The sequence below is a fragment of the Bombyx mori genome, chromosome 23 (genome assembly GCF_030269925.1).
Source record: "Bombyx mori chromosome 23, ASM3026992v2".
NCBI lineage: Eukaryota > Metazoa > Arthropoda > Insecta > Lepidoptera > Bombycidae > Bombyx > Bombyx mori.
Window position 1 is genome coordinate 19,676,267 of NC_085129.1, and position 221,294 is coordinate 19,897,560.

The 221,294-nt window shown below is 39.7% G+C and overlaps 8 protein-coding genes across 18 annotated transcripts; 4 read left to right on the plus strand and 4 right to left on the minus strand.

The window, feature by feature from the left end:
* Positions 1-994: 994 nt before the first annotated feature.
* Positions 995-23,925, minus strand: LOC101744040 (sphingolipid delta(4)-desaturase DES1). The gene is made up of 7 exons (XM_004930737.5): positions 23,664-23,925; positions 18,235-18,411; positions 13,264-13,403; positions 12,425-12,638; positions 11,111-11,176; positions 10,178-10,323; positions 995-6,199 (listed from the first exon to the last, which is right to left on the minus strand). Exons 1-7 carry the CDS (start codon positions 23,743-23,745, stop codon positions 6,059-6,061), a joined length of 966 nt encoding a protein of 321 aa, XP_004930794.1. The 5' UTR covers positions 23,746-23,925; the 3' UTR covers positions 995-6,058.
* Positions 23,926-29,226: 5,301 nt separating this feature from the next.
* RpS3Ae (ribosomal protein S3Ae) lies at positions 29,227-37,134 on the plus strand. 2 transcript variants are annotated; one of them, XM_062675123.1, is made up of 8 exons: positions 29,227-29,332; positions 31,591-31,824; positions 32,115-32,211; positions 33,381-33,466; positions 34,125-34,220; positions 35,159-35,306; positions 36,460-36,621; positions 36,973-37,134. In XM_062675123.1, exons 2-8 carry the CDS (start codon positions 31,763-31,765, stop codon positions 37,111-37,113), a joined length of 792 nt encoding a protein of 263 aa, XP_062531107.1. In that variant the 5' UTR covers positions 29,227-29,332; positions 31,591-31,762; the 3' UTR covers positions 37,114-37,134.
* Positions 37,135-37,924: 790 nt separating this feature from the next.
* LOC101744283 (lysosome membrane protein 2) lies at positions 37,925-77,345 on the minus strand. The gene is made up of 12 exons (XM_004930739.5): positions 76,921-77,345; positions 67,730-67,821; positions 66,666-66,829; positions 57,405-57,543; positions 54,505-54,620; positions 52,069-52,168; positions 50,747-50,874; positions 47,947-48,067; positions 46,887-47,034; positions 45,707-45,857; positions 44,749-44,845; positions 37,925-44,117 (listed from the first exon to the last, which is right to left on the minus strand). Exons 1-12 carry the CDS (start codon positions 77,150-77,152, stop codon positions 43,902-43,904), a joined length of 1,704 nt encoding a protein of 567 aa, XP_004930796.1. The 5' UTR covers positions 77,153-77,345; the 3' UTR covers positions 37,925-43,901.
* Positions 77,346-89,567: 12,222 nt separating this feature from the next.
* On the minus strand, positions 89,568-129,406 carry LOC101743796 (anoctamin-4). Of its 5 annotated transcripts, none has more exons than XM_062675382.1 (25): positions 129,231-129,406; positions 114,683-114,958; positions 112,488-112,609; positions 110,893-111,042; positions 108,868-109,032; positions 107,316-107,426; positions 106,192-106,326; positions 104,752-104,928; positions 104,340-104,491; positions 102,862-102,964; positions 102,324-102,431; positions 101,359-101,564; positions 100,513-100,679; positions 99,530-99,606; positions 98,946-99,086; positions 98,177-98,341; positions 97,506-97,649; positions 96,286-96,455; positions 95,228-95,367; positions 94,430-94,589; positions 92,948-92,993; positions 92,298-92,403; positions 92,032-92,207; positions 91,589-91,769; positions 89,568-90,666 (listed from the first exon to the last, which is right to left on the minus strand). In XM_062675382.1, the coding sequence occupies exons 2-25, from the start codon at positions 114,948-114,950 to the stop codon at positions 90,560-90,562; spliced, it is 3,477 nt and encodes a 1,158-aa protein (XP_062531366.1). In that variant the 5' UTR covers positions 114,951-114,958; positions 129,231-129,406; the 3' UTR covers positions 89,568-90,559. The 5 variants fall into 5 exon arrangements, with proteins under 5 accessions (XP_062531366.1, XP_062531365.1, XP_012549877.1 ...); XM_062675381.1 differs by having other exon boundaries at positions 129,227-129,406; XM_012694423.4 differs by having other exon boundaries at positions 129,052-129,406.
* Positions 129,407-139,170: 9,764 nt separating this feature from the next.
* On the plus strand, positions 139,171-145,404 carry LOC101743948 (tRNA pseudouridine(38/39) synthase). Its single transcript, XM_038019466.2, has 9 exons — positions 139,171-139,621; positions 139,699-139,826; positions 140,380-140,581; positions 141,094-141,263; positions 141,480-141,688; positions 142,036-142,183; positions 143,376-143,528; positions 144,353-144,528; positions 145,272-145,404. The coding sequence occupies exons 1-9, from the start codon at positions 139,547-139,549 to the stop codon at positions 145,328-145,330; spliced, it is 1,320 nt and encodes a 439-aa protein (XP_037875394.1). The 5' UTR covers positions 139,171-139,546; the 3' UTR covers positions 145,331-145,404.
* Positions 145,405-146,905: 1,501 nt separating this feature from the next.
* On the plus strand, positions 146,906-184,307 carry LOC101744426 (specificity protein transcription factor 3). Of its 4 annotated transcripts, none has more exons than XM_021351018.3 (9): positions 146,906-147,176; positions 148,503-148,760; positions 150,030-150,099; positions 157,467-157,517; positions 161,061-161,148; positions 176,942-177,008; positions 178,184-178,261; positions 179,323-179,687; positions 181,156-184,307. In XM_021351018.3, the coding sequence occupies exons 3-9, from the start codon at positions 150,049-150,051 to the stop codon at positions 181,326-181,328; spliced, it is 873 nt and encodes a 290-aa protein (XP_021206693.1). In that variant the 5' UTR covers positions 146,906-147,176; positions 148,503-148,760; positions 150,030-150,048; the 3' UTR covers positions 181,329-184,307. The 4 variants fall into 4 exon arrangements, with proteins under 4 accessions (XP_021206693.1, XP_004930797.1, XP_062531381.1 ...); XM_004930740.4 differs by having other exon boundaries at positions 146,951-147,475; XM_062675397.1 differs by lacking the exon at positions 146,906-147,176 and adding an exon at positions 147,254-147,527.
* Positions 184,308-186,239: 1,932 nt separating this feature from the next.
* Positions 186,240-204,187, plus strand: LOC101736481 (uncharacterized). Of its 2 annotated transcripts, none has more exons than XM_021348885.3 (19): positions 186,240-186,378; positions 187,307-187,404; positions 188,527-188,743; positions 189,436-189,490; positions 190,445-190,475; positions 191,673-191,745; positions 192,759-192,807; positions 193,367-193,400; positions 195,206-195,287; positions 196,250-196,305; positions 196,824-196,890; positions 197,796-197,848; positions 198,936-199,002; positions 199,286-199,341; positions 199,914-199,977; positions 200,672-200,704; positions 201,583-201,663; positions 202,470-202,540; positions 204,090-204,187. In XM_021348885.3, exons 1-19 carry the CDS (start codon positions 186,374-186,376, stop codon positions 204,152-204,154), a joined length of 1,257 nt encoding a protein of 418 aa, XP_021204560.2. In that variant the 5' UTR covers positions 186,240-186,373; the 3' UTR covers positions 204,155-204,187. The 2 variants fall into 2 exon arrangements, with proteins under 2 accessions (XP_021204560.2, XP_004927528.2); XM_004927471.5 differs by having other exon boundaries at positions 188,537-188,743.
* On the minus strand, positions 204,175-215,791 carry LOC101737158 (leucine-rich repeat-containing protein 15). 2 transcript variants are annotated; one of them, XM_062675396.1, is made up of 10 exons: positions 215,706-215,791; positions 214,931-215,239; positions 214,087-214,307; positions 213,398-213,598; positions 212,263-212,450; positions 211,172-211,225; positions 210,358-210,559; positions 209,075-209,259; positions 208,223-208,362; positions 204,175-206,606 (listed from the first exon to the last, which is right to left on the minus strand). In XM_062675396.1, the coding sequence occupies exons 1-10, from the start codon at positions 215,761-215,763 to the stop codon at positions 206,485-206,487; spliced, it is 1,680 nt and encodes a 559-aa protein (XP_062531380.1). In that variant the 5' UTR covers positions 215,764-215,791; the 3' UTR covers positions 204,175-206,484. The 2 variants fall into 2 exon arrangements, with proteins under 2 accessions (XP_062531380.1, XP_012546955.1); XM_012691501.4 differs by lacking the exon at positions 211,172-211,225.
* Positions 215,792-221,294: the final 5,503 nt, after the last annotated feature.

Below are 221,294 nucleotides of genomic sequence, written 5' to 3' on the forward strand. Positions count from 1 at the left end.
TCGGAATCGCGACCCGCTGATGCATGAGTTAGGTTGCACTTCGAACTATTTGTCGAGTTCGACGAGTACGGTTACCGGGGTACTGCTGCTGGGGGCCTGCTCCTAGTGTTAGGGCTAAACGACTTGACTTTGATTTGATTTGATAAAGGCGTCTCGACGACCCGTCGGTCGGGCGTCCTCGGGGTGGCGCCGCGAGTTTGGTTGTAGTGTTCACCGCGGGAACCCCCCTACTGTTACTGGGTTCTGACCCCAGGTGGAGTTCGGACGTCGGGTGAGAGAGTGCAAGGGGAGTCGTTTAGTGGGTAGGGCCCCTAAACATCCTTGGACCCGCGTTCTGTAATGAACATCTGCAGACCGCCAAGTCCTACACACCTCGCGCGGCCTCTAGGCGCGGAAGCCTCACATGAGGTTCGGTCCCCTGCCCGAAAAAAAAAGGGCTAAAGGCGTCTATGCGAGCTTATCTTGAAAATGTCATAAGCGACATTCAGGCAACTGTCAAATATTTTATCTCTGGATAGGTGGATACCTCTGGATGGATGTCTTCTTTAGTAAAAGGCCTAATAAAAATGCATTTTTATTGAGCGATGCACCGGTGTTCGAATCCCGCTGGCGGGTACCAATTTTTCTAATGTAATACGTACTCGACAAATGTTCACGATTGACTTCCACGGTGAAGGAATAACATCGTGTAATAAAAATCAAACCCGCAAAATTATAACTTGCGTAATTATTGGTGGTAGTACCTCTTGTTAGTCCGCACGGGTAGGTACCACCACCCTGCCTATTTCTGCCGTGAAGCAGTAATGTGTTTCGGTTTGAAGGGCGGGGCAGCCGTTGTAACTATACTGAGAACTTAGAACTTATATCTCAAGGTGGGTGGCGCATTACGTTGTAGATGTCTGGGCACAAGTAACCACTTAACACCAGGTGGGCTGTGAGCTCGTACACCCAGGAAATCAATAAAAAAATAACATAAATTAATAAGAAAAACACATTTATAAAACTTTATAAATTTTATTTTTTTAAAGTCCCTATAAGTAATATCCAATACAATTTTGAGTATTTTATTTTCCAAACAAAACAAAAAAACTAAATTCAACATATCGATTTGAGATTAAAATACACATGTAATAATTCCAATAAACATACAATTAAACTTTTATAATAAATGTATCGATACGTTGCGCTGACAATAAGCGGCTCAGATGCTACCTTCGCCAGTGTCATTAACACTGTCGGTACGCCGATGAGTTGTTGTGAGCATTCGTGAACGCAATCACGTCACATTAATACTAAAGTCGACCGGTCTGACGAGTACGAAGCCTCAACCTATGGGCGTCTCGTTCTGACTGCTGTTAATGACATGACAACTGATATTCGATTATAGATCAAAATATACTATTTACAAGTCAAGTTTAGTTCTTCTAACGTTATCTTAAAATATAAGAGTCTATAACGCCAATATAGTGTTTTTATTTAAATAATTATTTGAAGCAATTGTAATTAGGAAGAATATAAGTCGAAACAGGACCAATACGATTCAAATAATGGGGGGGGGGGAATACAGGACCAATACGCTTCAGATAATGGGGGGGGAGGATTCGTGTATTTGGCGTAGTCAGGTTTCCATGATTTAACATGTCCTTCTTCAAACGAGGCTTGTGGAGAGTGTTTAACGGTAGGCAGCGGCTTGGCTCCGCCCTTGGCATTGCTGATGTCCATGGGCGACGGTAACCACTCACCATCAGGTGGCCCGTTTGCTCGTCTGCCTATACAGGTAGTAAAAATAAAACTATACAAGTAACACAAGAGATACACTACAGTCTCTTTCATATGAGTTAAAACTAAGAAAAAACATATTTTACAATAACAATAAATAAGTTTTATTATTGATTTCTTGTGTATACAGTATTATTAAAAATATAACCCCAAAAACCTCTCAACTCTCCTTTAATAAAATTAATTTATGACCCATAGGCTTCCAAATACATTTAGTGTTTTAATCGAAATCTAATACACGATTTGAAAACGTTCTTAACGCAACTAACTGAATCCAATTATATTAATAGAATACGAGTTAATTAATTGAATTAAATTTGAGAAAACTAATTCAATTTCAATTATTACACTCGTATTTATAAAATACGTAATTCGCTCAGCTAAGAATCGAATCGGCGCGTTATGTATCCATAAAATATATTATTATATTGACCGTTTATTTTGAAAGTGGTGAAGTTCAATTTTGAGAAAAATGAGCTATCACGTAATTCATGCTTAACTTAATGTAATTTTTTTATATATAACTAGTCCGTGTTTAATTTCTCAAAAAAATCCCATGTTTTGTACAACTTAAAATCGGTCGGTAAATGAAATTGCATAATCATGGATTATGAAAGTGGTGTAAGTCCAATTGACAGAGGTAGGTGGTGTAGCCAGACCTCATATGATTTGCCTATATTTTTAAATCAACAAATATAGCAACCTTTAATTTTCTCGAAACAAAAGAAAATGGACTTACACCACTTTCAAAATAAACGGTCCATATATTGAGAGATGAAAGGGTATTTAATTTAGGCGACATTTATCTTTGTAATTAAAGGTGCATTTTATTTAGTATCATCATCAACAGTTCGATGTTTATAATTGAACTCCAATTAAATTTACTACATTCAAATATCTGAGGGAGTTTTTTTTGTCATGATATTTTTTTTTCCAATTTTACACTTTAAACAGCTCTCCAGTAAAGTTTCAAAAATGTCGCTTTAAAAAAATAGCCTTTCACCCCATCGATACGATAAATTTATTATAATGCATTTTTTTTTTGTAAACAATTATGTAACAAATTTTTTTTTGCACAAAATTTCATAAATACCCAGTAACTGCTAGCAAGCATTTAATATAATTAATCTACCCCTGTATAGGCTTTTTTATCAAAACGCTAGGTATAATTTTGTAGAGTTGTTGATGTTTAAATTAAAATATTTTTTACGGTTTTATTAAAACTACTTTTACGGTTTAATTAAAATTAATTTACAGGTTTAATCTCGCGTTTTTTACGCTCACTGTATTATTTCTGACGCTTCGAATTACCGTTAACGTGGTCATGGAAGGCCGAGGCATGCATTATTCTTTTTTTTTATTTTTTTTTATTGCTTAGATGGGTGGACGAGCTCACAGCCCACCTGATGTTAAGTGGTTACTGGAGCCCATAGACATCTACAACGTAGACGCGCCACCCACCTTGAGATACAAGTTCTAAAGTCTCAGTATAGTTACAACGGCTACCCCACCCTTCAAACCGAAACGCATTACTGCTTCACGGCAGAAATAAGCAGGGCGGTGGTACCTATCCGCGCGGACTCACAAGAGGTCCTACCACCAGTAATTACGCAAATTATAATTTTGCGGGTTTGATTTTTATTACACGATGTTATTCCTTCACCGTGGAAGTCAATCGTGAACATTTGTTGAGTACATATTTCATTAGAAAATTTCATTAGAAAATTTTTCATTAGAAAATTCTAATTTCGAGTACATTAGAATAATGCATTGACTTTCTTTATTTTCTTTATTGTTATTTTTGTAAAATCTAATTTAATCCGTAAAAGTGGCTTTAACTATATTTAATTGTATGACTCACGGAAACCGAAAAAAAAAAGTAATATAATTCGCACCTTAAGAATTGAAGGGCCTTAACTAAAAAATTTAATAAAACGAGCTTTACACTTCGAATTACTGATAAAACATTTATTCTATCAGTTTATAAAATTAAACAGTCTTTTAGTCCAGAAAAAGACAAAGTACTCTTTCTGTCTCTTTTAAATCAACCGCATACCTTAAAATATTAAAATCGAAAAACGAAGACATTTCAAATCTTCAATTACAGTTCTGGAGTTTAACAAAAATAATAATTTTGGATTGTCGCTTTTTTTTTTTTTATTATATTTATGGATGGACAAGCTTCATAGCCCACCTGATGTTAAGTGGTTACTGGGACCCATAGACATCAACATAAATACGCCACCCACCTTGAGATATGCGTTCTAAGGTCTCAGTATAGTTACAACGGCTGTCTCACCCTTCAAATCTAGGTCTAGTAAAGGTAAGTAAAGGGCTCTCCAGGCAACGACCCGCAACTTATTTCATGCGGCCACCAACGCATGTTTTAATCAGAAAATAGTTTGGGTAATAGAATTCTTTGTCAAAACATGTAATCATTAATTGGTATAATTTATCTTTGTTCTTATAACATTCCATTCCCAATTCTAAAGGTGCGAATTACTGTGTGTGTGTATATCTGCACTTATTAGGTATAGGACTAGTTTTGAGCCAAACAACGCTTTTAGTACGCGCTATATTCTTTCTCAACGATTCGGCATTTCGAGCTCACGTTACGATGCAGTCACGCGTTGCTACCCATGGGCACCGGTAACCGCTCAACGATCAGCTGCAACCTCGTCTATACGCGTGCATCAATATCAAAAATTTAAAGTAATATCTATAGTACAAATATTATATCTCACACACGTTCGCTTACAGCGAAGTAGCTTCAGTTAACTGAAGTTTACAAACGAGAAGCGATTTCTCTCATAAAAAGGAACCCTTTAAACATTGGTTTTACATTTAAATAATATATTAAATGAGGTCGTCAGCGCAAAAGTGACCTAACCCACAATTTATCATATACATAATATATTGCAATTTATTTAAAACATAATAAATGCTAAACTGGCCTATGCTTAGTATCACCCGTAGATAACATATGGCTTTGTAAACATTATTTTCGCGCATTCACTGCAATCTGTGGTTCCGTCATTGCGGCAGTCGTTCAGGGATTCACGTTTTACGGCGTCAGAAACTTTACGGATCCGGGTCGACAGTATGCGTCTGACGTTAATTTCAACGCACGTGGAATGATGCAAGCGATGAATTTCATAGTTGTCATGTTACAGTTGTCAATACAAGTTAAGTACAGTTGATTGGGGGGAATAGAGACTAGAGTTAGAATTAGGAACAAATCTGGGACGTCACAGTTCTTTGTTGAGCTGTTCGATTTAATTTGTTCAACTGAATATGACTTTTATTTAGTATTCACGAAAATTAAATAGCTCAATTTAGTCATCAAAGTTTTGTAACTCATTAAAGATATTAAAAAGTTAATTAACTAAAGTTAGGTACCTACCTAACAACTAAATAGTGCCAACACTATCGAAAAACTCTATTGTCCTCTTAATCGACCCGATTCACCCCCCCCCCATAGCCTGGGTGAATAGGGACAAGTGAGTTTTTGTAACTTCTTATGATTATTCTTTTTAAACAATATCTTAATGCATTATAAATGAAAATTTAAAAACGATAAAAAACAATGTTGAACTTAAAAAGTGTCCAAATTCCCACATTTTACGGTATTGTTTTTGCCAACGAAGTAGTGTAAAAATTAAGTTCAGACCCCTCATTATGATACCCCTCCACACTGACTATAGTGAAAGCTTAGGGCACTTTTGCGCTGACTGTCTCATATATGTTAATAGATATCGAGGGGTGAAAGGCGATTTAGTTTAAGCGACATTACAGGAGAACCCTTTACTGGTGGTAGGACTTCTTGTGAGTCCGCACGGCTAGGCACCACCACCCTGCCAATTTTTACCATGAAGCAGTAATGCGTTTCGGTTTGAAGGGTGGGGCAGCCGTTGTAACTATAAACCTTAGAAATCATATCTCAAAAGCGAGTGACGGCATTTACGTTGATAGATGCTTATGGACTCCAGTAACCACTTAGCACCAGGTGGGCTGTGAGCTCGTCCACACAATTAACCTTTTTTTTTGTAGGTTAAAATTTGGTAAAAATTATCAAAAATAATACTTCTTCAGATATTCGAATGGAGTAAACATAATTGAAGTTCAGTTAAAAACATCGAACTGTTGACGCTGATACCAAATAAAACGTACGTCTAATTACAAAGATAAATGTCGCGTATCCATCGAAATTTCGCTTAAATCAAATAGCCCTTCTGTCCTCTATATGTATACATATTTTTTATTTAATAATAACCTGTACCTAGCTCTTTAGGCCGTGGTGCTTCCTTTTCATCCTGGCGTAAGGACCGATTTCAGGATCCATCACGAAGTCATACAGTACGCTTGACCAGCTATTGTGTTGAGGCAGCGTGTCATAGAACTCCGAAGCTATGCGTTTTACCTATAAAAAAAATAAAGAAACACACGTTACGAGTTTTAAAATTCAATTATTCTTCTCAGTATAACTCACAAACACTTAACAGAAAAATTCTCATGCAATATTATTCAAAACTTAATCACGGTAAACCACCATGGCTTTATTAGTCCGCGCGGTTAGGTACCACCAGCCCGCCCATTTCTGATGTGAAGCAGTAATGCGATACGGTTTGAAGGGTGGGGCATATGGGAAATTATATCTATGGGCTCCAGGTGGAACCGTGAAGACGTTCAGGCGTATAAAAGCTGTGTAGAAATAATATTTAAAAAAAAAACAACATTAAAATTACATTTGAAATTCTCAATAATTCGTCTCAATATATGAGATATAATTTGATCACAATTCTGTTTGCTTCAAGAAGTATAAATTCAAAACTTACTGGTTTTAATTTAAAAAAAAGAATAAGAAATCACTAAACAGATTCAATACAACCAAATCAACTTCTGAGTACAACTAATAAAACTATACAATAATAAACTAACTCAACCGATGCAAAGAACTAAACTTGTCAAAAAGAATCGGACACCTCACAGTTATAGTGGTTTCTTAGGATTTTTGTTTCAGTCGTGTTAATAATTAAAGTTACTTTTACCGGGTTAATTAAAACAAAGGAGAAACCCCATTTTGGGCCTAAGCGTTACACGAATGGGATATGTACCAAAAAATTCGTCTATTTTGCTTGATTAACCTATTAAAATCTTAGCTTCATTGACAATGGCCAAGTGTAGAAAATAAGTTGAATTCAATTTTTTGTTTTAAACAATCTTTGTAAACATCTGCAACACCTATTTCAATAAACGTAACTAGCTCCACAAACGTGCGGATTAGAATTAGAGCATCCATAAAATAGGATCGATTTAGTGGAAATCGAGTGTAAAAAATAATTAATACTCTTTTGCTTTAGGATAAATGACTGTTTTTATAGGTATTTTAATCAATGTAAATAGAGTATGGCCATCGAATCGTGACACAACTACTTAAAATGGCGGCAATTCAAAATATCTACAACTGACAACATTAAATATAGCATGAAAGGGTAGTTTTGCATTTTTATATTAATGTAACTATGCCATAGAAAAACACAAATGTATCAAATCGTGTTATGTTATCTTTAATGTTGCCAACTGAAGATATTTTGGATTGCCGCTATTTAGTTGTGCCATGATTCGCTGGCCAGACTATAAGCTTATGCCGAGTTTACATTACGAAATTAGTGTCATGCATGTTGAGTTCAGTTTCACGAAAGTAGTTTCGATATATGCGAAAGTAATTTCGTCAAAAAATTAGTGTCGCGAAATCCACAGTATCGCAGTAACCATGGCGCCATCACCATCAAAGCTAAATTCTATGCTATATGCTATATTCAATGTAGCTAAAGAAATGTTTATATACCTATAAACTTAAAAAAAAGACTATCAAGAAAAAAAGGTTGGTAGATTCGAGGATGGTCAACAAGAAGGCATTTAGGTGCAATGAAGTTAGTCTCTGAATTAGCAGATGAAGATCCTGAGAGTTATAAAAACTATTATCGAATGAGTGAATATAATTTTGCTTTTTTACTGTAGGTGTTTCGGGTCCCAGAGACACCGTTTTCGCTGATATTCATTAATAAGATCTATATTTTTATCTGTACTCCATCGTTGGTTTGCCATTTTCAACGTTTGAAGCGCGTCCGAACTAACAATACACACGTCCGCACAGCGCAGGCCCTTTCGCGACATTAGTTTCACGTCGCGTTTACACTATGAAATTAGTTGCATGACATTAATTTCACCAAAAAATCGCGCAGGGCACGAAACTAATTTCCATGCATGAAACTAATGCATGCATTACGAAAGTATTTAATTAAACGTGAAACTGTTGGTAAAACTAATGTCACGAAATTAATTTTACGCCACTAATTTCGTAATGTAAATTCGGCTTTAATCTCATTGAATAACGTAACGTAAAGCACCAAAATCTACTTACAAAAATCATTAAAAGAAATAAATAACTGTGCCATTTAGTTATGACACGAAATCATGTCGGCAACTGCGGCTATTCAAAATATTTTCAACTGGCAATCTTAAATATAACATGAAAAAGTCGATTTGGTACTTTGAGTTTTTCTATGGTGTAGTTACATTAATAATTTTACTGGTGGTAGGATCTCTTGTGAGTCCGCGCCTCTCGCCCGCCTATTTTTGCCGTAAAGCAGTAATGCGTTTCGGTTTGAAGGGCGGGGCAGCCGTTGTAACTATACTGAGACCTTGGAACTTATATCTCAAGGTGGGTGGCGCATTTACGTCGTAGATGTCTATGAGCTCCAGTAACCACTTAACATCAGGTGGGCTGTGAGCTCGTCGATGGGTATCTAAGCAATAAAAAGTGAAAAAAAAATAGGCATCAAATAAAATAAAATGAAATGTGATGAGATAATATGGGAGCACGTTATGATTTATATTTTATATAAAAAAGTTATCTTAAAAATATAGTTTTTCATATAAAAAAGTTTTCATTAAAATTAAAATAAGACTGACCTAAAGGTCTTAGTTACCAGGTCATAAAATCCCTTTAAAAAATCATTTCGTGGGCAGCGCGTTTCGCATTACGTTGTTTTTAATTTTTGGCTTTCGTTCGTTTCCGTAAACAATCTAACGCGCGATTTCTCGTAACATGTTCCATTTTTATTTTAAAGCAACCTGCTGCTGCAACAGGTTTCGTAAAAAATTACTCATCTTTAGTAGGAAACAGCCTCAAAAATATCGTTTTTATTAAAATATCTCGAACAATAAACATAACCTAAAATGTAAACATTGTGTGATTTTACCAATTTGGCCATTGCTGGGAGACCTGAAAATTGGGCTCATGAAACCTTCTTAGGTATTGTAACTTATGCCCAAATTCTAGCACTGTAACGCCAGGCCCAAGTTTGTATGGATTTCGGGTTTGTCCTTTTACCGGGTTCAATTAAAACTGATTTTACCGGTTTAATCTTGCATTCTTGTTCGTTTAACTTTAATAAACTTTAAAATGATAAAACAAAACATACGCGAGGTTAAAACCGTAAAAGTAGCTTTTAAATGATTTACAATAATTACATTGTCAAGTCAAAAAAACATCAAGACCACTTCGATCGATCATATTTTTTATTTATTTATTTATTTTATATATGGATGGTCGAGCTCACAGTCCACCAGTTGTTAAGCGGTTACCGGAGCCCATAGATATCTACAATGTAAATGCCGTCGCCCACCTTGAGATGAGTTGTAAGGTCTCCGTATAGTTACATCTACATCTTACAAAACATGATCCAATTGTTTGTCCGGTAACTACATAGCCGATCCTGCAGACCGAATGGTAAACAGCCGACGTCGCCCAAAACACGTCATTACGGATCCTCCCGATCCACTAACGGTGCTTTTAGGCACCGTTTCAAGCACCGGTCACCGTTCTCGTCGAACCCGTCGCCTGCGACGAAGTGCTCGACGAGTAAATTAACTCTCAGACACAGCCCACTGAGTTCCTCGCCGGATCTTCTCGGTGGGTCGCGTTCCGATCCGGTGGTAGATTCTGCGAAGCTCTTGCCAGGGCTAGTCTTAGTGACGTCCTCAGGTTCGAGCCCCGTGAGCTCACCTACATGTTAATTTGAGGCTGAAATGGCCTCTTTTTTTTTCTTTTGTTAGATGGGTGGACGAGCTCACAGCCCACCTGGTGTTAAGTGGTTACTGGAGCCCATAGACAACTACAACATAAATGCGCCACCCACCTTGAGATATAAGTTCTAAGGTCTCAGTATAGTTACAACGGCTGCCCCACCCTTCGAACCGAAACGCATTATACTACTTCACGGCAGAAACAGGCTGGGCGGTGGTACCTACCCGCGCGGACTCTCAAGAGGTCCTACCACCAGTAAAGCCTGGCCTGTCCTGGGAAGATTGTTTGACGCGTCCGTGGACTCACCTCGGGCAGCCTCCGGCCTGGGACCGCGGGAAAGTCGTGGTGCTCGTTGTGGTAGCCAACGTTGAACGTGATCCAGTTCAGGGGCCCGTAGTACGAATACGTTTCGAAGCCCTTCCTGAACATGTAGTGCTCGGATATGAAATGACCTGGATAAAAATATATACATAGACATGCTTTAAAAAAAACCGACTTCAAATATACACTAAAAACAATAATCATCGAAATCGGTTGGCGTGATGTTGAGTTATTGAGTTATTCATCTATTTGTCGCGCACGTACTTAATGCAAATTTAAGACTTGTATGGTTCTCTCATGGATACCATTATCAGAACTGGACCAAATTGAAAAAAAGAATCATGATCAAAATCGATTCACCCAGTCAAAAGTTATCAAGTAACAATCATTAAGAAAAATACAGTCGAATTGAGAACCTCCTCCTTTTTTGAAGTCGTTTAAAAACAAAAATGGGCTGCCTTGGGAGCCTTGACCACTTTGCCCATTACTGCCTTAAAACAGTAATGCGTTTCGATTCGTGGTGTAAACACAAAAACTGGTGGTAGAATATTTTGGGAGTCCTCACGGGTAGCCTTAATGAGTTGCGCTTTGAAAAATGGAGCAGTCGTTGTAGTGTAAGATCTTACAACTCATGTCTCAAGGTGGATCTCAGAACGGCTGCTTCGCCCTTCAAACCGAAACGCATTACTGCTTCACGGCAAAAATAGGCGGGGCGGTGTTACCTACCCGCGCGGACTCACAAGAGGCCCTACCACCTGTAAAGCTTTGAAGCGACACCTCTTGCTAGGGTCTGGTCGCCCCAACTGGTCGCTTTTCAGCAAACACTTCTTCGTGTATATGACTTGTGGTCCTCTCCTCCATCCGCCATGCTCGAGACGAGAGAAAGTCGTAGTGATAACAAGAACATATTCAACTTACCCGCCACTGGATGGACGCCCATCGCCATCAGCGAACCAAACACCAAATACCCCAGCACCTTCCAACCTACACAGAAAAAACGATGCTATACAATTATTACAATTTTTTTCCTACCTTTGCTGATAGCCTTGAGAGGCTATTTCAGCTTTTCCCTAACGTGTGTAGGTGAGCTCACGGGGCTCAAACCGGAGTGTTGCTAACACTGACCACAGCAAGCCATGTTTCGCAGAATCTACTACCGGATCGGAGACGCGACCCACTGAGAAGTTCCGGCGAAAAACTCAGTGAGCTATCAACACACCTTATACATTACTAAATTTTGCTCGCGACTTCGTCCGCGTGGAATAGTTCACAAATAATGCTTTATTTTAGAACAAATTTATTTTAGAAAAAACCCGATTTGGAATCATTCTTTATTGGTGCTCCGTTTGTATTGGTCTTGGCGTGATGTTATATAGCCTTCCTCAATAAATAGGCTATCTAACACAGAGTTTTTCAAATCGGACCAGTAGTTCCTTAGATTAGCGCGTTCAAACAAACAAACTCTTCAGCTTTATAATATTAGTATAGATTTAGTAATATTGTCACGGACTCATGTTGAGAATTTTCATCGAAACACTAATTAAGGGGTAATCTATACTCTATAATAATATATAAATCTACAGTGGGCGAGGGCCTTAATCTTGTTACTCGTTTTGGCCAAATAAAAAGAAAACTATAAAAGTATTTTTTTTAGTTTAATTCCTAGTCTATTAAAATCCTATAATCTAAATCTATATCATTTCGTGGGTTAGTGATATAAATGAAAGAAAAAATCACTAATCGAACACTTACACCACATATCGTCGCAGCAAGTTAACGAGAACGGCAGAAATTAACACTTTGTAACTTTTCGGGATCTATTCTTATATCAGTGAAAATTTTTAACACATTGTTGATAACAACACGTGCCAATATTATTTTGAATTAATTCTGCCGTTTTGATTCAAAACAAAGGAGTAGCCATTGTGTCACTAAAGAAATTCAGAGAACGAATGCATAAAAACACATTTCTCTTCGACATAATGTACTATAATTTGCAGGTAAGTACAAATGACTTTTAACATAACAATGTCTCACCACCCTTCGTATACCGCCCCGCCGCCGTGTACCTGCCTTCGATGACTCATTTGTTTTTACCGATAATGGCGTTGCGCCCGCGCAACATGCTCACCGCCCTAGCCGGGATATGTTTTATGACCCAAACTGCACCGACAAAATAATTCTACTATAGTTTAGTTTAAGCCTTAAATCGAATGTTGGACGGTCACTCACCAAACAGCTTCACGACGACGGCGTCGAAAAACAGCTGAATGATCAGGTTGATGAGCTCCAGGGGCGTGGGCGGCTTTGGCCTGACCACGAGCGGCCTCAGGGCGTAGAAGAAGGGCTGCAAGAACAGCCAGCACAGCTTCCCGCCCGTCGTGCAAAACAGTTTTGCTTCCAGCAGGGTCGGTAGATCAGTATCTATAACTTCGTCTCCTTGGTACTGAAAGAAAGCATCAAGATATTTTAATAGGGAATTCCAATTCGATGTTGATGAATTCCAGTTTTATTTATCAAGTTTAATCGCAGACGGCCTAGTATTGAGCGATCGTAGACCTCAACCCGAATGTCACCGTACACCTTGAGATATGAGGTCAAAATTCGAGCTAGCAATCGCTTTGATGGTACAACTAATAAAGGATACCCAATTTTTTCAATTCTGCGACTTCAACTTTTTTTTTTAATCCTTAGATGGTTGGAAGAGCTTACAACCCACCTGGTGTTAAGTGGTTACTGGAGCGCATAGGCATCTACAACGTAAATACGCCACCCACTTGAGATATAAGTTCTAAGGTCTTAGTATACTTACAACGGCCACCCTATACCCTACAAACCGAAACGCATTACTGCTTCACGGCAGAAATAGGCAGGGCGGTGGTACCTACCCGTGCGGACTCACAAGAGGTCCTACCACCAGTAAAAAAAAGACAAATCATTGTTGTTTTGGGGAGTGGTTCGTGAAGCCGCAATGTACACCGCCTTCTCACGTGTCCATTGAACTCGAGCGTTATTTTGCGTTAGATTGCTGGTCGTACAAAAAATGTTCAATACTCGCGAAATGTACTCACCCTGTGGTGTTCCAAATGGTATTTCTTGAAGCTGATCGATATCGGTACGCCTATCGGGAGGTTCGCGAAGAATCCGAATAGCCTGTTGTGTAATGGGCGATTGTGACCGAACGCTAGATTATGCGCTATCTCGTGGATCGCTGCGAACGAAAACAAAATAATCTTAACTTGCTTCATTCGTTGGATCGTTTGCTGAAGCAACTCAACTCTGATATAACCACTCCCGTTGTTTTAGGCATTCCGGTCACCGTTCTCGTCGAACGCGACGAAGAGTTCTACGTGCAACCTAACCTATAGACACAATCCATTGAGTTTCTCGCCGGATCTTCTCAGTGGGTCGCCATTCCTGTGGTAGATAAGGTGAAATTCTTGCTAGGGCAGATACTAGCAAGTTCTCTCAGGCTGAGCTCAGACCTCACCCATTGCCTTTGCTGAAGTCAGAATCACCTCTTGTGGTTACATGTAGGCAAAAAGGCTTAACCCTACACAACCCTAATTAACTAACGATTGAAAGTTTATAATCTGTAATGCGTCACTGTCGACCGAGTGCCATTTGTATTTACACGTTGCAAACAATCGTGTCACCGAAAATGTAATCGTATGATGTAATGTTTCAAGGTCGCTTATCGATATGAACTCGGCGCTTCACGTATAATAATAGACGTAGCATTTTTTTATTTTTCAGGCAGCAATTGCCAGACTTCCGTTGCGGAGACGCAAGCGAGGAATGTTGAGGTCGAACCTTATCGTTTCACTTATCGCATGAGGCTATATACAAACGAGGCAGATAGAGCCACACAATCGGTGGTCTGGACGCCACATTGAAGGCGGTCTTTCATCACCAGGTTGCTCTTTTATTCGTTGCTTACACCGTCTTCTTGGGTCTCGTTCAAGGATCCCCAACGGCATGCACTTTGGCCAGAATTCAACCAGAATCCGAGCCCTAAGTTCGAACACATCGTCGGAGTGAAGATAGAAGAGTGCACCACGAATCGTCGGTACTGATTTGCGAAGAGTCCATAACCTGGCCACACCCGACGGAGGAGACCACGATCACGTGCCCTCTCCACCATTCTCTTATTATTATTATGGCCTAGACTGCCCTAGACCAAGGATGAGCAACACGCGGTCCGCCAACCATTTATAAAATTGAACTTATGTTATCGACTTTCTCCCATCAATTCGTTTTTCTGTTCTTTTGTTGTTTGTTTGTTAATAAAGAAATAAAGTTTCGTAACTTATTAGTGAGTGTTAATATATGTGTGACCCGCCAAAATAAATTTAAATTTAAATTGGATTACTGGTGACCCGGAGGCCTTTCTAGTTTCACCAGGACAGGGGCTTAATCTCGCTATTTCTTTGGTAATCATATTACTTACTACGCTTCGAATGTATAGTTTTCACAGTTGCGGACGACAGATTCTATTCTATTATAATCAATTAGTACATAACAGAATGAATTTACTATTGTAGGATCGCAAGTGTGGCCTCTACGCTCCTAGATCGCTAAGTCCTCTTAAAGATTCAAAACAGTCTTTATACTAAATTATTTTAACGATAATTTTCAAATTCACGTATCCATTTAGTAAATCCATTATTTTACCTACTTGGGTTTTCACGTTTGTCACGTACGTGCAACGGATTTGTTAGATTCGAAAAATCGTGCGATTGATAACACAACGCGATATGATTATGAGTGTACATTTTTATTTAGCATATCTCCGTTGTTGTTTTCCTACCTAAGCTGACGGTCTAGACTCTAGAGAGACCATATCAGCGTCACCGGGATAATAGGTGAGCTTACGGGGCTCAAACCCGACGATGTTACTAACACGAACCCTAGCAAGCGCCGTGGTTCGCAGAATCTACCACCGGATCGGAAGCGCAACCCACTGAGAAGATCCGGCGAGAAACTCAGTGGGCTGTGTCTGTGGGTTTAAAGCTTACGCTTAAAACTGTCTATCAGGATACGGTTCTTAAGATTATTAACGGAATTAAATCAAACGCTCAAAGCTCTGACGGGATAAGCGCTGAGATGATATCGTTCTCACTGCCTTCAACATCTTGAACAGCTGATGGTGACAGGAAAGGTAGATGGCAAACGTCCCAGAGGACGCAGTCCTACGAGATGGTCGGACCAAATACGATCTTCTCTGGACATCAACTTCCACAATGTCCTTCACAAAGCTAAGGATCGTAGAAGATGGAGGGAAATCGTACGGGAGAAACTGATGCAGCGGGGGAGTCACGACCCTCAGTAATGAGAAAAACGACGCGAGGAGGAGAGCCTTCAACATTGGAGGCGTTTACTAGCATTATCAATAAGTCTATTGATACAAATACGTTTCCTGCTCAGTGGTAGTGTTCTGTGGTTAGTCCTATTCCGAAAGATTTTATTATTATCATGTGTATGACACACTGCCTCGCCTGAGAAGACGGCAGGACACACTCCGGCGAGGTGGGCAGCAATCGGCCGGAGCGTTGGGAGAGAAACCGGCAGACTATACGGGCATTGTCCAGCAAGACTGCTATTCGCATCTGGGCCGCCACCACCACTGACACCAAGCTTTTTATTTATTTATTGCTTAGATGGGTGGACGAGCTCACAGCCCACCTGGTGTTAAGTGGTTACTGGAGCCCTTAGACGACAACGCAACATGACCGCCGCCATGCAACTTGAGACATGAAGATCGAAGTCTAAATTGAATTCTACGACGTTCGAACCGAAACACATAGCTTCGTGGTTGAAACTGGCAGGATGGCGGTGCCTATTCGTGCCGGCTTACACACAAGCAAAATTTAACAATTTTCGTGTTCTCTCATTTCAATATAGACACTAGACAGAATGACGTCCCATGTAGGTAAGCTTCAGGCTCGCTCATTGTTTCTGAAGTTTCGAACGCATTAAGGTTTTATTGGCTACGAACGACTATCGCTGTTATTATTTATTTATCGTATGGCATTCGTTTACACTGCGTGGTTATAATTTAAATTTACAGTTTGTGAAATAATCTATAGCTTCTTCTGTTACATTTTTGAGATCTTCCACTTGGCCTGCGAATCTCGTTAGTGGGCATTCCATGACAATGTGGCGTATAGTTTGCTCTGGGCATCCGCATTCACAGCTTTCGTTTTCCGTCCAGCCCCATCTGTTAATCCGTCGACTATTGAATATTCTGTTTGGAGGGTAGTTTGCACAATCGGTCTGCGATTCGCGAAAACAGAAGGCAGTAGTAGGTTAACGTCGTTGATCTGTCGCGTGTCTGTCGCAGGCGACGTAGAAACTATACAATATTTAGACGGTAATTGGCACAATCAGTGTGCGATCCGCGAAAACAGAAGGCAGCACTAGGTTAACGTTGTTGATCTGTCGCGTGTCCGTCGCAGGCGACGTAGAAACGATACAATATTTAGAGACGGTAGTTGTCACAATCAGTTTGCGATCCGCGATAACAGAAGGCAGCTTTAGGTTAACGTTGTTGATCTGTCGCGTGTCCGTCGCAGGCGACGTAGAAACTATACAATATTTAGACTGTAATTGGCTAAAATCAGTCTGCGATCCGCGACAACAGAAGGCAGTACTAGGTTAATATTTTTCATCTGTCGCGAGTCCGTCGCAGGCGAACGCAAAATCGTAACAAAATTGCTTTCGTATTTCCTAAAAGCGTGACTGGGCAACATGCAATAACACTTATCCGATTTCGTTTCATATCAACGCCCTTAATTAATCTATCAGCAGTATATTAATCTATTATATCATATTATATCTTTTTTTTTTAATGTAGGTAACGCAGCTTATGATATCTGATATTGCAATTACGAACACAACTTACACGAGTTTCAAGCGAATCAATAATTATCGAACAAGTTCAGGATAAATTATGTTATTTAATGAATAGATAACTCGATAACATGCATTGCTCTAGTTCAAGGATGAGCAACATGCGGCCCGCCAAGCATTTCTAAAATTGTATTTTATTTTATCGACTTTCTCCCATCCATTGGTTTTTTTGTTCTTTTCTTGTTTATTTTTAATATATCTATAAAAATGAATTGCTGTTCGTTAGTCTCGCTAAAATTCGAGAACGGCTAGACTGATTTGGCTAATTTTGATCTTGAATTATAATTTGTGGAAGTCCAGAGAAGGTTTAAAAGGTAGGTAACAATGAAAAAGCTCGGAATTATATAAAAACAAACAATTTTGTTTTTCCTTTGATGTGTCCCCTTGATGTGTCTTTTATTTATCGATGGGGGCACTACGAAGTCTGCCGGGTCAGCTAGTTTTTAATAAAGAAATAAAGTTTCGTAAGTTATTAATTAAATTTGATCTATGTGCGGCCCGCCAAAAATTATTTAATTGAATTCAATTATTAATTAAAATTTAAATTGGCCCATAGATGAAAAAGGTTTTTTTTTTATTTTTATTTTTTTATTGCCCTTGTAGGCAGACGAGCATACGGCCCACCTGATGGTGAGTGGTTACCGTCGCCCATGGACTTCAGCAATGCCAGGGGCAGAGCCAAGCCGCTGCCTACCGCAAGGTAGCTCACCCCTGCTTTAGTTTATATTGAATCGGTGTTGATTTTTTTATATTGAGCTATACATGTTTATTGTACGTAAGTGTACTCACTCACGGACACATTCGCGTAACGAATGTACGCTGTACGTAACTAGACAGAGACAGAAGATTTAAGTCCGAGTAATTTTTTTTCCTGCCTATGCTCATAGCTTTGAGAGGCTATTTCAGCTTCTCCTTAACGTTTAGGGGAGCTCACGGGACTCAAACCATAGTGTTGCTAACACTGGCCCTAGCAAGAGCAGTGCTTCGCAGAATCTACCACCACCGGATCGGAAACGCGACTCACTGAGAAGATCTGGCGAGAAACCCATGGAAACTAGCTATTGACGAGTCTTGGCGGGAATATGGAGCCGTATGCATGCCGTCACGTTCATCAAATCAATTTCACTCACCAAGCATCAGAGAGTGATTTATGACTCCGCCGAAGCAGTAGGCGAGAATCAGGGTCATCGGCCAGCTCAGGTGCTGGACTATGGGCATCATCGCGAACTGCGCCAGGACCATACTGAGCACGACCCATTTGAAAAGAGGATCATAGCCGAACAACTGTTTGATCTCAGGATATTTCTCTGTAAAAAAAATAATCAAATACATTATTTTGAAGTTATATTCAATTATGCATCATCAATTTACTGTTGCACGTATTTATGTTTACTTCATACAATATTTAATCTCCCTCCTGGCGGAGCCTTTGCCCGCCCACCTGTCCTGGTGATACTGCAGAGGCTCTGGGCCATCAGTAATCCCTCATTCATAAAAAAAAAAACAATATATAAGTAATTCGATTCAATCAGAGTCGATACGGTCTTTGCCGCAGAAACATGTATTTTCTTCCTTTCTCGATCTCTTTTAATACCCATTCCAAGTTAATCAGTAACATTTTGCATTTCCCTTTTTTTATTGCTTAATAAAAGCCCATAGACATCAACGACGTAAATGCCGTAGTCACCTATCTTAAATCATGAGTTATAAGTTCTACACTACAAACACATTACTGCTAGGCGGCAGAAATAGGCCTGGCGGTACCTACCCGTGCGGACTCACAAGAGACTCACTTACATCATTATCAGCGCAAGGACATTGCGGAATCGTATCACGCACGTGTTGGACCTCACGTGCGTCTACCTTAATGATACCTTATCTAATATGCGATAAAGATAAAAGTCCATTGTATTGTTGCTAATCGAAGGCATTCGTTTTACGATAACGGTCAATAATGCCTATTCGCGATTTTCTAAAATTAACTGATTCGGAAGATGCATTGTTTTTATTTATTTCTCTCTTAAATGTATAGTACAAATACAAATAGAGATTAACCTTATAATTTATTTTGCTAGGCTTTGAAAGAGCTGAAGGTTCAAAAAGGAAGGAAGGAACTAGGTTTAAAAACTCGTATTACTGATCTCCAGGTTCCCTCGTTCTTAGGATAGATTAGGTTAGGTTAAATTGTGCACAGATGCTGAGTCGGCTGTTGCCGAACGTCGGGGGGCCTGACGTGGTGGTGCGCTGCCTCTACACGGGGGTGTGAGAGACGGGGGTGGTGCGGTCGACACTGCACGGGGCTCTCGTGTGGTAACACGCCCTGACCCGCGACAACGTTGCGGCGTTGGGACGTCCGCAGCGCGCGATTGCAGTCAGAGCAGTTCGTGGATACCGCACCGTCTCGTTCGAGGCGGCGTACGTGCTCGCCGGGACGCCTCCCTGGGGCCTGGAAGCGGAGGCGCTTGCTGCGGATGACGTGGTGATGCGATCTCCGCTCCAGGAGGAGCCACGTCCCGGCGCGGCGGAAATTCGAGCACGGAAACTCCAATCTCGGCGTGCCATGCTCGAGGCGTGGTCTCGCCGCCTGGCGGACCCCGCCTACAGGCGACGGACCGTCGAGGCGGTCCACCCGGTCCTCTCGGACTGGGTGAATCGCGACCGAGGACGTCTCACATTCCGAGCGACGCAGATGCTCACGGGACACGGCTGTTTCGGTCGCTACCTGCACCTCGTCGCCCGGAGGGAGCCGACGCCGAAGTGCTACCACTGCAGTGGCTGCAACGAGGACACGGCGGAGCACACGCTCGCGTACTGCCCCGCTTTAGCGGAGCAGTGCCGCGTCCTCGTTGCAAAAATAGGACCGAAATTGTCGCTTCCGACCGTCGTGACTACGATGCTCGGCAGCGATGCATCCTGGCAGGCGATGGAACGGGAAAGGGAGAGTTCTTCTTCCCTCTCGGCGCTGTGCCGCAGCTGCCGAGCCGGGGATCGAATATCCAGCTCCGGCCCTATGAGGAGGCAGTCTCTTCCTGGTGATAGTCACGGGGCAACCTAAGGGTGTTGAGGATGCGCCGCACGCTACCGTCACTCTAGCGCGCTGGCATCAGGAGGACAGGACGACGCGTCGGCGGCTGCAGACTGCAATTTGGTCCGCATTGTCGTCGTCGCTGTCTTCGCCGAACATACTGTGGAACAGCAACCCGGTCGGGGGTGTATCGCGTTCCGACGCGGCAGGCTGGGCCCGCGGTCTGCTTTCAACACCTTGCAGATCGTCAAGTTCCACATACCCCGCGCGCCCCCTAGGCGCGTGAACCTTGTAGGAGGTTTGGCTTCGGCCCAAAAAAAAAAGTTCTTAACAGACGTTGCGGACTAGTGTTGAGAGATCATTAGGCGTTATCATTTAAGTAAGACATTATGCGTGCGTGTGTGTGTGTGTGTGTGTGTGTGTGTGTGTGTGTGTGTGTGTGTGTGTGTGTGTGTGTGTGTGTGTGTGTGTGTGTGTGTGTGTGTGTGTGTGTGTGTGTGTGCATGCATCTATGTGTATACTATACATAGGTATGAGTGAATTTATTGGGCTCCGAAATCAAAAAGCAGTTTACTTCACAGTCCCGAGTAAGTTTTCTGTTTGTGACACTTTTTCACTAGGAAACAGAGTCGAAATGATATTTATACCGTCCCATATCATAGGAGGATCCAGGAGACGCTGTGCAAGAAGCTACTGCATAGAGCTAGTCCCTGACTGACAAGAGCCCAAAACTAGGGAACATTGCACGTCTTTACAGTGGTGGTGTAGTCGATGGTTTTATGACCTAGCGTATGGTACCGCAGCCATCACGGTCAGCATTATCCGAGATCGCACCAATCTCGTTTAACAAAATCTTCTCACGCCAATTAACAAAACAATGAAAGCGTTAAAACTTCAGTTTGCACTAATTAAGATACTAGTTCACAATTGTTTACAGTGATTAGCACGTACACTCGAACTGTAAATAGATGTTCTGAAGACTGGAGTTAAGAAACGTGAAGCTCTGTGTGCTTAGTGCGAGTTTTTTAACGCTCTCGATAGCGTAAAAGTTAGCCCAATTTTGTATGCAGTTGGAACAGCGCCCCTGGCGGCAAACGTAGGCAAACAATCCCATTCCATACAATGTAAATATGAGCTAACTTTTACGCTATCGAGAACGTTAAAAAACTCGCACTAAGCACACTGATAAAGAAAACCGTCTTTTATACAATACCAAGTTTACTGGTGGTAAGCTTTTAGAGAACAGAGCCGTTGGACTTGTCGGCAATGCCAATCTCAAGCAACATTTAAGTCTTCGCTCTAAAGCAAAACTTTAGTTTGTTACGTGTGTTTACTAGTGTGCTCCGAGGAATTGTTTGATAGGACGGTTTTGTGGCGACTAAAAAGACCACTACCACGTTTAGGTTGAAAGACTTCAACCATTTGGAGGTAGTTGAAGGAAAAAAAGAGAAGAATGACAGATGAGAGTGACAACATTATGGATGAAGAAAATAAAACATGCTCACAGCCCACCTAGAGTTAAGTGGTTGCTGGAGCCCATAGACATCTACAACGTAAATGCGCCACCCACCTTGAGATATAAGTTTTAAGATCTCAAGTATAGTTACAACGGCAGCCCCACCCTTCAAAATGAAACGCATTACTGCTTCACGGCAGAAATAGACAGGGTGGTGGTACCTACCTGTGCGGTCTCACAAGAGGTCCTACCACCAGTAACAAAATAAATGTACACTGGATTATGTGTTTTGAGACATTAATATAAATGCTATGTGGACAGGCATATTTATTTAAAGAAGTTACATTAAAAGCCTTTCTTCTTTCTTTTTATTTCAGCATGGAAGATTAGCAAAATTAATGCCTAAAGCCTTCTTCTATAGCCCACAGATGATGCAGAAAATGACACAATACACAAGCATTGGTTGATAAAGTAAAAATATTTGTAATACGATAATTCAATATCGTTGTGGCCTAAAGGATATGATGCTCGGTGCATTCATGTCCAACGATACTGTAATCAAAACCAGAACAACAATCAACAACTGAGACTTGGAACTCATGTTTCAAGTGGGCTGGCAGCATTTAGGTTGTTCATATCCATGGGCTCCGGTAAGCACTTAATACCGTAGGCAGGACGTGAGCTCGTCCACAATAAAAAAAACTTATCTAAAGTAGTCTAATCTAATTTTTGAGCAAAATTCAATTATGATTCATCATTACATTTTATGGGAGTAATTAATCAAGATAGTGAGTGATAACATGGCGTTTTATGATTTCCAGATTGGACTGTGTTTATTTATAACATAATAAAAGATAGTAATGGAAATCTTTGAAGACATCCTCCGATATGAAGTTATACATCAAATTCAAATAGTTAATTTTTTTTATTGCTTAAAATTTTGCGTAATACACCATATTTACATTTGTAATTAAAAGTTTGTTTTATTTAGTATTAGTATCAACAGTTCTATGTTTTTAATAGAACTTCAACTAAGTTTACTCCATTCAAATTGATGAAGAAATTTTTTGTTATGATATTTTGTTCAAATTTTAATCTTTAAATGACTTTTCTCCTGTTAAATTGCAAAAACCAAACCACACCTTAAACAAAGCTTTTCACACCTCTATAAGCATAATACTCATAATATGAACATGCATGCATTTTGAGACCCAATATTTACATCTCAATTATTATCTACAACATGTCATTCCCCTCAACAGTATTAACCGATTTTTTTTATTGCTCAGGTTGGTGGACAAGCTCACAGCTTACCTAGCGTTAAGTGTAATCACTTAACCCAGTAACCTGGAGCCCATGGACATCAACAACGTAAATACCTCCAACCACCTTGAGACATGAATTCTAAGTCTCAGTTTTAGAGTACAACAACTGCCCCATCTTTCAAACCTATAGTCTATTGGGGGTCTATATGTTTTCCTTTTAATAAAAAAGATTATTAAATGCGGGTTTTATAAAAACAGAAACACAATGAACTGAGGTAAATTTTTTAAATGATTATATGATTTTTTTGGCATTTACGATGAAGTTAATGATATTTTTTGGACATATGTAACAATATGAATACTAGCTAAGAGTATACATCATTCGCGCCGGCCGCCGCCAAACCTCACAAAGATACCAGTATATGAACTTATTATAAGTGTGATGTCACGTGACATTGTAAATCATTTCAATTGCAGTAAAGTACAGGTCTCATTTTAAATATGACGCAAAACGAGAATTTACGAAATTTTAACATATCACTCGTTAATACGCATAAAAACGTCGATATTTTTCAATTTGAATAACATCTTTTGCTTTTGGAGATCTTTTTAAAGTTTTTTACGATAGAAGTCAATTAACTTGACCATCAAGTTTTATTAGCGGTTTCTGCGATGTCAATTGGGGCGGAACCGGTGTCACATGTTATATTTCTAAACACAGTAGGAGTTACCTAGCGTTTGAATACGTAGTTATCATGTCCAAAATCAAAACTCATGTATTATTTATAATGACGTAATTGGTTAAATACCTACCTAGAATTATTTTTCGGCGGCTAGCGTGAGGCTCCTCCGTATAAACCCATTCGAAATCCGTTCTAGACACTTTAGCACCCATTTTTTTCTCAGTATTTCCTTATTCAGTTCATAAGACAAACTCAATATTTGTATAACGAATTGCACTATGTCATCACGAGATAAAACCTATTGCTAAGATGTTTTTAATTTTTATTTTATGATATAATTTAAGTAAACACGTTCACCCACACCCCACCAATTCAGATACTGACAGACTGACAGATACTAGATAGTAGATAGGTCTCTAATCTTTAATATCTTTTATTAGGTAGGTAGGTATGGGTATTAGACATGCGTAGTTCCGGACCTAAATAGTTCCTGGAACTATGTCCTCATATGGAACTATATCATTCAATCCGAGTTGTCAAAATTAACATGTTCAGACAGTTCCATTTCCATTCCAAGTGTACTGTTATGCAGGAACTACGAACGCGTTGAACATGACGGACATGCGGACATGATTAGAGCATAGGTATTAGGTACCGCGCGGCGCGGAGGCGTGGCGCGGCGAGTCCACCCGAAAGAGTCTCGAACCGACACGAGTCCACGTAAAGAGATAAGGCGACATATGGCACGAATACGAGGGAGTGAGATGGAGCGAGTGCATGAAACTGCGTGTGGAGCTCTTTCATATTACATTTTTATTAATATTGAAGTTATGCTCTACGACCTACGTGTTACAGTCGATAGTTGAATAAATTAAAATGTTTTGCTATGGATTTTGACCTTGACCATGGATTATTCCTACGAGCACTTAACCTTAAGTGTTTGTAGACCATTTCTTAGAAAATCATAATTCAAAATTAGAGAATTTTAAAACATTCACCACTTTCGCTATTCGGTAAGGCTACAACGAGCACAAATTACGTTGTATATCAGAATAACGTGGTATTTTAATTAACAACTGATAGGTTATAGTTTCCGGTGCATCATACAATACATTGAAAAATAATGAAAGTAGTAGAGTAGTTGAAATTATGACAAAGTAATTACAGTACATTAATAAATTATGCAACCAGCTGTAACAATGAACCTAAAACTAAAAACCGTACAAAATAATAATTACAATAATAATTGCCATAAGCGGCAATCTATTTTTATATAGTGCTTTTAAAAAATTGTATTTTTAATACCTTTTTGAAAAATATTGTGTAATTAATAATAACTTAATACGTGATTCGCTACACTACAAACAGCTACTAGACTTAACATGTCCGCGGAACTAAACAGCTTCAAACAGCTACTAGACTTAATATGTCCGCGGAACTAAACAGCTACAAACTACAAACAGCTACTAGACTTAACATGTTCGTGGGACTAAACAGTTCCGCGAACATGTTTACTGGAACTAGTTCCGACACTCAAAAGAACGATGTCATGTTCAATCCAGTTCCGAACATGATTAGCGCACGTCTAATGGGTATGTAGGTACCGGTAAAATGGGGCGATTAGGGATTGAGAGGCGAATCGGGAAAAAACCGGGAAAATCTTTTGACGCTCATTAAAAGTTTTATATTCGTTGCAAAATCTTCCATTTTTTGTAGTTTAATAGTAGAATGTTGAAAGTTCACAAAACAACTCTGAATATGCATGATAATACCTGCTAACTTATGAAAAATCGCGTTTCAAATTAACTTCCTGTGGTGGTAATTATTTTAGTGCTAGAAACTTTGCTCTCTTTTATTTATTTGATAATAATAGAAGACGACTATGATTTATAAACGTTATTTAGTGTTTGAACCAGCATATATATCAAAGGTAAGTCTCCGTTGTTATTGGTTTTAATGTATTTGATTAAATAAAAATACATGTAAAAATCTGTTGTTTTTGGGGATATTGGGGACGTCTTAGGTACAAATAACAACGAAAAAGGGGTCAATTGGGATGAGAATACGTGAAATGGAAACGACCTAAGTATAAATAGGTACAGGTTTGTAGGGTTGTCTATACAGTTATAACAATATTTTTTAAATTTGTTGGTAAAAATCTAGTTTATTCGAAGCGAAATTGGGAATAAGTCTTTAGTTGAAATAGATAAGCAATTTAATATAAGTAAGTCGATTTTGCAGAGACATGTAACAAGATCAATGAAATCTCAAGGTGGACAAAAATGTCTAAGTAATACATAATAAAATATTTAATATTTGTTCAGAGTGGGGCTATTCATCTGATTTATCCATGGAATAACCGACACACCTAATCTCTTAACCCAGATAAAAATATCAGCACTGTCGATTGCACCTATAATTGAGGTGATGTCTGCCATGTACTTTTGTCAGTTTTTCAATTTTTTTTTTATTGATGATCACTTTGTTGGTGCAACTAAATAAATAAATAAATTAAAACTATATATAAAAATAAAAGTAGTGCCAACCCTAGCAAATTTCTCATTTCGTCCCAATTAACCGCAATTTTCGGGTAAATAGGGATTACACCTATTTTTGCATTTTTTGCTTAAACTGGAATGCTAGTTGCATAATTTTAAATTAGACAACAAAGATGCCCCCAAGACTCAATCATTTTGATCCTGATTTAGCATTATATACATCAACAACTACCTTAAAATTACTCATAAAGTTGGAATTTGTCCCTAATCGCCCCATTTTACGGTACTTTTTTATTTGCTGTCATTGTCAATTTCTGTTTTCAAATGACAGATTAGTAGGTACCGGTAAAATGGGGCGATTAGGGATTGACAGGCGAATCGGGAAAAAACCAGGAAAATCTTTCGACGCTCAATATAAGTTATAAATTCGTTGCAAAATCTTCCATTTTTTGTAGTTTAATAGTAGAATGTTGAAAGTTCACAAAACAACTCTGAATATGCATGATAATAGCTGCTAACTTATAAAAAATCGCGTTTCAAATTAACTTCCTGTGGTGGTAATTATTTTAGTGCTAGAAACTTTGCTCTCTTTTATTTATTTGATAATAATAGAAGACGACTATGATTTATACACGTTATTTAGTGTTTGAACCAGCATATATATTAAAGGTAAGTCTCAGTTGTTATTGGTTTTAATGTATTTGATTAAATAAAAATACATGTAAAAATCTGTTGTTTTTGGGGATATTGGGGACGGCTTAGGTACAAATAACAACGAAAAAGGGGTCAATTGGGATGAGAATACGTGGAATGGAAACGACCTAAGTTTAAATAGGTACAGGTTTGTAGGGTTGTCTATGTAGTTATAACAATATTTTTTAAATTTGTTGGTAAAAATCTGGTTTATTCGAAGCGAAATTGGGAATAAGTCTTTATTTGTAATAGATAAGCAATTTAATATAAGTAAGTCGATTTTGCAGAGACATGTAACAAGATCAATGAAATCTCAAGGTGGACAAAAATGTCTAAGTAATACATAATAAAATATTTAATATTTGTTCAGAGTGGGGTATTCATCTGATTAATCCATGGAATAACCGACACACCTAATCTCTTAACCCAGATAGAAATATCAGCACTGTCGATTGCACCTATAATTGAGGTGATGTCTGCCATGTACTTTTGTCAGTTTTTCAATTTTTTTTATTGATGATCACTTTGTTGGTGCAACTAAATAAATAAATAAATTAAAACTATATATAAAAATAAAAGTAGTGCCAGCCCTAGCAAATTTCTCATTTCGTCCCAATTAACCGCAATTTTCGGGTAAATAGGGATTACACCTATTTTTGCATTTTTTGCTTAAACTGGAATGCTAGTTGCATAATTTTAAATTAGACAACAAAGATGCCCCCAAGACTCAATCATTTTGATCCTGATATAGCATTATATACATCAACAACTACCTTAAAATTGCTCATAAAGTTGGAATTTGTCCCTAATCGCCCCATTTTACGGTACATTGTGTCATTTTATTAAGTTTAATAGGACTTTTTGCGGGAATGCGAGGAGTGAAGTCGTGTGATTTGTTTTATTTTGTCTATTTAGTGTTTCTTCGGGTTTAAATGGGTAATAATGGTGGTTTATTAACTGTTTAATATCTGTGAAAGTGCACGAATGTGGGAAAATGAAACAAAGCCGTTCGACGTAACTTCTCGGGATCCTCCAAAAAGTCCATTGAAAAAATCTCAATAAACGACCACCATTTTACTGAGATTATATTTCATCCCATATCATCTCATTTCATTTAATTTAATTTCATCCCAGTTGATTAATGTCTCAAATTCTTCATTTCACTCCATTTCATAATTTTTCATAAAAATACCCATATCATAGTTATCATCTCATCTCATTTCAATTCATTTCATGCCATGCTATGTTTCATATTAAATTAATCAGCTTCATTTCATTTCATAATATCATATTTCATAAAAAAAATCTATAAAAGACTAGGCTGTATGGTGTGATACCTTTGCCTTTCCATTTGGAAAAATAAAACTACTACTAGGTTTAATAACGGCTCCATACCACTGAAGTAGGAAACCTATCTATGCTCCATACACACGTACGAAACATAGCAAAAAAGTTATTGCGTGTACACTCGGAAGGTTCGCAATTATATTTCGTCGTCTGTCTTGACAAAGATGAACGCCGAAGTTGTTGCTACCTGTACGGGGCTACTACGCACAGTAGTGATTTATTATAACAATTTTTTTTTTTTTTAAATCATTAGCGTTCTTATGTACACGTGTATGAATACACTTCTTTGGCACTATTCAGTTATCCAACTGAATACAAAATATATTAAATATTCGCAAAATAAATCTTTATGTATTGGTATAAAATTTTGTTCATTAGGAAATTACTTAGTTGAAGATCGCCAAAAATATTGGAAAATAATATTTTCAATGAAATAAAGAAATGAGTAAGGTCGGTGCACGTAACATCGTCACGAGATAAAAATACTTTGATCTTTTTGATGTGAAACATCTATAGCCGCACGTAAAACCGATTTGTGGCGTGGCGACGAGTCGCCATGCGCAATCGACTGTGCGATTCTCTCCCACTCGATCCGGCGTTAAGCCATCTCTCTCGCTACACTGAGCTCGGATACCTATAGTGTATAGTGTATACAGTGTTGTTTACTACAGTACACATAACCTGTGTTTTACTTGAAAACAAATTATTTTTTCGTAATATTTTATTTTATCATTATGACATATTTACTTCCTATCACAATCTGTTCTTTTCTGCATATTACTTTTACAAAATAATGTCGATGTTTCACATCTGCCAGGCGTCCCGTGGCGGCTCACATTTTTTATTTCCCTAAATGCACTAAATGAAGAACAATTACAAAAAAAGAAAAATAAAGCTCTCACCTTCCACGGACTGCTTAGAAATAGCAAGCAAGTTGGTACGCACCTATTGTCGGGGAAGCACACAGAGAAAATAATAAGTCTTAAAATAGAGCGAAAACTTTTTGCTTTGTTTAAAGTTTAGTGGCTTTACGTACAAGTTGCGCGGGAGTGTGGAAAGGTCTTAAAGGATTCGCCTCCATGTTTTTGCACTCAAATTGGAGAGGAGGGAATAATTAATTGAAAGGTAGGTACCTAACAATTAGCATGACAGTATGATTATTATTTCACGCACGTTTATGAAAGACCGTTTAACGTAGAATGTGTGTTTTATCCGACTGTTAAAAATAAACATCTTCGAGTGCATCCATCTATGTAAATGGGTCTATTTCTTGTGCACGCTCTATGATTACGCCTTTTGACGGATTTTAAAATATTGTGAGATATCATGTGATTCGTCTCAGCTGTGCGAGTGACGTGGCTAAATTATTTATTTTATGTTCGCGAAAAAAAAAGATGAAGAATAAGTTACATAACGCACATTTGGTTGGAGGACCTAGCCCGAAAAAGTGTAACAATGAAGAACCGACATCTTTTTGCAATGATTTTTGAGGCTTTTTCCAATTACCTTCCCTATTAGCTGAATTTTTTTTTATCGATTCAGCTTGTTGTCAATTTGGAGAATATTTTATTTATATTTACTAACTAATAAAATAGAGATATATTTTTTCTTTTTCTTCTAGAGAGAGGTAATGCAAAGGAATTTGGTTTCATTATATGAGCGTTTTTTCATTTATTGCTTAGATGGGTGGACGAGCTCACAGCCTACCTGGTGTTAAGCGGTTACTGGAGCCCATAGACATCTATGACGTAAATGCGCCACCCACCTTGAGATATACGTTCTAAAGTTTCAGTATAGTTACGACGGCTGCCCCACCCATCAAACTGAAACGCATTACTGCTTCACGGCAGAATTAGGCAAGGTGGTGGTACCTACTCGTGCGGACTCACAAAAGATCCTATCACCAGTAAAAAAGCTTAAGACACCTCTTTTGTCTTATTTATTACAACCATTCTACCTATTTCTGCCGTGAAGCAGTAATGCATTTCGATTAGACAGCTGTTGTACTATATGACTGAGTCAGAGCTCATGTCTCAAAACGGGCGGCGGCGTTTACGTTGTTGTAGACTATGGGCTTCGGTAATCACTTAACACCAGGTGGGTACTGAGTTCGTCCACTCATCTAAGCAATAAGAAATATAATATGTAATGAATTAACTGAAAATGTGAAAGAAACTTAGAAATGAAACATGAATTGTTCCCGCCTGGCATATCTGTATTCTTAGTGCGAGTTTTTTAACGTTCTCGATAGCGTAAAAGTTAACTCTAATTTGTTTTCAGTAGGAACAGCGCCCCTAGCGGTAAACGTAGGCAAACGTTCCAACTGCATACGAATGAGTTCACTTTGACGCTATCGAGAACGTTAAATAACTCGCACTAAGCACACTTTAATAGCACAGCTGCCTTTGTACTTTTTAATTAGTATTTTTTAATGAACTTTGGTTTTTATTTTATGGAATAATTTATGTTCCCGTGCACGGAAATAAGACCTAATCATTTTCTTGGTAAAATCTAAGAAAAGCCTAATCAAATGAGTTAATGTAGATCTTATTCGAGTACTAGGTATATGACATAAACAATTTTATTTCCTAAGATAGCTGAGCTCTCCTTAGCTAATTACATGAAAATTATATCATATTATATCGGCATCAATACGTTTAAAAAACTTTGGTTTTGGTTTGGTTTAATTTATTATAATTAATTTAATTATTATAAATAAAATCATTAAGTAATTTCTTACCTTCTAAAATAATTAAAAGAAAAAGACGGTAAAAATTATTTACTCCAGCTAACTGTCAGTGTCCTTCTTTCCAACTGGAAAGGCAAAGGTATCATGCCATACGGCCTAATATTAAAGGTTAAGGAACGAAATGAGATGGGATGGAATGAAATATAGTCAGTAAAATGGTGGTTATTTACGTGGTTATTTATTATGACACTTTCAGTGGATTTTTCTCAAAATCCACAGAAGCTACGTCAAGCGTAGCGACAGCTTAGTTTTTTGTAGTAAAATGACGAAGTCATCTTGGTTTTACAAAAACTCTAATACAATTCAGACCTGTATGTATTTCAAGGTAAATAAAAGGACCCCATCATCGACTTCCATGTTTGGTCGCAGTCAGGCGTGGGTAATCGGTAATTTTGCAAAATGATTATTTATTAAGTTTATATAAGTTTATTGGTTAGTCCTAAAGTGAGTTATTTTTGAATAACGTGTTTTTATATTCAACAAGTATATTTTAATGAAGTTTAAATTAAAGTAAATGATTTGGATTTCAATGTAGGCTTAAAATCTAGGAATAATCAATGATATATAGAATTAGTGACCTTACTGTTTCTAGTATAGCGGTATGTCACGCGGCTATGTAGGGTCAGAAAGATCATATACTATTTCCACTATTTTACTTAATTTTTTTTTTTAATTTTGGATTAAAACCCATTATTTCCATAATTTTTATGGTGATTTATTTGGATTCAGAATAAAAATATATTTATAAATATTTATTTTAAAACCCTTAGCAAGTATTTTAGTACACATTTTAAACCGAAAGTAACGAACGGGCTATTCAGGACTAATTTGAATATCGATTCTTAAATATAAAAGTCGATTGCATCGGTAGTCTGTGGCTAGCGTAGCTGCACAGCACTGACAGCAGTGACAGCACAGCCTTTCTTAAGTTTGTGTTTGAACATGGCGGTCGGGAAAAATAAAGGCCTGTCGAAGGGCGGTAAAAAAGGTGTTAAGAAGAAGATGTAAGTATGTAATAAACTGCCTGTTTTGTTATTTATTAAACGACTCATCATAATAATATATTTTAACGCATTTGATTACCGTGATTACATTAATAATTATGGATAAAAGTCGACGGTCTCGTGTATTGTTTCTCGTAAATTTTACAAAATCAAATTAAAGTTGTGTTAAACCCACTGTGAATTGCTTGCGAATAACTTCGAAATTAGTACAATGTGGCTTAAAGAAATCAGTTTCTGTGAAATTTTTCGGAATTGAGGTTATGATAGTAACTCCAGCGTTTGCATTTCAGTGTCGACCCATTCACTCGCAAAGATTGGTACGATGTCAAGGCTCCGTCTATGTTCAGCAAGAGGCAAGTCGGCACCACGCTTGTCAACCGTACCCAGGTAACCTATTCCATATAAACCCTTTGAGGTCCTGAGTTCACACGTATTGGATATGTAATCGTACATTGAGTCTTTGGACCGCAAAGGTTTAATGGACACGTTACTTTATTTCTAAAAATATTAAATAAACAGTCATGATTGTCTTGCTCCTAATACATAAAAAACATGAGCAGAGGTAGAGTAGTTACAAACATGCTATTAACAAAATATCCACGCAAACAAAATATAGAATTGCTAACGCTTCATTGAAAATATAAGTTAATGTAACTTATAATGCATGTATCTATTTAAAATAATGATACGCATGTGCTTAATTTTGTAGTCAAAACTCTTAGTCCTATACGAATAACACGAATTCTATACTGTATTCCATCCAATGGTTTTTTTTTATTGCTTAGATGGGTGGACGAGCTCGCAGCCCACCTGATGTTAAGTGGTTACTGGATATCTACAACGTAAATGCGCCACCCACCTTGAGATATAATTTCTAAAATCTCAGTGTAGTTACAAAGGCTGCCCCACCCTTCAAACCGAAACGCATTAGTGCTTCACGGCAGAAACGGGCAGGGCGGTGGTACCTATCCGTGCGGACTCACAATAGGTCCTACCACCAGTCAAAAGGCATGAGCTCGGATGATATAGCTATGCCATTACCTAGCCCTCATTATCTCAAGGAAGGTGGCAGAGTCAGAGCATAGTATTTTATTCCGTGTTTGCAGGTCGAATATAGCATTAAAACTACTTTTATAGCTAAAAACTCCCAAACAAAAACACTGACGTTTCGATTACTTTAATTTTTGAATCTTGAGATATTTGATACCATCTTGGAAATTATGAAAATATGCTTGAGGTTAAACTATATAAAAAGTATATACTAAAGTATAGTATATACTATATACTAAATAATAAAAAGTGAAATAAGAAATAATGTATTTGTTGTAAAAGTAAAAGCACACTGGTACAAGCTGCCTGAAATATAAAAGAAATTTTAATTATCATTTTGTGTTCTCAGTAAAATTGTTCTAAATGATGATCCACCTAGCTCGCAATGAAACAGATGTGATGAAAACTCCTGTTCCCTTTTGATTTACCAACTGAACCATTTATATCGCAGAAATAAATCAATGTCACCCAAACTAGAATGTAAACCGTGTGTAATTTGTTTTAAGGGAACGAAAATTGCTTCGGAAGGATTGAAGGGAAGAGTTTTCGAAGTTTCCCTGGCTGATCTACAAGCTGACACTGACGCGGAAAGGTAAATTATTTTATGAAAATTTCAAATTTGATTTCCTTACAGCAGATAATAAACTTGATTTAACTAAGAAGGATTTTGCCAAACATAAATTGGTTTACTATGGTAATAATCTTTGTTGTTGATTACTGCAGTCCAGCTATATGAAGGTAGCCACATGGTCTTTGTATCGTTTCAAACTGCAAATATTAATGCTACTGACAATATAATTGGCTTTAATATTTGTCTGTATTGGGGCTTATATTTGTTGTAGCAACATTTTGTACTTGGAATTTAGGATTTATAGGACTTTGCCAGTTGCTGAGTCCTTTGTGTTTAATTTTGGGTTTCTAAACTAGTGAGAATTAGGTGACTATCTGGATCAATATAGAGGGGTGAAAGGTTGGTTTAAGTGACATTTTTTTTTAATTAAAGGTGCGTTTTATTTGATATTAGCATCAACAGTTTAGTATTTTTAAATGAACTTCAATTAGGCTTACTCCATTCAAATAGGTGATATATTTTTATATTTTCCAAATTTTAAACATTAAATGGCTCTTCTGGTAAAGTTGCAAAAATGTTGCTTAAACCAACCTTTCACCTCTCGAAATGTTTATAGGCTCATCTTGAAGCACAAAATTGTACCATGATGAATTTTAGTAAAGTCTCCCTCTTCCAACAGGTCTTTCCGCAAATTCAGATTAATCGCCGAATATGTGCAAGGACGTAATGTGCTCTGCAACTTCCACGGCATGGACCTCACAACCGATAAGCTCAGGTAATTTTAATGTGTAGATCTAGATTCTAACCTATATTCCTACTATTACCCTATATGTTAGCATGTGCATACACATCAGGTAATTTATTTAAGTATTCTGAAGTTTATGCATCAGTTGGTTTTTTAACGAAAGTGGTGTAGATGCAGAAATATGTCTAGAATTGACTTTATCAAGTATTGCACACTCAATTGAGTTTTCACAACCTAAATTTGGTTTTGTGCGAGGGTCTCTGGGGAGGCAGGGCGGGAGCGATGTTCACTCCCCGTGAAATGACTGGTCTAATGCTGGGCCGACAGGTACATCTCTCCTAAACCTCCCCTTCAATTAATTATTAGATTGGTAGAAAGCACAGAAGTGGTAGATTACATTGCAGTCCAGCTATATGAAGGTAGCCTTGATGGTCTTTGTATCGTTTCAAACTGCAAATATCAATGCTTCTGACATCACAATGGTTTTGGTAACACTATTTATCAGGGCTTTGTATTGTGGTTGCAACATGCTTCAGTTAAAATTTCATTACCACCAAACATTAATTACATAAACATTAATTAACTTAATTTTTACTGGTGGTAGGACCTCTTGTGAGTCCGTATAGGTAAGTACCACCGCCCTGCCTATTTCTGCCGTGAATCAGTAATAAGTTTCGGTTTGAAGGGTGGGACAGCCATTGTAACCCGACTTCAGAACTTATATCTCAAAATGGGTGGCAGCATTTACGTTGGAGATGTCTATGGGCTCCAGTAACCACTTAACACTAGGTGGGCTGTGAGCTCGTTCATCCATCTGAGCAATAAAAAAAAACTTTACTAATCTTGTTTATATGTTTATAAACAAGGTTTTAATTTACCATCAGAGTTGATAACTTACAAATTGTACTAAAGTAGGGACTTAATAATTAAAAAAAAAACAATGCTCTAATCAGTAATATCTTCTTTAGGTGGATGGTTAAAAAATGGCAGACTCTCATCGAAGCCAACATTGATGTGAAGACAACCGATGGATACGTTCTACGTGTCTTCTGCATTGGTTTCACCAATAAGGACTCCTTGAGCCAACGCAAGACGTGCTACGCCCAGCACACTCAGGTATTTATAATTTCTAAATAATATATTTCTAACCATACTGGGCCTCTGAAGATGAATTTTTATCATAAATGAAATTCTGGATAAAATTGAAGAATGATGCAATTTTATTTATGAAAATATTAAATACTAGCGACCCGCCCTCGCTTCGCTTCGGAAACATTAAAACACAAATGAAAACAAAAAAATAAATAAAAAAAAAAATAAAAAAATTAGCCTATGTTCATCAGGGACAGTGTCGGCTTCTAATGGAAAAAGAATTTTTCAAATCGGTCTAGTAGTTTCGGAGCCTATTCGAAACAAACAAACAAACAAATCTTTCCTCTTTATAATATTAGTATAGATGCTTTCTTTACAATGTTCTAATTATAAATAAAAACACTATAAATTTTCCAGAAAAACGCCAAAAAAGCATTCTAAGGTCCCCCAGGTTATATTAAGCATCCTAAATGTGGTCTTCATTCACATAAAGAACCTTCTTAATGAACTTCTTGTTCAAACCTGTTCATGAAAATTGGTAATTTAGTTAAAATGACGATGATGATGACAATTCAAAAAAAATTATTGGTAAAGAAAGGCCTAAACATAATGAAATTGCTTGTATGAAGTTGAGGAAGTATTAAAAGGGTGTAGAAGTATATATTATCGCAGTTATAAATTTGGTAAAGAGTGGAGAATAGCGCGATGGGCCCATCGCGACATTGTCTCCTTGCTTTATTTTAATCACTACGTATATTAATAACATCGACATGGACACGGCTTTTGTCTATCTTACATTGGCTTTCTGTGGTGGTGCAACAAACCAAAATACGACGATTAAACTTTTCACTGGAGTTCGTGGTGGCTTGCATAGTTGTTGGTACTTACTGGATCCCTACTTGTGAGACGAGCTAGAAGTTTTATTACATTGGAATAAATTGCTTTCACCAAAAGAAAATGCCTGATTGATTGGAGACATAAGAATAGTTATTGTCTTTACTGTCACAATCTAGTAAAACTAATTGAACCCTTCCTTTAACCATAGTCAATGACAATATGAAAGGAACATTCAATAGATATTTTCTAACAAAATAGTAATTTTTATTGCCTATATAGTATAACTCATAGGTTTTACAACAAATAGAATTTTCAAAATGAATCTTTTGTCATTTTATAGGTCAGAGCAATCAGAAAGAAAATGTGTGAAATCATTACACGCGACGTCACTAACTCTGAACTCAGGGAGGTGGTGAACAAGTTGATTCCTGACTCCATTGCCAAGGACATCGAGAAGGCCTGCCATGGCATCTACCCTCTGCGCGATGTTTGCATCCGAAAGGTATGAGATAGGCATTTATAGATAAACGGATACTGAATATTTTAATGCCAAATTGCTGGTATAAGGTAATAAAAGTAATGCCCTGGTTATATGAAAATTTTTCATAATTCTGTTGGTATAATAATAAATATATATACTATTTGTGTATATAGATGATATTTATAAAATATCCAAGATTTGTTCACACAAAACCTGCCTCTACTGCAAATGATGATACACCTAGCTCGCAATGACAACTTACATGATGATAATTCATGTTCCCTTTTTATATATTTTTCTGAGAACTATAAAAAAATATAGTGTTGGTCCTCTTAAATTGATTTCAATATTAAAGCATTGGATTTGTTGTAGGTGAAAGTGTTGAAGAGGCCCCGTTTCGAGATCTCGAAGTTGATGGAACTTCACGGCGAAGGCGGTGGAGGCAAGGGGGAAGCCGGAGACAAGTCTGAACGGCCGGAGGGCTACGAGCCTCCCGTTCAAGAGAGTGTTTAATTAAATAATGAAAACAATGGAGTTTGCGTTTTATTTGGTTACAAAAACAAACCTAGAGCTAGATTAATGTCTGTTTTTGGGTGATCTATCTAAAATCTAGATTGTAGTCTGTTTAAGAACAACATTTATTTAATAGGCAGAGATAGAGAAGTCGTCCTAAAAGATAGACGCTCGGTGCATAAGTATGCATAAGTATCTAGCGATGCACTGGTGTTCGAAACCCACAGGAGGGTACAAATTTTTCTAATGAAATACGTAGGTACCTACTTAACAAGTGTTCACGATTGACTTCCACGGTGAAGGCATAACGTCGTGTAATGTCAAACTCTCAAAATTATAATTTACACAATTACTGGTGGTATGACCTCTTGCGAGTCCGCGCGGGGGAGGTATCACCGCCCCGCCCATTTCTGCCGTAAAGCAGTACCTAATGCGTTTCGGTTTGAAGGGTGGAGCAGCCGTGGTAATTGGACCTTAGAACTTTTATCTCACGGTGGGTGGCGGCGGCATTTGCGTTGTAGATGTCTATGGGCTCCAGTGACCACTTAACACCAGGTTGGCCGTGTGCTCGTCCAGCCATGTAAGCAACAAAAAAAAATTAAGCAGTTTTTATTATTTTGTAATGTTTGTATTTGATATTTGGCTGTCTTTTGTCTTAGAGTTTTCCAATACCGATAACATCAGTAAATTCGTTACATATTTGGGGCCGTTTAATTAATAAATTTTTTTGTTAATCATTTATTGTGAAAATCATCTGATATAAACTACATAAACTTAATATAAGGACAAGAACGCGAACTGAATTACTTCGTTTGGAGATTCATGTTTTTATTTGTCAAATTATTTATAAATAATAAAATTATTACAAACCTACACTTATTTATTTAAAATGCCTTAAAATTTAATTGGAAAATGCAACAAAATTATATTATCACAAAACATTCAAAATTACGTACTAATTGCACCTAGATAATTATATCCCGAAGACATATTATGTATGAATATATCAAACAAATTTAATCTTTATTAAAATAATTTACATTATATTCCTTTGCATTCATGCATTTCAATCAAGAAAGACATTAAGTAACTCTTATATTAATTATCTAAAAAACTCATTAAAACTATAGAACAAAACAGCGTCGAAAATATTTTACTAAATTTATCTATTAATAATAACTTTCTATGATACTTAATTACGTAATTGTTTTAAATATTATAAATTCATTGTCGAATTTGTATAGATTTTTGTTGGAGCAGAAGACCGTTGAAATTAAGAGTGTAAAGGTAAGGAGGACACTGCAATGTATCCATCGAAAATGATTAGGGGAGGTATCCACCGTAATAAAGGATGTCATTTGAAATATTGCGTCAAAACTTTAATTGAAGACATGACTGGATGATGGGGTTAAGTATCAATTTAAGATTTTTGAGTTTTTACATTGAATGAAGGTGTTATGTGCCTATAAACCATATTAGACCTTAAAACTCCGGATTTAACCCGGCGTCATGGGGGTGGAAAATGACTACACGGACGTGGGGGTGGGTCATATCTACCCGATATTTTGACTTAAGATATTTCAATAATATTAAATTCAGTAATTAATTTTTTTGTAGTAATGACTTTATTGTCTTGTGGTTTAGTAAATAAAACAAGAATTTGTATTGCAGAATATCGTAATTAAATCTTTAAACCTTCCAAAACATAAACACGTAAAAACACTGAAGTAGGAAACCTATGGAAATGAAACGTCAACAAAAAATTCGTGCCACTGTGACGTCATCTGGCCACAAAACATGGCGCTTTTAGTGCTGCCCAGAAGATTTTAATGTTAGTAGGTTTTATCGATAAACGTTCTTGGCTCATTTTATTTTAAATATTGTTGAGTGAATGTATTTGTAGAATTTATACTTTAATAGGAAGTAAGTATATTGTAATGTGCAAAGATGATTTGATTTAGATATTATGTGAAATCTAAGACGAGTTCGTGCTTCAAATTTGCCAAGTAAACGATATGACGATTTTTAAAATTTGCTACACTGATTTTATAAAGTTGTCGTTTGCCGCAAAACATAAAGATATGGCGTAGTACAGTGCCATCTGCCCATTTCTAGCATGCTGAATGTTATCGTATTTTGAGTACGCGTTTTTCTTAGACTATTACAATCTATTTTAATTGTTTTGCTGACTCTAAAGTCCGTAACACACTACCGCAGCACACCTCAAGGAAGGTACGCCGCACCATTTGAATCACTCTCAAGTGAGAGTGATTCAAATTTTAAACTTATCAAGGGACCGCCTGATAAAAAAAAAACACCTACAGAACATTTCTTCGTTAATAAAATTACAAACGTCATTCCTTGTGACTTCCTCTCTAAAATCACTTAATTATTAAGTATTTAACGAGTTGACAATAGTGTTTTACTCACTGCGGAATAAAACTATTTTATTTAAATAGTTCCGAAGAGATTTTGTCGGTAGCCTTTTTCCTGAAATATGTAAACAGAATGTCTAAATATGTTTTGATGACATATTTTAAAGAGGTATTTATGATTAGTGTCATGATCAATAGATTCCGACCGAAAAATGGTGTCCGATTTTTCGGATGAGGGCTCCATAATGAATTTAAATATATATAGATAATAGTTTTTGGGGCATCGACTTTCTTGATATCCTATAAAATATGTTTTAATTATTATTTTTGTATGTTTTAAGCATGGTAAAATAAGAAATTTTATATAAGCAATCATATTAAATCGATATCAAAGTCAATAAATAATGTACAACCCAAAACAGACGGCCGAACTGACGTGACAATGACATTTGGCGCGCTAAACATGGCGGATTTTCGGCCTCATTAGACGGAGACGGAGACATTTACGTATATTCATGTTTCATTTTATGTACGCACTAAAATACTGTTATATTGTTTTCCTGCGAGTTAAAGTGCTGAGTAAGAACGAGATAGATATATGTTTATGTATGTGCCTTCAAAATGGGTGCTATTTATATAAGCAATTGTACGTATAGAACAATATGTCGTGTCCCTACTATATAGGTCTATGCGTAAAAATCAACAAAAATGGCGTTCCTTAGCCTAATCTCATATTTATTTGCACCAATTGGTAGTCTTTAATTATTTATAGCACTTTTATAAACTTAACTACGATATCATTAGATAAAACTTACTTAAAACTAATCAGAATCATCATTGTGAATACAATCACTGCAGAAAAGTACGACATCATCATCATCATCATCATCAGCCTTTATCTGCCCACTGCTGGACATAGGCCTTCCCCAATGCCTTCCACATAATGCGGTCCTCCGCCTTCCGCATCCAACGACTTCCCGCCGTGCGCACTAAGTCGTCAGTCCACCTGGTTTTTTACAGAAAAGTACGACATGTTCAGGTCAAATATATTTGTTTGCAATCATAACATGTATGGGTTGTTTTGCAGTGTTTTTTCGCAGGACATACCTACAATCTCTTATGAGTATTGGGTCTCTTAGCTGGAGGCTCCTCCGAATCTTCACTAACAAATAATGCTATTTTTTTCGCATTTCTCGAGGCAAACGTGTCACATTCTGGCGTACTCTCAGATGCTCACTCACAGGGGCAAGGCCTAGCTTCTTCATATATTGACACCGCTTTTGATTCCACTCATTATTGATTCCATGTATGTATGTAAGTCCGTTGACAGCAAACATGTTCAAAAAGGCGTAGAAAACTCAAAGATCAGTTTTTTGAATTGCGACACACGTCATATTATTATGTAGCGTACAACTAACTCATCAGCCATATCCACTCCATATTTTATTGAATTGTAATACGTATTGATTTCCGACTTTTGCTTTTCTCCAGATGAATTATCAATACTGTTATTATGGTGCAGACTTGACATCAGCAGACTCCTGATCAGAGGACATGACATCCGAGTCATATGCTTCAAGAATTGATGAAATACGTTTTCGTCCTCCTTCCTCTCAATCCATTTTTTTTTCGATATATTAATAAAAATATAGCAAAATAGTAAGAAATTATAGTTCAAACATAAAATGTAAAATAACAACACTTAAAACAATGAATAAACATAAAAGCCATATTGGAAACAATGGCGCAAAACTGTTACACCGAGTACGGGGATGGGTCATATTTACCCCTTTTTAACTTTGGTCACAGTTAGCTCCAAGCACGGTCGCAGCATAACTATATAATTGTAAACAATGCTTAGAGGAAGCCATAAATTCCAGCTATTGAGAAGTACAGCATCGTCACTTGCGTAATTACGAATCTGTAAGCTAACAAAAACGTCTCGGGTCATTTTGACCCAACCCCCATGACGCCGGGTTAAAGGCTATTTTTAGAAATTGCATATGATGAAGGAGTTAAAAAGTACAAGTAACAAAAGTTTGTTGTCCGTTTTCTCAAAATTAACAAATTGTATCATATCCCCTTCATCCAGTCATGTCTTCATGTAATTTTTCAATTCAGCACATTTCAGTCATTTTTAACTACAATATTCGCATCGTTCTACTGTATTGTATGCTAGGTCTTATAATGGGTTTTTGAGTTCTTACTGCCGAACACTTTTTCAAGAGTTCTCCTTGCACTCCATAAGAACGAAGAAACTTATCATTAGGCACTAGCGCAAGTTTACGATATATTCGAATCATATCCCTTTTCAAATCTTTGTCACGCGATTCGACTTATCACTATGATATTATATTCATTAAATAATATTTGTTAAACATTTGTGCCTTATGTGCTGATGATTAATTAAGCTAGACTGTATGGCCTTGTAGCCCTGGGTGGAAAATAAATAAACAAAAAAATCTGATGATAAATTTTAGCGGGAATATAAACAGTGATGGCTGGTTAAAATAAATTTTGTAAATTTCGCATGCGTCAGGTATTGAATTATAAACCGTATATTATTTGTGAAAGAAATCTGATTGATAATATTGCGGGACATCGCTTCACATATACCTCCAAAAAGTACATTAAAATAGTTTTTTTGGGATTTTATAACCTGGTAACTAAGACCTTTAGGTCAAGTCTTATTTTAATTTATACTCTTATTTTTTGTGAAAAATGATAATATGGAGTGAAATGAAATGAAGATGATTAGTTTGAGACATTAATCAACTGAGATGAAATTAAATGAAATGAGATGAGATGATATGGGAAGAAATATAATGGTGGTCATTTACGGAGACTTTTTCAGTGGACTTTTTGTGGGATCTCTAGAAGTTACGTCCAGCGGCTTTGTTTCGTTTTCCCACATTTGTGCACTTTCACAGATATACTAAGCAGTTAATAAACCACCGTTATTACACATTTAAGCCTGAAGAAACACTAAATAGAGAAAATAAAACAAAACACAACTTCACTCCCCGCGTTCCCGCCAAAAAGTCTCCTTAAAATGGTTTACATTCAACTACTTTACAGTTTCCTAATAATTATAAAAATAGCTAAATTAAGAGTTATCTGTGTGCTTATTGCGAGTTTTTTAACGGATTCGATAGAGTAAAAGTTAACTCAAATTTGTATGCAGTCGGAACAACGGCCGTAACGGCAAGCGTAGGCAAACGTTCCAACTCCATACAAATTTGAGTTAACTTTTACGATATCGAGACCGTTAAAAACTCGCACTATGCAAACTGGTATTTCGCTCACGGCAGAACTTTTTCTTTAATTTTTTTAAACAAAAATTTGTTCTAACCGTACACACGCAGACGATAAAGATATCACAATGTAAATATCGTCTTGATATAGGAGGATATCAATAAAATTAATTGTATTAAAACGACTGTCCCATCCTTTAAACGCATGTCTTTTGTAGTAAATATAATTTGTCCGACGTATATTCTGGTTACTGTTCCCATACAAGCATCTGTTAAGTTAACACTAATCGTATATTTTTGCGGTGTGGTAATTGAGTGTGGACTGTATTCATTGTTTTGAGATATTTATTGTACCTATAAATGACAAATTAAAGACTTAATTTAGGAGAAATATAAAATTGATGCATTGCTCTGGGCGGCTAGATTTGAAAAAGGAATTGGTGTCATGGCGGACGTCGCTCGCTGACATTTTCACGTTCAGAAACTGAATTTTATGTAATTTCTAATGTTATAATTCAAGGAACATGTTTTAAATATTATATTGAACGAAAAAATATGAATATGCCACCTTGAGAAATAAAATTAAATAAAAATCAAACAGAAATGAGGAGATCCGTAGATGAATCAAATTTGCTGACATAGCCCGTAGGATTAGGTACTAGGCTGAACTGTAAGTGGGCAGGCCTCATAGCGCGAAGATCGGACGGCCGGTGGGACAGAAAGATTCATGAGTGGAGACCACGTACTGGCAATGGCAGTGTGGGATGGCCAATTACCAGATAGACCGACGAAGTAGTGTCAATCGCTGGGTCTTTTGAAGTCAATGTTTTTATTATAACTTTTAAACGTGCTGTTTATTACGTCATTAATTGAATATTTTTTTAATTATACTTTGTGAATGGCCTTAATTAATTCTGTTAAAAAGTATTTAGAAGTTAATCCGGGTAATCTGCCTTCAACGAGCCACGGAAACCAGAAAATTCTGCACACAACTAAACGCAATCCAACTTGAAACTACATACTAAACAAAACAGTCCGTCATTCTTATAAATTAATGGTAAATATTCCTGTGTTGTTCCATTTTTAAGTAATTCCATCTTCAATTCAAAAGTTTTCTCCCGTATAAAGCGCATAGTATAAATGCAGACGCTACCACAGTTCAAGAGCTATCTTGGTTCTTTGTTATTTCTGCGGGCGTTTTTTTGAGGGTGACGCAAGGCTTCTTTCTTCTACCCACGATCGTCAGGCACAGACATAGGCTAGATATTATTAATGTCAGTATACAGATGACGGATAGACCGAGCTGGGCCGCCGCGGTCGAGAAAGTTCCGTGGTAGACCAACGCTTGCAGACTTTCGGGGAGTTCATCGACGCCCTGGAGAAGACAAGCGTTTTTAGTACATTTTTACTGGTGGTACGACCTCTTGTGAGTCCGCACAGGTAGGTACCACCACCCCGCCTATTTCTGCCGTGAAGCAGTAATGCGTTTCGGCTCGAAGGGTGGGGCAGCCGTTGTAACTATACTGAGACCTTAGAACTTATGTCTCAAGGTGGGTGGCGGCATTTACGTTGTAGATGTCTATGGGCTTCGGTCAGTGGTGGATTTACCCTAAGGCCCGGTAGGCCCGGGCCTAGGGCGGCCAGATTTAGGAGCGGCCCCAATCGTGTCAAAAAACTTATTATGACGTACGGCGGGCGGACTGCACTGCATGGTGCAATCTATACCGCATAAAACTTTTTTTTTCCAAATTTTTTAAATCTATTTAGGTAAAAGTTGTCAATAAAGTAATTACATTATGTAGTCTATATGGCGGATGCTGAGAAAGGGGCGGCTGATGGCTTGGGGACTAGGGCGGCCGAGACTGCAAATCCGCCACTGGCTATAACAACACCTACGAAGACGCAAAGTGCAGTGGGATTTTAAGACCTAAAGTCGGTATGCGTCATCATAGAAAAATCTTTCACATTTGCGCTTAGATTTTAAGAATGGTTCGTAACGGTATTACCATTTCGATCCAAGCGATGGGCAGTATAAGTCCTTGATCCAGGAAGTGTAAATTGGAGAAATAGTTCGTCTTCCTCACTTGGATGTTCAGCTGAAGACTGAAAATACAGGATAAAGGATATTAAACATAACTGAAAATAAAATATTAAGCCGGACTTTAGAAGCTCAGAACTTCCGTGTTCTTGCTTAGTTTCATGAAAGAGCCCACAGCCCACCTGGTGTTAAGTGGTTACTGGAGCTCATAGACATTTACAACGTAATTGCGCCACCCACCTTGAGATATAAGTTCTAAGGTCTCAGTATAGTTACAACGGCTGCCCCACCCTTCAAGCCGAAACGCATTACTGCTTCACGGCAGAAATAGGCGGGGTGGTGGTACCTACCTGTGCGGACTCGCAAGAGGTCCATCACCAGTAAAAAAATCGTAATAATATTTGAAGAATCGCTGAAATTTACGTAAACTTGACACAGAGAGTGGATATATCTTTTTGAAAGCTTTAGAATTGAAGTGTGTCTAACGAGAAGACGGTGTATGTACCAAACAATTCCTGGTACTTGAGACATATCGCACACGAAGAAGGACAAGTGGACTTACTATTTAAAGGTAATAATTAACTTTTTGCAATCTGGAATCAAACTGGCACCCGTGGTATCACAGATCACTCAGCACTAGACCAAATAAACCAATTTTACTGGTGGTAGGACGTCTTGTGAGTCCACACGGGTAGGTACCACCACCCTGCCTATGTCTGCCTTCAAGCAGTAACGCGTTCCGGTTTGAACAGTGTGGCTGCACTGTAAAACTGAGACTTAGAACTTATATCTCAATGTTTGTGGCGGTATTTGCCTTGTTGATGTCTAAGGGCTCCAGTAACCACTTTAACCTGGTTAAGTAATAAAAAAATAACCTAATAAACCGAAGTATTGTTGATCAGATAGCATGCACTTCGAAGTTTTACCTGCTTTTCCCTTTCAGTGCAATGCCAAGTGTTGGGTGTATGTCCAGATAGCTGATATGTTTCAATGGATCTGGATGGAGACCACTGATCCGGTCTAACAGGAAAGGGTCTCCTAGGTTGAAGTGAGGAAATGACACCAACGCTGGAGCTCCTGTGGGAGAGAACGGAGATACATTGTAGAAGTTACACTTTTTCTAGTAGAAGGCTGCAGTAGGATTAATCAAAATGGCGATTCGTGTATCAGACATTCTACAGTCTTCATACGTATATATATACAATACGAACATATGCGGCTTGTATATACCCCTGGCATTGCTGATGTCCACAAGCCACGGGGATTTCTTACCATCAGATGATTCGTGTGCTTGTTTACTTAAAATGTCAATGCATATACATAAGAGCCAATAAAGCCGTTTGTTACGCCATTGTTTTACCGAACTGGGAATGGAAAGCATGAACCCCATTTCAGCTTTTTTCCCTGCTTATTTGCTGGTAGTCTAAGCGGCTATTCCACGGCTACGCGAGGACGGGTAGGTAAGCTCACGGGCTCGACCTGAGAGGATTTGCTAACACCAGCCCTAGCAAGAGCAGTGCTTAGCTGAATCTACCACCGGATCGCCTGGATCCTTTGATTGGCGTGTAGGTCACCCTACGCGGCGCACCAAAGTAATTATGTAAATTTCTGTTACTATGTATATTTGTAACAGAATCTTTGAACATTATTTTGACCCCCTTCAAAACGTCGGATTAACTCGTTTTTTTTTCTTCTTCGATATTTTTATTAAGGACCGAGGACTATTCAATATTAAAAAAAAATTGAAAAAATTGATATTCAACTAAATATGTGAATAATAAATAACAGTTTAAAAAAACTAACAAAATACGCTTTTATAGAAAATCCAACTAAAAAAAAAGGAAAAATTTTTTATTGTATAAAAGCGAGGGGGGCTTTTCAGGATATTATCAAAATTACCCTTCTACTCAGATCTGTACATAAAATATTTATAACTACTGTTACCATGCACCCCACGTTTTTTTACAATAAAATCATTTTTTCTTATACTATTTTTAATACAAATTTATTCAAATTTATTTCCTATTTTTTAGTTCAATTTTCTATAAAAGCGTATTTTGTTAGTTTTTTTAAACTATTATTTATAATGAGTAAGTACAAGCTTACCCATGGTACAGTCGGTAACGTTTATGACTCCTTTCGGGGGGCACGTCGCTGTATCGATCTCACAGTAGCACTGGTTGGCCGGATTGTGTTTGGCGTCATCGAAAACATTCACCGGCATCTTGTAGCGTAATAATTTAACGCCATACGTCTGAAAACACCATATGTAACTATACTGAGACCTTAGAACTTATATCTCAAGGTGCGTGGCGCATTTACGTTGAAGATGTCTATGGGTTCCAGTAACCACTTATCACCAGGTGGGCTGTGAGCTCGTCCACTCAACTAAGCAATAAAAAAAAAAATAGCATTTAGCGTTTAAAACGCTTAAAGCGGTTAACAGCAGTTATTTTAATTAAGCTGTGGACCGCTTTTTTTGCTCATAGACATTAGTTTAATTTCGCTTTTTTTGATCATGTTATATTACTGGATACAGTGCATAATGTTTTTATTGTTGCTGTTTTTATTATTGTTGTTGTATTCTTTATTCTTCTATAATTCGATGGACAATCTTAGAAGTCGCCCTGCGTTTCAGTGTATTCGACAGCATGTAATTTACTCATCTATCTTAGCGTGCTTTTATTTTTAAATTTATTAGCGATAGGTCGTATTGAGGGATCGCATTGTTAGGTACAATATCCCTAAATCTATCACGCAACAGTTTGAACGATACTTCAGCTGTTTCACTATAGAAAATCACGTTGGCTGATGTCTATGAGTTCCGGTGAGCATTTAACACGCTGGCGGACCACGAATTAGTTCATCCGGCTAAGTTATAAAAAGAAAAGATATTGTCGGCAAATATAGTCTAGAAATGAAGCAATTGGAATGGTTCGATTAGTAATTCTTGAGAATTGTCTTATCAATCTTGTTCTGAGGAGTGTAGCTGCAGTCATGTTTGTCTATGGACTCTAGTAAGCTCTATGATGGTTCTATGAGGTTATCCGGTAGTCATCTCTAGTCAAAAACGAAAATAGGGCCAAATAAGACCAAAGTCATCCAAGTCAGACCGAATCAGACCAAGTCAAATCAAATTCGGTGTAGTTCCCTAAAAGAAATTTACCTCAACTTCCTTTTCAAATCTGAACGGCAATCGTCGGCAAAGTTGAGGATAAAATACATATAGAGTCTTATTCTTGTCCAGTTGTGATGGAGGGAAGATAGAGCCGTCTGTCGCTTCTAAGCTGGAAAGAAATATTCAATGTGAGTTAGCATCATCATTCTCCTGCCTTTCTCCCAGTCACCAGGGGCGGCGCAACATGTTTTCTTCTTCCATACTCCTCTATAACTGCTGGTAGGACCTCTTGTGAGTCCGCACGGGTAGGTACCACCACCCCGCCTATTTCTGCCGTGAAGCAGCAATGCGTTTCGGTTTGAAGGGTGGGGTAGCCGTTGTAACTATACTGAGATCTAAGAACTTATATCTCAAGGTGGGTGGCGCATTTACGTTGTAGATGTCTATGGGCTCCAGTGACCACTTAACATCAGGTGGGTTGTGAGCTAGTCCACACATCTAAGCAATAAAAAAGACATATACCATTTCTTCACTCGTAAGTTAGAATAACAGTAGCTTATTTATTGTAGAAAAAAGTATTGCCATTCTGTCTCTGTCGTAAGGAAATGATGGGCGGGTCGTTGATTGGTCCAAAAACTATTGGTTTTTATGGTAGTAATTACGCAAATTATAATTTTGCGGATTTGATTTTTATTACACGATGATTCCTTCACCTTGAACAGTTGTTAACTAAGTTTCACATCAAAGATTTCAAAATTCGTTGATTGTAAATGAGCATTTGGCTTAAAACACAAGTATCCGGTCACGGAATGAATTAAAAAAATAATAATCACTTAGCGTCACGATAGCACATCATTCGGAACCCAGTTTATCTTGAGCGGAAATACTTTTTGTGAACTATTAACATTGTATGGTCATGGGCGCTTATTTTAAACACGAAAATGTTAATTAATTTGTGATTTTTTTTCTTTTTTACTGTGTTATTAGCTTAGATATTAAGGCTGTTCATTTCTGGCGGTAAGACAGATGTTGTTCGAACTTATTGGTGTTTGTCTTGACATTTTTTTTCGCGTGCAAAATTAAATGTATAATTCAAGAATTTCGCGCGCATTTTGGTATCGAGTCGAAGTGTAGTCTTACAAGTGTGAAGCGTCGGAAAGAAACATGCAATCCGTTGCTAGCCCCAAAGAAATTTAACATATTTTTTTTTTTTTTTTTTTATTAGGCTCACAATACACATCACAAGCTAAAGATACATAAAAAACACAAATAAAAAGAAACAAAATCTGGCTTGCAACATAAGTTATGTGCGCACGACAAAACAAGACATATAGTGCTGAATTTGTATAACAATGTTCCTTACAATTATGACAAAACAACAGAATAACAAAAACTAATCCAACGAATAATGAAAGAAAAAAAAATTATTCACAATATAATACATTAAACAATTACATTAACCTACCTATTAATAAAGTGGAGGATGCCCTTGAACATTTTTCTAAACGTAACAAACCTACAAGTAAAAATATCTAACTCAGGTGACGACCTTGCCAGTTCGTTATAGGTACGACACATTCGGGTAATGGGATTATAGTAAGATATATTGTTTTTGTAAATTAGCAATGCAAACAAATTGTTTTGGTTGATATAATGTATTGTTCAATATAATGTATTGTGATATAACTAACATATACAGTTTATGTGTGTGACATGATTATAATCTGTAGAAACGTCTGCAATACTGGGCAATCAAAGTTAGATAGTGTTCTAGTGTTTTGTCATGTCATTTTTCGATTGACATTTTTGACATGATAACCTCTTATAAGCACCGGCTGCACGCACGAGAAAGTGTCACGTTCCGCCTGAGCGTGCAAGCGAGAGCGCGGAACAAGCGATAGAGAGGCACGATCGGCCCAAGCGTTGGCTTGTGACACATTTATCTGTCTTCTCGCGTGACGTCAGAGCTAACAGTTCGAATAGTTCTGCTACTGACGTTATCACGTAAAACTATCGTCCGTAAGCCGACTTTAAAGACAACCTATTTTTTTTTATTCTCACACTAAGTAGATGCGGCTCCACCTTAATGATTAGTACTATTTTTCCTACCTAAGCTGATGGCCTTGAGAGGCAATTTCAGCGTAACCTTAACTAGTAGGTGAGCTCACGGGGCTCAAACCTGACAAAGTTGCTAACATTAACCCTAGTAAGAGCAGTGCTTCGCAGAATCTACCACCGGATCGGAAACGCGACCCACTGAGAAGATCCGGCGAGAAACTCAGTGGGCTGTGTCTGTGAGTTAATTTGCTCGCCGAGCCCTTCGTCGCAAGTGACGGGTTCGACGAGAAGGTTAGTGCTCACAATTACTCAAGAACGTCAGCAATGCTCAAGGCACAGTCAAGTCGCTGCCTTGAAACAAGTACTTCGCGTAGAATCGTGTCTTAATTTGTCACGTGTCTTTCGCATTAATGCGACACGGTACAAAGCCTTCTACTCTTTAGTGGCCTATTCAGAATCTCAGTATGTTTCAGCCAAAAAAATAATTTTCAAATCATTACGACTTTCAAGCCAATGGAATTAAAATATATAATATGTGTAATATATAGATATAAATACCACAGCTTTATCTATAGAGATAAACTATTGACATCTTACACACTGCGACCGTGTTAATGAAATCAAAATGAATCTGTACTGAATTAAAATCTTTTTGTATGGTTGAAACGTTTGAAGCGTTGTCCAAACGCTCGCATTGGTGATGTCCATGGGCGACGGTAACCACTCACCATCTGGTGGGCAGTACGCTCGTCTGTCTATAAGGGCAATATTTATAAGGTTTTATATTTACCTGTTACACTCGGGGCTACCCCAATAAGTCAAATGGTCTCTTCCATCAAACTTTTCGATGATATTCATCCGATCTATATTCTTTTCGCCAGTGTTGATTGTGTAGCGGTCAGACAGTGTTCTGTTTTTCTGTAAATGGTAAATAATTTTTAGAAAAAAGTTCCTTATGGGACGATGCGGAGCGGTACCCTAACCGGGAAAAAACGTCCGTAACGTAAGATTTTTATTAGTAATGCACACAGTGTACGACTTAACTTTGTAATAACATACAAATTAGTAATGCACGCAGTGTACGACTTAATTTTGTAATAACGTACAAAAAATAACATATTTTTTATCATTCATTGACCACGGTCTCAGAGCGTTCGTTTGCGCAATACACTAACTCTTACGCAAACAACCGTGAATGAAGTGTACCACAATAAGTCCGCACGTTACCGAATGACCGTGGGTTGTTGCGAAACCTCCAGTTTTATTTTCTTTATACCTCGAATGGAACTTAAAATTAATATTTTTATAATAAGGAACTTCGTTCCTATTCGGTGACCCACGATCTCCATGATGTCGACACATTTTTTTTTTGTTTGGCCTTATGGGTAGGTGAGGTATACGCCCCGCCTGATGGTGAATGGCTGCCATCGCTCACGCATGCTAGCAATGCGAAGGACACTCAGACAGGGCAAGAACGGACAAGATAAGGAATGAGTATATCCGAGGAAGTGTGAAAGTAGCCCCGGTAATCAACAAACTAAAGAGCGGACGGTTAGCGTGGTATGGACATGTGATGCGTAGAGAGAAGACGCATGTGACTAGGAGATGTATGGAAATGGTAGTGCAAGGTAGAGGAGGAAGAGGTCGACCGAAGAAGACATGGAAGGAGTGGGTGAATGACGATATGAGAGAGAGAGGAGTGAGTGTTGAGATGACGGCTGATAGAAGAGAATGATAGTGAGATAGTAAAGAATATTTTAGATAATTTTTTTGCACCTTGGGTTACATTATTGGAGTTTTAGTAAGGATCCTTAATTTTTTTCAAAAAAGATTATAGCCTATGTCACTTGGGAATAGTGTAGCTTCCAAACAGTGAAAGAATTTTTCAAATCGGTTCAGTAGTTTCGGAGCCTATACAATACGAACAAACAAACAAATCTTTCCTCTTTATAATATTAGTATAGATTATAATATTAGTATAGAAGTATAGATAAGCATGTTAAAGAGATCCCATATGAGAGGTTTGTGGTCGCGGCAGAAGTGGGCGAAGCGGTGGTACCACAAGGCATCGTAGAAGCAGCGTCTAATATAAATTATTGTTTTTAAACTCACACCGGCCAGTAGTCCGAACTCCTTGAATTTCCACTGGTTGATGAAGGAGAGGAATGGAATCGCTATGTTTATGATGCTGTCGTCATATCCCCACAGAAACCTGGACAAAATAATAAAAAGCTTTTTGTTTGTGTTTTTATAGTCTAGAACACAGATTCCCAAATTGTTTCTTAAAAGTATTACTGGTGGTAGGACGTCCTGTGAGTCCGCACGGGTAGGTACCACCGCCCCGCTTATTTCTGCCGTGAAGCAGTAATGCGTTTCGGTTTGAAGGGTGTGGCAGCCGTCGTAATTATACTGAGACCTTAGAACCTATATCTCTTGGTGGGTGGCGACATTTACGTTGTGGATGTCTATGGGCTCCGGTAACCACTTAACACCAGGTGAGCTTTGAGCTCGTCCACCAATGTAATAAAAAAAAGTTAGCCCTTTTCTTAACCGAACTGAAAACTCGGTGCCCTACATGCAAATTACTTCAAAAATCCAATCTCTAGTTTTCTTTCTATCTCTTATTAACACAAAATATTAACGAATCCAAAAGCTTTGCAGTTGGTTAAGTTAGTATGAACTTGACATCATTTTCTAATCAAAATTTAACAAAACAAATATACATTAAAGTTCAATGTGCATAAAATGTAATTAATAATTATTACTACAAATTATGTAAACATCATTAGTATTAGTTAGTATATATTAGGAGGTAATTATAAAAAAAAAAAGTATCTTGAGAGAATTAAATACGTTATTTAGTAGGGGTCTATTTTGAGACCATGTCAATCTTCAAAATCAGTTTCCTTTTAATTCGAACGCACCACTTTTAGGTTACTTGCCAATTAATAGGAGTCGTAAGAAATTTTCACAATGTCATTGACAATGACAAATTAAACATTTTTGTGTCACCGCAGTGACTTATACGATAAACCCGCCATTGCCTTATAACGTGAACAAACATTTTAATTGGATTAAAAACAAAATGTCGCAGCTGTAAAAGGTAAACTCCAAGACAATACCATTTAATCAATTAAATTAATTGAATTATTCTGCGCCGCATTATGTTTGTATAGATAGGAACGTCGCAAGAACGACTTCAAAGGGAGATGACGCAATAATTAATAAGAAAAATTCGAAAGAACTAGAGGTCCCGCACTAGTCGAAATTCGACTATAATTAATTGGAATTGTAAGTTTGTACACTATTATGATTGTGTTTTATACTTCTATAATCACAAATTTTGCCAAGAGTACACTATAAAAAATATTAATAAAGACAAACAATATTTAATCTATTCTCAATTTGACCACAGAAGACAAGAACAAAATTTTGACAATAAATAGTATGCATGCGTGTGTGCGTCAAATACATGGTATGTAGTGTGCGTAATGTTTTCTTTATTGATTTAATGTATCTTTTATGTATTATTATAATAAAATATTAGCATTGTGCACTTCTTCTCTATATTCTATATAAGTGTGGAAAATTTCATACTCCTCCGTCCGCGCAATTTTCGTAAAAAGGGATACAAAGTTTTTGCTTCACGTATTAATATATATATTTTATTATGTCGTCGTTGTCAAACCAAAATCTTCTATGTGCACGTTTTGAGATTTTTACTTTTTGACCTTTTCGTATAGTTCACAGCCCTATCTACCGTATAAAAAAAAAACTGTTATGTACCTATAGCTTTAATATTTATCTATAGCTTTCATTCGATATAGTTCTTAAAAATTCACGTTCATATAAAATTTTATAGTTTTACTGGTTAATTCAAAATAGAGTTTTTGCAGATTTTGGTTTGACAGTGACGTGTGCTGCTCTTGCTAGGGCTAGTATTTGCAAATTCTCTTAGGTCGAGCCCGTGAGCTCACCTACCCGTCCGCATGTAGCTGAAATAGCCCTCGGCTACCAGTGAATAGGTAGGGAAAATACCCAATGAATTTCAAGCCGAATCTTCTCAGTGGGTCGCGATTCCGATACGGCGATAGATTTTTTATTTATTGCTTAGATAGTTGGACGAGCTCTCAGCACCCACCTTGAGATATAAGTTCTAAGGTCTCAAGTATAGTTACAACGGCTGCCCCACCCTTCAAATCGAAACGCATTACTGCTTCACGGCAGAAATAGGCAGGGTGGTGGTACCTACCCGTGCGGACTCACAGGAGGTCCTACCACCAGTATTTACGCAAATTATAATTTTGCGGGTTTGATTTTTACTACACGATGTTATTCCTTCACCGTGGAAGTCAATCGTGAACATTAGTTAAGTACGTATTTCATAAGAAAAATTAGTACCCGCCTGCGGGATTCGAACACCGGTGTATCGCTACATACGAATGCACCGGACGTCTTAACCTTTAGGCCACGACGACTTCACTTGTATTGTTTTCTTACGGTCACAAATGCAGGTAATTATATATTCAAGTAAAGTTGTTGACTAACCTGTGCACGGGTAGCTTGGCGAATGGATCGGGGTGATTCGCCCAGTCGAAGGCGGAATTCAATGACATTTGGGCGAATGGGCTTAGATTCATGCCCACCGACATTGAGACCACGCCCTAAAATGAAAAAAAGTTCACAAAATTGTTACATAACAACAAGAGGCAAGGGGAAAATTGCTAATAATGTTGAAACTTAATTAATATACACGTTTATCATGCAAATATCGTTAGTGAGATTCAGCTTTGAGATTATTTCTACGCCAATAACTGTAGTTAGCTGTAGCTGGGTTTTTTTATTGCTTAGATGGGTGGACGAGCTCACAGTCCAATTAGCGTTTCACTATTCGATATAACGATATTTGAGTCGTCTATTATCAAAGGTGGCAATCTGTGCATTTGGACAAAAAAATGTTATTGATATGTCAATACAGATTGATTTGAATATAATCGTCTCCTTCAAAGAATACGGTTCGAAACCTGCATTAAATAAAGGTTAATAGTTAACCTGTTATTATCTAAGATGTCGTTCCGAAGAGTTTTGTGACTGCCAATGGAATACAAAATCAATAATTCGTTTTTCTGATTTACCAATAATTGTCCAAAAGTCAGATTGCCGGCTTTGATAATAGTCGACTTATTTATAAAAACGAAGTTTTACCGTAAAATTAGCTTTAATTATGTCAACGTTTCGCCAAAACCAAAAGATAGCGCAATAACGACTTCTCGTTATTGCGTTATCTTTTGGTTTTGGCTTAAATATGTTTCTTCGAACATATTTAAGCAAAAATTATCGTGTTATTTTGTTACTGATAAAATTTTATTTATATACTAGCGACCCGCCCTCGCTTCGCTTCGGAAACATTAAAACACACATGAAACCAAAAAAATAAAATAATTTTTTTTTTAAAAAAAGTAGCCTATGTTCATCATGGACAATGTCGGTTTCTAATGGAAAAATAATTTTTCAAATCGGTCCAGTAGTTTCGGAGCCTATTCGAAACAAACAAACAAACAAATCTTTCCTCTTTATAATATTAGTATAGATCGATTAAGTTAGCATTGTCCGTTGACCATAACTTTATATTGCACGCAGTTTTTTTTTTCTAATTGGGATCCCGTGATCATTGAGATCCATAACTGCCTTTGTCTTCCTCTCATTTCTATCGATACGACCATTGGCTTCTTGCTAGGCTAGCTAAGGTGGTAGACATCACGACGTTCACCATTTTACCATGGAGTTTTATCGTGTGCCGCGCTGGTGGTCGATTGGGGAGGCCTAGGTTCAGTAGTGGACAGCAATAGGCTGAGATCATGATCACGATCCTTCGAACGGCACGCTTAATGGAAGTCGTGGTGGCCTAAAGGATAAGACGTCCTGTGCATTCGTATGTAGCGATGCACCGGTGTTCGAATCCGAAGGCGGGTACCAATTTTTCTAATGGAACGCGTACTTAACAAAAGTTCACGATTGACTTCCACGGTGAAGGAATAACATTAACGTGTAATAAAAATCAAACCCGCAAAATTATAATTTGCGTAATTACTGGTGGTGGGACGTGTTGCGAGTTCGAATGGGTAGGTACCACCACCCTGCATATTTCTGCCGTGAAGCAGTAGGTAATACGTTTCGGTTTGAGGGGTGGGGCACCCGTTGTAACTAAACTAAGACCTTAGAAATTATATCTCCAGGCGGGTGTCGGCATTTACGTTATAATAGTCTGTGGGCTCCGGTAACCACTTAACACCTGGTGGGATGTGAGCTCGTCCACCTATCCAAGCAATAATAACAATACTTCGCAGCGGAAGTACGCGACAGAGTCCACACGGGTGAGCTCAGAGTGCCACCAATAAAAGTGAGTGAAAGTGGGCTGTGAGCTCGTCCACCTATCCAAGCAATAATAACAATACTTCGCAGCGGAAGTACGTGACAGAGTCCACACGTGCGAGCTCAGAGTGCCACCCGTAAAAGTGAGTGAAACAGCATGTGCTAGTTTCACTATCTGTTACGAATGCATGTTCAAAACATTGATAAGATAACGTCATTATTAATTTCGCCTATAGTTTAGTTGTTTTCTTCATCGCAATACATACACAAACTGGCGGTCGTTGTATATCGAAATTGCCGTGCAAATGTCAGAGGACGCTGTGGAAGGGAGTTTCATGACGTATGACGTCATTTGAGGCCAAGCGACGATTCGATTTTTCGATACCGCATTTGATCAATACTTTTTTTTCCTACTTAAGCTGAGAGCCTTGAGAGGCCATTTCAGCGTAACCTTAACTAGTATGTGAGCTCACGGGGCTCAAACCCGATGACGTTGCTAACACGAACCCTAGCAAGAGCCGTGCTTCGCAGAATCTACCACCGGATCGGAAACGCGACCCACTGAGAAGATCCGGCGAGAAACTCAGTGGGCTGTGTCTGTGGGTTAATTTACTCGTCGAGCCCTTCGTCGCAAGCGACGGGTTCGACGAGAACGATGACCGGCAATACTAGCGAAGCACTGCTTTTGCTGCGGTTAGTACCTATTAGTAATTAGTTCTAAGTTCTCTCAGGTTCAGTTTTTTACTGGCGGTAGGACCTCTTGTGAGTCCGCGCGGGTAGGTACCACCACCCCGCCTATTTCTGCCGTGAAGCAGTAATACGTTTCGGTTTAAAAGGTGGAGCAGCCGTTGTAACTATACTGAGACCTTAGAACTGATATCTCAAGGTGTGTGGCGCATTTACGTTGTAGATGTCTATGGGCTCCAGTAACCACTTAACACCAGGTGGGCTGTGAGCTCGTCCACACAACTAGGCAATAAAAAAAAAGTCCGTGAGCTCGTCTACCGGTCTACGGGTAATTGGAATATCCCTTTAGGCTACCAGCGATTATTAAAGACAAAAAAATATCTACTTACCAGTAGCGGGAGGTTCGGTACGAAGACCTGGTCGTAATACGCGCCGTTCGTCTTCTCAGGAATGTAACGGAAATTGTTTAGCTCCTGGAAGCTCAGCTGGTCGCCATCGAATTCAACGTTAACCCTATCTAACTCTTGGCTGCAAAGAAATAATATAATAAGATTTTAATATAGCTAGTCGTCGCCCAGTAGTCGAAATTCGACTATAATTAGTTGAAATTATAAGTTTGTACATTATTATGATTCTGTTGTCAAAGACTTTTATAATCACAGATTTCGCCAAGACTACACTTTAGACAAATATTAATAAAGACAAACAATATTACTCTATTCTCAATTTGACCACAGACTTTAAGCAATAAGAAATAAAAGCAATAAAAAAATTACAATAAACAAATAGTATGCATGCGTGTGTGTGTCAAATACATGGTAGTGTGTGTAATGTTTTTTTTATTGATTTAATGTATTTATTATGCATAATTAAAAAAAAAATTAGCATTCTGCACTCCTTCTCTATATTCTCTATAAGTGTGGGAAATTTCATACTCCTCCGTCCGCGCAGTTTCCGTAAAAATGGGTACAAAGTTTTTGCTTCACGTATTGATATTAGTCCTCCTCTTCACGCCGTTTCCTCGCTACTGAGGGTCGTGACCATCATGTTTCAACAGGGTTTTGCTTTTTGTAATGTCCCTCCAGCACTTCCGATCATTGGCCGCGTCTTAGAAGGTCTTAGTTTGTAGATTGAGATGTAAGTTCTAAGGTCTCAGTATAGTTACAACGGCTGCTCCACCCTTCAAACCGAAACGCATTACTGCTTCACGGCAGAAATAGGCGGGGCAGCGGTATCTACCCGTGCGGATGGTAGGTCTCTCTTAGCATTGGATGGAAACGGGTTGAGGAATAAAACATCTCACTATCCGACCCTTAAATTTAGGTGTTCCATCGCACAACCCTTTTAAGTGGCAATCATTAAGTATCGCTTTGATTCGCCAATCACAGAATACTTTGCGGGAAAAACCGACGTATTTATTCAATACATTTCCTATGTCATTAGCACCTAATAAATATACGCTTATCTTATAACGCTACGAAGTTATAACTGCTGTTTGTGCTTATATTGGCGTTAGTGCTTTATCGCGTTGGTACTTCAACTTTTATTAATACGGTTCATGAATGGTTTGTGCTCATTTTTTCTTATTAACACCTGAAGGTCCACCTAAGGCAGTGATTAACGGGGTCCATGGACATGACAACATGAATTGCAACCTCCCTCCGAGACCGACCACCCGTCGGTCGGGCGTGGCGCCGCGTGTCTGGTTGTAGTGTTGACCGCGGGAACCCCCCTACTCTGACCGGGTTTTGACCCCGGACGGAGATCGGACGTCGGGTGTAAGAGTGCAGGGGAGTCGTTTAGTGGGTGGGCCCTAAAATTCCTTGGGCCCGCGGTCTGCTCTCAACACATGCAGATCGTTGAGTCCACATACCCTGCGAGCCCCCTAGGCGCGGGGACCTCGTAGGAGGATCGGCCCCCAGCCCGGAAAAAAAAGCGCCCCTAGCGGCAAGCGTAGGCTAACGTTCCAACTTCATACAAATTTGAGTTAACTTTTACGTTATCGAGAACGTTAAAAAAAACTCGCACTAAGCACACTGGTTCATGGTACAACGGCTAGCCTACCTTTCAAACTAATATTAATTGTTGATTGTGGTCTAGTTTACTCGTCCCGCTGATCCTAAGCCACCCAACCCCGGATCCCAAAGATCAGCACCTTAGTTCTAAACACTACGCGAGTTATGACTCCGACGATTCCATTGCGCGTCACTCGATAACGTGTTGTTTACATTGCGCTCATAGTTTGAATGATTACGTGGTTGCTTACCAGAAAATGACGTCATAGTTGTCTGACAGTTTGTCTTGTTTTGACGATTGCAATCGGATTCCTCGTAGATATGATAGATATCTATCCTCCTCTATCTTTAAAGCGAACCACGTCATATTTGTAAACTAGGCAGTGACGTGGAAGGGACAGTAAATTGATTACTGGTGGCCCGGAGGTCTTTCCGGTTTCACCAGGACAGATAGGCGAGCAAAGGCTCAGTTAGGAACGGTGGGATTTGCTAACAGATATCCGAGGGCCTCCAAAGACCTAACAACTCAAAAACAGCTGTTTCGCGAATGAATCTACTACCGGAACAGAATTGCAACCCGCCGAGAAGATCCGGCGAGAAACTCAGCGAGGGTAGTAAAGCAAGACGTGGTCATATCAATGAGGGATTAGATTGTGGTTTCAAACAATGGTGAGACGGGATAGTGAACACGCCATTGGATTTCAAGTGTGCGCCTACCGTTGTCGTGGCGTGCAACCCCTTTGACAGGACATAAGACCTACAACGACTAGACACAGACTAAGATAGAGACTTGACAAGAATTTGTTTTATTTTGTTTTTTATTCTTGATTAGATGTGTGGACGAGGTTACAGCCCATCTGGTTCTAAGTGGTTACTGGAGCCCATAGACATCTACAACGCAAATGCGCCACCCACCTTGAGATATACGTTCTCAAGTCTCAAGTATAGTTACAACGGCTGCCCTACCCTTCAAACCGAAACGCATTACTGCTTCATGGCAAAAATAGGCAGAGAGGTGCGGACTCACAAGTGGTCCTACCACCAGTAATTACGCAAATTATAATTTTGCAGGTTTGATTTTTATTATACGATGTTATTCCTTCACCGTGCAAGTCAATGGTGAACATTTGTTGAGTACGTATTTCATTAGAAAAATTGGTACCCGCCTGCGGGATTCGAACACCGGTGCATCGCTACATACGAATACACCGGACGTCTTATCCTTTAGGTCAAGACGACTTGAAGTTCAATTAAATATATCGAACTGTTGATGCTGATACCAAATAAAACGCCCTTTTAATTAAAAAGATAAATGCCGCGTGTTAAGCGAAATATCTCTTAAACCAAATAACCTTTCGCCCCTCGAAATGATTTCAGAAAATTAAATGAAAGTCAAATGATAATATTAATTGAATTGATAGAATTATCATTGACTAGCGACCCACCCTCGCTTCGCTTCGGGGACGATCAGTTATTATTGACTAGCTGACCCGGCAGACTTCGTAGTGCCTCAATCGATAAATAAAAGACCTAAGCTTTTGTATAAAGCGAATTTAAAACAAACAAAAGGAATCCGTCCAACGGGGGACACATCTAAGGAAAAACAAAATTGTAATTTTTTTTTTAATACCGAGGATTTTCATATTAATCTACCTTTTAAACCCTTTCTGGACTTCCGTAAATCATTCAAAACCAAAATTAGCCAAATCGGTCCAGCCGTTCTCGAGTCTTAGCGAGACTAATGAACAGCAATTCATTTTTATATATACTTATATAGAAGAAGAAGATAGAAGATTGAAGATTTTATTGAATTTTCTTTTATACAAATCTGAACTTGAGAAAATGATGTAATATAAGATATTGTATAGCGAATTGTTTGTATTACCATTGTCCCCTATCCCCTATCCTTTATTGCCTAGTGCAGTGATTCTCAACCACTGTTCCGCGGCACTTTTGTGTGCCGCCAAATTTCAAAAGTGTGCCGCCAAATTTTGTGAATATATAATAAAGTTAATATTATTAAATTATATCATTTTAAAAGAAAAATATTTTAAACATGAAGATATATTTAAATCCAAAAAAAAAATTATAGTATATTTTAGTTTATTTCGTATATTAAAAATTTTTGATAAACTATTTATGCAGTGTGTTGTAATAAGTAAATAATTATTTTTATCTTTTTTTTTGTGTGCCGCCAAATTTTGAAATCGTTAAAAATGTGCCGCAACAAAAAAAGGTTGAGAATCACTGGCCTAGTGAATGTGTTCAAAAAAGATTATCATCTTTTTGAAGTTAGTGTGTTTAAAAAAGATGATAAGCTCTGGCTGCTTCTGACAATTCATAGAGCTACAAATGTACTTTACGCCCTTTCAATTAATATAGCATTTCAATTGAAGCTTGCCAACGTTTTTTGAAACAGAAAGGTGCTAGTAAAAGTTCATTGTTTTTCAATATACTTACCTACCTTGAAAGTTGTCATAAATTTTTTTTAATAACTTTTATATCTCCAAATAACGTTATTATTATTACACTAGCTGACCCGGCAAACATTGTTTTGCCATATATAAGATTTCTAGGGAATTTCTAGTGTAGAAAAAAAAACTAACTTATTGTAAGCGTGTAAGGATGTGGTAAATGGGTGAAAGAGGTATGTAGTGCTGTGAACGATGAGGGAATATATAATAAAAATAACAAAACCTCATTCAACCACATAATACCTCATTATAACAAAAAAAAATGTCCAAATAAAAAAAAATATGTTAGGGGTGGACAACCCTAATCACTTAGGGGTATGAAAAATAGATAGTAGCCGATTCTCAGGCTTACTGAATATGCATGAAAAATTTCATGAGAATCGGTCAAGCGGTTTCGGAGGAGTATGGGAACGAACATTGTGACACGAGAATTTTATACATTAGATATTAAAATTTATTTACTTTTCTTTATTTGATTTAAAAATGAGAGAAACTTACATACAGAGTAAGTGACCTGCGATAAATATTGCATTTTTTATTTTTTTATTGCTTAGATGGGTGGACGAGCTCACAGCCCACCTGGTGTTAAGTGGTTACTAGAGCCTATAGACATCTACAACGTGAATACGCCACCCACCTTAAGATATAAGTTCTAAAATCTCAGTATAGTTTCGTATAGTTCAGCACATCGACATTTAGAAAGAGACAGTCGGCTAATTTCGGTTCCGTAGAGCGCTATCTCTGTCGCACATAACCTACGTGACGTTTGTCAGTTGTCGTTATAATGCGATAGTGCTAACAGAGGGGCGAGCACGAATGACTATCGACAAAGTATTCGGTATCGATATCGAGAAAAAATGTACAGGGTTTAAACAGCGCCCCCTACCGTCCGTAGAAGGAATTAACTTCAGCAGCGCGAATGAATTCACATACTTTTGTTTCTCAATCAAATCGACACATTATCGAAACTGGAAGCTTATACATACTCATGGTCTTTTTCATTGCTTAGATGGGTGGACGAGCTCACAGCCTACCTGATGTTAAGTGGTTACTGCAACCCATAGACATCTACAACGTAAATGCGTCACCCACATTGAGATATAAGTTCTAAGGTCTCAGTATAGTTACAACGGCTGCCACAACCTTCAAACCGAAACGAAATACTTCTTCACGGCAGAAATAGCCAGGGTGGTTATACCTACCCGTGCGGACTCACAAGAGATCCTACCACCAGTAATTACGCAAATAACTTTACGCGTGATTGATTTTTAATACACGATGTTATTCCTTCACCGTGGAAGTCAATCGTGAACATTTATTAAGTACGTATTTCATTAGAAAAATTTGTACCCGCCTGCGGGATTCGAACACCGGTGCATCGCTACATACGAATGCACCGGAGGTCTTATCCTTTAGGCTACGACGACTTCATAGATCGAGAGCACGAAAATCGTTTTGACATGCGGTGACGTAAATCTCTGCGGGTGGCTGTCGAGTACTACTACCGTCTTATGTAACAATCCGTTTTCGTATCGACAACTCGATACATTTACATTACGAATTCGATAAATTTCCGTGTTTGACGTATTGTTGGCGGATTGTTCGCGTTTCGTGCGACAGAGATAGCGCTGTACGAAGCCGTAATTAATCTATTTGACTCTTTCCAAAAGTCGATGTGTAGTATTTATTGTTGGGTACTGTATCACAGAAGCAAGAATTATACAAAAGCCTGAAGCTCCAATGACACAGTAATGGATTATTTTGGGTGTATTGGGAGCTTTGAAAATTAATTCGTCTAGCTGTAGTGATACCATACCGCTAAGACAATCACATTTACAGTTCATAATGGCGGATTTTGGGCGAGGCCTGTATCCAACGGTGGACATATGTGGGCCGATGATGCTGCTAATAATTCTAAGAACTTATCTTCTTAGTGCTGTTTGTTTGCATCATCATTTATTATTTCCATACTGTTGATGTATTATGTGTATCTAAGTATATTAGTATGTATTGTATGTAAGTATGTATATTGGTATATAATAATAAGTATATATTTCATATTATATGTAAACGGTACATATTTTGTTTATTGTATGTATATATTTTCTATAATGTATTATCTATAGTACACCGCAACATACCTGCTATATTTTTTTTATATTTTCCAGAATTTCTATAAATTAAACGGTTGTCTGGAAGAGATCGCTTTTAGCGATAAGACCGCCTATTGTACAAATTTATCTGTTTTTTGATTGTTTTTTTGAATGTAAATTGTGTTTTGGTGTGCAATAAAGTGTATTCTCTCTCTCTCTCTCTAAGAATTCAATAAAATACTCGTTAAATCTCTGTGTTTTTTTTTCATCATAACAACACTATCTATCAAATTGCGGGCCGTTATCTGAAACGTCGGATTGTGTTCTCGATTTTTCTAACTAAATTATCTAGGACGATAGAAGTAGCCGTTTTCGTGGGAGGTGTTTTTCTAATGGTCGGTACTGTTTGGAAACTGTGGTAGGTAGAGATAAGGGGGTCTTGCATGGAGGGGGGACAAGGTGAAAGTGTCCAGTTGTGGGCAGAATGTTATTACTAAAAACCCACAAGCTCAGCGCGAGCGTAGCATGTGCTGTGTATGAAGACGGTACTCTTCTAATTAGACCCTGCACAGATAAAATGCATATATTGCGATAATTATTGATGTGATAAAGTTGTAGACAGGGACGACTCCTCCGTATCGAAATTTAGTGGCGGTAGGACCTCTTGTGAGTCCGTACGGGTAGGTACGACCGCCCTGCCTATTACAGCCGTAAAGCAGTAACGCGTTTCGGTTTGAAGAGCGGGGCAGCCGTCGTAACTAATCTGAGACCTTAGAACTTATATCTCAAGTTGGATGGCGGCATTTACTTTGTAGATGTCTATGGGCTTTAGTGACCACTTAACACCAGGTGGGCTGTGAGCTCGTTCATGATAATAAGCAATAAAAAAAAACGCAGGAGCCGGTCATCGTCGATGCCCTAGACGCGTCCTTACAAATCCACCCGATTCACCAATACCGTCAATAGCAGATCTACCATTAGGAGCAGGTATAGTTCAATATGAAACCAAGCCTTTCTTCGTTAATATTTAAATAATTCTATGTACAAATACGGAATTTAGTTTCTGGAAAAAATGATGTTAATTTAATAAAAAAAAGGTGCCCATTTAACTTGGTGCACGTGAAAGAAGTGAAACTTCTTTTGCGATGTCTAGTATTGTGGTTTTCTTCATTTTTCATCCTTAAATCGAGTTGCTCTAGTAATAGGGAACGCTGTGTATAAGAGAAACAACCTAGCTCGCTTTGTCCCTTCCCTCTCTCCACGGTCGAGTGGTTCGCGAGACGCTCTATCTATTTTCTCACTCTCGCTCGTCGTAAATTGTATCTTTTCTCTCGAGCCGTAACGAATCTGTCGCTAGTTCAATTTTACTCTCAATGCGTTTAAAGAAGTTTAACTTAAAAAAATGCCTTCTTGGCGTAACGAAAATATATATAGGTATTAATAAGTAATACTTATTTATTTGGCAGCGAAAGCTTTGAGGAAGTATAGAGCCCCTACTTTATTTCGCGGGAAAATCGTGTTTTTGGATCACGTCTATTAACACCACAGTTGATATAATAGGAGTTTTATTGTTGCAGCGGCTGACACAGTTCTAAGTTATACACGTTATTTTTTTTTGTCTTATGTATTTTCGGCGGTAAAGAGGTCCGGTGTCACAGACTATCTTCTTTTTTTTCACCTCTTAGGCATCATAAAAAGGTGCGTTCTTAGACGCCACACCCTAAAACGAGCTTCCATTTAGTGTTTTCTCGTCACGACAATTGGCTAATGTTAGTAAAGCCGGCGATAACCTGGAAAAATTTATGATCACAGGGAAAGTTGAAGGCAACAGATCTAGAGGCCGCAGCCATACTCGTTGGTCCGATCAGATCCGCACCGCTTTGGACAGTACAGTGTACAGCGCGCTGCATGACGCCGTGGACAGGGGAAAGTGGAAAAAGATCCTAAGATTGAAGCTCATGGGTGATGGTGGTCACGACCCTCAGACATGAGGAACACGACTCGAGGAGGAGGAGGAGCAAAGTCTTCAAGGGTGAACTCCGTGAGCTCCCATTTTGCTATAGCTAGCCTAACCCCTCGATGTTACCAGCTTGTACCTACTTGATGTTAGGCAAAAAACGAAAATGGCTTATCATTATTATTCCGTACGAATATTGCCTATTTTATTGAATCCATAAAACACGAAACGATATGCACAGCGGGAGGTTAATCTATAATATAGATAGCGTTGAAGAAAAAAACAGTATTTTGTTTATCATGATAAATACGCGGGTCGTATTTAATAAAGTCATGCCATTATGACTGAATTTCGGAAGGTAACTAACTGGTCATCCCATGTGATATTCTTAGCCCTAGTGTTTGTAATATGAGCTTTTGCTTGTAACATGCAAGGATTCATTAAATTAAGTGAATAAAACGATTGAGCAATAGTAGATAAAATTGTATGTTTATTGTATTGTGATAGGCTGATATGATATTTTATTTATTGCAAATAATAAAGTGTGTTTTTTACAGGCCCAGAGTAAACCAGAGTAAATTAAAAGTTTTTGCATGAAATACGCGGGCCGGACGTAAAGATCTCTACTTGTTTTATTGCCCTTGTAGGCAGACGAGTATACGGCTCTGATGGTGAGTGGTCACCGTCGCCCATGGACGTCAGCAATGCCTGGGGCATAGCCAAGCCGCTCCCTACCGCTTAATACTCTCCACAAGCCTCGTTTGAAGAAGGGTATGTCATAGTGGTCGGGAAACACCGTGGAGGGGAGCTCATTCCATAGCCGGATGGTACGTGGCAAAAAAGACCTCCGGAAACGCACTGTGGATGAACGCAGCGGTTCCAGATAATATGCATGAGCTCTGCTCCGATGGTAGGAGGTGAGATGATAAAAAGGAGATGATTAATTACGTTAAAACCTGAAACCATGTTAAGCTGTTGCTTCGTTTCGATGTTTAATGAAGGACAAACAAACACACTGTCACGTTTATAAATAAATCATGTAAATAAATAATAACAAATAACTAATCTAATATGAGAATATTATGTGTATGCACAGAAAACATTAACTTACGAATAAACATATGGTCCGACTTCTTCGACGTGTAGCTTCTTTTCATCGCCATCCCTCACTTGCTCCCAGTTAGTGTAGTTGAAGAGGTATACCTTCATCAGTGGCTCCACGGTGGGATGCTCCCACAACGAAAAAGCCATTGAGTTGTTCCGGATTATCATGTTCTGGACAAAACATTAGTACAGGCGTTACACGAAATTCAAACTAGCACACTTTCTATATCTATCAGCCCACAGAGGTCCACTCGCTACGACGACCCTGCGCTGCCTGTGATCTTTTCAGCGGGTCGCGTTTCGGATCGGTAGTAGATTCTGCGAAACACGGCTCTTGCTAGTGTTCGTGTTGGCAACGTCGTCAGGTTCGAGCCCCTTGAGCTTACCTACTAATTAAGGTTACGCTGAAATAGCCTCTCAAGGCTATCAGCTTAGGTAGGAAAAAAAGCTCCCTGTACAATTCCCGAGAGCTTCAACAGATCGTCAGTCTAAATATTGGAAAGCCTAATTACATTACGTCTTACGATATGCGATTGCCACTCGAGAGCTTTTCGGCCCCAGTGGTTATTTGCTCTATGAGCGATGTGCTTTGCCTCTAGAATCTTGCAATTCTTTAGGCCATATCATGTTATCATGCGAATCCTGTCATTACTGAATCAATTTCAAAGCGAAATTCTACATTGCTCTTTCAGTGGGCCTTCAAATAGAGCCTCGTCTCAGCTGCCAAGTCTCGCTCTGCTTACACTATGGGTCCAGTTTCATCAGGGCTGGGATTTGCCAACAGCTGCCCCAGCGCCAAAGGAGACCTAAAAACTCAAGAGCAGTTGCTTCGCGAATACATCTACTATCGGATCGGAATCGCGACCCGCTGATAATATCCGGTGAGAAACTCAGCGGGCTGATGTATGGGTTAGGTTGCACGTCGAACGGTTTTTGTCAAGTTCGACGAGTACCGTTACCGGGGTCCCTAAGTCCGCTCCTAGTGTTGGTGCTGAAGGCGTCTAATGCAAGAGTTATTGGATCTGATGGATTCGTAAGGATGTGTTAGGAGTTGGTGTTTGGTATACTCACAGATAAGATAGCATCGTTGATTGTATTTGTGAAGCACGAGAATATCGTCCCGATCAAACTCAGAACGAAGGTTGTCGACAGAACGACTAGCACTGCAACAAAATGAGGAGCCATTAAATTTCACTCGACTTTGAATCTATAGTAATATAAAAATCTACAGTGGTTTTTACGGATGTTCCGTTATAACTACTGAACCGTGAATCCGATTGACTTGAAACCCGGTATCCATGTAGAAAATACATGTACTTAATGGATAGGCTAATATTTATATGAGTGTTGGACTCCCTATATCAGTTGCGGGGGCTTTAATGATGAGAATCTTTGTAGGGGTGAGAAATAATAATATCTCTATATATTAATACGTGAAGCATAAACTTGTTATCCCTTTTTACGAAAATTGCGCGGACGGAGGAGTATGAAATTTTCCACACTTATAGAGAATATAAAGAAGAAGTGCACAATGGTAATTTTTTTTTAAATAGTGCATAAAAGATACATTAAATCAATAAAGAAAACATTACACACACTACATACCATGTATTTGACGCACACACGCATGCATACTATTTATTGTCAAACTTTTGTTCTTGACGTCTGTTGTCAAATTGAGAATAGATTAAATATTGTTTGTCTTTGTTAATATTTTTTATAGTGTAGTCTTGGCAAAATTTGTGATTATAGAAGTATAAAACACAATCATAATAGTGTTTGTATACTACAATTACAATTCCAATTAATTATAGTCGAATTTCGACTACTGCGGGACCTCTAGTTAATTTTAAGTGCCCAGCGAAGCGGACGGGTACAGCTAGTTATATCTATTACTAGCAGACCCGGCCACACGTTGCTGTGGCTAAGGTTTTTGTTTCTAAATAACACGTGGCTGGCTATACTGATACCAAATATTAACAAAGTAAGAGCAATTGGATTTCGCTGTATTGCGTTTATTACGAAATAAATTTCACTTATACTTTAGCCTCAGCAATACGGGAAAACATTAGCCCTGGCAAGAGTAGCGCTTTCCAGAGTCTATCACTGGATTGGAAACGCGACCCACTGAGAAGATCCGACGAGAAACTCAGTGGGCTGAGTGGAACTCGCAACCTACACAGCACGCCACTGCAAATGGCCAGTATATAGAATATCGTGTTCTCGTAGCCTACCCAAAAATCGCTTCCAAATTCCCGTATCGATCTATTTAAAAAACTTCGCCGGCTCACAAAATAAAAATTATCGCGCAATTATCTCTCGGCCCGACCTTTAGGTTCATGTAAACGAAATCGTATGATCGTGTTTACGATATGAACATACATTATTATTAAGAAAAATAATTGAAAAAAAAAAATTAAGAAAAAAACTTGAGCGAAATCTATATATTATATACGTGAAGCAAAAACTTTGTATCCCTTTTTACGAAAATCGCGCGGACGGAGGAGTATGAAATTTTCCACACTTCTAGAGAATATAGAGAAGAAGTACACAATGCTAATATTTTTTTAAAATAATGCATAAAAGATACATTAAATCAATAAAGAAAACATTACACACACTACATACCATGTATTTGACGCACACACGCATGCATACTATTTATTGTCAAACTTTTGTTCTTGACGTCTGTTGTCAAATTGAGAATAGATTAAATATTGGTTGTCTTTATTAATATTTTTTATAGTGTAGCCTTGGCGAAATTTGTGATTATAGTATGTGTACAAACTTACAATTCCAATTATTGTAGTCGAATTTCGACTACTGCGGGACCTCTAGTGTAATTAAAATCATCGATGTAGTTAAAGTCGATTGAATATGAACTGTAATAGATAACTCGAAAACGAATGTAAAAAAAATAGTTTAAAAAAACGAACTAAATACGCTTTTATAGAAAATCCAACTAAAAAATTGAAAATAAATTGGAATTTTGAATTAAAAAATAGTGTAAGAAAAAATGATTTTTTATTGTAAAATATTTATAACTACTGATACCATGCACCCCACGCTTTTTTTAACAATAAAATCATTTTTTCCTACACTATTTTTAACTCAAATTTATTAAAATTTAATTTCAATTTTTTAGGTGGATTTTCTACAAAAGCGTATTTTGTTAGTTTTTTTTAAACGATTATTTATTTTTAATTTTTTAGTTGAATTTCAATTTTTTTATTTTTTTTTTATAGTTTTTTTTAATATTGAATTGTCATCGGTCCTTAATAAGAATACCAAATTTCGAGTTAATCCGACGTTTTGAACGGGGTCAAAATCATGTTCAAAGATTCTGTTACAAACATACATACGTCTGAAGCTAATAAAAGCGTATTAAAATCAAGTTAATTGGCCATTTTGAAGTTAAAGAGAATAATGTTCGTAGATTCTGTTACATACAAAAATACCAAGCTGATAAAAACGTGTTAAAAACTACCCAAACGGAAGACACAGTAAATTCTTTCAGTCTCTTTATCTTCTTTGGGTGGACGAGCTCACAGCCCACCTGGTGTTAAGTGGTTACTGGAGCCCATAGACATCCACAACGTAAATGCGCCACCCACCTTGAGATATAAGTTCTAAGGTCTCAAGTATAGTTACAACGGCTGCCCCATCCTTCAAACCGAAACGCATTACTGCTTCACGGCAGAAATAGGCAGGGTGGTGGTACCCACCCGCGCGGACTCACAAGAGGTCCTACCACCAGTAAAACCAAAGTTCTTCAACCAATGCGGAGTTAATTGTACTCTGTACTACAGAATCTGTAGGTTTACGACAATTAAGGGAAGATCTTCCACCGAGCGGGTGATATTGCTCGGTAGACCGACGGCCCGAATGTTGTTCGGAACTTGTATATATGCAAGCTTATCTTGAAAATGTCGTAAGCGTGATTCAGGCGTCTGTCAAATATCTTGTATGGCTACCCGTCACACACACTCCATTATTTCAGTCTCTTACCTTTCGCATCAATTCCTTACCGTCTATTTTGACCAGAATTTTGTACAAGATCAAAACCGTAAAAACATTTTAAATTATGTCCACGACTGTTGTAGAATTTTTTTTTTTTTAAAGTATATTATAAACAGCGGCGCGCTCTTTATATTTAAAACAAACCTACAAAATATTAACGTCCATTACTTAAGTTTGGATAGAAACTTCATATTACAAAAAGTAAATAATACATTTATTGTAATGTGTTAATACACAAATTAGATAACGTAATAGGCAAACAGGTCAATTGGTAATGGGTCTGATGAACTCACAATAATTATTGTTGTAAATTATAATATTACAATAGTTTTTACATTTAAAAAAAAAAACAATACTGTGAACAGAGTTGTGCTCGCAAAGCTGGTACGACATTTTTTTCCCTACCTAAGCTGGGAGCCTTGAGAGGCTATTTCAGCGTAACCTTAACTAGTAGGTGAGCTCACGGGGCTCAAACCTGACGACGTTGTTAACACGAACCCTAGCAAGAGCCGTGCTTCGCAGAATCTACTAGCGGATCGGAAACGCGACCCACTGAGAAGATCCGGCGAAAAACTCAGTGGACTGTGCCTACGGGTTAGTTTACTAAAAGCACCGTTATTGGATCGGGAGGATCCGGTGTCTGAGGGTTAACTTACTCGTCGAGCTCTTCGTCGCAAGCGACGGGTTCGACGAGAACGATGACCGGTGCTTGAGGTACCTAAAAGCACCGTTAGTGGATCGAGAGGATACGAAATGACGTGTGGTACGACCGATTTTAGCTCTGCGCATTGGTTTACCGCGGAAGTCCCACCATGGAAGATGAAAGTACCACCCGGCTGATAAAGACAAGATATTTTTGCATTGTCCGACTCTCCGTTAGCGTACCTCACTTCTCTCTTCTTCAAGCTGCCTCCAGCCAATGCTAAGTGGAAGTATTTTCAGATTGCACACCAAATTTTTATCAATATCCATTCAGTAGTTTTCGCGCGAAAGAGTAACATACATGCTTCCATACATTCTTACAAACTTTCCCGTTTATAATATTAGTCTACTATCTATATATTATTATAATACGCGAAGGAAAAACTTTGTATCCCTTTTTACGAAAATTGCGCGGACGGAGGAGTATGAAATTTCCCACACTTAAAGAGAATATAGAGAAGGAGTGCAGAATGCTAATATATTTTTTAATTATGCCTAAAAAATACATTAAATCAATAAAATAAAAAAATTACACACACTACCATATATTTGACGCACACACGCATGCATACTATTTATTTATTGTCACACTTTTGTTCTTGACGTCTGTTGTCAAAATGAGAATAGATTAAATATTGTTTGTCTATATTAACATTTTTCTGTGATTATAGAAATATAATAGTCTTTGAAAATAGAATCTTAAGGCTTCGTCAAACAGAACGCGTAATTAGCGCGCGTCAGAGCGCTACGCTATGACGCCGAGATGTGTTGTACTACTATGGTAACATACCGTCAAACAGAGCGCCAGTGCTATAGAGCGCTCATAGCGCTGGCGCTCAGTTTGACGGTAAAATACCGTAGTAGTACAACACATCTCGGCGTCATAGCGCGGCGTTAGTTTAGCGCTGACGTGCGCTAAGTACGCGTTCTGTTTGACGAAGGCTTTAGTAGTGTACAAGCTTATAATTTCAATTAATTATACTCGAATTTCGACTACCGCGGGACCACTAGTATAATATTAATTTACTCATATCTATACTAATATTATAAAGAGGAAAGATTTGTTTGTTTGTTTGTTTCGAATAGGCTCCGACACTACTGGACCGATTTGAAAAATTCTTTTTCCATTAGAAGCCGACATTGTCCCTGATGAACATAGGCTACTTTTTTTATTTTATTTTTTATTTTATTTTTTTGTTTCATGTGTGTTTTAATGTTTCCGAAGCGAAGCGAGGGCGGGTCGCTATCTGTCAATAAAATACAACTATTGACACCGCGGACTTCACTCTTTTTTTTTACAATAAAACTATTTACAATTTTTTATTGGTCTCTTCACTGGTGGTAGGACCTCTTGTGAGTCCGCACGGGTAGGTACCACCGCCTTGCCTATTTCTGCCGTGAAGCAGTAATGCGTTTTGGTTTGACGGGTGGAGCAGCCGTTGTAACTATACTGATACTTTAGGACTTATATCTCAAGATGAGTGGCGCATTTACGTTGTAGATGTCTATGGGTTCCGTAACCACTTAACATCAGGTGGGCTGTGCGCTCGTCCACCCATCTAAGCAATAAAAAAAATGGAAACGTGATTTTTTTTTCTTGTTTTTTTAAAACTGTATATATTTCTGTTTATTGAATTGTTTTTACAATATACAACGAAGAAATCGCAGTAAAATTAAAACTAAATTAAACTTTTTTGTACATAGAAATCTCTTAAATATACTATGTTCATTTCTCCTCTAAATCAAATACAAGTTACGATACACGCAAGAGAGAAAGGTCTAGGTTCTTCTCGGCAAGGGCGATACGGACGAGGCGTATGCGACCTCGTACCGCACTCAATGTGTTAATAAAGTCACACCTAATTACACAAACTGCATCTATTGTATTTGAGCAAGTGTTTTTTTATTATTAATACCCACTTTTACAAGTTTTTTTTTTATTGCTTAGATGAGTGGACGAGCTCACAGCCTCCCTTGGGTTAAGTAGTTACTGAAGCCCATAGACATCTACGACGTAAATGCGCCACCCACCTTGAGATATAACTTCTAAGGTCCAAATATAGTTACAACGGCTACCCCACCCTTCAAACCGAAACACGTTACTGCTTCACGGCAGAAATAGTCCTTTCAGATTGCCAGATGAAAACAATTCCGTAACATTACAGTATATAGAATAGCTTAATATTCTTTCTATGAATATAATATATAAATCTACAGTAGTTTTTACGGATGTTCCGTTATAACTACTGAACCATGCATCCGATTGACTTGAAACTTGGTATCCACGTAGAAAATACATGTGCTTAATGGATAGGCTAATATTTATATGAGTGTTGGACTCCCTAATAGTATTGACAATAAATAATAATGTTAATTTTAAATGCCCAGCGAAGCGGGCGAGTATGGCTAGTCTATTCTATGAATCTTATTAATTGTAGTTAAGTGTCTGTGTAACGGAATCTAGGATTTTGAGATATGAGTTCTAAGGTCTCATTATAGTTACAACGGCTGCCCCACCCTTCAAACCTAGTTTAAGGTCTAGTAAGGTTCTGTAAAGGGCTTGCCAGACAACGACCCGCGGTTTGTTTTCATGCGGACAGCGTCGCATGTTTTAATCAGAAAATAGTTTGGATAATAGAATTCTTTGGCATAACTTATAATCAATATTTGATAGAATTTATATTAATTATTCTTGTAAAATTCCATTCCCATGACATCATTTAAAACTGAAGTTATCTTTTGTTATTATTGGGGGAATTCCCGGAAAGTGTTTTGTTTTTGAAAATATAATATTTTTCTGTGTCCCTCGCTCCCTACCTTTTGTAGTAAATTTAAAAAAGTAAGTTAATTCACCCGCAAATGTAGGTATGTAGCTTGGATAGTTCCGGTCAAAAAATACCTATGGATGGGACCAAGGATGAGAAGAACGCGACCCGCCCTGCATTTCTAAAATTGAATTTATTTTATCGATTTTCTCATTTCTGTTCTTTTCTTGTTTGTTTTTTTTTCTTGCATTAAAATTTGTTTAAGAAATCTTTAGTTTTTTTTTTAGTTTTATATTTTTTTATTCTAATATTTTTACGGTTAGCGTGGTGTGGACAGGTGATGCGTAGAGAGGAGATGCATGTGACTAGGAGATGTGTGGAAATGGTAGTGCAAGATAGAGGGGGAAGAGGTCGACCGAAGAAGACATGGATGGAGTGTGTGAATGACGATATGAGAGAGAGAGGAGTGAGTGTTGAGATGACGGCTGATAGAAGAGAATGGAAGAAAAAAATTAACTGTGCCGACCCCACCTAGTGGGAGAAGGTGGAGAAAAAGAAGAAGAAAATTCATTATTAACTAGCTGACCCGGCAGACTTCGTAGTGCCTCAATCGATAAATAAAAGACACATCAAGGGGACACATCAAAGGAAAAACAAAATTGTTTGTTTTTATATAATTCCGAGCTTTTTTTATATTTTCTCACCTTTTAAACCTTCCCTGGACTTCCACGAATAATTCAAGACCAACATTAGCCAAATCGGTCTAGCCGTTCTTGAGTTTTAGCGAGGCTAACGAACAGCAATTCATTTTTATATGTAGAGATAAAGTTTCGTAATTTATTAATAAGAGTTATAATCTATGTGCGGTCCGCCAAAAACAAATAAAATTTAAATTGGCCCATTGATGAAAAAGGTTGCTCACCCCTGGATTAGACTTTGGGGTCAAAGGGAAGACGACAAAGGGAAGATCTTCCACCGAGCGGGTGATATTGCTCGGTAGAGCGACGCAACAGTCCGAACGTTGTTGTTCGGTACTTGTATATATGCGCTTTATTTTGAAAATGTCGTAAGCGAGATTCAGGCATCTGTCAATTATCTTGCGTTGTATGATGGCCACCCGCCAAAAGACGAATAAGTTTTTAAAAGCTATGCCTGTCTCTGGTGATGAATGGGATTCAAAACCACGAATATCATCGCAGAGGAGACGAAGATGATATATTTATCTCGGAATGAAATACAGTGCAATCTTGATGTAACAATTCGGAAGGGAACAAGTAAATATTCCTTATATCAAATAATTCGGTAATCAGTTTACCGGTTTTCGGTTTGTTATATTAAGGTAGGTCTACCATAATTTTTTACTGGTGGTAGGACCTCTTGTGAGTCCGCACGGGTAGGTACCACCACCCTGCCTATTTCTGCCGTGAAGCAGTGATGCGTTTCGGTTTGAAGGGTGGGGTAGCCGTTGTAACTATAATTGAGACCTTAGAACTTATATCTCAAAGTGGGTGGCGCATTTACGTTGTAGATGTCTATGGGCTCCAGTAACCATTTAACACCAGGTGGGCTGTGAGCTCGTCCACTCAACTAAGCAATAAAAAAAAAAAAAAAAAAAAGACCTTTCCAGTTTTACCAGGACGGGTGGCCGTGTAAAGTCTCAGGAGGGGGGGATTTGCTAACAGCTGCCCGAGCGCCTCCAAAGGAGACCTAACAACTCAAGAGCAGCTGCTTCGCGAATGAATCTACTACCGGATCGGAATCGAGACCCGCTGAGAAGATCCGGCGAGAAACTCAGCGGGCTGATGCATGGGTTAGTTCCACTTGTGATCCAGTCGCGTTGTCAGACTTAGAATTCGATCAGGCTGTTTCATACGTTATGGGTTTAAAGACGTGCATGTATATTTTCTAGGCAGCGGTGTGACACTGTTCCTGGCATTGCTGAAGTCCATGGGCGACGGTAATCATTGACCATCAGATGGGCATATGAGGGCAATAAAAAAAAACGTGTACGCGATAATTAGCAATACTTCGTCGTGTGTGGCCACGAAGACTGATATTCGAATTGTCGGAAATAATTTAAATAACAATAACAAAAAAAAAAAACCGAAACTAAACCGAACATGTAGTTCTAAAAGTGTCGCTGGTACCAGACGATAGCAGTAGGATGTGTTTCCGGTTTTCTTGGTCACAACCAAAGAACTTTTCCATTATCGACAGCATCTCTATTTAGGTGCCCGACTCTGTAATTGTCCGCCTAATTTCTATTTAAGTGCTTGAACCGACATTTTTTAATGTCCTCGAAGTCAGACGAGTTGATGGCCTTGATGAGGGCCAGTCTGTCGCTCAAGGTCACCAAGCAAGCACATCGAAATCACTCCTAGGTCAAGAGTTGACGGCTTATTTAAGCCCGTGACGGCACTTATGAATATACCGCGGAGGGCGCAGTTTTAGCGGCTGCAGTGGTACGTGGCGTTAATACGTGGGACCAACGCGGCGATTCTACGTATTACTGACGCTGCCATGATGATGGGTGGTGCTACCAAATAATATGATAACGGAATGATACGCATTTAGTATTAATAACCTAAAATTTACCCCCCAATTCTCGCCTTAACTGCGTAGGGAGTTCCGCTGTTTATTCGCAGATAACATTGGCGGCTATATTGAAGAGGTCAATGCGACCTCGCGTCTCAAGGTGGCGGGTATGATGGCACATGGGGGAAGGCTTTATCGCTCTCAACGGCCTTTCCCGGACGAATTAAAACAGTGACTTACGCGTGTAATATTTTTTATCCGACTGCTGTCCCCAGCAGAGCGCCGACCATTGTTTCTGGACTCCGGAACACGTGAACTGGCCTCTCCCGCAGCTAGTACAGCCTGGCACGGTCAGCACCGTGTCCTCTCTGATCAAGACCTTCCCAACACCAGGGGCGGGAGTTGAGACCTTCTCAACGTCTTTCGTTATCATCGGCACTGCAGTGTTCTTGTCGCCGTTGAGATTTTCCATGTTCAAATCCAAACTTCGCTTGGCATTATTTTGCGATTTGCGATTCGTGGCGCGTTGCGGTGCGTCTACACCCGATTGCGGTCCGAGCACGACTGGACGTCTCCGCGCGACCTATAACATTATTCTTTAGTAAATGGGTTATCGAGTTATCGTAAATATGTTGTTTTTTTTTTATCTGTTGCAGCACGCCGCTGCGGCCTGTAGTTGTCTTAGGCTTGAAGTTTTGATTTAAGGTCGTTTAATAGGTCGGGTCGCAGCGGTTAACGTAGCTGCCGATGTCATTGGAACGATAATTGTGAGGAATGCACGTGAAGAGCTGCCGCGTTAAGCGCAATGTATCGAAATCAAAAAAAATTTGACGCCCAGATTCTAAGGAGTCGCGCGCACGCCGAGGCATATTTGAAGGCTGTTTCGCGTTAGATTACCGGTTCGCGAATAGTGAAATAAAACTAAAACCTTACCTAATTGTTTATAATGCTTGTTTTGGTAAATTAATATTGTTACTCACTTAGGTTAGGTTCGTTCCTAGACGGTATGTTTAAATGTTTATTTATGCTCATTTTATTTTATCGAACAAAATGGTACCTACATACTTTAGTTAAATATAAATGAACTATATTAGAAAATGTTGTGAAATTTCTTTAAAAAAATGCGAAGAAGCTTTTTCCCCAACCTATTATATTTTTGCAATAACAGTCAATGGTGTACACATAAAACCTTTTCTTGTGGTCTATCATACCTTGATTTTGTTGGCGCATACAAAAGCCAGTTTCGTTTGAAGTTTTATCTGTTGAAATTCGTTTCACAGACAATGGTGTTCTCCTGCCTACTCTATCGAATGCACCATCGGATTTTTTTTTTAGATGATTTTCAAAATTATTATTGGAATTAAATGTTTTTTTTTTGTTTTGCTTTTTTCTTTTTCCTACGTAACCTGATAACCTTAGAAGGCTATGCTAGCGTAACCTAAATATTGGGTGACGGGACTCTAATCTGTGGTCAAGAAGTTCACCCTTCATTGGTTAACTGTATCACGCCGAAAAGTGTTTAGTTTTTGGTGGATAGAATAGTAATCATTTCGAAGCCAACGAGGCTCCACTTCAAGCCTCAAATCGGGGGCATATCTGCCCCCTGATCATCCTTATCCTGCCCTACTCCCAGTCACATGGGGTCGGCACAACATGTTTTCTCCTTCCATACTCTTCTATCATATACCATTTCTTCGCTCACTTCCCTTTTACCCATATCGTCTTTCACGCAATCCATCCATTTCTTCTTAGGTTTACCTTTTCCTCTATATCCTTCCACATTCATAGTTAGCATTCTCTTACCGACCTAATTTTCATTTCGTCTCATCACATGTCCATACCATCCCAAACGCGCACTTCTCAGCTTCTCTGTCACAGGTGTCACTTTCAGACTTCCTCTAACATATTCATTCCGCTTTCTATCCATTCTCGTTACTCCGCACATCCATCGCAACATTCGCATCTCTGCTGCATGCAATCGCCTTTCATCCGTCACTTTGTCTGCCCCCTGATGTCCACCAACAGACTCAGTAGATATCTAATGTTTTTAAAAACGAAATTTTTACTGTATGTATGTAATCTTGTCGGCGGACATTGATAATTTGATGATCTTGTCAAAACTCGAACGTCATGATTTCTTATCTCTTTAAGGTCAGAGGCAATGAAAACAGGGGAGAACGCAAAAAAATATAACAATTCGTTCCGATAAAGGGTCGCGTATCGAAAACGAAAGCTGTTTTTATGTTTTTATTTTTATTTATTGAATTTGTAGGAAATAAAAGTACCCACCTGATGGTGAGTGGTTACCGTCGCCCACGGACGTCAGCAAGAGCAGGCAGAGCCAAGCCGCTGCCTACCGTTAAGTACTCTCCGCAAGCCTCGTTTGAAGAAGGAAGAAATAATATTTGTTCTCTTTAAATTTGTGATTAAAGGTAGACACACAAAGGTAGAGACACAAAAAAACATGTTTCCAGCATTAGCGCAACACATGACTAGATAGAAACAACTAAAATTGTTGTCCTAAAATTTAAAATTATCCAATGAAATAAAACAATAGAAAAACATATTATTTACATTCGGACCCTATCTAAACAAAACAAAATTGCATTTCTGTATTTTGCAAGTGACATAAATAAAAGATGTCTTACAAATAAATAATCAACGCTGGAGAAGTTCCAATTATGTACGAATACATAATTTGCAAAGTACAATATCAGATTCTAGCTTATGAAGAAGTCGTCGTGGCCTAAAGGATAAGACGTCCGGTGCATTCGTATGCAGCGATGCACCGGTGTTCGAACCCCGCAGGCGGGTACTAGTTTTTCTAATGAAATACGTACTAACCAAATATTTTGGGTATTAATATATATGTTATAATATATATTAAGGGTATTGATACAAAGTTTTGGGTATTAATATATAGATTAATCGTTCGCATATGACTTATGTTACAAGCTAGATCTTTAATTTGTTGTTTTTTATGCGTACCTTTTTTTATAGCCTGTAATGTGTATTGTGTATAAATAAATAAATTAACAACGAGATGGGACCAGGTAATACTTCCTTATACAAACACCTGATCTAGGAGAACACATGAGAACAGAAAAAAAATAGCATCGGAACGGCCGCCAGAGTCAATCAATGGGAGGATGTGACAATATTCTCTGTTTGTCGCGTCTCAGGTCATTGACTTTACGATTGAATGAATATTGCGTATTTTATTTAGACAGGACATTTAAGGCATAGAAACCTATGGAGATCGCTTCAGTGTCTGTTTTTTTTTCGTACCTTTTTCTTATTGCTTATTTGGGTGGACGAGCTCACAGCCCACCTGGTCTTAAGAGGTTACTGGAGCCCATAGACATTTACAACGTAAATGCCGCCCCCCACCTTGAGGTATGAGTTCTAAGGTCTCAGTATAGTTACAACGGCTGCCCCATTCTTCAAACCAAAACGCATTACTGCTTCACGGCAGAAAAAGGCAGGGTGTTGGTACCTACCTACCCGTGCGGACTCACAAGACGTCCTACCACCAGTAATTACGCAAATTATAATTTTGCGGGTTTGATTTTTATAACACGATATTATTCCTTCACCGCGGAAGTCAATTGTGAACATTTGTCAAGTACGTAATTCATTAGAAAATTGGTGCCCGCCTGCGGGATTCGAACACCGGTGCATCGCTACATACGAATGCACCGGACGGCTTATCCTTTCGGCCACGACGACTTCGAAGACTACCTAAGCTGGTAGCCTTGAGAGGTTATGCCAGCGTAATTTAAAGGGTACGTGAGCTCACGGGGCTTTAACCTGAAGACGTAGCTAACACTGGTCCTAGCAAGAGCAGCGTTTCGCAGAATCTACCGTCGGATCGGAATCGCGACCCACTGAGAAGATCCGGCGAGAAACTTAGTGGGCTGTGTTTGTGGGTTTAACGTCCGTTCTATCCTAAATCTGCTTTTAACTCGAGCATTTGGCCTTGCCCCACCCTTAAATCTTAACGCATGAAGCAATGATTGACTCGATGGTGTAGTAGTCAGGGGCCCTGACAGTTGCGCCGACGGTCGCGTGTTCGATTCCCGCATCGAGCTAACATTCGTGTGATAAATCCTTTACTTTTTGTCTGGGTGTTTCATCATCATCATCATCATCATTAGCCCACAATCGTGCTCACTACTGGCAAAGGCCTCTCCCAATCGATACCACTGAGCCCGGCCTTCGACTCTCCTCATCCACTTCTTGTCGGCCACCGTTCGGTGGTCATCGCACCACCTAGCCAGGGGGCATTCCACGTTACGTCTTCCGCTGCGCAGTCTTCACTCGAGAACCCGTCTGCTCCAGCGATCGTCAGTCCTACGGCATATTGGCCAGCCCACTGCCACTTCAGCTTGCTGACTCTTTGAGCTATGTCGATGACTTTAATTCTCTATCGAATAACCTCATTCCGGATGCCTTCAGACAGACTCCGAGCATGGCTCTTCCCGCAGCTCGCTGAGCAACCTTGAAGCAACAATGCGTTTCGGTTCTAAGGGTGCCCCACCCTTCGAAGCCGTTGTGCTTTAAAAACGGAGACCACTAGAACTCATGTCTCAAGACGTGTGGCGGCATTTACATTGTAGATGTCTATGAGCTTCGATAACCACTTAACACCAGATGGGCCATGAGCTCGTTTACCCATCTGAGCAATAAAAAAAAGGTATTCCGAAAAAAAAAAAAAATTTTACTATATCAGTGTAAATGCAAAATAAATTTCCCCATTAAAATCCTTAGTGATGATTTCAATGATAATTATTTATCATTCGTCAGTCATACTGTCGTTTCCTGTTTCTCTTATCATAGTATCGTAGTGAACGTGCCTTCAATTCATCGTGATGCCAGCTTAAAACATTTTTTACTTGTATTTACTGTAGTATCATTCATCAAAAGGCATTTTATTGCTTGTGGGGGGGGTCGAGCTCACAGCCCACCTGGTGTTAAGTGGTTCCAGGAGCCCATAGACATAGAAAGACATAGAAAGACATAGAAAAACATAGAAAAATAAGGTGTTAGTTTAAAACAAAAATAAAATGTATTTTCCAGTAAATTATACAATTTTTTTTTTTTTTATTGCTTAGGTGGGTGAACGAGCTCACAGCCCACCTGGTGTTAAGTGGTTACTGGAGCCCATAGACAACTACAACGTAAATGCGCCACCCACCTTGAGATATAAGTTCTAAGGTCTCAGTATAGTTACAACGGCTACCCCACCCTTCAAACCGAAACGCATTACTGCTTCACGGCAGAAATAGGCAGGGCGGTGGTACCTACCCGTGCGGACTCACAATAGGTCCTACCACCAGTGATTACGCAAATTATAATTTTGCGGGTTTGATTTTTATTACACGATGTTATTCCTTCACCGTGGAAGTCAATCGTGAACATTTGTTAACTACGTATTTCATTCGAAAAATTGGTACCCGCCTGCGAGATTCGAACACCGGTGCATCGCAACAACGAATGCACCGGACGTCTTATCCTTTAGGCCACGACGACTCAATCTCGTTGTAATAGGCATCTTTACTTTGACATCATGATTTATTAACTTTGTTCGCATACAGTATTTAACATTCAATGATACTTATCTTAAAAACATTGCAAGTGATTACACAGATTTAACTTAAAAAAATCAACGCTGGATTAATTGACGATACAGCTATCGCCATCTATTTTTGTTATTCGGAACATCAGGCCACATCATTAAACGCATTAGCTATGACGGAGTCGAACAGAGATAATACACTTATAGATTTATTAATAACGCAAAATGTTAGAAATTTTATAGTATTTTAGACGGAAGGTGGCACTTGTTTTAAATATATTTCGCCTTAGTACTAAAGTTACATTCATCTGCAGTCGAAGACAGAAATAATAGTGAATAATACCTAAATAAGTCCCACGAGCCCACTGATTTTCTCACTGGATCTTCTCAATGGAAGGGCGGATCCAGCTTTGGCGCCAGGAGGGGGTCACATAGTTGTGGGCAAGTTAAGAACTTATAATTTAATTTTGATAACAATAGATAATAAATAAATCATGATGTTCTCCAATTAGTCCAAGTTAGTTTAAGACCTGGAACTAGCTCAGGGGGGGGTCATGACCCCCATGACCCCCCCCCCCTGGATCCGCCGTTGTCTCAATGGGTCGCGTTTCCGATCCGGTAGTAGATTCTGCGAAGCACTGCTCTTGCTATGGTCAGTGTTAGCAACTTCGCCAGGTTAGAGCCCCGTGAGCTCACCTACTAGTTCGGTAACGCTGATATAGGCTCTCAAGGCATAGGTTGGAAAAAAAAGTAAGAAGCATTATGGTGTATAGGGAACAAGTCGAAGTGTCCAGGGCCCTGAAACTGCGATACTTTAAGACAAATATTTTTTCTGTATGGAAACTAGCGACATCTTGTAGAGGATGCCCTTAAACTTATATGTTGTTAAAGCTAAGGCATTTAATTATTGTATAACTAAACACAGAAAATAATAAAAAGTAATAAATCTTACAAGCCTTTATTTGTTATAGACAAATTGATTAAATTTTATGAATTTGTGGTTTCTGAAAATTTACAAAATTCTTCATTATAAATATAATATAGGATAGGTTATATGTTACTGCCATCTACAGTAGCAATGAGAAACTAATCGAAGCGATGCCATCTAGTGGCCGACGACCGTAAACATTTTAGTTGAGTGCTTGAGTTGCTTATCTATAACTAATTTATGTGTATTATCTATGGAAGTGTCCGCCTGTAAACAGTAACTTATTGTGGGAAGACTCACCGAAATAGCGCTAGTGTATGAAGTGGAAATTATATGAATGTAGCAGTTTTAAACAGAGCGAAGTGTGCTGGATTAAAGTGAAGTGTGGTACCTAGTTTATGGCGCTGCTTTTAAAACCTTTCCACTTGCTACTGTGGCGCCATCTTAATTTGCTCCCTTTCAACCGACACTTTTTAATACTCTTAATCCTCTATATCTAAAACAATCGAGCCTTACCGATCGTTCTGAGCGAACGTTGTTTTCGATTATGTGGCGTTGATTATTAAATATTAAGTTTGTCTAAGGAATTCCTTAGTGCCACTACTGACCAAAAGATGGCGCCTGATGTCACTAAAAACGACTCTAAGGGGTGTTGTGGTTAATTATAAATCTTTTTTTAAGACTTGATTTGCTGTAATCGTGTCGTGAACAAACAAACAGTAAGGTATGAATTGATTGAGCTAGATACTATAATCTAAATTATGTTAGACCAGAAATAATATCATCGAATACCTTTTAAAATAATGTTATGCGCTGGGGTTCGGGATAAATAAAAATTATACCGAATTACAAGTTAACACTGTATTAGCACTTAGAAGACTTAACGAGCACTTTAAATTTTTCAATTCACTTCTTCCGCTTCGCTTCAGGTGATCCGTTCGCTGTTTCGCTTCGAGTAGTTCCGATTACTGACTGACTGCGTGCCATCTCTGCAACGCTTTTATAGCCAGAATACATCCCTAGAATTATCGGGAATATTCTACACAAGTCGAGAATTGTGTGTTTCCGCTATCTGACAATAGATGGCGTTGTACTTCTCGAGCGTTCTAGATGCTGTTAGATCCTTCGATACTCGTTCGGCTATAGTTGGCGTTACTCTTACATGTGTAATAATAAAATAAAAATTGTGGCAAAATCATTTAAACAGGTTTTTTATTTTATGTTTAAGTTTGAGCCCTCTTAATGAAAAACCCTTTACCTATGTTGTTGAAAAGTGAAGTTAAAATAAAACAAATTATTCCGAAACAAAATATTTATTTAGACATTGAGTATTATTACTATTTAACCACACAGAGATTCCAGAATACCCGCTAAAGTTGAGTTCACTTTGAATGCATACTGTAAGTCTTTGACGGTCCGATCTCTATTCCGACGCGAGCTGTTGACTATAAATAATTTGAATATTCGCCCAATTTGCAGCGTCTTCGATTCTTTGTTTTTGTTTTAGCTACTATTTTAAAATAATGGACATACATCAAAATGAAGGTACAGATGTTTCGTGTAAATGGATACAGGGCTTTATTATGTGCTAGCGACCCGCCCTCGATTCGCTTCGGGGACTATGATTATATTTGAGTCGTCTATTATCAAAGGTGGCAATCTGTGCATTTGGACAAAAAAATGTTATTGATATGTCAATACAGATTGATTTGAATATAATCGTCTCCTTCAAAGAATACGGTTCAAAACCTGCATTAAATTAAATTCAATAAAGGTTAATACTTAACCTGTTATTTATCTAAGATATCGTTCAGAAGAGTTTTGTGACTGCCAACGGAATACAAAGTCAATAATTCGTTTTTCTGATTTACCAATCATTGTCCAAAAGTTACATTGCCGGCTTTGATAATAGTCGACTCATTTATTATAGCTGAATCCCGCGATGCTACCCGCGGTTAGTGTCGTATCGCGGGTGACGCCGCGGGGTGAAGTTAGTCTAAAAAAAGTAGCTTAAGTTACTCCTTATATCATCAGCTGCCTATTAGTGAAAATCTCATAAAAATCGGTCCAGCCGTTCCAGAGATTAGCGAGAAAAAACAGACAGACAAAAATTGTGAAAAATGTTATTTTGGTTTATGTAACATATATACATTCACATGGATGTATGCAATTTTATTTATATGTATAGTTTGATTGTCTGTTACGTGGCCGAAATCAGCTCCAGATATAAGGAGGAGTAGATCTCCAATAGATTGAGGAGTAGGTCTTCGATATATGGTCACTATAACCATTATACATGTATAATTAATTACGCGGGTTTAATTTTCAATGTAGTTTTGGTTTCCGTTATTGCGGCAGTCGTTCAGGGATTCATTATTTACGGCGTCAGAAACTTTACGGATCCGGGTCGACAGTATGCGTCTGACGTTAATTTCAACGCACGTGGAATGATGTAAGCTATGGAGGGAAGAAGTAAGGAGAACCGTCTCATATGGGAGAAGCTTGAAAAAGTATCCCACTTTCAGCAATAAATAACAGTTTCATAAATCCCCTAGAATGGCGCTAGTATAGGCACAGAGTATGATATGAATTGAGCAGTTGTTAACTGATTGAAGTATGCTGATTTAAGAAATTTAATATATTTAATGACTAGAGTAGTTAGTGACAGTGTAATATACAAGACCTCACATGTTTACGTAGTCCAAACTAATTTCGTCAATATAACCTAAAATTATTGTTGTAGTAAAACGTGGAGACATCGATTGCATTTTCTTATCAGCTTTAAATAAAATACTTTTCGTGATTTTGTAGTGCTTACAGTTCTTTCGTCCTTTTCTCCTATTTCTCTATCTTATTCTAATAGCTTTCAGCGCCTTTTTTAAATTTACCCGGTTGCTACTGTAGCGCCACCCTTATTTAGCAGATTTTAACCGACACTTCTTCACACACAGAGACGGTTCTCCTTACCTCTACCCTCCATAATGCAAGCTATGCATTTCATAGTTGTCAATGTTACAGTTGTCAATACAAGTTAAGTACAGTAGATTGGGGGGAATAGAGACTAGAGTTAGTTAGAGGGACAAATCTGGGATGTCACAATATCTTTGTTGTATTGTTAGATTTAACTTTGTTGAACTGAAAATTACTTTTATTTGGTGTTTAAGAATATAAAATAGTTTAATTTAGTCATCAAAGTTTTGTAACTCATTAAAGATATTAAAAAGTTAATAACCTAAAGTTAGGTACCTATCTAACAATTAAATAGTGTCAGCCCTATCGAAAAACTCTATTGTCCCCATACGTAACCTGATTCACCCCAAAGCCAAGGTGAATCGGGTCAAGCTAGTTTTTTCCAGTCTTTGTGTATATTTTGTAATGAACTATGTACGTGTACTATGTACTATGTATAATAACGCATCGTATATAAACATTTAAGCCTCCGGAACTATTTTAATGTCAATTTTATTGGTATTACCCTAAGAAAAACCATTGAAAATTTGTGTTGGATTTGGAAAGGGTCCCGATTTCCTCCAATCCCCCAATCTACGGTACTTAATGACTTAATTAATACTATTTTCAAGGTTAAATTGGATGAAAGGCTATTCGGCTTAAGGGATATTTCGCTAACATGCGCCATTTATCTTTGTAATTAAAGGTACGTTTTATTTGGTATCAGCATCAATAATTCGATGTTTTTAATTGAACTTCAATTATGTTTACACCATTGAAATAGCTGTAGAACTTTTTTGTTATGGTATTTTTTCTAAAACAGTAAATGGCTCTACTGTAAAATTTCAAAAATATAGCTTAAATCAAATAGCTTTTTATCCCTCGGTTTGATATTCGCAATCCGAGTTACGTCTGTCCTTTTCACGCTCTATCCAGTTCGAGGGGGACAGAGAGCTTTTTCGCAATTCCCTATAAATAGCCGATTTGTTATTAATTTAATATCAAATATTAACGTAACGATAAACTAATATCACATTGCGTGTTGGACACGTTTTTTTTGTATTGAGTCAATACGTGATTAGTAACTGTTATTTTCGTTAATAAGGGGTGTTTGTTAGAGGTAAGTACAAGAGATAAATGCTTTGTTGTAGCATTAAGTTTTTGACGTGATAACGTCTTGTAAATGGATGAACACCGGCTGCACGCACGTAAAAGTGTCACGTTCCGCCCGAGCGTGCAAGCGAGAGCGCGGTACAAGCGATAGAGAGGCACGATCGGCCCAAGCGTTGGCTTGTGACACGTTTATCTCTCTTCTCGCGTGACGTTAGAGCTTCGAATAGTTCTGCTACTGACGTTATCACGTAAAACTATCGTCGGTAAAACGACTTTATGAACAACCAATTGTTATTTTTTGAATGCTATTAGCTCGTCCGACTTGATTGACTTTTCATAGTGTATGCAGTCCATTCCGAGATGTGGTTTAATTTGATTTTTATGACGCTGTATCAGTTAGCATGACCTCACAGTTTTTTATTACACGATGCTGTACTCAAATCGCGGAACTCATTCGTGAGTATTTTTTTAAATTGCTTAGTTGGGCTCACGGCCTGCCTGGTGTTAAGCAGTTACCGGAGCCCGTGGACATATACAGCGTAAATCCCGCCAGCCACCTTGAGATATGAGTTCTAATGTCTCAGCTTTTACAGTACAACGGCTGCTCCGACCTTCGAACCAAACGCATTGCTGCTTTACGGCCGAAATAGGCAGGAGCACGATCCCAAGTATTTCATAGAAAAGTAAGAGTCAGCGGATTCGAATCCCACGCGGTCGCCTCTCCCGATACTAGTACGACGTCTAATCTTGTTTAAAATCTTTAAAACATCACACACATTTATTAAACAAGTCAGAAGTCATTACAGATCTATCTTTATCTTTCACGGGTGTTTTTTTGCCTTTTGTATTTGTCTTCAAAAACTGACTGTCTCATAATAAAATTTCTTAATAAGTGGAGTTAGAGAGAATTAGCTATTATTAGTAAACACTTAATAATCATAATGTCGTTATTAAATTCATATTTATCTTAACACTTTAGTGGTCCCTCGCGCCATCTCTATCAAATATAAGTAAATTTTAGTTTTAACTAGTGAACAACAGATGGTGCCGCCTCTGATTAAAATCAGGGCCGCATCTGTTTCGCTATCAACACGCTTTGCTTAGCTCGAACTGTGTTAAATAAGGGAATCTTTCGTGAGAATTTTCCACAACTTAAAGAGATTTGATTAGTTAATGATAAAATAAATCTTTAATTTTTAATTCGCATCCTAACAAAGCGTGTATTGGCGTATTTATAGTAAACTTAAATTATTATTTTAAGGTGTCTTATCATAGTCACTTTCAATCTAACGTTTTGCACTCGAAGGCTAGTTTTGCTAACCACATTATCCAATGCCTCAACTCGAGAGATGATTCTCTCACCACTTTGCTTAGTGCGGGGAAATTTGATGCGCTGTGTTGTGTAAGCTATTTATCTTACTTTGTTTGATGATTGACATCTTGTGCCTTAAACACGTCATTATGGATCCTTCCGATCCATTAACGGCGCTCTTAGGTACCGCAAGCACCGGTCACTGTCCTTGTCGAACCCTTCGCTTGCGACGAAGAGCTCGACAGGGTTAATTTACTAACCCGCAGACACAGCCCACTGAGTTTCTCGACGGATCTTCTCAGTTGATCGCGTTTCCGACCCGGTGGTAGATTCTGCGAGGCACTGCTCTTGCTAGAGCCAGTGTTAGCAACGCTCCCGGTTAGAGCCCCGTGAGCTCATCTATACGTTAAGGAGAAGCTGAAATAGCCTCACAGGGATATCAGCATAGGTAGGAAAAAAATACATCTTGTTTATGTTTTTGATATGCGTTCTTAACGATATTTTTGTCGTTTGTAATTAAATCGTGTGGTGAGCGATACTCTCAAGCGCAAAAGGTTAAATTAATTATCAAATCCTCCATTTATACTTATTTACAAGATAGTAATTGAACATTATGAATCCATCCCACAATTATAAATATTTTTTTTGTTGGAAAAACTATGTAGCTTTTCGTTGTGATAAAAATATAACTAGTATTTATATTTTTAAAGTCGACTGAGTAATAACTAAATAAAGGTCCTTAATTAAGCTATAGTATCCTATAGGTCCTTATATTAAGCTATAGTATCCTATAGGTCCTTATATTAAGCTATAGTAATCAATAATACACCTCATTTAACTCGCTTCACAATGCAATTTTCCGATTTTCAAGACATCGAAAAAGAATATTTTCGATGTAATTATAAAATTAATATTTGCGAATTTCGCTGATGTCCATGAGCATCAGTAGCCACTCGCCATCCGGTACGTATGTTTATGTTGGTCATTAAATAAATCTTTCGTCATCATTGTGTCATCATCCTCTGAAATTCCATATAATTAGTTCATTATATACATTAAATACGTATCACTAAATAATATGCATCAAATCTTCAATTATATACCTCTTATGCCTTTACATAATTTGCCTTTTCGCATTAAAAGTGTACAATTTCCAAAAATATTTGAAATTGAGTTAATATGTATAAACATTTGGTATCACCAGTATTTTTCTCATAAATACTATCAAAAGAGCGTAGTTTCGTTTTTTTTTTTTTTAGTTTACCTATGTTGTGACTACTATTAACAAAATTAATACATAATTTTATCTTACTTTAAAAGACAGATAACGTACATAACTGGTAAAAAAAATGTTGCAAAGATGATTAATATTAAAAATATCACATGTTAAAAAACCTTTAAAACACTCTCCTGTAAAATTAGTAAGTTTTGAGATTATCGAGAGTAAGTTTAGATATATATAGATATATATAAATAAATAATACGTGAAGCAAAAATTTTGTACCCCTTTTTACGAAAATTGCGCGGACGGAGTAGCATAAAATTTCCCACACTTATAGAGAATATAGAGAAGTGCAGAATGCTCATTTTTTTTAAAAATTATGCATTAAAAATACGATAAATCAATAAAAAAAAACATTACACACATTACCATGTATTTGACACACACACGCAGCCACATTGTTTGTATTTTGTCAAACTTTACTTATTGCATAGTCTGGTCAAATTGAGAATAGATTAAATATAGTTTGTCTTCATGAATTTTGCCTAAAGTGTAATCTTGGCGAAATCTATGATTATATAATTTGACAATAGAATCATAATAATGTTCAAACTTATAATTTCAATTAATTATAGTCGAATTTCGACTACCGCGAGACCACTAGTACAGTTTTAATGCGAGAAGACGAAATTAATGTTTTAAAGAATCTTAACGTATTTTCAGGGGTTCCCAACTAAGAAATAAAAGTATTAGAATCTAATGGCGTTTCGTCTGATGTCAGTGCGTTATTTGTGGAGAAGAAGGTTTCTGGGCGACGGCAACGTGCGCGTCCAGCCCGTCCGAGGCCCGGGAGGTCCGACGCAGCCACGGACCAGCGGGGCGCTCTGTAACAATCAATTTAATACCGCTATTCAACAACAGATGGCGATATTGTTCGCTCTGTAACAATCAGCTTAGTACCGCTGTTCAATAGCAGATGGCGATATTGTTCGTTCTGTAACAATCGGTTTAGTACCGCTATTCAATAACAGATGGCGATATTGGTCGCTCTGTAACAATCAGCTTAGTACCGCTCTATTCAATAGCAGATGGCGATATTGTTTGATAGTAATAGTCGCCGAATCATTCAGACGGAATTGGATAGTTTTATGATGCAAATAAAAAATACTGAGTTTCTCGCCGGATGTTTTCAGTGGGTCGTGATTTTTTATTTATTGCTTATGTGGGTGGACGCGCTCACAGCCCACCTGGTGATAAGTGGTTACTGGAGCCCATAGACATCTATAACGTAAATGCGCCACCCACCTTGAGATATAAGTTCTAAGGTCTCAGTATACTTACAACGGCTGCCCCGCCCTTCAAACCGAAACGCATTACTGCCTCACGGCAGAAATAGGCAGAGCGGTGGTACCTACCCGCGCGGACTTACAAAAGGTCCTACTGCCAGTGATTACGCAAATTATAATTTTGCGGGTTTGATTTTTAAAACACCATGTTATTCCTTCACCGTGGAATTTAATCGTGAACATTTGTTAAGTACGTATTTCATTAGAAAAATCGGTACCCGTCTGCGGGATTCGAACACCGGTGCATCGCTACATACGAATGCACCGGACGTCTTATCCTTTGGTGGTAGAATCTGCGAAGCACTTCTCTTGTTAGGTCCAGTGGTATCAACTCTCTCAGGTTGAGCCCCGTGGGATCACATACCAATTATTTCCTAGCTGGAATAATCTTTTGGATTGCCAACGCATAGGTAGAGAAAAAAAGTACTACTAAAATATATAAGTATAAGATATAAGTCACCTCCGCTGCTCTCGCTTTTCTGCGTGATCAGCTGTCTGTATTCGGTAGACAATCTTCTTCTGCCGTGCTCATATTTCGCTTCCTTAGCTAGCAGCGCTTCCCTTTGCATCTGTATCCGCAGTTCGCTCGGCAAATCGGGTATAAACAGCTGCATTAGGCCCGTTAGACCGAATACAACATGCTGGAAAATGAATGTCAAGGTATTCAGATCAAATCAAATCAAATCAAATCTAAACTAAAATTTCGATTTTATATTGAACTTAAATCGTCGCGCGAATTTTGTTGTACTGACGTCACGGGACACCTGCCCGTTCGGGAATTCCGATCGCGTCCGATGACGCCCGAGCGATCCAATATTCCAACATTGCACGATACAAGCCAAAAGATGGCGTTAAACTAAAACACGTTCTCGTTCCCGTCCCCGATCAATAGATGGCGCTTACCTCGAATACGACGACGAAGGCCAGTCTTGCCGCGAACACGTGCCAGTAGTGCGGAGACAGACCGTAGGGGTCTGCGTGGTCTGGCGGATTCCGGTACCCGCGGTACGCACACACCGGGGGGTCAACTTCGTTCTCGTCAGCCCCCCAGTCTTCCCGGTAATCTGATGTGTTGAACACTGCGAAAATATTATTGATAGGTGTTGATGTTAAAATAGACTTTAAAATTTAGTAGTAAACTTCACAGACGGAAATAGCTTATTACTTACGAGACAACGAATGGTCTATGTATCCTGCTAGGGTGTTGTCCGGGGAATAGACGTATTTGTAGACCATACGCGGAATGAAATCACTTGTGTACGCTATCACGAACGCCTATTGAGAAAAGTATCATAATCAATTATGTGTTGCTTTCATTTTTGTGCATTTTATCCACTTAAACACGTTAAGGCTAATATGTGACTTCTCAGTCCTGACAACTCTTAGATATCCTTATGAAATTAAAATTTATATTAGGTTTTTTTTTTAAATTCTTTATTAGAGCCTTACACCTATTAGGTTAAGTCGGCTAATATTACGATTAATAAATCACGCATTTATTATTCATATACGAGATACGTTGGAAAGTAATGTGAGGATAATACAAGCGTCAGATTTGTCTGTAAAATCACATTTGACTCTATGCCTTGCGAAGACCTTTGTAAGGCAGCGGCTTGGCTCTGCTTCTGGCATTGCTGACGTCATGGGTGACGATAACCACTCACCATCAGGCCGTATGCTCATCAGCTTACAAGGGCAATGATGAAAAAAAGAAGGAGACCGAAGAAAACCTTTACAAAATTGATCAGAGCACTTAGCGGTGAGAGCTATGAAGTAGATAAGATCCTCTCGTCCCGACAAACAACTTCAATTGACTCACATTTGAGACGACCGCCGCATACGTTATCCCACGCAATATCCCGTACCTGAAATATATGATCATCAGTTTGGCCATATGCTCTGTCTCGTTTAAAAGGACCTCAAGTGAAGCTGCTTTCAGACTACGCTATACTATATTGCTATATAGTATTGCAGCCTATACCAATAATATATAGTATAGTACAGTGTGAATGTGTCCATAACAATGTATGGTGCGCGATAATGCTATACACTATATGCTATTATATTGCTACGCTACGCTAAGAGTAACGCCATCTATTGACAGATAGCGGAAACGACTACTAGAGATGTGTGGAATATTCTCGATAACTCTAGGGATGAGGCTATAAAAGCGATGTAGAGATGGCACGCAGTCAGTCAGTAATCGGAACTACTCGAAGCGAAACAGCGAACGGATCACCTGAAGCGAAGCGGAACAAGCGAATTGAGAGTTTTAAAGTGTTTGTGAAGTGCTTAAGTGTTCTAAGTGTTGAATACAGTTTTAAGTTGTACTTTGGTGAAATTTTATTTATCCCGAACCCCAGCGCGTAACAATATTATAGCGTAGTCTGAAAGCGACTAAATGATTTACTTGTTGTTTATCAACTGATAAGGACGAGCACAGAGAGCCAATTAAGGTGGCGCCACAGTAGCAAATGGAAAGATTTAAAAAATAGCGCTATAAATTACTACACACTTTTTCAAATCGTTCCCCACTTAAACAAACATATCATTTCTTTTGCATAGAAGGGTGGATGAGCTCACGGTCCACCTGATGTTCAGTGATCACCGGGGCCCACAGAGTTCCACAACGTAAATGCCGCCACCCACCTTGAGATATGAGTTCTAAGGTCTCAGTTTAGTACAACGGCTGCCCCACCCTTCAAAGCGAAACGTATTACTGCTTCACGGCAGAAATAGGCAGGGTGGTACCAGTGTGGACTCAAAAGACATTTTACCATCAGTAAAAACTCTACTGCCCACTGAATTTCACCCCAATGGGTGGCGATTCCGATCCGGTAGTAGATTCAGCGAAGCACTGCTCTTGCTTTTTTCCCACATATTATGCTGATAGCCTTGAGAGGCTATTTCAGCTCCACCCTAACATGTAGGTGAGCTCACGGGGCTCAAACCCGACTGGTGCACACTGGCCCTAGCTAGAGCAGTGCTTTGCAGAATTAACCACCGCATTGGAAACGCGACCGACCGAGAAGATCCAGCGAGAAACCCAATGGGCTGTGTCTGTGGGTTAATTCGCTCGTCGACGGGTTCGACGAGGGCGGTGACTGGTGCTTGTGGTACCTAAAAACACCGTTAATGGATCAGAAGGATCCGTAATGACGTGTTTTGGGCGACGTCGACTGCTCTTGCTAGAGTCAGTGTTACACAACTCTTAGGTTGAGCCCGTGAGCTCACTGTGAGGGGGAGTACTAGTCAGCTGTTTTGAGCTATATCCGTTTTGTATGCACGTATGATTCCTGACCAGGCTCCGATGTCCTCGACCCTCTCCGCTAGAGGTCGCCTCGCCTGTGTCACCATTTTGTACGCGTCCAGTCTGATCTCGGCTATGTTGTTGAGCAATGCGAACAGTGGGGCCAGCGGGAAGGCGGCCACAAATAACGTCACGAAACCGTATTGGAGGACTGCAAAGAGTAATTACTTATACGTTAGGATTGGGGGCTAGGAGGTCGAGCTTCATAGGGTTGTCCGCGCCTAGGGGGCATGTGGGGTATGCGTCTTGACGGTTCACAGATTTTTTTTAACCACGGCCCACCTGGTGTTAAGTGGTCACCGGAGACCATAGATATCAAGACCACGTTAATGCCGCCATCCACTTAAGAGACATGAGTTTAAGCATTCACTTTTAATAGTACCGAAACCGAAATACATTACTGCGTCATGGCAGAAATAGGCAGGGTGGTGGTACCCGTGCGGACTCACAAGAGGTCCTACCACCTGTATATATTGCCGTGGACCTCGTGAGGAGACTGATGGATTCACTGGATAATGGACAGCATCGTACACTGAGTATTGTTACAGCGCAATGTATTATATACCCGTATTGATGGGTAACACAATCCTACCCTACAAAGCAGAAAATTTGAATGATTTCACTTTTCTCAACGCGCTGCAAGAAATTGCCAAGTCGATACGTCATATGTCCGTCAGCTTGTCAACTCATAACAGACTTTTACAGTTATTTCTAAAGCTCCAACTGAATCTCAGAAGTTTTAAAAGAACTATATCAATTGTATTGATGGATTAATAATATTCCACTTACTCATTTCTAGGTATTCATCGAACAAGGCCAGCCTCCCAGGGTCCTGGAGGTGGTAGTCCTGTTCCCACGCCATGTGCGGCTTGCTGGGGTCCCTGGTCACGGCCCGGTGCGAGCGACGACGCCACCAATTGTGGAACTTGCTGGAGGGGATTCAGAGAGTGAAGTGTCCATACTTCTTATCAGCCCATAGACGTTCACTGCTGGACATAGGCCTCCTCTAAGCCTCGCCACAAAGACCGGTCCTGCGCTGCCTGCATCTAGCGGATCCCCGCGAACCTTAATAGATCGTCGGCCCATCTTGTGGGAGGCCTACCCACGCTACATATGTCCATACGCTGCTTAGTTATTTTGGGTGAAGGAAGATTAATTGTAGTGAGGTCGCGATAGGCCGATTCAGCTTGAGACATGAGGTCGAAGTCCAGATTGTATTGTATTTTACATTAAATAGACGGAATATAAACAGGATAGCCGGTTAATAGAAGACAAAAGCTGCAATCTCTTAAGTCCGGTCAAAGCTTGATCGAGATTGCTTTTTTATATTGTTTAGATGGGTGGATGAGCCTACCTGGTTGTTAAGTGGTCACTGGAGCCCATAGACATCTACAACGTAAATGCGCCACCCACCTTGAGATATAAGTTCAAGGTCTCAGTATAGTTACGTATAATCATTTAATAATTTTTTTATGATTGAAGGATTACTGGTGGCCCGGAGACCTTTCAAGTTTCACCAGGACAGGTGGGCGAGAAAAGGCTTAACCAGGAGGGGTGGGATTTGCTAACAGCTGCCCGAGCACCTCCGAAGGAGACCTAACAACTCAAGAGCAGCTGCTTTGCGAATGAATCTACTACCGGATCAGAATCGCGACTCGCTGAGAAAATCCGGCGAGAAACTCAGCGAGCTGTTGCATGGGTTAGGTGCAAATGCTTGTGACTCTTTGTTTAAGTATTTATCAGTTTGTGTTTGTGTGGGTGTGTGTGTGTGTGTGTGTGTGTGTGTGTGTGTGTGTGTGTGTGTGTGTGTATTTGCTGGGACGATCACAGAACACTCACATACTTACGGGAATCCCAGTTCCAAGAAGTTGTTGAAGAATTGCTTCCCAATCATAATGATGGCTAGTTGTATGCACAGCTCGGAGAGACAGCCGGCCGGATCGCAGATGTCGCCTTTTAGCTTGAAGAACTCCGACTTCCTGGCCTGGTCGTCGCCGGGGTAGTCGTAGAAACGACCCTAGAAAGTTGGTCTTTGAATTTGGGGAAGCCACCCCCCAGAAGCAGTAACGCGTTTCGGCTTGAAGGGTAGGGGAGCCGTTGTACCATAGAACTGAGACTCAGAGCTCATGTCTCAAGGTGAGTGGGGCGTTTACATTATTGATGTCCATGGACTTCGTTAATCACTTAATATCAAGTGGCCCGTAAGATCGTTCACTTGTTTAAGGGATAGAAAGGTAGAAGGTAAAAGTATTAAGGATAAAGGTTGGACAGTTATGCTAATAGATTAGGTTCACATACGCGTTCACATTATATTGCCATAAGTCTTGGCTTCAAAATGGCATATCCACGTTAAGTCGTAGCCGTAGCCATCATAGAACATAAAATATTTTAAGGATTCCTGAATCGCGCTAACGAAATTTTCAAGATAACTTGGCATATGTACAAGTTACGAATCGAAACATTCGGTATGTCGGTCTCTGACTTGGTGTTAAATCTCCCCTATGATTAGGTACTAGAAACTAAAAGCTTACGTTTTAAATAAATTGATACCGCCTACTCCATATGGCGCCTACCATACTATGGTTTCTATGTCTCTTTCCTATAAACTTAACTAGTGTTAGCCTAACAATCGAAATTGGGCCTTAATCTCTGATGCCTCAAAGCTGAGATTAGAGATGACCCTACATTTTTTTATTGCTTAGACGGGTGGACGAGCTCACAGCCCACCTGGTGTTAAGTGGTTGCTAGAGCCCATAGACATCTCCAGCGTAAATGCGCCACCCTACGAATAAATCATAAAAAATATTATTTATTCGTAGGCGCCACCTACCTTGAGATATAAGGTCTCAAGTATAGTTACAACGGCTGCCCCACCCTTCAAAACGAAACGCATTACTGCTTCACGGCAGAAATAGGCAGGGTGGTGGTACCTACCTGCGCGGACTCACAAGAGGTCCTACCACCAGTAAATCGTAGTTAGTGATACAACTGATAAAGTAATGGATCGTGTATATTTTATTAACATACAATTCTGGTTAAGTTTGTGACAACGAAAATATTCACTCACCTTAAAGAACGCAATGTAAATCAAAGAAGAATAAAAGTTCATGAACTCAAAGAAAAATATTTTGAAGGTGTACGAGTCTTCGTATTCCGTTTGGGTGCGAGGGTTCTCCATGTTCGTCAGATAGACCGCCACCTTGGCGTATATCTGTAAGAGGATGAAGGTTCACCTCACGACCTCAAAGTTATCGGTGTCAGGAACTGGAAGGAGAAATCCCTGAACAAAGCAGCCTGGAGAGATATACTGGAACAGGCTAAGGCCTACCCTGGGCTGTTAGGCCTAAGATGATGATGATGAAGGTTCAGACAGGACCAACTATCTTTACTGGTGGTAGGACGTCTTGTGCGTCCACACCGGTAGGTACCATCACCCTGTCTATTTCTGCCGGGATGCGTTTCGGTTTAAAGAGTGGGGCAGTCGTTGTACTGTACTGAGACCTTAGAACTCATATCCCAAGATGGGTGGCGGCATTTACTTTGTAGGTGCCTATGGGCTCTGTTAACACCAGGTGGGTCGTGGGCTCGTCCACCCATCTAAGTAATATAAGTTGAGGCTTCGACCTCAAGTCTGATTGGACTCTGGTGGATGTCCTGACAGACAAAATTAAATAAACACAGTGTAAGTCATCTTGATACTGGTACTCTGAAATTCTTACGCAGGCGAATTTTACGTACCCTGGTCAGAATCATGATGATGATTAAATTGATCAGGGCTGCTGTCATGGCGGTGAAGATCTTTGCGTGCCGCTGTATGAAGAACCCCGAGCCACCGTAGATGACTGACACCATGGAGATCCTGTAGATGATGGTCCCGAGGACCGCTCCCATCACGATCGCGATCTGTGCCAAAGATTCCACATCACGATCCTTTCAATCTATAAATTTTCTATTTAATTTCTAGGCTTTTTCTACTTTGATAGACCTATTAGAATATACAGAGACACCTACCGTATCTTTTTGGGAATTCGATATGAAAGCTTTTGTTTTTTGTCTTTTTTTATTGCCCTTGTAGGCAGACGAGCATACAGCCCAACTGATGGTGAGTGATTACCGTCTTTCATCGACGTCAGCAATGCCAAGCTGCTGCCTACCGCTTAATACTCTCAACAAGCTTCATTTGAAGAAGGACATGTCATAGCGCTCGGGAAACACCGTGGAGGGGAGCTCATTCCATAGCCGGATGGTACGTGGCAAAAAGCATCTCTGGAAACGCACTGCGAATGAACGCAGTGGCTCCAGTATAGATAAACTCTATTTGATTAAGAGGTGTACAAGTAAACTATGGGCTTCGTAAATTGGGTGTTTGGATGTAAGCGATATACCCTTTCTCCTTCTCTCTCTATACCCTTTTCCTTTCTCTGTCTAACTCCCCTCTTTCTCGCTCTCTGAACAGCTTAGACCATGTCCCTGTCATGGTTCTTGTGAGCACCAAAAAATCCTTTACCATGAACAAAACTGCGCTGCTCGTCGCGATGTATCTCATGGTCTTCTGCCAGACTGGTAGATAAGGCTCCTTCTCCCTGGTCACAGGGTTGGTGCGGAATGTCTTCGCTGAGGTTTCGAACTCTGGCCGAGGGTCCTCGTCCTGGATTAAGCGGGTCATGCATTGTACACTTTTGCGAAAGTCTGAAAGGTCAGAACTCACGATCCACGTGACATATGGGGGTGCATTTTCGATGCGTAATAGGACAGAAATGAAAATAGTTTGAGGAATACCCATAGGGGATGATTAGTCTATGAATAATATCATCAATGTCATCAATAATATCAATGTTGTTGTTGTTTGACTGACTCTGTGGTACAAGTAGCTAGCGGTCCTGATTGATGCATAACAGGGGTTCGATTCCCGCATCGGGCAAACATTCTTGTGATGAACAGGTATGTTTGCTCTGTATCTGGGTGTTTATTATCTATATATGAATTTAAACGTATATAAGTATGTATGTGTGTCAGTCTCTGATACCCATTACAAATCCTAATTTGCGTCCCTTGATTTGTTACCGGTTATTAAAGTCGAAACAAACGTACATAGTCGACGCCACCCAAGTCCCACTCCCATCTCAGCACGGACTGCTTCCTCTTCCAGAGCTCCAGAAATGTTGTGGCTAAATAATACATAAGCGAATACAATAAATGCTATTTTTAATCCATCTAGTAGGCTTTTTATTACTGTTATGCCGGTAAGAGTAACGCCATCTATCGCCGAATAGTCACACGAATATCGAAGGATCTAGTAGCACCTACAGCGCTCGAGAAGAACAACGCCATCTATTGTCAGATAGCGGAAACACAATACTAGAGATGTGTGGAATATTCTCGATAATTCTAGGGATGTGGTGTCTATAAAAGCATTGCAGATATGGCATGCAGCAGTCCATCGGAACTACTCCAAGCGAAACAGCGAACGGATCATCTGAAGGGAAGCTGTAGAAGCGAATTGAGCAATTTAAAGTGTTCTAAGTGTTGAATACAGTTTTTAGTTGTACTTTGGTGGAATTTTATTTATTTCGAACCCCAGCGCGTAAAATTATTAATGTAGCCAGGTGACCACTTAAGCCGTCTGGTGGGAATTAGTTATCATCGTCCATGGACATCAGCAAAACTAGAGGCACAGCCTAGTCGCATACTGTAGACGATTCTTCTAAAAGATGGTTATTCTTCTTCATCGTTCCCTCACTGCTGAGGATCGCGACCACATGTGAGTTTCCTCCACCGTGTTCGATCATGGGTGGCATGTACCGCATGGTATAGACTACCAACCACTTCCTTAACCAGATTTGACCATCTGACTGGTGTTCTGCCCAGACGTTTATAGGCGCTTTCAAAATATCGTCGAATTTACGACTTTTTCTTTTTTATTGCCCTTGGGGGCAGACGAGCGTACCACTGGCAGCGGCCTGACTGTGCTTCTGGCATTGCTGCGGTCCATAAGCCACGATAACCACTCACCGTCACGTGGGCTGTAAGCTCATCTGCTTAGAAGAGAAGGTATATTTAAAAATAAAACTCACCCCAAAAAGACATGAATATCGCGAAGAACACTGTCGCTGGATTATCGAAGAGGTAAGTGAGTTTGGCGAACAGACACGAATCGGCCAGGGTCTGATATTTGCAGGCCTTGTCACACAGAGGGCACAGCGTGGTGTTCCCAGGGCCCTTGAGGTCGCATATCTCCTGACTGAAAAGGGAATTACTAGTCAAAAGCAAAATAAAGCAGAAGAAAACACTTTGCTGATAGTTTAAACGGCGGACTGGTGTTATGCAACGCTTATTTGACTATAGATTATGGACAATGGTATACGTGATCATGACGCCACAGTGCCATCGAGTGCATTCGACAGAAAGTATGTGAATAACCAAGTTATCAGAGTATTACACCAACTTTTCCTACCCTACACCTATTCAAGCTTTAACGGCCCGATAGACACTTTTTTTTTATTACTTAGGTGGGTGGACGAGCTCACAGCCCACCTGGTGTTAAGACATCTACAGCGTAAATGCGCCACCCATCTTGAGATCTAAGTTCTAAGGTCTCCGTATAGTTACAACGGCTACCCCACCCTTCAAACCGAAACGTATCTTCTCAATGGGTCGCGATTTCGATCTGGTGGTAGAACCAGCGAAGCACTGCTCTATTAAGGCAGATGGTGATAATCCTCTCAGGTTGAGCCCCGTGAATTTTTACTGGTGGTAGGACCTCTTGTAAGTCCCCGCGGGTAGGTACCACCGCCCTACCTACTTCTGCCGTGAAGCAGTAATGCGTTTCGGCTTGAAGGGCGGGGCAGCCGTGGTCCAATTGAGATGTGTAAATGTAGACTGTGACGTTGTTGTTAATCCACATACCCAACAAAGATTACCTAGGAATGTTATCACCAGATTCCATGCTGGCCAGTCCGTACAGAAAGCACAGCGTCCCGACAATGGCCGGAGCGTACAGCATCTTCGTGTAGAACCCCAACCAGCAGAAGTACAGGCCAATTTTGTCCCCGAAATATCTTCGGACCAGCCAGAGGGGCTGCTTCTTGAACCATTTCGAGGGTCTGGCCCATTCTAAGTACAGCAACTGAAAGATGAAACTATTAAAGGAAAAGTATTTGCTAAGCTTTGCCGTTTGCCGACTGATGTTTTGTGAACCGGGAGTGTAGACGCGTGAACATGGAGCATTGACCCTGTGTTGATTTCCTAATACATTGCGTGCAGTTTAGTTAATGTCTACCGTCGCTCATACAAGTCAATCATTGCGTGGACATTTTTTTAATTGCTTAGATGCTTTAACGTAAATGCCGCCACCTACCCTGCCCCACCCTTCAAAGCGAAGCACGCATTACTGCTTCATGGCAGAAATAGGCAGGGCGGTGGTACCTGCCCGTGCAGACTCACTAGAGGTCCTACTACCAGTAATTAAGCAAATTATAATTTTGCGGGTTGAATTTTTATTACACGATGTTATTCCTTTACCGTGGAAGTCAAAATTCATATTCACATATTCGAGAAGTTGTAAAACTGTTTTTTATTCGTACACAAGTGAGCGACCTCACGGTAATGCGAATGCTGTCAACAACTTGAGCTCGAATCGTTAATCATATTTTACAACGATTGTTCCACCCTTCAAATTTCAGATTTACTTCGAATATCAGATTCGACCACACAATTAAAACGACCTCAAGTGTCAAGGTATGTGACGAGGTCATGTTGCGATGCCTATGGGCCTAACTTAAGTGAGCCGCGAGATCGTTCACCTGTGCTAGAAAGAGAGAAAAGACGCTTTGTAGAGTTCCTTTTATGACGCAGATTCGACCTTTGATAGGTGCATGAGACTCACTCTTCGATCGGTGACCGTACCGTCGGCCGAGTCAGTGTCGTACCTCCCCTCGTGGAGGGGGAAGCATCCTAGATATGTCCCGTCGTTCAGTAGCCTCCGTATGCCCATCTGGAAAGTATACAAGGTCGTTCAGAAACAGAAAGGAACTTGGAACATCTGATGGCCGCCTTCCTCGTGCACTCATGTTCATGTGATGATGAGTCATTTACTGACGCTTTTATCTGATCAGTCCATCACATAGGCGATCTACCTCGTGGCGTGGTACCCTCAACCTTTTCTTGGACCACAAGTCGCTCAATAGCCTCGACGGCATACGTCACCAAAAAGGTGAGGATACGAGATTATACCAAAGATAATAAACGCTGCTTGATGCCGAGTTCTCGAAGCATAGACACCCAAATCTATAGACATAGAATATATGTCGCCAGCCATAAGGTCTAAGTCTTAATTTTATGGTACAACCAAGGCTGTCTAGCCCTAAGCCGAGACCAACCAAACCTACTCTTGACTAAAATCTTTACCACCAATACACCCTCACCTTAGTTTCAGTATTGTCATATCTAACTCTTAATAATATCTGCATCACCAATAGACTTCTCTGTGCCGGCGAGAACTGGGTGTGACGGTCTTTCACCAGAAACCTGGAACAGATCACAAGGGTCATAATGAGCGTCATGACGCGTACTTCTTCAAACGAAGTATTCCTACGTTGTGACGAAGACTATACGCGCTAAGGAACCGTCACCGCGTCGGTGTTAAGGTAAATGCTGCTTTTTACTTCTACACGGTTGGTTGAGACAATGACGTGATATCCATGGGCTCTGCTAGCTACTTATTATTAGGAGATTCATGAGCCCTGCTATCTATACCAATAAAAACCGAAAATTATGACGTGATAGCAATATATTTTGGCTCCGTAACCTTTCTAGCTAAGCCGGGTGGAGAGAACAAGCTATGGCTCGGCCGGAGAGAGTTTGCTAACAGCTCAGAATTAACTGCTGAGGGTGTAATTACCACCAGATTGCGAACCGCTGAGATCCGCCGGGAAATTAAAGAGGATGATGCTATGGGCTAAATGTCACTATTTGACGAGTATGACGATTTCTTTGGTTGCTGCTAGCGGTAGTACTGTTACTCCGGTAAGAGTAACGCCATCTATCGCCGAATAGTCGAACGAATATCGAAGGATCTAGTAGCATCTAGAACGCTCGAGAATTATAAGCCATCTATTGTCAGATAGCGGAAACACACAATACTAGACTTTTGTGGAATATTCTCGATGATTCTAGGGATTTCGTCTCAACTATAAAAGCGTTGCAGAGATGGCACGCAGTCAGTTAGTAATCGGAACTATTCGAAGCGAAACAGCGAACGAATCACCTGAAGCGAAGCGGAAGAAGCGGATTGAGAATATTTAAGTGTTCTAAGTGCTAATACAGTTTTAAGTTGTACTTTGGTGGAACATTTATTTAGCAGTATTATCAGCTAGCAACAGTATAGAGAGAAGACCAAAAGGATCTATTAGGACCTGTCTACGGCGTCGACGCCTGGTGCGTGAACTGCATCATTAATTTTGTTAGCAGCGACCATGTTAAGGGATGTCACGAAGTATTGTTCCAATGCTGTCTTATGTAGTTACGGAAAGGTCCGAGATTGCAAATGCTAGCAAAGTCCTTTAAGCTAAGCCCCGTTGAACTCACGTGGTGAAGTTACCATAACCCCTCGAGGTTACTGGTTACTAGTGGTAGGACCTCTTGAGAGTCCGCGCGGGTAGGTACCACCATTCTGCCTATTTCTGCCGTGAAGCAGTAATGCGTTTCGGTTTGAAGGGTGGGACAGCCATTGTAATTATACTTCAGACCTTAGAACTTATATCTCAAGGTGGGTGGCGCATTTACGTTATAGATGTCTATGGACTCCAGTAACCACTTAACACCAGGTGGGCTGTGAGCTCGTCCACCCATCTAAGCAATAAAAAAAAGTTTCTAACTAAAGTTAGGAAACATTCATACATACTGTTCTTCTCTCCTAACGCATTTGTTTTCTGTGGCCGCGTAGAAGGAAGGTTCAGGCTCGATCCTACTGTGCTCGTACTCGTAAATCTGCTTCCATATCCGACGCCATTTTGAATACCATCTTTTGTCTCTCTCTACTTGCTTCTCGTCGCTCTAACGAAAGATAATATGGATATGGATGGATTGTATTTACAAAGATACGATTGCTTGGGTTTATCTTTGTTTATTTTTGATCGGGTCTATTGATGGTCCGGTTTTGATGTAACCAATTAATATAGACCAAATGTTGATGGGTGAGTCGGAGCCACCGTTCTGTCTATTTCAGCCGCTAAGCCATTCTGCGTTCTGGTTTGTGAGGTGGCACAGCCTCTGTACCAAACTGATGACTGACTTCTATATAAGGACAAACTCACCCAAGCTCGGACAGATATTGATATGAACCTCTTAGTCGGTAGCTTCATGCCAATAACCTCGGCCAGTCTCATCTCGGTCTTCCACGGTATGTGGATCTTCAAGAACCAGGTCTTCTCGTCAAAAGACAGGCATTTGTTCTCCAACTCCAGTTCTAAGCCTTCCTTAATCAAATTTTCCTGTAAAATTTCTTCGATTACAGTCGGAGATGTGGGAATGGCACTTGCGACTGGTAGATTGAACTGATTGACTGAGTTTACGAAGTTCTCAGAAGAACAGAAAACCGGCATTATTTTATTGGATAAGGACGATTGAATGGTCCACCTGGTATTAAATGGCTGCCAGAGCCATTCACCTTGCGACACGAGTTCTAAATCACAGTTCTACATATATAACAACGGCTTGACCTTTAAACTGGGAACAGATTACTGCTTCGAGGCAAAAATGGACCGGGTTGTCGTAATTATATCCAGTAGAAATAGGTAATAATCAGTTGAGTATTTTATATTTTATTAAATTATTAGATGATGCTAATAGATTCTATTCAATGGTAAGAGGAGTAAAATGCGCACTTTGCTATTCTTCTCTCTCTCTCTCTCTCTCTCTCTCTCTCTCTCTCTCTCTCTCTCTCTCTCTCTCTCTCTCTCTCTCTCTCTCTCTCTCTCTCTCTCTCTCTCTCTCTCTCTCTCTCTACTCTAAAACTTCTTCTTCTTGTCTTTATCCTACTATGTGGAGTCGGTGAGGCATGTTCCCTTTTGTAGTTTCTTTCCATTTTCCATACAGGTCATCACCATGCGTCAGCTCTCTCTACATCTATCTCTTTCGCACAGTCCATCCAAGCATTTTTAGAACATCACCTTACATTACACCTCACTATAGTGGTGTTAGATTGAATTTTGAGGCAGACAAAACATAGGACCTAATGACTCGGGATGAGGGTAATGTCCTTACATTATTAGGTCCTTACATTTACATTAGGTCCGATGTTTGGTCTGCCGCAAAATTGAATCTAACACGAGTACAATGATTTCTCATGAATACACAATCGATGCTGGAAAGCTAGAAGTTAGCACGCGAAGGGTCCTCGCTAATAAGATTCGAGTCGCTGGTACTTGAGTTTACGAATGATTTCCAGGAAGAAGTGACGTGGCTTAAAAAAATATTTTAGGTTATTTACTGATGGTAGGACCTCTTGCGAGTCCGCACGGGTAGGCACCCTACCTAAGTGGGTGGGGCAGCCGGCTTACTTTAAAACGGTGAGACCTTAGAACTCATGTCTCAAGGTGGGTTGCGGCATTTTATAAAAAAAAATCTACCCGCAAAAGTCAGTGTTTGAGCGTATTGTGAATCGCTTCAGGTGCCACTGTCCCGTCTAACACAACCACGAAGCAGGTATCGTTTCGAAAGACAGGTACCGCCTTTTGACCTAACAAATACATTACATGGAATGTTCTTCTATAATCTCGTTTCTTCGCCTCAGCTTCCGTCATAACCCCGTAGTCTTCCTCCTCGTAAGCCAAAACCATGTCTATTCGTCGTCTGCCGTCGCGAAACATCAAAGACTCTGGTTCTAATCCCTGGAAACAATTGAGTACTTATTAAGTATATTAGAAAAATTGCTTGATACGAACGCACCGGACGTCTTAACCTTTAGGGCACGACGGTGACTAAGACTATGTGTCACGTTTTCAATTGAGCGTTCCGACTTAATAGTGTGGCGGTAGCCATCACAGAGTACTGGTGGTAGGACCTCTTGTGAGTCCGCACGGGTAAGTACCACCGCCCTGCCTATTTCTGCCGTGAAGCAGTAATGCGTTTCGGTTTGAAGGGTGGGGCAACCGTTGTAACTATACTGAGACCTTAGAACTCGTATCTCAAGGTGGGTGATGCATTTACGGTGTAGATGTCTATGAGCTCCAGTAATCACTTAACACCAGGTGGGCTGCAATAAAAAAAAATACAAGATATTTGACAGATGCCTGAATCTCGTTTACGACATTTTCAAGATAAGGGAGCGGTCTAGAGCAATAATACCCGCTCGGTGCAAGATCTTCCCTTTGTCGTTTACCTACCAATAGTACCTTTTAGATATATATCCATCTCTTTCCTAAACCTACAGTCTAGGTTCTTGTTAGCGAACGGCGAGGGAGGCGAGGGAGGGAGAGTACGAGGCTTACTCAACCTCATTTCGCAGTGACGGTGGTAAACATTGTATTAAAAAGCGGATCTTACATCCTAATGTTCTACCGTGTTATTAGAAATATCCAGAGAACGAGATAGGCGGACGTACATCTGGACATGGACTGTGTTTTTGAAATAAACAATTTTAATTTACATTTAATTACGCTATCGTAATACTCAGAGAGCACTGTTGCTAATTCTCTATTCAATAATCTACTTAAGACACGCACGAGATGGGGTCGTTAAGCTAAGCCGACAACGCACAACCCAAGTATGAGTCATTCCTAGTCTTTTAGTGTTGTAGTTGGAATCACTAGAACTACCTTCATGTTCGAGATTCAATGCACTATTTGTACGTATGACCCATAATCATTCCAAAACTCACTTCAGGGTTTGTTTCGCCAAGGCTTTCGTCTTTTTCCTTCGGATTTCTCGGGAGCGAGTGCTTCCTGTCAGGTTTGTTCGGGCTCTCCGGGGCCTGGTCCTCCGGCTTGGACTGAAACGTGAAGAAACCATTTAATCAACGGTAGGAAGCGGCTTGACTCTGCCCCTGGCTTTGCTGACGTCCATGAGCGACGGTAACCACTCACCATCAGGTGGGCCGTATGCTCGTCTGCCTATACGGCAATAAAAAAAAAAGTTAGTAGTGTCTTTTAAAACGTTTTCATTGGCTCGTCCTGTAATTATATATCTGTGTAACGGAATGTTTGAACGTCATTTTCACTGACTTCAAGATGTCACATGAAGTTGCTAACATTTGCTCACTTGGTAATATAAAATCACATAGCCGTTGATGGTACAAGAATTTTATTTTTTTAACCTGAATAAAAGGCTTATTATTATTATATTATAACCTGATACTCAGCTGCAGCGGAGGATGACTAGATAATGAGGAATTTTAATGTTCAGTTCGTCTTTTACTACGAGATCACGTCATTTCGGATCCTTCCGATCCACTAACGGTGCATTTAGGTTCCTCAGGCACAAGTCATCGTTCTCGTCGAACCCGTCACTTCCGAGGAAGGGCTCGGCGAGTAAATTAACCTACAGACACAGCCCACTGAGTTTCTCGCCTGATCTTCTCAGTGGGTCGCGTTTCCGATCCGGTGGTAGATTCTGCGTAGCACTGCTCTTGCTCCGGTTAGTGTTAGCGATGTTGCGAGCTCACCTATTTGTTAGGATTACGCTGAAAGGTTCTCTCAAGGCCATAAGCTTAGGTAGGGATTTTTTTTACGACTTTCCCATTCCAAGAGGCAAGGGGCGGTCTTGATAATTAATATCTTACATCAAATTTTTGGTGTCTCTTATTCATTTATTACCTGCGTTAGTAAGGTCCGTCGGGTCATTGTCGGTCACCGGAGCCAAATTGAGACATGAGGCTAAAGTCTTATTAATATAACACCAAGGCTGGTCCGCCTTGTCAAGTGGTACGATATGAATGTACGAGCTTTAAGCCATAGACACTTTTTCATTTACATAGAGCACTTTATCTCTGCCCTACATAACGTTGTATCCAGTGGCAACGTCAAAAGTAGCCTAAGAATGAAAGAGGATAGACAGATTTCTCTCACAACGTCGGAATACCGGCACCTGATTAAAACTAAGCATCGTATGAAAGAAAGATTACTGGTGGCCCGGAGGCCAGTTTCACCAGGACAGGTTAGCGAGCATAGACTCAGCCAAGCGTGGTGGGATTTGCTAACAGCTGCCCGAGCGCCTCCGAAGGAGATCTAACAACTCAAGAGCAGCTGCTTCGCGAATGCGATTCGGATTAGCGACTCGCTGAGTTTATCCGTCGAGAAACTCAGCGGGCTGATGTATAGATTAGATTGCACGTCGTGCTCTTTGCCGAGTTCGACGAGTAGAGTAGTATAAGGAACCAGTTAGTAAATAGTGCCTAAAATGTGGTTATGAAGGTTCAAATCAGAATTTCGCACCTGGAAACTGGGCAAGGGTGTACCGGGCAAAGCAGCAGCGTCCTTGGTCTTATTAACGAGCCCCCCCGCTGCCGAAGTGAGGTTTCTGACGTAGCGCCATCCGCGCGGCTTCCTTTCGTCGGAGCTGTCCGAATGGATGGATCTGATGTCTTCTCGGAGGTGGATCTGTCGGGACGGTACTGTTTGATTCTCGTTATTGTTCCCTGCGGGTCTAGTTAGCGCCTATACTAAAATTTTGCAGTACTTCACGACCCTTCATTTTTTTAATAAACTCATAACTTTGAGCTGTATCTAACTACTCTACCATTTTTTTTTTCACAGGAGACAATCTCCGGTACCCCACCCGCGCGGCAGGTGGGGTATGTGGGAGTTGAACCTCACTAAAAATTCCTGCCGCTCACAACTGGCGCCCTACCTCGGACCGGGCCGAAGCCCAGTCAGGGCTATTGAGACGGCGGGACAGGGTTGACGCAGAGCACATTACATCCATCCCGCCGTCCCAAAGACGCCGAATCGGCGGCCGCCGGCGACACGAGCACAAGTTCCCTCGGTAACTACTCTACAATAACCGAATTGTAGCGTAAGTTTCATCAACTTCAAAACCTTAGAATCACTTGAAGTCAAACGAAAGGCTTAATTAGTGACGCGTGCCAATGAATTAGGCAAGCGCCCACGCATCCAAATACTTTTACGTTCGGATAAAAACCTTCCTCCTTCGCAAGGCTGTCGTATAAAAACACGCTATTATACCAAACTGAACCATAACTTAAACTAATCACTGCATTCTGGTAGTGGCACTGGTAGTAGGAACTCTTGTGAGTCCGCACGAGGTACCACTACCTTGCCTATGGTCCAGCCATTATAACTATACTGATACCTTAAAACTCATGTCTCAAGGTGGGTGACTGCATTTACGTTGTGAATGTCTATGGGCTACGGTAACCATTTACCACCAGGTGGGCTGTGAGTTCGTCAAGCCAATTTAAAAAAAGTGCAACTAAAAAAATGGTAAACTTAGAATACTATTCTATTAGTTATGTCGATATAACAGGGATATTATATCGACATCAGTCCTTGGCGCGTTTGCAAACTATTTAGTTAAGGACGTCTTGAAGACTGTATAAAATGCGTTCAAAGATTCCGTTACACAGATATATAGATACAGGAAGAGCATATAGTAGAAGGGGACGTTCACAAACAGACATGTACCTTATTATCTTCCGTTTCAATGGGTATGCTCTGTAAAACATATGTTGTGTAAAGTAGGAGAAATGATACTTCAAATCACACGAAAATGGTACTACACTAATAACAGAATTATTCACCCAAGCAATATTTAGGCTATGAACGATTTTAACTAGTCGATTAAGTTTGATGTATATACTCGTCATGGAGAAGTGCCAGAATTTTAATCAGTCAATTGAGTTTGACGTATATACTCGACACGGAGAAGTGCCAGGATTTTAAGCAGTCAATTAAAGTTTGACGTGTATACTCGTCACGGATAAGTGCCAGGATTTTAACCAGTCAATTAAGTTTGACGTGTATACATGACGACACGAGAGGAAGTGTGAAAGTAGCCCCGGTAAGCAACAAAATAAAGAGCGTATGGTTAGCGTGGTGTGGACATGTGATGCGTAGAGAGAAGATGCATATGTCTAGGAGATATATGGAAATGGTAGTGCAAGGTATAGGGGGAAAAGGTCGACCGAAGAAGACATGGATGGAGTGTGTGAATGACGATATGAGAGAGAGAAGAATGAGTGTTAAGATGACGGCTGATAGAATAGAATGGAAGAGAAAAATTAGCTGTGCCGACCCCACCTAGGGATAAGGTGGAGAAAAAGAAGAGTGTTTACACGATACGGAGAGGTGTCAGGATTTTAACCAGTCAATTAAGTTTGACGTGTAAACTCGTCATGGGAAAGTGCCAGGAAATCCGCTTCTCGGAGTCTATTGAAGACCACACAAATTTTTCACACTCGTCCACAAAGCTCTCGGCAAATAAGACCGATATGCCCTTACCTTGTTAGCAGGGCTTTCCATGATGTCTGCCAGAGAGGTTCCAAACGCCGACTCCGGGGCGAGCGAGTCAGTTGATTTCCACATTGTTCTGGCGTGCATCGGAGTACCTGGTAGGGCCGACTCGTGGCTCCTACGGCGAGGATCTGAAGCCTGTATACCGAATCGAGTTTTATATATTGCCTAGATGGCTAGTGTAAAGTGGTTCTATGAGACTAAGATGAAAGAATGCTTGGAGTTTCGTGGATCGAACATCGTGATAGTTCAAGATCGCGGGATCGGTAGCTTTCTTTGGACAAGTTTCGCAGCGAGAAAACCAGCTCCTAATAGGTCTCTTCGTGCAAGTAAAGGAGGACGGTACAAGTCGGCGCGTGAAGTGGAGGTGAGTTTGAGGAGTTGGGTGTGGTGGTGGTACTGTGGTGTAGTGACAAAATCAGGATTAAAGTGGAAGATTCCTTAAATTAGTGCAGTAAACAGTAGGGATAGATCGTGGGGCATCGTAAGATGCGTTAAGTCTATGCCCTTCAATACCACATAGCGCTCAATTTGTCAAGTGTGAATCGAATAAAAATTAGAGTCCATAGACATCATGAAGTGAATACTCCCTTGAGGCTTGAGGTTGAAGTCTGAATTGTATTGTTTAACAAATCAAAATAGCGAGAATGGTAGTACCTAATCTTGAAGGCTTTTAATACGCCCTACCAAAGTAAATGCCGCTTGGAAATGCATTATGGTACAAAGAGAACACTGCTGTCCATTGTCTGGTGAATCCCTAAGTAGCCTCAAGTCGTCCACGTGAAGGGATGAGGGTGCTATATAAGGCTGTGCTATCTTCACATCGATAGATACCACCGTGAGATCAAAATCTGTTTAATTGTAATTATAATTTAGACTTCGATATTGATATGTCTATATGCGCTTCGCATTATATAGAATAGATAAGATCTATTATTCATCTACAGAAAAAACTGTTCTAGGTCACACACAATCACGCGAGCATAGATTCTTTAACACATTCTAATTGATCCATCAGATCCAATGACTCTTGTATTAGATGCCTTCAGCTCTAATACTGGGAGCAGGCTTAGGAACCCCGGTAACCGTACTCGTGGAACTCGGCAAAGAGTTCGACGTGCAACCTAACTCATGCATCAGCGCGGTGAGTTTCTCGCCGGATCTTCTTAGCTGGTCGTGATTACGATCTGGTAGTAGATTCATTCACGAAGCAGTTTGCTCTTGAGTTGTTAGGTCTCCTTTGGAGGCGCTCGGGCAACTGTTAGTAAAGCCCACCCCTCCTGGCTGAGCCTTTGCTTGCCCACCTGCCCTGGTGAAACTGGAAATGCCTCTGGGCCACCAGTAATGACTACTTCATCCAAAAAAAAATTTTTTAATTACCTTAATGATAGTGAGTTTAATATGTGTTTCCCGAGCACTATGACATGTCCTTCTTCAAGCGAGGCTTGTGGAGAGTATTAAGCGGTAGGCAGCAGCTTGGCTCTGCCCCTGGCATTGCTGAAGTCCATGGGCGACGGTAACACCTCACCATCAGGTGGGCCGTATAATCTTCTGCCTACAAGGGCAATAAAAAAAAAAATTACCTCGTCCATTGCGCTGTCTGATAGACTCAATTCAGTTCTGGTCGTAGACGTGGAGCTGGCGAGGTCATTCCACGCGTTCTGATTGGTCACGTTGGCCGTGGGAGGCTCCGAGTTAGTGCCGTCTGTAACACGGCACAATGGAGATTGAATTAAATAAATAATAGTTTAAAAAAATTAACAAAATACGCTTTTATAGAAAATCCAAATAAAAATAGAAGAATTTTTTTTTTGTAAATTTGAATTAAAAATATTGTAGGAAGAAATGATTTTATTGTAAAAAAATCGTGGGGTGCATAGTATCAGTAGTTATAAATATTTTATGAACAGATATGAGTAGAAGGGTTATTTTAATTATATCCTGAAAAGCACCCCAAGCTTTTTTACAATAAGATCATTTTTTCTTACACTATTTTTAATTCAAATTTATTAAAATTTATTTTCTATTTTTTACTTGGATTTTCTATAAAAGCGTATTTTGTTAGTTTTTTTAAACTATTATTTATTTTTCATTTTTTAGTCGAATTTCAATTTTTTCAATATTTTTTTTATATTGAGTTGTAATCGGTCCTTAATAAGTACACCAAATTACGAGTTAATCCGACGCTTTGAAGGGGGTCAAAATCATGTTCAAAGTTTCCGTTACATACATACGTCTGAAGCTAATAAAAGCGTATTAAAATTTCCGATTTATTGTAACATTTTCTTAGCTCGTGAAGTTAAATTAGATTTATAATTTACTAAATATAAATAATGAAAAAAATATAATTTACAAAAATTCAGGTCTGGTCAAATACATACAGGTACTCGCCCACGGGCTCTCGGGCTATAAGTAAAATTCCAGTATTGGCGCGGATCTTTTTCCGGTGCCTGGGAGCGGCTTTAAGTTTAAATTCGGCCCTGTCTATTTATGTATATATTTAAACGTATATGTAGTGATACTCATAGCACAGAGAATCGTAATTTGGGGCCGTGCGCTATTTGTTCCCACTCATTATTATTATGTAACAGGTTTTTCCAGATTTTACTAAAAGCTAAAACTGTTTTTCTCATTTCATGATTTCGGACGTAACGATTACTTTCCAGTTCGCGAGCTTTTTTATTTTTTTTTATTGCTAACCTGGTGTTAAGTGGTTACTGGAGCCCATAGACATCTACAACGCAAATCCGCCACCCACCTTGAAATACACTTTTTTTTTTTTTTTTTTTTTTTTTTTTTTATTGCTTAGATGAGTGGACGAGCTCACAGCCCACCTGGTGTTAAGTGGTTACTGGAGCCCATAGACATCTACAACGTGAATGCGCCACCCATCTTGAGATATAAGTTCTAAGATCTCAATTATAGTTACAACGGCTGCCCCACCCTTCAAACCGAAACGCATTACTGCTTCACGGCAGAAATAAGCAGGGTGGTGGTACCTACCCGTGCGGACTCACAAGAGGTCCTACCACCAGTAATTACGCAAATTATAATTTTGCGGGTTTCATTTTTATTACACGATGTTATTCCTTCACCGTGGAAATCAATCGTGAACATTTGTTGAGTACGTATTTCATTAGAAAAATTGGTACCCGCCTGCGGGATTCGAACACCGGTGCATCGCTCAACACGAATGCACCGGACGTGTTATCCGTTAGGCCACACTTATACAAAACGGTCGGTTAATTCGCATTGAGAGAGGCAGCTATACCAGTGTTAGGACCCCGCAGACGGGCACACATTGTTCTAATGCAATACGTTTCAAGCCAAACTTAAGAATAGTTCACAAACGAATTCCGTGGTGAATTAATTAAACCTTTTATACTTGTTGTCTCCTCGTTCAAACTGGTACTCCTAACGACATATAAAAGGTACCGCCAACCCGTGCGGTGCATTTGGGTACGTAATGGTCAGTAAACGCCAATTGGTGATTGCCGTATGTTGGAGTAATATTCAGAGAACACTAGTGCCCATATTCTGGCGAGTCTCTTAGTCGACTTTGACGACATCCAAAGGAAGAGACAGTGTTGGGGTATGTGGATCTTAAGGGTCGGCAAATGTTGCGAGGGTACTGTGGGCTTAAGGATATTTTCGCGTCCTACCCACCAAGTGAATTACCTTACACACTATCACCTGACGTCCGATCTCCAGGTTAGAACTAGAGCAGGGTAGGCGATTCCTGCTGTCGATACTAGAACAAGACTAACAAAGCACAAACCTGCCCTAAGACTTTCCTTGTTGGATCTGCCTCCATCGTCGCTGTTACGTCTCGACGACGCTTCGCTGTGACTCAGCCTCTCCGTTTCAAAGGTAATCCGATCCAGCACGGAACGCTGGTCCAACGTTTGGCCAACGAGATGGCCGACTTTCTCCAGACCATGGCCGAGCTTGTCTAAATGCTGCAGCGTGATGCGGGGTGCGCGCTCGTTCAGTCGTGACCCGGTTTTCTTTATTGGCGCTTCGCTTGGTGATTTCGTGTTTTCCATTTTGTCTCCTGTAGAACAAACACACAAGAAACGTAATTATTTGAACGCTTTCATTTCGCTTGAACTATTTTATGTCTAAGGATAAGTCGCCCGGTGCAATCGTATCAAGCGATACACCGGTGTTCGAATCCCGCAGGAAGGTACCAATTTTTCTAATGAAATACGTACTTGACAATTGTTCACGATGGCCTTCCACGGTGAAGGAATAACATCGTGTAATAAAAATGAAACCCGCAAAAATAGAATTTGCGTTATTACTGGTGATTGGACGTCTTGTGAGTCCTCACAGGTAGGTACCACCGCCCTGCCTCTTTCTGCCGTGAAGCAGTAATGCGTTTCGGTTTGAAGGGCGGAGCAGCCGTTGTGCTGTGAAAACTGAGATCTTAGAACTCATGTCTCAAGGTGGATTGGTGGTGGTGGCATTTACGTCGTAGGTATCTATGGACTCCGTTAACCACTAAAAGACAGGTGAACCATGAACCAGACCTCCCATCTAGGCAATAAATCAAAAATTTGCCGACCGACGTTGATACAATTATGTTATTGTTTCTGACTAATATCCTGGTAGGATCAACAGGATTAAGAACAATGGAGAACTCTACTCCGGTCCCGAAATCTGTTTAACATCGGGTGATCCGTGATGCAGTCTCCTCGGTTAACAAAAAATAACTTCAACCTATGTTATAGCTTGCAGCTTAGCGAATAGCAATGTGCTCGTTGAGAAACTGTCGACACTCCAAGTTTCGCGTGAAGGCAGTGAGGTCCAGCGATAACAACGGACTATAATGAGGGTAGACAGATATGTGGGCTCCTAATATCCCGCAGTCTTTAGTCTACCCGTGATCCGTTTACCGTCTACCCGTCTACTCGCAAGAAATATCGAAAACTAGTGAAGTGTGAAAATCGAAAAACCTGGTAGATAATAGCGTTTTTTGGGGAGTACTTAAAGCAGGTAGCTGCTTGACTCTTCCCATGGTATTGTTGAAGTCAAGCGACAGTAATCACTCACCATCAGGTGGACCATAGGCTCGTCTGCCTAAAAGGGCAAAACAAATATGTCTTGAATTCCCCCGGTGAAGGTCAAGGGGCGACCTGAGGGGGTAGAGGCCGCACGGCACGTTACCAGCACTCTACCGCGCTGCCGAGGAGTAAATAGAGCGACCGCTTGGCGGTGTATCGCGTTCCGACCCGGCATGCTGGTTCTAGTCCAGCGAGGTATTCTGGGACACCAGCGGCACCATCTGGGCGGCCTAATGGGCTGCCGTACCGAGACGGCCGACGTTTCAGAGCCTTCGATTCGCATCGAAGGCTCCGTCGGCTGGGCGTCCTTGGGGTGAGCTGCGCCGTCTGGTTGTAGTGTTGACCGCGGTAACTCCCCTACCTCATTCGGGTTCTGACCTCGGAGGGGATCGGTCGTCGGGTTTAAGAGTGCAGGGGAGTCGTTTAGTGGGTGGACCCTAAAATCCTTGGGCCCGCGGTCTGCTCACAAGACCATGCAGATCGTTGAGTCTCACATACCCCGCGCGCCCCTTATGCGCGGGGACCTCGTAGGAGGTTAGGTACCCGACCCGAAAAAAATAAAAAAGTCTTGAATTGATAGACGAAGACGTGTCCGTGTTGGAAGACCTTTAAAACAATGTTACGGATCGATAAATCGTTTGTATCTTAAAAAGCATTTTACAAGACCCGACACGTTTTGAATTACTTTTCGCAGGGACCGCCAAATTAATCGTTAGTCGGAGTGCTAGTTAAATTCTAAATAAAGATTTTTCCGTTTTGATTATTAATGTCATATTATTCAATTTGTTTTTTCCTAAGCGAATGGCCTTGAGAAGCCATTTCAGCGTAACCCTAACTAGTAGGTGAGCTTGCGGGGCTCAAACCTGACCACGTTGCTAGCACGAATCCTAGCAAGAGCATTACTTCGCGGAATCTACCACCGGATCGGAAACGCGACCCACTGAGAAGATCCGGCGAGAAACTCAGTGGGCTATTATTAATTAATTTTCTCGTCACGCCCACACTACTACTCGCGCAATACTATCGATTTCTGTTTCAATATGAATCGATTGTTTCCGTGTAGGACTGCCAACGAATTTCTTACAGCAAAAATTTGTTGTTAGAAATTGAAAAGTATCTTACTGGTGGTAGGACCATACCAGGATAGGTACCACCGCCCTGCCTATTTCTGCCGTGAAGCAGTAATGCGTTTCGGTTTGAAGGGTGGGGCAGCCGTTGTAACTATATTGAGACCTTAGAACTAATATCTCAAGGTGGGTGGCGCATTTACGTTGTAGATGTCTATGGGCTCCAGTAACCACTTAACACCAGGTGGGCTGTGAGCTCGTCCATCCATCTAAGCAATAAAAAATAACAAAAATAAAAACTTTTAATTTCATTTCGCGCTGAACGAACCTTTTTGAGGTTGTTGTTATCATTATTTAGGGATGACTATAGAGAAAATCTTCCACCGAGCGGTTGGAATTACTCAGTAGATCGACGCTTTATATCTTTGTATTTTTTTTTATTGCCCATGTAGGTAGATGAGCATACAGCCCTTGATGGTGAGTGGTTACCGTCGCCCATGGACTTCAGCAATGCCAGGGGCAGAGCCAAGCCGCTGCCTACCGTTAAGTACTCTCCACAAGCCTCGTTTGAAGAAGGCGAGTTGCACATGACAAACCCCAGCTCAACATCGTGTGACGCCTACGTCAGATCACTTGACGTTTGTTCCGGCCAGTATTATTGTCAATTAGTTTTTGTATATAATTGCGTAATGTGCTTCGTAAAATTGACCTTACGAATACAAATGATAAAAACCTCGCCATTGCTTATCTTCCGTCCACTCCTTCGCGTCAGATTTGTTTTGAATATCATAGAAAGCAGTAAAATCTAAGCGGTTGTAGTCCTGATACGACTTTTACATGTTTGCTATGTTTGCAAAATTTGATAAAGCTGTTAGCGCAATTCAGGTATATCATAAAAAAAGTTTATTGCCTTTTTGAGCAGACGAGCATACGGTCCACCTGATGGTTCTTGGTTACCGTTACCCATGGACTTCAGCAATGCCAGGGGCAAAGCCAAGCCGCTGCCTACTGCTTTATACTCTCCACAAGCCTAGTTAGAAGAAGGACATGTCATAGCGCTCGGGAAACACCGTGGAGTGGAGCTCATTCCAAAGCCGGATGGTACGTGGCAAAAAAGACCTGGAAACGCACTGTGGATGATCGCAGTGGCCCAGGTAGTATGGATGAACTGTACTCCGGTGGCGGGCGGTGCGATGGTAAAAACGAGATGATGGTATCATCTCGAACAATGCCTCAGAGCACTATTCATAATATAGCATAATTTGTGTTCTATGATAGCTGCTGCCACAGGCATAGATGGTGACGCGGTTAATAATAGTACATAGACATCGTTTGATTGCTACCACCAGACGTGGTAGTAATAAAATAGCCCCTTACGATGATAATGGGCCCATAACCACTGAACATGCCCAGACATCGCACTGACAGATATCGGTTACGATATATCGGTATCGTAAAGAAAAAATGGCCCTAGAAAATCTGTTGAATTCCAGCTCTGACATTTTATAATTATCCAACGAATGTTCAAAAGACATTCAACCATTAATTTCTTGTATGAATTTGCTTAATTCCATAAAAATCAACTCATGTAATTACTTTTTAAAAGCGCGCATCAACCTTAATGATACATTCGATGGATAATGATTTGATTTCACGTAAAGCCTATTAAAGTTCACTAATGTTCGGTCAATAATTAAACGGCCGTCTGGTGTAGTGGTAAGTGACATGGTCACTACACAAGGGGGTCGCGGGTTCGAATCCCGCCAAGGGAGGATATTTGTATGATAAATATAAATGTCTTTTCCAGGGTTATGGATGTATCTTAAATATATGTATGTGTATAATAAAAATCTTACATTTATTTCCGTTCTATGGTACCTGTAACACAAGTTCTTTACGAACTTACCACGGGACCAGTTAACGTGGCGTGATTGTTAGTAAATATTTATTTATTTATTTAATAATCGAAATACAACTTTTTTCCCCTACCTATTTGCTGGCAGGCTAAGGGGCTATTCCAGCCACGCGTAGGTAAGTGTGCTCACGGGCTCAACCTTAGCGAATTTGCTAACACTAGCCCTAACAAAAGCAGTGCTTCGCAGAATCTACCACCGGATCGGAATCGCGAGCCACTGAGAAGATCCGGCGAGAAACTCAGTGGGCTGTGTCTATGGGTCCAAGCAAAAGACCTTTGGAAACGCATTGTGGTTGAACACAGTGATTTTAGGTAGTGTGAATGAACTCTACTCCGGTGGCGGGCGGTGCGATGGTGAAAACGAGATGATGGGATCTTTTCTAAAAATCGCGTCTCAGTAAGAAGATATATAAATAATGATAAATAAATATTTTCTAACAATCACGCCACGTTAACTGCTAAGTTCGTAAAGAACTTGTGTTACAGGTGCCAGATAACGGAAATAAAAGTAAGATTTTTATTATACACATACATAATATATTTAATATACATCCATAACCCTGGAAAAGACATTTATATTTATCATACAAATATCTTCCCTTGGCGGGATTCGAACCCGCGACCCCCTTGTGCAGTGCCCACTACACCAGACGGCCGTTAAGATCGAAGAGAGATATCGATATAATTGCTTCAGTGCGCCGCGTAGGGCACCGGTGACCTACACGCCAATCAACGTGTTAACTCTCTTCGCTTTGTTAGATATAGATAATCGTTCATTGCTTAAAATCGATAATACGACAATATTTTCAATGACATTTGTGTGTTTTATGAGTGCCGGTTTTATTACTTCGTTCAAAGGCTGTGGTAGGTTAAGTAGATTTGAGACTTAACATTAATACATCAAGGTGGATAGTTGATAATTGAAATTTCATTACAGGATTGTATGTATGACAAAATATAGTATTCAATGTGGATTCGCTTTTAGAATACTCTCCCAATCTTTTCTTCCCTTTAAAGACAACACGCAATGCCGCTACCTGAATGGTATTGTCGTCCGACTTTACTGGTGGTAGAACGTCTTGTGAGTCCGCGTGGGTAGGTACCACCACCCCTACCTATTTCTGCCTAGTAATGCGTTTCGGTTTGAAGGGCGGGGGGCAGCTGTTGTACTGTTAAAAGTGAGACTTTAGACTCTTAAGGTGGGTGGCGGCATTGGTGGGTGGGCTCCGGTAACCTCTTAACATCAGGTGGGCGCGACGGAGTGCGACGTCGATTCCGCGGCAGAATTACGCAGGACTCCTTCCTACCTACCAGGTACCAACCGAACTGCAGCATTAATACGGCACCAACCCCTCCGAGCCTCAACTATACGGGCCAAATTTCTACGTCACGACCTACATAAGTTCCGTGAACCGTTCCAACCTGGTGGTAGGACCTCTTGTGAGTCCGCGCGGGTAGGTACTACCACCCCGCCTATTTCTGCCGTCAAGCAGTAATGCGTTTCGGTTTGAAGGGTGGGACAGCCGTTGTAACTATACTTGAGACATTAGAGCTTATATCTCAAGGTGGGTTGCGCATTTACATTGTAGATGTCTATGGGCTCCGGTAACCACTTAACACCAGGTGGGCTGTGAGCTCGTCCACCCATCTAAACAATAAAAAAAAAAACCTATTGGCGGCACATTGAACACCACAAATAAGTACCAGAACGGATAGCGTGTGGTCAGTCGCACGGGCGATCGGGCAATGAATTAGTAATGACATATCGATTCGCTTCAAACAAACGTATTTATTGTAGGCGCGTCGCTTATAATGCCGTTTTTTTTTGTATCGAGATTCTCTGTGACTACTGTGGTGGATTTATTTGAGCCAGGACACGCAGAAGCCGCCATTTCTGCCGCAAAGCAGTGACGAATTGAAAGAGCCACCTGGCTTTGGACTAACGGGGTTTCTCAAGCGCTATGATTCGTCCTTTTTTCAACGAGACTTGTCTTTTTTTAATTTTTTTATTGCTTAGCTTACAGCTCACCTGGTGTCAAGTGGTTACTGGAGCCCATGGACATCTACAACGTAAATGCGCCACCCACCTTGAGATATAAGTTCTAAGATCTCAATATAGTTACAATGGCTGCCCCACCCTTCAAACCGAAACGCATTACTGCTTCACGGCAAAAATAGGCAGGGCGGTGGTACCCACCTGCGCGGACTCACAAGAGGTCCTACCACCAGTAAAAAGGTAGAAGGTTCTCAGTGATAGGCAGCGACTTGGCTGTCCCTCTTGGATTGCTGACGTTCATGAGTAACCACCATCCAATGTGGTTTCTAGTCTCATATAACACGGTTTTGCAAAACACGGGATTTTTTTTTTTTTTTTTTTTTTTTTTTTTTTTTTTTTTTTTTTTTTTTTTTTTTTTTTTTTTTTTTTTATTGCCCTTGTAGGCAGACGAGCATACGGCCCACCTGATGGTGAGTGGTTACCGTCGCCCATGGACTTCAGCAATGCCAGGGGCAGAGCCAAGCCGCTGCCTACCGCTGCTGCCTAATTTTCAGGAACCTTGTTATGGAAGGTTATCATAGGTATAATCCAGGGCGCATCCTGTGCACTTTAATTGTACGTCGCGTGCAGAGGTACATACGCTTCGTAATTGAACTTGATGTCGGCAATTGCAACATATTTATTCAGGCCTCGGCTGATTATCGTTTGTTGATTCGGTAGTAAATTCTACGAAGCACTGCTCTTGCTAGGGCTAGTGTTAGCAACTCAGGTTGAGCCCGTGAGCTCACCTACCAGTCCGCAAGTAGCCGGAATAGTCCTATAAGACTGATATTGTACTCTTGTATTTAACGTTTGGCATTTCTGTTTATTTTATAAACCTCTAACTATAGACCTATAGACCTATTTCAGTACTCCCTACGTTGAGTAAAATTTTTGAAAAAAATATTTTTACACAACTTTTAGAACATTTTATTTCAAATAACCTGCTTCATAATAAACAATTCGGGTTTACCAGGGGTCGCTCTACAACTGATGCAGGTGCTTATCTAGTCAAAAATATTTTTAAATCTTGGGAGGAATCGCATGATTGTCTTGGAATTTTCTGTGACTTATCCAAAGGATTTGACTGTGCTGAACATGAAACATTGGTGAGGAAACTACATCACTATGGTATTAGGGATGGTGCATTGGAACTTATTACTTCCTATTTATCAGGACGGATACAAACAGTAGATGTGAAAGGTAATAGATCTTCAGGCACCTTGTTGAAAATGGGTGTACCTCAGGGTTCCATTTTGGGTCCTTTTTTATTTCTAATATATATAAACGATTTACCTAGTTTTATTGAGTCCCGACACGAGGTCGTATTATTCACAGATGATACATCTTTATTATTTAAAATTAAACGACAATTACAAGTCTATGACGAAGTGAATGATGCGATTTCGTGTGTGGTTCATTGGTTCCGTATCAATAACCTATTATTGAATAGTAAGAAAAATAAATGTATTAAATTTACTTTAAAATGTATTAAACCATCTTTAAATGTGAGACAAGTGGATAGTGATGTAATTGTTTCTGAGGAATCATTGGAGCTTGTTGAGTCAACCGTATTTCTTGGTATAACAGTGGACTCCAAACTGCAGTGGGCACCTCATATTCATAAATTGGCGAGTAAGCTCAGCTCTGCAGCATACGCAGTAAAAAAAATTAGAATGTTAACAAACGCGGACACGGCTCGTTTAGTTTACTTTAGTTACTTCCACAGTGTCATGTCCTATGGCATTTTGCTATGGGGCAATGCGGCCGATGTACAAATGATATTTATTCTGCAGAAAAGAGCTATACGTGCTATTTATAACATGCACTCAAGGGAATCCCTGAGGGAGAAATTTAAAGAAATTAAAGTTCTCACTATGCCATCCCAGTACATTTTTGAAAATTTGATGTATGTTCGTAAACATATTGAGGAGTTTCCTAAATAGTCGGACATACATAACAGAAATACTAGGAACAAACACAAGCTTGTTGTGCCGATGAGTAGGTTACATAAGATACGAAATTCATTCGGGTGTTTGTCTGTGCGCCTGTACAACAAAATCCCACAAGATGTTCAGAACCTACATATACATAGGTTTAAGAAAACTATTAAAGAACATCTGTGCAATAAAGCTTACTATAAAGTCAATGATTATCTAGAAGATTGCACAAAGTGGGAATGAGTTGCTCGCTCCAGGCATTTCAATATTGTAGTAATTGTTACGTTATAATACTCATTGTAAAAAATTAATATAAAAAAAATAATCTAATATTAAAAAATAAATAAATAATAATTTCATAAGTAAAAAAAAAAACATGCCCGCTGAGTTTCTTGCCAATTCTTCTCAGGACGGAGGCTAGTTTTTGTGAATTGGCGGTAGTTTTTTTGACGTTCAACAAGTATGTACTTTCATTTATGTTGAATATTTTTTTTTGATTTGATTATATCAGTGTACAATAAAGCATACACTAATTAGGTTTTTTTAATAGAGGGAGCCTTTCCTACGGCTCGTTGCAATGGATATTTGAAGATAAAACCCAAGGAGGGATAAAGTCAGGAGGGCGGCTGGTCGTAAAGCCCTTGCCAAATCCTTATGCGGCATGATAATAGGTAGAGCTTTGCTAACCCCACATGATGTGGGACAAAGGCAAAGAGAAGGAACGCATAGCCCATGTAAAAGCCACCATCCACCATTAGATCCCATTTTTTTTTGCATATTTCCTACAACTCCCCCCTCTCAAACTGGATCCACATTACTGCTTTGCGGTAGTAAAGGGGGGAATGGTGGTCACAAGAGACAAAAATAAAGTTGTTGTTAAAACGGAATGGAGTCAAACATTGGTTGACTCAATGGCGGTTTAATTTTCACACCGGGCAAATTTCATGCGATGGATATGATTGTTTGCTTTTTGTCTGGATATTGAATATGTGTATTAAACGCATATTAAGTATATTTATCAATCTCCGGTTTCAAACAGGGGTCCTAATTCGGGTTCAATGGGCCGTATGTGCCGTGTACCCGGTCATTATTTCGACTACCTCTGGTAGAACTTACTTACGATATACGAAGAGTACCAAAATGCATTGAAGTCATTACCTTATGAAAATTAGTTTCACGGTCGGTCTATTTATATTGGACAGCTGTATAAATACATCTACCGTTGATACTTCGACATTACTAAGGCTTTAACTATGTAATCATAATGATAATTGGTATGTGGCTCTTATCCGATCGCGACGGGGCAACGCAAAGCAGGCGTCGCCCGAAACATGACTTGTCGGATCCCCCGGACACTCTCGGTGCTTTTAGGTCTCTCGAGCACCGTCCTCATCGAATTTGGCGTTTACGACAAGAGTTCGACGAGCTAATCCATAGACACAGCCCACTGAGTTTCTCGCCGGATCTTCTCAGTGAGTCGCGATTACGATCCGTTGGTAGATTCTGCGAAGCACTACTCTTGCTAGGTTGCTAGGGCTAGTGTTAGCAAATTCTCTCAGGTTGAGCCCGTGAGTCCATCTACCCGACCAAGCGTAGCTGGAAACACATAGATTTTCTACACCATTTTTTTACAATAAATTTATTTTCTAGTTGGATTTTTATAAAAGCGTGTTTTTTAGTTTTTTTTTTAAAACTATAATTTATTAAACATGGTGCTACAATTAAACATTAAGATATCATTAATATCCTATTAATTTGTCCAGTAGGCGAATTAGGCTTTGTAAAGCTCGTAGCGATTTTTTTACACATCTACAATATCTACAACGTAAATGCCGGCACCTAAGTACCTTGAGAAATGAGTTCTAAGGTCTCAGTTTTTACAGTACAACGGCTGCCTTTTTTTTTGTTATTCGTGCCGGGGGCCGAACCTCCTACGGGGCCCCTGCGCCTAAGGGGCGCGCGGGATATGTGAGACTCAACGATCTGCAGGTGTTGAGAGCAGACCGCGGGCCCAAGGGATTTTAGGGCCCACCCACTAAGCGACTCCCCTGCACTCTTACACCCAACGTCCGATCCCCTTCGAGGCCAGGACCCGGATGAGGTAGGGGGGGCTACCGCGGTCAACACTAAAACCATACAGCGCGGCTCACCCCAAGGACGCCCAGCCGGCGGAGCCTTCGAGGCGAATCAAGGTCTGAAACGTCGGCCGTCTCGGTACGACAGCCCGTCAGGCCGCCCGGACGGTGCCGCTGGTGTCCCGGAGTACCCCGCTGTACCAGAACCAGCCTGCCGGGTCGGGACGCGATACACCGCCAACCGGTCGCTCTTTCATGTCTTCTTGGCAGCGCGCTAGAGTGGTGGTAGCGTGCCGCGCGGCCTCTACCCCTTCAGGTCGCCCCTTGACCTTCACCGGGGGGAAGCCGCTGCCTACAGGGGCCGGGACGTACGGGCGTATTCCCTCCTCCAGCCCCCGGCTCGACGGCGACGGATCGGTGCGGAAAGGGAAGAGCTCTCCCTCTCTCGCTCCGCCGCCTCCTTCTGCGAGATGGTGGACTCGCAGAAGTCGAGCATCGCCTTTCAGGACTCGTCGCTGCCGAGCATCGTAGCCACGACGCGCGGCAGCGAGAGGTCCTCTCCTATGACCGCGACGAGGGCGGTGCGTTGCTCGGCGAATCCAGAGCAACGCGCCAATGTGTGTTCCGCTGTGTCTTCCTCGTGGCGGGCTGCGCAATGGTGGCACTGCGCCGTCGGTCCCCTTCCGGCTATTTTGTGCAAGTAAGTACAACGGCTGCCTACCCTTCAAACCGAAAGCATTACTGTTCAAATATATTTTTTATACATGCTTTTTAATTTCTCAACTAGGATCGTATATTCCTATAACCCCAGATTGTCAGTTACCATCCCATATTCACGTTTTCTCTATTCGCGGCCTATTTAAGAAACTTATACCCCGCGAATAGAGAGCTTTTACTGTATGTATTTTTTATATTCCTACTTAATCATTGGTAGTCTAGCGGCTATTCAGTAGGTGAGCTCACGGGTTCAACTTGAAAGAGTTTGCTAACACTAGCCCTAGCAAGAGCAGTGTTTCGCTGAATCTACCACCGGATCGGAATCGCGTCCCACTGAGAAGATCCGGCGAGAAATTCAGTGGGGTCAGGAGTGTTTTGTCCCGGGCGAGAAAAGAAAGCTATTGTCGCCAAGCTGCATCATACAAAAACAATACGTAAATACATTACGTAAACTCATTGAGGAAGATAAGAAATGTTTATAAGCAATGTGTTTGTTGAGTTTGTTTATTGAAACATTGCTTTGCCAATTAATTTTGTTATTTTATTATAGGTAATTGGATAGTCGACGAATATGTTTATTAAAATGATTATTTACTATTTTTAATGTAAATATTTTCACTAGTTTTCCCAACGCTCAGAGCAATGATTGGTTACACCATGACTTTATTATGTTAGTGCGTTAGAAATTTGCCTATTTCTACCGTGAAGCAGTAATGCGTTTCGGTTTGAAGGGTGGGGCAGCCGTTGTAACTATACTGAGACCTTAGAACTTGTATCTCAAGGTAGGTGGCGCATTTACGTTATAGATGTCTATGGGCTCCAGTAACCACATAACACCAGGTGGGCTGTGAGCTCGTCCACCCATCCAAGCAATAAAAAAATTAATAAAAAAATAAAAATTTACTTTTCATATGTCGTTAATATTGAACGAAAAAACTTGGCCATTTTCACAAGTTTTATCTTTATTTATATATTAATACGTGAAGCAAAAACTTTAAAAACCTTTTAACGAAAATTGCGCGGACGGAGGAGTATGAAATTTACATCACTTGTACAGAAACACTCTTACACTATTTTGAATTCAAATTTATTAAAATTTCTTTTTTATTTTTTAGTTGGATTTTCAGTAAAAGCGTATTTTGTTAGGTTTTTTTATTTAAACTACCTATCCGCTGGTATCCTGACGGGCTAATCCAGCTTCTCGCGGAGGGCTAGATGAGCTCACGGGCTCAACATGAGAGTATTGCTAACACTAGCTCTAGCAAGAGCAGTGCTTCGCTGAATCTACTACTGAATCGGAATCGCGACCCGCTGAGTATATCCGGTGAGAAATTCAGTAAGCTGGTCAATGGATTAGTGGCGGCACATTGTTAGCCTCTTTCACTACGCTGCCTATTTCTGCTGTGAAGCAGTAATGCGTTTCGGTTTGAAGGGCGGGGCAGCCGTTGTACTGTAAAAACTGAGACCTTAGAAAAAATATCGTCTTTTCGCATTAAAAGTGTAAAATTTCCAAAAATATTCGAAATTGAGTTAATATGAGGAATCACTTGGTATCACCAGTATTTTTCTCATAAATATTGTCAAAAGAGTTTTTTTTTTTTGTAAGAGTAGTAAGTTTTGATATTAAATAGTTTTTATTGCGAGAAGACGACATCTCAAGGTGAGTGACAGTATTAACATTGTAGATTTCTCTATGCATCAAATAAAGATGTCGTCGGGTTTAGGAAAGTATTTAAATAGACTAATACATTCGATCTTAATTCTGAGCTATACCTCCTTTGATGACCATTTAAAAGTCGTGACTTGGCTCGGACATAAAAAACAAATTGTGTTCGACACATATTTGTAATACATTGCGTGTTGAATTTGAAAACGTAATGACCTTTCTCGAGGACGTGTGCCTAAGTAAATAGAACAGCATTCGCTAACGAAGCATTCGTTGATTCTCGTTTTAATCAGTTTATATTTAGTGAACCAGTCATGTACGTTAAGCTAGACAATTATTCAGATACTTTAAGGTCGATAATCGTATATCCTATGAACACTGAAACAACGTGGCCTAAAGGATAAGACGGCCGGGGCTTTCGTATCGAGCGACGCTACTGTGCCGGGGTTCGAATTCCGCAGGCGGGTACCTAAATTAATTAAATACAGGTACTTAAAAAATGTTCACGATTGACTTCCACGGAGAAGGGATAACATCGTGTTATAAAAATCAAACCTGGAAAAATTTGAAATTTCGTAATATCACCGATGGTAGAGCGTCTTTTGAGCCCGCACGGGTAGGCACCACAACCCTGCCTATTTCTACCGCGAAGCTCTCGGGAAACAGCTTTAGGTGTTTGTCGTTGAAGCGTTCGGTTGGTTATTATTGAATCTGACATAGAGAAAGTGGCAGGCCTATGCCAAGCGGTTGGTCCCAGAAAGGCTGAATAGGAGTTGTAAGGAAATGGCAGTGCAAGGTAGAGGGGGAAGAGGTCGACCGAAGAAGACATGAGAGAGAAAGAGAAGTGAGTGTTGAGATGACGGCTGATAGAAGAGAATGGTAGAGAAAAATTTGCTGTGCCGACCCCACCTAGTGGGATAAGGTAGAGAAAAAGGTTACAGAAAATCTAAAGCTTTATGGAAGCAGACACGCGGATAAGATGTCAAATCGGTGATAAGTTTTGAAATTGCTGAAGGAGAGGTATCGCGGGCCGTCTGAAGTAGAGTCCATTGTCATCTTAAAGTAAGGATTTTAGCGGTATTTTGAAGTCGCTTTTTGGCTATTCCACTGCTAGCAGCTTGCTTCGAGAGGCTATTCTGGCCTCAACGTGTAACCAGCTCAGGTGGCTCAGCATTTTTTTAAATTTTTATTGCTTAGATGGTTGGACGAACTCACAGCCCACCTGGTGTTAAGCGATTACTGGAGCCCGTAGACATCTAAGATCTACAACGTAAATGCGCCACCCACCATGAGATATAAGTTCTAAGTATAGTTACACGGCTGCCCCACCCTTCAAACCGAAACGCATTACTGCTTCACGGCAGAAATAGGCAGGGTGGTGGTACCTACACGTGCGGACTCACAAGAGGTCCTACCACCAGTAATTACGCAAATTATAATTTTGCGGGTTTGATTTTTATTACACTATGTTATTCCTTCACAGTGGCAGTCAGTCATGAACATTTGTTAAGTACGTATTTCATTAGAAAAATTGGTACCCGCCTGCGGGACTCGAACACCGTGGCATCGCTAGATACGAATGCACCGAACGTCTCATCCTTTAGACCACGACGACTTCAAAAGATGTTGCTAAGATCTGCCCTAGCGAGAGCAGTGCTCAATCTACCTGCATATCAGAATTACTGGGAAGATCCGGCGAGAAACTCAGCGGACTGTGTCACAAATATCTTCATTCGTTCACACAAGATCACAACCATCTTTCGTTCGAAAATATTTGGTCTGTTTTACAGCAAAATATGTTTCGTTTACGGAATTAGGTAATTAATTACAAAATCACTCACGTACACAACACAAGCGATCGTTCGCACTATTATTGTCGGGATTAATTAATTTTAATTGTTGTATTTGCACATAATTATTTTGTCTTTTTTTTTTTTATCACATTTTTTTTATTTTTGCGAACGCGGTACCAGCCGATTTCGTGTTAGGTGCACGTGCTCAAACACCCGATGCTCTTTGACGAATGAGCTATCCAACATGGCTGACCGAGTGACACTGTAATTGCTAGTGCTTGAACCAATTATTGTTTGTCGATATCGATAATTTGTTTTTAATCTTTTTTATAAAAATAACCTTATATCGAGGGATGAAAGGATATATGGTTTAAGCGACATTTTTCTAACTTTGCAGGAGAGCCATTTCAAAATATTTTTTTGGAAAAGAATATCATAACAAAAAAAAACTTCTTCAGCTATTTAAATGTAAAAAACTTAATTGAAATTCAATTAAAAACATCGAACTGTTAATGGTGGTACCAAATAAAACGCATCTTGAAATCCTTCTCCTCCTTTCGTAGTTCTCCTAATTATTGAGGGTCGTGACTCTCCCGCTGGATCAATCTCTCTTGTACGATTGTTTTCTATCTGCTGCGATCCTTGGCCTCTTGGAGGGCATCGTGGAGCTTGATGTCGAGACAAGACCGAATTTGGTCCAACCACCTCGTGGGACTGCGTCCTATGGGACGGTTGCCCGTTCTGACGGGTAACCGTCACCATCAGCTGCTCAAGGTTGTGAACCTCCTTTCGAGCAATGTGTCCAAAGAACTGCAATACTCTACGAATGTATTTTGTGGAGAGTCTAGTTTTAACATTAAGCTCCTTCAGTATTGACAAATTGTTGCGAAACGCAGTCCATCTTTAAATACAAAAATCTATGTGGCGTATTAAGCGAAATGTCGCTTAAACAAAATAGTCTTTAACCTTTCGTTATATAGTAAAATATAGACAGAAATTAGCAGTCGACCATCTTAGTTATGGACTACTTCTGAAGACACAACTTGGGTCTCAGCCTACGCTTGAAATTTTTATGGGAGTCACCACAGCTTTAAAATAAAAAAAGAATCATCAAACACCTAGAAAAAATTAGTGAAATAACACACATAAAAAAAAATACATTCGAATTGAGAACTTCCTCCTTTTTAAGTCATATAACAAAGTACAAACATTTTGTGGCATCGAAGCGTGCTAACAAATTATTTGTTTTTCTACTCTACTTCAATTACGAAGTTCCATGAGACAGATATTATTATTATGCTATTGTGTGTGTGAATTAACTGTATAACGATTTAGATTGATTGTGTATTTTTTAAATGATGCTTACAATCATGAACCAAAATTGATTATTATTTTAAACTAGCTGACCCGGCAGACTTCGTAGTGCCTCAATCGATGAATAAAAGACCTAAACTTTTGTAAAAAATAAAGTTAAAAACAAACAAAAGGAATCCGTCCGATGGGGGGGACATCAAAGGAAAAACAAAATTGTTATTTTTATTTAATTCCAAGCAGTTTCATATTTATTGTAAACCTTTTAAACCTTCTCTGGACTTCCACAAATAATTCAATACCAAAATTAGCCAAATCGGTTGAGCCGTTCTCGAGTTTTAGCGAGACTAACGAACAGCAATTCATTTTTATATATAGAGATTATGCGAAACGTGAAGAGTTACCTTCTAAGAAGTGTCAAAAGGGACTTCGTAATTGGAATAGAGTATAGCAAACTATTTCATACCGATGAAATTCACGAACATCGATAACGCGCGTTATCGACTCTACACGTTTTAAATCCCGTGTAATTCGAAGTCACATCACTATTTCCTCTACACACAGCACAACACACGCCACTCAACCGAAAATAGAATTTCAGTATATATTTTTAGGGTAATGTAGAATGTTTTTAAGTTGCGTAAAAACCGAACTATTTGTTTTGTGTTCGGGACTCGTGATGGAAATGAAGGATATGCCTCGAATGATTTTAAACATGAATTAATGATAGATCTAATCGTGAATTCAAGTTTTGAAGGCTTCGAATTCTTCGCGGCCTAAAGGATAAGACGCCCGGTGCATTCGTATCAAGCGATGTAACAGTGTTCGAATCCCGCAGACAATTACCAATTTTTCTAATGAAATACGTGCTTAACAAATGTCTATTGACTTCTACGCTGAAGAAATAGCGTCACATTTCACTTCGGTAGCGTCGCTTTCACATTTTCACGTAAATCGTGTTACTAGTGAAAGCAGTTCCACCGGAGAGCCTCTGCCAAAAATACGTAGTTCAATGAACCGCGGCGTTGCGAAAATTATGTAAGAAATTTGCTTTTTTGGTGACAGACCTAAATTATCTCATGAAAACTCACAAGACTATCATCGTCTTAAGATGTTTTATCAGTTCTTTTCGAGATAATAATACCACGTGAAAATTTTTCTTCACACATTTCGTGATTTACACACAGCTTTAAGATTTTTTTTGCGTGGCGAATTAATTATTTGAACAAATACTAGGTTTTTATATCAGACACATAATGCGCCAAGTTTGTTGACAACTGTAAATTGTAAGGTTGATTTTTGATAACCTCTTTCTAATGAGGCAAATTTCTCTATGCAATTTGCTCATTTTAATTATTTTAACACGGATAAACACTGCGTAGCGTTGTTCAATGGAGTATCATAGCTTTGTTGGCAGCTAAATTTTTGTGTCAAAAAATACATCAGAAACAAATATTAAGACGTGTTTCTTTTTATCTCTATATAAGGGATTGTAGGGTGAAAACTAGTGTATTCTGACTTTAAAGTTTTTATTTAAAAAACCCTCGTAGCGTCGTCATCTCTATCGATGATTGACATTGACTTTCATCTTCTTTTAAAACTAATCTAGTGTGCCAGTTTTAACTAACTAAATACCGGAAAAGAATTGGTAAATTATACCTAAAAATACAGATCTTCCGAGCTGATAGACAGATCTCAACGAGCTAATAGTTAGCCAGAGCCTATCAACCATATGCCTATATAGCAGGGGTGGCCAACCGGTATCGACCGGTCGATCGTGGCCATTAGTTCAGTCGATCGTGGCAAGACAAAAAATGTAAGCACATAGAACAAACAGAGTGCGCAACGTAATCACCAATTGCTGCACGCATCATCTTCATCTTGTACCATTTGTCAATGATCATTACGTCACATTACTTATCATCTCTTCTGCACAATAGTTCTCTTTTATTATATAACTAGCGACCCGCCCTCGCTTCGCTTCGGAAACATTAAATTTCATTATTGATAGGCGAAGCCCGCCATGTTACGCGCGGTACGACAATAACTGCGGGTGACGCCGCGGGGCGAAGCTAGTCTAAAAAAAGTAGTCTAAGTTACTCCTTATATCATCAGCTACCTATTAGTGAAAGTCTCATCAAAATCGGTCCAGTCATTCCAGAGATTAGCCGGAACAAACAAACAGACAGACAGCCAGACAGACAAAAATTGTAAAAAATGTTATTTTGGTGTATGTACCGTATATATATTCATATGCACGTAGTAAAAAGCGATTATTTCAATGTTACAAACAGAGACTCCAATTTTATTTATATGTTTAAATTTCAAGTTTATTTTAATATTTTTAATATATTTTTTGTATTTTTTATTTTATTTCTTAGATAGGTGGACGAGCTCACAGCCCACCTGGTGTTAAGTGTTACAACGGCTGCCCTACCCTTCAAACTGAAACGCATTACTGCTTCACGGCAGAAATAGGCAGGGCGGTGGTACCTACCCGTGCAGACTCACAAGAGGTTCTACCACCAGTAATTACGCAAATTATAATTTTGCGGGTTTCATTTTTATTACACGATGTTATTCCTTCTCCGTGGAAGTCAATCGTGAACATTTGTTGAGTACGTATTTCATTAGAAAAATTGGTGCCCGCCTGGGATTCGAACACAGGTGCATCGCTCAACACGAATGCACCGGACGTCTTATCCCTTAGGCCACGACGACTTCACAATATCCGCTTAAGAGTTAGATGAAGTCACATACAGCGGCTCCCAATACTAACCGTTGGCATTAAAATTTTGCTAGTTTCATCAACACCACTATTCGTTCCCGAGCACGTATTAAAGAGTACGTGTTTTGTATGAAATCGTCACGTATTTACGTAGTCGCCTGTAACATCATAAACATTTATTTGTTTAATATTTTCGATTCGTTGACGTAAGTAATATTTAGAAAATACTTTTCGTATCGACCGAGTCGGTGGTGCAGAGGTTAGAGCACGTGGACTGTTGCGCCGAGAGTCGTGGGTTCGATTCTCACCTCAGGCATTACCTTACGTATACCCTCCATGGTTCTGTCTATATAAAATTTTATGAAAAGTAGAGGTAAGAATCACACTTTTCTTCATCTTCTTTATCTCCACCTTATCTCTCTAGATGGGGTCGGGACAGCAATTTTTTCTCTTTCATTCTCTTCTATCAGCCGTCATCTCAACACTCCTTCCTCTCTCTCTCATATCGTCATTCGTGTGAATGAAGAAGATGGATGGAGTGTGTACCCATGTCTTCTTCGGGCGACCTCTTCCCCCTCTACCTTGCACTACGATTTCCCCACATCTCCTAGCCACATGCATCTTCTCTCGAAGTAAGAAGCACCGTCTCCATGTATTAAAAAGTGTCCGCTGAAAGGAAGCCAATTATGATGGCGCCACAGTAGCGAAAGGAAAGATTTTAAAAATAATTTCATAAAGGGCCACACTTCACTTCATCCCAGCTCACTTCATTTTGCTTAAAACTGCTATATTCAAATCAGTTCCACTTCCTACACCAGCGCTATTTCGGTGAGTCTATCAACAACAACTTGCTGTTTACAGATCGACACTTTTTCAACTTGTCCCCTAAACAAGACTGTGCTCTTTAGCTCTACCCTCCATAATCTAATTTTAACTACTGTTTCCGATTCTTTTAATTTTGTAAGAAAAAATATTTGTACAGGTTTCATTTTTTTTCCAGCTTATTTCGGCTACGGAACCTTTATTAAGGGCATAAATCTTTCACCTAAACTAGGCCCTTAGCGGAATTTACGACGAAACAATGAATAATGAAGCGAGCTTTTAAATCAATAATTGAACTAATTTTAGTTAATTGTTGTATAATATCCGGTATAGATGACAAATAGGATTCTCACTTCAGTCTTCTTTTTTTCCCTACCTGTGCTGATAGCCTTGAGAAGGCTATTTCAGCTTCACCCTAACGTGTAGGTGAGCTCACGGGGCTCAAACCGGAGTGTTGCTAACACTGACCACTACCACCGGATCGGAAACACGACCCACTGAGAAGATCACAGGCAGCGCAGGGTCGTCGTAGCGAGTGGACTTCTGTGGGCTGATAGATATAGAATGTGTGTTAGTTTGAATTTCGTGTAACGCCTGTAATAATGATTTGTCCAGAGCATGATAATCCGGAACAACTCAATGGCTTTTTCGTTGTGGGAGCATCCGACCGTGGAGCCACTGATGAAGGTATACCTCTTCAACTATGGGTTAATTCGCTCGTCGAGCCCTTCGTCGCAAGCGACGGGTTCGACGAGGACGGTGACCGGTGCTTGTGGTACCTAAAAGCACCGTTAATGGATCGGGAGAATCCGAACAGACGTGTTTTGGGCGACGTCGACTGTTTACCATTCGGTTCAGTCTTGGCGGGTCATAGACATAACAAAACTACTTTGACGATTCAATTTTGTGTTTGTTATCATTATTTATTGCTTACTAGTTAGCTGGCCCGGCAGACTTCGTAGTGCCTCAAACGATAACTGGTGGTAGGACCTCTTGTGAGTCCGCACGGGTAGGTACCACCACCCCGCCTATTTCCGCCGTGAAGCAGTAATGCGTTTCGGTTCGAAGGGTGGGGTAGCCGTTGTAACTATACTGAGACCTTAGAACTTATATCTCGAGGTGGGTGGCGCATTTACGTTGTAGATGTCTATGGGCTCCAGTAACCACTTAACACCAGGTGGGCTGTGAGCTCGTCCATCCATCTAAGCAATAAAAAAAAAAAAATAAAAAAATAAAAGACCTAAGCTTTTATAAAATAAACTTAAAACAAACAAAAGGAATCCGTCCGGAAAATTGTTATTTTTATTTAATTCCGAGCATTTTCATATTTATCTACCTTTTAAACCTTCTCTGGACTTCCACAAATAATTCAAGACCAGAATTAGCCAAATCGGTCCAGCCGTTCTCGAGTTTTAGCGAGACTAACGAACAGCAATTCATTTTTATATATAGAGATATGGGTGTACTAGCTTGCGGCCCAGCTGATGCTAAGACCGGAGCCTGTTCAACAACGCAAACGCGGCTTAACTGGAAGCATGAGTTCTAAGGTCTCAGTTCTTACAGTACAATGACTGCCCTACCCTTCAAACCGCAACGCATTACTGCTTCACGGCAGACATTGGCAGGATGAATCGAATGTCGCATAAAAACAATGGTTTTAAAATCATTGCACTATAAAATTTTATAGATATTTTGTTTGTTTGTGGCTTCAGCTACTGCAGTTCCCAACAATGACAAACAATTCGAATGTGGTTTACAATGGGTTTATAGTTATTGAATTTTGATTAGTTTCATCTGACATTTGATGTCCTATATTTGATGTCCTAGAAGATAATCTATATATTAATACGTGAAGCAAAAACTTTGTATCCCTTTTTATGAAAATTGCGCGGACGGAGGAGTATGAAATTTTCCACACTTATAGAGAATATAGAGTAGAAGTGCACAATGCTAATTTTTTTTTTAAATAATGCATAAAAGATACATTAAATCAATAAAGATACATTACACACACTACATACCATGTATTTGACGCACACACGCATGCATACTATTTATTGTCAAACTTTTGTTCTTGACGTCTGTGTCAAATTGAGAATAGATAAAAATTAAATATTGTTTGTCTTTGTTAATATTTTTTATAGTGTAGTCTTGGCGAAATTTGTGATTATAGAAGTATAAAATACAATCATAATAGTGTACAAACTTACAATTCCAATTAATTATAGTCGAATTTCGACTACTGCGGGACCTCTAGTGAGATAGATTCATATTCACTTAGCATCAAAGACTCCACTTTTTTACTATACTTTTATTGCTTAAATGGATGTATGAGCTCTCAGCTCACCTGTTGTTACGTGGTCACCGGAGCCCATTGACATCTACAACGTAAATGCCACAACCTACCTCGAGATATTAGTTCTAAGGTCTCCGTTTTTACAACGGCAGTCCCAGCCTTCAAACCGAAACGCATTACTGATTTACGACAGGGTGGTGCTACCTACCCGTGCGGATCATAGTCCTAACACCAGTACATTTACTAAAAAAAAATTCTATTCTATCAGCCCACAGATGTCCACTGCTGGACATAGATTTTTTTTATTTTTTTATTGCCTAGATATGTGGACGAGCTCACAGCCCACCTGGTGTTAAGTGGTTACTGGAACCCATAGACATCTACAACGTAAATGCGCCACACACCTTGAGATATAAGTTCTAAGGTCTCAGTATAGTTACAAAGGCTGCCTCACACTTCAAACCGAAACGCATTACTGGTTCACGGCAGAAATAGGCGGGGCGGTGGTACCTACTAGTGCGGAGTCACAAGAGGTCCTACCACCAGTATAGGACATAATTTACTATTGTTTGACTAACCGATGGCTACGCGCGCATTGCTGTTAGCAATATTATGTTATATATTATGTTACTTAAGACGACGCTTGTAGCTAAAAGTAAGTATTGTACTTTTTGACGAAGCATGTTGCTGATAACTCTATTTCTGTAATCTGACGAAGCGTGTTGCGGATAATAACATGTACTTTTAGGTTAGGAATATTATGTTCTTTTTTTTATATAATAAACTATAGAAAGTACACAAGAATGGAACCTTCCTTGTTAGGAGTTTTTCTCACACATTAGAATAAAAATTTACTATTAACAGTTTTTAATTTGGACTCCGGTATACTTTGTACTCAATTCTCTACCATACGTTTCCAATATTAATGACGTGGTCATAGCATTGTGAAGTCCAATGTTCTATTTTCAGTCGATGACGTCACACTTATTTGACATTTACGTAATGACGTTTTAGTGCGAGCCGGACTTATCGTCACAGCTCGTGATTGTTGTTATATTTTAAGTTTAAAACTAAATATGTGGTTGTTAAGGAGATGTGGTTCACGGAATTCTCTGACTTATTAGGTATGTTTGTGGTGTAGTGACCGGTAAAACGTTATAAAACAATCAAGCAACCTGTTTTTTTTGAAAAGGAGATCAGGTACTTTCTCTTTCAAAATATCAACTGGACGTGCTTCACAAAAACTCCGGGGAAGGCTATTCCAAAGACGAGTTGCTGAGACAGTAAAGGAATTTAAGTATAATCAGGGAATACCTTGGTGAGTAGTTAATCCTAGAGTTAGCCGGTGGTATCAGAGTGCTTAGTGCGAATTTTTTAACGTTCTCGATAGCGTAAAAGTTAGCTCATATTTGTATGGAATGAGATTGTTTGCCTACGTTTGCCGCCAGGGGCGCTGTTCCAACTGCATACAAAATTGGGTTAACTTTTACGCTAGCGAGAACGTTAAAAAAACTCGCACTAAGCACACTGATGGTGCGGTGTCTAGACACGCAGTGTGGTTTATAGAAATGGCCTAAATGATGACGTAACTAGATATTATTTATCATAAAAAACAATTATTACAAAAATGTGCTACTTATGAGATGCTTTTGAAAATTAAATTTATTAGATATTTGTTTGAAATGCAAATAAATCTTAGTTATACAGTGTTCGGTAAATAGACTAGTGATTTCTCAAAATTAAATTGCAACCTAATATTTTTATTGGAGCCCCATGTACTTATTCACCACGAATCTCTGATGGTATGTATATGCATACCAGTATTAACGTTAATAACCATTTAATATTATTAAATACTTTATTTATTTATTCTCTAGGGCGCTTAAAGAAAGCTGTGACAAACAAAACTTATTATTTTAGAAACTTAAATTCGTGCCAACCAAATGAGGAATCATTTTTAGCGACATCTATCCGCAAAAAATGGAAACTTGGATTCGCGATTTTTTTATACAAGTGTTTAATTTTGAATACATGTTTCAAAGTTCACAACAGCGAATTGGAAATAAAGCTTTCTTAAGATTTCGAGTCAGTATTGGGTTTGAAATTTCACAGAGAGGAACAGAAATTAATTTAACATTGTTGGTTAAAAAGTCAATTTCTATCCATTTCTATTGCATTCTTAATTAAATGAATTGTCTAGAAATTGATTAATAAAAATAAATAGCATTACTTATTTGATTTAATATAATCTACCAAAAAAAACATCTGACAGTAGTAAAATTAATGAAATGGATTTTGAATAATTTTTTTTAAATTTACCTTGTCTACCATATTATGGCATCATCATATTGTCTTTGTGGGTGGCAGTGGGTAAACGAGCTCACGAATGCAATGGATCAAACGCATCGCAACTGGTGTACCACTCCTCACTTTAAGGCCCAAGCCTCAGCTGTAATTAAATAATGGTAATCCCATCCATCAGATCGGAAATACAGTATCGCAACACCACCGATACTCTATGAACTCTATGTACTTTTTATCGTACCTACTGCCAGTAGCCTTGAGAGGCTTTTCCGGCTTCGTTGAGTGTGTAGCCGAGCTCACAGGGTCAACCTGAGAGAATTTATTAAATTTATTAAGACTAGCCTTGGCAAGAGCAGTTCTTTGGGGAATCCACTCACGGATCGGAATCGTGACCCACTGAGAAGATCCGACGGAAAACTCAGTGGGCTGTACATATCTGTGGGTTAAACTTATCTTTAAAATCTTCTAAACACATAAAAAAGTTTACTATCTATGACTTAAAAAAGAGAAAAAATGTAACTACTCCACACTAGAGTGCACTGTTCAACAGGATACATTTCCAAAACTGATAGATTTTCTATAAAATTAGATTTTTTATAAACTTATATTTTTTGGTAAATATATTGCAATAACTTAATTTTATTAAAATTTCAGTATGTAGGTACTTAACGATGTTTCATATTTTCTTAATTGTGAACGACCAATTTTTCTCTGACGTTTGACAATTTGACATTTTCAATACCTACCTACCTACCTACATTTCAACGATCTGTTCACTGTTCTTCTCTTCTTCATAATTAAAATACATATGTGAATTTAAGTGTACATATTAACTATGCCTGGGATATAGGGTTGTATTAAAATATACGACATGTGCCTGAAACAATAATATTAAACTCGTTAAGATATGGAAAAACTGCCACCAAAACAGAAGATTAACCGGAACGCAACAAGAGAGGAACTTTTAAAGTTGGACAAAAATGTAAAAAATATTAAAAACGTGAAATTCCTTTGCATGTAATAATCATTATTTACTAACACAAAAATTAATTACGGCAGGATCTCGTCGAGAAAATAATACAGTTGCAAGCCCATAATACACAGCTGAAAAACATCATAAATAAAACTACACCTTGCGATGGCCAAAAGCAGAAAAAAGTAGACCAAAGAGAATTTATGTTTGAAAAGTAAGTTTATAAATTGAAATGCATGCATTTTTCAATAGGTTATAGTTTAGTCAGTGTCGAGTCATTGTACGTTAACCAGTTTGCAAACTGTCGTGTCCTTTGTCATTATGACCCTACATAATACATAAACCCACTATATAAACACAAACTCAATAGTAATAAATGCATTTTTCAATAAAATATCTTACTTATAAAAAAAATATTATGAAAAAAAAATATTTGTTATAAATATTCATTGTTTTTGTTCATGTTACGTGCATTTACATTCTCGTAATCATCATCAGCATATATCAGTCCACTGCTGGACATAGGTCACTCCAATTGCAAAGTGCTGATCACAATCCTTGGCTTCTCTCATCCAACTCTTGATCTTATCTGAATATTAATAATCTTAATGTTAGCACGCCATACAAGATTAGTTATATCATATTTTTAATAATATGTGAAAGGGAAAAGTCAGAAAAGCATAGCTCAGTTTTGTAAATAAGATTCATAATTAAAAGTATAGTACATAATAGCCATATAGTACTATCATAAAATTTGTTTTTGTCAGATGCCATTATCGTCATGTCCTCCTAAGGGTATCGTACCTTGGCTGGGAATATCAAGGTCTGGCTGTACAGGAGAATACAACACAAACAGTAGAATATCATCTTTTTGAAGCCTTGAAAAGGGCCTGTTTGATACAAAGCCGTGAAACCTCTAATTATCACCGATGTGGTCGTACAGACAAGGGAGTTAGCTCATTTGGGCAGGTAAATGTGTTGACATATGTATTTGTCACAAGATCATCTATCTATCATATGACAGTACCATTATTTCAAGTAATTATAAAACTGGTTTCATTCAAGTAATAAGACCACCTGCATCATTAACTCCATCTGGTATTAGTAGTAGAATAGAAACTTCAGGGAGTGAATGACAAATAGGAAGATCTTCCCACAAGTGTGTCATATTTCTGTGTAGTCTAAATGTCTAAAAAACAGTCTAAATGTTGTTGTTCGGAATTTATGTAAACAAATTCTAGATTAATTTGTAAATAAATTTCATTAGTGCGATAGAGATTTTAGTTGACCATCTTCTATCCCATCACCTATTCTTCTAACCGTCTTCATTCTATTATAGCTAAGAGCACAAACATATAGTCAACTTGAAGAGTTGTTTCAACACCGTGAATCAATATTCTCAAACATTTCACAGACATATACAGGTCATTATTGGTTGCACTTGTCAGCCTTAGAGTAAAGAACCATTGTGCTTGTTCTAGGTCATATCGATATGCCTAAGGAGTAAACATTCACCGGAGGAACAAAACAAACCGAGCTGCATTAGAAATGAGATTCCGTATAGTAAATTGTTGAATCGTCTGTTGCCCAAACATATAAAGGTTATTGCTTGGATGCCAATACCGCAGGACAGACCGGATTTCAGTGCACGGTAAGTTAGTCTAATCATCATTGCACAAAGGGATGGTTGTAATGCAAAAATCTTTTATTTATGGCCAAAGCTGGCAGCTGCATTAATGGAGATCAAGGTTTTAAGTATTTTATGGCACGATCATGAATAACTGTATTTTTTGTCAGGTATCTAGAGTTTTCCCTACCTTTTTATTGAACTATGTAGCACTGACTACAAGGCATTTTATGTTTTCAGATTCGATTGTAAAAAACGTTCCTACAAATATTATTTCCCACACTCCGGGCTGAACCTGCCCGCCATGCTGGAAGCGTGCCGTCACATGATCGGGTCGCACGATTTCCGCCATCTCTGTAAAATGGACGTCGGTAATGGTGTATTGGAATTTATAAGAAGAATAATGAATGTTGACATCGTACCTGTCGATGTTAATGATGTTGACAAACGTGAGTTATTCTCAATGTTTTATAGTATCTTTTTAGGCATCTGTAGAGAAAACATTTAATTCTAGTTTTTCGATTGCTATTAGCTGGTATTATGATATTACAACTTAAGCTAAATAGAACTGTAATGCACTGGAGTTAGCTTAACAGCACTACGACATATCTCTTCAAGCCAAACTTGTAGGTTACCCCTAATTAAATCAGTCTCTAAAGACTGCAACTACCACTCACCCATCAGGTGGGCTGACTACAAGGACAAATATCTGCTACCAGTAACGTAAAATTTATTTCAACTCGTGTTGTTCTTTCATGCATGGCTCCGGTGACGACTTTTGAAAAAAATAATCTAGCAACATCAATGTACTATCTGCTGATAGAAGGAAACGCATTTCTGTGGCATCAGATACGTTGCATTATGGGTGTCTTACTGCTGATAGGAGAAGAAAAAGAAAGACCTGACGTGGTGTTAGAATTGTTGGACGTTGAGAAGAATCGGGGGTGAGTGGTTTTTGTACTGTCATACGAGCAACGCCATCTGTTGTCAAATAGCAAAAAACAAAACGGAAATGCGAAAATTGATCTGTACTCCACTCCTCCTGTCCTCACAGCTAAACAGATAAGCACAAATTGCATGTTCAAGAAGTGTTATATCAGTATGAGTAACGCCACCTGCGGTCAAAATTTTTTTTTTATTTTATTGCTTAGGTGGGTGGGCGATTTCACAGCCCACCTGATGTTAAGTGGTTACTGGAGCCGATAGACATCTACAACATAAATGCGCCACCCACCTTGAAATATAAGTTCTAAGATCTCAGCATAGTTACGACTGCCCCACCTTTCAAACCGAAACGCATTACTGCTTCACAGCAGAAATAGGCGGGGTGATAGTACCTACCCGCGCGGACTCACAAGAGGTCCTATCACCAGTAATGAGTGAATAATGTTTACAAATAAAAAATGATATCAAAACGATTAGAACATCTCTAGAATGTTCTAGTTCTATCGGGAACACTCTGAAATATTTTAGACATTAGGGGAAGCGACCATTTTTAGTATGACGACGTGCCGGGCAGTCCTATTCAAAGCGAAGCGATAAAGTGAATCGCGATAGTGAAGTACCTACCTTCAACTGTCTTAATAATTAAATTCGATTTTAATTATTATTTCAGAGCAGAATTTTTCATTTATTGATCCTATCCTGAAATTCAGTTATTTCTGCAGTGAAGCACCCATGTCTTCGATTCGTAGTCCTTAATCAAACAATTTTTTCTTTTATTTATTGCTTAGATGGTTGGATGAGCTCACAGCCCACCTGGTGTTAAGTGGTTACTGGAGCCCGTAGACATCTGCAACGTAATTGCGCCACCCACGTTGAGATATAAGTCCTAAGGTCTCAGTATAGTTACAATATAATTTTTATATTTGATCATTATGCCTCCAGGACGCGACGACTCTAGACTAAATTAACCACTGTGCTTAGTGCGAGCTTAGTTTTTTAACGTTCTCGATAGCGTAAAAGTTAACTCAAATTTTGTATCGATCTGGAACGTTTACCTACGTTTGCCGCTAGGGGCGCTGTTTTTAACTTTTACGTTGTCGAGAACGTTAAAAACTGGCACTAAGCACACTGTCAACAATAGATCCACGCGTCAAGTGACAAAAAATACAAAGATATCTTTAACGTCCACAGAAAACCGCAATACAGCATGGCGTCTGACCTCCCGTTGAATTTGTTCAAATGTGCGTACGAGATAGAAGATACCAATCGATGGGTGTACGAAAGAGAAGCACTGATCACTCTCATATCTGATCTGAGAACGGAATGGACTATGCACGCCGTCAAGTGAGTTTTTATCTACTAATAATATTTATCTTTATAATAGTTAGTCTGACATATTTGTTTGTGCTGTTCTTAAAATCACAGTTTCGCGTATGTAAGAACTGATTAAATCTATTTGTATTTAGATTTTGTTTTTTCTCTAATCACCTATTATTTTTTTGCATACTGTGACATTGGCAAAATCAATGCGTATGACGTTGGAGCCAATTTAAAAAAAAAAGTGAGTTTATATTGTTAGTCGCCCGAGCTGTGTAGCGTGCTACCCACAGGTGACGTCATACGGGGCCAAAATAAGCAAATCTCCAAGCAAAGAGAATTAGTATTGATTTAGTGTTTGGAAATATAAACCAGTAATAAAAAAAAGAAATTATAATATTGCGACATTTTTGCAATCTTTAAAATGGTACTTAACCCCTTCATCCTCTCACGTATTCAATTGCAATGACAAAGTGATTGCGAAGTGTGGTCAGGTACCCTCCGCCAGAGAACCTTTCTGCGGGCCTCTGATCGCCGAAAGCAAACGTCGGGTAAACTTATATACGGCATGAACACTTTCTTTCTGCGATGGAAACGCTGACTAATAACTGATTCCATGTAGATAGCATCTAGAATGTTCAACTACCCTCGTAAACAAACGAACGCGCATAACAACCGTCGCCATGGCGACCGTTGCTATGCGACCGGTAGTTTACGGATCTGACGTGACAATAACTTTAGGTCCCGGCAAGAAACGACATGTTCCATTTTTTAGTTTGATTAATTTGAGACCTGCCAGGGGAATTTGAACAGTATAGCATAGGGAGAATACCAGCAGTTCTATTTGACAGGACAACGATGATTCAAGATTACATACGCGAGCTAGAAAAGGTCCCTCTGGCGAGCGAGACGGAAGACAGGGCCAATGACGAGTGCGAGCAAGATGAAATCGCATCGTACGCGGCGTGCTTGCTGCAAGGGGTGAAACCGAAAAATTACACTCCATTGATGAAAAGACCCACATGTTGTAAGTGACAGCAGTACAGTACCCGGCGATGGATACTGCACATCGACAATTAGAAAGAGTGAGTCGGCTAAGTTCGGGTTTGTAGAGCGTTGTCTCTGTCGCACTTATGTGACGTATGCAGTATTTATCGCCGGGTACTGTAAATGAATTCATAGTTGATAAGGAATTTTGAATCCAATTAGGGTCGAATTAGCGCTGTATCAGCCTATTTCTGCATCAGGATAAGCCTTTAAAATAAATAACACAAGTTAGTAATTGTATTGGGTTTACGGCTATTGGCAAGTCGAGTTTTAAGCCAATTTTTGTTGATAATAATTTTCGCGGAGAAACGGTGAGAACTGATATTAGAGCCTAATGGGATTTTTAGGAGAACTTTAGAAGCTTTTAGAAGTGAATGTAACGATGTTTTTTTCTATATTGAACCTAATTCAGTACAGAACCCAGATCAAAACCTAGATCATCCATAAAGGAATAAAATATCGTGTATTAAAAATCGAACCCTCAAAAATACTAATTGGCGCAATTACTGGTAGTGGGCGTCTTGTGAGCACGCACGGAAGGTTCCACCACCCCGAGAGTTCCAATTGAAAGCGAGGGGCAGCCGTGGTACTGCAAAACAGAAATTTGCGATCGGCGCTGTGCGTATGAATGGTCGCCATCGCCCGTGGACATCATCAGAACCAGTTGCTTGGAAGGCTTCTTTCAAATGTTTGCAGTGTAATAAATATGATTACAATTTTCAGCAACGCTACACGAGAAGATTGCGCATTACAAGAAGAGACGGAAGATAATAACAAGCTAATAATTTCAAGGGTCATTAACTCTAGAAGAGGCATTTTTTGCATTTTTATAATAAAAAATAATTTTGATCGGAAATGATTTGTTTCTTTTTTTCTTTTTTCTAAAAAAGGTTGAAATCTCGACTATCATCGGAGTTCTTAAACATCTTCGGGTAGACATCGCTTATCAGGTACCGAGACGATATTCCGATAAAATAAATATAGCAATAATCACTCTATTTATAATTCTCGACAATACAATAGATGATTTCAAAAAATAATTAAGGATCACCAAGATAAAATTGAATTAAATGTGCCGTCATAAAATGCGCACACAATCATGTGTTGACATTGACATTTGTATAAAGTGACAGTTGACGTATTGAGAAGTGGCCTTGGAATACTGGAACTCCCGAAATGGGTATCTGCCTAATTGTCTTGTTCTTGAAGATGGAGTTTGGTGGACTACGATCAGCAAATGTAACAAGGTCACGTCAGCATTTAGGTTGATATGGGTGAGCGATCCCGGTGATATGCTTACTGGGGCTCATAAAACTTACTACGTGAATGTCTCCACATTGGAACGTGAAGTCTAAATCTCAATTTTATAGCGGCTGCCCCTGCAAAATGGAATACGTTACTGCGTCACGGCAGAAACGGCTTGGCCGGTGTTTCCCAACGTGGGGCCCATGCTCCACAAGAGGGCAATTTGGTAATTAAGGGGGGCAATCGCACTAAATTAATATAGAAAATCTGTATTGAAATTATTCTGAATTTGATTTTCAGTTTTTTATTGTATGTTTTGACTTATCCTTTAGGCTATGTCGACTTCAAATACTTCAACTATGCGCGGACATGACGAGAAGCCACTATCTATTTTAATTCGGTTACTCAATTTTTTGCACTTTAAGAGATGCTAAAAGGTTAATAACGCACTATTATTACATATTCAAGCTGAATAGAAACTAAATTATTAATGAAATAAATTATTTTACATAAATTAATTTCTATCGGTCCCGCCAAAAATATTTCAACATCGCTAATCAACAATACAAGGTATATTTTATAAAGGAGTACTTAGGAATGCAAAGATTTATACTGTTTTGCATTTTTCAGTTCCACCACATTACATAATTAATATAATTGATTACCTACATATAAATTATTTCTATTTTGTGCTATAGTCAGGTAATGGTTCAGTAGGTAAACCAACTATTTTTTTTATACTAGTCGTACTGATTTGTATTTTCTGTATTTTAAATATACATTTAATCATTCTTCTAAAAATAAATTAATTAAAATTATAAGCTATAAATATCAAAAGACTTCCTCTGTTCATTTACCTTTTTTTTGAAAGTTTTTTTTTCGAAAGTGGTTTGGTTTTTTTTTTCTAAATATCTACAAAAAATTTAAATGGTTGAATTACGATCATTGTGCGAATATTGTTTTTTTTCGATGAGATTTTGTTCAATAAGTACTGCTACTAAACAGTAGATGGCACTGTCCATGGAAAATATGAAGAAAATCTTTTTAAGTCGTTAATGTAACTTGTAATGCAACACGTACTTCACGTTACTTGAGCGGTAATTATTTGAATAGGGTCATTGAGCTAAAATAGCATGGTTGACACGCAACGGCAGAGTATTTTGTGAACGTAATTGTCCCTGTAATCATTATGGTATTGTAAGCGTAAAGTACATTATCCGGTCGAGTAAATCGACCGAGGTAAGGCGAACGGACAATATTTTAAAATCCCGCTTAGCAACTTGAACAGTATTACAAGGCCGTTACAGCTGAGTAGCGGTCTGCAAAGCAAAATTTGCCGCGAAATCACACAAATCGAACGCATCCAGAGAACACCTTTTTGCGGTATACTTTTTTAATCCGTCTAAATTAAAATGTTGATATGTGCAAGCAGCGGAATGTTAACTAAGGTGTCATTGTAATGTACGGTTCATACAATTTTTGACATTTCAATGAAAATATTTACCTAGTGACGTTTGCGAAAATCGTTCGTGTTTTCACATGTAATTCGTTGCGGAAACTTATTTCGAAATAGTGAAAAAAAAAATTAGAAAATTCACCAAGTTTGTTTTTAATCTGTGATATATGTGTTCGATAACGGGAATTTGTGATATGAAGGCTGAAAACCTGTACAATTAGTTTAGGTAAAGAACTTTCAAAACTTTTGGCCCTTTTCATTGCAGTTTCAAGAAAACTGTAAGACAGCCTATTTGTCATTCAATCTAATTTAATAGTTCGTGTTTACTTTGTAAATTTAAATAATGAAGGTGGACAAGTTGTCTAAATGTACAAATTACAATTAAAGTAGATTTTTTTTGTTATTTTTATCAGACAAAACATGCTTTAAACTTTACATATAAACTTTTTTAGAAACTTAGAATATCAAAAGACTATATATTTTAATCATATAATATTATTCTCCATCAACATTAATTACGATTAGGAAGAATATTTTGACAATCCTTTGACTGTAACTTTTTAAATCTCATTTTTAGAGGGAATTGATTCTAAATATTTTTTTATGTTTTTCTTAATAGTGTAATAAATTACTTTGGTGCTGTTAAAATTGTTAAGTTAAAAGTTAAGTTAATTAAGTTCAAGATATAATCACTACACAGTATAAAACAAAGTCGCTTTCTCTGTCCCTATATCTGTCTGTCCCTATGTATGCTTAAATCTTTAAAACCACGCAACGGATTTTGATGCGGTTTTTTTAATAGATAGAGTGATTGAAGAGGAAACTTTATGTGAATAATAACATCCATTAAATAGTGGAGAAATCAATAATAAATTACAGTTTCCGAAGTGAAGCGAGGGCGGGTCGCTAGTCATCTATATTTGTGAAGAACTGAACAATCTCAAACTAATATCTGTTAATACATAGTATCTGCATAAAGCACACTTATTAGTTGAATTTGTAGGCATTTGCGTACATTACATCTAGTTTGGTATAAACTGAATGCTGCAGATATTCTAAGTTTGTCCAATGACTGTATTGCGAGTCCAATATTGTTTGTTGTATCAATGCTGCATAGAAACATTGCTATAGAACTTTTCCCCAAACTTTATCTACTATATCTTATATCATTTATTTACTAGGTACATCAATTAATAAGTTTATGTTTGTTTTATTCACTTTTTTAATTTGAGAAATTATATTTTTTGTTTCAGATGTCAAGAACGAACGAATTTATATAGATACGAAAAATGTGAAGAATTATTTTAAAATACATATATTTATTTAAATATAAAAACAATGACCAGTATAATGCATTAGTAATCTAAATTTACAAATACAGCTTAAAAAATTTAAAATGTTATAGAAGTTTTTTTTGTACGATAAGGCCAGTATTAGATTTAATTTATGAATAATTATGCATAATTTTACTAACAAAAACAACAAAATGCGGTTTCTGCTTGCCACACTCAGTGAGTATATTTTTACTGTATTTTTATTGTTTATTAATGCACACGAACAGAGAATATGCAGGATTACATCAAACTGCTCTGTACTGGACTTGATTATATATTCACGTTTGAAATTGGCAGGAAACTAGTATCACCATATACTGGCTCCCAGTATGTCCAGTTTTTTTATAGCCGTTGTAGGCAGATACACTCTACAGCCCACCTGATGGTGAGACGTTACCATCTCCCTTAGACGTCTACAATGCCAGGGGTAGAGCTAAGCTGCCTACTGAGCCAGTCAGCCAGTTCCTGGTACTAAGGATAGGTCTTAGTGGGATAGCCATTTCCTAATGACATAATGACATGCATGCTTTCCGGCTTGAAGAGTAAGAAGACAGGGTATGACAACGATAGACACTTTGTCGTATGGGTCAAGGTGGATTGTAGCACTGTTGAGGGCTATATTGGCTCTGACAAACAACTAAACACTCAGTGGGACTATGGGCATCATATAATGTATTTCAATAAACCGATAAATAATTGGATATCTGTAATTTGTCTTATCGATATAAATTAAATTAATAAAAAAACTGCAGTGCATTCATGAGGTTACTGATTTGACTTTTCAATTAAATATTGGATATAATAATATATGAAAAGGGTATAGTAATGTTTGTTGATATTTTTAAACACTTTTTAATCACTTTGTAGACCTTTCCATGGCAAAGTGACCTCATCACGGTACATGAACAATATATGAATAACCATATCTTTTGTTCAATTAATAAAAGATTTGGATAGACTGTGTGAAAGAGAATATGTGTGAAAATGTATGATGTATGGTAGACCTGAATGGACTAGAGGACAGCGACCCTACATAGTGAGATTAGGACATGAAGATAAAGAGGAAATTCACGTTGCTTTCAATGGAATTGGCCACAAATAACAAAACAATTTAAAAGGCTTTAAAAGGATATTGATTAAATCAAAACTCAATCACTATTCGTATGAAATAATAAACAGTTTATATTTTGAAAATACTAGAAAAAAATCAATTAATTGTATAATTTTTTTCACATTGAGCGAAGCACCAAACTTAATGATACCATTGAGTACCATTATGATCTGTGATTAGTTAGTTGGACATTTTGACCCCAAATGACGTCACACGTAACTAAGTTACGTTGCATCGAGATTCATGGAGCGCGCGCCAGTTTTAAAAAATTACACTAGGTCCAGTAGTATTTGTGGAAATTAAGTTAAATTTATATTTTGCTATTTTTTCGTCAGGTAATTCCAAAAAGCTGTTATGAAGAAAACCCTCCTTCCTCCTCCTAAAGAGAGCTTTATGGTTTACATGGTGAGTGATCATCATCTTTATTAACATACTAGCTGACCCGGCCGACTTCGTAGTGCCTCAATCGATAAATAAAAGCCCTAAACTTTTGTATAAAATAAACTTATTATAAAACAAACAAAAGGAATCCGTCCGCCGGGGGACAACAAAGTAAAAACAAAATTGTTATTTTTATTTATCTCCGAGTATTTTCATATTTATCTACCTTTTAAAACTTCTCTGGACTTACACAAATAATTCAAGACCAAAATTAGCCAAATCGATTCAGCCGTTCTCGAGTTTTAGCGAGACTAACGAACAGCTGGTTTTTACTGGTGGTAGGACCTCTTGTGAGTCCGCGCGGGTAGGTACCACCACCCTGCCTATTTCTGCCGTGAAGCAGTAATGCGTTTCGGTTTGAAGGGTGGGGCAGCCGTTGTAACTATACTGAGATCTTAGAACTTATATCTCAAGGTGGGTGGCGCATTTACGTTGTAAGTGGGGCCGTGGGGCCACTGTGCCCCCTGCCCCCCAAATATTGTGATCACTACGATACGTGGATCGTGTTTTCTACGCAGTACTAACTCGAACACGGTATTATGATGCGCCTTGTTACTGGGTGAAGGCCTTAAGTAACCGTGTCAGCTCTGTCGGACGTAGGGCAGTGGAAAATTTTAAAATTCCGTATCGTGTGACTGTACACACGCTATTATTTAAGGGTTTTTAGCCACGATTTTGGCATTTAATGGGTTTTCAATGTTTGGACATGCCAAAACCGCCGTGTTCAAAGCTGGAGACTCGGAGACCGGATTCACTGAATCAGATGCGATGGTAGATTCGGCTTTTTTTTTCTACCTATGCATCAGCATCAAGCCTTGAGTGGCTATTTCAGCTTCGCCCTAACGTGTAGGTGAGTTCACGGGGCTTAAACCGGAGTGTTGCTAACACTGGCTCTAGCAAGAGTAGTGCTTCGCAGAATCTACCACCGGATCGGAAACGCGACCTACTGAGAAGATCCGGCGAGAAACTCAGTGAGCTCTGTCACACAATTCGACGGGTTCGACGACCGTGACCGGTGCTTGTGGTACCTAAAAGCACCAAAGGTTCAGCGAAGCACTGCTGTTAGTGTCAGCAAGTCCTCTCATGTTGAGCTACATAAGCTAACCTACCAGTTCGCACGTATTCAGAATAACCACTTAGCCACCAACGTATGGCGGAATCTCGCTTACGACATTTTCAAGATAAGCTCACATATTTACAAGCTCCGAACAACAACAATCGGGCCGTCGGTCTACCGAGCAATATCACCTGCTCGGTGGAAGACCTACCATTTTTCGTTTTTCATTTAGGAAGGTATCTCCCACAAACGAATGGGCAGGAGAACTGGATATTGGACTGGACTGAGACTAGAGGACGTTAAAGAGGATAGATTACTGCGAAAATTTTATTTTATCGGTTTGCTTCTGTATGCGCCGTTCTGAAGTTTTGTTTATCATGAACCAGTCCTCCCGAGACCGGTACAGGATCCGTTGATATCGCCTGGAATCGTTGCGCTGGTGAATCCATTTTCGAAACGTATCGGCTCTGGAATCAGCTCTCTCTCTCTCTCTCTCTCTCCTCCACGGTATTCCTGGAGCCACACGAGGGTTTGAGAAAAGCGGTGTTAGGCGGCATAGCTTTTCTTGATGTCCGTTAGTATTGTCGGCCACTAGCTATAAGGCGGACTTCGAAAGATACAACTAAGCTATAGAACGAAACTTCTATCTATATCTATGGGTGAGTTGCGCCGTGATCACGTCTGCCCAAGTATAGTAATAAAAAAATTTGAACAAAATTCGTTGTCGATGGATTCGTCAAAGGGGAACCATTGCTATCAACGTAGTTTATACCACGCTTAAACTCTGGGCGCACGTACTCAGCTTTAAATCTCGCAACAAACCAAAGTACGGAACGGGGGTGACTGAAAATCAGCGCTATTCGATGCATCCAACATCACTGGTGGTAGGATCTCTTGCGAGTCCGCACGGGTAAGTACCACCACCCTGCCTATTTCTGCCGTGAAGCAGTAATGCGTTTCGGTTTGAAGGGCAGGGCAGCCGTTGTAACTATACTGAGATCTAAGAACCTATATTTCAAGATGGGTGGCGCATTTACGTTGTAGATGTGTATGGGCTCTAGTAACCACTTAAAACCAGGTGGGCTGTGAGCTCGGCCACCCATCCGAGCAACAAAAAAAAGAAAAGCATCAGCTGAGCTACCTCCTTTTGCCTTTTCTTTATCTACCTATAATAATTTAAATCTGTGTGAAAGGCAAATAAATGATTTTATTATTATCATTTTATTATAAAGGTATCATGTCTGTATTCTAATCTTGAATGTGAGTGTTACTCATCTTTAGACGCAAAACATTCGCAACCTTCGTTGGATGTTGTTCGAAGGCGGCCTTGCGTTGATGTAATACACACGGCCGGCAAGCGCGGGCAACATGTACGAGTGGTAGGACCTGTAGTACTTGTACCGCCTATTGTACATATGTATCTGCTTTTTGACTGTTTTTTTTTTTAATGTAAATTGTGCTGGTGTGCAATAAAGTGTATTCTCTCTCTCTCTCTCTCTCTCTACTTATACTGGTGGTAGGACCTCTTGTGAGTCCGCACGGATAGGTACCACCGCTCTGCTTATTTCTGCCGTGAAGCAGTAATGCGTTTCGGTTTGAAGAGTGGGGCAGCCGTTGTAACCATACCGAGACCTTAGAACTGATATCTCAAGGTGAGTGGCGGCAATTACGTTGTAAATGTCTATGGGCTTCAGTATCCACTTAATACCAAGTGGGCTGTGAGCTCGTCCACCCATCTAAGGAATAAAAAAAATATATTGCTCTTACTAAGCTTAGTCTTACCGATTTCTCTCATGTTTTGAGCCCCTACTAAACCGTACGTAACTAGAATAGCCCCTTAGGATTGTGTTCGAAAAAAAATGTTTTGTTCCTCAAATGGTTATTGACTCGTGGATGTCTAGATGAGATCGGTATTAACGATAAGATTGCCCATTCTACTTTTATATGTATATAATGTTTTTATTGAAATTGGTGTATAAAAAACATACATACAACAAACATACAAAATACATGTAACACAAAGTCTAGCCACCCGCTCTTGTTCGCTTCGGGAACTGTAAAGGGTTTTTTGTAGGACTATTGAAGATAAACTTTTCCATTTTACATTATATACGTGTAACTCCAACGGTTTTTGCGGCGCACGTCAGAATAGATGGCAAAGGGTACTTTTTTTTTTTCTCTTTTACTTGACGCTTATCGTTATATTTTTTGTAATTCACACTATCACTACATAGTATAAACCAAAGTCGCTTTCTCTGTCCCTATATCCCTATGCATGCTTAAATCTTTAAAACTACGCAACGGATTTTGATGCAGTTTTTTTAATAGATAGAGTGATTGAAGAGGAAGGTTTATATGTATAATAACATCCATTAAATAGTGGAGAAATCAATAATAAATTACAGTTTCCGAAGCGAACCGAGGGCGGGTCGCTAGTATCTTTATAAGTTATAGCCTATATGTATATTATTCTGAAGTGTAAGCTATATTGTTGTAAAGGTTCATCAAAATCCATTCATTAGTTTTTGTCTAAAAGAATAAAAAACATACCATACGTTCTTACAAACTTTCGCGCTTATAATATTAAGTAGAATAGTTTACAGAGAGCGTTCAAATCATATATCATGATTATGTAGGTATAATAATTGACAAGCAAGCGATAAACTGTAATTTCTTTGCGTCGATAGATCCCATAAATTCACAATAGGTATCATTGTTATGCGTTTAGAAAGGTTTTCCTTAGATAATCAGTCGCTGATCATTTCCCAATTAAATATAAATTAATCTTATGCAATCAATCAAATGTAATCAAATCTTAGTTATATAATTTTTATTATTTTTGTTGTTAATGCACTGTCGATTGCACCTATAATGGAGGTGACATTTGCCATGAATTTTTGTCAGTTTCTCAATGATTTGTATTGAAGATCACTTTGTTGGTGCAAAATTTTTTTTTATAGCTAGTTGGGTGGACGAGCTCACAGCCCACCTGGTGTTAAGTGGTTACTGGAGCCCATAGACATCAACGACGTAAATGCGCCACCCACCTTGAGATATAAGTTTTAAGGTCTCAAGTGTAGATACAACGGCTGCCCTTCAAACCGAAACGCATTACTGCTTCACGACAGGAATAGGCAGGGCGGTGGTACCTACCCGCGCGGACTTACAAGAAGTCCTACCACCAGTAATTACGCAACTTATAATTTTGCGGGTTTCATTTTTATTACGCGATGTTATTCCTTCACCGTGGAAGTCAATCGTGAACGTTTATTGAGTACGTATTTCATTAGAAAAATTAGTACCCGCCTGGGATTCGAACACCGGTGCATCGCACAACACAAATGCATCGAAAGTCTTATCCGTTAGGCCACGACGACTTCAAAATATATTATCCTTATCTTCTATCTTTTTCTTCTTCTTCTCTGTATATATAAAAATTAATTGCTGTTCGTTAGTCTCGCTAAAACTCGAGACCGGCTGGACCGATTCGGCTAATTTTGGTCTTGAATTATTCGTGGAAGTCCAGAGAATGCTTAAAAGGTGAATAAATATGAAAATGCTCGGAATCATATAAAAACAAAAATTTGGTTTTTTCTTTGATGTGTCCCCTGTCGGACGGATTCCTTTTGTTTTTTTTTTAAGTTTATTTTATACAAAATTGATTGAGGCACTACGAAGTCTGCCGGGTCAGCTAGTAATAAATAAATAGGATAAAATAAATAAAGGCATTCAAATTTATGTTGAACGAACAAGCTTGACAACATGCTGTACGTTCTTAAAGCGTGTGCGTATCGTTTCGAAGGTGCAACGCGTGCGAATCACACGGCCGTAACTGTATCGTGGGAACCTAACATTTCGTGCTTTCACCGGACCATCGGCCGGCCACCATAACCGTTCACCGTCGCCCGGCTTGTCCTTAAACGTTTACGAAATACGCATTCGTTTTAGTAAATCAAAGCTGGATAAGCGCGAAAGCTATGTGTCACGGTGCTTTCGGTTTAGCGGCGGCTGCGCGATGTGAATTTTGTTATGTCATTTGGATTTTGTTGAGAGCCTTGCTACGGCGCGCCGCGGGTTTTATCCACGCAAATAGACTGTAATAGCGTCTTTCCGCATTAAAAGTGTACAATTTCTAAAAATATTCGAAATTGAGTTAGTATGCGGAATAATTTGGTATCACCAGTATTTTTCTCATAAATACTGTCAAAAGAGCGTAGTTAAGTTTTTTTTTTTTTTTAATTTACCCATTTTTTTAATACAATTAACAAAATTAATACATAATTTTATCTTACTTTCAAAGACAGATAATGTAACAGGTAAAAAAAATGTTACAAAGATGATTAATATTAAAAATATCACATGTTAAACCTTTAAAACACTCTCCTGTAAAATTAGTAAGTTTTGAGATTATACAGTTTTAATGCGAGAAGACGATATATTGGACCTGCATTTAGGTGAGGATGTTATAAAATCCCTGAAACATTGAGTTAGAAGATAGCTCTCGATTGTTTTGCTACAACGGTTGTAACGGCTCTCGAATTACTGACGTCAATGAGCGACGGTAACCACTTACCATCAGGGCCGTACGCTGGTCTGTCTACAAGAGCAATAAAAAAATTAAACAATGTTTGGTCGTAACGTCAAAGGAGGCAGTTCTTCCACCGAGCGGGTTGTTCGGTGTACCAGCGCTCTGAAAGTTTATTAATATGCTTTTATTAGCTTCAGACGTATGTATGTTTGTAACGGTATCTTTGAACATGATTTTGACCCCCTTCAAAACGTCGGATTAACTCGAAATTTGGTATACTTATTAAGGACGGATGATAATTCAATATTAAAAAAAATATTGAAATTCAACTAAAACATGAAAAATAAATAATAGTTTAAAAAAACTAACCAAATACGCTTTTATCGAAAATTCAACTAATAAATAACGCTTTTTTACAATAAAATCATTTTTCTTACACTATTTTTAATTCAAATTTATTAAAATTTATTTTCTATGTTTTTGTCGGATTTTCTATAAAAGAGTATTTTGTTAGTTTTTTTAAACTATTGTTTATTATCCGGAACTTGTGAATACGCAAACATAATATCTTGACAATGACCATAGTGTTATTCCGATATCTGTCGAATATCTTCTGTTCTATGACGGCTGAAAACAATAGAAAATCAACTTTGAGTCTAATAGAGAATTTTCAAAATCGGTCCAGTAATAACAGAGATATGGGCGAAGATATAAGTTCAGTAAAAAATAGTTTAAAAAAAGTAACAAAATATGCTTTTATAGAGAATCCAACTAAATAATAGAATTTTTTTTTTAATAAATTTGAATTAAAAATAGTGTAAGAAAAAATGTATTTATTGTAAAAAAGCGTGGGGTGCATGGTATCAGTAGTTATAATATCATTTATTTTTCATTTTTTAGTTGAATTTCAATTTTTTCAATATTTTGTTTTTCAATTTTTGTGTTAAATATTGAATTGTCATCGGTCCTTAATAAGTATACCAAATTTCGAGTTAATCCGACGTTTTGAAGGGGGTCAAAATCATGTTCAAAGATTCCGTTACAAACATACATACGTCTGAAGCTAATAAAAGCGTATTAAAAAGGAAAACAATCGAACCTAATTAGGCGACGAATACCGGCCTTTTTTTAAATTTATTGCTTACTTGGGTGGATTTTGAAGTCTTCGTGGCCTAAAGGATAAGTTGTCCGGTGCATTCGTATCTAGCAATGCAACGGTGTTAAAATCCCGCAGGCGGGATACCAATTTTGCTAATCAAATACGTGCTTAACAAATGTTCGCGATCGACTTCCACGGTGAAGGAATAACATCGGGTAGTAAAAATGAAAAACGCAAAATTATAATTTGCCGTTACCAGAGCCTATAGACATTAACAATGTAAATGCCATCACCCGCCTTGAAACGTAAGTTCTAAGGTCTTAGTTTTTACAGTGGCTGCCCCACCCTTCAAACTAGAGCAAAGAGCATTACTGCTAAATGGAAGAAATAGGCCGTTGTAACTATACTTGAGACCTTAGAACTTATATCTCAAGGTGGGCAGCGCATTTACGTTGTAGATGTCTATGGGCTCCAGTAACCAGCTAACACCAGGTGGGCTGTAAGCTCGTCCACCTATCTAAGCAATAAAAAAAATAGTGTGGTATCTCCCATGCGGACTCAAAAGGCGTCCTACCTTCTAGTAAAAGGACCACCTGTTTGGAGGTCGACTATAAACGCTTAGAAATCGATGTTTCTTTTTGTTTCAGGGTGACAGAGGGGGCGTGGGGCGTCAAGCCACCGTGCCGCCTGCGACTGAGGTAAGACTTTGATATTTCGCAATTGTTATTAAATAAAATTACTTAGTTATACTTGTGTATGTTATCCCATCGGGTGGGTTCGATGCGATACAACGTGTCCTAATTTGATTTAGTTTTTTTTCTTTGTCTATCTACTGCCAGTATACTCAAGGGATTATGCTAGCTTCACCGTGTATAGGCGAGCTCACGGGGCTCAGCCTGAGAGATTTTGTCAAGGTCTGCCCTAGCAAGATCAGTGCTTCGGATTCATTCGCGAAACAGCTGCTCTTGAGTTGTTAGGTCTTCTTTTTGGAGGCGCTCGGGCAGCTGTTAGCCAATCCCACCCCTCCTGGCTGAGCTTTTGCTCGCGTACCTGTCCTGGTGAAATTGGAAAGGCCTCCGGGCCAAAGTAATCCCTCAAACATAAAAAAGAAAGAAAAAGAAGGAGTAGTGCTTCGCTGAATCTACCACCGCCTAGGAATCGTATACTATCCGCCTCTTTGTATTAAGTTTTTTAGTATGGCAATCAGCTCCGTGCGATGCCATTGTTGCCAGTGTCGAATTTATAAAAACCTTTAGTTTGTTGTGTATATACCGACTACGAGTATGTATATGGAGCGGAATGAGTTGAAGTTGATTTATTTGAGACTTGAATCTATTCGGATAAAATAGAAATAGTCGGAATTTACTAAGACTTCAGCCGGGTTTTTCGAAATAACTCAAGAGAACCCCAAAAAAAACTCGCTAAAAGCTGACTTCCCTAAGCTACTTGGTAGCGCTAACCATATATTGGACGTCAAAATCGCAACCTGTATGATTCATTAGGAATACAAGAGACTAAATCAGGCCCAATTCAGGCAGTGTGGTGGTGGTACCAATTGTGCGGAGAGAGCGTTTAAATGCCTTCTATTTCCGTGTTATGTTATACCAATTCGTGAACGCTTGCACCACACTTTCGTGGCCCTGTTTAAGGTAATATACTCGCCATTGATATTCGCCATACTAAATCAGATAAACGACAAATCAATGGATCAATTAGGCGCGATACGCCATCTTTGCGCGGGAATCGTGTTCTGTATTCGAACGTACATCAAATTAGACCGTTAGAGAATTCGAAATTTGAATATCGGATCTTATATTACGTCATCGGAGGATTACTGTTTTTTTTTAATTAACTATTTCGCCTCAAAGTTTAGTCGTGTTTCGATTCCCTCCCTCTTTCTCCAACCCACAAAGGGGTGCGTTAAGTGATTGTTCAAGGAATCAAAAAAATGTTTATCAGTCAGCTTTTTTTCCCTACCTATTCGCTGGTAGCCTAAAGTGGCTATTCCAGCTACGTCCGGACGGGTCGGTGAGCTCACGGGCTCAACCTGAGAGAATTTGCTAACACTAACCCTAGCGAGGGCAGTGCTTTACAGAATCTACCACCGGATCTGAATCGCGACCCACTCAGAATAACGTCAGTGAGCATTTACACCTACACGGCACACTCATAAAAGAACAATATTGAAAACAAAACTATTGTTATCAATCTTGCCCTATTGTTCATGCTAAATAGCCAAGGTAAAATCGACCTAATCTTCAAAACGTACACGTGGTTTTGCTTGAACGAACCACTTCAAATGCACGCAAAGGGCCCAGCGCAACTGGAACCCTCCCAATCGTTCACTCGCTATCGACCACCGTGTCAACGTTAACCGCCATTTCTAGAACGATTTCGATATTGAAGGACCTTTTCAAGATGCAGAATATGAGGGGCTTATAAAAATCGACCCTTTTAAACTTAAGACATCGTTGCAAATACTTCAATGCTCCGCACGGAAACAGGGTGTGGCTTGTTGCAATGCTGTTAATTATATATCGCGCTCATCTGATGAGCCGCTAATGGGGTCAAGTGAAGGTCCCTCGGCTTGGCGTTAAGTACTTTTAAAGTATGAACTGGCTGTATTTAAGAATCGAATTATAAGTTTTTTATTTAGACCTTGAAGGGCGCTTAAGTCGTGAATTAACACCGATTGGGATTGGAGTTTCGTAGTTGAAGGCACTGGGCAGGAAACTAATGGGTTAGGCCTTTATCTTTTGGCCAGGTTTGGACAGAATTGTAATACTTTGATATAGGGGGCGCTTAAGTCTTTGTGAATTAACACCGATTTGATTTGTAATTTCGGCGTTGAAAGCATTTGGCAAGAAGCTAATGAGTTAGGTATTCTATCTTAGTGCCAGATTTGAACAGAATTGTGATAACGACGGCATACAACATGTCCTACCATGAGGAGTGCTGTTGCTATTTTTTTTATTATTTGGTGGACGTAGTCACGGCCCGCTCAGTATTAAGAAATCATCTGAGCCCTAAGACATTAATAATGTACATGTCGTTACCAATCTTGAGACGTGAGTACTAAGTCTCAGTTTTATAATACAACCAGCTGCCACATTCGTCCAAAAGCGTAACGCTATTTTAGCATCATGACATATTTTTCAGCAAACGAGGTTTTTGTAGATTTTAACAGGCATCCCTATTCCTCTTCTCTTGCCGTGTCTTCTTAGTGATGATGCATTCCGAGTGCTTGAAGCGAGGCGATTTAAAATCGTCTTCCGTTTAAAGGTAGGGGGCCTAGTGCACACCCGAGCGTCACTTGGATCGTGGTGTCGTTCATCAATGTAATCCAAAGACTCTTTCCACGGCCATCCTGTTGTATCAAACCCTAAGATTTCCTTCCAATAACTAAATACGAAGATAAGTGTATAATCATCAACGAGCTAAGTCTAGACATGTCTAGGTTTCTGTATTTATCCCGCCTAATCACTTATAATTGCTCATAGTCGAAGAACGAGTTAGCCATCTTTAGTTTTGTATTTTTGTAATCTAAGATTTACTAGATCTACTGTAGATTTTTTTTTATATTTTTTTATTGCTTAGATGGGTGGACGAGCTCACAGCCCACCTGGTGTTAAGTGGTTACTGGAGCCCATAGACATCTACAACGTAAATGCGCCACCCACCTTGAGATATAAGTTCTAAGGTCTCAGTATAGTTACAACGGCTGCCCCACCCTTCAAACCGAAACGCATTACTGCTTCACGGCAGAAATAGGCGGGGTGGTGGTACCCACCCGCGCGGACTCCCAAGAGGTCCTACCACCAGTAAAAAACCACCAGTAGATTAATTGATATGGACATCTCAATGGTCATTGTGCATGCACTGCCTAAGAAATTGTTTTTCTCAAAACTACGTTTGAATGTCTTAAGACAGCTTACTATATAAAATTAATAAATTAAAAAAAATATTGTAATCTTATGCCGAAGACATCTAAGTTTATCGAGTGCATGTTGATGGTCTAAAATGGATCCGGGTTTTACAATAGAATGCAACTAAACTTTGTTGTGTTTTGGTGTTACCACGGTTATTTATGCGAAATGAAAATGATTCGCGGTTGGACATGTTGCTACATCATCTATTCATCATCACGGCCACATTATGGGGATCCTATGGGGACACAGGCCACTCTATGGGGACCCTATGGGGACACAGGCCACTCTATGTATTCCAAACATTGGTTTTAGGCAAGCTGTCCCCCAGTTCAAGTGGAGCCAGTGGACCTGTCCCTCAAGAGACAGCCCCCGACGCCGAGGAGACGACATCGAAACTTCGGTAAGCTGTTTTAGCTCTTTCCTTCTTTCCATTTCCTTTTGGTTTTGCTCTAGATTTTTAATCATTAAAGAAGATTCATTGACTAAACAATGTGGATGTCTTTTCAACCATTCAACCCGGAAAGTACGACTGCTTCATGGCCTAAAATGGAGGATGGTGGTACTAGGCTCTAACAAAAGAAAAACTACACCTTTCTAATACGCCTAGGAATCCTAGTCCAAAAACAAAGATTATTCGTTATGTTAGTGATTCTCGACAGGATCACAGTCGAATATTTAAATTTAATAATATTTATGCTATCAATGTAACACGTACAAAAATCAGTTGGCCAAATTAATGGCCTACGACGTATCCATTGCTTGGGAAACAAAAATATTTCGGGTACAAAAATCAGGATTGTTTATTGCTGCTACGATTAAGTGAAGTCTAAACCGGTTTGAAGGTTGGGAGTGTCGGGACAGATGTCTCGAGGTGTGTAATAGGGGCATTTCCGTCAATTATATCTATGTATTGTAGTGACCATTTAACTCTTGAGCTTATTTTTTCTACCTAATCTGATGGCCTTGAGAGGCCATTTCAGCGTAACCCTAATAAGTAGGTGAGCTCGCGGAGCTCAAACCTGATGACGTTGCTAACACTAACCCTAGCAAGAGCAGGGCTTCGCACAATCTACCACCTGATCGGAAACGGGACCCACTGAGAAGATCCGGCGAGAAACTCAGTGGGCTGTGTCTGTGGGTTAATTTACTCACCGAGCCCTTCGTTGCGAGCGACGGGTTCGACGAGAACGATGACCGGTGCTTGAGAACTCTAAAAGCACCGTTAGTGGACCGGGAGGATCCGAAATGACGTGTTTTGGGCGACGTCGACTGTTTACCATTCAGTCCGCAGGATCGGGAATGGCACATGACTGCGCACCCATCTAATTAGTACACTTTATGCCCGATAACGACATGTAAGCACCTTAGGATCCCCTAAACTGAAAATCTGCATGTACAGCGCTGTATATAATATGAAGGTTCAAGTGATGATTAAAAACCGGTTTTTATAAAGCAAACATCGATTTAGTAACGGGAGGCTGTGGCAAGGCCATGATCACACGGATGTATCAAACGGAACTGGTGGTGGCTACGTCACAAATGCGATCGCGGATTAATTTATAAAGGATGAAGAAGGGTCTTTCGGTCGATATACCGCCGCTCACGTTTATATCTTCTAAGTGAAGTCGTCGCGGCCTAAAGGATACGACGTCCGGCGCATTCGTATGTAGCGATGCAACGGTGTTCGAATCCCGCTTTTTAGGAAAGACGGCGGTATAGGCGAACGTAATGTGGAATGCTTCCGGGTAGGTAAAGCGATGACTTGCGAATGGTGGGCGGTAAGATATGGACAAGGAGAACTGAACAACGGGCTCGGTGGTGTAAATTTGGAGAGGCCTATGCCCAGCACTAGATGACTGAGCTGATGGCGATGGTAACTAAAGAAACATTATGTCACTCTTGTGGTCATACCAGGTCGGCTTGAAGGGTGGGGTAGCCGTTGTACTTTGAAGTCGTCGTGGCCTAAAGGATAAGACGTGCATTCGTGCTGAGCGATGCACCGATGTTCGAATCCCGCAGGCGGGTACCAACTTTTCTAATGGAATACGTACTCAACAAATGTTCACGATTGACTTCCCTGGTGAAGGAATAACATGGTGTAATAAAAATTAAACCCGCAAAATTATAATTTGCGTAATTACTGGTGGTAGGACCCATTCTGAGTTCGCGCGGGTAGGTACCACCGCCCTGCCTATTTCTGCCGTGAATCAGTAATGCGTTTCGGTTTAAGGGCGGGGCAGCCGTTGTAACTATACTGCGATCTTAGAACTTATATCTCAAGGTGGGTGGCGCATTTAAGTTGTAGATGTCTATGGGCTCCAGTAACCACTTAACACCAGGGGGCCGTGAGCTCGTCTACACATCTAAGCAATAGAAAAAAGAACTGTATTGAGACCTAGAACTCATATCTCAAGGTGGGTGGCGGCATTTACGTTGTACATGCCTAAGGTCTCCGGTAACCACTTAACACCAGGTGGGCTGTAAGCTCGTTCACCCAACTAAGTAATCAAAAAAGGTCCTTGTTAAGTTTCATGATTTAAAAAAACAATTGAAAGTGTGTAAAAACTAGAATGTGATTTTAAATTTTTAATACAAGTCATATTATAGAATGAAAAATGTACTTAGCATGAACAAATAATTATTGAACATGATAATTTTTTATGCAATCTCACTTTATTTATCGACGTTAGATTGTATAACTGTTTCCTTGGTCAAATTAATGCGTATCTGTTCAATTTAAACTAAAGACGTGCCAGTGAAAGGGAAATAGAAGGTTTTGATCACAGAGCAACAGAACCGAAGGCTGTTTAGTGATTTGTGTGAAAACTGCTTCAGTTAATAATTGATTTCGGGCAAGTTAGAATAAGGATCAATGCATATTTCAACTGGCCAAACGAGTCGACGATACTCTAATTGCTACTTTTGGTGGCTATTTTATTGATGGAGCTTAGAACTATGGCATCGCGCAAACATCTCGTCTCTGAGAGACAAAAATAGGCATTAATGAAAATAACGCATCTGCACATTGATATTATTCTACACTGCCCTAATAGTTGTAACTGTCTAGGCTAAAGCACACGATACACAGTTTCGGTTCGAGGTTTCTGTGTTTTGTGTTCTGCTGATTTATTTGCTGTGCATAATAATGTATGTATTGGAACATTACGATTTAATGTTATCTAAAATACGCAATGAATCTGACGATATGCACTTGGCCTACGAAATGCATTTCTGCGTTACAATCTTCTTCAGATATTCTTCCTGCTCCCCCGACCTTACTGGTGGAAGCATAGATGAGTATCACTACCCTTAATCTTGATGGTGAGCTGCGAAAATTTAAGACTGTTTTGAGGATGCGACAAAGGGATGATCTTACACCGGGCGGGGTGAAATAGCCTGGTAGACAGACGGTCAGTTTTTGTTTTGGGCTGGTAATATATCTGTTGGCCCGAAGGCCAGAACGGGCCCAGCCAGGAAGAGTAGGGTTTACTAACCGTTGCTTGAGTGCCTCCAAAAGCCTAAGAGCTCAAGGACAGATCGACCCCCTGAGATTGTCTCGCAAGAAACTTAGCTGATGTTATGGGCTAGTTTTCACGACTGTTACAGGGGTCTCTAATCTTGCTCCTAATGTTAGAGCTGCAGGCGACCCCATCATCCGTTTTTCCTCCAAGAGTCCGAGACAGAACTCTGAAAGGCAATGGGGGGTTGGTGTTGCGCTCATTTCACCACCTTGGCTGATTTTCAATGGTTCGTAATGGGGCCGCTGATCCTGTCTATTTTCAGGATTGGTGGTGGATGTCTTGTGGACATCCTACCACCTGGGTCCGCACGGGTATCTACTCACCATGCCTTTTTCTGCCGTGAAGCAGTAATGCGTTTTACAATCATCAATTATCATGAATATAATCATGAATAAATATCGTGTAATAAAAATCGAACTCGCCAAATAATAATTGGCGTAATTACTGGTGGTAGGACGTATTGTGAGTCCGCACGGGTAGGTACCACCACCTTGCCTATTTCTGCCGTGAAGCAGTTTCTAATGCGTTTCGGTTTAAAGGATGGGGCAGCCGTTGTATCTATACTTGAGACCTTAGAACTCATATATCAAGGTGGGTGGCGGCTTTTACGTTGTAGATGTCTATGGGCTCCAGTAATCATTTAACACCAGTTTGGCCATGAGCTCGTCTACCCAACTAACCAAAACAAAAAGGTTTTACTTATAAATTGATCTGTCACGAATGTTATGTTAGTCTTCTGAGGCCGCAATTAGTGCAGAGGTCGAAAAGGAATTGTATTTTATCATAATGTCGTCGTTTTTGTGAAGAACCAGGTGGAAAGTTGCATTCACGTTTGCCTCTAGGGCCTCGCAAGCTCCGACCGTGAGCTCATCTGCCTTCCAAGTAAATAAATTATTTCTTGTAGTAGCAGGGAACAGTCTTGAGTTGCGACATATCCGTACCATTTGCTAACATCGTTTAATAATATGTAGGCCAAAGCGATGCGACTCTCACGACCGCTAGTGATGTGCAGAGTTAGTTTATCGATAATTGGCTTATCGCGAATTGTGATTCTGTTGTTTGTTTGTCGTGCTATTTCGGGATAGTTCGTTTCGAAAACAACATTTCCGTGCTCTCAACTCTTGCAGTCGCTTTTTAGGTTGATTATTAGCCGAAGCGACGAAGAGTTCGACGTGCGACCTACTGAGTTTTGCTTTGTATCTTCTCTCGAGATCGCGATTCCGATCCGATGATAGATTCAACGAAGCACTGCTCTTTCTAGGACAAGTATTAAGCAAAATTCTTTCAAGCCGAGCCAGCTTATTGTTCTGGAGAAGCTGGAATAGACCCTTGAGGCTACTAGCAGCGATAAAGCAAAAAGGTAGACGAAGCCAGTTCTCACTGTGACACGTTTCAATATAGATTAAAACTGAGATAAATTTCCCCCACATTTTAGAACAGACCGCGCAGTTGCCATATGGTATATGCCATTTTTATAGGTCGAAACATTTGATTTGTAAAGAGATTTTTTTATATATATTTTTGTCGACTGATTGATTAGGTACTAAGCTTTATTGTGAGACGATAAAGAGATATTGTTATATCGGTACGAGTAACGCCTTTTATATTCAAATAACAAAAGCGGATATCGTAACAGCTGGAACGTCTCTTGAATGTTCCAGGAGTTTTCTTCAATCTCCCAGTTGTACCAAAAGTGTTCGAATAACCCCGAAAATGTTCCCGACATAGGCAAAACGAGTTTAGAAAATTTCTTGAAGGTTCTAGTTATATCGGAAAAGCTCTGGAAATAGACGACATATGGCAAGTTACTATCCGAAGCGAAACTACGAACGGATCACTTAAAGAAAGCGAAGAAGTGAACTGTCATAGTGAAGTCTACCTTTAATCAACGTAATAGTTTAAATAAGTTTTAATTAATATTTCCGTAATGAGTTTATTTGATTATTTAGCCAGAGTTCGTTAAAATTTCAGTCAATTTACGAACTATTTTTTAATATCACTTATCGATTTTTTTCATTCAATCACTAGTTGTATGCATCTGAGGTTAGCGAGGGGCGCGGCAGATGAAAAGCCGCGTTATAACAACACCGTAAACGCGTGCTTGTAACAACTACAGTTTGAAAGGTTCGCGTTGGATCCGATCCTGGACTAATTTCGTCCCGACCTGGCAGGCTGGTTCTGACTCACGGGGTAGTAGGGTAAGACGGGCGAGAGAGGGTAAAGGGAGTCGTTTGGTGGGTAAGTCCCTAAACAAAACTTGGGCCCGCGATCCGCTCTCAACATCTGTCGACATATTCTGTATCCTCAATCGTTCGTTCGTTGCTGAGGATTGAGGTTATTTTAGTAGAATAGATAGAAGTATTATTACATCGAACATTTGATTGCGAATGATAAAATTTAGGGTTCGTAGAGTTCGAGTTTTGCGCTGTTTTTTTCCTACCTATTCTAGTATCCTCGAGGGGTTATTCTAGATTCACCGAACTAGCAGGTGAGCTCACGGGGATCAAACTTGCCGATATTGCTAACACGAACCCTAGCAAGAGCCGTGCCTCGTAGAATCTACCACCGAATTGGAAACGCGACCCACTGAGAAGATCCGGCGAGAAACTCAGTCGGCTGTGTCTGTGGGTTAATTTACTCGCCGAGCCCTTCGTCGCAAGCGACGGGTTCGACGAGAACGATGACCGGTGTTTGAGGTAACTAAAAGCACAGTTAGTGAATCGGGAGGATCCGAAATGACATGTTTTGGGCGACGTTGATTTGCGCTGAATATTGTCTATTGGTCGTGATTTCGATCCTGTGGTAGATTCAGCGAAGCACTGCTCTTGCTAGGATAGATTTTAGCAAAAGCTCTCAGCCCCCCCCCCCTCCTCTCAGGGAACCCCATGAGCTCTCCCAACGGTCACGGTGAAGCCAGAATAGCCCCTTACGACTACTGGTCGATAGGAAAAATGCAGAAATATCTAGAATCAACAAGGAAATCTGTGCGCACAGAAAATTAAGATTAACATACTATAGAAACATCATTTGTTGTCCGTTCGTTGTTTCGCATTTGAAGTACCGTAACTGACCTTTTAGTTAATTACGCGATTTAAAGTATATGGTTTGTAATAAAAATTAAAAGAAAAAAAACAACTGATCGTTAAACGTTCCAATCTCGCTAACATGTGTAATAATACGGAGGGTATTTTTTAATTTAACCATAAAATTAATTTGTAAAGTTATTTTTTTTTTTAATTTTACGATTTCCTGGACCTCCTTAGATCTGATTTCGATCTGATCACAACAAAACTTCTCAGGAAATCTTCCGCGAAATCTGTTGAAGCGTTTCAGATATCGTAGGGCACACACACACATCAACTATCCTTCTTCTCAATCGTTTCACTGTTGATAGATCGTCATGTATTGTTAGAGGGGGGAGACCTTAACGCGTCTCACGATGCCCTCTATATCTCCTTCCCCTATACTTTTCATTTGGTCGGCCTACCGCACTGACATGGAAAGTGTCTGGCGAAAGGAAGAGAGGCCGTCCCGAAACTTGGCGTCGTGGTGCAAGAGCTAGGCGTCTTGGGCATGACGTGGGAGGATCTAGAACAGACTGCCCAAAACTAATGTAAATGGAATGTGATTCGAGCCCTACACCCCAGCAGAGGGTAATAGGAAAGAAAGAAAGAAAGAAGAAGAAGACCGCACTGGCGACCTTCCGCCAGGTCTCGCGCGGAGATACCGAGTATTAACCGTTATATATTTGTCGGAATCAACACATGATTGACGCAGCCAATACGTGATACGGGACTGAAGCGCCGTCTGTCGGTGTTCGATGGGTCAACTATTCACTGGTCGAGTGAAGCACACGACCAACACTTATCGTGTGGCAGTCGGCTGGTGCGGTCGATATTGGACTGAAAGTTGTATAGCGTGTCATGTGGAATCCTTAGACATTATAATGTGACTGAGTGAACTAATTTCGTTTCTCTGTCATTACGACGCCCACTGAAAGAAGACTAAGCAATACTAAAATATTACTGGTGGTAGGACCTCTTGTGAGTCCGCACGGGTAGGTACCACCGCCCCGCCTATTTCTGCCGTGAAGCAGTAATGCGTTTCGGTTTGAAGGGTGGGGCAGCCGTTGTAACTATACTTGAGACCTTAGAACTTATATCTCAAGGTGGGTGGCGCATTTACGTTGTAGATGTCTATGGGCTCCAGTAACCACTTAATATCAGGTGGGCTGTGAGTTCGTCCACCCATCTAAGCAATAAAAAAAAAATAAAAAATAAAAACAAAAAATACCGACCCAGCCTCTCGACGTTATATTTAACAGACATCATCATTCCAGCCCGTCCACTATCCATTCCCAAACACAGGCCTCTACACAGACATAGACTTAATTTTTATTTCGATCACCACAGAACCGAAACTGAATTAATACAAGCTCCCTTCAGAATAATTAACTCTGCAACAAACACCAAAGCGTGTAAGTACTCAGGTAATTACGTAAAGGCATCTGTCTAGTAATGTTTCATACGCGTATTATTTCTAATTACAATAAATTTTCACTTTGATTTGTGCGTTCGGTTTAACGAGACTAAGTTACGAATGGTACTTGGCACGAGTCATAAGAGGAAGCGTTTTAGATTAAATTTTCTCTATAGTCTAGTGTATTTTAAGTTTTGTTAATAAGCAGTGTCTGTATACTTATAGATCGCAACACTCACAAGTATATACAAATGGAATCGGATCTGAAAGATGATTAGTTAGTTTCAATTATTATTTATTTTAAAATGCTTGAATGTGTTCGAGGCAGTAATTTTAGACGAGCCTTTAGCAACCTTACTTAATGAGTTTATTTCTAATACATAATAAATTAATGTATTTGGTAGTAAATATCGAGGGACGAAAAACTATTAACTTTAAGCGACATTTTTGCAACTTTACGGGAGAGCCATTTAAAGCTTAAAATTTGGAACAAATATGATAGCAAAAAAACTTCTTAAGCTGTTTGAATGGGGTAAACTTCATTGAAGTTCAATGAACTATATCGAACTGTTTATGCTGATACCAAATAAAACGCACCTTTAATTACAAAGATAAAATTAAATGTCGCGTGTTAACCGAAATGTCGCTTAACCCAAGCAGCCTTTCAACCCCCGATATCGAATCAACATCGTGCGGATAAACATTTTTGATATTGATTGAATGTCGTTTCGGTTTTTTGGTTCTTTTTCTAGTAGACACTTCAATTTACATCTTCTTTTTCACCACCTTATTCCATTAGGTTGGGTCGGCACAACTAATTCTTCTCTTCCCTTCTCTTCTATCAGCCGTCATCGCAACACTCACTCCTCTCTCTCTCTCTCATATCGTCATTGACACACTCCATCTTCTTCTTCTGTCGACCTCTTCCCCCTCTACCTTGCACTACCATTTCCATACATCTCCTAGTCACATGCATCTTCTCTCTACGCATCACATGTCCACACCACGCTAACCGTCCGCTCTTTAATTTGTTGATTACCAGGACTACTTTCACATTTCCTCTGATGTACTCATTCTTTATCTTGTCCATTCTTGTCACTCCATACATCCATCTCAATATTCGCATCAAAACCATATAAGCCTTAAATTTGCATTAAGTATGTGCGCGACAAATAGATAAATAACTCAATAACTCAACATCACGCCAACCGATTTCGATGATTATTGTTTTTAGTATATATTGATTTGTTTTGGAATATCTTTTTTTTTTTATCAATAAAAAAATCATAATAAAAAATGTATACCCGAATAATTATTTTCTTTATACCTCGATTAGAACTTAAAAATAATATTTTTATAATAAGGAACTTGGTTCGTATCCGGTGTCCCACGACACCACACATCTTTTTTTAATTAAACTTCGATAATGTTTACCCCATTCAAATAGCTGAAGAAGTTTATTGGTATGATATTTTTTTTCAAATTTTGTATTTTAAATAGGTAGCTCTTCTGTAAAGTTGTAATAATCTCGCTTATATCAAATAGCGTTTCAACCCTCGATACGATGCCTTCACTGTCAAGAAATAACGAAGGGATAATATTAAAGGAATCAAACGCAAATCAAGAAATTAATTGTCCACTCCGTAACGTAAACTTCGGATTTAAGCTTTAATTAAGCTATACATTCGCTAACAAGCCTATAACTTAGGTCTGACCGAGATAAGCTCGTTCAGCGACGTGAGCTTAAATGGTACAACAATGGAAACTTAGCCGCCTTTCAGATAAAGCTGTTGCGCAATTTAAAATCTGGATATGACGCGTTTTAGTCCGCGGAATGATGTTATGTCATTGTTGGTTGTTTATTTAGTAATTTGCATTCGGAGAACGCCAATTCCGAGACCATGATGTCTTGAAATAAAAGATTTTTATAGAGAGAGAGGGAGAGTATTCTTTATTGTACCTACTCAAAAAAAAAGCGAATCATTAAACACAAAAAATAAGTACAATTGACGGTCTTTATCGCTAAGAGCGATCTCTTCCAGAAAAGCATCAGATGAAAAAGAATCATTTAGAAATGAATTACACGCGGTGTACCAATCAATTGAAACACACATGTCTCAAGGTGGGTTGCGGCTTTTACGTTGTAGATCTCTATGGGCTCCGGCAACCACTTAACGCGAGTTTGGCCGTGAGCTCGTAAGCATTAAAAAAATAAAGAAAAAATACAATCGACTTTTTTTTATAATTTCTTTACGATATTTTTTATTAAGTTCACGACTCGCAGAGAAAGAAGAAAATACTATAAAGGTCCTAAATTAGCAGTACGCTAAAGATAAATTCGCTCAAGTCTATCTCGGAAAGGCGATGTCATCATTCCTATAGATTTTAGATAGTTTCAAATACGCCATCTAATTTATCAGATGAGAAATAATAGTGATAGCTATAAGCTATAAAGCGCGATGAAACGCTCGGATTTGTATCAGTCGAATTTATTAAGGATTGTGCCCACAAAATGCTATGTAAAAATAAAAAAACATATGTGGCAATCGGGGACTGCCGCGGTAAAGCTATTGAATAGCATTTTTTATCAACTTATGAATTATAATTAGACAATAATAATTTAATATTAAAACAATAATAATAAAATAAGACCACGCTATATTTATAAACATTAACAGAAGTACAACGTTAACTGTCCCCTTCACACTCATAAGCTAGACCGCGCGAGAGAGAGATGGGCAAACTTTTCATGATGCGCATGCAGTGCGACGTCACGCCGCGCGCTTATTCACAAACACTATACAAGCGCAACGCAAAAGCGTGAATGTGTTGAACGCGAGCTACATAGTAGGTGGATGTTTTATTTTTGTTACGGAATTTCTTGATTCGGTCGCCGCGTTCAAAGCCCGCGATAAAAGCTATGCAATAGCTTAATAATAATAACTAGGAACAAATGACGCATTGTCATCCTGGCCCAATTTAAGATTCCCTGATTTATACGTACCAGAGACTGGTAAACATACTGATATATGTTTAAATACATATATAGAAAATAGACGCCAAGGTAAAGAGTTTCATATGTGGATTAAAACACTTAATTAATTGATAAGCATTATTTAACATGAACACGCCCTTGACCGAACACTATTAGAGACAAGAGAGAAGTTAAGTAAAGAGCGAGACAGCTATATTTTAGAATGACAGATGTCGAATGCGTTTAGGAATTGGTTTGATATCTCGCAAAGAGCAAACAGTCCTTTTCATCATAGAATGTTTGCTCTTTGCTCGATGTGAGAATCGGACCTACGACCCTCGGCGCAATAGATAATCTACTGACATAACTTTTGAAGGAACCATGTTACAGATAATTTTTCTTTTGTTACTCAAATACCGGTAGCTTCGAAAGGCTATTCTGGTTGCAGCTTAAGTGTTTAACAAACTCACGGAGCTCAGCCCGAGAGACGTTGTTAGCACTAGCTAAGCAAGGAATCCCGACTCACTGAGAAGATCCGGTGAGAAACTTAACAGGTCAGCTGATGCGATGCTCCAAGTGCCAGTGTTGATTTGACTGCGACCGTGTGACTGATCATGAAGCAGGTATAATTGATGGAGGAATAACGTACTTAATAACTGACTGACTTTTGTAACACAGGTTTTCCTAGCATAAAAGTCAGGGAATTTTGTTATTGTATACCTAATAAAAAAAGCCATGTATATTATTATACTAATGTTAAGAATTCTTATACGTGTTTGCATTTTAAGAGGCTTGAATATTATTATTATTATTAAAAAACGAACATTACGCTTTACAGTGCGATGAGTGGGTACCTAGCCACAATTACAATGAACATCGAACTTAAGTGTCTCTGGGTGTTTTTTTTTGCCATGAAGCAGTAATTTGTTCCGGTTGGGAGGGTGGCAGTGGGACAGCCTTTTTAATGTAAAACTGAGATCTTAGAACTCATATCTCAACGTGGGTGATGGCATTGAAGTTGTTTTTTACCTGTCTGAGACAAAATAATAATAATTCACGTATTTTGAATTGAAATTAAATAGCCAATGCGTTTAATCGCAACCTATATTATAGCGTTGAAATGTAAAATCATCTTTCTGTTTCACAAACGATAGACTCGCTTCGTAACTGGCTACCGCTGTATGTATAAATTCGCCAATATACGCGTACAGTACAACGTGAGAACCTACTGTTCTGTATGGTCTAAGTGATAAACAAAAAAAAAGTTTCTAAGATAGAACGTCACCATTGAAAGCAGTCAAGGTAAAAACGCGATTCGCGCGCATGATAATGAGCTGTAATGACCATCCCCGAATCCACTTTCGGTGCTTTTAGGCTCTTCAAGAACCGGTCACCGTCCTCGTCGACTCCGGAGAGTTCGATGTGTGAACTATCCCATAGATACAACCCACTGAGTTTCTCGCCGGATCTTTTCAGTGGGTCGCGATTCCGATCCGGTGGTAGATTTAGCGAGGCACTGCTCTTGCTAGGGCTAGTGTTAGTCTATGGTTGAGCCCGTGAACTCACCTTCCGGTTCGTGTGAAGTTGCAATAGCCTTAGGCTACCAACGATTAGGTAGGGAAAAAAATGACCCAAGTAAGTAATACTAGCATATGTAGTAAGTAGTACAAGCTATAATTTTTTTTCCTTTGGGGCGGGTCCCGCCGTAATCAGGATGTGAAACTGCACTAAACTCGAGAAGTACTCGTATTAATTCCAGCTCCACAGTAGTGCTAGTCTCCTCCTTGCGTCGATAATCTTCAATGATGAGGGTCGTAGCCTCATGAGGCTTTCTTGTGACTCCAACTCAACCCTCTTTTCTGATCCGGATCGGCATTGGCAGAGTTAGCAGTGCTAGTAAATTTAATTTAAAAAAAATTTTAATCGCCCCGCCGATGATTTTGGACCATACAGGAAGTCAACTGAAACCAACCAATCAAAGCTACAAAGGAGGACTGCCAACCATATTGTCATGGAAATTGAAAGTTTTGGAATGGCCACGAAGCGTGTGATTTATTAAAATTGTGTGGCCACTAAACTAACTGTATTGAACAGGTTTATACGAAGCCAACCAGACTAAATATTTTTACGTTATTTGCTTGTGCGAGTGGCTTATCCGTTGTTAAGTGTTTATTGCACTAGGCCCCAATCTTTGAAACTGCAACACGTGAATGCTTTGCGATATAAATAGGCAGGGTTATCGTAATTTTGTTTTTGCGGGTGTGATTTTTATTACACGCTGATATTCATACATCGTTGGAGTCTTCGTAATCAATTATTCCCGTAGAAAAAGTGGTGCCTGTCTGCGGAATTTTAACTTTATTCCGGTGATATACTGCAAAAAAATAATATTGAAAGACTCTATTAGCAGTTTTGTTCCGTAACTTATAAAGTGGAGCAATCAATGATTGTCGTTAGAAAGGATGGTTGGACAATGCTCGCGGCACACCGCCCTTCGTCCTAAGACAACTGTGCTACCGGTTCTGCGAAGGGCCGCATTAGAAGCTGCACTCCGGGGACCGTAATGCCTTAAGGCGTTGAACGCCCAATGTCTCCGTAGTTAACTCTTGTGATTAGTGACAGAAGATAAGGGATTTGAAGGCTTTACGTTTGACAGACCCGAGATAGGGTGTTCTCCTGTGTTATGGGCGATACGAACATTGACCGAGTGTCGAGTGTGATACGATAGCCAGATTAGTTAAAGGCGATATAATTCAGAAACAAATTTGAAGATAGGCCCTTTTTTTATTGCTTAGATGGATAAACGAGCTCACAGCCTACCTGGTGTTAAGTGGTTACTGGATCCCATAAACATCTAAATGCGCCCGCCACCCACCTTGATATATAAGTTCTAAGATCTCAGTATAGTTACAACGGCTGCCCTACCCTTCAGACCGAAACGCATTACTGCTTCACGGCAGAAATAGTCAGGGCAGTGGTACCTACCCGCGCGGACTCACAAGAGGTCCTACCACCAGTAAAAGCTGGAAGGTACATGCGAACAGATAATTGAGGGATTTATGTGAAGCTTAGCGATTATTTCTGGCTGAGGCTGTCGAAGAATCAAAAACTAAATTGGTACTTGATTAGTTGAGGTATACCTACGCTGGACGACACACAGAACGGTATTTTCCTTTCTACTTGGAAATGAGCCGAAAAGCCCACAAAGTTTTTTTTATTTTGGTTAGGGTTCGAACCTCCTACGAGGTATTCGCGCCTAAGGGTCACGCGCGGTATGTGAGACTTGAAGGTCTGCGGATAGGGGGAACAGACCAAATAAAGATACACCAACAAAGAAAACACAAACTAAATGCCGCCCTGTGTCTCCGGTCGTTGTAGGCTCTGCAGTTCACGATACAACATTCTCCAACATTTCAACGTATGCTAATTTAACTCGTGAGCAATCAAAGCACAATAAAACTAAGCAATTATGGTTAAGACTCGGAAAAACAAAGGTACGTACATAAAAACAGTTATGCAAATAATAACAATTAATTGTTACATACCTTCGTTTTTTTTTTTTATGTAGATCCGATACGGTCTTGGTGTAAATGATGGTCGTAAATAAACAGCTCGCGCTGATTTTCAGTCGAGATCCGGGACAAAGGCACAGTAAACATCTGGCATTCAGGATTTCGGTTTTATGATGTTAAATTATAGGTACCGTCCGTTTAGTGCATTTTCGTCGAACAATCGCCTTGAGTTTCGTGCGAATTTTCTAGAATCTTTCGATTATTCAGTGTGCTTAGCGCGAGTTTTTTAACGTTTTTTTTTCTACCTAAGCTGATGATAGCCTTTAGAAGCTATTTCAGCGTAACCTTAACTAGTAGGTGAGCTCACGGGGCTCAAACCGGAGTGATGCTAACACTGACCCTAGCAAAAACCGTGCTTCACAGAATCTACCACTGGGTCGGAAACGCGACCCACTGAGAAGATCCGGCGAGAAACTCAGTGGGCTGTGTCTGTGGGTTAATTTACTCGTCGAGCCCTTGACTCGAATGTAAATGCCACTTTGAGACATGAGTTCTAAGGTCTCAGTTTTTACAGTAAAATGGCTGCTTCGCCCTTCAAAACGAAACGCATTAGTGCAAATTATAATTTTGCGGGTTTGATTTTTATTACACGCCGCTACTTCGATTCGATTTCATTAACATAGCGAACGGACGAATTACATTGTAATATAAAAACTTAATCGATAATGGTCGTAGTCGCTTCCGATACGTCGATATTCGGATGTTGATTCGCGAATCATATCGCGTTCCTACTAGCGAAATAATCGATTAATTATTATGATATCGAAGGAAATAAACGTTTCGCGTTACCCAAGCTATCAATATTTATGGGCATAAATGAGCATACAATGTATGCTTTAAACCTGCTTCTTTTTTTTGTATCGTGAACAAACGTTAATCGGTTAGATACATTAATATTCATGAATATCAACTGTGGAGTGCATTACGTTTTAAACGTAGCGTTTTAAGCGCTTACAACGTTTTGTTTTTCTCTCTTTATTGTTTTCATTTTAAGAGCGTCATATTTGACCGGATTCGAATTCCGTGATTTTCAGAATAAGGATGTGGATTCATTAACACGTCGATATAAGGTTAAAACCTGGCTCTGTTTATGCAGAAGTATTGTTATTCTTTTTTTTCTTCATACCTATGCTGATAGCCTTGAGAGGTTATATCAGCGTTACCCTAGCGTGTAGGTGGGTTCTCGGCGATCAAACCAGGAGGTGTTGCTAACACTGGCCCTAGCAAGAGCAGTGCTTAGCAGAATTACTGGTTTTTTACTGGTGGTAGGACCTCTTGTGAGTCCGCACGGGTAGGTACCACCACCCCGTCTATTTCTGCCGTGAAGCAGTAATGCGTTTCGGTTTGAAGGGTGGAGCAGCCGTTGTAACTTTACTTGAGACCTTAGAACTTATATCTCAAGGTGGGTGGCGCATTTACGTTGTGGATGTCTATGGGCTCCAGTAACCACTTAACACCAGGTGGGCTGTGAGCTCGTCCACCCACCTAAGCAATAAAAAATAAATAAATAAAAGTGGTGAATTATCGTTACGAAATAATCGTTTATCGACGTGTATCCTCAAAAATTAGTCACCAAATTTTTTTAAGTACCTTTTTAATAATGATTTAAAAAAAACTTTTCCAATAATTCGATTTGTTTCGTTGCAGCATCAACAAATCTGTCGCCGAGATTGAACAACAATGACGGATCTGCCGAACATCAAAACTTTATCGAGTAAGTACCTATTAATCTATTTTTATTTTCTCCTATCTATTCGGTGGTAGCCTAGAGAGCCCTGACGAGTAGGTAAACTCACAGGATCAAATTTAGAAAAGAGTTGCTAACACTAGCCCTAGCAAGAGCAGTGCTTCGCAGAATCTACCACCGGATCGGAAACGCGACCCACTAAGAAGATCCGGTGAGAAACTCAATGGGCCTTAATCAATTCTACAGGTTGTGTGAATACAAATGCAATTATCGTGAAATTGTGCCTACTGAGTTTCGCGCTGGATCTTCTCAGTGGGTCGCGTTTCCGATCCGGTGGTAGATTCTGCGAAACACGGCTCTTGCTAGGGTTAGTGTTAGCAACACTCCGGTTTGAGCCTCGTGAGCTCACCTACACGTCAAGGAGAAGCTGAAATAGCCTCTCCAGGCTCAGCATAGATAAAAAACAGTTCCGATGGAAAGCTGAGAATCGCTCTAGCGTCTTTTCTCAATACATGCCAGCGAATATCTGAGCAGCAATTTCCGGTCAGTGGAAGATCTTTGAAAACTAGCTTATACGTTCCCACTGATCTAATGTCTCAATATTGATTTATATGTCCCAGTAAACCAATCGAGTATGTGTCATTATTTTCTGTTTTGAAGTCGTGGCCTAAAGGATAAGACGTCCGGTGCATTCGTATGTAGCGATGCACCGATGTTCGAATCCCGCAGGCGGGTACCAATTTTTTCTAATGAAATACGTACTTAACAAATGTTCTCGATTGACTTGCACGGTGAAGGAGTAACATCGTGTAGTAAAAATCAAACCTGCAAAATTATAATTTGTGTAATTACTGGTGGTAGGACGTATTGTGAGTCCGCACGGGTAAGTACCACCGCCCTGCCTATTTCTGCCGTGAAACAGTCATGCATTTCGGTTTGAAGGGTGGGGCAGCCGTTGTAACTATACCTTAGAACTTATATCTCAAGGTGGATGGCGGCGTTTACGTCGTAGATATCTATGGGCTCCGGTAAACACTTAACATCAGGCGGGCCGTGAGCTTATATTTGGACCGTCGGTCTACCGAACAATTTCATCAGCTCGGTGACACAAAAATAGTCGATATAAGGATGTGCGAACGAAGCATCGTCACAGCTGCGCACTAATAAGTTAAATTCAAAACTTTTACGTTAAATTTTTGTAGGTCAAGCCATCATATACCTAAACATAGAATGGGGGCGGACCTCAGAAGCACAAGAAGACCAAAACAGAATTACAACAGGTATATATCTAACCCTAATGAACCTCTGTTGTTTTACATCCCCCTGTATTTTAGGCACGGCACTGTGGATCCCGTTTGATCGCGAATAAAGTGAATTCGCCGGAACGATTTCAAAATGTAATCTATATACAGGGTGTGCTCAGATAGTCTCTGAAGCCATTGCGGAGTTTATACTACCCGCGTCAATGAATGTCGCCAGCAACTCTAAAGTCTAAAGTCGCAGTCTTGATTGCATTTGCACATTTAAATTGTAAGTGAACAATTCAAGCAACCGGAACAATTTCAAAATGCAAACTTTATACCGGGTGTGTTCAGATCGTCCCGGAAGCCATTACGAAGCTTTACTACTCGGGTCAATGAATGTCGCCAACAACTTTATTTTAAAGTCGCAGTCTTGATTGCATTACTACCCATAAAAGTTCACTGATTTTTGAGGAAAAATACTCCTTCTTCGATGACGAGCAGGAGAAAGTTGTTCTGAAGTCTGAACTCCTTTGCCTTTGCCTATATTTATAGATTATATATCCTGAGTTGGTCTTTCTAGAATCAGCAATGGTACTTTTATGTCGCTACCTAACTTCCCCCGGGGCAGTTTTTTTTATTGCTTAGATGGGTGGACGAGCTCGCAGCCCACCTGGTGTTGAGTGGTTACGGGAGCCCATAGACATCTCTAACGTGAATACGCCACCCACTTTGAGATAAAGTTCTGAGGTCTATGTATAGTTACAACGGCTGCCACCTTTAAACCGAAACGCATTACTGCTTCACGGCAAATACAGGCAAGGTGGTGGTACCTACCCGTGCGGACTCACAAGACGTCCCAACACCAGTAATTACGCAAATTATAATTTTGCGGATTTGATTTTCATTACACGATGTTATTCCTTCACCGTGGAAGTCAATCATGAACGTTTGTTAAGTACGTATTTCATTAGAGAAATTGGTACCCGCCTGCAGGATTCGAACACCGGTGCATCGCTTCAACACGAATGCACCGGACGTCTTATCCTTTAGGCCACGACGACCGAAGTCCCTTTCAAATTTAAACTAAACAATTTCAGATTAAAACAACAAGATCATCAATCATCGCATCAGCCGCTTCCATCAAACGATATTTCCAAACTAGCAATGGATTTCCGAAAGCAATTCCTACCGCCGATCGTGCCATTCGCGCTTCCGAACCGCGAATCCAACGTGGAACTAAAAAACTTCCTGATAAACACGGCACTGCAAAACGTCATAGCCGGCTCTGTAAACGCGTTCCCGGACGCGTTCACGAAAACCGCTACGGAGGACGCTAAAGACGTATTCAATAATAACGAAGACGTGTCGAGTCGTAGGAGGCTTCATAAATGCGACGTTGTCGGCTGTCATAAAGTTTACACGAAGAGCTCGCACCTGAAGGCGCACAAGCGCACGCATACAGGTAATTTTTTATAACAGCGCCATCTGTTGATCAGGTGGGGTTATTGTTTTTTTTAGTTTTTTTAATGGCCTTACCAGCGAATATGTTGGACTTTTTGCGGGAACGCGAGAAGTGAAGTGTGATCAGTTTTATTTTGTCTATTTAGTGTTTCTTCAGGCTTAAATGTGTAATAACGGTGATTTATTAACTGTTTAGTATAACTGTGAAAGTGCACAAATTTGGGAAAATGAAACAAAGCCGCTGAACGTCACTTCTCGGGATCCTCCAAAAAGTCCACTGAAAAAGTCTCAGTAAATGAGCACCATTTTACTAAGATTATATTCCATCCCGTATCATCTCATCTCATTTCATTTAATGTCATGCCAATTGATTAAGTTTCCTTCGTTTTTTATTATTCTTAAACTGTAAATAATTAAAACGCCGAATTATAAAAATCTTATTACTTGACACTGGCTAATCCACAAACCGTGCCGGAGCCAAAAACTAAAAGAAGAGCGAATAAGTGAATAGAATAGTGCATATTATAGTTGGTTATCGTCGCTCGGGTAATGCTAAACAGGACCCTGAAACTGCGATACTTTAAGACTAATATTTTTTTTTAATGGAAACTATAGACATCTTGTAGCGGATGCCCCTAAACTTATATGTTGTTAAAAATAAGGCATAAAATTATTGTATAACTAAACACAGAAAAATCGTAAATTAATAAATCATACAAGTATTTATTTGCTATAGACAAATTTATTTAATTTTATCAATTAGTGTTTTCTGAAAATTTATAAAATCCTTAATTAAAAATAAAATATAGGATAGTTAATGTTATTGCAGACAGGAGCAATGAAAAATTAATCGAAGCGAAGCCATGTAGTAGCCGACGCCCGCAAACATTTTTGTTGATTGCTTGAGTTGCTTATCTATAATTAATTTATGTGTATTATCTATGATGATAAAGGTAATTAGTCAAGTTAGCTGAATACTGTTATGAACTTTTGAATACATATCGCAGGTGAAAACGGGAACGTGAATAAAATTGACTTTTAAATCAGGGGCACCTTAATATATGGGACAACCCTACTCTAGGGCTATCCTACAAATTTCAAACAGAATTTTATGTGCAAACTTCCTTCATGTGTTTTAAACTGCTAAATTTATTTGATATCAATTGGATTAAATAATAATTTTAATACAAAAGCAAAATGCGTTATTAGTAACACGCATTTATTAACGCATTTATTATGGTATTAGTGTATCTTTTATGATCATATTCGCCGACATTAAGATTAAGAACTTGAACATTCACACGTGCATCAAGATTCGATGACCATACAACAACTTTATAACTCCGCTCTAGTATTCCGATCAGTATCGCCATGATTAAAAAAGATCACATTAATTATTGATATTTTATAGTAATTTTGGTCTGTACATAATCTGTATCATAAAAGAAAAACAATCGTTTCATTTCCAGGCGAGAAACCGTATTCCTGCGCTTGGGCGGGTTGCGAATGGCGCTTCGCCCGCTCCGACGAACTAACCCGGCACACTCGTAAGCACACGGGGCTCCGCCCCTTCACCTGCCCCGTCTGCGCTCGCTCGTTCGCGCGCTCCGACCACCTCGGCCTGCACATGAGGCGGCATTGAAGAATCGACCTAAAGATCACTAAGTAAGGCATACATTACTATCTCAACATGAATCAACGTATCTGCGTGCGTGTTTCCTCTTTCGGCTTAATAAACATGAATCAATAAAAACTTCACAGAAATAAACACGAGTAAAACGTGAAATAAATCGTCAGTTTTAGATTACCAGCAAAAATAAATAATTACCGAGTGATTTAGAGTAAGTAACACATTATAATAATGGCTGTCAGACTTCATTGCTTATATACGGTATTGAGAGTTCACGTTCAACATTAATTCAACTGACCGCTAGATTAAGGCAATTTGAAGGCGTGATCCTGAAGTCGGTCCTTCAGGATAATAGTTTAGGCCTGCGAAGGATATAGCGCGAATTGACTTTAAAATCTCTTCTATCTTGAATGTAGTTAATATCTATAGCAAATGCTGACTTTGATTTTTGATAAATGAATTGAATTGAACTCTGAATGTGTTTGTAGGTTTCTTGAAGCAATTTTAACCGACTCAGATGTTCGGATTGTGGTTTGTAGATGGCGGCACAAAAATTTCAGCCTTGATATATAGATGACGCCACACGATTAAGTTCAGAAAATTACTATCCTTTTATTTTTTTCTCTGTGAAATCTGTTGTTCATTTGTGGCTTGTTTTTTTCTTTCTTCAACATTATATAGTATTGTGAAACCTTATTTAGTAGTGTTATTGAATCATCGCAGTACCACGAACCCCTTTTGTTTTGTATCGTGTGACGTTTCTCATAAAAATCACATATTTTAGTCATTTGTTGTCTGTATTGTATGTTCTTCGAACTTCACCCAAGATGACCGTTCTTAATTGAGCTTCCGTGCGCTTATAAGTCCGTGTTAACACTTCTTGTTCGTAATGTACGTCATTGCGTGTTAGAGATATTATAGCAAAACTAGATCAACCGATCGATTCCTTAATCTCAAAGTGGATTATAATAAGCGACGTTTTTAGTATCTTAAATCTACTGACAACTTTATCCTCGACCGAAAAAGACTTATAATAAGGGCATTATGTTATTGTGATTTTTTTTGCTCAAATAAAAAATGACAATATTTTTAATATAAATTTAAGTGAATAGTTTTATAAATAGATTTTTCTTATACACGATGTTATTAATAAGTATGCTAATGAATTGTTATCTCAATTTCTCGGAGCCTCATCGTCTAGAGTTTGCCATTCTGCAGGCGGATAGTCCTAAGTAGCGATTAGAGAGTAAACAGCAGAAGCTGTTATATGAAAGCTTTTATTCGCTAAATAAGACAACTTAAAAGCTAATTGTGGCCGTAAGTTAGCGAGACCACCACCAAATAAATTCTAATATACGTCATATAAGCTTGAATATAAAAAAATGTGGGTTAGGCCACTTTTGCGCTGATGGCCTCATTTATTTTTTCCTTGAATTTGCGGCCTGATATGAAGAAGCACATATAAGCGTGCTATTTTATTTTCAAGGTAATATAATAAAAATATATATTGTGTATAAATTTTAAAGCCAGCAATAAAACTACTAGTATAATAAGATATAAGCACGTAATTATAGTTATTTTTATTATATTTTTAAAACGAATATTAAGGTCGAGATTGGTTTGGCTCCGCTAATACATACACGTTCAAATCAGACCTTATATTGTAGGACGTAAGGTAGCTTTTTCTGAAACAAATTATGTATTCGTGTACCTTAGCAGCGGAAACATTTGCTGTAAATGTGTATTATTTAGAATTAATTAAACACATGGGGCCAGTATTCCTGTAAAAATTCGTACTGTATTAAGTATTATTTTTTTATTAGTATAATTTTCTTAATTTCCTTTGGTAACAGTGGCAATAATATTTGATCTCAAATTGGTTTAATTTTTTTATCGAACTTGTGATTATTATATTTTTCTATTAAAACGCCATCTGTTTTTAACGGAGTAAAACTGATTAAATTTATAATTTAATTAATAAGTTTTCTGCCAACATTGTAATAAGTGTTTTGTATTATAAATTTGGAATAATGATTTATGAAAAATAAAAAAAAAAACATCAATTTTTATTTTAAAAAAGATTGAAAATTCCAGTCAGTTCTTTCTCGCATCGGCAGATGGCGTTATATTAAAATCTTTAAAAAATGTTGATAGATCTTTAAAAAAAATATATTGTGATCTCAATTTTCGTCTCTACAATATAACTTAAAAAGAAAACTATATATACATATAAATTTTTACAATGTATTTTATTATTATTTTTAATTAGCATTTTCGCAGGCCAGTAATTGTTAGTGCGATTATGGTTCTTAATTTCAGAGCTGTTCGGTAGGTTTTTGTTGGTTTCTTTTAATAATAATTTCTTTTAATAAACAATATTTTTAATATGAATAAAAAAAAACATGATCTACTATAAATTTATTTAGCGCCATCAAAATATAATTCCAACGCATTACTAGCTCTGAAATTTCGAACGAAAATTATGTATGTTAAGTTTTTATAAGTAGATTTAATAATGAAAATTAGGTGCTAAATCTAATGCTAATGATGGTGTAATTAATCTAAGAGGAAAACGCTTTCCTTATAATTAAATATGAAGAGTATTTTTTATGTCTTCCGTGACCACTAAACCGGGTGCTAGACTGAGAATCATACCCTGAAAATGAAGGTGGGGTTGTTGTGTTGAATATACAAGATATGGACTTTTCACTAATTAAACTAATTCATTTCTATTGTAATTGTATATTAATTATGAAAATTCAGAATCTACATTAATACAATTTTTCGTCCAGTAGTCGAAATTAAAAATATTCATAAATTATTTATATTAATACGAATTTGTTGGTGCTGGAGATAATTAGTGGATTAGCGGATAAGTGTTTAGAAAATGATTCCTATATTAATTAGGTTAGTTCAGATCACGTTTGTACCTTTTTTGCTATTATTTTTTTTTGATTGTTTTGTGAAAAATAAAATTTTATAACAAGCCTTTGTTTTGAGTTTTTTTTTGTTTCATTAACCGGTTAATTAACTCACGGCCCACCTGTGTGCTTAGTGCGAGTTCTTTAACGTTCTCGACAGCGTAAAAGTTCACCCAATTTTGTATGCAGTTGGAACAGCGCCCTTAGCGGTAAACTTTCTTTTCACTGGTGGTAGGACCTCTTGTGAGTCCGCGCGGGCAGGTACCACCGACCTGCCTATTTCTGCCGTGAAGCAGTAATGCGTTTCGGTTTGAAGAGCGGGGCAGCCGTTGCAACTATACTGAGACCTTACAACTTATATCTCAAAGTGGGTGACGCATTTACGTTGTAGATGTCTGTGGGCTCCAGTAACCACTTAATACCAGGTGGGCTGTGAGCTCGTCCACCCAACTATGCAATAAAAAAAAACTTAGGCAAACGATCCCATTCCATACAAATATGGGCTAACTTTTACGCTATCGAGAACGTTAGAAAACTCGCACTAAGCACACCGGTGTTAAGTGAATGCCGTCGTTTGAGGTCTGTGTCCCTCCTTCTCCATTATTGTGGAGATCATTTGTGAACTTTTCTTAAGTACTTGAGTTTTTGAACTGGTATAGTCGCATGTAAGTGAGGATCGACGACCTGGTCAAAATAGCTGCTATGAATGCTGCCGGTGGATACTAATGCCGAGACACCGTAAAGGATGTAGTATATACGAAGACACCTTCACTCAGGTTTGGCTGTACACAGGTTAAAGAAGAGACAGTCGCATAGCTTGACACCAGTAGACCTTATCCACTAGGCCACAATGACCTCAAATTTACGTAACGCAGGAGATCTTACGATTCGATAGTGTCCGCATCTGGCTGGCACTTAAAGAATTATAATTTGAATTATATAAAAAATATAATTTGCGTAATTACTAGTGGTAGGACTTCTTGTGAGTCCGCACGGGTGTGTACCACCACCCTGCCTATTTCTGCCGTGAAGCAGTAATGCGTTTCTGTTTGAAGGGTGGGGCCGCCGTTGTAACTATACTCATACTTTAGAACTTATATCTCAAGGTGGGTGGCGCATTTTAGTTGTAGATGTCTATGGGCTCCGGTAACCGCATAACACCAGGTGGGCCGTGAGCTCGTCCACCATCTAAGAAAAGCCGTTATGATCTTTCGGATCTGAGACCGCATTTATATTACCTGCCATTGTTATAATAGAACACCATAAGGACTGAAGTCGGTTAACAAGTTACAGAAAGGAAGATTATAGCGCGCACAGCCCTATTTGTTATTCCTTGTGGGACCCTGACGGGGAAGAAAGCGGGCGGGGCGGGAGTAGACTCCGCTGGTCGACCACCGTAGTCACTGAATGATTATTAGTCTATAGAGGAAAGATGTTAAGTTGTGTTCAGATCAGCTACCTATCTTTTAATTAGTATTTTTTTTAGAAGACAAACAGGAACTTAACATATAAAAACTAACTGTCGTGGCGTGCAATCTGTTTGACAGTACATAAGACACCTACTACTAGACACAGACTAAGACAGATACTCGACAAGAAAATAAAGAGAGAAATGTATCGAGGGCGGACGTGACCAGCGTCAGGGATTTACTTATGACTTCCTAAAAGACGGACACGAACCAGACGACAAAGAATGAATTGACCGTTCTCATATGTACATAAAATAGACGACAAAAGAAGTAAACGACCGTTTACTAACCTTACAACTAAAAACCATTTTAATGTCCCCGCATTTAAATAACTAAACGTCCATTGTTCGTTGCTCGCTCATCATTAAACTATACTTTCGACTGTTATAGTTTTAATTCGTCGTAAGAAATTAAAACACGCGATTAGAAACGAAATAGAACAACGCCATCTAGTGTTCAGTGAACACACTAATTTGAAATTAAATTCGATCTTCATTAAAAAAAACTCTTTTGTTTATAGAAAAAGTTTATTTGAAGTTTAGTTTATCTGACATAATTGAAATCAAAACACCAGTGTCATGTAGCAAAGGGAAATAACGTGAAAAATTAATTAAAACAAAAAAAATATGTAAAAATATCCAAACAAAGAAAAAGCTGATCGTTCAAAATGGCGTACGTATGCAACGCAGCATTATGTAGTAACAAATATTTAATGACAAATTATTTATAAGCTGTACTTCTAGCTCCTTCGTAGCATCCTGCTCATTTCTGCCGCTTAGCAGAATTCTCGCTTGAAGCGTAGCTCTGCCGTTATATAAAGTGATACCCACACTAATACTTAATTACTAAATTAAATGAATGATATAATAACATTATTAATTTCAAGATGGATGGCGCATTTACGTTGTAGATGCTTATGAGCTCCAGTAACCACTTAACACCAGGTGGGCTATGATTTTTTTAAAGTGACCTTTTAAGCCACTAGTCTGGCTATAGGCTAACTTTAATCCCGAAAGACACCTTACTGGAAACTGTTTTACTATCTTTAGAAAAGTTGACGCATTCCCGTGATCACACGGACGAAGTCGCTGTCCGGCTGATACAGTATAAAGTAAAGACTTTGATGATTTTTTTATTATTATTGCTTAGATGTCTGGACGAGCTCACAGCCCACCTGGTGTTAAGCGGTTACTAGAGCCCATAGACATCTACAACGTAAATGCACCACCCTTGAGATATAAGTTCTAAGGTCTTAAGTATAGTTACAACGGCTGCCCCACCCTTCAAACCGAAACGCATTACTGCTTCACGGAGAAATAGGCAGGGTGGTAGTACCTACCCGCGTGGACTCACAAGAGGTCCTACCACCACTAAGATGACTTATCTAACTCTCTGCAATTAGCCCTCATCGAAGAAAATAACAATTAAAGTGATCATACAGCCACACAGCCTTATGATAACTTCGAATACTGTGGCAGAAAGACAAAAAGTCCCGTCCCAGTTGCTTTCTTAATTTCTTTTTTATATTTACGGGCAAAGGGTACATTAGGGAACACAGTGCCTAAGATATTATCGAAAATCTACCACATGAATTTTACAGTTGTGAAGTATGCGATCACTGCCACGAATCTCTACATCGTAACGAAGATATTGTGGTTTGGGAAGGATACAGCTTCCACAACAGATGCCACAAATGTTGTTAGTGCCAATGTTTTAATTGCGTTTTCGAACGGACAATCATTTATCATTATACTTTACACTAAGCGCCTAACCTAGTACATACATCTTTTACAAACAGCCTATCATTGGGAATTGATTTAAACTTTCGCCACCCACCTTGAGATATGCGTTCTAAGGTCTCAGTATAGTTACAACGGCTGCTCCGCCCTTCAAACCGAAACGCATTACTGCTTCACGGCAGAAATAGGCGGGGCGGTGGTACCTTTCGGTGTCCACGTGTCCTGGTGAAACTGGAAAGGCCTCCAGGCCACCAGTAACCTTTCAATCACAAAAAAAAAAAAAAAACCTTTCGGTGCGGACTCACAACAGGTCCTACCACCAGTAATTACGTAAATTCTAATTTTGCGGATTTGATTTTTATTATACTATGTTATTCCTTCACCGTGGAAGTCGATCGTGAACATTTGTCAAGTACGTATTTCATTAGCAAAAATTGGTATCCGATTTTGTCTACGTTTAGCTTATTGACGATCTTTCGAATGATGTTCCTTAGTGTACGTAGTCGCGTTCAGATGAGTTCTGTGAAATTTGCGCAGTCGTTTTATTGACTGTTTGTTACACGAGACATATCGAGCGATAAGTTTCCCTGACGTATGCCGTAGAATTTGAGAATGGGACTTTACCTTCTAACGGTGCCGCCTTTGAAACTGAAACACAAATATTACGGCTGATGTAAACAACATACAAATACATTATTACGTCATACATACGTCCTACTCCTATCATCTGTGGGTTTCTAGCAAATCAGCTTATGCGCGTGTCCGCAGCTGTGGGCTGCCGGCTACACACCCTCTTAAAATCGCTCGCAACAAAACATACGTACGGTCATGAAGTCTTTTAAAAATAGTACAAGACTGGCTGCACGCACGAAAAAGTGTCACGTTCCGACCGAGCCTGAGCGAGAGCGTGGAACAAGAGAGGCACGATCGGCCCAAGCGTTGGCTTATGTCACGTTTATCTCTCTTCTCGCGTGACGTCAGCGCTAGTAGTTCGAATAGTTCTGCTACTGACGTTATCAACAACTTGACAACTGTCGTCCGTAAACCGATTATTAAAGACAAGCAATTATTTATCTGACAGTCGTCTGCAGCGAAACTGATCTGCTGAACGCGGAAATCTTCAAGGGCGCTATATTCTGCGGCAAATGTTCGAAGAGAATTTTCAATGATTGCGCATCAGCCAAACAAATTAGAAAACCTAAAATTAGAACCAAATATAGGAGGACGCGGAGAACGAAACGAAGCACGGATAAGAAGGAATCTAATTATAGTGGACCGGGTTATAACGAAATTGACAGGTACTATTTTAAATTGATGCATTTGTAATTTCGTAGTTCAATCTTATTTACTTGGTCACAAAGGACTCTGTAGATCAAGAGCTGTGTTTGATGATGAAAAGAGGAGGAAATGGTAGCCGTTGATCCCAACGGTCGAATGGCCGGGCCACCAATTGCCCAGCCCGAAAATAACCAAGGTAGCCTACTGGGTTTCTTGCCGGATCTTCTCAGTGGATCGCGATTGCGATATGGGGGTAGATTCAGCGAAGCACTGCTCTTGCTATGGCTAGTGTTAGCAAATTCTCTTAGGTTGAGCCCTTCAGCTCACGTACCCATCCGGGCGTAGCTGGAATAGCCTCATAGGCTACCATCGAATAGGTAAGAAAAAAAATGTTTCAGTTACCAATTTTGAAATGGGTTAATTCGCTCGTCGAACTCTTCGTCGTAATCGACGAGTTTGACAATGACGGTGACCGGTGGTTGAGAGGCCTAAGAGCACCAAGAGTGAAACTGAAACATCAAAAGCGATGTACTATACTTACAATGCCCCGCCATTTTATGAAAGTTAGCAGTTTCATCTATCGGGAATAGTTCAGTTCCGCGGTCAATAGATGTCGCTACTTTTAATAAGGAGTAATGCATTATTTCCGTTAATAGATGGAGCTAGTGTCGTTCTTTTGTGGAATCGTTTAAATGCTTTCAAATTTTTACAGCAAGACGCAAGCCATTCGCGATCCTATTGTTGTGACATACAAAAAAGGAGAAAAGGTAAGGTTTAATTAAAAGTTTTAGCTTGTTTTAGGGTAATTTTTTTACTTATAAGAGTATCGTATGTGTATTTATGTCACAACACGTACCTACTGGCATATCTTTTTTTTTTTCCTACCTAAGCTGGTAGCCTAGGGAGGCTTTTCCAGCGTAACCGTAGCTAGTAGGTGAGCTCACGGGGCTCAAACCTGACGACGATGCTAACATGAACTCTAGCAAGAGCCGTGCTTCGCAGAATCTACCACCGGATCGGAATCGCGACCCACTGAGAAGATCCGGCGAGAAACTCAGTGGGTTGTGTCTGAGAGTTAACTTACTCGTCGAGCCCTTCGTCGCAAGCGACAGGTTCGACGAAAACGGTGACCGGAGGCTGGCTTATCATATACAAGAGCTTGCGTAATAAATAATTGTGATATCGACCTCACGTCTTAAGGTGACGGGACAGCGTGACTGGGAATTAGCTTCAAGTAGATGAGAATTTGTTTATTCGTGCTACAAAAATAAACACATGTGGCACTCGGGGACTGCCGCGGTAAAGCTATTGCATAGCATTTTTTGTCAACTTATGCAATTATAATTGGACAATAATAATTTAATATTAAAACAATAACAAATAAGACCGCACTATATTTTACATTAACAAAAGCAAAACATTAACTGTCCCCTTCACACTCATAAGCTAGACCGCGCGAGAGAGAAATGAGCAGACTTTTCATGATGCGCATGCAGTGCGACGTCACGCCGCGCGCTTATTTACAAACACTACACAAGCGCAACGTGTGAATGTGTTGAACGCGAGCTACATGGTAGGCGGAGTGGAGGGTGTTATATTTTAATTTCGTTACGGAATTTCTTAATTCGGTCGCCGCGCTCAAAGTCTACGGTAAAAGTTTTGCAATAGCTTAAAAAAAACTGCTGATAGGAAGTAGTAATTTTTATTTATTTTGTTTTCAGAATAATCGACCCATAAGAAAAGTTTGCATCGGTAAATATTTAATTAGGCATCGAAAGAAATTACGTATTTATTTTTAAAATTCCCCGTTTATTTCATAAGCTTTGATTGTTTACCGCATTTATTATTTTTGTAATCGATTTAGAGTATACATTATTGAACTGTAAAAAAAGTTATCTAAATTCGGCTGTCTTTAAAATGTTCTTTTTCGAATGTTTCATTCAAGAATTTAGTTATCAGTCAGCCGAATTTTGAATTTTCTTGAAATTTCATCAAAAGCGGTTCAGTACTTTCGTTTTAAGAAATTAATAATTAATAAATCAAAATTATGTTTCCGTTCAAGTTAAAACGAACCTGCGTGTATTAAAGTTGCATTGCTATTATCTTATTTAAAAATAATTTCAGAGTTCGTTTATCTATCGGATACTAGATGGCGTTGAATACGATTTCGGATTCTCAATACACGTCTAATATTTGAAGTTGAAACGCAGAATTACTTTGCGAATTTAAAACAACAGAAGACAATGCTTATTTTTTTAAGGTCACCTAGTGTTGTATTTAACCATGGGCCCAAAGACAGTAACAATAAAAAGAAAAACGGCCTTGAAACTCGAGGTTTATCTCCCAATCTTATAGTAACTGCACATGTATATTTTGATTTTATTGCTTAGCTGGGTGGACGAGTTCACGACCCACCTAATGCTAAGTGGTTACCGGGAGCCCATCGACATCAACAACGTAAATGCCGCCACCCACCGTGAGATATGAGTTCTAAGGTCTCAGTATAGTTACAACGGCTGCCCCACCCTTCAAACCGAAACGCATTACTGCTTCACGGCAGAAATAGGCAGGACGGTGGTTCCTAGCCGTGCGGACTCACAAGAGGTCCTACCACCAGTATATTACGCGATTAGTATAATTATGTAAGGCGCCTGCGGGATTCGAACACCGGCACATTCGCGTCGCGCGATACGAATGCACCGGTGTGCTTAGTGCGAGTTTTTTAACGTTTTCGATAGCGTAAAAGTTAACTCTGATTTGTATGGGGTTGGATCGTTTGCCTACGTTTGCCGCTAGGGGCGCTGTTCCAACTGCATACAAAATTGACTTAACTTTTACGCTATCGAGAAAGTTAAGAAACTCGCACTAAGCACACGGACGTCTTAACCTTCAGGCCGCAACCACTATGATTTGAAATAATCAATTAGCATGATATTTTCTTGAATTCAGACACGGGTATAACGACAGTGGTAACTCAGGAGCTGTTAGACCACTTCAACAATGTACAGTCTTCGAAAGAACGGTAATAATTTTTTATTTTATTTCATAGCAACGAAAGCCAATGAAAAAAATAATAGTTTAAAAAATTTAACAAAATACGCCTTTATAGAAAATCTAACTAAAAAATAGATTAAATAATTTAATCAAATATAATAAAATAAAATAAATTTTAATAAATTTGAATTAAAAATAGTGTAAGAAAAAATAATTTTATTGTAAAAAAGCATGGGATGCTTTTCAGGATATGTATTATCAAAATAACCCTTCTACTCATATCTGTTCATAAAATATTTATAACTACTGATACCATGCCCCCACGCTTTTTTTTACAATAAAATCATTTTTTCTTACACTATTTTTAATTCTAATGTATTAAAATTTATTTTCAATTTTTAGTTGGATTTTCTATAAAAGCGTATTTTGTTAGTTTTTTTAAATTATTATTTCTCATTTTTTTGTTGATTTTCAATTTCTTTTAAAATTGGATTGTCATCGATCCTTAATAAGTTTATCAAATTTCAAGTTAATCCGACGTTTTGAAGGGGGTCAAATCATGTTCACAGATTCCGTTACATACGTCTGAAGCTAATAAAAGCGTATTAAAAGAAAATTACTCTTTTTGGGGGACGGAAAAATCCGATACAAAAATGACGGGAAACCGGTTTTATGTGTTATTTTTTTCGTTTTTCAAATTTAAAGTACGTCTTAGCACTAGTAAGGGATGAACAGATTCTGATGATTTTTCTCTATGGCCGGTAGATTCGATTTCGATTCCAAAACTCCAACGTATAATTTAGGGCACACGTGATTTAGACATAATTATCATTCTCCTGCCCTTCTCCCAGTCACCTGGGGTCGGCGCAACATGTCTTCTCCTTCCATACTCTTCTATCATATATCATATCTTCGCTCACTCCTCTCTTACACATATCGTCTTTCACGCAATCCATCCATTTCTTCTTAGGTCTACCTCTTCCTCTATATTCTTCCACGTGATTTAGACAATAATACAATTATTTCTGATTGTCCTTCAAGGAACGATATGTCCTGTCAGAAGATTTATTCAAACGATTCAAACGACAGCGTAAGTTTGATTCAATTTTATAAATTGACATACCCTACCTTTAGAATTCGGGTGGGTTCATTAAAAAATTTAAGAAACTTAGTTTCATATTTTGGACGACTCATAAACATGTATTTTTTTATTGCTTACATGGATGGACGAGCTCACAGCCCACTTGGTGCTAAGTTATTACTGAAGCCCATACACATCTACAACGTAAATGCGCCACCCACCTTGAGATATAAGTTCTAAGGTCTCAAGTATAGTTACAACGGCTGCCCCACCCTTCAAACGGAAAAGCATTACTGCTTCACGGCAGAAATAGGCAGGGTGGTGGGTGATACCTACCCGCACGGACTCACAAGAGGTCCTACCACCAGTGACAGACAAACATATTTTTACTTGTATACTCGCCCAGACGAAGATCAAACAAACCTGTTCATCACACGAACGTTTGCCCAACGTGGGAATCGAACCCACGATCCTCGGAACAACAGTCAGTGCCGCCAGTATTGCTCCAACAGTTTTTGTGGCAACGGACTATTAAGATAACCCAATATTTTTCTATTGTTATTTGCAGAACAGAACCGTATGCAGCGATATGAGAATAGCTGGTAAGTGTCTTTGGGGATTTTTAGAATTCCTTTTTAATACGTCTTTTTTTTTTTATTGCTTAGATAGGTGGACGAGCTCACAGCCCACCTGGTGTTAAGTGGTTACTGGAGCCCATAGACATCCACAACGTAAATGCGCCCTTGAGATACAAGTTCTAAGGTCTCAAGTATAGTTACAACGGCTGCCCCACCCTTCAAACCAAAACGCATTACTGCTTCACGGCAGAAATAGGCAGCGTGGTGGTACCCAACCGTGCGGACTCACAAGAGATACTACCACCAGTACTTCTTCTTCTTCTTCGTCGTTTAATCATCGAGGATCATGAACTCAGGCATGTAAGTCTGTCCCTGAAGATCGGTCAGCTGTGAAGTGGCGGGTAGCCATCACAGAACACAAGATATTTGACAGATGCGTAAATCTCGCTTACAAAGCTTTCAAGATAAGCTCGCAAGACAAGCTCCGAACAACAACATTCGGACCTCACGCATAAGCCAGTCACTGTCGTTGCCCTAGACACGTCCTTACGGATCCATCAGATCCAAGAACTCTTGCATTAGACGCCTTCAGCTCTAACACTAGGAGCAGGCTTAGGGACCTCGGTAACCGTACTCGTCGAACTCGACAAAGAGGTCGACGTGAAACTTAAAATATACATCAGCCTGCTGAGTTTCTCGCCGGATCTTCTCAGCGGGTCGCGATTTCGATCTGGTAGTAGATTCATTCGCGAAGCAGCTGCTCTTGAATTGTCAGGTCTCCTTTGGAGGCGCTCGGGCAGCTGATAACTGATCCCACCCCTCCTGGCTGAGCCCTTGCTCGACCACCTGTCCTGGTGAAACTGGAAAGGTCCCGGGCCACCAGTAATCCTTCAATCATAAAAAAAAACTCTCGGGCCGTTGGTCTACCGAGCAATATCACCCGCTCGATGGATGGTCTTGTCTCCGTTGTTAAGGCTACCACAGACTGCCCGTTGGATGCTGCCTCCAACTGTCCGATTTCGGGCTGCCATGAGGACCAATGAATCGATTCTCGAAGAGCTCCACACCACAAGGCGGCTCTCAACCAATTGGCAAGATCGAACACTCAGCTTTTTCGGACATATCATACTGTCAAAAGATTGCACTTTTTGCTCCTACCTATTCGCCGGTTGTGACTGGTAAAATCAAGGGGAAAAGGCCTAGGGTAGAGGTCCCAAACGATGGTCGGACCAAATAGCGGAGGAACTGAAAATACCTGTCAGCGACGCACTCCACCAAGCTACAGAACGGGATCGATGGACACAGCTGGTTGACGGAATGGGACGGAGTCACGATCCTCAGTAATGAGGGATCGATTGAAGAGAGAGAGAGAGAGAGAGAAATTCGTTGGTAGCCTAAAGGACATTCCAACTACCCCCGCACGGGTGGTGAGCTCACGGGCTCAACCTGAGAGAATTTGTTAACACTAGCCCTAGCAAGAGCAGTGCTTTGCTGAATCAACCACTGGATCGGAAACGCGACCCACTGAGAAGATCGGAATGGCACCCTGCATTTCGATTCGTCATTATTGTGGTTCTAAAAAGAATGGCGCCTAATTTTGTTGTCTTCTTTTTACTTCGATAGATGCATTTTTTATTGCTTTGTTGGGTGGACCAGCTCACAGCCCACCTGGTATTAAGTGGTTACAGGAGCCGATAGACATTTACAACGTAAATGCGCCACCCACTTTGACATATAAGTTCTGAGGTCTTTGTATAGTTTTATTTATTTACCTGTAATAATCTAAATCTGTGTGTAAGGCAATAAAATGATTTTATTATTATTTCTAGAACTAGGAGCGTCCACGGAAATAGCTAATATGGCGTTGAAGAAGTCCGAGCTACCGGCCGCAAAGAAATCGGACGTCGCTAGGTAAATAGGCGGCGGCTTGCCTGTGCCCCTCGCTGATGTCCACGGGCGACGGTAGCCGTTCACCTTCAGAGGGACAATGTGTCGGTTCGCCCGCCAAAAAAAGAAATATACATTCTACGCCTAATCTTATCTGATGTTAAACATTGTTATAAACTATTCTTTTACTGGTGGTAGGACGTCTTGTGAGTCCGCGCGGGTAGGTACCACCGCCCCGCCTATTTCTGTCGTGAAGCAGTAATGCGTTTCGGCTTGAAGGGCGCGGCAGCCGATATAACTATACTGAGACCTTAGAACTTATATCTCAAGGTAGGTGACGGCATTCACGTTGTTGATGTCTATGGGCTTCAATAACCACTTAACACCAGATGGGCTGTGAGCTCGTCCACACATCTAAGCAATAAAACTAAAATAAAAAACGGTCCCGATCACTTAACGCCAGGTGGGCCGCGAGCTCGTTCCCTAAACGAGTTTACTGGACGTGTTTTTTAAAGGCGTGTTTTTTTTAAAATATTTTTCTTCTCTCACATCTTCTCATTTATTATTTCCATACTGTTGATGTATTATGTGTATGTAAGTATATTAGTATGTATATTGGTATATAATTGGTATATAAATATTGGTATATATTTCATATTATATGTAAACGGTTTATATTTTCTATAATGCATTATCTATAGTACACCGCAACATACCTGCTATATTTTTTTTATATTTTCCAGAATTTCTATAAATTAAACGGTTGTCTGGAAGAGATCGCTTTTAGCGATAAGACCGCCTATTGTACAAATGTATCTGCTTTTTTTGATTGTTTTTTGAATGTAAATTGTGTTTTGGTGTGCAATAAAGTGTATTCTCTCTCTCTCTCTCTTCTATCTCCACCCAATTCTGAGTATAGGTCTCATCTTGAGCACTTTATTATTTTCGGTAGCTTCTCCAGTCGCTAATTTTTTATTTATTTACAGATTAGAGAGTAGTGTCAATTACTGCCAGAGGTCTTCGTCATCCAAACTAGATTCTGGTACAAAATGTTTTTAATTTTATTGTTGTCATGTTTTTTTTTTTTTTTCATTTGTTTTACTCTTTTTTGGACGCGTAATGTACTTATACTTGATAAATAATAATAAACTGAAATACAATTAACAAAAAAAACTTTAATGAAATAAAATCAGTGCATCGTCGAAGTAGAAGTCGATAAAATACGCAATATTAACCCCTTTAGTGTTGAGTTTTTTTCATATTATTTTGTAGAAACCTTTTACTTGTGTTAGGACCTCTTGTGAGCCCGCACGGGTAAGTACCACCGCCCTGCCTATTTCTGCCGTGGAGCAGTAATGCGTTTCGGTTTGAAGGGCGGGGCAGCCGTTGTAACTATACTGAGACCTTACAACTTATATCTCAAGACGGGTGGCGGCATTTACGTTGTAAATGTCTATGGGCTCCAGTAACTATTTAACACCAGGTGGGCTGTGAGCTGATCCATCCGTCTAAGCAATAAAAAAATAAAGAAATAAATCTTCTTTTCTTAAATAATTCTAGTTGATTCCGATGATCTTTGCGACGATTGCAGATTTAGAAGAATTTATTTAGAGGATTCCAATAGCAGGTTTGTTGAGGTTTTCGTATTTTTTTTTTCTTAGATGGATGGACGAGCTCACTGCCCACCTGATGTTAAGTGGTTAAGTCGTATGTTAAGTCGTATTGTGGGCCAATAGGAAATTTGCTTGCTTGCCGGTTCTAAGACAGCGGCTCTCAAAGTTTTTTCTTTCTGCACGGCACATTTTTGACGTTCAAATTTTACATTAAATTTGTTTTTCATGAAATTTGAAAATCAATGATTTAAGATCTGTTTACTCACTTGAAAAATAGTTACAATGAGATGTGCTTAATAAATAATAGTTAGTAGAGCGTTTGTTAAGGGATTTCATTACTGGTGGTAGGACCTCTTGTGGCCACCCTGCTTATTTTTACCGTGAAGCAGTAATGTGTTTCGGTTTGAAGGGTGGGGTAGCCGTTGTAACTATACTGAGACCTTAGAACTTATATCTCAAGGTGGGTGGCGCATTTACGTTGTAGATGTCTATGGGCTCCAGTGACCACTTAACACCAGGTGGGCGGTGAGCTTGTTCTCCCATCTAAGCAATAAAAAAAAACATGTAAGAACAGTTTCAATGACTAATAAGTATGTCGAATGTTTTTTGTACGAAGTCTTTGTTGAGAATTAATCTAATCAAAGTCGTCGTGGCCTAAAGGATAAGACGTCCGGTGCATTCGTATCGGGCGATGCAATCTGTGTTCGAATCTCGCAGACGGGTACCATTTTTTTGTTATGAAATACGTACTTACAAATGCTCACGATTGACTTCCACGGTGAAGGAATAACATGTCTGATGGTGGGTGACGACATTTACGTTGTTGATGTCTATGGGCTCTAACCAATTAACACCAGGGGGACCTTTGATGTTCGAAACATTTTTTGTATAGAAAAATCTTGACTCTTTTTTTTCTTAGGTACTGGACCCAAAGACGCATCTCAAGCATCGTGAAGATACCTTTTAAAAGCTGTAAGTTAAATCTTGAAGTTTTTTTGTTTTGTTTTTTAATGTGTTTCGTGTAAGTTTTGCTTAGATCGGATGACGAGCTTTTCGACGTTACAACATGAAAAGATTCTTACAAATATAACTTTGGGTACCGGTTTAATTTGAATAAAACCTACGCAATTTTTTATGTTTAGTGCAAATTATCTTAGTCACAAAAGCACACACACACACACACAATCTTAGATCAACCTTTTAGAGATAATCTTTTGGAGTTTTCCACTGGCTTTCGAAAAGTAAAATCTAGAAAGAACGAACTCCGATGTAAGTCGACGTCAGCGCAGAAGTGATCTACTTTTTGAGGGCAAACTTAAAGCTGACTTTTTTTTATCCTATCTATTCTAGTAACCTCGAGGGGTTATTCTAGATTCACTGAACTAGTAGGTGAGCTCACGGGGCTCAAGCCGAGATGTTGCTAACACGAACCCACGAGCAAGAGCAGTGCTTCGCAGAATCTACCACCGGATCGGAAACACGATCCACTGAGAAGGTCCGGTGAGAAAGTCAGTAGCCTGTGTCTGTGGGCTAATTTACTCGTCAAGCCCTTCGTCGAAAGCGACGGGTTCGGCGAAGTCTGTCCCTTACTAGTGGAGTTCTCCCGGCTCATGTAAGACCCAATGACCGTTGACGCCCTAAATACAAATGTAAACGGACCCACCCCCGATCCACTAACACTGTTATTAGCCGCCTGCAGCTCTAGCGCTAGGAGCAGGCAAAAGCACCCTGATAGTCCTACTCATCGAGTCCCCGGAAGAGCTTGACGTGAAGCCCATAGCATCAGCCCGTTGAGTTAATCGCTGGATCTTCTCAGCGGGTCGTGATCCCAATCCGATAGTAGATGGAGTCGCAAAGCAGCTGCCCTCCAGTTGTTTTTCGACCCAATATGGCTGGGATCATGCTCGCGTACCTACTCTGGCGAAGCTGAAAAGTCGCTCAAGCCAGCAGTTAGTGTTTCCATCCTTAATTTGCACCGTGTGGAAAGATAAGAACTCTGTCTCAAACTTGGCTACGTCATTGAAGATGCTTAAATAACTTTTATTGTGATTTCTTTCAGTCAAACAGAACATTTTAGATCGCAGCTCATTGGTAAATGTGGCGTTGGACATGGAGTCTAGCGAATCGTGAGTATTTTTCTCGGCTCTGTTTCGTTGTTTCGCGAGAAACAACTTCCTTTGCTGTAGACGAGATGATGGCTTGGATTTGCCACATTTCCATCAAAATGTGGGCCAGTGTGGACGGAGCCTCGTGGGGGAAAGATAACCCAAATACTGACTCGGAATTGGAACCACTTTTGTGTCGCTTTTCGGTCAAAATCGGTTCAGTTAAATATTAATCAGTCAATTTAATATTAAATAAATCGTTTTCAACGACATATTATGATGATTATGTAAATTTATTTTACAGGAATTTCATTGAGAAAATGAAAATATTATTTTATGAAGACATCAGCGAACACTACCGTTAGTCGAATCGATTTTGCCATTTCTTTTATAACGTTTATTTTATTGCTACGTGTGAACGAGCCCAGGGCTCACCTTCTGCCCTTTGCTCTAGAAAAAAAGGGCCCATCTGGTGTTAAAATCTTCTCAGTGGGTCGCGTTTTCGATCCGGTGGTAGTTTCTGCGAAGCACTGCTCTTGCTAGGGCTAGTGTTAGCAAGTTATCTCAGGTTGAGCCCGTGAGCTCATTTACCAGTTTGATGAAGCTATAACCCTTTGAGGTTACTAGCTGTAGGTAAGAAGATAAAATCGAGTTGACAATGATTTGAATCTCTATTCGGACTTTTTGGCGGGACGCGAGGAGTGAAGTTGTGTGATTTGTTTTGTTTTGTCTATTTAGTGTTTCTTCAGATTTAATAAAATAAGACATAACCTTAAAGATCTTAGTTACCAGGTCATAAAATTCCATAAAAAGAATCTCTATTCATTAGGTTTTACGATTTTTTACGTAGTCTTGCGAATCTAAGTTTCAAATTATCTTCCCCTCCTCATAAAATTGGATCGAGTATTAACATGTCAATTGATATCTTCCAGGTAGTGGCGTTGAAAAATTATATTCCATTATTGGTCGAAATCAGAAGCCTCGTAAATTGGGATGGTATTTTCTTTTTATCCCTACCTAATCGTTGGTAACCTAAAAGCTATTTCAACTATATTTTTATTGCCTTTGTAGATGGATGAGGATACGGCCCACCTAATTGTGAGCGATTACCGTCGCCCATGGACGTCAGCAATGCCAGGGGCAGAGCCGAGCCGCTGCCTACCGTTGAGTACTCTCCACAAGCCTCTCGTCTGTAGGTGAGCTCACGAGCTCAACCTAAGAGAATTTGATAACACTAGTCCTAGCAAGACCAGTGCTTCCCTAAATCTACCCCGGATCTGGCGAGAGATTCTGTGGGTTGTTGTGTGTGGTAATATACCTTTGAAAGTGAAAGTTTGAACATCGAGAAATTTCTTCTTATTGGTGGTAGGACCTCTTGTGAGTCCGAGGTACCACCGCCCTGCCTATTTCTACCGTGAAGCAGTAACCCGTTTCGGTTTGAAAGGCGGGGCAGCCGATGTAACTATACTTGTCTATGGGCACCAGTAACCACTTAACACCAGGCGGGCTGAGCTCGTTCATTCATCTATGCAATAAAAAAATGCCACCCGCAGTCAAGAATAGATTTCTCGTCTATTCTCGCAAGATAGTCCCAGAGAACGCTACTCAGAGAAGCCACGACCCTCAGCATTGAGGGTTATCGACGTGAGGAGGAGAAGACCATGAATTAAATGTCTTCTTTCTTTGGCAGGTTAAACACAAGAGTGATGTCAAAGGAAGCCGGGTAATTTTATTGCATTCTAATGAAACTTTATAGGGTGTAGTTGTTGATTTTGTTACCACGGCCTAAAGGATAAGACGCTCGGTGCATTCGTATCGAGCCACGCGACTGTGATGGGGTTCGAATCCCGCAGGTGGGTACCAGTTTTTCCAATGAAATACGTACTTAACAAATGTTCACGATTGACTTCCGCGGCGGAGGAACAACGTCGGATAATATAAATCAAACCCGCAAAATTATAATTTGCGTAATTACTAGTGGTAGGATGTCGTGTGAGTCCGCGGGGGTAGGTACCACTGCCCTGCCTATTTCTGCTGCAAATCAGTAATGCAATTTGAAGGGTTTTTTTTATTTTTTTATTGCTTAGATGTGTGGACGAGCTCACAGCCCACCTGGAGTTAAGTGGTTACTGGAGCCCATAGACATCTACAACGTAAATGCGCCACCCACCTTGAGATATAAGTTGTAAGATCTCAGTATAGTTACAACGGCTGCCCCACCCTTCAAACCGAAACGCATTACTGCTTCACGGCAGAAATAGACAGGGCGGTGGTACCTACCCGCGCGGACTCACAACAGGTCCTACCACCAGTAATTACGCAAATTATAATTTTGCGGGTTTCACTTTTATTACACGATGTTATTCCTTCACCGTGGAAGTCAATCGTGAACATTTGTTGAGTACGTATTTCATTAGAAAAATTGGTACCCGCCTGCGGGATTTGAACACCGGTGCATCGCTTCAACAATAATGCACCGGACGTCTTATCTTTTAGGCCACGACGGGTGGAACAGCCGTAGCCGTTTGGAGAGTCGTTGTCTGTGAGGTGGAAAATTTTCCATCTAACGAGTGTTTTTGTTGATTTTCTTGGTTTTTGCAGCTGCAGACACATATGCAATTCCCATAGTTACCGCTTCATGAGGTCTCAAGTGATGAGAATGGCCGGTCCCACTGACAGCAGGTTCGTTATGACAAAGACACGACTTGTTAGGTCTTTTTTGGAGGCGCTCGGGCAGCTGTTAGCTGATCCCAGCCCTCCTGGCTGAGCCTTTGCTCGCTCACCTGTCCTGGTGAAACTGTAAAAGCCGTCGACCAGTAATCCAATCATTAAAAATATATACATATGTCGGAGAAATCATAGTTATTAACACCATCGTCAGATATCGTAGGGGCGAATAGCGTGATCGAGCTAAGAGAAATATTGAGTTACACCTATCACGTTTTTTGTCTTAGAATAATCTAGAAATCTTCTCTTGACGTTAGGAAATGAAAACGAATGACAGTACTTAGGAGGGAGGCCCCGCTCTTCAAGAAGGCCGGTTGGTAAGTGTGATGGCGTCTACGCGCCTCCATCGGCTAGACTCCGACGATACCGCGATCGTGCTGCCATCTCTCGGGATCATTTAGCTACCAAACTAATGACCCCCTCCGACATATTATATAAATGTATACACAGATATATATTTTTTTTGTATTGGGCAAAAATCACAAAATCACACAATAATCACAAACACTCCAAATATAAAAAGACATTTTAAATTATTATGTACTACATTATTACTTTTGTTGTGTCATTGACAAATTAGAATCGAACTATGTAATTCCAAATGAATAATATATTAATTCATCAATCGTAAATAACTTTAAAATAAATAATTAAATCTGTCGACAAACAGACAAAAAATATCGCATGTAATTTGGAAACGCCATTTAAAATTTTAAAAAATAAAAACACATTTTAAGTGTTCACGTGGTTGTTCTCCGCAGGCTGGCAACATTCAGAGCTACGGTCAAGAAGATTGTGGTGCCATCTATTGTCAGGAATATTATAACATTGGGTTTGTTTTTTATATATTGTTTTTTTAATGGCTCACTACGAAACGCCTATGGAGGGTAGAAGTAAGGAAAACCATTTTTTTTTTTTTTTATTGCTTAGATGTGTGGACGAGCTCACAGCCCACCTGATGTTAAGTGGTTACTGGAGCCCATAGACATCTACAACGCAAATGCGCCACACACCTTGAGATATAGTTCTAACGTCTCAGTATAGTCACAACGGCTGCCCCACCCTTCAAACCGAAACGCATTACTGCTTCACGGCAGAAATAGGCGGAGCGGTGGTACCTACCCGTGCGGACTCACAAGAGGTCCTACCACCAGTAATTACGCAAATTATAATTTTGCGGGTTTCATTTTTATTACACGATGTTATTCCTTCACCGTGGAAGTCAATCGTGAACATTTGTTGAGTAAATTGTGTAAAGTGTATGTCTGTAAACAGCAAGTTGTTGGAGGACTCACCGACATAGCGCTAGTGTAGGAACTGGAAATTATATAAATACTAGCTGACCCAGCAGACTTCGTAGTGCCTCAATCGATAAATAAAAGACACATCGAGGGGACACATCACAGGAAAAAGAAAATTGTTTGTTTTTATATAATTCCGAGCTTTTTTATATTTTCTCACCTTTTAAACCTTCCCTGGACTTCCACGAATAATTCAAGACCAAATTTAGCCAAATCGGTCCAGCCGTTCTCGAGTTTTAGCGAGACTAACGAACAGCAATTCATTTTTATATATAGAGATAGATAGATAGATAGAAGATAGCAGTTTTCAGCTTTACTTCAGTAAAGGCTATGTTCCGATTTGCACTACAAGTACTGTAACACGGTTACATTATTGTTCATACATTTTTGTTCTATTATTAGGCGCAAGAACAAACAACGCAGATGGTCTTTCGACCCGTGAACATGCCACATAAAAGCATTTTATGTACCTATTCTAACGGTTAAAAACTTTCGTTCTACCTACGATTTCAAACAGTATTTATTAGCTAACTATAAAGAAACGACTTCGCAGTATACTAAATTGGCGTCACATGTTACTTTTTTTTCCTGCCCATGCTGATAGCCTAGAGAGGTTATTTCAGCTTCTAGATGTGTGTAACCTTAACTAGTAGGTGAGCTCACGGGGCTGAAACCTGACGACGATGCTAACACTAACCCTAGCAAGAGCAGTGCTTCGCAGAATCTACCACCGGATCAGAAACGTGACCCACTGAGAAGATCCGGCGAGAAACTTAGTGGGCTGTGTCTGTGGATTAATTTACTCGCCGAGCCCTTCGTCGCAAGCGACGGGTTCGACGAGAACGGTGACCGGTGCTTGGGGTACCTAATAGCAATCGTTAGTGGATCGGGAGGATCCGAAATGACGTGCCAAAGCCTTTCACCCTTCGATATACCAACTACATAAATGTCCTTGTCCGCTATAGACTCTGAAACTGCCGAAGCGATATCGATAAAATTTTGGGTTAAATTTTTTCTTAGCGACCAATATTTTAATCTTAAATATCAATTTGAATCTTAAAACAGCTTACGTAATTACAGACAGAAAAGAACCCGCCGCCATCTTGCCGACGCGCGATTGGGGAAATGACACGGAAAAGATTTGAGAAATAAAATAAACATAAACTTAAAAGAGAAAATGGCTTGATTTTTATTTGCATTTCGTTTCACAAAATGTGTTACAGTGTAATTAATGAAAAAATTACAAAGGAAAACTCACTATTTGTATACTTAATACTCGTATTATTGTATCAATGTCACTTTTGTTGTAATGGATTCGCGTGCTGTGATTTGTAATGGCGCCGTGCTCTCATTGAAATGGTCCTATCGAATCCGCAAACGGATACCAGAAGAGCAAAATTCAGGTAACTATTATATTATAGGAACTTTTTTATACTTAAACGACATGTTAATGCTACTATTAATGCTAATATTAGTAAAATCTTATCAATAAAAATGTTGCGCATGACGTCATCAGACTAACGCTCCTTGATGCAACGCATTCGCCAAATCATAGTGCCCTCGATAGCAGTGTGAAAATTTAAAAGTATTAAGAAATCGAGTGATTCAGATGTGGCATTGTATAAGCATGGGTATTTTCTAACTATTTCTATCAATTCTTCGGGCATTACCTATTTATTATTTTAATACATATTACCTCGGACGCTAAAATAATTGTAAAAAATGACAACGCCTGACGTCAAAGCGTCCTAACGCCGCGACAGAGCGCTGCGTACTTATAGCGCTGGGTCTCTGTTTGACGGTATGTTACCATAATAGTACAACACATGTCGGCGTCATAGCGCGGCGTCAGTTTAGCGCTCTGACGCGCGCTAAGTACGCGTTCTGTTTGACGAAGGCTTAAATGCGTGCTGTCCATGATCAACTCGTGCAAAAGTTACGGTAGACCGAAAGTAAAGTTTGCACGCCATTTACGATATTACGTTATTGTGTTATTAGTTCTAATCGTCTAAAATATATATCCATGAACAGATATGAATGTCGGTCATTTCTGTCAAATAAGCGATACTTAATCTTTCGTTTGATAGTTATTATCAAGTTTAATGTTGCTGTTTACATAATGTTCTATAAGTGTATTTTTAGACATGAGACAATAAAAAATTATCTAACTAATTAATATTGTAATTTAAATATTTCATTGCTAATCTTTGGCGGTTTTTTATGACCTGGTAACTAAGACCTTTAGGTCAAATCTTATTTTTATATTGTTATTTTTATGAAAAATGATAATATGGAGGGAAATGAAATGGAATGAAGTGATTCATTTGAGACATTAATCAACTGAGATGAAATTAAATGAAATGAGATGATATGGAATGAAATATAATCTCAGTAAAATGGTGGTCTGTTACTGAGATTTTTTCAGTGGACTTTTTGGAGGATGCCGAGAAGTTACGTTCAGCGGCTTTGTTTAATTTTCCCACATTTGTGCACTTTCATAGATACTAAACAGTTATTAAACCACCGTTATTACACATTTAAACCTGAAGAAACACACGTCACTCCTCGGGTTTCGGCCAAAAAGTCCTCTCGGGGGTTTTTCGGGTCTACCACAGATTAAGTCAATGTGTGCCAGTGAAGTTTTGTTAAAAGATTCTATGTTCTGGTAACGAGGTTGTTTAAGCCAAATCTGAAATGTTCTTTTATTCTGTTAAAATATGAAAAATTATTCATATAATTTTTCATATTTTCGCTTCATAGCGAAACGAGATAAAGTTGTTTTATGTGAGGTATTTAATAAATTAGGATCAAAATTAAATAAAACGAGATGAGATGTGAAGAAATAGTCTCGGTTAAATTGTAGCTATTTACGGAGACTTTTTCAGTGGGCTCTTTGGAAGAACTCTAAGAAGCTACGTCCGGCGATTTTGTTTCATTTTCCCAAACTCGTGCCCTTTCACAGACGTTCAAACAGTTAAGAGCGCCACAGTTAAAAAACTTGAATAAACGCTAAATAAAAAATAAAAAAACCTATGTGTAAATTCTATGTGCTCTACACTATCTACGACAAAGATAAATAATTACGCACTATAAATTAATTAGCTGATAAAACGCAGCGTATGCCACCTTTTTGTAAATTTTTTTAATTGCCCTTGTAGGCTAGAGCATACCATCTGATGGCGATCGCCGATGGACGTCAGCAATTCAAAGGCACCGCAGAGCCGCTGCCTACCATAAAGTACAGTAATATGTCTAATTATTGTTCAAGTTGTTTTTTCTTCCATTTGTAGCGCTATTAGTTGGGTGCACATTTGCACGGTCTATCAGATGATAAGTTGTTAGTGTCTGTAGATGAGGGTCGGAGTTCCAATTGTGTCACGGCTATCCTACCCTTCCATCCCGGAATGCTTGAGTGTGGCGTAAATGTAAGCCCTTTAGGCTTCAGGCGGTATCCCTGTACCATCCACGTGCTGTATCAGAGCGGATACGATTCCTCATCTTCATCCTTCTCAATGGTTTTCGAACGGCAACGCGCAAAGAACCCTCTCCTCCACAGCAAGATTACTATCAGAACTATAGGGAATGTTACGAATATACCTGTAAAATAAAAACAAGAAAGGTAAATCAAAAGTCGTGAAGTCAGCGCCGTGTACGCAGTGACCATAGATTATATATACTCTGTAGCGACATTGAGGTGCCAATACTGACACACGTTCCGTCTCTTTCTTTCTTCCCTAAAAATTTAATTTAAATGATATTATAGTGATATCGTTTCTTTAGGGTTACGTGATTATGTCAGAGTCCTAATAGATTCCACTACAGTATTCTGTCAGTGAGTGAATCGGTGATTTTTGTCATAGTTATCTGTGTATAGCCTGCGGGGTATTAACAATAAAACAATTCACACAACTACGCTGGTCGCGTTCCCGCCGAATAATCCAAGATCCTATCGTCAGGATGAAGATCCAAGTCAAACAAACAGCTGAATGTAAAGACGCTGTTAGTTCATTCTGTGTATAAGTAATAAAAAAACAAAAAAGGGTGCGTGTACTTATGTACGCGCGTAAGAAGTTATACTTTATTTTTATAAAATTTACTTCTTTTTCTTTTTATTTAAATTTTAATGAATTTGAAAAAAAATCGATTAAACAACATCCTCAAACACGCATATTGGACATCCCTTTTCTTGACATCGTATAAATTCGGTAATTCTCGGTACTGTTCGGAAAGTTCACCTGCGGCTATATTCAGACTCGCCAAGTCGTTACGTCGGTCGTATTGTAGTGAGCGATTTAGTGGGCAACTTCATTCTGTTAATTTTGTGTCACGGTGCGCGGGCATCGTAAAATTTCACTCTCATCAATTTTTCATAACGCGCCTAAAGAAGTATAACTTCAATAATAAAAATAACGTGGACCTGAATGAAATCACGCACGGTCATCCGGCCCCAATTTAGGATTCCCTGTATATAGGCTGGTTCCATGGCTTTTTTAAAATAATGACGTCAGCGTCAGTGACACAATTCTCTTCATCATCATCATTGCCTTCCACAGTGACGGTAATTAAGACTCACTTTTCCAATGAACTCCATTTATTACATTTCAAGTGTACAACGATAACAGCAGAGAGCTCCGCCTCAGTCGGATGCTCGAGTCGGAATGTCTTGTGCGACAATAGTCACTCGTATTTGTAGTAGAAAGCAGTCTTAGTCGTGAATTCTCTTGAATACCGTCCTAAACAGTTGTTTACATGCGTATGGTACGCAGGAACAGTTAACTTTAACTATTTTTAGTTAGCTAAATAGTGACGTTAGCTGACATATACATACATATTATTATACAGACAGTAAACACCCAGACAAAGAGCAAACAAAGCTGTTTATCACACGAATGTTTGGTCGATGCGGGAATCGAACCTGCGACCCTCGGCGCTACAGGGCCGTTAACTAGAGCACCACCGAGCTAGTCAAGTCGTATCATCATCATCAGCCTGTATCTCTCTACTACTGGATGTAGGCCTCTCCCATGGTCCGCCACAATGAACGATCCTACGCCTTCCGCATACAATCTTTCCCAGCATATCGCCACAAGTCATCGGGCCACCGGGCAGGGGGACGCCCAACGCTTACCGGTACGTGGTCTCCAGTCCAGAACACGTCTTCTACATGGGCAATGTGGTCAAACAGTATATTTTAATGAAAACTCGAAACTTACCAATCATGATTCCAAGTAGAATAGCCATGTCCGGCCCAGGGGATGCCTTGAGGCTCTCGTTTTCAAGGCAAGAGAGCTTCTTCGATGTCTCAAACAACTGGACCAGGGTTAGACCTCTGGTTTCGTGAGGCATTTTACAGCTGCAATTTAAAGCAATTTTTATTTATTTATTATTTAGATGGATGGACGAGCTCACGGTTCACTTGGTGTTAAACGGTTACCGGAGCCCATAGACATCTACGACGTAAATACCGCCACACACGTTGGGACATGAGTCCTAAAGTCTCAGAGCTTACAGTACAACGGCTGCCCCGCCCTTCAAACCGAAACGCATTACTGCTTCACGGCAGAAATAGGCAGGGTGATGGTACCTACCCGTGCGGACTCACAAGAGGTCCTGGCAGCAATAATTACGTAAATTATAATTTTGCGGGTTTGATTTTTATTACACGATGTTACTCCTTCACCGTGGAAGTCAATCATGAACATGAAGTACGTATTACGTTAGAAAAATTGGTACCCGCCTGCGGGATTCGAACACCGGTGCATCGCTACATACGAATGCATCGGACGTCTTATCCTTTAGGCCACGACGACTTCAGCCTTTTTTTCCCTTCATCTTCGCTGATAGCCTAAGAGGCTATTCCAGATATGCGCGGGTAGGTGAGCTCACGGGCTCAACCTGAGAGAATTTGCTAACACTAGCCCTAGCAAGAGCAGTGCTTCGCTGAATCTACCACTGGATCGGAATCGCGACCCACTGAGAAGATTAGACAAGAAACTCAGTGGGTTGTGTCTATAGATTAGGATCACTTTAAATACACAATACAAGAACTGGAGGTCTATACTCACATCATATGACTGGCAGTTTCGTTATGGGAACTTTTGAGAATGATTGGTATGAGCACGTCAATAGTCCATTGACTCCTGCAGTCACAGATGTAGGGGTTGTTGCCGAAGTCTAAGGCGTTCAGCCGGTCCCAGCGGGCTAGGTAATTCGAGTGGATTGTCGATAGATTATTGTTGTTGAGACGCAGCTGAAATCGAAGAATAAAAGCTAAAAAACAGTTCGGCCGCGATCACGTAAACTGTGAAGTAATTTGTTTTTCCTACCTAAGCTGATAGCTTTGAGAGGCTATTTCAGCGTAACCTTAACTAGTAGGTGAGCTCACGGGGCTCAAACCTGACGACGTTGCTAACACGAACTCTACCAAGAGCCGTGTTTCGCAGAATCTACCACCGGATCGGAAACGCGACCCACTGAGAAGATCCGGCGATAAACTCAGTGGGCTGTGTCTGAGGGTTAATTTACTCGTCGAGCCCTTCGTCGCAAGCGACGGGTTTGACGAGAACGATGACCGGTGCTTGAGGTACCTTAAAGCACCGTTAGTGGATCGGGAGGATCCGAAATGACGTGTTTTGGGCGACGTCGACTGCTTTCCATTCTGTCCGCAGGATCGGGAATGCCGTGAAGTAGGACGCCGAACGTCGCAGACAATGTACTGACAATAATAGAAACGAATCGAAAGCGCGCCACCTATTGGATGCGAGTCGCAACTACTCGTCAAACATCAGCTCACTTCGGCGTGATTCGGCAAAGTCGAGGTGTCATCGGTCGGGTTGAATCGAAGCTCATTCGTTGCCTGACTTAAGAAGAGTGAACACGTCTCGGAACTGTCATCGTGTCAAGCTGCGCAATCTCTTTGCACGACTACCCACCATACGCCCACTATATCAAGAAATAATGAAGATTCTTTCATTCATTCTGCGACATATATCATTAATAAATTATTGTTTAGCATATTATACTAAACCTACGCGTGGGTCAAAATTTGTTGGGTCATTGTACCTATATATTTAAAATGCAATTATGTGTGTCGTTAACCTTTTATTCGATGACAGATATTTTTTATTGCCCAGATGGGTGGACGAGCTCACGGCCCATCTGATATTAAGTGGGCACTGGAGCCCATAGACATCAACAACCTAACTCTCGTCACCGACCTTGAGACAGGAGTTCTAAGGTCTCCGTTTTTTCATTACAACGGCTGCTCCACCCCTCAAACCGAAACGCGTTACTGCTTTACGGCAGGAATACCACCAGTTTAAGCCACATAGTACTAGCCGCGACTGACCTCTCTCAAAGTCGGCCACATTTCTACTTCATCCTCCGTCCACGTCAAGAATTCAGGATCCAAATCGGTGAGACGTGGATTCGAGCACAAATGTAATGTTTCCAGACTCTTGAGACCTCCGAGAGCGCGGGCAGACACTGAGCGCAGCTTACTCATGCGACATAGGCGGAGCTCTCGCAGCCTAATCAGATTTGGAAATACCCTGAAACATAGAAAATATTGTTACGCCGGTAAGAGTAACGCCATCTATCGCCGAATAGTCGAACGAATATCGAAGGATCTAACAGCATTTAGAACGTTCGAGAAGCACAACGCCATCTATTGTCAGATAGCGGAAAGAGATAATACTAAATTTTTGTGGAATATTCTCGATAATTATAGGAATGTAGTATCGGCTATAAAAGCGTTGCAAAGATGGCACGCAGTTAGTTAGTAATCGGAAATACTCGAAGCGAAACACCGAACGGATCACCTGAAGCGAAGCGGAAAAATCGAACTGAGAATTTTAAAGTGTTTGTGAAGTGTTCTAAGTGCTAATACATTGTTAACTTAAGTGTATAATCAATCTATGGTGTTAACTTGTAATTCGGTAGAATTTTATTTATCCCGAACCCCAGCGCGTAACAATAATGAGTACAATGAAGTTCAAAAGTGCGTCTGTACGAGTTCTTTGTAATTCACTTAATGAGATTACATCTTATTATTATGTTAAGAGTGGAGGGTACTTTTACCCTGACGCTGCTAAGAACGAGCTTATTGTAACGTTTATTGTATACAGCATATGGTGACTATTTAAAGTTTAGCAATCACTTACCACATGCCTATATAGGGTGCTCCACTATTTAGGTCCTCTAAACCCTCTGAAAACCTGGAGAGACTCTTAGTGACGTGGTAGGAAGACAATCCAGAGGTCGGAGCCAAAAAAGATGAAGCGATCAATTCAAATATATATTAACAACTTTTGTCTGTTTTTCTTTTTTTTTTTTTTTTTTTTATTGCTTAGATGGGTGGACGAGCTCACAGCCCACCTGATGTTAAGTGGTTACTGGAGCCCATAGACATCTACAACGTAGACGCGCCACCCACCTTGAGATACAAGTTCTAAAGTCTCAGTATAGTTACAACGGCTACCCCAACCCTTCAAACCGAAACGCATTACTGCTTCACGGCAGAAATAAGCAGGGCGGTGGTACCTATCCGCGCGGACTCACAAGAGGTCCTACCACCAGTAATTACGCAAATTATAATTTTGCGGGTTTGATTTTTATTACACGATGTTATTCCTTCACCGTGGAAGTCAATCGTGAACATTTGTTGAGTACATATTTCATTAGAAAAATTGGTACCCGCCTGCGGGATTCGAACACCGGTGCATCGCTTCAACACGAATGCACCGGACGTCTTATCCTTTAGGCCACGACGACTTCCTTTCTCGTTTTCTCTCCTGATTTTTTAGTGAAATACTTCCAAATTTATGTCTCTAGCTCATAAAGAAGTTAGTTTCACCTAAATTGCATAATCTCACCCGGATTTATTAATCGGACGGCCGACAGAAGAGGTAACTTAAATGAATCTAAGTTGAACTATATAATTTAATAATGAAATTGTTTAACCTGAGAAAAGCCTAGGTTATTAATTATATTTTATGTATATTAAATTATGTATATTAACTTATGATGATGTAAAGAAAATTGTAACATAAATTGAAAAAGATATATAAATAGTTAGGAGTTACATACGTGCTCAGTACTGCTGCCTTATGCGTGAGAGAAAGAGACGACAAATAGACTGGCGCCGTAACGCATTACGTAATGAGGCGGTTTAACCTCCCATAAGAAGCTATCACTTCAAAAATAGTCATTTAAAACGTGCTAAGTGGTAAACGCTGATTAGAAATAAACTCACGAGGTATCGTTCAGCGCTCCAACAGGATTCCTGCCAAAGTTCAGATACTTCAGAGTGACTGCTTCTGCCAGTACGGCAGGAACGGTGGTGAATCTGTTATTGCTCAGATCCAGCTTCACGAGACGACGCTGCCTTCTAAAGAAACCTTCCGGAAGACTTTCTAATTCACAGCCCCGAAGGTAGAGTTCCTAATGGGATAATAGTATTTTATTGTATACTAACAATTTAACTGACTCGATGGTGGAGAGTTCCTGATTACAAAGCCGAGGGTCGTGAGTGCGATTCCCACATCGGACAACCATTCGTGTTTGTTTGCTCTATGGGTTAGTTTGCTCGTCAAAATATTTGTCTTAATCGACGAGTTCGACGAGGAGGGTAACCGGTTCTTGAAGAGCCTAAAAGCACCAAGAGTCGATCCAGGAATCTGACGGCTGCCTTGAGTTGTCCCGTCGCCTGGATCGGATTTTTCTTCTTAGTCGAATACTTCATTGCTGAAGGTCGTGTCGTTGAAAGCCCTTCGTGGCTCTTTGTACCCTCAACTTCCATTTGCTTCGGTTTTCGGCTTCTCTCAGGGCGTTCGCAACAGAGAGTCCAGTGAGCGCAGTTATCTGATCCGACGGTATGGTGGCAGGCCTGGTTCGGATAGGTCATGAAAATCGATGATAGCTCCAATTGTTACTACTAATATACGTCGCCCGAGCAGGCTTGTTACCTTGTGGCGGGTAGCCATCGTACAACACAAGATGTTTGCGAGATGCCTGAATCTCGCTTACGGCATTTCCAAGATAAGCTTTCATCTAAACAAGTTCCGAACAAAAACATTCGGACCGTCGGTCTACCGAGCAATATCACCCGCTCGGTAGAAGATCTTCCCTTTGTCGTATACCTCCAAAACCTTAACCACCATTTTTAAATAGTTTTTATTTGATATCTGTAGAAGCTACCCGCTATTGTGGTAGCTAATTACAGCCACGATTAGCCGTGGCCAGTGTTCTATGATTTAGAGACGGCAGTTCTGGACGCGATCCGTGCATAAAACTATAAAACTGAACATTTTAGCAGTTCTGCGAATATTTCGTAGGCGGTTCCGAAACTCTAAACTAAAGTATACTAAACTTGCAGCACAGTACGGTACCTGCAGGTCGTCCAAATCGGTGATAGCTCCCATTGTTACTTGATCGATATACGCCATAGGATTGTCACTTAAATCAAGGGTTGTCAATTCATTCATAAACAGGAACACGTCTTGTGGTAGCGAATGGATTTCGTTGTTGGCCAAACTTAAATACCGGAGTTTCGAGAAAGGTAGAAGACCTAGGATCGGATCTATAATACCCTGGAATGTAAGAAATTCATTGAGATATCAAGGACAAGGATGCAAAAGAATAAGGCACAGATTATCCCGTGAACTTCGCTCGAGGATGGAGACTGGGCTAGTCACCGACCTTTTTCAAAGATGAGCAATTTTGTGGGTAGTTTTGTCTCATATTTTATGATAATCCACTAATAGTAGTACTATAAATGCCAATTACGGTTACATTACTGGTAGTAGGATGTCTTGTGAGTTCATACGGGTAGGTACCACCACCCTGCCTATTTTTACCGTGAAGCAGTAATTCGTTTCGGTTTGAAGGGTGGGGCAGCCGTTGTATCTATACTTGAGACCTTAAACTTATATCTCAAGGTGGGTGGCACATTTACATTGTAGATGTCTATGAACTCCAGTAACCACTTAACACCAGGTGGGCTGCTAGCTCGTCCACCCATCTAAGCAATAAAAAAAAGGTAATGAAATTAATCAACAACAATAATAATTAAACTCACCACAAACACCCTTTTGTTGATTGAGGAACTTAACAATTGATTCCTGCTTAAATCCAAACTAACTAATTCCTGTAGATAACTGAAGGTCGCATGTTCGATGCCGAGAAGTTCGCAGTTTGACACATTCAAGTATTTCAAGGTATCCAATTTTGAGATTCTCGTTAACGTACCTATGTGATTATTGCTAAGGTCAACACTAACTGGTTTGAATTCTTGCAGACCTGAAATCGTTTGATTGTTACAGTTTCCAAAGCTGGTGATTATTCTTTCGCAGCATGTGAGCCTCCTTCTGATTTAAGAGTACTATTCTGCACAGAAGATCCACATGAAATTGCCCTTAACCAAAATCCGTGGCAAGGATCACACGCGACTTTTTTTCCTACCTATTCTGGTAAGCTCGAGGGTTTGTCCTAGATTCGCCAAGCGAGTTAGTGGGCTCATGGGGCTCTAATCTAGTGATATTGCTAACACTAGGCCTAGCAAGAGCAGTGCTTCGCAGAATCTACCACCGGATCGGAAACGCGACCCACTGAGAAGATCCGGCGAAAAAACTCAGTGGGCTGTGTCTGTGGTTAATTTACTCGCCGACCCCTTAGTCGCAAGCGACAAGTTTGACGAGAACGGTGACTGGCGCTTGAGGTACTTAAAAGCACCGTTAGTTAGTCGGGAGGATCCGAAATGACGTGCTTAGGGCGACGTCGACTATTTACCATTCGGTCCACAGGATCGGGTCCTCGGGTATGATCAAATTTAACGCCCTTTATATCAACTTAGTCAAAAGCCTTTTGCTAAGCTCGTTGGGTTACAGCAGACTGACGCGATGTACTCTTAAGTATTTACTCACCCTCCCAGTCAGTCATCTCGAAGGAGGTACGGATTTCCTTGCCACTGCAATTCACAACACTGTCGCTGCAGTTGCATACCGCGCAAATAACTTCAGAAACGGGTTCAGAGTCGATCACTTCCGTGACTTCTGTAGTTCCTACTGCCGAAGTCCCTTCGCTGGCTTCTCCTTGCTTTAACACCGCAACATCTGTGGTAGTTTCTCCATTGCTTTCGAAATCGGCTAATGCACTGACTGTAACTGATGGAATGATTTCTGTAACCGTTCCTGTCTGCTCAATAGCTTGTAATTCTGCTGCTTGACTAATTTCTGAAAAAATTGTTCATTTATAATTTTTGTGCTTCTGAAGGTACATTTTTTTTATTGCTCTTGTAGGCAGACGAGCATACGGCTCACCTGATGGTGAGTAGTTACTATCGCCCATAGACTTCAGCAAAGTCAGGAGCAGACCCGAGCCGCTACTTACCGTTAAGTATTCTCCACAAGCCTCGTTTGAAGAAGGACATGTCATAAAGCTAGGGAAACACCGTGGGGGGAGCTCATTCCTAAGCCGGATGGTACGTGGCAAAAAAGATCTCTGGAAACGCACTGTGGATGAACGCAGTGGCTCCAGGTAGTATGGATGTCTTCTACTCCGGTGATGGGCGGTGCGATGGTAAAAACGAGATGATGGAATCATCTCAATCAATACATATATTAAGTACATAAAGATTTGAATACACAGTAAATATCACCTCAGTTAACGCAATAACGGCTATTCAAGAAATACACTTACGTTTTTGTGTTCTCGTTAATAAGAATAAAATAATAAACATATATTTACAGTAAAACATTCTTACGTGAACTCAAATTGATAACTGATGGGGATACACGAATAAGTTTGATAGGGAATATCTTAAGATAAATATTGTTTGTTCATAGATTATGTGAGCGCAGAACCGAAAGGTTATCTTTGTAAAACCATATAAGTGTACAGGCAGCCTTGACGCCTTACCGCAGATAACACGACATGCATATCAATCAGCATCCACTTTCAAAGTCCAAGTTTTTTTTTATTGCTTAGGTGGCTGGACGAGCTCCCGACCCACCTGATACCTTGGTTTTTTTTCCCTACCTAGGCTGACAGCCTTAGAGGCTATTGCAGCCTCGCCCTAACATGAAGGTGAGCTCACGGGGCTCAAACCGGAATGTTGCTAACACTGATCCTAGCAATAGCAGTGCTTCACAGAATCTACTACCGGATCGGAAACTCAACCCACTGAGAAGATCCGGCGAGAAACTCAGTGGGCTGTGTCTATGGGCTAATTCGGGTTCGACGAGGACGGTGACCGGCACTTACCTTGAGATATTGGCTCTTAAGGCCTCAGTTTTTACAGTGCAGCGGCTGCCCCATCCTTCAAACCCATTACTGCTTCACGGCAGAAATAGGCAGGGCGGTGGTACCTATCCGTGCGGACTCACAAAACGTCCACAAGTAAAATCTACCGCATAGTATGTTTATTATGTCCACTCTACGAATTTCATAATCTTTGGTCCGTTGAAAAGATAAGAATTAAAACCGGATTTCGGATAACGGATTTTGGGGTCTGTATATTATTAATACGTTAGCAAAATTACAATCTGATCAGGAACGACGCGTTGAATTTGATTTGTAATAAAGTTAAATTTAGGGTAAATTTTCATCGGCAGCACTGAGTGTTTTTTTTACCTTATATGGCATACAGCTAAACAGTGAGATTAAAAGTAGCTTTATTATTCGGAAAGCTTCAAAATATTCGCACACCGAACTTCGCCATAATCGCTTCGGTGGTTCGGGCGAGAATACGCAGCGTTACTTTAGCATTGATAATATTAACATGGTTTGATCGATCGTGTTGTGCAACATTGATAGATATTGATTGTAGCGCGTGTGGTCATAGATATCGTAGGAAACGTGATATCTGACAAATGCCTCAATAGCTTCTACTTAGCTGGCGCGCTTAGGACTGCCGCTGACACATTGAGAGGAATTGTGCAGCTGGTCATTAGAGAACAGTGAGAATGTACTTCAGAAAATGAAGATGTCGACCGACTAAACCCCATCTCGGGGTCTCATTCCCGGGAAAATCTCGAAGGACCTCGTCTCAGGAGACACACCGCGAGCGGCGCACAGGAGAACCCCTGCACCACTTCACCAGCAGACCGACAGTCCCTACGGGAGCTGGACGGCGGCTTCTCGCCCGCGCCTCCCACCCTGTCTTCTGCGCTGAGAAGCCGAAAAGGGGTCCCATTCCCATTCTTAGCGGATCCTCCCCTGTGACTTAGCCTATAGACACAGGCTGAGTATCTCGCCGGATATTTCTCGGTTCAGGTAGATTCAGGGAAGCACCGCTCTTGCTAAAGCCAATCCTGTCAGGTTGAGCCGTGAGCTCCCCTATCAGTCCATGTGTAGCCAGGGACGTCTTAAATTAGGCTGGGGCCCTTGGGCACACAAGAATTTGAGGCCCTTTTGGAAAGTAAAAAAAGCGAATTATAGAGAGAGAGAGAGAGAGTATTCTTTATTGTACACCAAAAAACAAATAAACAGTGCGATACATTAAAAACAAAAAGTACAATTGGCGGTCTTATCGCTAAAAGCGATCTCTTCCAGACAACCATCAGGTGGACAAGAATCATTTGGAAACGAACTACGCGCGGTGTACCATTCCAGTGAAATACATATACATATATGTACACATACATATACACATACATACATATCTCCGTAAATATACATTATACATTATAATAACATTTTATTGTAATTAACATTTTATTAAATTAACATTTTATTTTTACTGAGTATGACCATTTATTATATGTATATCAAATACGGTATGATATAATATGTCATTAATGATATTAGAATGCTGCTGGTTTTTTGGTTACGATCACGATAACGGAAACCGAATAAATGTGTGAGAGAAATTGTCGGTCCTTAGGGGCCCCCTGAGAATGGGGGCCCTGGGCACGGGCCCCGTGTGCCCTTATGGTAAAGACGGTATTGTGTGTAGCTGTAATAGCGTCTTAGGCTACCTTCATACCTGATCCTGCGGACCAAATGGTAAACAGTTGATGTCGCCCCAAAACACGTCATTACGTACCCTCCCGATCCACTAAAGGTTCTTTTAGGTACCTCAAGCAGCAGTCACCGTCCTCGCCGAACCCGTCGCTTGCGACGAAGGGCTCGATGAGTGAATTAGCCCATAGACTGGCCATAGACACTGAGTTTCTCGCTGGATCTTCTCAGTGAGTCGCGTTTCCAATCCGGTGGTAGATTCTACGAAGCACTGCTCTTGCTAGGGCCAGTGCTAGTAACACTCCCGGTTAGAGCCCCTTGAGCTCACTTACATGCCAAGGAGAAGCTGAAATAGCCTCTCAAGGTTATCAGCATAGGTAGGGGGGAAAAAAGACTACCAGCGAAATATATTCAGAATTTTCCGTAGTTATTTTACACCACTGATGAAGAAGAAGTCGTGTTTGAATTCGGAACGTCAAAGGTGTCAACGAGCGACGTCCGCTATGACGCCTTACCCCTTTCCATTTCCAGCCGTCAAGGGCGACACATCTGTTTCTTATGTCTTATAGTCATTAATTTTAAATTCTTTATTTTGTCACTTATAGATAAATAAAAATATCAAACTAATAATACAGTCCACTCTTATTCACCACAATGCAACAAGTCGTCATTTTTAGATTTTGATCCACAAGCTCCTAATAATTGCTCATTTTAATAACACGTTGAAAAGCATTGTGTCCTACTTTTTTTTTTGTTGTTATACCATTTAAACTAATTATAGAAAGTCTATAGGCCTGGTATAGTGCAACATGTAAATAATTTTAGGAGGAATAAGTAATTCTGTAATTACAACATAATTGAAGGGTTTTCTTATTGCTTAGATGGGTGGACGAGCTCACAGCCCATCTGGCGTTAAGTGGTTACTGGAGCCCATAGACATCCACAACGTAAATGCGCCACCCACCTTGAGATATAAGTTCTAAGGTCTCAAGTATAGTTACAACGGCTGCCCCGCCCTTCAAACCGAAACGTATTACTGCTTCACTGCAGAAATAGGCAAGGTGGTGGTACCCACCCGCGCGGACTCACAAGAGGTCCTGCCACCAGTTTGGGAATTGTCTCGATTTAGTTCAAACATCCTTAATTATCATGGCCTTGATTTGTGATTTTATAGTTTGTCGCGTCCAGACAGACGCAAAAGATACTCTCGAATTTAATGTGAAGTTCTAAAGGTTATTTTGCTTTTTGTAGGCGAACAAATAAACTTTTTTATCTTTAATATTAATAATATGGAGAGGTGAAGTTATTTGGCTATGCGACATTTTTTGCAATTTGACAGGAGAGCCATTTAAAGTTTAAAATTTGGAAAAAAGATCATAACAAACAAACTTTTTCAGCAATTAGAATGGAATACGCTCAATTGAGTCTCAATTAAAAAAAATGTGGGCCGTCACGGGACGCCTGGCAGATGTGAAACATCGACGTTATTTTGTAGAAGTAATATGCAGAAAAGAACAGATTGTGATAGGAACTAAATATGTCATAATGATACAATAAAATATTACGAAAACATAATTTGTTTTCAAGTAAAACACAGGTTATGTGTACTGTAGTAAACAACACTGTATACACTACGGAGTATACACTATAGGTATCCGAGCTCAGTGTAGCGAGAGAGATGGCTTAACACCGGATCGAGTGGGAGAGAATCGCACAGTCGATTGCGCATGGCGAGGCGTCGCCACACCGTACACACTACTGCATATAGACTGTATTTATATACCATCATATAGCATGGCGACGCGTCGCCACGGCATGCGTCGCCACGCCAGAAATCGGTTTTACGTGCGGCTATAGATGTTTCACATCAAAACAGAACGGTTGATGCTAATACCAAAAAAAAACGCACCTTTAATTACAAAAATCTAGTATTACCCCTCAAGGCTACTAGAATAGCTACGGGAATAAAATCGCTTGTGATCTTTGCCAAGGTTTTTGGCTCAGGGCTATTTGATGTTGGATCTCCTGCGCAGAGTGGTACTCTTAAATCAGGAGCAGGTTCACGTGCTACGAAAGAATAATCACCAGCTTGCAAAAAGAAATGTCGCGTATTAAGTGAAATGTTTCTATAACCAAATCGCCTTGCCCCCTCGATATGATAATCATGAATGAATATTACAACAGCTACAAATCGCTAATATCTCCGCTATTTGCCAAGATCGAACACGACTTTTTGGTTATATCATGCGGTCTCCAAGGCATAATCTGGAAAAGCATTACAATCTCAGTCAAGTGGAGGGGAAACGTGCCAAGGGTAGGACCGGCAAGTTTGTTGGACGCTAAAAAGAGTTACAGTTGGAGGGAGCATCTAATAGGCTATCCACCTCGCAGCGAAACCGATCTTCATGGAAAGACTAACATACGTGTGGTCGTAATCCTCGGTAATGAGGGAATGACGAAGAAGTATGTGATAATAGTTTAGTAGAAGCTATTTCAGCATCGCCTTGACGTGTATGTGACTGTTGAGTCTCTATATCGGGCAAGGATTATTAAGACACGTGTTCAGTTAAGTGACTAACGGATATTGGGATTACAACCTAACGTGCTATCGACAGCCCGACAATCCCGAGACTGGCGTAGCACCATTGCAATATAATTACCGCTAACACATACATATAATTGTTAGTTGCTATGGGAACATTTGTGGTCCCTACAAGACCTAACGAGGTTCAAATCGGAGTGTTGCTAACACTGACCCTAGCAAGAGCAGTGCTTCGCAGAATCTACCACCAGATCGGAAATGCGACCCACTGAGAATATCCGGCGAGAAACTGAGTGAGCTGTGTCTATGGGTTAATTTTCGTCGAGCCCTTCGTTGCAAGCGACGGGTTCGGCGAGGACGGTGACCGGTGCTCGAGGTACCTAAAAGCACCGTTAATGGATCGGGAGGATCCGTAATGACGTGTTTAGGGTGCCGTTGACTGTTTACCATTCGGTCCACAGGATCGGGTACGTAATTTCCGGCGGCCACGATAAGAGGGCTTCCGTGGCGTGCCGCCTTTTCAAAGTGGCGCAATGATGCCGACTGTAAATACTTACTGATTGAGTCAAGCTCCAGGTCATCATGGAGGTCCAGATTCCTTAGGAACCATGGTGCTATCCTGCAAAAACGGGATTGAATGACTTGAAGAGGTTTCAAGTTGGTGCGAGCCGCGTGAGCGAACACTACACTTGCATAGGTCATGACGGGGCGTATGCTAGTTTTGTAGAGTGTCACTTTATTACGAAGAGACAATTTACTTCACTAGCAGATCATAGGATAGAGGG

What these genes read in the sequence shown, in the direction of transcription:
- LOC101737158 (XM_062675396.1), bottom strand. Translation starts at nt 215,763, where the DNA reads ATGTTTTACTGTAAATATATGTTTATTATTTTATTCTTATTAACGAGA. An exon ending in CCGATTTGGACGACCTGCAG is followed by an intron (nt 212,451 to 213,397) that starts GTACCGTACTGT and finishes TTATCCCATTAG; the next exon opens with GAACTCTACCTTCGGGGCTG. An exon ending in GGAGCGCTGAACGATACCTC is followed by an intron (nt 211,226 to 212,262) that starts GTGAGTTTATTT and finishes GAGTCTCTCCAG; the next exon opens with GTTTTCAGAGGGTTTAGAGG.
- LOC101743948 (XM_038019466.2), top strand. Translation starts at nt 139,547, where the DNA reads ATGGAAAAACTGCCACCAAAACAGAAGATTAACCGGAACGCAACAAGA. An exon ending in GAGTTAGCTCATTTGGGCAG is followed by an intron (nt 140,582 to 141,093) that starts GTAAATGTGTTG and finishes TGCTTGTTCTAG; the next exon opens with GTCATATCGATATGCCTAAG. An exon ending in TGTTAATGATGTTGACAAAC is followed by an intron (nt 141,689 to 142,035) that starts GTGAGTTATTCT and finishes AAAATAATCTAG; the next exon opens with CAACATCAATGTACTATCTG.
- LOC101744426 (XM_021351018.3), top strand. Translation starts at nt 150,049, where the DNA reads ATGAAGAAAACCCTCCTTCCTCCTCCTAAAGAGAGCTTTATGGTTTAC. An exon ending in AGAGCTTTATGGTTTACATG is followed by an intron (nt 150,100 to 157,466) that starts GTGAGTGATCAT and finishes TTTTTGTTTCAG; the next exon opens with GGTGACAGAGGGGGCGTGGG. An exon ending in GAACATCAAAACTTTATCGA is followed by an intron (nt 177,009 to 178,183) that starts GTAAGTACCTAT and finishes AAATTTTTGTAG; the next exon opens with GTCAAGCCATCATATACCTA.
- RpS3Ae (XM_062675123.1), top strand. Translation starts at nt 31,763, where the DNA reads ATGGCGGTCGGGAAAAATAAAGGCCTGTCGAAGGGCGGTAAAAAAGGT. An exon ending in GCTACGCCCAGCACACTCAG is followed by an intron (nt 35,307 to 36,459) that starts GTATTTATAATT and finishes GTCATTTTATAG; the next exon opens with GTCAGAGCAATCAGAAAGAA. An exon ending in GCGATGTTTGCATCCGAAAG is followed by an intron (nt 36,622 to 36,972) that starts GTATGAGATAGG and finishes GATTTGTTGTAG; the next exon opens with GTGAAAGTGTTGAAGAGGCC.
- LOC101736481 (XM_021348885.3), top strand. An exon ending in GACATGGAGTCTAGCGAATC is followed by an intron (nt 199,003 to 199,285) that starts GTGAGTATTTTT and finishes TTTATTTTACAG; the next exon opens with GAATTTCATTGAGAAAATGA. An exon ending in AAGCCTCGTAAATTGGGATG is followed by an intron (nt 199,978 to 200,671) that starts GTATTTTCTTTT and finishes TTTCTTTGGCAG; the next exon opens with GTTAAACACAAGAGTGATGT.
- LOC101743796 (XM_062675382.1), bottom strand. Translation starts at nt 114,950, where the DNA reads ATGGAAAACACGAAATCACCAAGCGAAGCGCCAATAAAGAAAACCGGG. An exon ending in TGCGTTAGGAGAGAAGAACA is followed by an intron (nt 102,965 to 104,339) that starts GTATGTATGAAT and finishes GATCTGTTCCAG; the next exon opens with GTTTCTGGTGAAAGACCGTC. An exon ending in ATGACAATACTGAAACTAAG is followed by an intron (nt 102,432 to 102,861) that starts GTGAGGGTGTAT and finishes TATACTTTCCAG; the next exon opens with ATGGGCATACGGAGGCTACT.
- LOC101744040 (XM_004930737.5), bottom strand. Translation starts at nt 23,745, where the DNA reads ATGGGTGCTAAAGTGTCTAGAACGGATTTCGAATGGGTTTATACGGAG. An exon ending in CCGCCGAAAAATAATTCTAG is followed by an intron (nt 18,412 to 23,663) that starts GTAGGTATTTAA and finishes TTTTTTTTACAG; the next exon opens with AGAAATATCCTGAGATCAAA. An exon ending in CGTCGTCGTGAAGCTGTTTG is followed by an intron (nt 11,177 to 12,424) that starts GTGAGTGACCGT and finishes TTTTCTGTGTAG; the next exon opens with GTTGGAAGGTGCTGGGGTAT.
- LOC101744283 (XM_004930739.5), bottom strand. Translation starts at nt 77,152, where the DNA reads ATGGAAAATCTCAACGGCGACAAGAACACTGCAGTGCCGATGATAACG. An exon ending in TACCGAACCTCCCGCTACTG is followed by an intron (nt 54,621 to 57,404) that starts GTAAGTAGATAT and finishes TTTTCATTTTAG; the next exon opens with GGCGTGGTCTCAATGTCGGT. An exon ending in CGTTACCGACTGTACCATGG is followed by an intron (nt 45,858 to 46,886) that starts GTAAGCTTGTAC and finishes TCTCTCCCACAG; the next exon opens with GAGCTCCAGCGTTGGTGTCA.